The sequence below is a fragment of the Lichenostomus cassidix genome, chromosome 2 (assembly GCF_008360975.1).
Source record: "Lichenostomus cassidix isolate B80296 chromosome 2, HeHo_3.0, whole genome shotgun sequence".
In the NCBI taxonomy this organism is placed as follows: domain Eukaryota; kingdom Metazoa; phylum Chordata; class Aves; order Passeriformes; family Meliphagidae; genus Lichenostomus; species Lichenostomus cassidix.
The window spans coordinates 85533190-85772861 of record NC_139482.1 but is presented as its reverse complement, the minus strand read 5'-3'; the positions used below and the strand labels follow the sequence as shown (position 1 = coordinate 85772861).

The following is a 239672-nucleotide window of genomic DNA, read 5'->3' as shown; positions in this document are numbered from 1 at the left end:
AGAGGGCCGGATTATTTGTTTGTATTAATAAAAGCTTATTATAGTACTGTGGATTTACACACTGCTTTGCAAACTTAGCTGTGTTCCTTACCCTCTAAGTCTTTCATAGAAAATCCATTGAATAAACTCAATTAATTATTTGGAGTGGAACAGTGGTGAGATGGGAATCATCTAACCCTGTCCTTAGAAGTGATTTTACAGCTACATGAGGTGAATTTGAAGCATTGTGCTTATTTGCTTGTGTGCCTGACTCAAAAGCTGACTTTTTTGTTTGCTTTCTTACTTTTGTCATGATTTTTTTTTTGTGCAAGAAACTGTGCTGTTGTTTGGAGCTGACCCCTGCTGTGTCTGACCAGCAGGTCAAGTAATTAATTTCTTTGCTGCACATAGAAATGCCTTTTCTTGTCTACATGCTTCTTGTAAGTACCTCATCTGAGGGAAACATCTGCTGCTTGCTCAATTTCCCTCTTGAACTTGGACCTCCTTCTTGTTCTGACTCAGATTAAGAGGAACTCCTCCAACACCTCCTTGTGCCCAGCCTCTGGATGTTGCTTGCCTGTGGATTCTGGTGGTGGAGCAAAGATCAGGGATGTGAGGTGGGCCTCAGCTTTTCCCCATGGCAGTCCTGGATGTGCATCCCCTGGGATGCAAAGGCTGCTGGATGGGAAGTTTGGCAGAGAGGAGCTTATCCAGTCTCCAGCCCTCATGCCTGCCCTCCCACCTGCTGTTGTGCTGTGTCTCATTGCTTTCCAGCTGTAAGAAAGGGCTGATCATCCTCTCTCCTCCCTGCTAGCCAGCAGTGCTGGAGTGGAAGTTTTGGCTAAGCAGCATGACAAACCTTTGCTGGGGCCAAACAGGGAGGAGAGGAGGGAGCCTAGCAGATGTACTCTACAGGATTCAATTTTGCCATCCTCAAGAACACGGAAAAACAAAGACGTGGCACTGACTGAACTTTAAGGAGTGATTTTTTTTAGCCTTTGTAAGGCTCTTGCCCTAGGCTGCCTCCTGCTTGGATGATGCCAAGGAAGGGTATCCCTGTCCTACTCAGAGACCGTGGTTGAACACTAAGGTCCTCAGTAGCATTGAGCTAGCGAGATCCCCAGATCTGACTGCAATCATTCTGTAATGAACCTAGACTTGGCTTCCCTGCATACAAAGGCCTTTCTTCCCCCTGAAATGGAGAGGAAGGGATTTATGCCACTTAGGTGAAAGGCATATTATCTTGGGCCCACCTTTGTAACAAGCTGCTCCCGAGTCACGTCCTGATCCAGCAGCTAACTTTGTATTTGGAGCCCACCTATAGCATTAACGGAAGTGTTTCATTTAAAACAGCATGGAACTGGCTAGCAGTGCTTGTGACAAACATCTCGTGCTGTTAGCAGGCACTGGTCCTGCTGGGGAGGGATTAATTCTTCTGACTCTTGGAGGCAGGGATCTCATTGCTTTTCTGGAGTAGGGAACTAAAAGCAGAGGTGAGTTGGCAGCCAGACAGAGACAAAAGTCTTGTATATGGACTCCTAGGACCTCTTCGGTTAGCGCTGTGGATGAAGGGATGAGAGGATTGGGGTGGATGCTGGCTGGGGCTGGACACACACAGGAATTTAGAGCCACCACCATCCTCAGCCACCACTTGCCCTACGTGTCCAGACCTGATGCTCCAAAGATGGCTCAAATCCAGTGTCTGCCCAGATAGCAGAAATGGTAGTGCAGGTGTGGGTGAGCTCTGTGGGACCCCTGGGCTGGACTTGTGTCTGCCACTGATGCACTGTGTGTTACCAGGAATGCTGATCCTGGTGCTGCTGTGAGCTGAGATGTGATGCTACAGGAGCAGCAAAAGTTCCATTCTTATCTTCTTCTCCTAGTGTGGCCCTTCACTTGAGTTTGAACCAAAACTTCTGTAAAAATGTCGACTTTTTTTTTTTTTTAATTCTGTCACTCTAAAAGATTTTATATCACTGTGATTTATATAAATTGGGAGGTATATCTTCCTGGTGTTTTTTCTTTTCTGTCTTTAGGGCTTTTAGAGCTACATTACAGCCAAAAAGAAAGAAAAGGAGAAACAGACATTAATTTACAGGAAAAAGAGGCAGCCAGAAGCCTGAGTGTACATCTACTGGGTGCTTTTTCTGTGTCTGGGGGGTCTCCGCTACAAACAGAATGGCTAAAGCAAATTTGCCCTTAATTGCTGTTTGTTTGCTCATAAAAAACAGGGGCCAACACCAGAACTGTGCTGCAGGAGCTCCGAAATGCATTTCCTTGGAGCAGGCTTTCTCCCCAGGTACATGCTATTCAGCGAGTTTTCACTCCTGATCTCAGCATGCATTGGCTCCAAACCCTGCAGAGGTCAGTCCAAATACTGCCCCATGTGCAAGGGGGGCTGATGGCCCAAACAGTGCCTGAGTGCTGGGGGTGGAATTTGCTGGGATATTTGGGTCTATTGCACGTCTTGTTCATAACCTCTTTGAGTTTGAATCCCAGAATGTGTGAGAGCAAAGAGAGATTGTGCTTCCAAAATTACTGAAGAGGCTCCCCATAGCCTAATGCTGGACTTTTTGTCTCTCTCATTGGCAAAGAGGTTACCCTTGCTATGCGGTCAAAAATTGATCCAGAGGGAAGCATTTACCCCCCTTTGACTGTTCAGTATTTGGTCCCTAGATGATCTGATTGATATACAGTGTGCTGTATATTTTATTAGGTGAAAAAGTACCCACTGAGGCATAGTATCATTTCCAAGGGTGACCTTGTGACAGCGGGTGGCAGCAGTGCACATAAAAATGATAAAAGCCTGGCTAAAATCCCTGGCTGCATAGGTTGAAGAGGTGGCTCAGAAAGTGTTGATAGATGGGTTAGATTAACCGATACGCCTTGGCTCAGAGGTTCTCTTTTTTTTTTTTTTTTTTTTTTTGAAAAAAGGCAAATCAGGGAGAGAAATGAATGCAGATGAGCACACAGAAAATCAAGAGAAAGGCAAATGCAGTGGAGAGAGAAGGAAGAGAGGAGAAAGGTTTAGGTCTTTTTAAAATAAATTATTCTTCATGAGGAAATATGGCCAGGCTGAGGTGCCATGTTGCTTTGTGCTGCAGAGGGAAACAGGAGTGTAGACTGTAGTAAATTGCACATGAGTTTCTTTGTCACCATTAAGTTCTCTCTGTTTCACTTGGTTATTTGTGGTGTGTGTTTATAGTGAGTTTTCAGGCAGTGTAGATAAATTATCACATTGATTTTTCTTTCTCACTTTTTGCTGGGGGGTGACCAGAGGGGGGCAATGGGAAAGGTTTCTGTGTATTATATAGAAAGCAGAGTGGCTGTTAACAACCTGCTGGGTTTAGTATCTAACTGTACAGGGGAGGCACCAGAACCAGAACTTGGAAACCAAATACCTTAATCTGCAGGGCAGCTAAGGGTCTGCATGCAAATTTGCCATTCAGGACCATTTCTAGTACCCAACACAGGAATAAAAAATTGAATACTAGCTTCCCAGGACTGTATATATCACAGCACAAGACAAGGAATAGCATAACTTGATATATTCAGTGATTGATGTGATCATGGTCAATGTAACAGAACTGATTGTTTTTGCAGCTATCATTGCAGTGGGAGTATAGAAGTAACATTTTCTGTTCAGCACCACTTCGGTTTCCATGCCCTGCTCTGCCAAGACAGAGATATTAAAGGTGAAGAGTGGAGAAAAAGGTTTTAAGCAGTCAAGGGAAGAGAGAAGAGATTAATATTTCTGCTGGAGATGAAAAGGGAGAGTTGTGCCCATGACAAACATTACCTTGAGTCACTCACCACTGACAAATGGGTTTGTGGATCAGAAAGTGTCATTTCTCTCTGGGGAAGTGTGGCTTAGATGCAAGACTGGTGGCAAGGAGTTTAACTGGATTTACCTTCATTAACTTTCAAGACAGTGGCACCTGCTAGCAGGCTGGGAAACACAGAAACTTAATCTTCGGTCCTGCAGACTGTAAGAAGACTCTTAGATGGTGCAGAAAGTAGTGGGAGTGATCCTCACTGGAAGTGGTTATTTATTGTCAGCACCTGGCAAACTTCCGCATCTAATAATTCTCTCTGAGTTTGTTGCTGGAAGTGATGTGACTCCTATGCAATCTTTGTTGCTTATCATTCCCTAGTGCACCCTGAGAAATGAAAGTGCTGTCCTTAGCCAAAGTATTCATACAAAAAGTAGTATTGTCAATTATGTTGGAGCTGTGCCATGTTGGTTCATTGCAGTTTTGGTGGCTTCAGCTTGCGTTGCACTCCTGCATCTTCTTGTGTTTTCACTTCTCTGCTCTGGGTGTTGGATATCCATATTCATCATCTTTGTAGCTTGGGGTTATGCATGCCAATGTTTAGGGTCAATCTTCATAGCATCCTCTGCCACCATGAAGCTTATGAACTCAGGGAATTAGCCATCCTTGCCTGCTTTTGTGGGCAGCAAAATGATGATGCAAAGGGGTAGAAGTGTGAAAGGTAGAAGGTCTTGATGCTGGGGAAGTTCATGCCTCCAGCCCTGCCAGCCTGGAGGTTGTTCCAGCACCCTGAGCAAAGTGGCATATGTGGGACCTAGAGCTGAGGCCAACTCTGTTCTTGGGAGCCCAAAAATGCTGCTGGCTCCAAGGCAGGCACACTGTAGAGTGAAGTTGGAATTCCAGGGTTTTGGGAAGGGAAATGTCTGAGGCTGGCATGGCAGCAAGCATAGCTGTCAGGTTAGTTAGAGTGATGACATGATCTTATGAATATTTACTTTCAACTATTTATAGGGCCATGTATTAGATGTTCTTTATGGTTATTTTAGTAGAATTAATGTTTAGGGGATATTCTCCATGAAAAATATTTCCCGTGAGTGAGTCAAATCAAATAAATAAATTTGCTGCTTGCCATAAAATAGCAAAGGTACACTTAATTTTCCTGCTAGGATGACATCATTTCTGTGGAGATGCTAGCAAAGTATTTCCAGTGCATATAGTACTTTGAAATGAAAATAGGTAGAATATAAGGTATTTCAAGTGCAGTGAAAAAAAATTACTGTGAGGGCTGAAAAGAAACATGTACCTTTTGACTTTGAATTTTACTTCAGTTTTGGAATTGTCTGGATTATATACAGCCACTTCAATCAAAACTGGTGCAGAGTAATTAACATTTCTATGTATATATGCCAAGGAGGCTGAGGACAATAAGAATTCAGATACTGAAATGAAAGCCATCCCTTAAGAAAACATAGGTTCATTACTTAGTACAATTGGCACTACTGCAGAAAAAAAATGAACTGTTAAATGAATATTCATTATGGATAAGGGAAGGTGCTTTGTCATATATTTGGGAGTCACAGTGAGAATGAAATTCTGTTTTAAAAGTAGCTAATGAAAATCCTAGAGAGCTATTGCTGACATTGAGCATCTTAAAATTTACATGACCAAATAAGTTTCACCCAGGACTTCAGAAAATATTTACATAAGAGGATCACACATTGTTTGTGAGCAAACTGTGAAGAGCACATCAGAGAAGGGTGTGCACAGACATGAACTTGCATAAGATTGTACCAATTTTTTAAAAAGACACTTTGAAACCATGTATGAATAAAGTTCGATTTGCCTAGCAATAAACACGGTCTAAAGAGAAAAAGATAGAATTAGAGGAGAAGAGAAATAGGATGCCTTGAGATATTGTTTTTCTGGAAAAACTGTCTTGTGGATCTTAGCTTTTTGATGTGATTATAACTTCACTGATGATGCCCACGTGATGTGCTGTTCATCATGTGTCAGCCTTAGTGTCACAGAAGATTCTAATTAGAAGGTTAGCAGTGGGTAAACTAAAAGTAGCACATTTTAAATGGATTAAAGCCATATCAACAACACATCTCAAGTAGTAACACCCAAGGGTTCCCCAGGGATCACTTCTTGGCTCAGTTCATTTTGTATTCCCCTAGTTTTTCATAAGAATATATAAAGTCATTGCTAATAAAGTTTGTGGATGACATAAAGGTGAAAAATAAGGACAGTCTAGTTCTACAGACTCAACTGAATTACTTGATAAGGCTGGACTTTGCTGCGCTAAATCCTTTTCAATACACCCAGATTCAAGGTCATGCATCCAGAACTGGAGAATTTAGATCACGCTTGTGGGATTAGAGGCTGCTTCCTGACAGATAGCAAGTGTGAAGAAGACACATGGTAGATAACCCACCAGCCCCTGTTGGGATCCTCTTGCTGAAAGCTGCTTTGACTGAGAAAATTAAGAGACCTATTCCCTATTTCTAGTGTCATAAGCAGGACCAGCAAGACGGAAATCTGTGAACAATTCGTGGAAAATTCTGGTGAAGCAGGAGTGATTTATAAAGAAAAGAACAAGAACTGGCTTAAGACTTGAATTATACTCAGTTATTGTTTTCTTTTGTTAGTTCATCTTTTTGCTCTGCTCATTTAATGTAGCTCTTGGGCAGGGGAGAGGAGGGAATTAATCTTGGCTTTAACATTGCTACCTTATTTGTTGTTCAGCAATGGATAAATACAGTTCCTATATCTAATTCTAAGTAAGCCTCCATGACTGTACACACAATTATTCTTTTTATCTCCAGCCTCTCTCTGTAATACCTACTTTCCGCCTCTTTTCTAAGACAGGGCCCAGATGTCACTATCTGCTATAGAGTAGCTGAAAGTCCAAACCCTCCCAAGTAACCAGCAGGAGTTTCAATGCCTGTCATAACCTGCTGAGGAGGTTTGCTTCACAAAGTCTCTACTGGATCATAAGAACTAGAGACAGGACAGAAAGAGAAAGGATACAACATCCAGCTGAGTAGCAGAGACTTCCACAGGTGTAGCTACCTTTTGAACGTTGTGACTGTGCAGTGGAAACTACACAATTATTGTCACTTCGGTGCTTTTGTTATATATGGCCTGAACATGGAGTAGTCTAGGAATAAAAAAGAAAAATCAGAGCTGCAGCTAGACCTGAGCATACTTACAACCCACTGGTAACTTGTGATGCCGCCTTGATGAGGAGAAGTCTGGTATAGCAACAATGCACACAGTATAGCACCAGTATAGCTGGTGATGCTGAGTCCCAGAGAAATTTGGTCAATAATGTTGTGCTCAAGGGCAGATGAAGAGAAAGAATGGCTGCTGTGGTCATTTAAGGGCATGGGGGAAGTGGCACAAATGGGACAGGGTCTGTATGTCCCTAAGAAAAAAGATGAATGAAAATGGTTTTATTAGGAGTAATGAAGAATAAAAGTAATATAATGAAGATTAACCCAAATATAAGACAGGATAGTGCTTCTATTTCCCTGTTTCGTGAAGTGCGAATGATAAGACTACGGAGATGGAATTCATTACTGAAAAAACTAAATACTTTCACTGCCTGCTTGTAAGTGAGCTATAGAGCAGATTGCCATAGCATGAATATTGAAATGCTTTATTAAGATTTTCGTTTGAAGTATTATGCTAATTACGGTAATTGTGCCACATTCTCTTGATATCCTTATGTCTGCCTATCAAGAACACACAGAGCAATCGTAATAATGACCATTGTTAAAAACACTGAGGGGTGGACAGATCTCTTAAGCCTCCTGCTTCAGAACTTAAACTAGTCTTCAACCACCAGAGATGGTGTGGGACAGAACATGGCTTGCAGGAAAGCTGTGGTGGGATAACATGCAGGCCATGGCTGGAGCCAAGGTATGGGACCATTTAATCTTGGTTCTGGTTTAGTAACTTCAGTTCTTAGTTTTGGACTTGCCTTGCTGATTTTTGATTCCTCATGTGGTGTAAAGCAGCAAAAGGCTTTTGGTTTCAGCAGCATGTTGCTGATTGACGTTATGCTTTGCCTAAACATAAATGTGTCAATATGGTAATTATTCCTGCTGCATCAATCAAACGTACAGTCTTTTTCCCTGATACCCTGGGAGAATTTGCACTTGGGGGAATCTCTCTTTTTTTTCCGTCTGAAAAGAAAATAAACTCTTCTACCTGAGGTCTAGGAAAAAGGTGTTTCTTTCTAGTTGGATTTCTCTTTTTCAGCTGAACTTGAATAGGTATCCTGTGAGAAACCAGGTAGAGAGTTTTGGTCCTGCTGCACAAGCCTTACCCTTCAGATGCTCACTTGCAATTTGCAAGCACTTCTGAATATCTTCTGGCATGTGAGGTCTCTCTTCTCTGGATGAATGCTTTGAATCCTTGTACCATGCAAATGCTCTCGCAGGTGGCAGGCATGCTGCAGATAAACCTTTTGATCCTTCAGAATCACCAACTTCTGGTAATAATCTTTTCCAGCTTTGTAAATGTTACCCCCCTCCTGCACAGCATCTTGTTGCTCTCAGATCTTCGCCCTTACTTCTTCATTTCAAACAGCAGCACCATCCCTGTCTGTCAATGTGCCGCATCACATTTCCCCAAGAAAAAGAGTCTTCTTGAAATGATCACTAGATGGCTACACTACCGCACAGGATTTCACAGCTCTGCTTTTCCAGACCTTCAAACCATTTCTCTCAGCCCTCTAGTTCACTATATCTTTGGTCTGAATTGCATTTCAGCCACAAAATGCAATTTCCATATCTTCAATTTTCTTCTCAGCAGGTTGCAATATAACTCCATGCCGTTCAAATTTATTGTACAAAGAAGTCGCTGGGGCTTAAACGGCATCTAACCTCTGAAGCATCTGCTATTGTCCAGCATTGGAAACAGGATCCTGGACTGCATGCCCCTTTAGTTTGATCCAACAGAGCAACTCCTGTCTTTCTGGAGTCTGTGCAGAAAGCCTTCAGAGTCAATTTGGCACGACCTAGTGTGTCTATTGACCCGGCTACAGCTGAGCAGCTTCAAAAGCCCAGAGATTTGGGACAAGCATCAGTCCATGACTCAAACCTTCGCCAGTCACCACTACACTTTTACAGGGATTGAAGGGAGTTTCAGAAGGAGGGGGAAAAATGTGCTTATTTTCCTGTTGTAAGCAAGAGCTGAGTTTAGGAACAAGAAGTGGCAAATACTAGAGAAGTGTTTGCCTTCCTCCCTGCCTTTTTTCTGTCTTTCATTTAAATCAAAGACTAATGCAAATGTTAAACTTTCCAACAGAAATAATTCCTTGTAATAGTTGCCAGGAGGGACCTAAAAAAGACAGAGTAGTATTAATTTTTATAATATATATTTGTGTTCAGATTCATGCAGAATAGAAACGCATTCCTCCTCTGCTGAAAGTCCCTGTTTGTGCCTTTACACAAATCCTCCCACGTTCTTGTGAGTGGTTACACTAATGACATTTATGTAATATCACTGGGTGTTTACAGCTGCGTAGTCTGAACGTGAGTCTGGATATAAATAATGTGATCATCGTCTGCTGCGAGCCAGAGAAATGTTATCTGTGTTTTACAGATGGGGGAATTGAAGTAAATGGGGGTAAGGGAAGTGAAGTGAATAACTGCTCTTGCCTGCAAGCTGTGGCACCCTGCTACATTAATGAGGGATGCAGGATGCCGACAGGGAGACAGCCAGCCCTGGGATGCCAGCAGGCACTCAATGGTGCCAGCAGATGAGCTGTCATGGGAGCGGGAAAACAGGGCAGGAAAACAGGGCAGGAAATCAGGGCAGGGGAGCATTTTGCAGAGGGGGAGTCTGGTGGAAAGACCTGTTTAGAGAGAACCAAAACACCTGGCTGAGGAATAAGGTGTGTGGTATGCAGTGGTACCACCCCAAGGGACCAGAAGGGTCTAGAAGCGACTAGAAGTTTCCAAGTCAGCTTTGTGCTGGCTGCTCTGGAAATGTGTTATGAAAGGCAATTATAGACACAATTATCTTGGAGTCTTTTTAATGGGAGTGCACAAAGAAGGAAAAGCATCAGGAGAGAGCTAGCAGAGCTCAGGCTGGGTGCCATGTGGCCATTTGAAGCTCAGGAGGGTGGCCTGTCCTCTGTGCTAGGCTGCTCTGGCTGGGTACCCTGGAGGTGGTGGCTGCTCACCAGTAGCCCTGGGGCACCCAGTAGCTTAAAAGGAACAAAGAAAACCTCGATGGTTTGCCCGTGAGTTCCCCATGGAAAATAAAGTTCCCCATTTGACAAACACTCAGCCTGTGGTAAAAGGTAAATTGGAAATGTAAAATCTCTTCATAAGTGCAGATGAGCTCTAAACTGTTGTCACTGTTGAGTAGCTAGCAGAGTAATGAAAGCACCAGTTTCCAGTGGCAAGAAGAAATGACCTTTATTGCTTTGATTTCATCACATATATAGAGTTCTCAAAAGTCACCCAGATTGGTCAGTCAGAAGCCTTCCCCCAGGCCTGATTGGCCAGGCCTGCACTGTCCAAGTTCTGGGACACTGTTCAAATAACATCCAAACTTTATCTTTATTTATAAAACACAAGAAGAATTCTCGTGGGAAAACCTGTGCTAGCCACAAACTGTGTATTCAAAAAGGAGCATTTCCGCTCTTTTCTCTGAGTAGGCTGGAGACGAGGATGCCCTTCCTTTGGCTCTAAAAAGTATCTCAGTCATTTCAGAGATGAAACAATTTGGAAGACAAACTTCAAGTGGACATGGGCTGATTTGCTCCCAAATTTTCAGAAAAATTTTAAAAACTACTGTGGTTGGTGTAATTGTCAGATATACAAATGTGTGCATGAGAGTTTCTGGGAAGTATTTTGAGTTTGTATGCGAAAGCCAATATTAATTTCAGATGGTAATCTATAGTGACAACTATATAAGTCTGTTTTCAGGGAGTGCTTTGCGGTCTGTACTATTGAAATTTAGAAGCAAAGATATTGATGGGAGCCAATATCTCCAATGTGGCCATCTCAGCAAGATTCCAGATATAATGATTAACATTGCAGTAATCATTTTATTTTGTCAGCACAAAGCTATGAATCAAAAGTGGCTAATGAGACACTAATAACAGAACTGTGGCAGAACTGTATGGACTGCTTTAAACAGTAGCATGTAATTTTGGAAATGGAACTGGCACTGGTTTGAAGGGAAAAGGTTTAAAGGCAAAGTGGTTCCTTCTGAATCCTCTATTTGTTGTAGAAATACGTATGTGTTGGCAGCAAGGATGGCTGCTTGGCTTTCAATTTTTCTATAAGTATCTGCTCCAACCCCATATCACCTGTGAGGTGCCTGGTGAATATGTTACATTAAAACCCTACACACAATTGTGCAAGTAACAAAAATCCCTGGTGACTTAATAGGCACTGTGTGGCTCTTCTAAGAGGCTGATGGCTATGGAGGCTCTCCCTTCTTGCCTCGAGGAGATGGCAAACACAAGCAAAGTCCTGACACTGCTAAGGCAGCTTACACAGTACTATTCTCTGCTGCACAGCTTTTCTTAGGGACATCTTTTCCACAAGAAGATGAATAGTTTTGGCTTTCCTTCATGCATGAGCAGAGGAGAAAATAATCTGGGCTAGGAGCATGGCCCAAGGCTCTAATAACCCCTTGCTGCCTCTGGGGCTGCTCTACATTGAGATTTTCCCAGCAACTCTGCCCTTTCACAACTCACAGGATACGCCCCAGCTCACAAACTATTTTGCTGAGAGGTTCAAGCCAGCTCTGGGCCACAAAAGTTGTGAGCAATCATCTAAGCAGGAACGTGCTTGTCCCTGAGGCCCTAAAACTGACCTTTCCTCCTGGAGCAAACAGCTCCAAGGAGGAGGATGTGTACCCATGACCCTGCGATGTGACAAACCCTATCCCAGCACACGGGCTGGGCAATACTCCAAATGTCTCAGGGAACAACAAATTAGTTTATAAGTCTGTATTCCACCCCAGAGCTGCCTGTGGATTTCTTACAGCAGCAGCTTGGCCTCAAAAACTGCCAATGCGTAACACAGAGTTTCATGTACTGCACACTAGACAATTACTGTGGGAAGGCTGCTTTGTGTAAGCAGAGTAGCAGAAATGTTACCTCAGCAGTCAGATTTCCAGCCAGAAACAGCTCCTTCCTTACCCTGTGTTAGACTTTTCCATCCAAATCTCAGGGACTTGTTTCGCTGGGGTTTAACTTTATTCAGCCTCCATTTTAAGATCAACAAGAAAGTTAATGACAAGATTAAATAATTTTCTTCAGTTTTTTTACTCCCCAAATTCAGGGTTAAAAGAGGCACTGAATGAATTTCGTGGTCACAAACACATGATGCAGCCTTTCCCATGTTTTTGCTTAAACCCCACTTGAAAGAGAGATTTTTGGAACCATAAAATACTTTTATCTGTAGGATTGAAATTGGGTTAGCAATTTCCTCAAAGAACAGAAGAAAACTGACTGCTCTGGGTCATGCAGTGTGCTTGCATGCCTTTGAAGTAGTCTTTTTAAAATTAATGTCCCAATGCACAGTTAAACTTGCTGCTGTTCTTTTTTTCCCTTTTCTGACACTAAGAGGTCATTGGAGTCAATAAGGTTATTTTTCATCTTGTTGGATAACCAGAGGATGGCGATGGGAGCTGGGAAGTGCACAGGTCCCCATCAGCACCAGACAGTGAGTTTCAGAGGAACAATCCTAAGCACTCATTCACACTTTGGTTATGCATGAGCTGTTCCTGATTCTGACCACTGTCATTGTCATTGTCACTGCCCCAGATTCATGTTGTTGTGCTTTCTCTGCTCATTACAATTTTCCAAGAGGAAAAGGCATTCATCAGCTCTGACATCAGACAAAATCTTTCGAGGGTTGTTACCCAAGTCTGTTAGGCAATGAGAGCCCCAAGAAAAGTGTTGAAACTCACTCTGCCCACATGGGCCATGATAATGTGTAAAGAAGCACGAGGCTAGAAGTAATTACAAGCAGGAAATAATTAGCTAGCTCCAGCCTCCAAGTGGCAATGGGGTCTAATGATTTAACTCTGAACTGGTGGGCAAGACTCATAGATCAGAGCTTGGTCCTGCTAAGAGCTGTGGGCAAGTGATTTAAATCTGTATTTTGATCTCTTTGAGAAAGGCATGGAGCAGGTGTGGTTTCTGGAATGAATGGGTACTGGACTCTGATCTCCCTCTCTAACTGGAGGTATGCTCTAGAGGAAGACAGCAGATGATGAGCCTTTGAGAATTGCAAACAGTCCTGAGGGATCCTAGAAGGGAAAAATACTAAAAATCAAATGTATTCAGCAATGCTTGGAGATAATGATTTTTAGCAGAGATGCACCATCTTGACTCAAGTAACTTCTTTTTTATGTTCACCGGTTGTCCTCTCATCTTTGCATTTCAAACCTTCTGTGTCAATGTTGGCTTGTGTTATGCCCATGTGCAGTACCTGCTACTGTGTACTGAGGCTGTACTGTACTGTCATGTAGTTAATAATTGGTTTTCAGGTCCATGCTTTGGCAGATGACTCTGGACTGCCCGCTCTTATTTAGGCTGCCACTACTCTGATATGGCATTCCTTTGCTTTTTCTCATTTTCACCTGTACCACAGTCCAAGGAAGCTGTTAAGTATAACTGAGATAAGGCAGGGGTTATCATTGTCTTCCCCTGAATACACAGATGCATTCTGACACCTCCTAATTCTCAAAGCCAGGATGTCAATAAAAATTGGAAACAGTGTGGCATCATCATCTCTCACCTTCAGTATAATCCTAACACAGAGTCTGTGGCCTTGGGTACATGGCAGATGAGTTTTTATGACTGTGTTCTGTTGCTTTATTATGCTATATGATGATTGTGCTGTCAATACCTGGCTATAACCTCTGCCTGCTCTACGGATTGTTCTGCTCCCTTAACTGCTGCTCTCCAGCCCTGAGCTTGAAATTTTAAACCTGTGTGAGAAATAATGTGCATTTGCGAAATTAAGACTTATATTCCTCTCATTATTAATCATCCCTTCCCTGGCAGCTGCTGATTGTGGCTTCATGTTGCATTAGCATAAATGCAGTGCTTGAGATCCACCCCCACCTCGTCCTTTTCTTTCCCTGATTCCTTTTCTAACTTGTAGCCTAAGAAGGGCCATTCAGTCAGAAGGTATCAGGTGTGAAGTGGTGGAGTTTAACAGGAAGGAAAATAACAGAAAAGTATCCATGAACAATGCGTTTATTAGACTGTTTCATGTTAAGAGGGGAGGAAGGGTTTTTCAGAGAATGGAGAACAAAAATTACAGAGACGTGTGACTAGAGGTGAATTCAGATTGAGCTTAGGTAACTTCAGTGTTTCTTGGGTGTTTTGGGTTTTTTTATTCCTTGACTCAGGACAGCACTTGAAGAAAAGTCAACAGATAAGAGAGAAATATCATTACTGTTGTTTTGCTGTATATTTTCTAAAGAAAAAAAATCCGAAAACCAGACAAACCCTCCACCTGCCCAGAAAAGAGTCTATATTACTTTAAAATGTACATTTTGCAAAAGCTTTAATTTTCATCAGTTCCTTTATTGAAAGATGGAGTCTGCTGGTATAAGCCTATTTTCTGGTATGATAGGCTTGAAATAGGGTTGGAAAGTCATATTGCCATTTGATAAATTAAAATCTTAGAGATGGAATAATGATCTATGTGTAGAAGTCATGAGGGTCTTAAAAAATATTAAGAGTTTAGGTATTCCAGCCTGCAGCTTGAAATAGTTTTTGTTAGTCCAAAGCTGGGAATAAAAATGCTTTTTTCAAGGGTGGTTTATTTGCTGCATGCTTGATGACTAGTTCTGTCTTTTTGTTTTATTAGACTTTATAAAGGCTATTGGAATTCTTTTAGACTTTCATTTTCCTTGGAATCTTTCTTCATTTTATTTCTGTTAGAAATGGGTGTACTATCTTTAGTGTGATGCAGTGTTTTTTATTAGGTAGCCTTACTATCCTTTATACTACAATATTATTTGCATGGCATTAGCCACCATAAAACTTGGATCTGAGGTCTCTTAGCTTAACTCCTGTAAATGGAAACAGGTAGAGAATGGGGTGGTTATGCAAAGTCCATGATCCAGACAGGCAGGACAGAGGAAGGGGCAGCCCTGAGAGGTGAAGCCCTTGGCTGGAGCCAGCACTGTGGATCAGTGTCAGGAGCTGAACGAAACTTGAGCTGTGCCTTTTGAGATTTATCATCACATGGGACTTGCTCCAGTGAGTAGACGGATCTTGAACTGACTGAATTGAAGGAAAAGTACTTTTCCCTATGGATTAAAAATTACATGATTTAGAATAAAATTTCTGTTATGTCTCATGCACCTGATAGCATTCACCTTGATAAATATGGGTGTGAATGTATTGTATGTTGGTGGGTAAAGGAGTGAGTTGGCCTGAAATGAGCTTTCTCTAAGTGTGGGTGCAACCAGCCTCGGTAGCACAAAGCTCTGGGGACAGTCAGCCCAGGTCTCTGTGCTGGGACAGGAACACTTTACTGCAGTATTGGCACAGTCCATGCATCTTCAAGGGCTTGTGGAAGGTTTAACTAAACTATCCAAACCCTGAGCAGGTAAAAATGACATTCTATCAAGGATTATCAGTTAAACTCTCAGTGGCTTCTTGCTCATCACTTTGTTATTTTCAGAGGTGAGGTCAAGAGGAACGATGAAGTGTGATGAGAGAATAATCCATTTGCTTCTGCTAAAATATGCCTAACAGAGCAAAAGGGAAATGGGCTATTCTAAAGATAGGGAAATAACCTAGGAAAAGAAAGATGGTTTCATAAATACTATTGCTGAGGAAGCAGGAACTGTATTATTAAAAGAATTATTCTTTTGACCTCTAAATAATTCCAAGTCTATAAAATGCAGAATTTTGTCAATAAATGAGTGTCATTAAGACGGATCCATACAGAAAAAAAGATCATAAATCAAAAGGAGGAGGGCTGCTGTATTACTGCACAGCTACAAATTGCTGTTCTGCTCATTTCTGCATTGTTAGCAACCTGCTGATAAATATGAAATGGGCACAAAATGTCTATAGCTATTTCATCAGCAAAATGGTCCAGCTTTTGAAAATAGATGGAGCAGGTGGCATTAGCTGAACAAAGACCTGGAAGAAAAGACAGTTTAGGTCTCATCTTCGATGAGGGTCCCCATAGAACACTGAACTGTTTCCAGTGAACTTATTTTCATTGCACCTTGCTTCTAGGAGAACTCTAGTGAGGGCTCGTTAGACTGAAGTGGTAAAGCGTGGTGGTGGTGATATCCTTTAAAGTTGCACCTGACTAACTCCATGAATTCCAGGGACAGCCTTGGTGCTTAGGGGCAGAACTAGAATGTTTGGGTGTGATAAGCTACTAAGTGGGAAAAATGGAAAGAGATTAAACCTCATAGTACACACATTGCTTCAAGCCCCTTGAGTATTTTCCAGAGTTTAAAAAACAAGACGGAAGGTAGGAAGCTACCCTAGTTAACAGCCTCAGACTGCTACTTCTATCTTATCTAACATCTATTGAACAATATATAACATAACATGCCATCTCAGGGGGTAAAAGAAAATAATTTTGCTAAGGGAAAGTGTGAGAAGAGACAGGAAATTGGGAGAGGAAAATGGTATGCAAAGTTCATGGAATATGAAGGAAGGATGGAGACTACAAAACCTCTGATATGTGATTGAATTAAAGTGTCCCTGGAGCCTAGGCTTGGGGACACACTGAGGGCACATGTGCTTACAGCAGGCACTTTTCCAAAGCTGACAGAGAGAGAGGGAGAAATGTCTCACAGTGTGCCTGGTTCTCTCTGGAGCTCAGACCCAACCAACACAGCCATCACTCAGCGAGCCACTGGCTAGTGCTAGATGACACTCTGGGCCTCCTGGCCTCAATACCCTGACCTCTGCTCTGTCCCAGTTCTCCTGCTGGCCCTGTGTGGAAGAGGTGGCCCAATCATGCTTGCATGGGGCAGAGAGAAAGAGGACTCAGCCAGCGGCAGAGCAGTGGGGGAAGAGGCAGTGCCATGTTCATGGGCAGATGGTGAGAGAAGAGGTGAGGATGAGGGCAGAAAGGGACATGTGATGCAAGGCCTGGGGGTCACAGTGAGGAGTGGTTGAGAGGCTCTGAAGTGGCAGGGAACAGGGACAGACAAAAAATGTGCCCTAAGGAGAACTAATGTACTTTGTCTTGCAAAGAGCTTGGCCTAGAGAAAAGTACGTTTTTCTCCCATCCTGCCAGCCTGCCAGATAACATTTGTCCAATGATTTGGGACCAGAGCACAGCAGCAAGATAAAGATGATATCATCTTCCATTATTAAATCCTGATGGAGGATTTCTTAAATGTAGCCGTTTCAGACGAATGTGTTATTTTTTGCCTTGACGTGTGAGATAGTGAAAAAGTAGGACTTTCTCCTCCGAGTTTAGATTGTGGTTTGTCACTGATTAGAGGAAACAGAACTTCTCTGCACTCAGTGGCTCTGAGCCATCTTCATGAAGCTGGTGCAGTAAACACACTCTGACAGTAGGAATTAATGTTATAATCATATCAGGACTGTGAACCATAACTTGTTGATGAAGTTGTGAGAAGTGCACTTACCAGATATAGAATGTATGCAGAGCATTTGATGCATTAAATGTCAGATCCCCACAGCCTACATTCCAGAAATAAAAAAGGATAATTAATTTCCATACATCTTGGCACACTCCATTAGAACAGTGACAGCAGAAGCAAATGCTTTTACAAGTAGTTGCTGAAAAACTCTATTGAATTTTGGGAATAAGAACAGCAATTCAGGGTCAGTCTAAAAGTTCATCTCACTCAGTATTTTGTCTCAAAAATGGCTAGTGGCAGAAGTTTAAGGAAAGCATGAGAAATGAGGGAGCACAGAGTGATTTTTCCTTGATCTTGTCCTACCTTCTAGCAGTCTGTGGTTCACAGACTTCATGTATTTTCATCACATATTTAAGAGCCCGTGTTGAACCTATTTTTTTATTTGTCTAACCATTTTATTTTTAACCTGGTTTTATTTTTGGTGTCAGCAGTGTCTCAGATCAGTGAGTTTCACACTTATGTGTACATGTGTGAAAGAGCAATTCCTTGTGTCTCTTTTTAGACCTGCCACCTGATAATTTCCCAAGTTCCCTCCTACTCCTTCCATGGTGGTATATTATGAAATTGAATAACAGTCCCTTGTTCACCTTCTCCAGACTGCTTGTTAAGATGCTGAGCTAGTTTATTTCCAAGCTGAAAAGCTGTACTTCATGTACCATGTCCTCTCCTCTGGCTCATCAAAACATGGTCTTTCAGTACTTCCTCTGATAAGCAAGGAATAGCTGAAATGCAAATCCATTTCTTCTCAGAACCGCTTCCATCTGATGGATAGCAGCCATTCCCACTCACACCAGGATTTCCCTTCCTACATCCCCCACCTGAATATGGTTGTCTTGATCTTACCTGGCAGCACATCTACCTTTCAGGACAACACATGTCACTTAGGAGCTCCTTATTCTTCACTTGAGTTCTTTTGAAGCAGAGGAGGTTCCTTCCCCCTTCCCCCTTCCCCCTTCAATTTTAGAGGCTCCTAGAAACTCTTTCTCTGACCATGAGCAAACTCTAAGTAGTATTGGGTAAGCAAGGCACTTACTCTATTTTCTCATTTCAGCCTCCAGAGAATGAATGAAGTCAGTCAGCACCACTGTGCTTACCTGCCTCAGGAAAGGACTTCTCTTTTACAGAGAAGAAGGAGGAATGCCAAAAAGACACAGAAATGTTGGTAAGATGCAATGAACATCTGAAAACCTAGAAATGTGCCTGGCTTAGGAAATTCCTGAACCACGTATAGTGCATGGGAGAGTGCTCAGGGAAACTCTTGAGGACAGTTCTAAACTCTTCTCTAGATGTAAACTTTTGGCCAGAGTTTGAGATAAAGTACTAGGCTAAATGGACTTTTGATCCCTACTGCAGCTGCTTTTACTCTTTAGGCATGGATACATCAGAGCAGTTTTTTTCTGTTGCATTTGTGGACCACCTAAGGGAGAGGGGGACTGGCTGAACCTCAGGATGGTGCTGAAGGGTACACTGCTGATCTGTTCCTGAAGAGTCTTGTCCTACTTTCCTTCTTGTCTTGCTTGTAAATGTAGATAAGTGGGAAAACCTGAAGAACTCACACAGAGTTTTCTCTGATGTAATCAGTTTCAGAAACTTCTATTCTTACAGAAAATGGTAATCCCCAAAATATGGTTAACAATTCTTCCAGAACATAGTTGAAGACAGATTTTTCAGGAACATGGAAACACTTCTTGGGTTCTTACAACAAATACCTCTGACACCTTTTTAAGTGTTTGTCTCTCTGTAGCCCTTATGATTTCAAAAGCTTTGACAAATAGCCTCTGTGTCTCAGGCCCATTCAAGTGTTGCTAGATCATGGTATTCATTAACATTTTACAGACAGATTTAAAACATAAAGTCACAGTCCACTCTTACTATTCCAGATTTTGGGTTGTGGAACTGAATGAGAGGTAGCAGGAACCATTTTACTGCATGGGGATAGGCAAGTGTCTCATCTGAATTGAATGACAACAAAAAGTTCTGTGAACAAGACTTTTCACATACAACATGATACAAATACTAAAAAAACTACATTTGTAGCATTACAAAGATAAAGCATTTAAGAAATAAGTGAAAGAAAAATCTGAGTTTAATTAGTGGCCACTGGACGTACAGGCAAAAAAGCTAGAAAGGGTGATTATTATTTCAGGGTCAGCCTTCTGTCTTTATTCTGCAAGAGTTAATTACTAGTGACAAAATTAATTGCGGTCATCAAAATTATTATAAACTGTGGAAAGGTGGTGGAAACGAGGAACAGAGAAGCAGGAGGGGAGAAGTACGTAGTTACACTGTAATTAAAACTCTCTTTGTAAGTATTAGTGTTTCAGTGAGTAATCAAACCTCCTGACTGGGTCCTGAACTTTGAAGGCCTTTGAACTTGTGTAGGTTTCTCTGAGTGAGCAAATCTACATGAGGTTGTGTTGTACTGTAAATTACCTCTACAAATAGTGCTCCTCTCTGTGCACATTACAGCTTGAGCAGATGTAACCTTTCAGGTAGGTTTCACAGCATTAAACATGGCAAAGCCTGCATCATGCACCTTGTCAGGGGGTTTCCTTGATGACTGCTGATGGAGGCTTTTGTTCTGGTGTCAAAAACCATTGTCTGTCTTCTTATCACACCTCTGTGGTACAAATTTGAAAGCAATCAAAAGGACAAACTGGAAACTTTGCTAGATTCTACCTGGTAACACACTTGGCTTAGAAATGTTAAATTAATCTGCTTAAATGCTCCCATTTAAGTTGTATGTTCTGTAGGAACCTTGTTGAATTACAGAAGTTGAAGCTTTTCTTGACCTTCAGACTCTGTTTTGGAAAACTACCCTTTCTGTGAGTTTACCCTTCTAGTCTTCTATGTTTAGCTATGGGATATTTTTAAGCTTCCAGGTAGCTTATTCCTAAACTATAGACGTATTTGGGGCACTAGAGAAAATGTCAAGCTGTTTGAGATAGAGTATGTATCATTATGAACTCCTCCTTGACTGTTTGTTAGAGCTGTCCCTTGCCTAGTCAGAGAGTAGGCACAGCTTTGCCAAGATTCAGCTTCAAGACAAATTAACTGGCATTGGAAATGACATTTCCTTTGTGTTCCATTACATCCCTTTTTGTATATGTACATGGTACCATGGAAGTTGCTAAGGTATCTTTTTTGCCAGAAATGAATACACAGAGTAGCTTATCCTGATGTAACTTGACTGGTGTCAGTACAGCTGAGCTGGAAGTGAGTATGATGCATTATATTCCTTCCTGTAAGTGATGGAGCAAATATCTCAGCTGTGCTCCACTGTTGCTGCATGTTGCTCTTGCTGCTGTGGGAAGGGATGCTGCTCACATCCAGGGCCTTGGCTCTGCACTGTGCAGAGCTGTCACACAGTGCTCTCTCTGTGGGTCTCCATAGCATCTGCCTGAAGCCAGGATTATTTGCCATTTGCATCTTTCTGCCTCATGGAAGGTGCCTTGCAGCCATTCCTGTGCACGTGGTGCTGGTGCCAGGAGAAAGCCATTCAGGTTGATTTCTTCTTAAATGAACTATTGTGCTGGCTTACTTTGGTAGCAGCTCATGTCAATAGTGGATTTGAGTAGTGGATTAGAGGGCACAGGGCACATAAAGACTCTCTTTCTCAAATGTATTCTCAGCAGATGATTGATGAAGTAGGAGAGACTGATTGGAAAGCCTGTAAACTGGCTTTTTCTTTTAGTCCTTACCTACCTCCCTCTGCTGCTAGCAGTGTTTTCATGCCTTCCTTGCTTTCTTAGTTTCTTACTGAAAGATTAGTTATTCATGACCTGCAGTCTTTACATTTTTCAGTAACATTTGGCAGAAAGATGAACACCCATAAGGAGCAGCTGTGGGACAAACTCAACCATCAGGAAAGAAGCACTGAGAGGACTGCTGCAGGATTTTCCTTCTTTTTTCTCTTTTCTTATATTTTTTCTCCTCCCAGCATCCTTGTGCAATGGCTTTCTACATCTTAGGCATCACAAGTTAAATTTTGGCTGATGTTTTTCTAACACCCATATGGGACACTGGCACAAGGCCATTTATTTCTCCATGGTGCTGAATAACTCAGTCTCATTTCTGTTTTCTGTCCACTGAGGGAAACTGCCCTCCATCCACATTCTCAGCTGTTAGTTTATGGGTGGATGGCCTCATACTACTCCATGTTACATGTGAATAAAAATTTCTGAACAGTTTTGGTCTGCAAGAGTCGATATGGATAACCTGATATTAAAACACGTCTAATGATTTTTCGCACGGGTACCTGCAGAAAAATATTGAACATCTATACTCCCAAAAGTTATCTTTTAGATATTTAAGGCAAAGAACAGCTGTACTACAAATTAGGAGACTCCATGAAAAATGAGTGCCTCAGTTGAGCTCTGTATAGATCCTGTACCTGGGCTAGGCAATCATGGGTAAACATTGAGGCTGGGCAGAGAATGGACTGAGAGCAGTCCCGAGGACAAAGGCTTGGATGTGTTGGTGGATGAGCTCTGTAGAGCACCTGGCATTTACAGCCCAGAAGGCCAGCAGTGTCCTGGGCAGCATCCAAAGCAGTGTGACCAGCAGGGCGAGGGAGGGGATTCTGCCCCCCTGCTCTGCTCTGCTCTGCTCTGGTGACACCCCAGCTGGAGTGCTGCATCCAGCTCTGGGAACACCAGAATAAGAAGGACATGGACATGTTGGAGCAAGCCCAGATGAGGCCACAAAGATGATCAGAGGGATGGAGAATCTCTCATACAAGGCCAGACTGAGAGCTTTGGGTTTGTGCCACTTGGGGGAGAGCAGACTGCCTCTGGGGAGAGCTGCCTTCCAGTACCTAAAAGGGGCCTGTAAGAAAGCTGGGGAGAGACTTTTAAACAGAGCATGCAGTGATAGGACAGGGGGAAATGGCTTTAAATTGAAAGAGGGTAGGTTTGGACTTGATAATAGGAAGAAACTCCTAACTGTGAGCGTGGTAAAACACTGAAACAAGTTGCCTGGAGAAACTGTGGATGTCCCATCCCTGGAAGTGTTCAAGGTCAGGTTACACAGGGCTTTGAGCAACCTGGTCTAGTGAAAGTTGTCCCTGCCTATAGTGGAGGTGTTGGAACGAAATGCTCTTTAAGATCCTTTCCAACCCAAACCATTTTATGGTTCTATGAAGCATTGACTTACTTTTGGAAGGCCTGAGAAGTGACAGCAAATTCTGTCTCTCCCTCCAGAGCAAGTCCCTCTCACAGATCATGACCCCAATTCCTCTAGCCAGAGGATGGTGTCTGTGTCAGAATTGCTCCAGAACTTCTTTCTGTGAAAGCCACATCACAAATGATAAAGCACCAGACTGTCACTGGACACTACTACAAACAGGAGTGTGGCCAACTAGCAGAAGAATTTGTCTCTTTTCCTCCCTGCTGTATGCAACATACATTTGCATTTACATTTGCTTCGGACAGAGTTTGTTTATCCATTCAGCAAACACAAATCATTCCTCTGCTGCAGATATCCCTTCACCAGGCTATTTTCCCTGTCTTGTGAAAGTGGAGAGCAGACTGAGCTCATGGGAACCCAGGTATCTCACCAGCACCGGCTTCTACCTTGGAGTACTCAACCTGTTGGTGTTGACGCTCTTCATATTTTGATCCACATGTATGATCTACGTGATCAACTGCACAGCCTCACTCTCATTTAGGAGGATTTTTTTTACTAATTAACTCATTTATAGTCTAAGTAGTCCCAAGCCTACAGTGAAGACATTTCACCATTAGAATATTTCTAAAAACACTTTTTCAATTATTAGGGATATTTAACTTTATTTGAACAGATGTAGGATTGACATGACTGGGGTTCAAAAGCTTATATCTGGCATAAACTCATCCTTCTTTTAATTGCAAATTAGTGTAAATCTAGCCTTCATCAAGCCAGGAAGCAAGAAGATGTCAAAGACTATTACACTGTGGTGTGTTAGATTGGTGCATGAAACATTCGGTAAAGGCTCATCTCAATTATTGCAGGCCTATAGACAGCTTGTGTTTTTTCAAATGGCTGGAAGGGGAGTTGGGGATAGCAATTACTACTCTATTCCCTATCTTCCTATAGCATGGTCCAAATATCTTGTCTCACTGATGGAAAATAGATGTGCTTGTTTGCTCTGATTCAAGCAACTTAAAGAAAAAAGCCATGGGGTGGCTTAAAAAGTAAATGAATCTGAGAGTGGGAGATAAATACAGACAAACAAGTGAACTTGTGTCTGCATTTATATGTGTCCCATGTCCACTTTGTGTTACTATTGCCCTAAAAGAAATATCAAAGTGCTTTATGAATGTGATCAGAGCTGCCTAGCTATGTCATTATTTTTATCTGGAAATCCTTTGCCATTATACTGAGCTTAAATCAGGCCAGCTAAATGTTTACCACCTTTAAAAACCTGGTGGAGGTTAGATGGGTGAAAAAGGGTGAGGGCTGGAGGCCATGTAGTGTTCAAAATTTAATTAACTTAAAGATGTGACAGACATTTCAGATAATTTTTTTCTGATTTGACAAAGCTGTGTATTTGGTTTTTCAGAACATGCATTTTTTTCCTCAACAAAGCTTGGACAGTTTGGAGTTACAAAAGAGTGCATCCCTTTTCCTGGTTAAATATGATATTTTGTATAACATTTTTATAAAAGCTTGAGAATTTTTCAGTCTCTGTTTAATTAAAGAATTAATATCCTCCTTTTGTCTATGTGATGAGGAAATTTAATTGAAAATTTTAAGTCTGAATACATCTAATTCTTACCTTCATAATCAGCTTGCAGGTCTCTATGTTAACTTGCTGAACTAAAATGACTTTTTCCAAGTAGTTAAAGGTAAGCCTGCTTGAATAGCTTTTTAATCTTTTCCTACATACGTTTTATTTCAAAACAAGATGGGAATTTCTCAAGACTAAAACTTCCCCCAGTTTTTGATTAACCTCCCCTCAAAAATTGCAAATTTCAACAAAAACACTCTTTCTGCACCCCATTTCAAAAGTTCCTTCTGAATTTTTCTGTGCAAAAGCATGTTTTTTATTTGCAAGTCAGCTTTACTTCAAAGGCTGTAGGAAAACACCTCAGAAGCCACTGTTCTGTGTATTGGTCAGCAGATTTGCACAACAGGGACTTTTCCCACCTTGGGGAAAATTTTTCTTCTTTCCACCTATGAAGCACATTAGATACTCATGGGTTTCTCTCCCTAAAAAGTGTGTGTGTCTGTAAGTGTGAGAGAAAAAGACCAATTGAATGTCAGAGACTGGGTCAGGCTATGTTAGCTCTAACCTTGCAATGTGAAGTCAGAAAATTACAGCCCTAAAAGGCAGAAGGATGTGAGGGATGGCAGCAGCTGTGCCAAAGGAAAGCATGCAGTTATGTCCCACCTGCACCTGCCTCTGGGTGACTCCACAAAGGAAGAGCTCTTCCACTCCTTCCTTCAGCTCGTTACCTTAGCTCCCGTTTCCGAACACCATATCCTCAGAGTGCTGTGAAACCAGAGAGGAAAATGGTAAGTGAAGAACACTTAATGCTTCTAAATTACCTTTTCCACTGTATTGTTAACTTGGCGACAAAATGAGTTTGGAACAGATCCTGGAGTTTTTAATTGCTTGAGGCAATCACCTTGGTTATTAAGTCACTGGGGAGGATTCGGCTGAGGGAATCGTACAGCAAGGAGGTGATGCAAATCCATCACTGGTAGGTGTGAAATAACTCTTGTGTATAAAACATTCATTACTTTCCTTTGGGTGCTACTACCAAAGTCATCACCATAAACTCAGTGGACACAGGGTAATCTTTCTGATATGTTGCTGCTTGTTATAAAGAGGTGTAGGAGGGCCAACAAACTCACAACACGACAGAGAATATGCCCTTAAGGATTGGCACTTTGTATAGGAGGAAGGGAAATTAGCAACTGATTAATGAACTGACAGAGTACCTGTCAATAAGGGAAACAAGACCAAGGTGTCTACATTCACTATATGATCCATTTCTGACAGTATGAGCAATTTTACCAGTACCTGTGTGGGTAAGGTAGGGCCTGTTCTTGTGTTACAGAGCTTGTACAGCTGTAGAGCACATTTAGAGCAAAATCTCTCTAGGAGACTTGACAAGAGGGAGAAGACATTTCAAGGACTGCTTTAGACAAAGGACAATGCTAGAAACATAGTTTGAGAGGTATTACATAAGCCATAAAAATAAGTGGATAAATACATTTACAGAGAGACATCCTAAGCATTATAATTTTTAAGTGTCTGCCACTCAGCAAGCTATTGATCTCTGTTTTCTTTTCCTTTTGTGAAAAGTGTGGAAACTCATCTCAGTTTGCACTTGCTATAAAGTGGAGTTGTTCTGTGAAAGCCAGAGGGTCTCAAGCAATTTACAACAGCTGAGGAACCATGTTTTAAATAAGAAAACAACCTCACAGTACCTCTCAGGGCAAGAATAAAAGCTGTCAGCAGTTTCTACCTCTTCCTGCAAGGGCTGTGAGTTTGTGGAATACACTGGAGTATTGGTGACCCTGACCCACACCTCCTTTGGCTAGTCTGAATGTGAGCTGGATGAGGTATTCCACCTTTTCGACTTTTCCAATGCCCCAGGTGTTTTACAAGAGACATCTTAGCAAATGAGATTATCCCAAGGCAACAGAGCAACCAGGTGAGACCTGCCCTGTGTGGTCTGTCTGAACCAGTGTACCAGGCACACTTCACATGAAAGTCAGTCGCAAAGTAGTTGTAGTTGAGAATTATAAGGGCATTGCCAAGACGTGCAGAGATGCAGTAAGAAAAGCAAAAGCTCTTCTCCACTTGAACTTAGCCAGAGGTGTCAAAACCTACAGAATTCTTAAGGGATGTAAACAAGAAGAAGAAGGAAAATATTGGCCAGCTGTCAAACAGAAGTGAATTAGTTCCCAACAATGCTGAAAAGGTAGAGTTGCTCAACACATTCTCCATCTCTGGCTTTACGAGTGCTATTGTTTTGATAACAAAATCCATGTTGACGCAAACACGGATGCACTATCAGTGAAAGAATTGGTGTGTGAACAGGAGCTTGACCCCCACAAGATCATGGGCCCTGACATTATCCATTCAAGGGTGTTATCCAACCAGTGGGCTGGTTGACATCATTTCAAGGCCACTCTCCACAATTGTTGTGAGCTCTGGAGACGGGAGGATATTACAGAAGACTGGAAGAAGGCTGATGTCACCCCCATCCACAAGATAATTATAAAGGATGATCCAGGCATTTATAGGTCCATCAGTCTTAACTGAGTCCCTGGGAAAGTTATAGAATGAATCACAAAATCACAGAATTGTTAGTGTTGGAAAGGACCTCTGGAGATCATCCAGTCCAACCCCCCTGCCAAGGCGGGGTCACATAGAGCAGGTTACACAGGAATGTGTCCAGGTGGGTTTGGAATGGCTCCAGAGAGGAAGATTCCAAAACCTCCCTGGGCAACTTGTTCCAGAGCTCTGCCACCCTCAATGTAAAGAAGTTTTATTTTGTGGCTATTGCTCCTCATCCTCTCTCTGGGCACCATTGAAAAGAGTCTGTCACCATCCTCATGCCACCCACCTTTGAGACGTTTTTATGCATTATGCATTGATGAGATTCCCTCTCAGTCTTCTCTTGTCCAAACTAAACCAGCACAGCTCCCCCAGTTTCACCTCATTAGAGAGATGCTCCAGACCCTTGATCAACTCTGGGGCCTCGACTGGACCCATCAGATGTCAGCTATCAGACTGGTCAAGCATGATTTCCCCTTGGTGAATCCATGCTGACTACTTCTGATGACCCCTTTAAGTGCTTGGTGATGGCCTCCAGCATGATCTGTTCCTTTCCATGGGTGGACGTGACTCTGACTGGCCAGTAGCTTCCCAGGTGATCCTTCTTAAACTTTTAGAAGATGTGAGTAACACTGGCTTTCCTCACGTGTGCAGATATCTCTCCTGTTCTCCATGGTTTTTCAAAGATGATGGAGAGTGCCTTAGCAACAATATATCTCCCTCAGCACCCATGCCAGTATCCCATCAAGGCCCATGGATTTATGAGTGTTAAATCTGTCTATCCAATCTCTAACTCTCTACAACCAAAGGGAAGTCTTCCTTTCTCCAGTCTTTTTTTCCTCCAAAAGTCTGTAATTCTTGACAGCCAACACCAGCAGCAAAGACTAATGAAAAGAAGGCATTTGGTAATTTTGCCTTCTCTGTCTTCCATCACCAGGACACCCATCTCATTCTGCAGCAGCCTCATTCTCCCAATCTTCCTTTTGCTGTTAATGCAATTGTAGAAGCCCTCCTTTTTGTCCCTTGCCAGGCTCAGTTCCAAGTGGGCTTTGGCTTTCCACATCTCATCCTGGCATACTCTGATGATGTTCTTCTAGTCTTCCCATGTGGCTTGTCCCTTTTTTCACATTCTGTAAATATCTTTCTTCCCTTTGAGATTTACTAGAAGCTCCCTGCTCATCCATGCAAGTCTCCTGCCCCCTTTGCTTAATTTCTTGCACATGGGGATATATTGGTCTTGAGCCTGGAAAAACTGATGCTTGAATATTGACCATCTCTCTTGGACCCTCTTCTCCTCTGGAGTCCTAACCAATGAGATTCCTATAAGCAGGTCTTTGAAGAGGTTGAAGTTGGCTTTCTGGAAGTTCAGGGTCCTAGTCCTGCTTACTGCTTGGCTTCCTCCATGCAGGATCCTGATTTCCACCATCTCACGGTCGCTACAGCCAAGACTGGCCCCAACCTTCATATCTTCCGCCAGTCCCTCCTGGTTTGTTAGTACAAGGTCCAATAACACATCTTTCTTTGTCAGCTCCTCCACCACTTGCAACAAAAAGTTGTCATCAATGATCTGCAGGAACTTCCTGGACTGTCTGTGCCAGGCCATTTTCTCTCCAACAAATATTAGTGTGTCTAAAGTCCCCCAGGAGAACCCAGGTCTGTGACCCTGGGGCTACTTCCAGCTGTCCATAGAGAGCCTTATCAGCTTCTTTCTCCTGATCAGTAGATCAGACTTACAGTAAACACCCACAACAGCATCACCCATTTTAGCCTGTCTCTTAACTCTTACTTGTAAACCCTCAGCTCATTCACCTGGCCCTGGGTAGAGCTCAATATATTCGAGTTGCTCTCTCACATAAAGAGAAACTCCACCACCTCCCCTCACTGACCTGTCCTTTCTAAAAAGTACATGGCCATCCATGACAGCATTCCAGTCACATGAGCTGTCCCACCATGTCTCTGTAATTGCAGTGAGATCATGGCCCTGTGACCACACGTAGATTTCTCGCTCTGATTATTCTTCATGCTGTGTGTGTTTGTGTACTAGCACTTCAGAGTGGTGACCAAGCAACTGGAATACCTAGAAGGGGTGTCAGAGGAAAAGTCACAAACATGATCCAAATAAAGGAGAACCTGACGTATGAGGAAAGGCTGAGAGAACTGGGTTTGTTCAGCCTTGCAAAAAGAAGGCTTAGGGAGACCTTGTCACCATGTTCCAGCACAGAAAGGCTACAAAGAAGATAGAGAATCTCTTTTCACAAGGAGTCGCGCAGAAAAGATATGGGGTAATGGATATAAGTAACTTCTGGGGATGTTCTGATTAGACACAAGAGGAATATTTTTCACAATGAAAACAATCAGCCATTGGAATTAACTCCCCAGGGTGGTAGATTCCCCAGCATTGGATAATTTAAGGTTTGGCTGCACAGGATGCTGAGCTGTCTTACCTAGATGGTGTTGCTACCATCATTTTGCCACGAAAGGTTGGACCAGATAATCCTTGAGGTCCCCTTTCAACCTGGTACTCTATGAATAACAGCAATTTATTTTTAGAAAATTAAGTGTGTGTTCCAGGCAGCAGTCCTGGTATCCTCAGGAGTTAGCTTCCAATTTAATGTGAATAGTCCCAGCTGGAGAGCCCTTGCTTAGAAAAGTTCCTTCTCTGTAGGCAACTTGACAAGCACAGGCAACTTTTTGTGCCTTTTTTTAGGGCAAGTGACTTATAAAATGTGATATGCATGAGAAAGGGAGAGAGATGAAAACCAAATTGCAAAGAAGGAGGAAGTCCTAAAGGCCCCTGTGGTGACGTAGGGGGGAATTTACAAGGTCATATCGAACCTACGTTAAAATTTGCTGATGTAGAGAGGATGATGGGAACTCTTGGAGCCAACTGGGAATTGACTCACTTGTCCCTGCCTGCTGCTGCCTCTGCCTGTGAGTAATATTTGCAGCTCACCTTTTTCTTCTTTAAGCAGCTGGAATGCCTGATGCTGACTCAACTCCAGGGGATGGAAATGTAAGCCAGATTGAAGCCAGAGGTGATCTTGTTTCCATGCATGGGGTTTTATTTTTCATTGTTTGATTAGGATCACAGCCACATCAAAAGCATTGGAGAAAAAAGAAGGCATGGTATTTGCCCTTCATGAAAGGCCTTCGGGAATTTTAGCTCTTACCTGCGGCAGGAGGGAGGTGGTAAAGTTTATAGCTAGGTGAGCCAATTCATTTTTTTCCCCCTCAGCTCCCCCCTTGCCATTCCCACACTTGTCTGAGCTCTTTTTGTAGGGAAAAGATAGGGGAAGGTGACTGCGACAGATGAAAGTGATGTTAGTTATGTCAGTTGCTGTTGGAAATGGAGCTCAAGTATCCGCCTACTAAGAAATACAGCCGGAAAATAATCTGTCCCCAAGAGTTACTGCAGTCTCTGCATAGGGCACCTGAAGAAGCTTTTGAAGGACGTCTTTTTTCTTATTACAGTAATATTTTTCAGGTTCACAAGGTGAGCACTGTATATGGGATGCAGCTGGCTACAGTGATTAATGGCTCTTTCTGCTAAGAGTTCCTCTGCAGATCTTTTGGCATTTCATGTATTCAGCAAAGCTTATTTCCACTTAACTGCAGTCTCTCTTCGTGGCTCAACATCCATTTGGACCCTTATAAAGTATATCTGCATGCTAGTTAATCTCTGCTATTGGCAAAAGGTCTGCCTATGCAGCATGCTGCTGCTTCCTCTTCCCTTGCCCCGGGCTTAAGATGATATCTTGTCACTAACACCGTCTAGCTACATCAGCCTATAAAATCTACTTTTGAAAATTATATATTGAAAGCCATTTCCTCTGAAGCACTTGTTTGTTTTCATCTTAAAAAGGAAGTGGCATTTGCCAATTTGATACCATGCTCTTTAGATTCCTTAAAGAGATATATTTTCCTCCTACAGATACCTAACATGCTTTGCACAAGGCCATGAAGATGCACGGTTTAATATAATAGCATCCTAAATGTGATCCATTGTGCTGCAACATCAGTTTGTAAAGGAGAGACAGACAAGCAAGTGCAAGAATCTGCTTTGGAGGCAGAGCCTGCTGCTGAAGGGATGGGGAGAGTTTCTCTGCCATGTGAGTTTTTCTGGCAGTGACTGTTAGAAACCTGCAGAACTAGATAGGAGAGGCTTTGAAAGCACAAAGGATGTCCTTTATCTGTTTTGTCTCTCCTGAATGCTCCTCTTGTAGTGTTTTCTGTCCCTGCTGCTCTGACTGCAGTTCAAGGTGTGAGACCTGCAGAAGAGGGGCTATACAGGACATTAGCCTCAAGGTGCCCTTTAAAGAAGAAACAGCTTCTTGAACTGTCAGTACAGGAAAATATCTTGTGGTTGATAAAGAGGGTGATGATCTCTGGTGGTAGGTAGGTGGTGGAAATGACAAGTTGAGCTACTGGGTGGGTACCTTGAGTGGCTACAAAGAGTCTCTCTAGCACCACGGCGGTCAAGAAGTAATTGAAACAGTCAGTCATCCTTTGTATTTATACACCACTCTTATCCCCACCCTATCATGGGTTTTGCTTGCTTAGTGGTGCAGGCATGGTCACAGAAAATCTGTTACAGATTTCCTTTCCTTCCTGAGTGCAACTCTGCCACTCCATTGCATAGTGATAATTTGCAGTAGTCATCCCTCTCTGACAGTCCCTGCTGCCTGCTCTGCAGCTACTGAAAGATGTGCCAAATGCTGCTGTTTGCCTGTTTTTGCCATTTTTGCCAGCATTATTTCAAGGCATGATCGCACTTTTCCATGCTGAGTTCTCTGCTAATTTGGGGCTGACCACAACAGCACTGCCCACTCAGGCTATGTTTCACTTATAAGTTATTCTCCTTTTCAAAACTCTCTGTGGATTGCCCCAGGCTAACTTCTCTGTCTTGCTCTGCTTCTGACCTGCCATACAGCTAAATTTGGCTGGTGAGAGATCTGTCTTCTCTCAAATCTATGCCAACCTGTGTCATGTGCATTCAAACCTCAGCTGAAATATTTCCTTGCTTCTGCTTCCTAATTCACCACTTCTTCCTTTGGTTATTATTATTAGGGTGACTAATATATTACATCTCTTTCTTCCATCTCTGCTGTCTTCCCAGCCTCACTCTATGGGATATTCAAGTGAAGGTGAGTAATGCAGAGGCAGTGAGCATGGTGGCTATCTGGAGGTGGAAAATTATGTATTCCAGAAGCATTATGACTAGCTAAACACAGGCTTGAGATGCTAAGGTACAGCTCTGGACACTTGCAGGCCTTAAGAATGGCTAAGAGCTGAGTTTGGTGTCAGATAACTAAGACGAAGAAGACACTTAATGCTCAGAATGAGATACAAATTCACCCTAGATGCAGACTCCTTTGATCTAGGGTTTAATTAATGGTATTTGTTAGGGCTTTGGTGACATTTTGGAGATCTCTCCTGGAAATGGCCTTTGCCGCCATTTACACTAGCATGTGTGTCTTTTGCACAAGCACAGCAGAAACACTCCTGTGTTGGCTATCTGTGTGACAGAGAGCCAGAGGAAGGTAACAGAGCTGTCAGATCTGACAAAATTTGTGGCAGAATAGGCAAGTCCAACACATCCTTCAAATCACACCTTACAGACTGCAGTGCCATTGGGTATGTTGCTGCTGAGAGTGGCATAGCTAGACTTGAAGTGGGGAGGAAGGTTTCCTCCCACTACTTTCACTTCTGTACAGAGAAGGCTGAGAGGGAACCAGACAAAAATGAGATGTGTTTGCAAACACTTGGCAGACTTTGAAACCATAGAGTGCCTTTTTTTCTGTGCATGCACCTTTTCAGACATGGTTGTGTGAAAGGGAGGCATTGCTCATTCGAGCCAGGATGGAAGTTTCAGTCCAATGGCTGGAATTCACATAACTGTCAAGCTAAACGAGTATGGAGCACAAGCAAAGGGGGCTTCAGAAGGTTAAATCTGGAAGCAAACACCGCTACGTGCTTCAGGCTTTAAACTGTGAGTCATGAATGTTAAAGACTTGAAGGTATCAGCATAGCATGCTATTTATCACAAAACAAACAACTCTCTGAGCACATTTACGGAGGTCTTGTTCTCCCACGCTTGGCTTCCAGGCAGATGCAGAACTACTTGTGTAAGGAAGAACTCCTTTCCTATAGGACAGAGAGACATGAAATGGCTAACACTGAAAGCAGATATTATTGCAGAGGTGCTCTGTAATGAATCCACAATTGTTCTCCACAGTTATCGCTCGAGAGTGCATTTACTCCCACAATGTATCTAAGAGCCAAGTAAAGAAAGGTGTATTAAGGTGAAAAGGAGCCCCACTGTGCATACAGCAGGGCAGCTTGATGCATGTTGTATTCTGCAGCACAGAACAACGATGAGAGGAGCAGAATCAGGTCCCAGCATACCTGTGCCTGCACACACTTCCCAAAATCCCATACCATAAGGTCCCCAGGGCTTCCAAGCATGAGGCATGGCTTGCAGAGTCAGCTACATGTATATATTCTGAGGTAGTTATTCTGTAATAGGGTTAAGTGTTTTCCAGCTGACCCCTCTAGTTTACCATAAAGCAAGGCTTTATCACATCCAGAACCCTGGTGAGTAATGTTAAAAATAACAGGAGCAGCAAACAGTGGGCTGGACTAGCTCCTAGGTAGCAAAGATTGCAGCTAGGGGTCCTGCTGGAGTCTCCCAAGACTTTTTGCTTATAGAATGGGGATTCTGTGCCATTGCTGGAGTGTGGTAGAAGCCAGGAGGAGCTGTAGGAAATGTGAGGCCACTGGGGCTCAGCAAGAAGTACTGTCAGTCCTCCCACTGCAGTGGCTGTGCAGGTTGCCAGTCCTGCTGGAGACACCTGGATCCCCCTAGGGCCCTACTGCTCCTGGAGACTGACATTAGACACCTGTCCAGGTCCCTGTCTTCTCTACAGCATCCCTTGTGTTGCGATTTGAAAGTCAGCTCCAAAGATAAGGCTGTGTGATTAGTGTGTCTTTTAAACCAAAGTGTATCTTAATCAGTCTGATTTACTATCTGATTCAGCACATTAGCTGCAGCTTCCTAAGCTCCGTGGTGTAATGAATATGCATACATTCAGCAGTTGCAATTAGCAGGCAGCCACTGCTGGGGAAAACAATCTACCCAGGGCCTAATTCCACCCTTTCCATAGTGACTTCAGTGGGACATTAGCTTAAACACAAGCCCCTGAATCGACCCTACAAAGCAATGGTTAATAGGCCCCAGTGTTTTAAAAACCTATTTAAATAGCAAGGTTTGTGTCAATTTTAATTTTACCTGAATGAGTTTGCCTATTCCTCGGTGACCCAGGCAGGGAAATTGAAAGTACAGAGCACGTTCAGTACAGCACAGTGCCTACGTCAGTGTTTGTTTCAGGACCGGTCATTTGGGTAAGTTGTCTCCTCTCGCTGAAAGAAATAGGATTAATTAGCAAACTTCAAGAAAGTAAAAGGGTTAAGCCTTTCCTTTGGGATTCCCAGCAGATAAGTTCGGCATTATGCAATTGTCATGAGAATTTATGAGGCAGAAGCTACTGGAGTAACTAGGAAAAATATGCAAAATTAAAATTATGTTTCTGTTCTTGTCCTTCAGCTTAACCCCTTGGTGGACCATAAGTTGAAATGTTTGTGGGTTTGTTTTTTATTTCCCACAGGCTTTTCAGACAGCCTAACACAAAATTGAAACTATGATTAGTATTTTTAAGTCCTGGGTTTAAGTTCTGCTCACAGCCGACACAGTGATTTGCAAAGAAACCCTTTCATACAGTTATTTCATAAAACCATTTATATTTAATATAAATCTGTCAAACATTCAAAACCATATGTGAAGTAATTTAAAATGCTTACAGAGTTGTAGAACATTGTGCTTTATTGCATTCAGAAGCAGAAAGCAAGGGCAAGACCTGCAGCAATAGAAATCTGAGCTCAAGCTTATCCAAAGCTGAAAGAGATAAAGGGATCCTGTTGCTCTGTACACACAGGAGAGGGGACTGAGTTGCACCCCTCCACGCATCTGCCTCCTCTCTGCATGTGGCTTTCCCTTTCCTGTTCCACCCACACCAGCTTCATCCTCTGAAGCTGTGCATGGACTGGGGCTGTTGAGATTTGGAGAGGCTGCTGACCTCTTGACTAATGAATTCCTGTCACTGCATAAAAATAATGTTTCTGTTTCATCTGGTGCTTGTCCTGAACAGAAGCTGCTAAGCATGGGCCAAGTAATAAGCTCTTTGCAGAGCATGGGACCAGCTTCTTTTCCTTTCCTTGGGAGAGACACTAGGTATTCCAGGGAAAAGGGAAAATGGTGGTTCTTCATAGCTTGATAAGGCATCTGATGCTGGCCAAGGAAAAGAGAGGAGGTAGTGCAAGTGCTGCCTCACCTAAATATCTTATTCCATTTACCTCCAGACTTTCCAGCAATATTGTACATTATTGTCAAATCTGGCCTGTGAAATTTCAAGAAGACAGGTTTAACCTTCATGAAGCTAAATAGTGGTAGGGAGACAAGATCAGGCCTATAAGGACAGGATATTTTCTACTTAACTATGGTGATATTAGGTTCCTTCTATATGTTCTGACTCTGCAGAGTCACTGCTTGCATTTATTTATTTTCATAAAAGGCAGTAACTGCATGTTTTCAAATTAATAAAAATTTGTTGCATTCATAGAATCGTTTGGGTTGGAAGGGACTTTTAAAAGTCATTTAGTACAACCTCTCTGCAATGATCAGGGAAATCTTCAACTAGAACTTGTTGCTCAGAGCCCCATCCTACCTGACCTTGAATGTTTCCAAGGATGGAGTATCTACCATCACTCTGGGCCAGCTGTCCTAGTGTCTCACAATCCTAATTGTCGTAATCTAAATCAATCCTCTTTAAGTTTAAAACCACTGCCCCTTGTCCTATCATAAGTTTGGTCCCATCTTTCCTGCAGGCCCCCTCTAGGTTGTGGAAGGCTGCTCTACAGTCTCCCCAGAGCTTTCTTTTCTCCAGACTGGATACAGCCAGCTCTCTTAGCCTGTCTTTATAGACGAGGTATTCCATCCCTCCAATTTTGTGTCATATTTCTGATAGCGTTAATTAATAGAGTTGATGGTAATTTGCCTGCTTGTCATTTGGAAGTGAGAATGGGACAGGAATTCAGGGCCAATGCTGATGCCCTCTGTAGTGTATCAGTGCTCTTTCTGTAGAGATACACAAGGGGTGGGGAGCAACCAGCTTACTCTATGTAAGGACTCAGGACCTTGCTGTTTCACAGGTAAGTTCATCTTGTCATGAGCTCAGGTCATGTCCTACACCACAAGAGAAGAGATGGAAAATTGGCCAGTGGAAAAAAACCCAGTGGACTGGTTTTCCAGTGGACTGACTGGAATGACTGACAAATGGACTGACAAGCTAGGTTGGAAGGAAAAGGAATAGAGCCCTGACAGGGGCGAGTACATGAAGATTGCATCCTAAAATTTCGACCTGGCACTCCACTTATTACAGTACTTGTATCTCTATTCACACACAACAGTGTGCATTCAGTCTACTTGTGCCCAGATGCTGGTAGGAGAGTAGAAGGAGAAATTTCTTTTCTCTGGTTCAAGATATTGGCTTACTTTTAGATTAAAGAAATATGGTTTGTGGAAAGGAATATATTGTAAGGAATATTCTGAATTAATTCCTGAAGGGCAGAGGGAGAGAGGGAAAAGAGATGGCTAATGAACACGGCTTAAGAAGGAGAGTTATTTGGCAGATGCAGACTCTTGGTCAATTTGTGCTCTCAAGTAGATGCTGGGATGTCAACTAGAGGAGAGTGTGAGAAAGGAAGGGAATTTAGCTTCATGATTGTGCATAAAAATAACATTAAAGCTGTCCTATAACCCTTTCCTATCCATCTCCTCCAAAATGTAAGTCTGAGTGCTTTGCAAAATCCTTTCAAATGAGCCTACCCTGGTTCAAACACTGGGAAGTGCATTGTGACAGGCTCTTAACAGCAGTAGGCACCATATGTAACTGTTGCTGCTCTTTGTGTATGTGCCGTGCATACATATGCCCAGCAATGAAACATGTGGATGGTGAGTGAATGAAAAGCAGCCCATGAACTCTCTCCCTTTCTGTTTTCTCCGTGTGAGGCAAGTGGATTTATGCGTATCATGTGCACATACATCATGAGTGTGAGAAACAATCAGCTGGAGCATTTGAAGGCTGTTTTGTGGATTGCCTGCTGCCCGAATCCCTGAGGTGTGCCTTGCTAATTTTGCTCTCCTTTTAGAAAGAATAATTTTCTTTTGTTGCAGCTTTGGTTGCTCAAAAAAAGAAACCCCAGCACATATGAAATGCATTTTTTTCCTAAAAAAGCACATTGGGAAATGCAGTGTGGGGAGGAGGGAGAATGAATGTCAAAATTAATTTTTTCCAGTTCTGATACTGTTTTTGAATGTGGAGAGGGCTGTCTGTGTCTCAAAGGTCTTCCTTACAGGTGCAGAATAGCTCATCCTAGGGTGCCATGTGGTTGTGGGGCCAACCTCTGTGGATGACCAGGAGAGGCATGGTCCTGGGCAACTACAGGAGAGGTCAGATCCAGCAGGAGTCTTGAGAAGATATTGATGGCTTGCTCTGTCTTCCGATTTTTGCAAAGACCCTTCTGGTAATTAACACCTCTCTTGATGAATGGAGTGGCTTGTTCCCCCTTCCTAGCACAGTGAGTGACTCGCATGTGCTAGCAAGGAGTTTGCCCACCATCCTCTGCAGAGACACAATATCCTTATTTTATGGGCAGCAGCAGCAGCAGCAGTACTGCCACTCTCCTGATACAGAACGAGTGACTCCCCTGGGAAAGTCAGTCACTTTAATCCATTTCATTCTTAAGGAAAACAGGACTCCAGAGGCAGCATGTGGCTTGCCCGGGTTGGTGTGGCAAATCCTTAGTGGCACTCGGAGTCTGCAAGAGCTGAGTTCATGGATGTTTCTTTTCGGCACCGGTTTGTGCGATCGATCAGCAAGGCCCCACTCACCTCACCAGTCATTGTTACCTAAGCCTGCATGGCTGGCTGCTCTCTGCTCTCCTGCATGCTCCCTGTGCATACATATTGCCTGATGAACACACACCCTGTTGAGTGTTATTGCTTTCTTAATGTGCTGCAATTTTCCCCCCAGTATTCTAACTGAGAGTGATTGTTGCTGTAGAACATCCTCCCTCCAGTTGCCGCAACCCATGTTTATTTACAAGAGCACATTTTACGTCAGCTGTCACTCTGGTCTCACTGAAACAGAAGTTTCAAGTTCACAGAACAATAAAATATATAAATTACCTATTATAATTAACTGAACAGCATGAGCAAGCTTTCAAACACCAGACTTTGCTATGCCCTAATTAAACACTGTGCACAGACGAGCTTAAAGCACCTCTGCCCGTCTGTCTGTGCTGGGGATGGGCACTGCCTCTCAGCCCAGCAGGCAGCACTTTGTGTCACTGTCCCAGCCGGTGCCAGGTTACATGTGCATGTGACAGCTTGTCCAGCTTATCCATCTTTTATTGTCATCCTGCACCATCCTTGTTGGACACCATGAGCAGGCCCAGGAGGGGAGGAAAAGGAGAGGGAAATGTCATTTTCTTTAAAAAACAGTGTTATTTCCCAGCCTGTAAAGCTTTGTAAAGAAATCCTGGCTGCCCCTGACATTTGTCTACTAGCCTTCTCTATAGGGTTCAAGTAGCTGAGAGACCTTGTTGTTCTTCTGGAGGCATAGGGCCATTTTCTGCTGGAGTGTCTGCAACATCCCACCTGGAATTGTGCCACACATCCACTTCAGGTGTTTGCCCACACTGTGTTCAACACCCAGAGTCCGGTTGTGGACATCACCCATTACTGCCCTTCAGGGATTTCTGCAAGCCTCGTTTCTCCACATCTATTTGACATGCTGGTTTGAAGGAGCTCAGCTGGGCCTTCATGGGTCAGGGGTAGTGTTTAACCCCCTGGCAAGCCACTGGTGTGCCTGCAGTTAGTTCAGCCCTTCGTCATTCTGACAGGAGGTGATTCCACACGGGCAGACCCCAGAGGCGAGAGCATTGCTCATTTTTAGGTGAGGGCAGTCAATAAGCCTCTGGAAGGAGAGTTAAAACTTATGTCTTGCTCAAATTATAGGCTGGAGGAAGAGGCAGGAGGTTTGACTGGCTGCAGCCAAGGAAATATTTATGTGCACAGTTTCCATATATTTCCACATCCAGGAGCATCCTCGGGAAAGGTCACTGTGCTTAGGAGCTGAATCCTTGCAGCAAAGCTTTACAGGTGTTCAGACAGCTTGTTAACAGCAGGAAACACAGAGAGTGTGAGCCCTTTTGTGGCTCATTAAAAGCCCAGGTGGATGTGTAAACTTGGGTCTGTGCTCTTTCTGATACATTTTTGGTCTTTAAAATGTGTGATCTGTATTTAAATCTGTGTAATGTGAATCCTTCTTTATTTCTATTTGAACACTTGATTTTTTGCTATGAGATGGTATCACGTAATGGACCCACAGCTAGGAGCTGCATGTGTAGATGTGAGGCAGCCCTTTCAGAAACAAGATATTTGACTGTTCCTATGCCTAACCAGCCAAGCCAGCACCATATTCTAGGGTGTTGAACACTGTGCCTGTGGAGAGGTTTCTTGACAAAGCTTCACAGTAAAATTTAGAAATCATAATTCATGATGATCAGTGTTGAGTAGGGGTTCTTGCCATACAGTATGGACATGGAAAGAGAGCATAAACTTTTGGCACAGTCCAGAAAGGCTGGGAGAGACTTCAGTCTGTCCTAGTCTTTCACAGAACAGCAATCACTTTTGATAAATTTTTTTATTGGAGAAAATCTGGCATATTTATTATACTTTGGGGGTTTATGATACTGCATTATATTATTGTTTTATATTAGTACTTTATACTGTAATGTTTTGACATTATTGAAACAAATTATTATTTTCTTGCTGGAGAAAACAACTAGTGAAACAAAATGTTCTTAGAGCTCCAAAATCATTTTTATTCAGCTTTGGCATTGCATGGAAAATCTGATAGTGCAGCTTTTCAGAAAAAAAATCACACTTCATCTATTGGAATTCCTGACCAGAGCTACTGTAATAGTGTACTATATTAACCCTCAAAGGATTAACAAGCATTTAAATCAAAGCTGACTGAATAAATTGTAATGAATAATTTATTCAATTAATTTCTTTTCTGTTTTCTCTTTACCAGTTTGTCTATCAATACGTTGTGGCTAATTTAGTTGTTTGAAATATCTTACTAATAATTTCTGTAAATTATCTGATCAGGGAAAAAATATTAAATTTAACAGAATGTGTTATTATAATATAGAATTTGAAAGGGAATTTTATAGCGCCATAGGATGTAGATATTCTTGGACTGCTTCTTGCGAAAAGGAGACTATTATCTGCAAACCACAGGTGCTTGAAATAATTTCTATTTTGACATTTGCTGTTTTCATTGCTATTTTTACATATAAGAAAAATAATATGTAAGAGAGTCTCAAGCTATCTGTGGGTGTTCAAAAACAAGTCATGGGACGCATTTGATATTCAAATTTTCTTGAATTTTATTTGCATTCATAAGATACATAGCCCCTGTTTATTTTCTGATTGGATGATCTCAACCTTCCACATTATTTTCCTATGTGGTTATCAAATTACATTTCAAGTCCCAACTTCCAACAACATCCCAGGATGTTTCAAGGAAAGTTTCTGCCCTAAAGCCACTCACAGGTGTTTTTGCTGTCAGTAAAAATGGAAGGAGAAAGAGTAGGGTTTTTTAATATACTAGGTCTGGAAAGATTTCATATTTTGTTTTGCTTGTTGTAATTTCTGAATGAGCCAAAGGTGGTTCTTTTTGGAAAGGCACACAGTAGTATTTTTCCATGTTTAAAGTGACTTTACCCAAGCCAGTCTCTGCACATCTGTCCACTAGACTCTTTGTTTTGCTTTCAAGCGTGGGGTGGTTTTTGGGCTGACTGTCCCTGGTAATTTCCTTCACTGCACTGGAAAACCTCCCTCCAGCTTGTCCCTTGCAGCAGTGAAGAAGTCACCCAGAGCAGGGTGAGCCGAGCTGTGCCACCAGCTGTGGGGGTAAGGAGCACTCCCAGTCTTCATTCTCCAGTTCCCCCCAGCACTGCTGGGCTATGTCCCACTGGGGTGGCATGTGCATGGTAAACTAAAACATATATATGTGTATATATAGACAGGAAGAAGAAAGAAAACTTGCTTCCTCTGTATCTCAGGTGTGAATTGCTGGGGCTTGTGGGGGTTAGTAGGCTGCTGAAGGGTGACAGTGAAGGCAGCAGCAGTGAGGAATGTGCTTTCTGCATGGTGGTCATCAGCATCTGAAGAATATCCCTAAACATGAAGGTTTCTAAGGTTTTATCTTGCTTCCTACATTTGGTTGCATGAAATGAGATTATATTTTTACTATCGACACAGAATTTTGATTAATTAATAACTCAACATTACTTTAAAATCTAATTTTAATTGGAACTTCTCTAGAAGCTAAAATAATTTTTCTCCCATTTTTCTGTCCCTGATGTGAGTTGAAACTCCTCTGTATAATGCTGTATCCTATTCCCACACAGCTGAAAATGGTAGCATGACTCACTGGTGAACAGGGACAAGCTGCAGTGTCCCCCCTTGAGGGTCACCACACTGCTTCTGTGCCTAGAATACTTTTGCATCACTTGGTAGCCTTCCTCTGTTGCAGCTTGACTCCACTCTCTGAAACAGAAATGTTTTCCCTCCTAAGACAACTTGCTCAGTTTGCAATCAAAGTTTAACTGCAACAGTGAAGGGATTGTGTCCAGAGAAGACTCTTCCTCTCAGGCATGTCAGGGACAAGGGCCAGAGGCAGCACAAGGCCAGGAACAAACCTTCAAAGGGCATCCTAAGTACAAAAGGAGAGATTCTCACCTGTGCAACTGCTGCAGCAATAACATTTCTTCCTCAGGAATGCTGAGATTTTCAAACAGAAAATAAAACTGAGGGACATGTGCCTAAGAAGCAGCTTCACATTGACCTGCAGTGCTCAAGCCCTGGGGAAACTCAGCTATGTATTTAATAATGCCTTTAAGGGCAAAATATCTGCCTTGGGAAAGGCTGTCTTTTTTCCATCATGTTTGATACAGGATAAATATAGCTTCCACCTGTAGCTTTCTTGAGCAAAAGAGCAGCCTGAACACACTGATGCCTGTGCAGGTGCTCCAATTGATTTTGAAGGGGCCAAGGCTTCCCCTCTTTCCCTGTTTAATTTGTCTGGGCAGGACTCCATGCACTCTTGGCACTAATTCAGTGAGAAAGAGCAGTGTGCTTTAGTAAAAGGAGACTTTAGGATGGTCTTGTCAATGCCAATGTGAAGGCAATTTAAGCAATTTTGACTTAAGAAATGGCTAACAACCTTTTCACACGCCAGTAGGATGGTTCAGGAAAAGTTAGCAGTTTCAGAGTGATTAATAAAAACTCACCTCTCATTTGGATCTTAATTAATTCTTCTGTTACAGGAACCACAGCTTTTGCTGTTAGCTGAAAGTAGTCTGACCTTCAAATAAAACAGCACGTACTTTAGAAGGAGAAATATTCCAGGGCCTGCTGGTATCGTTGCACCATCTCTATGTGCTTTTCAGGCATTTGCACATTTCTCTGCTGCCAGTTCTGATAAAAACCTTTCTCTGAGCAAAATCTGGTCCTTAACAGCTCTGGGTTATTCAGCAGTTGCCTTGTGCTGTATGAATGATGCAGCCTCTAAGAGTGGACATTGACTCTACTCTGGCCATTTTAAATTACAATTTTTTGTAAAGAGTTTAGGCTTACTCCTGATAATCTTTTCCAGCTTGGGATTGAAAGACATTTCTTCAAAGCTTTTCAGTTCCCTAGAATTCTTTGCTTTATTAATATAACATAATAAATAAAGAAAATCAGGACATTCCTTCTAACACCATCAAAGCATTTAATAAGAAATGAAAGAGGATTTCTTTTGTTCCTACAATTATGACTATTGAAGCAAGCTGTGGTAGCGAACACTATTTGGTTTTTGATAGTTTTGTTATTTGAGAGCAGCTTAGACTACTGTGCATACGGTTACAACCCGTTATCACAGGAGAACATAAGGCAATGAATGCCACATGAGCAGCAGCCTCATGCAGGCGGGGAGGAAACAGTGATTTTTGCGGGTAAAGCATTCAATTAGGACATTAAAAATATCTGGCTTGTAGACGTCCCTCAGCTACATGCTTTGTGTGGGTCCTTAGAGGTGTTGTTTAGGGGTGAATCTACAAAGACATTTAGGCATGCAGCACTTGTGGGATTAAAATTCATGCCACTGACTACGTGGGCTTTGTCTCTCTAGGTCTGGTTTCCACCAGGTGATGATGCTTCTTTCATGTCCTGTATATTGCAATTTGCTTTCGACAAAATGCATTTTCTCTCAGTGTGTGTTGTTTCAGCCATTGCCAAAATGGAGCCAGGAACCAAATATACAGAGACTGAGCAAGGATTATCCTGTACTGCACTGGTATGTGTGTGTGCATCTATTCATGTGCACACTGTCTCTCTAGTAACCTTTTCTGTCCCTTTCCAGCTTTGTAAGTGTCAAAGTAAAAACACTTTCTCTATCTTTCCTGTCTTCCTAAATGGCTTTCCTGACTCTCCATTCTTCATTTTTCATCTGATTTGAATCTAAGCTATGAAGGAAGATGAACATCTGACTTGCTGGAGAGCATCACTCCCGTGAATAAGAACTATGTTGAAAGATGTTTAAATTATCCGCAGAAACAAGTGCTTTTAAAGCAGTTAGATTTGTTTCCTTATGGATTTGACTTCTCATTTTGCATTATATTGCACTGTATAAAATGCAAAACATACAAAGGGCAAATTGGAGTGCTGTGAATATGCTTCTGACTATGTGCAATCTCCTATATTATACAACATGAAATTTGTTAAAAAGTTAGACAAAAAATTATTTCAAAACAGGATGACAGAATGACGGAAGTCTCATATGACTATATGGAAAGGCTATGTCTGCATATTTTAATCATAGATTTTCCACAGCTTGCTTTTAAAAGGAAATTCTGGAAAATTTTAGGCAATTCCACACAACCCTTTGGTTTTGATAGAACCGCATGAACAGAATAGGGTTCCATAAATCTTTTCTCAACTAAATCTTTATAAAACCTTAATTAAAACACGCTGTCTCTACTAGCTCTACAGGAAATCAGATAACAAAGCAATGGCACCCAATATGCTCTTCTAGATGAAATAATTTCCTATTTCATTTACAGTCCTAACGAATGCTTCACTTTCTCTTCATTAAGTCCATATGCATCTGTCTTTGTCCTGGAGATAATATAACTGCTGGCACTGCAGGCTGTGCTCATGCAATTGTTATTTTTAAGTTCATGAAGCACATGACACAGTGTTATAGGAGCTGCCCTAATGAAATCAACGGCACTGTCGCTGTGCTCATGATCATTTACACCACAGACTGACCCAACTGCTGGCACCAAGTAACATCTGTTTTGAAATCAAGAGGAGAGACCATCAAATTCTTCCAGAATTTCACATCATGAAAGAAGGAGCCAGTAGCCCCTGTAATTTGATTTCTTCTGTACATAATATTGGTCTGAGAATTTTAATTAGCAGAGTAAGGAGAAAGAATGTCCAAGCCACCAAACATCTAAGTAGCCAGTGTACCGTGGGAAAAAGAAAATGAAAGAAAATCCAGGCAAAGTTCGTTAATCTGAAAAAGTGTCAGTCTTATTTCTCTTTGTGTGCTGATCCTGTTTGCACTCAATGTGTTCACAGGAGTGAGAAGGAGATTTCAATCAACGGTTTATGCAGCATGTCCAGTTTTCATGCATTCATGTGTGACCTTTTCTTACCCTGCAGGTACGATAAGTTTCTCAGTGACATATATTTTATTAACTTTTTCATGCTGGGACTGTGTTGAAGTGATGCTTCTTTTGCCCCAAGGAGCCACATCAGGTGACAGGATTTAGAATCGCAATTTACAGAAATGGTCTCCTGCAGATGTCCTGGGGAGGATGAGGATCTCTTAGAGAGTGGAGAAACTGTCCCTACCACTTAGAGAGGTGGTGTCTCATGGTTCGTGAGCAATATCATTCTCGTTGGCCCTTTAGAGCAATTTCCATTCTTATACATTCTTCACCACTCTCATCTTTATTGTACTTTTTCGTGGCTCTGCAGGGCCCAGGGAATTCTTTATTGGCAGCAGCCATTCAGCTTCACTGCTCCTCTGTAAAACTTTGTCTCTCCTCCTGGGAGTCCGAAAAAAGAGCATAGAGCAAGCAAGAAGAGCAGCAGGGGAAATGGAGAGGTGAAGTAAAAGGCAGAATGACCAGTCAAGTCAAGGAGCCAGTGTTTCTGTCCAGGCTGTTCACAGGGCCAGCTCTGAGAAAAGAGAGAAAGGCAGAGGTTGATCAGCCTATAGGGAAAAACAGCTAAATAGCAGCAACACCATTTTCCTTGACTGGGGATCTGATCAAAAGCCTGCTCAGTTCAGTGGAAAAAGACTTCCACTGAGAGCAGTGGATTTTAGATCTGTCCTCCAAATGTTTTCTATCTTTGGTAATTAAAATAGCTTTTGCTGCTTCCTGCTCATCTTAGCATCATAGATCCCGTGATTCTGTTATGGAAGAAGTGGAGTTGCTTATGACTAATAGGTGGAGTGGTGGCAAGGAAGCTTCTACTGCAGAATCTGGCCTGTAAAACTTTTATTACTAGTAAAGATGTAAGGGGAAGAAAAAACCCAGAGTGGTTCTCAATCTCTTGGTGAGCTTCCAGAACAGCATGAGGCAGCAAATCCCCAGCTTAGTGGCTGCAAAACAAGTGCTGTTCATTTGGAAGCACCATGAAACAGAAGCCTGGAGCTTTGTTATTGCCACTGTTTCTTTGGTCCAAACATCACTAGGAATATTATTTTTTTAGAGGGACAATTTGAGACGTGAGGTCTACATCTGAATCTAGGCTTCAGTGAGTGGGACCCCGAGACACCATTTATCAAAGCCCAGTTCTGAGTCTCCTCTCTGGCTGTTCCAGTGTCCCAGACCATGCTAACCCAGGGCTGGAGCTCTGTTCTTGAGTCTCGCCTGCCAGCATCCATCACATTTTTAATGCCTCTGTGATACTGAGCAGTAGCAAAGGTCCCAATTGCTAACAACAAGAGAAAGAGTCAAGAGTGTTTATTTTGGTGCTCTGTCCACATCTTTTTATGTATCCGGGGTTTTTATGCAGATATTGGCAGAGAGCTGATGGAAACCCACAGCTCTTTTTTTAAGAAGTGAGAAATTACAGAGAATAAGTCTGGGCAGTACATTAAAAGAACATAGAACAAAACCAACAAAATACTGTCCATCTTTGTCCTGACCATAGAGAAGTGAAGCAAATCTGTCTCTTTTCTTCCAGCCATAGATGTTTTGATCATGATCCACAGCTAATGCTTTACAAAGCTCAAAGATACAGCTGGGCATGGAACAGCTGGAGAAACCAAGGGGGACCCCAGGACTGCATTGCCACATCCCTGCAGGAGATTCCTATTGCATAAAATATTCCAGCGATCAAGCAGCAATTGCCAAGTTATCAGCCTGAGGGAGAACTCTGTGAGTGAAAGGCAAGCACTGCTCTCCTGGAAGGAAACCTGCAGCTCGCTTGCAGGTAAATAGGCATTGTTGATCTGCCACCTGTGGCATTGCTGGGATTGGTGAGATGCTGAACACAATGAGGTCATGCTTTCAGCTATTTGTGGGCACTTTTACCCATATTTTACATATTTTCTCCTCTCTGTATTTTCTCCTACTTGTCTAGCCCTCCCTCACAGTAAAAACACTGCTGCTTGGTGTATTCTGGAGGGAGCAGTCTGTTTCAATTACTGTGGCAGCACTACACCTCTACTGATAACAAATAGCCATTGTGCTCGTGGCCCCAGGAAAAGGCACTGGAGAGAATTGTGCCTCTTGTTTGCAGGCAACAGTTCAATTTCCTAATTTATTTTCAATATTCAAAACTTCACCTATGCCATCTCAGTATTCTCTGCCATCTACAGTCCCCAAAAAGAAGGCATTGATCATACTTATTTAAGGATCCCAGCTTTTCAGAGGGTACAATGGGGCTTCACATGTCCCAATATGAATAAGAGCTCCAAAAATTAGCCCAGCTTCATGTTAGTCAAACATGCTAGCAATTCACAGAAAGACCATTTTCAGTGCAAGATGAATTAAGCCCCACTATGACTTAGGAAGGACAGGTCTGTGTAGAGAAAGAGACGGAGATCCTCTGTGTAGAGTCAGGGCAGCAAGAGGTGGGATGATCTGCCCAGGGCAGAAGGCAACAGAACCAGAAACTGAAAGCCTCTTCCTGACCTCCAAGCCCACAACTTTCTGCATGTATGTCTTTCTTCTGTTGTCTCAGATTAAATGGTTGGGAACAACAGGTCAGCCTGAGCAGAGGTATAAAATAACACAAGCAAATGTCTGTTTTAGGTTTACTGATGTGTGCTCAAAGTCATACTTACCAGATATCCTGTGTTACGATTTTGCTGGATCACTAGCCATAATTCTCCATGTGCCAGCCTGTAATTTCTGAAAACACTGCTTTTGCTTCTATTTTTAAGTCCTCTTTCCTATCATTTTCTTCATGGTTATCAAGGCTGGGTAGTTCTGTAAGAGCTCAGAGTGAGAGAAAACATCAGTACAGGAGAAAAACGGCAGTGATGGCAAACTTCAAAAGGTTTGGAGGTTCAGGCAGAGGTGTAAGCTTATCTGAACCTCTTTGGTGTGGAAATTGATATGGAATTTCCTGAAAAACCTTTACTTGCTTGTAAGACATCTGGCAGATCAGAGCTTCAGCTGGGTTTGAAGTAACGTGAGAGTGACCTTTCCTGCACTGTTTCCATACTTTGCCTTCCTGTCCACAGCAAATGAGAAGTGGCAGAAATACAAGATAGGTTTTGGTATGCAGGGGCAGGATCCCTGTTCCCCATCCTCTGTACTTAGTCATCAACATGTTTAAGGGCCCAGCCTGCAAACAACAAAATGCCCAGCCAACCAAAGTGTCCTTTTTAAGCTTCACAAGAATGTTTTTGGAGGCTAGGAGAGGGAGTATGCAGAGGTGAATCATTATCTTAACATGAGCAGGCTGATTTGTATGGGGGCCACCGGATCAACTGGAAGCCTCAATGCAGAGGTGATATCAGGATAAAAGCTAATGTGAAACTGTGCAGGATAAATTTCCCCTGACATACATCCCATGCTGCTTCAGAGAAATTAATGGCTTGCATGGATTGTAAAAACAATACAGACTTTTGGCTTTTGTTTTTATGCAAGGCTACAAATTCCTGATGCTGTGATTGCTGCCCTTGATATGAAAGTTGCATGTTATGATTCAGTGGTTTTAGCTCTCCTTAAAAAGCTCATTAATCACTGATTTTACACGTGTATAATTATTCTGCTGGAAATCTCAATCCATTTTTTTTTAATGTGAGAGTCAATAGTTAGAGGGCTGTCAAGTCTATTCATTGTAAAACACTATTGTCAAGAGTATATACCCTGGCTGTAAACACTTGTTCTAATCTAAAAAATTGCATAGAGAGAGTCTGATAAAGGAGGTAAATTTAAAGAAAGGGGGAAAAAAAAGAAGGGAAAAATCCATATTGTTGTTTTTAGTTGCATGTACTTTACTGAAAGTAATGTAAGGCACCCAGATCTGCAGGCTCAGGATGAGCACAAAGCTGTGGTGCTCCTCTCCATTCTGCCAGCAGAGGGAAAGAAAAGGCTGCTATTATTCCCTCCTCCTTCAGATACTGCAGATGGTTTTCTGTCCCAGGCAAACAGCAATGCAGCTCCTGATGCCAAAGTCTGCACTCCAGGCAGAGGTTTCTGTGCCATGAATGACTGTATAGCAGGTGTCTTTAATCAAATCCAGGTCTACTCTGTATTTTGTACAAAAGGTGTAATTTTGATACATGGGAGGTTCCATTAAACAATGTCATGGTCCCTTCTGCTCTGAAACTTTGCAGGAAGGTAATCCAAACCAAGCCCCGCACTGAGTTCTGGCAGGGAGACTGCTGCAGCAGAAAATGCCATGAATTTGTGCCAGAGCTGGCACTGGAGCCTCTCTTGCTGTCACCCCATTCCTTGTAGGTGGGTTTGGCTGGCAGAGTCTGGTGTACATCCCAGCTCACTGTCCTAGGCTGTCCTGGCAGGCAGCCTGTGGCTGCATGCATAGATAAAACAGGAGCATGAGCTTGGACAGGGAGTGTTTAAAACAGGCTGGGGGATGCATGGGTCTGCCTACAATCTGGGGCAATTTTTGAAGACCTCAGGACTGTCTCTGCAGCTCTGGGACGTACATTAATTTTCCAGCAGAGTGCTGTGTGTTGCTATGTGGAGAAATGGTTGCTTGGATAGATAAGGAGGCCAGGATGATAAAACATTTGAGTCCTATCCAGCATGGGAAGAGGGAGGAGCTCAGTCCCTAAGCCCTGAACACCTCCACCTCCACTGCCTAGTATGGCAGAGAGTAGTCATGCTGAAAATAACTTTCCCAATTTAGACAGAGAAGTCTCTGGTGTTTCCCCTTACTCTCAGAAAGTAGGTACGAGAGGAACAAGTCAAGTGAGGGGAAATCTCTGGCTTCTCAGCATGCTGTTTCTGACAGGTGTGGGGCTGTGTAAGTCTGCTTAGTAACCACAAAAATGGTTTGTGCAAATCATTAGACATTTCAATACAGAGTTGTCATGGCTGGAGAAGCACCTTTTGCAAAACTGGATCACTGCAACTGCATAAGCAACTCCTTGTGATAATAGTATTTTTAAATGGCCCATGGTTGCAAACAGAGCAATAAAGCACATCAACAAATACTTAGGGAAGCAGCTGTATTTATGAGCCCAGCTAATGCCCCAGCTGCATATCCCTGTGGCACACTGTGCCTCCAGGAGCTGTGCAAGTGGAAAGGAGGACAAAGCAGCCTTCTGTAGCAAGGCACTGGATTAAAAACTCCCTGAGAGTTTTGTGCTTCTTTCTGTGGGTTTTTCTGCATACCAAGCAGAATCTGAGGACCAAATTCAGACTCATCCTGGCTATCTAAAGGATGGGCTTGAATGCAGTGTTAGTGCACTGGGGCATTAATACCAGGCGCAACAGGAATGCTCTAGAGCTTGAAGGCAATGTTTCTTGAAACCCCCAGGTGTGCAGCAAAAGAGGAAGGAGGTCTTCAATGCCTCCCCCAAGTCCTTGAGCTCCACCAAGATAATCACTGAATATACCCTCCCCTCACAGTGGCCACAATGTTGATCAATTGGTAGCGTGCAGAGCCTGGGAGAACTGCAGAACCACACAGTCTGGAGGGAAGTGCTCTAGGGAGATCTTACCTCCAAGCAGAGCCTGCTGAAGTCAGACCTGGCTTCTCTGGGCTTTATCCAGTCAGGCACTGGAAATCTTCCAGGATGGAGCCTGCACAGCCTTTTTGGATAATCTGCTCCAAAGTCTGTCTCGTGGTGGAAATGTTTCTCCTTACATCCTCTCTGGCCACCCACTTATGTATTTTATGGCCACCATCCTGTTCTATGATCACACACCTCAGTGAAGAGCCTGCTTCCATCTTCTCAATAACCTCTTTCTAAGTACAGGCAGACAGGCAGGCTGCGGGTAGGATGTTTTGTTTTTTTTTCTTTGGGGTGAACTAGCTTTGTTTCTTCAGCTTTGTGTCACAGAGCAAGAAGGATCTTGGTGGCCTTCTGCTTATCTCACTCTTTTGGTCAAAATTCTTGTGTCTGGGGGCACAAAACTGGACAGAACAATTGCCATGTAGCCTGACCAGTGAAAAGTAAAGAGGAATGAAATTGCATTGTTATTCACCATTCTAAATTTAAAGAAACTTCAGTAGGAAATATTTTTAGTCCTTTGTGGTTTAACATTTAGCTCTGCCCTGAAATCAGAGTGAAGCCCAAAAGAATCCATGAACTACTTTTTTTTTTTAAACCTTCCTCACAGCGATGCTAATAAAAAATTGCTGAAGATGTAAAAAAGATTCAAAATCATAGTAGTTCATCAACTGCAATTAAAAAATTCTTATCTTTCATTTCAGCACTGCTGGTTCATTTGTGCATAAGAGACCGTGGGGCTGAGCAAGAATTGCAGGTAGAAATGTCAGCTCTGAGCTATTTTGGGGAGTGGGCGTTCTTGCCTCAGGATGTCTGAGGGAAGGGAGCAGCCAGCTCAGAAAGGCATGAAGAAATGGGAAGACCTGAGGATTTCCAGACCAGGACTCTGAAGGTGTTCCTGAGAGCTATACTGCTAGCAGAATTGTACCTTTCCAAAGGGGATATTAAACACAGTGCTGCTAGGCTTCTAATTCACCTTGGTGAGTTGGAAGGCTTCCTTGTGTAGCTGCTGAAGCCTGTCGCTGGCACCTGAGACTGCTTCCTCAGGAATGGCACACTGTGGCAGAGTCAGTAATACCTCACAGACCAGCAGAAATATTATTATATTTTAATATATGTGTATTTGAAAAATGCCACCAGTGAATGGCCAAAGCTGAAAGACTCTGACTTTATTACCCAGACTTTCAGTGAGGTTTTTTTCTTTTAATCCTCCAGGCAATAATTCCCCCATCTCTTTGCTCCTAAAATCAGATTTGATTTTAATTTTTTTGAGAATAAATTGCTGTAATTCTTTGGAGAGTCCTCAGAAATGTGATGGCTGCTGTGTCAGGCATTTTGGTTGAAGAAATTCTGCAGCTGAGTTGATGAAAAATAACCTATTGCTTGCTTTTATTAACCATTGCCTGATTATTTTTTTTCCTAAGAGGACGGAACTATAACTGGTCACAAGCTAGTGTTTCATCTAGGCAGAGATTAAGCCAAAAAAGTGTCAAAAGTAAATAGCTAACCCACTGGGATAATGCTACCTTAATATTGTTGAAGGATTTGAATATATTTGGGGAAATGGCATTTTTGTATTTCTTCCCATTCTCACTCCTTTGTTTTGAATGCAGATAGGTTACACGATCTTTGCTTTAACTCACAAAAGCTTTCTGAATTTAAAATGAAGCATTTCAAAATTTTAAAAAAGGCAAAATCAGAAAGACTGGGACAACAAGCAGCCCTCTCAGAGAATGCTGTTTGGAAGTGGTATTATTAGAGGTGCTGGAGCTGAGAGAGCAGAGCGTGTGCACAAAATTCCCTGCGTCACTAAATATGACTTTCAAAACCTCATAATATCTTCTGTAAAAGCTACCATCCTGTCAAACATTTTTTCAGTTGATCTCTTTGTGGCTGAAACTATAAAGAAAGCTCAAATAAAGTTGCAACTATTTTTGCTATTAAAAAAAAGCCACATCCTTTTCCTTTTGTCTCCTTGTTCTAAACCCCTGGCTGTACAGCATTTGATCAAGCTTTCAAAAAGACAAAACAAAATTTTCCCTCAGGCATAGAGCAGTCTTGGGAAGTTTTGGCTTAAGATACAGATATTGCTGAGAAAATGAAAATAAGATCTCGGAAACAAAATCTTACAGCAGCCGTAACTGCGCATCACTATAGTGGTTTTAATAATTATGTGGCAAGATGCAGTTACATATCCAGAAAAGCTGGGGGGTTGATATTGATATGACTGCTGGAAGACTGAAATGGGGCCTGTAGTTGTGATAAGGACAGTGGACCCTGAGGAAGCACGGCTGCTTTTCCACCTCTGTGTCAGGATATGGCTGTGCAGCAGCAGGCAGGCAAAAGGAGGTGCTTTTGTGTTTTTTGTAGCCTCCCTGGCAAATCCTCTTCCAAAGGGAAATGCCAGAGAGGGAATGCAGATAGAGTGTTCTTTCTCAACGTCAGTCAGGCACAGCTCTCAGTTCTGAATTCAGAGCTGGTGTTTAGCCATCAAAAGGATATTTCATACCTGCCTTGACCTGTTTAGCTGCAGGTAATCAGGCAACCTGCAGCTCTGTGTGTGTATGTGAGCCCACACCTCTTTTGGACAGTTACCTGCTAATAACCAGACCTGAGCTGACAGCACGAGGTCATTAATGGTTATTAAGTTTTTTGTCAACTCTGACCTGTGTCTGATTTAAATCAGGGGTTTAGAAATGATAGCTGACAACCTACATGACCTTCTGCCAAGCAGTTATATCAGTATTTAATATATCAGATTTTTCCAGCCGTATATGTTCCCTCATTTCTATGTTATTCTGACACTATTTTCTCACCATTGTCTACCTATAATTTTCTTCAATAAACTGGCAAAATTACTGTGTTGCTCTTTTTCAAGGTTTGAGTATGCATTCTTCAAACAGATGTTAAGCATTAAAAATAGCAAGGAGCAATGATAAATAATTGGGATGACCTGAATGAGAGATGGAAAGAAATAAAGGAAATAATTTAAGGGGAAAAAATTCTATTAGCATCAGTAAGAAAAAATAAAGAAAATAGTTGCAGAAGCTGTGCTTAGTATTCTTGAGGGACCCTGACCCTGAACCCTGATAACAGGCATATGTCTGATGTGCAGTTAACATCTGTCTCAGGTGGGGCTGTGGAGATTGTATTGTCCATAGCAATCTCAAAGGTAGCTTTGTCTTATGTATATAAAATGTTGGAGTCATTCATGTTTAGAAACAGGAATGCATGGCTTGAATGTATCACTCCCCTTTTCTCTAAACTTTGAAGTCTGATCTTTGCTTTTGCAAGGAGCACTACAAAATCTCACTCCCTGCCCTTTCCACTTTGTGTGGAGGTATTTGGGCTGTAGTAAACTCATTATTTTTGTCTCCATGCCAGTAATGGAGCTACAGGCATCAGAAAAAGTGATTGTATGTGACCAGCTCCCAGACATCATTCTGCAATTTTTTCTGTGTAGGACATGCAGTGGATGGCATGACTGAAGTCTTATAAGAGAGCAAAGCTGTATAATGAAACTTTAATGCCATAGTCTCTCAAATGCTGTACCTTGACACCTTAATAAATTTTACTTTTTTTTCTTTGGACCCTCTCCGGTTTTTCTAATTAGGTTGTCTGGTATCTAATGAAGGTTCTCAGTGTGGGTTCCCCTGCCCCAGCATGGAGCAGGTGAGAAAGTCCACCACCCCTCCACCATGATCAACTGGCTTTATCCATAATTTACAAGCAATGAACAATTTTCTTCCAGTTGTGTTTTTCCCGAGTGCCTGAAATAGTTTATTTTGGGTTTCTCCCTCTTGAAACACTTTGCTTGGATTGTGTTAGTAGGGGTAGTGCAGGTTTTGTTTTACAGTGAATTTCCTTTTGTTACTTCTCACTTGTAATTCTCTAGCTACATATGTATTGCTGTGTTTTTGCCCTTTGTCTTCTGTTCCTGAGTGTGCACTTTGCAACATCTTTTGCATTTCTAATGAAGGTATTACTCAGAGTCAGAACTGGAAGGAACCCTGTGAATATCTTGCTCCTGCTACCTCATCAGTCTCTCTGCTGCAGTTTTGTGCAGAGCTCCTTATCAGTCTCCCTTCTGCTGCTCCTCTTCCTGTAGATCTTTATGAACCAAATTGTTTATGCTCGTTGGTGAACTTTGAGAATGCAAACAAGCCTGTTCTTTCATGCAGTGGTTGCTTAAAACTGACCTGGGAAGATTTAAGCATGTGCTTAAGTGTTGCTGAAGGGAGGCTTCTGTTCCGATTTAATAACTTTTATCCCTTACCTTTTGATTCTAGTCTTCTATGTATAAAATATCAATAACTCTCTCCAGAATGGATTCTTTCTTTATCCCATGTCACTTGTTGCTCATGTTTCCAATGCCCTCTTGAAGTTTTCTAATAGCTCTTTTTGTACTGCTTGGTCAATTATTTTACTGGAGATTGAAGATAAAAGTGCTGGGCAGTAATTGCCAAGATCATTCTTCCTTCTGTGTAAATCAATACTATATTTGCTTTATTTCCAGCCTTTGGGACTTCCATAGTTCTCCATGACTTTCAAAAATAATTGCCAATGGTTCAGTAAATTAACTGGCTAATTCCCTTATCACCTGAGGATGAGTGCAGCCAGACCAGCTGATCTGTATGGTGGATATTCAAAATTTCCAACCATTCTTGTAACCTGCGCTACAATAATGGCTATTTGGATAGGATTTTCATGATTCCTCAATTGTTACATCCTTTTTTTGCCTATTTTATTTGGGGGGAAAAAATAGGGGGTAATTTGGCCTTGGAAGAAATACTGGTTTTTTCATCTTCTTCTTACTTATTAACGAAACTACTTTTTAGCTGGCTTTGCTTTCCCCTACAGGACATTTGTGAAAGCCATTCTTATTACCCAGTACTGCTTGGGTTGGCATAAATTCAGCTAGGTTTCTCCTGTCCTTGTCATTTCTCTTTTCTCCTACTCTCTCCAATTTCTTTTCTATTTGCTGCTGCTCATTTCTGGGTTTCTGTTACCTCTGAGCGAAGCAGCTTGCACCGCTCTCACTGACCTATTCCTACAAATAATTGGAAACATAGCTGGGCCAGAAGGATCCAATCCATTTCCAAATTCTTTCCCATTTCTCCCTCACTGACCTGATGTCCTCTCATACCTGGACTTTCTTACTGTCTTTTATTTATCAGCAATGGAAAAGGAATTGCTTTAGGAGGATATTTATGGCTGTCTTTCCAAGATACTTCTCTTTTTCCAAGAGAGAGGTAATAGGCAGGTGCCAACATTAAGCAAGCCCTGTGTTTCCGGTTCCCCTGAGGTCACAGCAGAGACCCTCCCTGGAGGTGGCTGACCATTTTCTCTGTAATTTGTCACTGCAACCTCAGCCAGTGTGTGATGTTCAAGCCCAGAGCACTTTTGTTGTTGTCTCTCTCTCTCATGCACTTGTAAGGGCACTGACTTCTATGACCTAGCAGGACCTTTCCATCTTTAACTTTTGGAAATGATTTATCTTTTACAGCAGCACTCTCTGACTCTTTCATTTCTTGGTTGTTTCTTTTCCCAGAGGCTCAGTTTTATACTTCCCAGGTATCAAAGTGTCCTCACTTTAATAAATGATGGCAGTTTACAAGCTGTGCTTTGGACAATATTCTTGTTGTTCTTGAAGCATTTCTGAATAGATAATTGTCAAAAAATCTTCCCAGGTTTAGGGCAGATTTTTTTTCCCATCATTGTGGTACCAGCTCGCAAACTCATCTCTGCAGCTTTCAGAGCAGGTTGTCGTGTTGTGCTCAGAATAATGTAATGTAATGTAGAGTGTCAGGCAGCTCACCCAACCTGTTTCTCATTTGAAGCTGCTGCTACCCTAAAACTATGATTTTAAGAAGGAAAATTGTTTATTCTCTTCTTTGATGTTGTTTCGTGTTCATACACCTCTATTTTACCCATTTTCCTCATGGTGGAGGCTGCTTTCTTTGCTCCAGTGATTGGACATTTGGACATGAAAACATGTTACCATTGTCTTAGAGAGAGAGAGAGCAGGAAATAAGTCTGAGGGACACCACCATTATTTTCTTTCTTAGCTTTTCTACCACAGGCATTTATTACCATGTTCCTGGCTTCCCACTGATTGTCTATGATACAGTCTTCTGAAAACATATGGATAAGACTTTAAAAACATATTACAGGAAATATTAAAAGTACTATCTTGTTACTAAATTCATAATTATCCTTCTTTTGAGCGTACCTTATAAAGACCAAACATGATACCACAGATGGTGTAGTTGGAAACAAGGTGCTTAATTAAAAAAAAAAAAATGAACCCCTCACCATTTAATTTGTACAGTGCCTTGATTTTTCTGCATAACCCCTATCACCCTGCTGCTCCAGGAGCCTCATGCCTCCCTCGCTGTATTTCTGCATAATGCAGGTTGTGCATCTTGCTCTGACAGGAGCAGTTTATATCCCCAGCTAAACCCCTCAGATGTTTCATCTCATGTCACTTAAACTTCATCATTACTCAAAAGAGGAAGCTGAGCATTTCAGGACCCTGATAAAGGGATCACAGTGGTTGTCCCTGGTCATGCTGCCCAGTCTCTGCTCTTCAGCTCTTTGGGGAACATGGCTCCATTCACTTTAGGTGGGCATCTGTATTGCCCTGAAAAAAGGTGGATGAAGTTGGCCTCTTGTTCCCTGCGTGATTGAAAATATTTTTATCTGTGGAGGAAATTCACATTAAACCCTAAAAACCTAATGAAGGTCCAGCTTGTTAACACAGTAGGCGACTTGCTGTAGTCAGTGGCAGCATCTTTTTCTTGCAGGCAATTTGCTCACTGTGACTTTGTTCTTTATTCCCTGCTGTCTCTTAGTGTCAAGAATAGAGTCCCAATTAATATTTGCCATGTCGCCTCACACTCAGCCATCAGTTAGGCTTGAAAACTGCCCATTCTTCAGGCACTCCCACTTGAAATGTACGAGATGTTGTGGAGGATGGCCGAGGGAAGGGAAGGTCCTCAAAAGCTAATGGCAAAGTGAGAACAAGCAAACACTGGCTTTGGGTAAATACCTAGGAGGATGCACAGCATTGTCATGCAGGCAGAGGTTTATCCTGTGTGTAGAGCTGCTGAAGATACCCCTGGCTTTTTTTTCTAGTTCTAGTGTCTTTGATACTGAAAGGATGATGAAACGGTGCAAGAAAATTTTAAAGCAAACCAAGAAAAAAGGACAATATGAATAAAAAAGACATCATCCTCCAAGAGTTCAGTTATCCAAGAGAAGGTTAGGAGGTGGCTTGAGCATGATCCCTCAATCACTATTTGAGGAGCAGGCTGATAGCAGAGGGCTATTAAATTATTTAATGAGCATGTTCGTCTTTATCTGCTCAAAAGTTGTTTTCTGTTGCAACACTGTTCAGAAAATAATTTCTTGTACTTTCTTGTCTCACAGCAGATTATATGCCTGCATTTGTTTTCAGTCGTGGTCTGCAAATTTGTCAATTTACATTGCAAATCTAAAGTATGGTTTATTTGTTGCTTTGTTCTTTTCAAGCAAAGCAAAAAATCCATCTGAGCAGAATTTGAAGAAAGTGGTCTGTCTTCTTTTAAAGATGGCTTTGAAAAGTTTTGCAGGTTTTGGACTGTATAGGAAAATATTAACTGGAAGTTCTGTTTGCACTGTCTCTACAACCTTGGCAGGATCTTGGGGCTCCTATTAGTCTAGGTAATGAGCAATTATAATAGTGATGATGACACTTTTGAATGTTTAACATAGATTCTGTGACAATGTGCTGGTCAAATGTGATACAATCAAGTCTAATACAGTTTTAGTTTTTAAGCTATATAAAAATCCAGTTTTGAGATGTCATGCCATTCTGAGACAATCTTCCCTACATAATGAGTCCGGAAATTTAGGCTTTTCTAAATGCCAGTTACTAAGTTTATAATTTTATCTTGGATTTTGGACGCATTAGAAGAGTCACAAATAAGAGTGTTACCAAGAGTAAGGGACTTGCTAGCATGTAATTTTAGGTGCTTAAAACACCAGATGTTAGAGACGCAGCTTCCAATGGTTCAAACTTAATATTTTTTAATTTATCAAAATCAGATGGTTATGTTTGGGATCCTCCTTACACAAACAAAACATGTAGACCTCAGCAGAAACCTACTCTTCCAGGCTGGGGACAAGCTGTGTGTTTTTGTTTAAACAGCATGACAACTTCTAGCATGTGCTTGCCAACAAACCCAATGCATAAGAAGTCCCAGTTCTTTTATTTCTTGGCCTAGAAGTTTCCAGTACGCCCAGAGAGCTCTTTTTCTCTAAAACTCTCTGTTTTTAAGGAATGTGCCCCAGAAAACTTTAACACTAAGAAAGCACACAAGGTAGGAAAGGCAAACTATGATATAGCAGTGTTCCAGGTCAGGCTTAAGCCAGCAAAAAGAAACTCACTGAGGTATCATGCTTTCATCTCTGATCTAGGCTCCATTCCTGCAGCAATTAGAAATTTAGATAAAGAGTGGGCACTGAAATCTGGAGGTTCAATGATAATAGAGGATATTACCTAAAGTCAGCTGAAACTAGCCTCTAAAAAATTCATTATTGCTAACTTTTTCTTTTCTTTTCTTTTTTATTTTTTTAAGACCACCACAGGACTCAGGTCTTGGTAATTCACATTTGTAAGTAATTCTCCTTTTATTTACAGGAACATATTCTGTGGAATATCTTGGAAATTTGCAGCAGAGATTCTCTGCTGGCTGCCAATACAAAGCTGCAGGTAGTGAAAAGTTTCTAGCCAAACTTTCTGTAAAAATGAAATGAAAGAAAAATGTTCAAGTTCTGGAACTTTATATGTAAAGTACAACTCTAATCTTAAATATTTCTCCTAATCTCTCCATAATTCCTGAATTTAATTTGCTTAGCTTGCAAAAAAAAAATTGATGTTTCCCTGCAAATAATGATGAATTATTCACTTCTCTTCTTGCTTATGAGCTGTTCACAGACCTATATTTATGAAGTAATTTGTAGTCTCTAGCAATCTTTAGTCTCTCCTTGCCAGGAAGCCCAATCAAACATTCCTCAGCAGATTTTCTGCAGAATTCATTGATTCACTCTTCATGCTGAGCAGGCCCTGAGTGGTCATTTAAGTTTCACTGTATGGTCTCAGGTCTCTGAATGGGTGATGGCTGGTTTTGATGGTGTGATAAAGGAAAATTCTGTAGGGAAAAGTATTTCCCATGTACAAATATTATCCCATGGCTCCTACACAAATGCAGTATTTGCAAAAAACAGTTCAGACCTCTCATAGCATCCATATGCCAAAGCTCAATCAATCAGGGGCTGCTGTAGAGTAGAGAGAAAGCTGCAGAAAGCTGAAGAATTCACTGAATTCACTTCCATTTTGCTGTGGTCCTGTTCTCCACTTCTGACTGAGGAAGAAACCCAGGACAAAAAATGGAGGCTCAGTCTCTTCCTGCTTGTTTGCTCTAGAGCTTGTTGGGAAGTGATTCAGCTGAATTCTGCCGTGACAATACTCATTATCAACTCTACACAGTACACTAGCAAGTTAGTTTTCTTATGGAAAACCTTACTTCACCACTTTTTTATCCGTCTCACCCACGGTCTCTGCCTGAAGGCTGTGATTCTCTCTGAAACATATCAGTTTGGTTCCCTGGCCAACTGAGAAAGTTAATTAGCTGTTTTCTGCTCTTCTGTGATTGTGCCTTTTTCTGTGACAAGAGAGTGAACAAATCTGCAGCCAGGATTCGGATGCCAAAGTGATAACATGAGCATCACAGTGCTGCCAGCCATCCTTGCTACAATGCTTCTCCACAAATAAGCAGGTTGGCCACTGAAACATAAGCTTTGTCATCTTCCCTCCTTGATCCCACACAAAAAGCTGCAGACCACCCTGGGAAACAGTTCTTGACAGTTTGGAGTAATGCAGAGCTCCCTGTGTGGATCCCTGCCACTGCCTGGTGTTGAGGCACTTGCACTCCCAGCCTGGACGTGCACAGGGTTTGCTCCATATTCCAGAAAGGCTGCAGCCAGGAAGGCTGAGGAGCAGGATCAGCAGAGAGCAGGTGAGAATAGGAAGGGACTACTTGTCTGATGTGAGGGTTCCATACTCAGAAGGAGCATGAAGGCACACACATTTATCACAGCTGCAGAATTCTGGCAAGTTCCAGTGAATTTGTGGAGTTACTGAGAAAAAACAATAGTTAACAAAGACTTGAATGGTTTTTCAAGCCTTTGAATTTGCTCAGAATCTGAATTTGATCCCTGCCAACAAAGATAAAATCTCCCTGGTTTTAGCGTGAGATGCCATTAATATATGAGGAAAGTTTAATAACACCAGAACATATTCATAAACTGATCCTTAGTGATTTGTGCAGGCATTTCTCTATCTAACATATCCTTCTGCCTTTCCATTCCAGGCAGGCTCTTCCTCTGCACTTTGTGAACTCATCTTGCAGAGGGCAAACAGCCCCCTTTTTCAGTGGCACTGAGCAGCCATGGTACCCAGAAGGAAAAACTACACTTGTAAAGGTTTGTATTCCAATTCCTGATTTCATGGATTATTCTGAAAGTTGTATTATCTATTCTGCCTGAGTGGCAGCTATTTATAAGCCTTGAGGGAGAAATATTAAATATCACTTTCTCTTTCATAAGAAAGATTATCTTATTTATCTGATCTGGGTTTTATTCTGCTTTTTATATGTCCTAAAGCACCAAACATAACTTCAGTGCTCCAGAAGTGTTCTGCCCTGTGCCTTTGAATCAGCCCACTCTGCTAGGCTTGCCACACGTCTGACATTTCAACAGCATTCTGTTCTTATGTGGTAATTGAGATCTCCAAAGTCCCCAACCAGAACATGGCCCAGATTCATCCCTTGTAAAAATGATTGACTGTCCCACTGATACTCTAGCTGCTCTTCACAACATCCCTGTAGGATATGTAGTATTCCCACGGAGCAGGTCAGAACATAGAAGATTTAAATTGCAAAGATTCAAAATGTTTTCACATTGCGCATTCAAGCTCACCTCAGTTTTTCAGTTTCAAAGCTGTTGCATGTGTTCTCTCCATTTTTCTCAAACACTTGACTGAGAATGAAAGAGGATGGTGTCACCAACTTGTTCATAGTCGTGAACTTATTTGGTTAAAACTTACAGTGGAAACAATCTGCCAGAGAAGAACATAGGCCATAAGGAAGCTGAAAGAAAAAAAGGGGTTGATATGTGTTTTGAAGGTGGGCCACTTGGATGACTGTCCTTGCTGTTCAAACATACTTGGTTTATTCTGGTTCCTGGTCCTGCCATCATCTGAGAGAAGTAGGAGTAAGAGATGTCAGCAAGCCCCAGGCTACCCAGCAGATCAATATCTGAGTCGAGATGAGAGTACAACTCTTACCTCCCGGGGCTGTGGTTGGACACAACTGCCTCTTCTGTGTTATCAGAAAAGCCCATTAAGGGCAACTCGTTTATACCAAGACACACAGATTTAATTCCTTCTTTCTTTTAAGTCCTTTCTAGTTCTCTGTCACCAAACATTGATTTAAAAATGGACATTTATCTTCCTTGGGCAGAGCACTTTCAGGTATTTGCAATCATCTGAACTTGCTCTCTAACACTGGAAAATGATAAAGCCAGTGAATTGAAGGTGGTGATAGACTTTTTAATAGGCAAATATTACCACCAGATTTACCTGCTGACAGTGGAGTTGATGTTAATGGCAAATGGTATGAACTAGGGGAACTTTGGGGTCTTTTAATGCTAAAAGCCTGAAGCATGTAGGTTTTTAATTTACAAGCTCCACTTACCATCTACTTATCAGGAGCCTGAGGCTTGCAAATGGGCAAAAATGGATAAAGCAGTTAAAGAGGTGCTGAAGTATTATTAAGTGTGAAGCTCTGAGTGCAAATGCTGCACTGGCTGGGCACAGAGGTACAGGCAGTCCCTGCCAGCTGGTGACACTGTGCTCAGTGGGAGACCCACACCTACTTGAGCGTGTTTTATCAGGGAATAGAGGATGGCAGATTTAGGATTAGATGCCAGGAGAACCTGGCACCAATCAGGAAGCCATTCTTAATAAGATTTGTCTTATGTATATTTTACATTTGCTGGTTTCTCTGGTTTCTCTCAGGAAGGCAAACTCAGTGGAGGCACACTGGAAACACTGCTGGACTGCAGGGGGTGGCTGGTGCCTTGAGTTTCACCAGTGCCGTGAAATTTCAGGTGGGAACAACTGTGCTCCCCTGTTTCTGCCTGCAAACAGCAAGAAAATTCAGAGTGTCTCTCAATGGGGGTTAGCAGGATGTGCAGTGAGGGGCAGATCCACGTGCCAGATAGAAAAGTTTTGTTTTTTGGTTTTGATTTTCCTAGGAGATGTGAAAGAAAAGGGGAGATGATAGTATGTGTTTAATTGAACAGAAACTGTTTGGCTCCTTACATGGAGGACATGTTTGAAAACAGGAACATCAGTGTAACGGGGGGGAAACTTGACAAGAGGGGAGCACTTAAAGTAATGTGATTGCTTCACAGTGAACCATGAGGTCAGGGTTATGAAGTCCAAGCTGTGTCAGAGCTCCTCATTTCAAACTAATGAACCCCTTGATGACAGGAGCTGGAGTTCCTTGACAAAGGGGTTGGACTGTTTGCAGCAAAGTGGGGATGTCAGTGTCAGTAGTAGCACCAAGAGGTTAAAGACTGCAATTTAATTCACATGGGCAAGCGTGTGTCACCTTTCTGGTCAGGAGGGTCTACACAAATTCCTCTTCTAGGTTCAAGTTCAACACTTTATCTTCAAACTTTCAAGGCCAAACAGAGTTCAGTTTTACATGCTCACGTAGAAGTTCACCTTTTATTCACCAGAAACATCTTGTTTCATGGCTCATAAATATTAAACTAATATAAATGTAACCCCTGTGCTCTCAGGGCTGATCACGAGTGAATGAATTTCAGAACTTAAATTTCTAAGCTGCAATCTCTTTCCTTGTTGTTAGCACTCTCTGACAGAGGCTAAACAAAAGCACCAGCAACAGTGGTCAGCTCAAACGCAGAAAGGACTCTCACCTTCACTCCCACCTTCCCCAGCTCTGACTACCCACTTGCAGAAACTCAACTAGCACAAATTCTCCAGCCTGACTTTGTGAGCTTTGAAAACAACAATAAGAATATGGATCTTTCCAATGTCCTATTCAAAAAAATCCATGCCCCATGTAGAGTGAGGTTCTATTGGCTTCTCTGGCGCTGTGGCCAAATCCATGCTGCCGTGTGCTTCTTCAGTAATTTGTTGTTGGGCCAGCACAGTCTAGGAGTCACGAGTAACAGAAATGTCCAAGTCATTGTTTTAACTTCTGAGATGATTGTGTTTTAACTTCTGAGATGAAAAACTTGGCTGGGAAAAAAACAGAAGTCATAAGTCTATTTGCCTCACCTACTTACCGTGTGATTATCTGGAACAGCTTGTGGAATTATTTGGAAACTTAACATATTTAGCAGATAGGGACTAAAACTCTCTGTGAGCTTGCCAAAAGTGAACTTTAATTCCCAGTCTTGATATCATGGGAAACTATTCTTCAAGTGGTCTGATGCAAGGCTTTTGTGACATTTATATGGTGAAAAACAGCTCAGTCCCATATTTAAAGGAAGTAAAATGTAGTCAGAACAAGAAAGTCTCTTAGGAAAGCTTCAAGGCCAATGGCCAAAATTTAAAAGTTACCCTGATCACCCTCATTTCTCCTTTGGGTCTCTGAGAAAAGTTCTTGGATTCCCCTTTTGTGCGAAGAAAGATATATATAGTTGAATCTCTTTGAATCTCAAAAGATCAAATATTTTCAGAAGCTCAATGCTCTCAGCTCCTGCTGCTTCTGTCTGACATTATACAGCACCTAAGAAATGGTGGACGTGCTTCTGAGTATTTCTGCCACCACGTATTCCAGCTAGAATAGCTGTGTTAGCTCTAAGGCTACTCTTACTCCTCCTGCTTCCTTTTTGCCTTGCCTCTCATGCTGAGTGCCTTCCTCAGTCTTGCCTGCTCTTTGAAGAGACAGGACACAGATCCTGATGCTGCTTCAGGTTTCAACTAGGATGCTCATCTCATGCCCAGAGAAGGCCAAAAAGATGGTCCGAGTAGATGAGCAGAGTGATAGGAAGTGAAATTAGCAATAAAAAATGATTAAAAGTCCATTCTGTAAATCTGCAGTGGCATAAAAAAAGGTCCTGGCAGGAGCTGATGATGTCCTTTGCTGGAAATGGTGCCTGGGGCATTATTATGCTCTTATGCTGATGATGACAGATGTACAAACCAGAAAGTGATGGGAATGTGAGGCAGCTTTGCTCCATCCTCCAGCCAAGGCACTGAACCTCTCCAGCTGGAAAAGACTTTGTGCTCTAGTTGTGACTCACAGAGGATGGTATCTCCTCTCAGACCAGCTAAGTGGGGTTGAGTATCTTTCTGAAGCAGGTCAGCTGCTGGAGATAGCACAGAAATGGACTCAAAGGGAAAAGCAGGTGTCCCAGGTGAACATCTTGCCGCACAAGTCACAGGTGACACAATCTTCACACAGGGAGTAATCCTGAAGTCTATGTGGAGTACCCAGGCTATCAAAAGAAGATTAGAGCCTCTCTCCATGCTGTCCTGATGGCCTTTCAGCCTTCCTGGATGTGCATGGTTACCAGGAGGCTGACTTGGCTGGAGGGTCTATTTTTCTGATAAAACAGAAGATGAAGTCCTGACTGCCTGTATTTTTTCAAGAGCTGATGGCACTTTCTGCACAGAGAGAGTGAAGGACTCTTGCCTTGTGTGAACACGTAATGTCCCACTTCAGTTTCCATGGCATTTTGCTGTTCTTGGCCCAAATAATTGTTCAGTTCTTGTGCTGAGTAGCAAGCAGTTTCAGCCCAGATGTAGTGGTATGATAAGACCTGTGACAAAACGGAACTTAGTGCTGACTTAACAAAGTATTTGTGTCTGTGAGGAGCCACCATGGCTGCAGTTTGTGTTCAAGGCCTCTCAGCATGCTGAGAAAGGCTCCATCAGGCTAGACCTGAAAAAGTACCAGTATGTCTGAAAGGCAGAGGTTGCAACACACGATGCTGAGAAGAATAATCCAGGACCTGGAGCTCTGCATTGGATATGTGTGTGCCTGGGAAGTGTCATGCTTCTGACAGGGGCTTCCAGCCCAGCATGATGACCATGTGGCCTATGCTAACCAGAGGAGTAGCCTAGCCTAGGGACGTGCTTGTGGGGCAGTAGGGTGGTAATTTCATCCTTCAGGCCTGTCAGTGTTCTTGGGCCAGAAGCTGCTTCTCTGTGTTCTCCTTAAATAACAGTGAGAAGAGGTCCTGCAGGCAATGGCTAGAGCTGTTTCCCCAAGAGGCAAGAAGGCAAGATTTCCTTCCCTCATTTGTCTGGAAAGAATCGAATCCACACAAATTAGGAGGTGTAGACTAGAGGTGAGATGCGGTCTATGTGGGCCTGCCTCCGTCTCCTCTGAGGGCTCCTGCGTCCCAGGGCAGGAGGGACGCAGCAGGGCAGTGCTGAGGGCAACATGGGCTTTGGCCACCTGATATTGTAAGAAGAGTTCCTGTCTTCCTCTCATGACTTTGTTTGAAGAGAGAGTAATGTCTGAGGACGTGACATGAGTTAAGCGTGTTCTGAAAAAACCTCTCAGATCAGCTGTCTTGTGGATCACAGCTACATGCCCAGTTTCCATGAGCCAGCAATGTGCACTGGCAGCCCAGAAAGTCAGTGGAATCCTGGGCTGCATCCAAAGCAGTGTGGCCAACAGGACAAGGGAGGGGATTCTGCCCTGGTGAGACCCTACCTGCAGTGCTGCATCCAGCTCTGGGGTCCCCAGCACAAGAAGGACATCAATCTGTTGGAGTGGCTCCAGAGGATGCCACCAAAATTATCGGAGGGATGGAGCACCTCTCCTATGAGGAAAGGCTGAGAGAATTGGGATTTTTCAGCCAGGAAAAGAGAAGGCTTCAGGGTGACTTAATTCTGGCCTTCTAGTACTTGAAGGCAGCCTCCAAGAAAGATGAAGACTATTTGTGAGTGGGTTTAGTGGAAGGACAAAGGAGAAAGGATTCAAACTAAAAGAGAGTAGGGGTAGATTAGATATTAGAAAAAAAATTCTTTACTGTGAGGGTGCTGTGACACTGGAACAGGGAGCCCAGAGACACTGTGGATCATCCGTCCCTGAAAGAGTTCGTGGCCAGGTTGGATGGGGCTTTGAGCAGCCTGGTCTAGTGGAAGGTGTCCCTGCCCATGACAGGGGGTTAGAACTAGATGATCTTTCAGGTTCCTTCCATTCTAAACCATTCTATGGTTCTATGATCATAGCTGGACATAGACCAAGCATTAACTCAAGGAAGGAGTATTTGCAAAAATGTAGCTCTAGACATCTGAGACACCTGAGTGAGCAAGAAATCATACCTTGTAAGTCAGCAGTCTGGGTGCCCCCTGCCCAGATGAGGATTTTTCTAATGGCACTTTTAGATGCAGTGCCATGCAGAGAACTAGTGCTTATCCAGACTTTCACGATTACCTTGATATGAAGCTTTCTGGTGTCTTTTGAAGCATTTGCCTTTTCCTTATCACAGAAAGTGATATTTGATGAAAGTGACAGTCCACATGATCCTTTCGATCAAAGCAGCGAGCATTACTGTTTAACGAAGCTTGTGACTTGAGGTTCTATAAAATATGCTAAGAGCCTGCATTACAAGATCCAGTAATAGAGGAATTAGCTTATAGTGTACACAGGAGAAAAGCTTTGCTCTGAGACAATTTACAGAGGTTCTGGAAAAGGATTGGCTATAATTTTCCTCTGAAACAATGCTGCCGCTTTTACAGCAATTTTTATTGGCAAGTTCATCCTCAAATGTGTTGTTTTATCATTACTTTTCTATTATTCACACTGAAAAAATATCACCATAAAAATATTACTTGCTCCAGTACAAAACTCGGTTACTAAGGTTACTAGATGAGATCTGTTTGGAATGATTTACAGCTCCTAAACACACTTTCCTCCCCCAACGAGCTGACTGAGGAGAAGAATCTGCCCTAATAAATTAACCATGGTAAATGCAGACTGACCTACAAATTAAGAAATACAAGGTTAAATACAAACATCGATCAAAGGCAAGAACTATAAATAGATAATGAACTGAAGAAACAATGCCTGCAAAGCAAAAGGCTCCTGGAGTTTTCACGTTGGCTGGCAAATGCTACTTAAGTAACCTGCTCAGCAGAGGAGGAGGATACTGCTTACGTGCATTCAGAGGAAATGCTGTGCAGCAGGAAACCTCGTCATATCTACCCAGAATAATTCAAGAACAAATAAAAGAAATCCTCCGTGAAACTCTGCAGGGAAGTTCAGCATAACTTCTCCAGGGCGAAGGCTGTGACCGGACACACAGTATCACTGCCTTTACACAGATGACAAATTGGTGCTTAGATTGTGCATTTTCTATTATTTGTTTTGCAGTTGGTCAAGTCCAAGTAGCCTTATTTTACAGAGGGGTTACCTCTTATCTTTCGACTTGTTGGTAGAACTGAAATCTGTAAAAGCAGGTACAATCACTAACAGTGAAATTATACGGGTAGATGAGCACATCCCTGTGTGTCATCACAGGTCTATTGCATTCAGGGCAGTCGCACAGACATTCAGTGAGTGAGGATCCACACTCATTGGAATGGGGCTCTTCCAGGCATACATTCTGTTTTCACACTGTTGGCATCCCTCTTTTGAAAGGCAGGCCCTCAAGCTCTCACCTGAAGTGGGATTCTTTCTCTGGAGCCCTATAATCCACCATCAAAGGTTTTCAAACACCCTGCTTCACTGAAAACATGATCCTTGCTGGAGGTCTCTGAGCCTTCATGGTGGTAAATAATGGATAGACACATGCCCTTAGAGATGCAGGACAGGCCCTAGGGAGGTGAGGAGACTAGGAAATGTTCTCTGCTAATTAAAGTCCTGTTTTCATGTAGCTGCCTCTGGCAGCAGGGAATATTGTATGTAGCACTGGAAGGGATATAGGAGCAGATTTAGAGCTACAATGGTACTACTCAGATGAGAACATTGTCTTTGATAACCATGGAGGAAAAAAAGTGAGATGGAAAGGATATGGTTTAATTAGGCTACCAGTGTAATAACTCAGCTGGGAGTGCCACTTGGAAGTATGCTGTAAGAAACAAGCATCTTTTTTTACCCTTAAGCCTCTCTCCTTTGCAGAGCTCTGTCAGCTTTCCCACAGTCAAGGCCCTGAAGAAACAGAAGGTGCATGGTTGAGGTTGGAAGAAGCCCCTGGAGATTATCTAGTCCAACCCCCCATGCTCAGTGCAGCGTCTGCTAGACAGGTTGCTCTGGATCAGGACTATTAGCAGGCTGCTCAAGACTGTATCTGGACAGATTTTGAATACCTCCAAGAACAAAGACTTCACAATGTCTTTGGGCAACTTGTCCCAATGTTTGACCAGCCTAACAGTAAAAATGTTTTTATTTCTTATGTTCAAATTGATTTTTTAAAATTTCAATTAGTACTCATTGCGTCTTGTACTATCACCAGGCACCACAAAGAGCCTGTCTCCATCTTCTTTACTGCCTCCCATCAGATACATATATACAGTGACAAGATCTCTGTGGGCCATCTGGTCTCCAAGCTGAGCAGTCCCTTCTCTCTCAGCCTCTCCTCAGGTCCCACATGGGCTTGTCCCAGACGTTACTTTCAATTCCTGGCAACTGAATGTACTTACGAAAGAATGGATTTTGCCCTAGAGGTTTGCCACAAGGTGATGCTGCTTGTTAAATCTATTTCTCCTCCACCCCACCTCCCAGACAGATCTTAGAGACTTCATTTCCTCACTGTTATCAACTAAAGGCATATCTGCTTTCTGATTCACTTAGGATGATCTTTAAATCAAGCTGGTGCTGCACTTGATTCTTTCTAATTGGTACACTCTGACTTATCACCTTGGAGAAGTCCTAGCCATGCCCTAAATCCTGATGATTAAGTCAGCCTCTTAATAATATCCCAAATCATTTCTATGCAGGAGTACAATAATAATTTTATGAGGCAGTTTCTTGGCTGTAGAGAGGTGCAGGAGAGATGTGAGGCTGTCTTGGAGCATATTGCTCTTTTCGATGCCAGCCAAGAACCATCTTGTCATTGAGGCATTGCTGTATGGGGTCTGCCTTCCTATCCCCCCTTTGCCAGCTGCTAAAATATCTTTCTTCTTGTCACTCCATTCTTGCCAGTTTAGTGACCTTCCCAGACAGGCAGTCAGCTGTCTGGCTGTGCCCTGGGCGCACCATGTTATGCTGGTGTACCTGGGCACTGCTCCCTTGGCTCACTCACAGCATCTTGGAGTGGGATTTGGAAAATCACTGAACCTGATGTTCCACAGTTCCTGGGGACAGTGGCATCTTCTCCCTCCTTGACTTGACACTGTTCTGAATGACAGAACTTAGAAGGAAAGGTTTTTCCCTTTTATTCAGGGGTAACACAGTGAGCTCTCTCCTACATGCTGCCACAATAGAGTTAATCTCTGAGACAATACTCTGACCTGTGAGGAGAGGCTGGTGCTCAGATCAGGCATGAGAAATGTCTCAGTGTGGCATTGTCCATCTAATGCTTCCATTTTCTGTGATCCATCACCCCAGCGTAGAGCTTTCTATCATTTGGGGAGGGGTGCAGAGGAAATGGTGGGAGGACAGGTGAAGATATCCTGACTGCTCTTTGGTTTTCCCTCTTGTGAATCCTGTGGGCTGAGGTTCCATGTAAATAGCTTCCTGCTGAACTCAACCCAGAGCCTGAGGAACTACTTGCCACAGCCTACAGGTCAAGTAACTTTATACTGGAACAGCTCTTGAGGGGCAGCTGGAATGACCACACAGAAACAACAATACACCATGACCCAGTAGGGAAAACAGCAGTCCCAAAGACTGGGAATACAAATGTTAAACGTTCCTCCTCTACTACTCCCAGTCCCGAAATGGCAGTCTAGTGGAAGCAAATTGAAGACTACACATGATAAATGCCCCTACACACACAGCCAGCTGAGCTTGGGGCTGGCTGTCGGGATGTGCTTGTTGCTGGCTTGCTGCCTAGGAAAAGCTGGAGGAAACAGTGACAGCTAACAGGAAGCAGTGCTTTCAGATCAGGCAATTTGGATGCTGCTGTGGTGCCCTCTCACAAAGGCTTTGCTTTCTGCTAATGAAAGATGTTCTGAAGGGGGTAAATCCCTTTCTTAATCCACTCCCACACCCTCATAAATTCATGACAGCTGATGGGCATCATTTGTTCTAATTAATTTGGTCCTTAAATGACTTCTTCTTTACCCATGTGCCCTTTGAGTTGAAACAACATTAACCAGGAGTGTTACTTGCCTGCATATCAGTCAGCTGTTATGTGTTTTAACTAAGGAATAGCACAGCTGAGTTCACATATTTGTTAAGTGATTTATGAAATTACAGAAAGATGTGCTCAGATAACCTTAATGGATTTTATTAACACAGCACTAATAATTCAGAGCTTTGACTGAAAACAAAGAGACAGCTCCTCCAGGCACCATCAACCTAATTCCTCTTTGGTCACAGGACAGAGTGCAGCAACCTTTATATTCTGCTCAGCCCTCACCTTGGGTAGGAAAAAGAAGGCATGGTTGGGCAGGAATGTAGACCTTGTGTGGAAACACATGCCCAGATCTTGGTTTGGCTGTGCTGGCAGTGGCTTTCTCATCAGCCTAGACTTAGGTAGTGGGTCAGCCAAGGATTATCTGCTTACTTCCACCTCTCTGTGTTACTTAGAAAGTGGTGGGGGTTTTGTGCAGAGTTGCAATTTTCTGGTCAACAGCTGTTCATCAGCAAAGAGAAGGTCATGTGTCTCTGACAGTACTGCCTTGCATCAGTAGAGCAGTGCCCAGCCTTGCTTCTTATTAAGGGCAAGGTAAGAGCAATGACAGTGCATGCTTTGCTGTCAGGAGTCCTGGATTGGGCTCACTTCCATAGCTGGTTCTTTTCTCCTGGCTCATCATGGCACAAACATGGTCAGAACTTCTGATCTCTGATAAAAGCGTTTCAAAATGAGCAGGTGGGAAGATGTCCACCTCTGTTTTCAGGGTGAACCTACAGTGCTGTAAGTGTAACAAACACAATGGTGAGGGGATATTTAAAGTAAAAATGTTCTGAGGCAAACTGATATAAAGTTTGTGTCCTGACCATATATGGTGTAAACAGCACATGAAGGCTCTCTATCAAAAGCAAACCCTTTTTAGCTGAATGATCAGAGAGTACTCATCTTCTGTAGTCTATAAAAGTAAATTTATATACAGGGAAAACCTCTACAAAGTATAAACAAGATCAAAATGCAGCCTCATTACCGGTTACCCTGGTAAGTGCTGTGCAGCACAGAGCTCTACAGGAGAGAGTTTCTGAGGAGAAGAAATGAGCCAGCCAAAATATTATCTTCTAGGCTCATAGCCCACTGCTTCCTGTCAGTCACTAGATAAATTCTTCCTCAGGATGATTTTCTTTGCCAAAGGGAGCACATTGCTGCTGTCTGTGATACACAGTCTCAAAAACATAGGTTTCTGTTTATCGGCTCAAGCTGTACTTGGGCTTCTGTCCCTTCACTTGGGTTATCATGTCTAGTTGCTGGCTTACAGCTGCAAATCAGGTGCCAGAGGAGAGTCAAATTCGATTTGATGCTGTAATTAATTCTGTAGGAATAAAAATGCTTGCAGGAATATGACAGCTCCTTCCATCTGCAAGCAGTGATGTTAGGTTCCAGCAGGGCTAAAAATACATCATATTTACTCAAATGTAAAGCGTTGGATTAATTTTCAAGCATATTTGTTAACAGCCAAAAGTCTCTGCCTATCACAGAGGAAAAACACAGCCCATATCTAAATGCCTAGGTCCTGCTGAATTCCTTCAAGCCCTGTGAAGCAGCATAAAAGGAGGAAATTGGCAGCAACTATCTGGGGTTTGTGTCCTGCCTCCAGCTTATGCAGAGGTTCTTTTATCCATGAGCCTGCAGGAACCTAGTAGGACTTGCATCCTCATGATGTGGTGAAGGACCAAGGCATGAGGTCAGGGTGTAGTGGACTTGAAAAATGGGAAAGATTGGATGGAAATGTCATAGGAAGGGTTGTGGTTTGGAGATACAGGAAGAAGTGGAAAGAGGAAAGAGAAGGCCTAGAAGTGACATATGTGCAAATTATAGTGTATTATTGTAGCTCATAACTTGATCTATGTTGGATAACGTATAAAGCGTTAACCTTGCCCAAATTTAGGTAAGCTGTCTTTGTAAGTATAATGTATGGCTAAGAAGCAGAAATTTGTGCTGTTCCCATTCATGGACAGATTGTGGGATTCTGTTTCTTCAGTTGCTCTTCCAGTCATAAGCCAAGGACTAATGACTGCTTGTCCCTTGCACATGTAATGTCACCATAGGGTCTGCTCTGCTGTTGACTTCACTCTGCCCACGTGCGTTAAACAAAGCTGACATGGAGCAGGGCACAGAGAGTTGCTTTGTGGACCTGCCCTAAATCCTGGGTTTCCATTCCCAGTGAAACTGGGTTCATTCACACATAGGTATTAAAACGAGTTCAATACCAAGGAGAGTCCCATTTCTGCCCCAGCCCTCAGGTGTTTAAAGTCTGCAGGCCACCCTGCTGAGCCTTGAAAGCAGCAGAGATCCTGTGGCCACACTGATGTGGCTGTGACATGTGCCATCCATGAGGGTGACGAATGCACTGCCACTGCTCTCCTCATGAAGTTCTTTAAAGGCGAAATGCTCAGTGTAGATAAGTAAAATAAATAGTAACTGTGTTTATCTCAGTCACCCACTGTGTGGAGAATTGCTTGTGATGGTGTCCCATCACTCCACCACTCAGCTTCACCATGCTTTTTAAGATAACCTTGTTTTTTAAAAAGCTAAAAATACTTTTCCTTTAATCTAGTTTTTTTGTCAACAGTGTAATGTAATCCATGGGTGACTGTATTAGCTTTGACATGAAAAATTCGTGGCTGCAATGCCTTCCTCAAGAAAAAGGATAATGTAGACATTTGTCACTGTGAAGGTACTAACATACTAATGGTTTTGATTTAAAATGGTGATATTTCAAACACCTCTTGTGAAAACAGAAGAGAACTAGTGTAGGAAGGAAGCTGCTCTTCATGAAGAATTGGATGCTCCACAAGAAAAACTCCTTTGACTTCAGCAACTTCAATGCCAACAGCAGCTAAAATTTAGACATGTGCAACCTAATTATTTTTCCTGGGGGCCAGGGCTTAGTGACATGCTTATGATTTGAAGAAAGACAGTGGAGGAAAAAAACCCAACATTTTGTTGAGCCATCTCATAATAAAGACATGCTAAAAATACACGTTTATTTTTCTTACCAGCTGAATATAGACTCTATTGCCTTTTCTGCTTGGAAGGTAGAGTCGTTAAACATCACCTTGTTCCATTTTTCTTTTTCACTTCTTTATTTTAGTTTGTCTCACCTGTAACTGTTATGTGTTGTTTTCACTTCTTTTCCATTTCTCTGCATCCCTTCTCTTCTATGGATTTTGCCTCTACTCCTGAAGTGCTCCTTATAAAACTGGAAGTTCAGCACGGACTCAATCAGATCACTCATTCAATTTGTTTTCCTCTATAATTTCTTGCACATTTTCCCTCAGCATGTCATGATAAAGACCACAGCTGTATGACAAAGGCGTGGTAGTCTGTTCTGTCTGTCCCAGTCCTGCCCCTACCCCTGACCTCCTCTGTGCACCAGTCCTGCCTCTCCCTGACTATTTCAGTGCTCCCTCTCAGGCCATCACTGTGGTTGTTGCAGCATACAGTGCCTTCTCTCTTTGGAAGGGAGTTTTAGAGGTCAAAATCACTGTGTTTCTTGTGCCTGTGCAGCTCACCAGTGACAAAGCCCAGCTAACTGTCCACTGCCAAGGACCTGTGCCAGAGAGGACCTGGGAAGGGCTGGAGTGTGAATCCCCTTTCCTTGTAATCTCACCTCTGGTAAGAAGTGTCTTTGGTTAAGACCAGGCTTTGCCTAGTGAGATAGGGACAGTAAATAACAGCACTCATTGGTGATTTTCCTTGACACAGCCAGGTGCAAGGGCTACCTGGAAGACCAATATAGATACACCTTTGCTGGGGCTGTTAGTCCCCAGAAGCAGGGAGGCTCAGGTTTCTCTAGGATATGCTCCTGTTACATTGTAACTAGAGGTGTGTTTGGCACTAATGTTAGGGGTTTTTTTTCAGGACAAGTGTAAAAAAAAATACGTTGGTGTATTTTTCTGTGAAGTGCTTCTACCCTGTGCAGAACTGAATGTCTTCCTTTCACTAAGATGTACCTCATAACCTCTCCCAGTCAGGGGCTTGTAATGTCAGTGTGAAATGGGAGCAAAACAGCAGTAATGTTTTATTTCAGTCAGAGGGCTCTGCAAGCACTGCGTGGTGCTACCTCCAACTGGACTCATTCTGAGTGCTCCTGGGGTCACACTCCCAGAGCTTGTACCCAGCCCTATGCCTTTCTGCTCCCTGCATCCTTATTCTTCTTGAACAGGAGAAGTTTATTCTGTCCAGGCACCTTGTCTTTGTGTGCTGTCTTACCACTTTTCTACAATGACTTCAGATCTTCCCACACTCTCCTCCTCTGTGCTATTTATCCACATCTGTCAATACTCGTGTGTCCCCTGCTTCGCTGTTCCTCTTTATGCTATAATTAGGATGTCCAGCACAGCTTTAGTTCATTTAATTTAATAATCTTTTATCTTGCTCTTCGTTCCTCTCTCTCAGAACCTCACTTATTGCTGTATTAAGTTAATTCTTCTTGTTGGTTATTCAACTGTTAACAAAATGAGATATAATGACCATCTATCAGGATCTATTTTCCATTTACCCATGAAAGTGTTATGATCACTTTTGATTAAAATGCAGACGGGCCTGAATGGATCTGAGGAATAATTAAAATTAAAGAAAACTCACCTCAAGGCTTGTTTAAAATTTCATCTCATTCCGAATCTGTATTTCTGTAACTTGACCCCAAGTCTACATTTTGTGTTCTCTTACAATCCACAAATCTCTTTGGTATTAGGGATTCATGGACCATTTGTCTTACATTACCTGTAGTGCTAGCACAAAGCTGAACTATGTAAGCCTCAATCTACCTCCCTAGAACTGAAAATTAGTCATCTGTAAGCAGTCAATCGTGCTGATTACAGTGATCACTAAACCAGCTGCAGCCTCATCTTACTTGCTCTGTTTTAGGACTGGAAATCGTTGCATCAACTTAATTTCTGCTTCATGTTCTCACTCTCTGTTTCTCTGCCTTTTTCCTTCTAATTCACATTTGTTTTGAACTGAAAATGAAGCATCACAGATTATCTATAAAATACTGCTACTAAACATAAGGTACAGCCCTTAGAGAAACAACAGCCTGGCTGAACACAGACTGTTTCTCCTCTCTGTTAGAGTACCCAACCCAGAGATTCATTATAACTCCTTGATTAAAAGGTTTGTGTCCTCCTCCTTGGGCTCATTTTTCTTCCAATAATTTTCCCCACCCCAGATGCAACACAATCCATCCATTGCATCCTGGGCAGATCATTATCTTCTAAGGATGACTTCCCTACCACACTTGGTGACAGGTGGAGCAGTTTCCTTGCATCTATACATGTGAGAGGTGGAGGGACAAGAGAGATTGGACTGAGTGCTCTAAACTGCAGGGGTTTCACTTTTATGTCAGACATTTTAAATATGTGGCACACTCAGTGACTCCCAGCATTAGTGCCAGCATTGATTCTCTTCGGAAATTCCATATTAAATTGCTTTTCAAAGGCATAATGGAGAGCTGGTGACTATTTCTGACAGGGCAAGGTTTCTTTTTACTGCCTGCTCTGCCCTGTAGCATCCATGCAATACCATTACAAATTCCCTTACTCTAAACTCTGAACAAGAAGCAGTCAGACGTGTTTTACACATCCTTCCTTCTTTTGCTTTCAATTTTCAGACCAAAAATATATCTTTTCCCTTATTTAAACTGCAGCTGCAAGTGCATATCAGATCACTGGAACCAAAGGATCCATGATTCTAGTATTGCCATTTCCCCATGTGCTTCTGGCTGTCAAAGCTGCTAATCATGAATGATACTGAGCTGTCCAGGTTTGCAGGTAAACTTCGCCTCTGGCTTTCTTCACTTAAGACACTGCAAACCCTCTCTGCTTGAAGACCTGTGCTACAAGGTCTGATTCTATTTCTAGATTTCTATTTCTATTATCTGCTCAAAGTGAATACTTTTTCTCTCCCACGCAGCTTTATGTAGAATAGTTCCTCAAAAATCACATTCCTCTCTAAGTATTTTTCCCTGTACTATACCTAGCCATTAATTGATTGTTCCCTAGAAATCAACTCACTGTGAAGACAGGAACACTGGGTAATAGGAAGTGTGTCTGTGTGCTGCTAAGCACTGGCAATTGTGGCAGCTTTTCTGTGTCTATAAGTTCATGGAAGTTGTCTCTGCCTCCCTGGTTCATCTGGCTGATGATATTTGTCAGGTGGTTTGTGGATATACTTGACAGGTAATGCCTGAGCTGATAGGTCTGGATGCTACAACTCATTCCCAAAGAACCTGACTGCTGTAGGCTACAGAGAAACTTTTGTTAGGAGGTGCTGCAGCCTGGCAATAGCAGAAAAATTCAGGAATTATAAAACTGAAGGATTGGATGCCTGAGCTCTGCTCTGATGTTGGTGGCACAAATCTGACCAGCCATGGACAGGAAGCAGGTGTCTCTCCCACTCCACTCCCACAGTACATGGAGCACAGTGAGGGTGTCTGCAGGCATGGGGGACAGAGGGTTGGCTGACAGCTTGCCCCAGGAGCCATGCTGCTCTTGATTGCTCCAGCTTGAAGGCAACGTGTGTGCAGGCAGCTCAGCTCTGTCCATACCAAAGGTCAGTGCCCAGCACTGGTACCTTCTCCTGAGGGTGTGCTGCAGGGAGCAGCACTGCAGCTGGCCTGGCAGGCAGCCCTCACCCTGCCCTTCCTTCAGGAGAAGGACAGAGTTCCAACAGCTGGCTGGCTGAGCCGATGTCTGTCCCTCTATCACTGTCCTCATCACAGTGCAGGGGAGGGAGGAGTGGAGGGGAGGTACCAGCTCTGCTGCTGGGGAATGCAATTCCCTGGTTCCTTCTGTACTCATCAGGGCACAGATTATTTCTGCCTGCAGCTTCAATGAAGAAACGATGTCAAGAGACAGCAGTAGCAAACCCAATCTAGCATCATCACCTCGCAGGTACGGGCTAAACCAGCTGTGCTGCCATGCCAGTATTTAACTAAGCAGGGTCCATTCAGAATGAATGCAGTGTGACTGAGCAGCAAGTTCACCATTTAAAGTGAAAATCAACACTTCCCAGCAGTGAGGCAGATCATTAAACATTTTGTTGCATGAGCCAGCATCACTTTTCTAAAAAAAGTGTCAGGATGTTCAGCCAAATGAGCAATTCAGTTGGCTTAACTTTCCTGACCGCTTTCTAATTTGGTTTTAATGAAGATATAATTAAGAGGTAATGTCAGTAGAGCAGAACATTGTCACACAATAATGGTCTCCTGCTGCTGCATAAATGGTAAATGCAGTAAATACAGAAGGGAAGCCGGAATGTTTATTATCAAAGCAGGAGGCATGGATCCTGGGACACTCTTCTGTTTTGATACCTTTATTTCCATTTTGTCAGAAAAATGAGGGGCAGCAGATTTAATCCTTTTTGGCCTGCAGCCACTTCACAGGAGTAGGAGGACAACTTTCAAGGTGGCTCTGCTGCAGTTGGAACACGCTGCTGCTAATGGTGGCTCATGGGTTAGACTTACAATTCCTCACTTTAACCTGATTGTCCGGTGGCATTCGTGCTGCCATAGGGAATGCAACAATTGAGAGCCTCAGTCAGTCAGCACTATGGAATAACTTGGCCATTACAGTGCTGTTTATGAAAGAAAACCTCCTTTAGAAACTAGGCTTTTTATTTTTTGACTGGCTGGAGCTTATGATCTTCGTCTTTTCTGGTGAATAACGTCTGCCTTCCAGCATCGCAATAGAAGAAATAAGGATTTTATGTTCTAGCCCATACTGTTCACCTCTACTGCAATTCCGGCTGGAAAATTATTTCCATTCTGAACTTCAGTTCCCATTTTTCTTTTAAGTTTTGCAAAACTTCTTTGGGGAGAAATTCTCTTCCAAGGCATTTAAGCCAAGTAATAGCTTTAACAGTTTTTGCATTACGAAGGCTGACAAGATATACTATCTCCTAAAGCAAAGACTGTTTTTTCAAGCAGAAAACTGCATGAAATAACTGCAAATGAGACTTATGCTAAAATATGGATAAATCTTGGAAGTTAAAACTTCCTGTGAAATTAGTACTTGCTGAAGAGCACTGCCTTTGTTCTGTCTGAAATATTTGGTGTTTTGAATTTGCAAACTAACGACAATTTTAGAGCACATGGAGTAAATCTTAAATCTTCCAGGGCACTTGAGAAATAATACCTCTTATATAGTGCTCTTCATCAATAACTCTCAAAAGCATTTCATGCTGATCAGAACAGGGCTAACCAGATATGGGTTCATTAGAAAAAATCCAGGGTTTTTCCATTCCAAAGTAACAGCAAATCCAGCCTTTCAAAAATGCTAATAAAAACTAGGAGACCATTAGCACACCATATGTTAAGCACATCCAAGCTGAGGGGGATTTGCCTTCAAGCCCAGAGTGGGCCTTGCATTTAAATGTGCCCAAACTACTGTGTTGCTTGCAGTCATTTTGCTCCTGTGGAGAGAGATGTTCTCACTGACAGAGATGAGCCAGGCTCCATGGGTTTGTGACTGAGCAGTTGGCTGGAAGATGGAAACAGCACTTCCAAATCCCCCTCTTGGTTTGTGCTGGTTTGGTTTGGGTCTGCCATCTTCTGCAGGAGGATATGCAGCTCCTTCATCTGTCCCAGTGACATGGTGGAGGGCAGAAGCTCTTCATCTATTTTTTCTTTGTGAATTACAACTTGTACCAACTCCCTGATGCCTTACATGGAGCCCTAAGAAGTTGTTTTCCATTTACTGCTCCACAGCTGAGGTAGAGCATTCTCTCTGATGAAATGGGACATCTCCCCCTGGACCAGAGAAACTTGCCTGCCACAGAGAAATTGTTATGACAGATATATTCCTAGGAAAGACTTGTTTTGTCATATCACAATTTTACAACCAGAAAAAATTATTTTACCAACCTGCCAACTCTCAAGTCAGCATTGTAGCATGATTTTCTCAGAGAGGAAAGACGAGATATCATGAGCTTGCATAAAACCTATGGCAGAGCTGGGCTTAAGACATAAGCTTCCAATGTTTTGCACATTCAGCACATTGCCTTAGGCTTGGCTGTGGAGAACAATTGGAGTATTAAAAGCAGTGAGTGTTTTCAGATCCAAAGCTGTGAATCTGGACGACTACATGAATTTAAGTGTCAGGGGGCTGCAGTTACATCAGGGTAACCCAGTGAGAATTTGGTTAGCAGTGTGTGGAGTAGTTTTTGGTCTATACAGTTGTGGCCAAATCACATGCAGGAGGTGTGTTTGGATAAAGCAATACTTGTGTAGGCAAAGCAAATATTAGAAAGTGAAAGGGATCCAGTGTAACAGGATCACTTTGTCCTGAGCCTACTCCTGCTGAGACCTGGGAGAGGGTCAGCTCACCCACACCAAGCCACTCCTACACCAGCTCAGTTTAAAAGGTCCTGGGGACAGCAAGAGGCTATTGTCTAGCTGGAAGACTCTAGTAGGCCACCTATCTTCTTCCAAGAAAATGGCTTTTACAGCTTACCTGTGGTGTCAGGAGCTGAAGGAAATAATGTAGGACTTCCCTAAGATTTCATGCTTTGGATGCCGTTTGTAATCTTTGGTAAGGAAGTCACTGTTCTTCCCAAAATATGGCCTCTGGCAGCACTCCAGAGGGCACAGGGACCCAATGCTCTGGGTCACCCTTTGAGAAAGACATGTGCATCCTTGCCCAGCTGGGAGCTCCTTACCCAGCTGAGAGGGGAGGATGGTGGATGCAGAGGGAGAAATCCCTGCTTGAGGCACAGTGCAAACAGCAGGAAGAAGTCAGTGGTTGTGATGCAAAGGGCGCCTGAAGTTCCTCTCCCACTTTTACTCAGGCTCCTGCAGAGAGGTGACCATGGCACACTGGTGGCAGGCAGGGGGGCAGCTGCAATGCCCTGGTGTTGTGTGCAGCCCAAGAGATCCAGCAGCTCAGGGAGGTGAGGAACTGGCCAGAGCAGCTGCCTGGGCTGTCCTCAGCCACCCAGGAAATCCTTGAGGCTACGGCAGGTACAGAAGTAGCCTTGCATGAACAGCAAGGGGTAAGATCTGCCTATTCCTAAACCACTGTGACTTGGGAATGTGCTCTCTGCTTCCCTACATCACCAAAGGGCTCTCACCAAAACAGGTTCACTGGCTGGGTGCTGAAAGTAAAGCTGGGGAGAGAAGAGCAAGGAGCAATATATTCTTGAATAAGAAACTCTCAGGATTTCCCCTCACACTGTGGGAGCATTTCACTTTCCAGCTAGCAGCACTATAAATTTCACCTATTGGTAGAAGTAAAGATGTTTTATGGTTGTCCAGACTAAGCTATGATTGACTTAAAGTCTAACAAATCATTCCTTTAAAGTCTAACAAATCAATCTCCTCCCACTGTCCCTTCAACCACGCTGCACAGAGTGCCAGCTTTTCCTTTACAGATAACGGGGGAGGGAGGGAGGGAACAGCTGCCACCAGCACCTAATGAATGAATGAATTTTGAGACATCCTATAATTTCCCTCTGCTTGGCTATAAGAACAGGAGGAAAACAAGCAGAGCAGAGATCCTCTGGCAAGAAGTGGTCTGAGCTCTTGAGCACCACAGCGTGCCTGTGCTGCCGGGAGCTGGGAGCTCTCCATGGAAGCTCTGGAGCAGCTGCTTCCTCAGTGAGGTGTGGGGTGCTGAGGGAAGGATGAGGAGTCAGTGGGAGCCTCGCCAGAAAGGGCTTTTTGCTGAAAGGTGCTGCACAACACTGCATATTGTGGTGGAGGGGACAAGGTAGAGTATTTCCAGTGGGAGATGGTGCATTTGTACTAAATCAGAATGCATGCTATTTTCTCTGTTGGAATATTGTCATTGTCCTTTATTACATTAAAGGGGAACATCTTTATCTCACGGTGATTTGGGTGGGATATGACATTGCCTAATGTAAAGGGGAACTGTAATATCAAGGAGACAACCGTGAAATAACACATTACACACTGAATTGAACAGCAGGCTCATTTACATTCCTTTAATTTGGAAATATGAACATTCAGAAAAGCTCTTCTCCGCTTGCATTCCCTTTTTTGGGAAACATGTAAATTACATTTATGATAATTTAGTATTTAACTGGTACAAGCATTGCGAATTCCAGAAGCAAACATTTTAAAATAGGCAGGAGCTGTGCCAGCCTTCTTTGGAAATGCGTGTGGTAAAAGCCACCTCTGCAGATGATTTCGAACGCAGCGTCTCCAGCTCCTGGACCTGTGCTTGCAAATGCTCGTAAAGCAGATGGGACAGCCATGGTGAGGCTTGCAGGGCTGCACCTTTTGTCCCAATCACAGTCTAGGCTTATCACATATGGCAGATGGATTTAATTAATAAAGCTCTTCTGTTGTGTGTGGAGTCATTTTTTTGCAGCCTTTGAGATCCCAGAAACGCAAATGGAAATGACAGCAGAGGAGCTTTTAGATCAGCCGTGCTCGGATGATGCTGAGAGGCCTCTTCTACAGTAATCCCACTGCTACATTTCCCAGGCTCGCCTTGGAAACCTTCTCCAACAGTGACTCATGTTCAGTTGCTCATCAGTCAGCTTATTCTATTGCGTGTGTAATAGCCCTTATTATGAAGTCATTTCTCTTGTATCTAAATGGGATTGTTCCACTTTTAATTCTTTCTGCCATCTCTGCTGCAGGGAAGGTCCATCCTGACAGCACACAAAGTACAAGTGCTCATCCCAGTGCAGACTGGGGCTCCCTCTCACCCTGTGAATTACTTTCTGCCACACCCACCAGCTGCAGCTCCCTTCACTATTCCTGCTGCCCATCCTTAGGTCCTCTGTCACTTTTCACTGTCTTTTCTAGAAAGGACATATTAAAAAATTATGCTGTGCTCCAGCCTTACCCAGGCTGCATAATGCTGCACCCATCAGTCCCTTTTTGTCACGTGGCAGATCTTTCTTTATGGACCCCGGGATAGGGATTGCTTTTCTCACAATGGGAGCTCTTTTCATTACCTACTGTAACTCCAAGGTATTTTCCTATATTAATGCTTTTTAAATATCTGTGCTGATTATTGTTATTTCTCTCCAGGTGCAATACTGCCCCATTCATCAATAATAAGTAAATTTTATTTTGTTGTCATTTTCCCATGACTCAGAACATGCCAGGTAATTCTGCAATTGGGATTTGCTATCCCTTTTCACGTATTCATTTTATGTTTTATTGCTTTCAGTGCTAGTAAGGTTAAACACAGCATTGCCTCATATAAATCAAGTGACCTGAATACAGATGGGAATAAAAACATTTGGATAAATAATTGGAAGCTGAAAGTAGGATGTTTTTAAAATAAAAAAATACACTCTTTTCTCATGAAATATAACCATTTGATTTTAATTTTTTCCCCCTTGCCCAAACTTGAACAAAAAGAGAGAAGATGAAGAAAAATAAAAACCCCAAACCCTAATATCTTCTTCTAAAAAAAGTTGGAAAATGTTTGCCAGACCTAAACTTTTATGTTAACATTTTCATCTGAGCTGTACATCCATTGGGAGCAAAGGTGTTCTGAGTAATTCTGACAGAGGCTGTGAGAAGGCAATACCTGCTTTATTTCCTGCATGTTTCACAAAAGGGAGAGTACAGAAATAATTTTTCTGAATAACAGTTCATCCCCTTTCCAGAGAGCTCTGAAACATTTGCCTGCAGTTAATCAGGAGCCATGGCTCAATGGTCTTCCATGTGTCTTCACTGTGTGGAGCAGGGACTGAAGCAAGAACGTGCTACAGGACCTCAGTCAACAGCAATATCTTGAGCAAAATTTTATTCAAACAAACAAGAAAGATCACCATAACCAAAAAAACAAAACGACCCAAAATAAGTTTGAAACCCAGAAATGTTTATATACTCATTTCTTGACATTGTCTATAGCCTTTTATATATTCATGGGCAATTTCCCACAGAAACTTGCATAGACCAAGGAGAAAGGACAAGCTGGAGGGAACCACATCTATCATAAGGAAGGAACAGCTAAACAGAGTTCTAGTTAATGAAAAAAGACATCTTTTCTCAGAGATCCAAGTCAATGGACTGAGCTCAAAGGAGCAAATGTGTGTCTCATGGCCATTCCTCAGGAGCACACACTGTGCAAATCATCTCTTATGCACTGAAGCCCTGTCAGAACAAATACCTGCTATTGTGTGAAGGTGTAAGAAGTTCTGAGCATGTGTTCCCCATGAGGGGCTGCTGGTGCTTCTGAAAATGGCATCAGGTTGTGTCTGCTGTTTGGCACTAAAATAACCCTGATTCTGTTAATGGCAAAACAAAGACAGCACCATTTGACACGCCCTGTGAATGGCTGGTTCCCAGATGCCATTACCAGCGTGTGGCCAATGTTTTAAAGTGTCATTAACCTTCTTAGTCCGTCTGCCTTCTACCTGTGTTGCTTATTCCCATCAGGTTTGAGGAACATTGGTTTAGGTTATCCCTAAGGCAAAGAAGGGTACAGGAGCGGAGCCCATTCAGGATTCCTTGATTACCTGAGATTTGCCCTGACAGATTCATTTTCAGTAATTGTGCCTGCACCCCTGATTTAGGGCTCCTCAGCAGACAGAAGTGGAAGCTGATTTCTTTGAAAGTAAATACCCAGCAGCCAAGACTATAACAGATGTTACGGATGGGACCAGTAATTCACTTAACTCTGTCTCAAAAACCCTCTTTTCTATACATTTCACCTCAATATTCTCCTGGGCAATCACTAGCCCTGCTAAATTTGTGGTTCTCATTTAATTCCCTGACATGTCCTTTTTTAAGGCTTTATTTTCAGCTATTGAAGTACAAGAAGTTGCCTGGAGCCTTGCTTTCCAGAAAGGCAACAAGAGATTTCAAAAGGGGAGCTCTTCCCACTCTGGCGTGAGCATCTCTGAGGGCCTTTCTGAACCCACCTGCACTTTTCCACAATGGTCTGTATGTCCAATGTCTACAAATCTTCTCCTGCTCTGCCAGCGGAGGACACAGCACTCAGACCAAGCCCTGTCAATAAAGTAACTTACTCTGAGATTAATGTTGTGTGTTTAAGGACAATGAGCACATCCCTCTGCCCTAGGGTTTCTTAATTTATCTTACATCAGGAGCTCCCCTGGGTGGGGGCATCAAGCTGCAGGGAGCCAGGGTCAGGGACAGCCCTAGCAGGAGTCACCCAGGGGACACCAGTGCATCCCCTTTGGAAACAGGCCCATGGTCAGGGGGGCCGTGGTCATACAGCCCATGGGCACACAGCCTGTGACATTGCTCGGGTTAAGAGAAAAGTGCTGCCTGTGGCACCTCGCTGAGGTGGGATGTAAATGAATGTAAACATGCCATGCACAGGTAGTTATTCTTTTCCTGGCATTGCATCAGGAATGTTACTGAAATCACTACAAATTGTGCCTGCTGTATAATCTTTTTTCCTTTGCCTAGTCTATAATTACAGCACCTCCAAACAAAAAAAAAAACCACAACAACCCAAACTGTATTGGATTTTTCTGTCATGATCCGTGTTTAAGGTTTGGCAGGATTCAATTTTAATTTCAACTTCAATGATAACACTTTATTACCTGTCTTCTTTATTTATAGTTACACTCTGCTCATTTATACTGATGTAAATATTTTTCGACTTGTATCCAGGAAAGTGCTACTATCATTGGTTGAAAGAAAAGCAGCTCCTCTCTTTTGAATAGCTGCTATGATTCCAAAGAGATGGGGTCTACAAATTCATCTACCATCACAAAATTTAGCCCTTAATTTATACAGAAAAGAAATGACAAACACATTACAAAACCCTCCCTGACAGAGCCTGGCCATGCTCTGTTTTCTTATAATAGTGCATAAGGTGATAACATGAATGACAAATAACATTCAATGTGAGTTTGATCAAGCTAAAAAAATGCTCTTTTTTTCTTTGGAGGAGGGAGAAATAAATAGTGTTATTAAAAACAAAGATGAGCTGAGAAAAAACATATTGTTTGAAGTATTTTGTGCATTTAGATAACCCAAGAAGATCCCATATGGAATATGAGCAAGTGTTAACAGAAAGATCATTAATCAAGTAATACGCCTACTGGAAACAAATCCCACAACAGCTTAGGAAAAAAACAGACAAAAAGTTATCCCGTGGTTAGATAAGTAAATGGATGTCAGTGTGGGAGCATTATTGCAGAGAGGAAGCAGCATGAGACTGTGAGGAGCTAAGGGTTAGGCATTTCATCATCTGACTCTCCAGTGCCCCAGGACTCCAGTACCAATCAGATGATATCCAACCAGCGGAAAAGGTTTCCTGAATCGAGACTGCTTGCTAGAGAAAGAGAGTGTGACAGTGCCCACCAGGAGGAAATCTCTGCTTTATCCAGGAGAATTGATCTCCAAGACTGCAGTGTGGCCTGTGTGGGCACAGACATGAGGTTTCCTCTGACTCCAGTCAAGCTGAAGGAAAGCTGTGGGATGGTGGGTGTGTTGTCAGCAGTGTCCCACCCAGAGTGGTCACCTCCCATCCAAGTTTCCAGGTAGGGAGCTCCCTCCCCACCTTCTGCCCATGAGCAGGGCAGTCCAAAGCAGTGCTCCTGGGAACTCTAGTTGTTGCTCAGTAATGCTGTCAACATTTCATGCACAAAGGGAAAGACTTAATTTTGAAAGAATTTATAGTATCATGGGATAATTGGTCCCTACCCAGGAAAGATGGGAATTGTTGGTTCAGGGCTGCAGAGTGGGGGAATGGGAGATGACTGCTACTGTCTTGATGCTGATATTTTTTGCTGAGTGATTTGGCAGAGCAAACCAAAAAAAGCCAAGGCTATAACTGTTTTCTTTCATCACCCTAATAATCCTTAGTGCTCTGAGGAAATTACCACTAAGCATTTTGCAAAAGTGTTTGTGGAACAGATCTTAAGAATTGTTGTTAGTAAGAAAATAACAGATATTAATGAGCACCTTCCCCCAGCTAGTGTACCAGTGGAGAATTTACAAGTCCTAATGTGCACTAAATTTGAAAAGTACTATTTTAATTCCATCCTGAAGAGTATTTAAATCTGAAAGAAAATTACCATATAACTAACTAGGGGATCTGAAGAACAATTTTCAGAGCTGAAACGTCCTTACTTCTCCCCCACAAAAGCAACCAAGTCCATCAGTCTCAAAGTTTTTATTCAATACTGAATTGCCAGGAAATCTTTTCAATTTCAGATGCGGGGAACAAAAGTAATAACAATCCTAAATATAGCATTAAAATCTTTTTGTAGCAAATAAGACAGACATTAGGTCACCAGGACCTTAGAGTCCTTGATTTATGCCAGGAATGTAGATATGCAGCAGTACAAGAGACATGAGTGCCCCAGGACTTGTGTAACAAGATGTTATATTTTTCCACCTGCACTGAACAGCTCTATTCAAAGTCAGAGGGGAAAGCAATCCTCCAAAGACTCCTCACTTTACAAGTTGGGCAGAAATGCTTTTGTGATGAAGTCCAGTTCTTGGATAGGTCCAAACATTAGCATTTTTTGGTCTAACCTGAAATTCGGTGCACCTCTCAGAGGGAGGGAGGCTGAAGTCGTGGACTCAGGGAAGCAGACAGGATGCACCAGTTTGCAGAGGTGATTCTCCTGAAAACAGGTGCTCTTTTAGCTATGGGTGAATAAGTACAGATGTGTGTGAAGATTGGGGGAAGCAAACCATGGCTTCTGAATAAGCTCAGTCTCTCAGCACGTACTCTGCTGTGTCTTGACACCAGTTCACCTTTGATGACACAATATTGGCAACAAACCCCAGCAAGCATCTGTTTGCCTTGGTAGGTAAATGAGTAGCAGCTGGGAAAAAACAGAGTTCATGTGGGGACAGAGGCATTGAAGGGCTTTCTGAGCTATTGATTTTTGCATGTTCCCGAGGGAGCACAATGGGGAAACAGATTTTGTGTCAACCCTGGTTACCCAGAAATTTCTATAATCTGCCATCCAGCCCAATTTATAGATAGATTGAACCTGATTAACACCACTTAATAACCAGCGCAAATGATCTTTGAAGCAAATTATTAAATGTTTTAGAAAAATCTGTTCTAAATCCTTGCTAAAGGATTTGTGTATCTTAAGTTGCTACACAAAACATTTTGTGTGAATCATAGAATATCATTAGTTGGAAAGGATCATCAAAGTCTAACTCCTGGTCCTGCACAAGACACCCCAAGAGTCACACCATGTGCCTGAGAGCATTGTCCAAATACTTCTTGAACTCTTGTCAGGCTAGTGCTGTGACCACTTCCTTGGGGAGCCTGTTCCAGTGCCCAACCACCCTCTGGGTGAAGAACCTTTTTCTAATATCCAACCTAAACATCCCCAGACACAGCTTTGTGTTATTCCTTGGGTTCTGTCACTGGTCACCAGAGAGAAGAGATCAGTGTCTGCCTCTCTTCTTCCCCTCAGGAGGAAGTTGTAGACTGTGATGAGGTCTCCCCTCAGTGTCTCCAGGCTGAACAGACCAAGACACTCCTCATATGGCTTCCCTTCACCATCTTTGTTGCCCTCCTTTAGGTACTGTCTAATAATTTAACATCTTTCTCATACTGTGGCACCCAAAAAAGAAGAAGAAGAAAGCCAACCAAAAATAAGAGCTAAACCAAAATTTAAAACCCCAAATCAGCTACAAAACCAAGGAGTCCAGTGCCGGGACGCAGCTGCCCCCAGCACTGGAGGTGAGGCTGCCCCAGTGCAGAGCAGAGCAGGACAATCCCCTCCCTTGCCTGGCTGGCAATGCTGTGCCTGATGCACCCCAGGACAGGGTTGGCCCTCCTGGCTGCCAGGGCACTGCTGACTCATGTTCAACCTGCCATCTACCAGGACCCCCAGGTCCCTTTCCATGGCACTGCTTTCCAGCATCTCATTCCCCAGTCATTCCCCATTCATCCAGGGTTGCTCCATCCCAGGTACAGAATCCAGCACTTGTATTTGTCAGACTTCATACAATTGGTGATTACCCAGCCCTCTAATTTGTCAAGGCCTCTCTGCAGTGCCTCTCTGCCTCTGAGATACTCAACAGCTCCTCCCAATTTACTTTCATCAGCATACATACTTGGTATGCTTCCAAGTCCCATGTCTAAGTTTACGGAGATGTTGAAGACACAATATGTTGAAAAGAATTCTGAGCTCTATTACAGGAGAAAAACAGTGGTGACCATCAGCTGGGATGGCAATTTCCCACCTACATGGCAAAGATATCCCTTTCTGCAGGTGGGAGTCACGTATCAACAGGGTGCTGGGGTTGTTCTTGTCCAGTTTCCTGCTCTGCCCTCTGTAGAACAGGACTTCAGGCATCCTGAGCCACTCAGCTACTGGGTGGACAGAGGACACAGACCACAGCATCTCTTTCCCTCATACCACACAGGTTTTTTGCTCCTGTCCAGCCTCCTCCTCCTTATACAGGCATTGCAGTTACTATAATTTTGCAAGAACACCCATGATATTAAGATGTAGTTCCAAACCCTGTATTCCTTGGATTCTGTATGTCTTTCCTTGCAAGCACATGCAGACAGTGCCCAGGTTGCACTTGCTTTAGGACTGTTAGTAACTGCTTCTGCTCGTGGTGCTGTGCTCACTGCCCTGCTGACACTTCTGAACCAAAGGGCCCCTCAAAATACTTCATACAGAGTTGGGGGGTGCAGAATGGCAGCTAACAGCCATTTTCACATAACTCTTTGAGAAATATCTACAACCAGGGCCAACTCAAAACACAGCTCAGCCTTTCCAGGCATCTCTCTCTGCTGCTCACTCAGGTCTAATCATGAGGACCTGATCGCTTCAGCAAAGATGAATGCACTGACGGGGTCTTTTTGTGTCCTGTTCATGAATCATTGTTCCTGTCACACAATAACTATAATTACTGCTTTTCTAGACCTTTGGCTGATTGTCTTAACAGAAGAAAAAGAAAAAAGAACCAGCAGAAAAGGGAGGGTGCAAAATCAGATGTCTTGGAAATAAAAATAACCTCTTGCCTCTTGCTATGAAAGTTATTCCCTTTAGGTCAGAACCCATATGCACACACATGTGCACACATTGCTTCCTCTACTCCACAGTGCCTGGGGTAGTTTGTCTAGTTTTAAATTGGACAAAGTAGATGAAGGGTGGCAGAAGGTTATTTTTAATCTGTTAATGTGTTATGGGAGAGTGTTGCAGCAAGAAAGCATAGAAGATGGGGAAAGGCAGAGGGAAAATGTGAAATAAGTTTGTTTGTACTAAGGGAGCACATTATGTGAGAATTTCAAAGCTCCTTGCACCAGACTTTTATAGCAGCAAAAAAAGAACTTTTTTTCACTCCTTTTCTTATTCCCTGAGAGGACATGTCCCTATGTAGAACATGGGAGTCTTGGCTTGACTGAGTCTGTGATAAAGGGATGAGGGACCACCTCACAAGTGGACTTTTCCAGAAAGCTCCTCACTGGTTACATAGCTCAGCATAACAAGAAGTGTCATCACTAATACACCCAGGAGCTGTGGATTTTGTACCACACTGTTAGCCTGCCTGACCCTGGGAGATGGTGGGACCTGACCAGACAGGCAATCAGAGGACATCCTCTTCCCTCGGCAGCTGTCAGGTCCCTGCTATTCCCATTTCTTCCCCTATGAAATATCAATTTATTCTTGCTTCTCATGCTTATTCTGCCTTTTTCTTCCCTTTTTTTCTTCACTTTATATAAGAGAATTCTTAGCAATTTCAGACAGGTCCAGCTGTGGTTAATTTGTCATGGAGAAAATAATATCAAATGGAGCAGTGCTGGGGAAACAAACAGCCCAGTGCAAAGCCTGCCCCTAATTGACTGATGAAAAGAAAATTAGGGTTGCCTCCAGAAACAATTTCCATAGCAATGGGAATAGAAAGGAAGCTGCGCTGCAGATTGTGGGCGACCCACTGCAGCTCTTTGGCCTCTGAATGGCACAGCAGTGAGGTGCTGGTCGGTGTGCCTGGGGCTCCCACTGGCAGCCACCACCTTAGCATGGGACCATGCTCACCCTGATGGACCCAGGGCATGGTGTGGCACAGGCTGTGACCATGGCAAGCCCAGTTAGGGGGCTGTGAGCACAGTGCTGTACCCAGGGATGGTGTTTAGCTTCATCCTCCCACTCTGCTCCCCTTCAAAAGAAACAGATGCCATGTTTTGTGGGCTTTGCTCTTCCCTTTGCATTTCTTACGGGCAAAAAAGCAAGATTGTGCCTCAGCTCGAGTACTGATTGCTACCACTTCAAACGGACTCACTTTCTTTTATTTTCTCTGTAACAAAGTCATCCATGAGATTTCCCAGCAGGAGTTTTTCCCCTTTCAGAAAAAGTTCTGCAGGTGCCCATGGCAATTGCGGCACAGTGGCAATTATTGAGACCGCATTCTTCATTTTTGATGGTTAAGGTAGCTTGCATTAAAATTGACTAATGATACGGGGGATGTCTTTTATTTGCCTGATTGGAGATATCTTAAGGAAGATTTATCCCCAATTTCAGGGAAGGAAGTTCACTGCAGGAGTCTCAGGGTGGGGAAACACAGCCACCCACATTGCCAGCTGCTTTTGAAAACCCTGGTCATGAAAGTTTGTGTGTGCCTTTTGTTTGTCAGGCAGGCCACAAAAAGCAAAATCAAGTTCCTGGCAGCTAAATCATGAACAAATGTTACTCCTAATTTGGTGTAGTACAAAATTAACAGTTTACACATTTTAATAGACCTTAGAGAAAAAACAGCTCCAAGAGAAAAAAAATAAATAACCCTAATCCTGGACTTGGAGCTTTGAAAAACAAATTAATCCATTTTCATAGTTGTCCATTGGGCACACCTCTCCCAAGTCTTACATTTACCAATGCTTAATTCCTTCTCTGTAATGGCTCAATCCTGTTGGGAATTCAGCACCTAGATAGGAGGAGCCATTTCTCACAGCACAGGTGCTGTCACTGGCTTCACCTCTGTGTTTTAAAGCCATGTCCTTTTCAAAGCCAGAATGCACGCTGCTGCATTTGGCAACGTTTTCATTGCTGGTTATGACCATGCCAGCATCAGAAGAAAAGAAAGGCAATGTTGATGTGATTTTCTCTGTGTTGCCTTTGTCTGGCTTACCTTTTTCAGCAGCCATTCCTGAAATAAATGGAAAGGCCATCACTAAACAGCCTCTCTCCTAATGAGTGCCCTCTTTGTTATTGTCATCAGTACCTGCAGTCTGGAGAACACTTAGGAGACACTGCCTGAAAGGAAACAGCCTGAAGATAGAGAGAGAAATGAAGGTCCTTTCCGACCTAAACAATTCTATGATTCTATGAGTCTATGATTCTATGACATGTAATGCACCAATTGACCCGAAGATGGATTTCTCTCAAAGCAACATATTTTTATCTGCCTGCATTTATAGAAATAAATTTTACAGCACCACTTTTCGGGTAGACAAAAGTTTGCAGCCTCAGAGGAGCATCCATATTTCAGTAATTTGTAAAAATTTAAAGAGTCAATGTATCGAAGACATGACTTAAGGGACAAGTGAAGGGAAAAGGAGTAAGTAGAAACAGCCCAGTGCTGAGAATGAAGTTGGGCATTGGCAAAAATTTCTACTTTTTTGCTAAATACCCTTTCTATAGCATAATCTTTCTGTGAAAAACCAGAGCTTTCTATTGAAAAGCTATGGAAGTATTGTCATGTTTGGAGCATTTTCTGATATTCAGCTTTCTAGACTAGTAATTAAAATTTGCCACAGAGGGAGAACATCTTCTGTTGTTGTTGTTGCTGTTGTCAATTTTTAGTAAGAAATCTCTCCTTCCCTACCTCCACTAGGGAATGAAAAGCCTTCATTTGATGCAGAGCTAGAGCACAAGACAAACAAGGAGAATGACAAAATTAGACAAGTCAAAGCCCCATGATTTGTTTTTCATCTACTCTTTGGTATTTTCTCTTCTTAGCTTCTTGCCTCTTTTTTTCTACTTGCCAGGGCTCTTCTTTTAGACTAACAGCTTTTTGCACAGGGATTGCTATTGAGTTTTCAAGCAGGTTAGCATGTTGTGGTCTTGACTGACAGAGGGTTAAGGGTTACAGCATATGCCAGTCACTGCAGACACACAGCTAGAAGAAAAGGTCATCTGGAGAGCCCTTTGCTATAGTAAGCAGTAGAGGAACCCATACAAGAATGTTGAAGTATTCAATGAAAAAAAAGGAAAAAAAAAAAAAAAGAAGAAAAAAAGAAAAAGTGAGTAGAGGCCTTGTTCTGAAAGAGACTTAGGCAAACAACCAGCTGAAAACCATCACAACCAGCACTCCTGCTGTTTGAGCATTTGTCAGACCCTGGAAAATGCTGTTGCTGAAGGCTGGTAGTTTTGTTACGTGCTGTATTTAGCTCCAGCTTGCAGTCTTACATGGCATCAGCCCCATGGCAAGACTACATATCTGCTAGATGTACTTGAGCAGGCCTCCTCAGCTTGAACTCAAGCACTTGCTTTATGACCTTACTAGGTCTGGGTTGGCAAGGCCATGGTGCTTGTTCATGTGTATTTACTGGGAAAGCTTGGTGCTCAGATAGAAGTGGCATTGTTTCTAGAGAAAACAATCGGAACTAATAGGGTAAGGGCAGATCAGACATGACATTGTCAGCAAGAGACAGAAGCTGATACCACTAGGGTGGCATTTTAAATATACTCTTACACAGTTTATTTGCAAAGAATGAACATAATGCTCCAAGAGATGAAGAACTCCACCTGCTCTAGAGATGTAGCTATAGCAACCTCCACATGATTACATTGCTAATCTGCAGGTGTTGAAGAGGCATAGATAGATGCTGTTGAGTAATTCAGCTTCAAATAGATACTTTGATCTGCATAACAGCTTGCATTCATGTCCCAAATATGGATCATTTCCAGTTCTGCAATTCTTCCTTATAAAAGCAACATTCCTATCTTTTATTTTATAAGAGGAGTCTTAAAACTTGTCTATGTTGTCTAACAAGACAATCATCTCCCTTACTTTTGGGTGGGGCAAAAGCAGGGGGAAAAGAAACATTTTCACTGCCTAAAATGCCCAAATTATTTGTTGCCTGTTTTGTCCAAGTGACTCTTCAATGGGAACAGCACCAAAAAAAAGCGAAAACCTGTTCTACTTTTCTGTATGCATGATGTACTGACGAATCACTTGCATCTTCACATTAAAGATGGTCTATTCCACTGCAGACTCTGGCAGCAGTGTCTGAACATGTACCAGATCAGATCAGGCTTCATTAGCAGCCACAACACTCTTAAGAACATCAAGCTAAAGTCTGTTCTGCTTTACTCTCCACAAGATGCCATTGAACTTGGTGGGTTGCCTGGGATGGAAGTCAAGGCAGAATATGGCTCACCATCAAACAGCTCCAAAGGAACCTGGACCTTTGATAAGCAAAATCTGCAATTCACTGATTCAATAAAAGGAAGGAATTAAAGAGCTCCAAGAGAAAATGACCCTTCATTGTATTCCCTGCCAATCTGCTGGAGCAGTCCTATTGAAGGGTAGTTCAGCCACACACTCGTCATTTCATGAAAGCTGGTTAAGGGCATTTGATGAAGCCTCTAAAGTCCCTTTCACATGCCCTTCTCCTTCTTTTCCTTTTTTTATTTTTTTGCCAACTGAGCCTCCCATAGCCCAGTTGCTCCCCTCACTTCCTGAAGCACCTACACTGCCCTGCTTCCTGCCCCCATTTCATTGATGCCTTCACAGGTTTCCACGCAATCACCTTATTTATCTACCTGAATGACTCTCCTGTGTTAAAGAGCAACAAATTAAAACAGAAAAGCCATTTGAGATTCACTGGTTAATGCTGAATGCTTGCCTTTCACATGAAGACCATGCATGTGACAGTGACATGGACCATGGCACAAGACCTGACTGTTCTCTCCATGGGACCAGTCTCATCTTTGGCCTAGGATGCAGCCCTTTCAGAAAATTCTCTCTTATTGATAAATTCAGACTTTCTTCATTCTTTCCCACAGCTCCCACTGCTTTTCTGCTGCCTTCATTCCTGCCTCCTGCCCCACTGACCCTCTGTCCCTATCTCGGCGTCCTGCATTTTGTACCCTCTTGCATCCACTGCCCTGGCCAGCCGGGCTACCCCTGCCACCAGGAGCCACTAGGCTCCTCCACCTTCCACTCTGGACTTTTCAGACTCTGTCCCTGGCTCCTGTGACTCTTCCCTACTGCTGCCCATCACTGTATGACCCCAGCAGCGGGAACTACCCACCCTTTACAGGGTTAGGGGACAGCTGGAGAGGGGAATCACAGAATCTGTCTTGGATGAAGGGGATCAGCACATTGGTCTTTGTTGTGCTGCTCCTGGGTCTCCTGCACACTTGGGCCTTGAGCACTGCACAGATTGGTCCTGCCTGGTCACCCTCTAGTAACCACATTTCCCACCTCAGGTGGTCAGGCTGAAATCACAAACTCCTTCTCAGCATAGCCATGTTAATTATACGCCTCTCTTCTCACTCCTTATTAATTAAATGTTTCCATTAATTTGTCCAATACTCTGCCTGATATTGATATCAAGTAAACTGGACTATATTTACCTGCATGGTTTCATTTATGTCTGAATTTTTATACAGTATTGACATTGAACTATGAGAATGTCCCCATTATAAAAAGTATTAATATTAATATTAAAAATTTACATACACAAGCTAAAAATATCCTGCATTGACACTTGTGGGCCATTTTTGTGGACTTTCCAACTTAAAAAATGGGTTAACCCTAGTGAAAATTGTTCAAAATCTTTCTTAATTAGTAACGTGCCAGAAAATACATTATTCCAAATAGAGAGCAGAAAAAATTGTTGAACAGTTTTGGGGATTTCTTCATTGTTATTAATGACTGGGCTGTCTGCAGCAAGTAATGAGTCTATGGCATTGATAGCTTTTCTACTATTATTTATATGTTTTCAAGAAAATCCTTCTTCTTAAACAAAGTCTGACCAGACATGAAGTTTTTTCTGATGTCTTTAGTATCCTTTATCAATTTTCTACACCTCATAAACTCTTATTTATATGAATTTTTATTACCTCCCCCTTTTTGCCATATGTTGCATATTGCTTTTTAATTCATTATTCCTGCCTTCATTCTTCCACTGAAAGAGAATATGCTTTTCAATAATATTATTCGGCTCCTTTACTGTGAAGTAATGGCTTTTTGGCCATTTAATATGTGCTTCTGCCTAACAATTTTTTACACTCAGTTTCACTTGTAACTTTTCCACTTTGGGAAACTAGTGTCTTTAACTATTGAGTGTATGTGGCACTTGGAGGTACAGAGCTCATCAGGGCAGTGATGGCAGCTGTCCCTAAGCAGTCTGTCATTCCTGCTTTGCCACAGTTTTCCTTGTCACACAGTCTGGTGCTGAAGGAGGACACCAGTCTGCACCAACACTGGGGCTGCAAAGGGTCTCTCCTCTCTAAAGGACACCGTTTTGTTTTCACAGGTGTGTGCATGAAGCCATTCCCACAGGCAGAGCAGGTTTGCTGCCTCTGAGGTACCCACCATCCTAAACCAGCAATGGAGAGGAAAGCCACCTTCACTCTCCCAGCCTGCCCTGCCCAGGCAGGATTTACCCAGTGCTTTTAACACTGCCATCATACAAAGCCTCCCAGGTGGTTTCAGTAGGCCACTTATATGGGATTTCTTCCCATCAGGGATTACTTTCAGTTCCTCCTGCTTGTTTCCCAGACTCCTCTTATTTGTCTCTAAATGTATGGAAAACAAGGACTCAGATGACACAGAAGATGGGAAGTGTCTCTGGTCAAATAGGAACCCCTGACCCACAGAGGCTCATGGGAATGGGACTCTCAGAGGGAGAAAGAGGTTGGCTCAGAGGTCAGGACAGGGTTGAACTGAACTCTCCTTTTTAATCCTCCACCTCGACTGCAAGGCTTATCCTTCCTCCCGAATTGCTTTTGAGCTGTATTGCTCCCAGATGTGCAGAAGTGTTTTTAGTGAGCCCAAATAGCCTCTCAGTTATCTAGCTGAGAGGGAAATGTCATCTATTGCTGAAGGAAAATCTTAACTTTCTCTCTGTATGTGCATGCCAGTCCATAGCAGAAATAGTTCCATCTACAAAAACATTATTTTGGGAATCAAAATCAGCACTTTTTTCTTGTTTGAATGTGCTATTTTTCACTTTGCTTGGCACTTCAAGTGCAAGGTCATGTGGCAAATCATTACACGAGCAATGTTTATCTCTGTTTGAAGAACTCTGTCTAGAATTGATTTGAAAAAGGTTTGGGTAGTGCCTGTTTTTAACTTGTCAACAGCTCCCTTATTCAAAGCCTATTTATGCAAAATCATTTGTTGTACAGGTATTTTAATTTTAATTGTAAAAAGCAGTCTTGGGGGGGTACCAATATTTTTGAAGCAGGAATAGCTTTTTTAAAAAATATTTAATGTTACATTGTGTCACATCCACACCCATGGAATCTACCAGAAACTCAGGGAAATTATGCTTAGAGAGACCCCTGGGTATCACTTGGGCAAACCTGGCTGTTTAAGCTGGGGCAGCATCAAGCCAGGTCAGTCCAGCCCGTGCACTCACACACACCACAACACACACACATCTCTGTCTCTGTGTGCATGCACATCCACACCAAATGACAACTTTTATCAGCCTTCACTATTTTTAGTAGTCCTTAAAACCTTACCCAGGTGCCGTATCTTAGAAGTACAGCTTTTAACACCAGCTGGTTTGAGTCTGCTAAGTGTTTTATCTAGCAGATTAGATTACACACCCTGGGGAAGAGAGTGACTTAACCACATTGTACAGCAGGTAAAGTGCTTTGGGGTCTGTGTTGTGTCATTAAGACCAATATGAGGAAGCAGCAAGACTTATCCTAATCTTGCTGATTGCCTCAATTAACACAGTCCCTATAGTGTCCTCCTTGATATCAAATCCCCGCGGTTTCTTGTTCTGTATTTTGCTCTGACAATGTTATCAGATCATTGCTAAGGGTATAAAAGTGCATATTAAGTAAGCAAGGATGTGGTAGTTATTTAGAGAAGCCACGTGCTTAATTAGCATGGAAATCAAGCAATGGACTATTTAGTCTTTGTGGAAGGGAAGAAATGTACTAGATACAGGCCCTAAAAATAAAAATTAAAAAATAAATAAATAAAAGGAAGGAAAAAATGTACAGGAAAGAAGGGTAATTATAACCTGAATTCAAAAGCTAAGCCATTCATATCTACCTGTCTACTCCTGGCAAACACTTTCATCATTTGGAAATAAGTCATACACAGCAACATAAGCAAGCAGTAAAAAAAAGGGAGGGGGTTGTCCGCCCACATCTCACACATCCAAGATGTAGTGAAATTATCTCTACACTCACGGGACTTTCCCTTATTCCTGAGGGTAGCCTCGACTCCCAGAGCAGCCCTGAGTGCATTCCTCAGTCATGCAAAGACAAATAAACATGAAGATTCAGATCTAGGGAACTTGATGGAATGATGATCTATATCTTTCCAGCCAATTCTGCAAATGATGCCTAGCATAAAGATTGCTGTGTTAAGGGAAAAAAAAACCAACAATAACCCTAGCTGAGAATAAAAGTCAGTTTGGGAGGCTGACAACCTTGAACTGGCAATGAGTGCTGCTACCAGAAGCAATCCCGTGGCTGAAATTGCTTTCTCCTCTCTGATGTGCCATCTGATGTTCTGGACAGCTTTCAACAAGTGTCCCAGGGCCAGGATGCTGTGGTGAGCAAGCACAACCATCACAGTGAGAGCACCTGCAGGTCCTTCCCTGGGCAGCAGGCAGGCAGGCAGCACTCCTCCTCCCTGGGAGTACCCTGCATTGAAACCTCATCTTGAGGATTTTGTCCCCATCAGTACAAATTCTCTTTCCTCTGGAGGTTCAAAATGAGAACCCCAGCTCACAGATTTTCCTTCTTTCTCCTTTGTTCCCCATGCCATCTTACCCACAGTGTGCAATATATGGGATCATGTTTTGGAGAAGAACAGTGGAGAGTGAAATGTTCATTTCAAACCCTGCATATTTAATCATGTCAATCCCTAAATATTTTATCTGGATCAATCTTTTATATCAGTTCAGCACTCACTGGCTCGCTGGGCAACTGCCATGAAATAGCACAGCAGAGGCTCTGATGGTGAACAACTGCTGCGAAGAATTTTTCCTCCCTTCTTTCCTCTGCCAAAATTTCAAGCAACCTGTACTTGTTTCTGTGCTAGGAAACCCACTCTGTCTTTTGTATTGCCTTTCCTAACTGACTTCTGACTATATGTTACAGTGAGATGCCAGGGCAGCACCAAAAAGAAATATTTCTGGAAGAACAAATCTCTGCTAGCGTAAGAATATCCCATCCTTGCTGCTCACAATGCAAACAACTCCTCATTTGCATTTCTGTGGTTTAAATGTAAATGGTCTAAGATAAGTCATTGTCAGACTCCTGTAAATATTGATGACTGCTCCGGGACCTGGATTGTAACCATTTCTTTCTCTTCTGTCACAATGTGAGGGCGACATGTTAGCAGAGATGTGGATGGAGCTTCTGGGAGGGAAAAGAATAGCTTTGCTTAGTGGGTGACAGCAAAAGAAAAGAAGGAAGTTCAGGAGGAAAATTTCCAGATGAATAATGAATTGAGCCAGGTTGGAGACTGGTGAATCTTAATTAGAAATCTGACATATCATCAGCCTCCTGCCTTTGTGCTCCCCGCACTCAAAGGGATGCTCAATCCCACACGTCCCTGTGTCCCCCACCCCTTGGTGACTGTAATGCCAGTGGGAGAGCCTGCCGTGAGACCTGGTGAGATGCAGCCACCCAGGCCAGGGACAACACTACTGCTTCTCTCATTCAGACAGAAGGACAGAGACTGTGCCAGCAAAAATTATGGGAAAAGGTGACTCAGTGGCCACACCACCTCCCTCCAGAGATGATCAGCAGGTCTGGTGAATTGTATTCAGTTTGTCTATTGTGAATAGATCTTGACGCTTCTTCTTTCTGCTGTTATTTTTTTTCCTAATGACAGTTTCAATACTCCTATCTGAGATGTCTTGGTGAAGTGCCTGAAGTTACAAAGAAGGGAGAGGGAACATCAATCTGCATCTGCTCTCTCCTGCAGAGAGTTGTCATCAGTCATCTTGTCTGGACTAGCAGGTGAGGGACAGGATGACCCAAAGGGCAGCCCTGGAACAAGGAGGCAGGTGAGGTTCTCCCAGACTGTGCTATGAGAAGGTCACGTCCTCAGGCCTCAGTTTCTCCAACTCTAAAATGAGAAAAACACTTATTGTTCCAATTTATTTCATGTCTTAGAGGAAAAGTACTCAGTAAGTGCTACGGTTTATTATTCTAATGTGACTGTAAAATCATGATGTCTTTATTGCAAAATGATCTTTAAAACATGAAGCATTAGGATGGTGACTGATATCATTAGTATCAAATTGTTCTGCTTTTGCCCTGTCACATTGATACTTCAAAGTAAAATTGTCCTGTGGGCGTTTGTAAGATTTTATGAGGATAACTTGTCTTTTCAAACCTTGTTCAGGAGGGCAAAAAAGCCTCCAGATGTTTTCTTAATGAAAAAGGACTAAGGTTTCTGCCTGCTTAGTTCTGAAGCTGTCCATTAATATTTAAATTCCAAACCCACTAACAATCAACATGATGAACAATCAACAGGATGAAAATGAGACTCCAATTGTTCAGAAGTGGTGCAGGCAGATGTCCCCACACCTTGGTCCAATCCGAGGCTGTTGAGCTCACTGAGGCAATGAAGAGGGGAATGCCATGGTGCCCCAAGCCTCCCTCTGCCTGCAGCAAGGGAGTGAAGGTGTCTCTGCTCTCTGGTGTGAGTGTCTGCTGGCAGGGGCCACATTTCTCTGCTGCTCTGGGGAGCCTGACACCTAGCAGAGGGAAGCCACACCCATGACATAACTCTTGGGTACAACCACAGCAGAAGTACAGTACAAACAACATGGTACCATGCACTGTGCAGCTGCTAGGTTTGTAAAGTGTGTGGTTCTCCAGAACTGTCCTATCTTCTCTGTCCTACAGGTTATATTACCACCAGGTTAACAAGGGCTTGATTCCTTGTTCTGCCTCTCCATGCTCTTTCAGGCTGGACTGCATTGCAAAATCATGTTTCCTCTTCTGACACAAAGTCCAAAGGCATTTCAGCAGTCTTTGTGAGTGCACTCTGCTATGTGGGGACACACCAGGAACAGCCTTCCTCCATCAGCAGCTCCACTGGAGCAACTTTCTCACTCTCCTTCAACTTGTCATTCCTGGATCTTTCATTTCCTTGCATATACATTTTGCAGATCATGAACATACTTGTGGTTGCCTATGGCTGCCCTATTTTGACCCAATCCACAAGTGCCAGGAGGGAAGCTTTCTTCACCTTTTTTTTTTTCCAGCCCAGCAATTTAGCAAAAACTGCTACTGGCAAATTTGTTTATTTGCTTTTCACTCCTTCTTTTTTTCTCTGCCAGTTCTCCCAAATGACCTTGGGATTTGCTAGGCAGTTTCCAAACAATTTTGATCAAATGAAAGTGGCTTCAAATGCTACAAAAATAACAATTAATTAAGTATGTCTGGAGTTGTTCCCTGGCACAGAACAGTTCTTTCTTGCCCATGTGATTAAAAAACTTCTTCCCTATGCTGTGTATTTGGAATGATCCTGGGTTTGACTCTTATATCATGTCCAGGAATGGATGGTCAGCCAGGCCAAAATGGGGTAAGGGGTCACCACCATCTTGTGCTGTATACATGACAGTGTGTCCGTGGTCACATCTGAGTTTTCTAGGATGGATGTAACCAATGGATATGCCTGGAAATCAGACATGAGAACAGAATAGCAGAGAGCCAGGAATCTACACCAAGTCGTCTCCTGACACCAGAGAGCCTGGACACAGGACACAGCCTGACACCAAACTGGATTTCATCAGCTCAGGAATGAGTTGTTAGTGCTTGTGAATAGAGATGCTCCAGGTCTGTGTGGATGGCCTGACCCAGGGCCATTTGCTTGTACAGGACTGCTCATGACTGCTTCAGAAATCATGTGGGAAAGTGCTATTCCCAGGCCCTCACATCAAAAGTTTAACAAGGTCACTGGTTGTGTGCTGGGCAAAAGAGCCACCTCACCATCCCCTTTATCACTTGGCCTTGGACTCAGCCCTAGATGGTGTGATAGAGGTCACAGAACGTGCTCTTCAGCTGCAATGATGCAGCTGGTCCTGATTTAAATGGAAAGAGCCTCTAATGGGCTGTAACCCCAACACCATCCAGAGTGGGAAGTGCCTGTGGTCCCTGAAAAGTGCAGCCCGAAGGGACTGCACAAAGGTGGCAGATGGATCCAGTTTTGAAGCATCTGAACCATAGAGGACATCCCACAGGCAAGTCACCAGATACAGGGCAGGAAGAGACAAGTACTTCTGTCTTTAACTCTTCCTCAGGATTCCCCAAGTTCATGTCTGGCTCTACAATCAGATTTTCAAAGCCCACATGAACAATTTCAGGTTTTGAGAAGTTGCTTTCGGCAAGGCTTCAGGGAACCCCCTGTTTTGCATAGGTCTGGGATACACAGCAGCATCTCTAAATTTAATGCCATAAGTGAAGTCCAGTGAAAGAAGGACCAATACTATGGCTCTGAAGCAGTTATTGAGTATGACTACTACCTGGTTTTATGATAAACAAGTCCATTAGCATTTAAATTGATTCTTAAATATTTTTGCTGAAATTCGCAGCAATTTAAGCCTTAAATCCAGGATTGGTAATGTTGTGATTTTTATGTCTAATTTTAGATTTAGTTTTTAGTCCAATAGATTGCAATTATATGGCAATGAAATTTCAGAGAGATGCTTTAAAATGCACAGATTTGTGTTTTGCCTTTAATGAGTAAAAGAAAAAAAAAAATGGAAGTAGGCATTATCCCACAGCCCTATGCAAAACTGATGCCAAATCCTGATATTCTTGGACATAAAGCCCTCATACATATGGGTTTATGTCCAAGATACATGGCTTACAAATTAAAAGCCTAGACTGAAAATATGTCATTTAATCCGTGTAAAGGATATAAAGTACAAATCCTAAGGAGCTGGACAATCCCGTAAATTGAATGGCATAGATGTCAGTCAGTGAAAAATTATATTAATAAAACCATAGAATCATTAAGGTTGGAAAAGACCTCCAAGATCATTGAGTTCAACTTCTGACCAAACACCACCGTCTCAACCAAACCACATTGTTCTGACCTGGGTGTAAAATGCAGGTGAAAAGGCTTGAACAGCCTCCATCCAGCCTCTGAATGCAGCTGATGGGGCTCAGCCATTATGATGCTCTGTTTGACAGCACCTGCTCCAAAAGTATCTCTGTCAGGAGGGAAGCCAAAGCTTGCAGGAGGTAAGTCACATTCAAAATATGCTGATAGTGATACTGTATGGACACAAACAATAGTCTTTGCCTGTCTCAGCTGTGTACTTTAGGCTATTAATTTCTCTGATCAATTTCTCCACCCACTCTAGAAGCATTAAAAAAATGTCTCATTTGGGTACTGAAAGGCAAAAGTCAGCATAAGCCAAATTTGTATGGCTTTTCGGTGACCTTTGTGATAGCAAAAACGTGGTTTTGCTACATTTATTTGATCCTGGTAGTTAATGCCACCCCATGTCAATCCTTAAGAGTTTTGTGATTTTGAGAGGTGGGAATTCTCCAGATGTGGTTTCCATGCCTGAGAACTCTGCTGCCACTTGCAATGGTCACAATTGAAATGTGAGAATCTTCAGAGACCAACGAGTTAACAAATGGACACTTAGCAATATTGCTCCTCTGCCTGAATCTGTATTTAATTAGCTTGAGGAAGATATAAAGGCTGCTTTTTCAGGTGTGAGTTGCTACAAGACCCTGGAGGAAAAGAAAGAAACTATTTAAGGGAAGGAAAGATTTGTGCTATTACAGAGAAGGCTGACTTTACTCAGTCCTGCCAAGTGCTGATAATGCACATGAAACACCTCTTTTCAGGCTTCTTCAGGAGCTCTGATGTGGGAAACATTTTAGATGATGAAATGCCACAACACTGACAATCCCACATCTTCAGTATTGTATTAAAAATGAAAAAAAAAAAGCTTGAAAACATCCTGGTTGAGTATTACTGAAGACATTTGGTTTTGGTGTGAGAAAGGCTAAGTCAAGCTCTATGTGTTTTGTGTACACTTAACAAGTATTGCTGCAGGGAATATAAGGGCAGAGAGAAATTACTGTCACAGAATTTTATTTTACTGAGCTAAATCTTCAATACAAAGGGTGTGACCACAGTTTCTCTTTAACAATAAAAGTTTGACTACGAAGTGAATGTCAACAGTTCAGCAGAGTGCATTTCACTAAGTGCTAAATTCACTTCCTTGCCAAGAACATGTATCTGTTGATGAAAATGTCAGGCTACTTACACTGGGTTTGATACTGTATGCGTTAGTTTTGCTTGGCCTGGTTTTTGGGTAGCAGGGGGACCACAGAGATGGCTGCTGTGAGAAGCTGCTAGAAGCTTCCACCATGTCCAGCAGAGCCAATCCCTGTCTCCCAGGGACCCCATGGCACAGCAGGGGAAAGACTCCTCTCCCTGAGCAGTGGAAGAAGATCTCAGTGATGAACTGACCAAGCCCCCCATGCCCTGCTCCCTGTGCTGTCAGTGGAAAGGAGGAAGGGGTTGGGGGGGAAAATGGTGTTTTAAGGGCTGTTTTAGTTCTCATTATCATCCTCTGATTCTGTTAGTAATAAATTGACTTTGTAGCTCTAAGTTGAGCCTGTATTGCCCTTGGAGTGTTCCCTTCTGATCCTTATCTCAACTCTTGACCCCTTCATTAATATTTTTCCCTCCCTGTCCTCTGCCCAGCTGTGGCAGGGAAGAGCGAGTGAGCAGCTGCCCTGGGTGCCTGGCGTTTGGCCAGGGTCTAACCATGACACTGCACCAACGGGGACACTGCACAGCCCTGACATGCACATTTCCTCTCCCACACATCTTCTACAAAACACACTCTACTTGTAAAAATCACAGTTAAAAACTTCAGAAAGGTATGTGAAGAAACAAGGTTATGTCAAAAACTTGCAATCAAATCAACTTGATGAGATTTAAACTCAAGGTTACACCCAGGTGTTCCAGGCCATTCAATGCAATCCATGACTCTGAACCTTTGAAAAGGAACTGATCCAAATGGGACTATGAACCTTGCATCTTTGACTACCTATATAGTTTATTATAAAATATAATCCATTTATTTCCATGAACCTAATCCAAACTCCAGTGCAGTCAACAGAAACTTCACCACTGACTTTAAAACTGAAACCTATCACACTACCCCAGAAAAAGAAAAAAAGCCAAACAAAACAAAACAAAAATAATCAAATGAATGATGGATTGTTCTGTCTCCACAGAGCATAAAGTGGCTTCAGTTTTAATGTTCACACTTCAGCTTTACCTCCTAAACCTGTCTGTTTTGTGCATGTTGTGGAATGTCATATTTATTAAACCATTTTTCATAGGTGTGCCAGGGCAATAATGTTGAACCAAAACCTGCAAGTGTAGGTTTGTGCATAACTGACACCACAATTCTGGTTCTATGCTCAGGGCTCCATGCAGACTGGTACAGGGACCAAGATGAGTTTTCCCTCCATGGTTTTAACCAGGGTTAGATTATACCCTCCGTTTTGAGTATTCCTTTGTCAAATAGTTCCTAAAATCAGACAGCTGAGCTCTTTCAGTGCTAACATTTCCCTCATCCAGAGATGTCTGACACTGGTTGAACTATGCTTCCCTCTCACAGCCCCATGGGAGGGCTGGGAAACAACTAAATGTGTCAGAAGGAAAACTTCTTTGGGGTGCTTGTACACCCCAAACTAAGATGAAGCAGTCCCCTTGCTAAATGTAGCCAGAGTGATTTGACCATAAAAGAGCTGCTACTATCTACCTAAATGATCTTGCTAATATCTCTTTCTTTCACTGACTACATCCTTTTATATCTTATATAGCTGGTGAACCAAACACATAAACCTTTTCTCCTGATAGCCCATTAGGTATGCTTTTGAGGTACAACCTCAGTAATTACTTCCTTCCAATGTAATTGTATTTTAATTACACATTTAAGGCCAAATTCCTTCCTCATCTATCCCAACTAAAACTCTCTGAAACCTTATTAATTTTAATTAAGTAGGAGTTGATGCAAAATTTCTAAGTGCTCAATTTTGCATTAGAAGTTCCAAATTCATTTAAACATGGATTTAATTTCCAAAAGCACTTCAATTGGTAGTGTGCTCCCTCGTTTAGTCTTTCAGAGCAATAACATGAAATATATGAAACATAAAGTCCTTTCCAACAGATGATATTAGAACATAGCTCACCTTTAAATATTTCCTTATTGCTGCAGCTACCTGAGGGGTGCTTGCTACAGGCTCTGACAGAACTTCTCTTTCATTAACATCAGTTGCAGTGCTACTCCAAAGGGATGAACTGCAGCTGGAGATAAACTGTCCCTTTCTGAGAGGTGGGACAGATCTTATGTCATCAGCCAGTGCAGTAGACACAGAAAGACAGCCTGGAAATTAAGCAGACAAACTTCCAGGAGGGACTTGGGTCACTGAGAGCTCAAAAAGCCAGTTTGAAGTGTTCATGTGAGCTGGGGATTGATACAAGGAGTTGGTTGTGAAGGAGAGTGAGAAAACATGGAAGTAAAACTTTTTACTGTCTCATTGAGCTAGGAGGACAAGAAGTGACCTGAGAGAGTCACTAATTATTTTCAAAATAATGCTTGGAACAATTGAACCATCAAGAAAGTTATTTGAAGACTTGACCTGGACAGAATAAGACTGTAGAGGGACTCAGTAATTGTGCTCAAAACCGAAAATATAAATGAGGGGCAAGAGAGCCTTATGTTTCAGATGTAAGATCTCTGACACTACGCATATCTTTGACGACATTATGGAGCCCCTAATTAAAAACAAGAGCTCCTTGTGGGATTCGAGAATGCAAGTAAAATTATTGAGAGAAACGGATCCAGCCCTGGAGAGATCAGCCAGCAACACAAAGAGGTCACTGCTGAGTGCTCAGACAAGAATAACACATGTCACTGGGTCTCTAAAGCTCTCAGGTGAGGAGAGGGTAGTGCCAGCAATGTCTCTGGAATACAGTGAGCCGGGCATGCTGCACAGAGTGCCACACAGGAGGGCTGTTTACAAAACCTTTACAGCCCAGAAGGGAGGCTCTGGCAATCACTATAACCTACAGCGGGCACTGCAGCATGTGCCTGTGCTAACTCCCAGCATTTCTCTTAAGCAGCCATCCAGAAGCTCCAGCAAAGGTCTGATGTTGTTTATACAACATACGCTAAACATGTGGGAGACAGAGCCAGGGAGCATATCCTCTGGCCAAACATGAGTGCCCACAGCAAACACTGTCAGACAGGGAAAACACTGAGCTGGCAGGGAGATTGCCCAGCCTGATCCCTGGGGGAAAAAAATCAAACAGTCTGGACAGGTCTGCTTGCTTTCAATAACAGGAATGTGTACAGCCACCCCAGCTCATTGCCCCAGCTCCACAGAGACCAGCTTCCTCGGAGCAGCTCTGTAGGCTTTGGGGAGCTGTTAGTGCAAAGGGAGTGAGCTTACAGTTTTTGATGCGGAGCAAAACAGTGGTGAAATGTGATTTGAGTCTGAATAATGGAAGAAAAAGTCTGCCTAAAGAGAAATTCCTGGGAGAGAAGTTAAAAAAAGCAGGAGACAGAGCTGGCTGTGAGTAAGACAGAAGACATTACAGTCATGGTGGACATGATATGCTGCATAAAATAGCGTGTGACAATGGGTCAGAAGCTTGGTGTGAGTTTCAGGGCTACATCTGTAATCACCAGTTGAGCACAAAGTGCCATGCCACGGAGGACAGAGGGACCATACGCATGCCTGTCTGACCCTTCCATAGCCTCTCCACTTTCAGTTCAAACACAAAGAGAATGTGACACTCCTGGGCCCAGAGGGTCAGGGCAGCCTCTTACCAGCCTCTGCACCAGCTTCACATGAATCCTCAATGTCAAAATCTCTAGGATTTTCATTTCTAAAGCATTTTAGACAGATACGAGGCACAGGAAGCCTGAGAGATTAGAGACTGATGTCTGAGAAACCCCTGGAGATGTTTGTTGTAAGTGGTGTCATTTATTGTAATAACCCATGGCATCGGCCAGATGTTACAAACCCTGCAGTGGGAAAGAGCCCCAGCACCTGATGCCACCCTCAAGCCCCAGAGGAGGTTACAAAGCCATTCAGCTTGTAAGGTCTTAGGCAGTTGGGAGACTCTGCTAGTGGAGACCTCCTATCTCAGGCTGTGCAGCACCTGCCATACCAGATCACCACAGCCTACAAAAATCATCACTTTTCCTCAGGAAGGGGCAGTCAGCTGCAGTCACACCAGAAGAGAACAGCACCAGATGCTACCAGCAGGGCAAAGCCAAAACTGAAAGATCTCCCAATATGAAACAGCAGAGCTGCAGATGAGTCAGGAGAGAACTGGAGGTCAAAACAGTGCAAGATGACCCAGGGGCTCTCCTGACTTAGCAGACTGTGAACAATTAAATAGGTATATTTAATTATTCAATTATTGCTTTTTTCATGATAATGTTTGCTGTTAGTGTGTGTTGTTTGGGCAGTGAAGGTATAAAGAAAAGTAGGATGCTCTAGCACAAGACAACTGGAACTGTCTCTTTGGGATTGCAGGGTCCCTGTTACACATCTTACCGCCGACACTGCTGAAAGCTGGTCCCTGGCAGGCACTCTGCCTGATGGCTGAGAAGCATGGCTACAGCATCATCCACAGCTGTAATACCTCTGAAAAGAGTTTTTTTTCCAATAAGGAGCTTGTTTCATTTTTACAAGCAGCGAAGGGCTTTTTGACTCTCGCTCAGCATGTGTTACCTGACATGCCAGGCATTCCCAGCAGCCATAAGGAGAGTCAGGCAGTGAGGAACTGCTCTGTGTACTGAGCTGAACTCACTTTCTCGTTTTTCCAAGTCTTGGCAGACAGGTAAATTTTTTAAAGGTACTTGTTTCTAAATACAACATGTAGCTCGTTTTGCTGCAGTCTATCCATCTAGTGTGCTGTGCTTGCGGGTAAAAAGTTACCAGTACCGGTTAACGTGACTGAAAATTAGAAAGGAAATACATGTTTTCCTACAAAAAAGAATGGTTGAATTGAAAAGATGTCAAGGTATTCTGCAGTTTTGAAGCTTGCTGTTCCTTGTCTGCTTAAATAAAGAGAAGTGGAGCTAAATGATACACTTCTGCATGATTGGAAATGCACAAACGCAGGAAGAGAGATAAAAAGAGAGAAAGCTAACTGGAAGCAGTTTCCCAATATGTGCAAGTTACTTGATCTTGGCCAACAGAACCTGCAGTTTCAAGCCATTTAGGCACTCTGGAAAATTTGCTCTGGCTATGAAACACACTTACTGGCCAGCTGCAGCGCTGGTCAATTCTGTGCTGCAGCCAGCCCTGGGGAAAGAGAGGTCTCTCAGTGGCTGCAGCCAGCATCCTGGGCAGCTTCCAGTCCTCATCTCCTGCCAACAGTAAATAAAAGCATAATGAAATAAGAACAGCTAATGCTAACGCCCAAAAGCCGATGTTGGAACGAGGAGCGTGAGACCAGAGAAGCGCAAGCAGCCTCTCCTCTCCCCTCCAAGTACTTTGCAGCCTTTTGCAGCCCAGATACATCCTGAGCCAAACTGATTTTCTGTGTATTCAGTAGCTCTCAGAGGGTTTTCTCTTCCATGAATTCATCCAGCCTTCTCTCAAGTCTGCACTAGTGATCAATGTTTTCTGTTCAGGCTGTCAAACCGAGGAAAAGGAGAATCAATATTCACTTTGGTCATGGCCTCTCCAGTCCTCAGCCATTCCCTTATGTGTCCTTGTGTTAACAACCACATGTAAGGGATAGGAATGAGATCAGCAGCTGCCAGCAGGGCCCTGTGCCATAGAAATTTCCAAATAATGTTTTTTCTCTGTCTCTTAGGGACACAGAATGCAGCTGACACTCCTGCCCTGTTATTACACCTTTTTCTGTGGCAAATACACATTGAAGTAAATGTAAGGAAAAAAATAAAAATAAAATCTCACAAATGAAACCAAAAAACTAAATCAACATGAAAACTGCATTGCTGAAGTTTTGTTTCATGCACATATGTGTATGTTAGCATTTAGTAACATACAGAAGTTACAGATGTGACTTAAGCCTTTGAAGACTTTATGTTAGTTTTTCCCTCTGCAAAATAAAATTCTCAGTGGAGGAAGCATGCCATGAAAGAACTAAGAACTGTGATGACCAGATAGTAAGTATTATTGACATTTTCCCTTTCATATTTTAATTTGGCAGAACTAGGTAAACACCTTTCCTAAAAGAATGAACCCAAATTGAATTCAGTTGAGTTACTGAGTGAAAGAATGAATTATTTTCTTAATTTCCCCTAGGAAAGAAAGGTCTCTGCATTACTCGTATGTGCCATCAAATTAAAATGGTGTGAAGAAGAACAAGTTACTCAGCAATGAAATGTTGTGGAGTAAATGGGAGGCAAATGTTAAAAATCCTCCTCTGAGCAGCCAAGAAGAAAATTCCTTAATGATACATGTAGGTGACAAAATCTTGGGACAGCCTTTCCGTAGGTGTGGGCCTTCTTTGCACATTCCCCAGGAGAAATCTGCACATCGTCTGCCAAAATGGCTGTAGATTTATGTCTTTGTTTTCTTAGAAATATGAATCTTTGCCTATTCATTGGTTTTCAATCTAGAATTAAACATTGCAATCATGTCGTACATCAGTCCTTATAGGCTTGCCACAGACATTTAAACTCTTTCTTTAAGTTCCTATTTTCTAGCTGAATTGAAGCATACCTTCTGCAACAAAAAAAAAAAAAAATTAAAAATCGAGCATTGATTTAAAGACATCAGGTGTTAGAAAACTGTCAGACAGAATCTGATTCTTGGTGTGAGTTGTCTGGTGGTTTTCCTCATGTGGTTCATCAGTCCCTGGGCATCCGTGAACTCTCTCTAATGCGATCATGAAATTTGATTGAGGAAATGAAGTTCTTGGTCTCTACATAGCAATTGACCTGTGCAAAATGTCCTTGAAAACCTATATTTCCATTGAAAGAAGTTGAAGAATCTATAAATTTTAAAAATTACTTACCTAGTATCTGAAAGTGCCAAGACCAGACCCTTCAGAGAATGACGCAAGCAGTTTCATATTCTGCAATTATAAAGTAATGTGTCAGAAGGGGATATTGTTCCTATCCCAACCTTCCATGAAGCTTGTTTATGCCTTGAAGCACAAGTCCATTTCACCTACTTTTTGAGACAATTGTATTCCATGCTGTAAATCAGGGTGGCTTATTGGAAAACACCAGATTAATGGTCAGTTTTCTAAACCTCAGCACAGTATCTGACACCCCTTTCTTCAGCATTATCCTTCAATAAACTACTAATTCCAGTCCACATTCATGTGTAATCTGAAAATACTACATAAATGTATTGTATCATAGATACAACAAAGTTACTATATGTCAAAAGAAGCCAATATTTGCCCAATATTCATACTGATATTCCAGCCTTACCTGGTGAGTCAAAGATAGGATGGGTCATGCTGGAAGCTGCCTCCACAGGCACTGGGAAGAAGAGGCTCAGTTGTGACACAGTTTCAAATTCACCGTGGTGGAACTGTTAGCAGACACCTGTGTGGAGACCTCAATAACTTCCCTGCTCCTCCTTTGTCTGAGGTCCAGTCACTTCTGGCTTTGATTCCTGTGCTGGCATGCTTTCACTGCTGGGTGGACACCTCATCCTCCTCATGTCCTTAGTCCTGATGACATTATTAGGCATGCTGGTGAGGCCCAGGCCCAGCCTTTGGGAAGGAAAAAAAAAGAGAAGTGAAATAGATTTTGAAGTAGGAAGCACTTTTCCCATGTTGAAGAGTCACAACAGCTCCAAAATGAGAAAGCATATTTTTAGTGATTAGCTGCAGTTAATCCTAAGAATGCTTTAGGCTTTGTAATAAGTCACACAATATCCTCTCCTCCATGGAGAAGTGAGACGTGGGGTTTCAGAGTGGAAGAACAAAAGGATTACAAATGAGGTATTTGCAATAATTCCTCCACAGCGGCTATACGCACTACATAATATTTCCCCCTAAAACAGAAATCTGTCTTGAATAAAAGGAAGAAAATGACATTAGGAGAAAGAAGCCATATCTACAAACTGCATGTAAATCAGAAGTTCATTAGGGGAGTATGCAGAGGAGCTTTTGGAATGTAATTTTGCTACCAACTAGTTTTCACAGGAATGAAGTAAGGCTTTCAAAAGCATCATTGCTCTAAGTAATTCAAATTGACTACTCTACCTGATACTATCTCTTCCCACAGAGATTATGAAGCACTTAAATTTTTACCCACTTTGTTACAGAAATCCCCAAGGAAGGTTTCAATCAATTTGCAAGCACTGTTTTGAGAAGGAAAGAAAAGATACCAGAAGTTTTCAAAAGCACCTCCAGCACATCTAGAGTTAAATGCTCCTTACATGTACTGTTTCTGTTCACAAAAATTCTTTGTTCAGAAATTTACCACTGGGTCATGCAAAAAACCCCACTCTGGACCAAAACTCAGTCTACAAGAGTTCAGCCAAGAAACAATAATTCCTGGTGCTTTGTTCCCTTCTCCTTTCTTGCACTGAAATAGAAAAAGATTCTAAGTCTTCTACTGTTTCCAAGCATGAATGTACTCCTATCACTCCAAAAATTACTTTAATTTTAAAATGAAAAGGTGTGGGCTTATAGCTGATAGTTGACAATATTTGAAGCATCAGGTAAACTCTACTGCGCTGGTGGCCACAGATAGCCATCAGCAATTATTCAGAGGTATGCACTCTCTCCTAGGACATCTCCCATTTTGTAGCAGTCCAAAGCCTTGCTTTTATTCAGGCAAACCTCCTCTGGCACCCACAGGGGTGCGTTACAGCAAGGGTCATTAGGGAAGGCATCGCTTGGTTTCTGTCTCTGCTCATAGCAAGCAAGACCCACCTTCTGCAGTGTGCAAACACACTCTGTACAGACAAAAAAGTCCTGGGACATCTTATCCCTCTCTCAGCCCAGAGAAGAATTTAGGAGTGTGGCTGTGTTTTATTCTGGCTTGCCAAGGAGCCACACCAGACTGGACTGCTTGCAGTGTTTTGCAGCAAGGCTGCTCCTCAGGGGAGCTGAAAGGGTTGTGGACTGGGGAAGGTGAGAGCTGGCACAGCTTCAATCGAAACTATTTCCAGCAAGGGTTTTGTACTGGCATACAAGGGACTCACTATGTTCTGCTTTGTGTGCTGAAGTTTGAGCAACTCCAAATAAAAAAAAAATTTTAAAAAATTTAAAAAAAGAAGATGCAGAGGAGGAAGCCTGTGTGGAATAAAAAGGCCACAGAATGAAACTTCCCATAGTTCCCCTACAGGTACTACTGCCTGGTGTGCTTTGAAATGCTGGTGAAAATCCAGGCATTCTGTGAACCAGGAGAGCTTTGCCTTCAGCTTTGGTGTACTTAGACTTCCAGGTAAGGTCACTACTTTGCTGTCTTTACAGGTCCTGCAGCTTGACATGCCTGCAAAGTTCCTGCCGGTCACAGCAAATGCATGAGGAGCATCCACCATCCTGAGCAAAGCACGGAGGGAAGAGGCAGCAGGGAGGCTGGCAGAAAATGGTCTAGTGGAAGGTGTCCTGCCCATGGAAGCAGATGATGTCCCTGGGTGTTCAAACCAGATGATCTTTGAGGTCCTTTCCAACCCAAGCCATTCTATCATTCTATAAAAAGATACCATTGTGGTAAAGTGGGCAAATGTCTGTGTTATTATGTCTGGCTGCTTCCTGTCCTAGCTTTACCTTGCTGCCTGCATGAATACACAGCTAAATCAAGACTAGCTATGCAACTGATCAACAGCAGACCAGCAGAAAAGGTGCCCTAATTGGGGTCTTCTGGTGGCTGACAGTCACCTCAGAGAGAAACTAGCTCACCAGCTTCTCTGGGGCTGCCGCACGACAGAGTCTCTCAGCCCAAAACATGGCCTCAAGAAAGACCTGGAGCTTCTGAAAATGGCTGTCTTGTAGTAATAACTGAGGGAATCACAGAGCTAGAGGCACAAATACACAAATGCCTCAAGATACATCACCCATGAATAAAAAAAAAAAAAGAAAAGAAAATAAGAAAGCAAAACATTTTTAGTGTTCTTCCAGCATTGCCTCTTGCATTTACTCCAGCATGCTATATTTGGTATGGCTGCTTCTGTAGGAGAGCTACTCTCTGACAAGTCCTCATGCAGAAGCAGCAAACCTCAAGGGAGTTTAAGGCAGCTTTTATTTAGACCCACGCTTTGTTATGATACCAAGTTTAGTCTCAGTCATGCTGCTTGCTGAAATCCCAGTGTCTGTGGCTGCTCACAAGTTAAGGTCCACATTTCTTGGGTTTCACTGATTTCACAGTGTCACTGCCAATGCAAAACTCTGCTCTTGTTAATCCAAATCTTCGACTGTAGCTCAGATATCTGGAGATGGAGAGAGGGTTGTGGCAAAGATAGCATGCAATGTACACTGATGGGGACAGGAACATTGTGTAGTTGTCAGCACAAAGAAAGGGAGGCTCATCTTGCAGCAGTGATATTTGGGACAGAAGGCTGGAAGATCAATTTAACTTCTTTGATGTGTCATTTCTTGCTAGTAAAGGTTTAAATGCTATTTCTATCTGTCACATTGATTTTCATTACCGTAGATCCTCTTCCTGAGGTGAAGAATTTCTCTCAGAGAAGATTCCTAAACTTTTTTAGGTTGGGGTGATGTTTTGTTTTAAATTATACCACAAATACCTGTACATATATATGCATCAGTTCATACTATTCATAGGGGATGTGTGTATGGTATTGTGTAATTTTAGTTTTCCATGACAGCTGCATTTAAAATTTGGATTTTCTTCAAAAAAAATAAAAAGAAAACAAATCATAACTCATCCAACTTGCAAGTACAACACTGTGTCCCATTTGCTCCTCCTTCCATTAATCTGCAGACTGAGAGCCATTAAGTGACGCAAAACCTTTGAATCTGCCCCCTCAGAAACTCTGACAGCTCAGAACATTGTACGTTCTCCATTATTGTTCCAAAATATCAGCTTGCACTTTCCAAAACTATTTAAGAAATACTGATTTAATTGTACTCCCCCACATTTTTGCAACTGCCATCTTTCACTGTGAGTGTTAATATGCTGAGTGGGACAATGGTGGTGTTTTGCTGCTCTAAAGAAATTTTTTTTCCTCATAAATTCCAGGAATGGCTTCTTTCTGCTGTTTTAGCTATTTCATGTAACAAATAATCTTTGCAATAGGAGAATTTGGCTCATCATGCAGATTTGTGTTCTTTATAAGTGGAAAATAACGGTAGACACTCTCCCCCCCTGTGTCAGTGCTTTTATTCCAGTCAAGGTTGATAAAATATTTCTTGAAGAGAAAAGCACAAATCAGCCTGCGTAGGAAACCTGATGATGATGAGCCCAAGTCTGGGGGTGACATTCTGGTGTAGGGCAGCCCCTTCCCTGTGGCACTTGGGGTTTGGCTGGTAGGGCTTGATAGGAGACCAATGAATGTTCTTATGGCTGAGATGAAAACCATGCATGATGTTACTGCTGGAAGAGCTGTTTGGAGAAGTCTGAGTGTTCCCAGAATAGTACATAGCTCTAACATAGCTACAAGCAACACATCAAGCTCCAAAGAGATTCTTTTTATAGGCTTGGATCTAAGGAGGTGGAGGGGGGGGAGAAGCAGTGGAAAGCTGACAATGACAAGCAGGCATTCATTTGAAGGAAAGCAATACATCTACTAAACTCATAAAGACTTACAGCATAAAGCCTTAGCAATCCCAACATTTTCCCCAAATATAGTATTTTGAGGATTTTGACATCATTAGAAAATAAAGACACAGCACACTTAAGACTACAACGTGATATTTTGCAGCATTATAATAATGATAAATACAACCTTATCTTGAGATGTATTAAATAAGTGGGGGGGGGGGGGTTGCCTTTTTTTTCTGGGCTGAGGTGTTGCAGTCACTCCTGCATAAACATACACACCAGCCACATGGTAGCACACGGAGGCCCTGGCAGTATGTAAAAAAGCCTCTGTATTTTGCAGTAATTGCACTGTAGCTTTAAGAAATGTCCTGAACTGTTAGCATCCCACAGCATACATATTATTTCGTATATTCACTGGATTTAATGCCCCTGGGCTGCATTTTTGCAGGGATTATTTGGGTGTTTATGTTTTTCACTGCTCCCTGAAGACTTCACCTTCCTGAGCAGTCTGATGAATGCAGTTCAGCATGTCCCAGCTCCTCCACAGAAAGAAAGGAAAGACCCTGTGGTTAGACTCAGACATTTAGCTTTCTTGGGCATCAGGTACTTCCTTACCCTCTAGACAGCTTGGCTGTCTGGCTTACAGCTCTGGGTTTCCCTGCTGTCCTGGTCATGTACAGAAAATACAATCCAATTACTTCTTCCATGTGGAGAAGATGCAGAGAGTCAGCAATGATAGATAGATCCCTGCAGGGCAGAAAGACCCATCCTCTGCAAAATAATGAACCCTGTAGCAAGAGAAAAAGAAAAAAAATAAAAGCTTGGAAAAACACAGCTTACTACTGAAGACCCCACAGCCCTGAGTGAACTGAAGTTGAAAGTTCATGTAGTTTTGAATCATTGCTTGAGGCTCTCTTCAGAGTCAAAAGGATCTCAATTCATACCCTGGTTGTACATTTAATCCTGCTTTAGCAGCTGCAATCAAGTCAAAATTTTTACTGTTTGGGAGGGTTTTGAGTGAAAGCTGATACCGCGTGTGGCGACAGAGAGCTTTCTTCAATTCCACAGACCTGAAATAATCAGTGCCACAGTGTGAGCTCCACTTCATTCACATGCAGTGTAGGCCAAAACTTCTTTCCTATTCCTGGATATTCTTCACAGAGGTGCAAGCCTGGACATTTCTGAAGCAAACACTGGCATTATCAATCACAGCAGCACCTGAGCAAGTGATCTGATTTTAAAAGTGATGAAATGGGAACTGTTGGTGCATTTTCACCTCTGAACATCAGAGAGTGTGTTCACAGCTTTCTCTGGATGGAGGTATTTCATATAAGCCACTGTTTTGCAATTTTCTTCCTCTTCCTATGGGTTTTGAATGTGGGTGCAAAAACCTGGGTACTACTATTTCTTGCAAAAAGAAGCAGTGAGTATCTAATCATCACTGTTTCACCACGATCACATTAATTACAAACACAGGTAATGGGCTGTCTTTGATATTATTGCATTCATTATTATGATTTCTTTGCCTGCTGTGGAAATCAGGATATTTGGGGATCTTCTTAATGGTAGCAGTTCAACTTGGATAGGTATAAAATGGTTGATTTTGCAAAACAGTGTCTGATTGTAGATTTTTTTACTTCTCCCTCCTCCCCAAACCAAATTTTGCCAGTTTATATGTGAAATAAAAACATCATTCATTGTGTGGCAGAGCACAGCTTGGAAAACCTCCCTTATGCTCTTTGCCCACTTTGCAGATATGGTGAGATTGACTTTCTCTGCTCACCCAGAAGCCTGAACAGATACTATAAATTCAAGCACCCTCTTCACATTGCACATGGACTGGTGTAATTGGCGAGCAGCAGCACACGCTGTGCCCTCAGCAAAGCTGGGCTGGCTGATGGAAGATTTGCCCCCACAGAGGAACATCTGCATCTGCAGATGGTTTTAGAGAAACCAGAAGGTGGTAGAAGAGTAAGACTCTGTGACTGAAGCCACTTCTTCCCAGGTGACCTGCACATCAGATAAGTTTTTTTTTCTGGAGAAGCTAGCAAATGCATTTGAAATACACACAGGGATATTTTTCAGCCACTTTAAGCCATGGAGGGGAAGTTTTGTGGGCTATAGAATAGGTGAGTCCAGTTTCAAAAACCTCTACCCTCTTTTTGCAGTCGATGCCTAATGATGGTGAATTTATCAGCTTTTCCATAAGGTTAATAAGCATAAGCTTATTAGGCACAAGCATCTGTTTCCATCCATGATGGAGAAACTGAATTGCCTCCAAGACTGCTGACCCTCCCCTCTTAAAAGTCATTGGCAGCAGCTGAACAGGATTCAACTATGGTGCGGGGTTTGTGGAAAGAGCAACCTGCCACACACACATCCTCACCCAGACAAGCTGCATTGCATAGACCTCATTTCTTTAGGAATTCAGACTCTAAAAATATTTTATTTTTGCCCTCTTTATATTATGCATTTCATTCAGCTGTGCTTCAATCACTCTCTGCCAGCCTTTCTTGCTCTTGTGAAGCTGGAGAAGTCATAAATATGGCAGGTCCCTTTGAGCGTTAATGCTGGATGCTGTCCATGACTGCTGAGCTGCAATATGTGAGCCAGCGATACCACAAAGAGAGAGTTTATATTCCCTCCCTATTACATATTTTTAGTGTGTAAATCCACAGAGCAGAAGAAATTTATAGCGAAGTGAGTGGTCATGGGGAAAGTAATCTCCATATAAAGCAGTGGCAGATACCTCTTGCTGTCTGGAACTCCTTCTATTGGGAAGTTTCCCACCAGGCTGAATGAAACCTTCACCCACTGGTGTTCTTTTTCTGTGCCTCAGTTAAGGACAGGGGGGTCACTGACATTGTTTATCCATTATTCATTTAGCAATGCCTCTGGGAAGCAACTTAATGTCATGTATTTTTCACTTACATGAATTGCAATAAACTGGTTTCTTCTTCAAGCCTGCCTGCACTGGGGAAATTTTCTAAGTTGTTTTACAGCCAGCATAGCTTAAACTGTTTGGAGGCTGCAGCAAGGACCTGGTTATAGACAGCATGAGGTGAGTGATCGGTTTTTACCGATGTGGCTTCAGACTGTGGTACCAGCTACACTTACTAAAGCATGAATTATTAAGACTACATAACACAGAAATATTTTGGCTTTGTTGAAGTGCACAGTATCTGTCTCCCTTGGACTGAAAATGCTTCTATTCCACAAATTGCTCATTCTCCCTTGAAAGGACTGGCTTTCAGTGGGAGATTTGAGTTTTTCTTGCTTTGCTTTCCTAGGCTTCTTTAAAGCAGGGTATTTTAAGTCAATATATCACTAACAAGCCCAGATGAGATTTCAGTGTAGCCCTTACTGTCAGAATCAAAATTACATGAAGTACTGCATTTTGAGGCAGTGATATGTGTGCAGTCAAGAGGAGGGAGATCCTGATCTGGCCGGGTGAAATCCTCCTGGTTAAATCCCATCACGTGAGAGCCTCTGTGCAACCAACACATTTGTGCACTAATAAAACTGAGGGGCTGGAAAGAGAAAAAAAATATCTCTGGGTCTAATGGGAAGGATGTGAATAAATCACAGCTAAAAGCATGGAGCAGAAAAGTTTGGTGGATACCCATGAGACAGAGATGGTAGATGGTTTGTTGAAGGAAGGCAGCTGAGGAGAAAGAGGAGGTGCTACACAGAAGGGAACACCCTCTGTCCTCAAGACCTCCTGGTCTTGAAATGAGTAATATATGGGTCACTGGATGTGGTGGATTAAAAACTATCCTGTAGGCACAAAGATACATTTTCTGAAGAAGTGAAATTTGCTGAATTTCAGCTGGAGTCAGATGCACATTCTTCATTCCTTTAGAAAGTCTCCAAAAATAGGAGAAGCAAGGTGGGTTGTTAAAGCACGAGTCCAAGTCCTTGTGTGAAAACACTTTCCTTGGCAGGGGAGGCATTTCTACCTCAGGATAAGGCATGTCAAGGTAAGGGTAGCAGGGATGATGCCCTGGGGTCACAATCAGTCGGATGTGCTCAGCCTGTCCTGGGAGCACCAGAAGACCCTGCTTTTCCTCTGTTCTGGGCTGCACTTTGCAATGTGCCAGGAATGAGGACACAGGGAAGAAGAGAAGGAAAGCAGGGAAAGCTAGTTGGTTCTCAGCCTTTACCAAGCCATTTTCCTCTTGAAAACTGATCCAGGCCTCCCTGTGAAATCAGGAAGCATGTGGTCATATGAAGAGGCACCAGGACCATCCCAAAGAAGGGAGAGAGCCTTCTCCAAAGCAGAAATTGTCTGTATTTCCCTTTGGTGCTCCCATATCTTCTCAGATGGACTATAGTCTCATCTCAGGCTACCACTGGAGTGGGTTTGGCTTCCAGGGTCCCCACAGTTTGGAGGACAGTAAAAGGCAACTGGAACTGTTCACTGACTTTTGCAAAGGGGCTGCTTGGTCACCTTTTCCCTACACCTTTTCATCCTGGGGCCAGCCATAAAGGAGATTCAGTAGTCTGATGGCAAGGCTGCAAACCCTGCTTTGCATCAGCTCATGAGGACCTCTCTGCGCACTGGGAGCCACCAGCTCATTCATACCTCCATGTTCTCTGCCTGACCAGGATGCCTCATTCCCAAGGTGGAATTTCTGCCTGGCCAAGTGGCCCAACACAGGACCCTGACCTGTCTGTTTTGGAATGCACCTGGAAGGAAGTGCCTGTCTCTCTTCTCTCCTCCCCACAGCCAAGGCAGCCTTTCACCTCGGGGTCAAAGCTTAATGCTCAAAGCTAGGGTGCCATGCACTGGTCTCCCTTGAGCTCTGTGCTGAGTGCAAAGGATGCCTGAGGGAATTTATCACCTTTCCATCATCCCAGAATTAGTTTCTGTGCAAAACAGTTTTGTACTTGACATGACACTTGAGGGTGTCATGTCCCTCCTTTGCCTTGCCTCCTAGAAGCTACGATTCTCACATAAAATTCTAATGAAGATGGTTTTGGTGGGATACTCAATAAAAAAGCATGCTGAATGGTGGGACAACAAATCCTTTATGTCTCTGAGAAACAACTGTATGTGGTCCTTAGTGCTAGACTGCCCAGACAGTCTGCCATCTAATGAACCCTTATCTTGCCTCTACCACACATTTAACTATAATCAAGGCTTTACACATTTGCTTTAGTCTGTTCTTACTCCAGCTCACAGTGTGATGAGAACTGCCTTAACAGCTCCCTTGAAGCATTCCTGGTGGCTCTCAAGGCTGCTAAATCACCCACCAAGCAGATCCTCTCAGAACTGGTGGCTTAAACACAACTTCCATGCCCTCCCTGAGTTGGACTGTGGGATGGAGACCAGTGGGTTATTTTGACCACCATGACAAAGGCAACAAGCCCCTCTCATCCTCGCACAGCCACTGCTCAGGTTCAGGCTTGCAGTGAGTTCAGATCTCCCTATGCAGTCATGAAGCTTTTGGGCAGCACAATACAGATCATGAACTGTCAGAAAACTTCCCTACAGTTTCTCCATAGCAGACAGATGTGTAGGTGGGTTTTTTTGGGTCTAAAAACCCTGCAGCTTGATGATTCACCAGCACAAGCTTTGATGACTCCTACCCTCCAGCGCTGTTTCCTGCTCTGCTGTTACACTGGCTGCTTGTGGTGCCCAGCTGGCAAGCTGAGGGGAAACCTGCAAAGAGAGGGTGTGTGAGCCAAAGAACTCTTGCAGTGAACAGAGAAGCGTGTGTCTTGCGTGTCATCCACTTTTAATATCGCCAGGCATCCCCTTGGAGAGTCTGTGTCTCCTACAGCTGCATGTTAGGCAGTATATTCCTGTGGCACACAGAAATATGGGAGTGTTAAACCCTTCTGAGGCTCTATTGGAAGCTCCTTGTCTTCCCATGCTGGCCACAGGGATTGTGACCCCAGATGAAATCAAAAATCATTGTTTTTCCCAGCATCTGGACTGTGCTACCTCAGCCTCCTGCTGTGGTACAACTGGAGGTACAACTCCAGCCACGGCTGTGTGAGAAAGGCATTTCAGGTGATCCTGCTCTGCCACAAGCAGGCATTCACACAGCCAAAGCAGGGAATGGCAGCAGCACACCAGTGGGCAGGTCCTCCCCAGAGGGAAGGTAGGCTGTGGTGAGCCATAAGTGGGAATTTGAAGCACACATAATAATTATGGATAGCATAACATCAGCTATGGGGTACCGAAGAGAAAACAGCAATATTCATTCCCTCAACTGCAAGGTTAATACTTTTTATCCAATGTATTGACTATGCTTAATTTACATTCTTTTTCATTTGGCTGTGAAAACGCTTGCATAAGTGTGAATGAAAACTCCATTTAATACCTGTATTTATTTTCATTCTTCCCCTTTCAGTGAAAGTTTCAGCGGCAGACAAACTTCTGAGGGACAGTTTGCATACACAACTGTGGGGGGTTTTTTATCAGTTGTAAATATAAATTATTTCATAGCCAGATATTGCCTTAACGTAATTGTTTACATACCAACTGGGGATAATGTGTAGCCTAGGCTTTATTTAGCAGCTTAAACTAAAATGTTACTGAGTGGTTGGTAGAAAAAACATTACATTGTGAGGGTTTTTTTTCCCCTTGCCCTATAATATTTTACTTTGATTAAAGCTGTACTGAGGTAAAATTGCACATCTCACGCAAAAAGCAATTTACCTTGGCTCTTATTGAAGTTAACCGTACTTATTTGTCCTAGCATAATGTATTCTTCTAGCTGCATTGTAACTGCAGTGCTTTATCATATGAACCAAGCTAGATTTAATCAAATTCAGTTTGTGTTGTGAATTTTAAGACATTTGTTCAATTAGTTGGAATAAAAGCAAAACATTTGGAAGAAAGATTAAAGTTGAAAAATGCTGTTGCTGAGCTGGGCATCCAGTGCTCCTTCTACACCTTTCTCATCCCCAAATACTTGAAAAGGCTCCCCAGTCTTTTTTTCTTTTTTTTTTTTCTTTTTTTTTTTTTTCCCCCTGTTTCTCAGATTGCTGGTGATGCTCATGGGATGGGGAAGACAAGAGTTATTTTATCAGGTTTCAACAACCAATGCTAAGACCTGACCATTTTTCCTCCTGTTGTGTCTGTCATGAGCTTTTTTCTGGGCTCTGATTGATAGGACCACATTCAAGCTGGGGCTTCCGGAATGCATTGGTGTCCACTGGGAAACCACATTGCTGCTACCCAGCTCCTCTCTAGCCTTTCCAGTGCCCCTTGACTGCTTTCCTATTACTGTCTTTGTTGTCACCTGGTGGAAAAATTGCCATCATTCACTTGTGTTGGCCCTTCCAACATGGGTGTGCTGCTTGGGGAGACCAGCACAGGAGCTGGGGGACATCAGGGAGGTCAGTCAGACCCTAACACCCTTCTCCAGCAAGCAAATTACTTTTACCTCTCAGCTCTCTATTGTTTCCCCCAAAATGGCTTGTTTGCACACATACAAGGTATTTTTGACTATCAGAATGTCTTTACTGCGTTGTCCTGCCTACGAAATACAACATCCATTAATTATTATTGTATTACTTTTATTAAGAAAATTTTCATGCTGCTTGTTACTATGTCTTGTTTTCCTCATCTGAGAATTCTTACCTAACTTGGCTTAGGCTCTCCAGCCTGAGTGATTTGAAAAGGCCACGGTAAAAAAATTGAGAGAAATAAAAACATCTTAGTGCAGTCAGAGTCCACTCTCTCAACTGAGAAGCACGGTGTTTTTATATTTTGAGACAGTTTCTCAGACAGCCAGACAAGGTGACATTAAACAAATCACACTAATTACAATTTATGTAGAGATTTTACTGGCCTGCTAATGCTTGGCAGGAGCTGTCAAATACTAATGTTTCAAAATAGAGCATTTCCAGTATTCCCTTTTTTTTGGTTCTTAGGGAAATGAGGGAACCTGTTGAGCTCCCTTGTTTGTGCCAAGGGAAGCAGAGCCTGGCCCAAGTGCAGAGGCAGGGAGAGCTCAGAGACCAGAGTTCAGGCTGTGGCTTTCAGAGTGACACAGACTGTGCTGTGGCCCCAGGCAGATTGCTCCTGAATGCACCCCATGCCAAACAAAATCAGTGGGAGTTTCTGTGATCCCTGGAGGCTTTGCACCTCTCTGGCTTCGCAGGTGTCCTGCTGTGCACATGTCATACCCAGAGGCGCAGACAAGACCCTGCCATTCTGCTCTGGAGACATTTTACATGGTTGATGGCACATTGTATGACTGAGGAAAAGATTCTGCACTAGCTGCCTTATTAACAGAATAAGGATTAAACACTTACCTATACAACTTGCCAACAGCACCTTGCAATTTGTTTCTCAGGAGCCTGTAAAGTGCTTTAAGCGGAGACCTGAGAGATATGTAGGGCTTTGCCTCCAATTCACTTAGTTTAAGACTGTGTTGATGTAAGATGGTATTTCCCCCCAAACAGCCCCAGCAGGTGGTTACCTTCACCTTCACAGAACCAACACAAGGGTGTCTGGCACCCACTCCTCACCCACATTGGTGTTTACACCACAGCTTAAACACTGCAGTTCCCAAGAAGCCACCCTGGCCCTGAGAAGTGCTCAGGTGCATCATGCTGATTTTGCTGCAGGGACAGCAGTAGCCTGGTAATAGCAAATGACATTGGTAGCAGGGCCAGGAGGAGATAGTAGGAGGGGGAGAAGGCTGGAAATGTTTTCTCACTGTGAGGGTTTTCTGAATGAGTCTCTGGCATTGCTGTTTGGACAGGGCTCAACTCCGTGCAGTGGCCACTGATCAGACACAGACATGACACAGAATCAGAGAATATTCTGAATTGAAAGGGACCCACAAGGATCATTGAGTCCAACTCTTACATGAACAGCCAGTGCATGGGAATGCAAAGCTCTGGGTTAGACCTCTAACTAAAAGGAGAGTGAGGTGCCACAAGGAAGGGTCCTTGAAACCCTGCTGCTCAGAGCTAAATGAGCCCAGACACTCCCTCTGCTTCTCTGGGACAGCTGGAAAAAAAAGCCAATTAGATAACCATCTCACACTCTGGAAAAGTAGAAATGCACTGGCAAGCTTTTCCTCATGTGCTCAGAGGAAGATGGTGTGAATCAGTGTTAGTTGGAAATTCTCAAATAAGCTGGTGGGTGACATGTCTTGCTCTGGAGGTGGGTTCAGATCCTCCTCCAAAGAAAACTGAACTCAGCTCTCTGAATTAGTAGCTGAGCGCAGGGCTCCTCACACTCAGCCAAGTTGCTCTCATTCTCCCACAGTCATTCATGTAGCCTGTGCCTGGTTTTGATATCATTTGGAAATGTAAGCATGGGCATACCTCTGCAGAGCTTGGGCATCTTCTTCCTGGGCTTCCTATGTTTTGTTCTGAGCTAGATTTGCAAGCAACTCTGCATCTGTGCTTCCAGACTTCATGCTGCCAGTGGGAATTTATCTCTGGTGAGTCCTGGACACTTGTAGAAATTGCTCAGGAGGTAAGCTGTACTTTTGAGAGGGTCATAAGGACTCTAAATGGTATATTTAGCATCAGCTGGAGACAGGAAGACTTTAAGGAGCCATGGTGGAGGTGGCACTTTCTGCATGCATCAAGGAAATGCAAACTCCTGCCAACCATAATAGCACCATTAAGTCCTGCAGTGCTTGCACATCCAGCAAGCATTTGGAAAAGTTACAAAGACGATGTTTGAGGGGCAAGGGCAGAGTACTGCAAGGGCCAAAGCCTCCACAGGGAATGCAGCCTCTTGGTCTCAGCAGCAATTGCAATTCCTGGGAACTGAAGATGATTAGCACCTTGTCTCAGCAGCCTCTGGGACTTGCACCTGACTACCAGCAGACACTGTCCTGCAGTGACAACACATAGAGCTCATTTTCCTGTACAGCTGTAGCCGGTGGCACATGTGACTGTCACTTGCTGCGTGTGGGCACTTTTTCACACTTGACTCACAGTTAGTCTAGTGCCAAAAGCCAACACTGCCCGTGGTTACATGAAAATTCAGTAGGACTGAAAACATGTATAGCAGGTGAGAGAAATAGGCCAGAAGAGTTATTTCAAGCAGATGTTGGTGATAGATGTTGGTAGACACACTAAGTTATCAAAAGGAAACGCATATATATCTTTTCAGAATAAAAACCAAGCATCTGCACTTGAACAGGCTTTAGTGATTGCTAAATGGCTCCATCATCAAGTGAAAAGCTCTATGAACAGAAGGGTTTGCATGAAGCAGTTGTTGTTTACACCTGATACTGGTGTACAAATAAAGCCATCATTCTTTGCTGCCAATTCTCCTCTGCTCTGAGCCAGAGCAGCCTGTGGAGCTGCGTGACAGCCCTCCCTGCAATTGCTTCTCACAGGTGTAGCTTTTATATGTGTTTGCTAATGGTTGTCCAGGTCAACTTACACACTGAGCCCCATTTAATTCAACAAAGCAATGTATTAAGAAAAGCAGGGAAGGCATTATTCAGAAAGGGGAACTTTGGCCTTGGACAGAAAAAGGAGAGCATGGAGTTAACTTTCTGCTTTGAAGTGCCCTGCAGAGGAGTTTAGTTTTCTCCAGGGGGTGTCAGGGGAGCCCAGGGAGAGAGGGCACTACAGACAGAAGTTTCCTTGTTCAGCTGCCTCTCTTGCCTTCCCTTCCACAGGCAGTAATCACAGTCCCATAGACCAAACTTCAACTGCATAAAAACAAAGCCTAAACTGTGAAACACTAAAACATTAGTCTGAAATCCAACCTTTTTCTCCCTCCCCCATTTCTATTCCTTTTATACAGCCACCACCATCATCTGTTTCTCCTGTATCCCTCTCCTTATTAAGGCAAGTCACACAAGGTGCCTTCACTTTGAGAACATCAGTCTTGGGAGTTGTGACCCTGTGGTACCTCTCACTGCAGCTGCACACCTCCAGCAGTGGCAAACCCCAGCTGCTACAGAAGTGCCAGGGAGCCCTAGGAAAATCAGCACCAAAACTGTCCTCTGGCACGTGTAGAAGGAGGCAGCAAGCTCTGGGTGATTGTGTCATTTAAAGCCACCAGGAGCCTCGGGTGAAAAAGTGCCACTGATGGAGGGAACATGAGAATGGGACCAAGGGACCTTCTGGTGCTCCCTGGGTGCTTGCATGACTGGGAGGAGCAGAGGAAGGTGGTGAGAATGGAATAAAGTCTGAGAAAGGCAATAAAGAGGGGAGATCAGGGCTGAAGTAACCCCAGGAAAGAGGAAATGGAGAAACTGAAAGGATTAGCAAAGTGAACAGGTATTGATGGCAGTATAGATACTGTGCTGAATATTAGTAATATCGTGTTGTCACAGCTACACTTTAAAAAACCCCACAAGCTGGATCACAGAAAAGCTTAAAATGTACTGCTTTAAACAATGTTTGGCCCTTTTTCTTTCATTTCTCATTGACTAAGGAGGACTTTGGTCATGGTATTTTTTCTAGAAATTAATATTTAAGAAAACAATTCTCACCAAGCTGTGTGACTCAAAGAACTGGGGCACTGGGGAAAACATCAGCTATCACAAACCTTACCACTGAACGGCTAGCATTAACAAGTGGGGGATTAGGTTTTTCCTGGTCCTGCCCCTTTAAGTTCCTGGTAGCTTTGATCTAGCAGCAGAGAACTGACGTGGGAGGACAGATCACATACTCCCTCCTGGATACTTTCCTTTTGTAGTTGCATGTGATGCTGTCATTTAATCTTGACTAGAAACGGGAACTGATGGTTTCTCTTTTTGTGTGGAGCATAGATAGGTCCCATGCAGGCATTCTCAGCCATCCACAGATTTGAAGAGGCAGCGGGAAACTGCATCCAGCCCCAGCTATCATGGCTTCAGGAAACAGTTTCCAAGCAAAGGTTATGCTGGGGCTCACTGCAGCCTAGGCACATGTGCAGCAAAAAGCCAAGACACAGACTCTGACCCCACCTGTGAAACGCTACAAGGTACTGTGTTGTCCCCCTGGCAAGCTTTGTTTAGCACTCAAAAACTCCTGACAAGCAGTCAAAGTCTTCAAACTGTGTCTGGACAAAGTTTCCAAAAGGACAAAGAGCATAAGATATCTTAGAGAAATGCAGGCTGTATCCAAAGACAAAAAAATCCAGTTTCCCATTCAGACACCCAGTAAGAGTCAGCCCCATCCTTCAGATTCACAAATGCAAACCCAGATCTCTGCATCCCTTTAGACAGTGTGAAAACTAATTTGGGCATTTAAAGATAATCCAGATAAAATCAAGCTCATCTTAATCTTTCATCCAATGAGACATTTGATGTATTTGAAAGTTGATATCATCTTTTAAAATCACCTGTGGCTCACTTTTAATGTCTGAAATCATCACATCCATAATAAATCTCTTCATGGAAGTTCAGTTTCTTGAAATTAAATTAGAATAGGAAGTGGCTGTATAGACAGATACACAAAATAAAACAGGCAGTCTGGCTTACAGTGATGTATACTGTCTGCAAGGAAATACATCAGTGGTTACCATATTAAAAACACTTTCATACAACCATGGCATGCATTAAACGACACTTTTTAATGCATTTTTTTTCTTCGGCAGTAAGAAAAAGTGATTTGCCTGGATATATCACTTGCCTGAACCAAAGCCCAGGGGGTGTAGTGTCAATCTATGTCACAGTAAATATTTCTGTTAGATCTCTTCCTGAGGATTCTTCCTCCAAGCTGACATAATCAAAAGCAACAAATAAGATATGGCTTAAGTTTACTTCCCTGCTTACAGGTTTTCTGTCTCCTGAAAAATATTTTACAAGCACAATGAGTCTGAACTGGAAGATATCATCTTTAAATTCATAAAGAAATGCATGTATAAATTAGTCCTATGCTTGATTAGACTACAGATCTTTCCATTAGAGGTAAACCCTTCACTTTTCCATTTTACATTATACAATACAGTATATGTTCTGAGATTTGATAGATCATGCAAAGCCACAGATACTCACATCAACTCTCAAACAAGTCTTCATCATTCCTTGGAATTCTGCTTTTTCCTAAGAAAAAAAACCCCAAACCAGTAGTTTTTGCCTACTGTGTTCAACTATGTTTAAATTACTGATTACCAAAGAGGTTTACCCAGGTAAGACTCCACTAGATGTGAAGCAGCTCCAGATGACACCAGGTACCACTGTCTAGAGTCATGCTAGCTCTGTTCACCTTTTTCACCCCAGGAAGACAAAATAACCCGTTCCCAAGAGACAGAAAGATTTCCTGTCAGGCACAGTTAGCAGAGACTTGGCAGAGAGAGGCCTTTTTTGGGTACAATCCCCTGTTCAAGAGCTCTCTTGGGCTTGTGCTGAGACCCTCTGGGGCCCGGCATCACACCCCCCATCACTGAGGGCTCCCTTCCTCTCTGCTCCAGCTCCACTGGGTGACACTGTTTATCCTCTGTCTTCTCTTCCCTGCTGCCACAGCTCCACGGGGTGACACTGTTTGTTCTCTGTCTTCTTCCACCTAGGCTTGTATCCAAGAACTTGTAACCAGCATCTGAGGACTTTCTGCTGAGTTTCATCTGCACATTGACAGGGGATTTATGGCTGCTGCTGCATGGCTTTCTGGCTGTACCAGCTCTGGTTTCCCACTCAGTGTCTTCTTCTGCTTGACCATGGATGGCAAGAGAAGCCAGTCAGCAAGCCCTTTCCCTTTTCAGCTGTTTCCCAGCTAAAGAAACATTAGCACGACAGACTGCCAGACAACACACTAAAGAGATTCTCCCACATATTGCTTCTTTCTTCCTTTTCTCATGTCAAAAACTAAAGAGGTGGGTGACAGATTTCCAATGGAGGAGGGGGGAAATTAGGCTGAGCACTGCTACTGCGACCTCTCTGTCTTTTACACTTGAGCAGGAAGGGGCCCTGCAGTGAGGCACTAAAACCAACAGCCTACCCACAAAGCCCCTAGCTAATTAGTCATTAAAAAATAAAATTAAAAAAAAAAAAGGAAAAAAAGAAAAAGAAAAAGAAAAAGAAATGCAATCTGTCAAGAGAGGAGAGAGGGCTTTAAAAGAATATACCTTTATAGCCATAAATCGCTAAAGAAGAACTACAGGATAATGTACAAAGGGTCAATGCAATAAAAGGAGTGAAAGAGACACCTGAGTTTCCTTGAAGTCACTGGGGAGGCAGCTGTGCTCGGTGTGCTTGCTGCACATACATGTAGCTGGATAATTGCTTGGTTAGGAACTGAAACAGCAGCATGTGGGCATCATCCAAAGGAGCAAGTAGACACACAGAAAAAAAAATTACCAGTCCAGCCTTGGGCAAAGTTTCATCGCATGCAGAGTAGATCAACAATTTATTTCTAAAATTTACTCTTTGTAAAGCATAAATAAGCAGGGAGGAACAGCGTGCACCCCAGCAATGTACATATCCTCTGACAGAAACTGTGTTTGGCTGTATCTAATGAGGGCAGCCACAGAAACAAGGCTACAGACCTGCAGGAGCTGTGTGCTCTCACGTTGCTTTTTTTTTAACATGCAGCTCAATTAATCTGAAGGTTAACTTAATTAAGTAAAGCTCACCTCCTTATCAGGCTCTTCTAGGCTTTAACACCACACCAGGTACTGTGAGGCCGTTCATTAGGCCTTACAATGTGCCTCTCAGCTAGGTAAATATGTGCTAATTGCATTTCACAGAACGGTTCAGACAAGGCAGAACAGTTAAGAGGTTTTGAATGTCTGGCCTTGAGATTGGGTAGGGACCCTAAGGAAAATCCCGGTCAGGAGAATGAATTCCACAGCACCCGTGGGACCATGAGAGCCAGACGAAGGAGGAGAAGGTGACCAGAAATGAATTCCCACATGAAACACCTATTCGTGTGCTGCACCAAGCTCTTGGTGTGCTCCCAAGGTTCTGGGGGCTGGGGCTGACTGCAGAAAAAGCACAGCCACCCCACCCTGCAGCTGGAAGGCCCCAGGGAGCTAAGGGCTATGGGATACTGTGCTAATAAGTATGGTTTCTGATCCGTTTTAAGGTCCTGCTTCCGTCTTAGAAAAAAAGGAGAGCTCACACCCATCAGCATGTGTCACCTCTGGCAGGGAGGTCACAGTGCAAAGCCCCAAGGACACCTATGTGCAAACACAACCTGTGTCACCTGCATGCAGTGAGGAAACCAAGTGACAACTGGCCTGTGCCTCTCATGTGTGCCAATAGGTTGGTGACAGTCCAGCATGGAGCCCAGTGAAGGGATGCATGCATGTGAGCACTGGAGACTTGGGGGAACTGTCTCTTGTCTTACTGATGGAGAAGGGAGTTTGTCCTGCTGTCCTACAGTCACATATACTGCAGCAAAAGAAACCTAAAAGAACTGGGCAAGGTCACCAAAAGAGAAAAACAAATCTGAAAGAGGTTTTCAAGGCATCCTGCCTTAAATCCATGTCCCAGTTAAGGTCTTCCTGACTGTCCACACAGTCACAAGTTACAATTCCTTACCTCCACTTTTCTTTTCCCATAAAAGACAAATGTAATGTTTATTGTTACAAAGAGTGCAATGCCATAATCAGGTTAAGAAAACAATTGACTGAATGCTGACGTACATTACTGAAAACTTAATTCTGAAAAGCTTCATTTGCTCATTGGGGACACTTGTCTTGTTTACAATGTCACTTCTGTTACAAGAGTTTTTAAGGACAGATACTTCTGGGAATGAGAGGAGCCTGACAGTCTTATGAATTTGGCATGCAAATTTCCCAGGCAGATTCAGCCTCTGTTCCCTTCCCTATTAGTGCTAATAAAAAGGATGCGCACTAGCCTTGTTTGAAGTAAGGAAAAAAGAGAAAGAAATGAGAGAAAGAGAAACATGGAGGGAGGAAGGAGGAGGGAAGGAAACGTGGACCTAGAGCAGGATGAAGCACTAGTGGCAGAGGTGAGAAGAGCTGTTTGTACATCACTAGTATGCTGTCTCTGTTCTGCCAGAGCATTATGCCAGTTCTGCACCTGCCTTGAAAATATGTTCCTTGGTGCTGCTTAATTACCTTCAGCAGTTGCTGAAGTTTCAGAGACAAATACATCTCCCAGTAACCCTATTTCCATCTTCTCAGCATTTTCAAAAATGCACCACCTCCACCCCAGCCAAACCAGTCATATTAACCTTTTTCCAGCTTACTTCAGAGCTTCCTCAGCATTTTTTATACCTATTTACATGAATCAAAGTGGTTGCTTTCAAAGCTGATTTTTCCCATATGCTGCTGCTTTGGAGGTAACCTCAGGAGCTGGTTAGGATTTTCCCTTTCACATATTAGAACCGAGTCCATATTTTAAGGACACATTTCTCCCACCTTCATGTTCACATCTACTTCATTTTAAACAAGCAAACATTTCTTTTGAAAAAAAAATGACATTTGTGGCAGTCCCAACCTCCCCAGATTTGTCCTAGAGGAACAGCTACATGCACTCTGACACAGGATATCAGGAGCCAATAATTGTGGAAATGGAAGTGTCTCTTCACTCCCTAACCTGGAGAGGTCTTACCAACCCATGGATTTGCAACAGTAAGGAGGCTCCCCAGTCTTAGACATTTTTGAGGGACTTTACATGATCTTAATTTCAATATCTCTGCCCTCAAATTAAATCACGTGTGTTAAGCAGCCTAATACAACTAGCAGAGCTCTGCATGGTGTGCTGACTCTTTTTCTAAACCTGGAGCCTTTGGCATGTGAGGTCTCACTCATCCAACAACTTAGCAGAGGTCAGTGATTCGAAAGTGTCCTCTCTAAAACAAGGACACATTTTATTGGCAAATCACCAGCAGCAAGAGATAAATTTAAGACTGCAAATAATGAAAGTATGATAAAAGCATTGTGTTTTCCCTCCTTGATCCCTTTATTAAGTTTCCTGGTATAAAAACTATAATCTGCCTCCTTCCAGCAGTATCCTTATTTACAGAAGACCTAGAGTTCTCCCCTGAGTTTTGAAAGGTTGGCTCTGCAGTAAAGAGCTGTAGGGGTTTCTGCAGACCTCTCCTGGCTCACTGGGAAGGTCACGAAGAGAGGTCTGAATAAACCTCTGTGGCTCAGGATGGTGTGCCAGCAAGCTGGAGCTGAGAAGTACATGCTGAGGTAGTCCCGTAAACAATCCTGTAAAGCAAAACAAAACAGGAGCAGAGCTAGAGTCACTTTGTTCAAAGAAGTATAAGTGGAAATATTCACCAAGCAGTGCAAGACTGCCAAACCCATAAATAATTTGAGATTACCTCCCACTTCATGGCTTGGAAAATATATTCTCTGTTAAGAGCTACACATGCTCCTAAGAGCCCATAGTTTAGCCTGAAAGTCAGTCCGATTAATTCATACACAGGCTAGGTGGGAGCAACAGAATAGAGCTCGGGAAAAAAAGAAACTAATTAAGGGAAAATACTCTTCAAAGTTCTATGGTGGTGGAGATTCTGGGTGCTATTAACAGTCAGTGGGATTGATGCTGGGGCACCTTTAGAAAAGTCAGCAGATAATAAGAAACAGCACTAAGAACAAATTGAGGTGGGTAAAATTTACTGCTGTCTCCACTGAGACTGTAAATGGAAAACTTGGAGAGAGCTGATGAAAATACTCAAAGAGGCCAAACAAACAAATTCCACTAGAACCAGCACTGTGGTTTTAAATCATGTCCTTTAATAATCTACCATTCACATTACTGTAACATGTCATTGCATTATTCAGGTCTGCAAACAATTGTTGAGTTCCCAACTTCTGCTGGAAAAAATGATGACCTGGGGGAAGGAATTTTTGTAGTAAATACCTCAGCATGAATAATAAGATGAGGTTATTTAAGCGACAGCTCCTTGAAAAATTAGCCCAACTTCCTAATAACTGTACTACATAGCTTAAAGAAATCTAATTTTATCTCTGCCTCCCACACAGTAAATCTCCCTATCACATTCTTTCCTTGCTTCACTGCTATTTCTTTGCTCAATAATCACCTACTTAAAAGATTGGGGATAATATTAATAATGGGCAAATTAGATACACAGAAAAACAATGTTTTCTATGCTTACAGAGATACCCAGCATGACCGTCATTAAGCCAGAACCAAGGCTTGAGGGGGGAGCACAGAATCCTAGGCTGGATGCAGTCGAACAGGGCAAGGACTCTGGCTAACTTAGTGTTGAGCAGACAACATTAGTCAGCGTTGCAATGCTGAAATATTTAACAACGGGAGCGGCTCTCCCCTTCAGCATTTTTCTCCCATAAACTAATTAAGCTATAATATTATGAGAACTTCCTTTGAGGCTAGGCTTTCCTCTTAGCATGACTCTTGGCAGGCTGGGCAAAGCTGGGTTATTGCCGTGATGAAAAAACTGGCACTACATTTTGCCTCAGTCTCCTTTATTATTTTTTTCAAAGTTCTATACAAAGCCACTCACATGCCCAATGGCTCAATCTCACTTCCAATTAAGTCAATGATAAAACTCACATTGACTTAAATGGGAGCAGGTTTGCATCCCAAAGGCTAACAGTCAAGGCTTTTAACAGTCAGACTACTAATGGGGAGAGTAGAAAGAGTTAGAAAATGTCATCATCTTCTCTTTTCTTAGGAGCAGTAATTCAAAGTGAATAGAGTAGGCATGTTCGATTTGAAATTATTTTCAGGGAGAAAAAATACGTAGTGAATCTATTTATAATACGGTGATTCAGCTCTTCTTATAATATGTGTGGATGGATCTGTTGCAGAGAAGAAGAAAGCACATAAGAATTATTGACTCTCCCTTTAAATAGTTTGCAAGGACTCTCTTAGCCCTTACTATATTCAGCCCTTACTATATCACCTAGCCTGTGCACTGCTAATAAAAGGTTTTGGCCAATTAACTTGGTTATATTGGAGTCCACTGCCGAAAAAAGAGCAAAAGACCTGGAGTGCCCCAGATGCTTCCTCGGCACTGGCCTCTGCTATGGACAGAGACCATACGAGGCCAGGAAAAAGAGAATTTTGTTTTTCTTTTTACAACATTTGTTGTAAATGTGAAACATTTTGTTTTTCTTTTTTCAACATTGGCAAAATTAAGCTAAAGGAAAAGATCAGGTTAACAATGATCGCATTAATGTTAATTTTTCTTGCTTGAACAAACATACTTTTGGAGGAGGAGGAGGGATAATTCATAAGTAAAAAAGTCTTTGAAGACAGCCTGGCAGAGATGCCCAGCATTTAAATTTCCCATGAAGCTTTCAAAGGCAGATAATACCACTCAACCCCCCCCAGCCTCAGTGTGATTCCCATTCCTCACAGAGGGCACAGGCACCTACACAGAAGTGCAGCCCTCTGGGAGCAGTGTTTTTATGTGCTGATACCAATTTCTCATCCTTTCTCCCCTCTCGCCAACCCCGCACCAGCAGAAGAGGGATGCAAGTTGCAGAGTGACTAAGCTGCAGTCCCTAGCACACAGGGGGCTTCTGCTGGCAGGGAGTGAGAAGGGAGGACATTGCCACCACCGCCTGGGCCTTGAAATCTGCTAGCTTGCAGGTCAGTGTGCTGCAGTGAGTCAGTCCTCAGTGGAGACTCAGCTTAATTCCAGCATGCATGCAGCTGGAGGACTGCCATGGGAACCCTGCAGCTCCGTGCCTGGCACTGCCCCAGTACACAATGGAGGCATGCTGGGGAGGATTGACACCATGGAAAGTTTGGAACGTTCTGCCAGCTGGATTTGGTGTTTCTTTAGGATGTCCATGACAGCCACAGTTGTAACTGCACACCATGTGGGGGAACAGGGAAGCCTGCCCTGCCCTGCTCTGCCCTGCCCTGCCACAGTGCTGAAAGTATTTTCTGTCTATTCTGGGTATTGTTTGTTCCACAGCTGGTGGATGCGTTCCACCTGTAGTTATGTCTTTCATCTCAGTGCCTTTTCTACTCCTTGCTTTTCCCCTGCTAGCAGAGTAGAAGGAAATGTGTTTGCCTTTTGCAATGTTTATTATCAAATTCAAACAGAGAACGCTGAACTGTAGCGCTGCCTGAGTAACCTGGTGTGATACGCCCACGCAGGGGGGAGAGGTAAAGGGAACAGCTTTTGTGAATGACATTCAGGTTCAGCTTGCTGGTTTGCAACTCTTCTGAAAAACTGAAATGGCTCATGCAGCAAAGACTGTGAGCAAAGTTTCACCACCCATTACTTTAAAGGGAAGCCAGGTGGCTCAGCTGAAGTTGATTGAGTCGCTCTGGATGAACACAAGGGAAACAGGCGTCTCTAACATCGGCTCCCAAACGTTTGCACCTCTTCTCTTCTTAGCCCATGATCTGGAGACTACACCTGCACACACCCACACATGCTCTGTTTTTGTCTCCTTTTCTGCACCACTGTCAACTCCAAGCCTTTTTTGATTGTCATGGCTTCAAAATTCAAAATAGTCCCAGCCTCCTTCTGCAATTAAAGCAGAGATTGTGGCTTTGCATTTCTGGGTCAAATGCTAGGGCCAGTGCCACTCCAAACAACTACAAAGTTGACACTAAAATAGTAGATCAGTGCAAGTACACACTGCAAAATCTCCTGGGCAAGGAGGCAGGGCAGTCCTGCAGGATGTGGGTCTGGACTTCCTCCCCTTCCTACTTCCCTTCCTCAGCCTCTGACACTTTCTCCCTCCCTCCCAGCATCCTTAGAGCAGAATGACTGATGCTGGTGTCCCATGCTGCCCTAAAGGGATACCCTAATTCCAGCCTGATTCCCTCCTGCTCCAGCTACACCACATAGCCTACAGATGCCCTCTGAGTCCGCATAGCTCAGAGCTCTTCCTGGCACAGCAATGGTGAGGAGAACGTACCAATGGCATTGCGTAGAAAATCCAACTGATCTCCCTTCTGCTGCTGGCTCCACTTTATCTTTGGAGAGCAGAAACAAGGGAGAAAAGCATCAGAAGTGCAGTGGGGCCAGACAGGAACCTGTGCTTGAGGTGAGAGCCCCCAGCAATTGGCACAGCCTAGTACCACCTGCATGAAGATTGGCAATGCTGCCACGGTGTCACTGTGTCGGCCAGCAGCAGGATGCACAAGGGTTCAGGACGGGGCTTCTGCTGCCACCAAAGCCACTCTGCCTTTAAAGAGGTAGACAGCTTTGTAAAATGTCCTCTCAGAGCTAATTAGCTTTGCAGACCAATATGAAGAGGGAAAAAAAAGCCCTCCTCATTTTCCTGCTGCCACAGGCACCGATCTGACTCATCCTATCACTCCCACCGGGATTCTGTGTCGACCCTCTGCCAGATTTACAGGATTGCTCTGCCCTCTGCCAGATCTTGCCCTGCTCCCTTCCTTTGCCTGCAGGGAGGATGCATGTCCCCACGAGTGGCCTGCCTTGCCCCGCCTGGCCCCATTCAAGGAGCACTGTGGGGACCCACATCATTGCCATGCCTCTTTGGTGAGGCTTAATTTACAGGGACAATCTCTTTTCTGACTACTGCAAGTTCACCCAAGGCTCTTAATGGATGTTTCCCCTGAATCATGACTACTGATAAACATTCTTCATTAAAGTACTAAATTAATCTCTGCTGAATATATATGATGCAGCCTGAAGCCCACCTCAATCTCCATTAGCTGCATTGTTCTTGCAGCCAAGAGAAATAAGATTTATTTTAGTCACTAAAGTGAACAAACACCACCTGTGATCCACTCAGGAGGCTGACCTGAGCTAGAAGGTGACATTTTTACTGTTCCTTTTTGACTATAACCAAGGCTAATGGTGCATGGATTATTATGTTTCCAGACAAGCTGCCTTTTTCAGTCGAAAATGAGGTTTTTGTCAATTAAATACTCAGTGAATCAAAGACATGTAGACTATACATATGATAATTCAATTTAAAAATACTGAAAGGAGCTTTAAGGAATAGCACTGCAAATGACAGATAAGATATTTTTTGTGGTTTGAGTGAATTGTCAGTTTTGTTCTCATGCTCTATATAGTGATCACAGACTGATTCAGCCTGCAAATATAAACAACTCCTTTGCTTTCCAGGAAACTCTCTGGCTAAAGTAACTTATATAGTGCCACTGTTTTACAGATAAATTGGCTAGGTCAGTTCCTTATCCTGTCAGTATGGAGCTCTGACAATCACCAAGTTCCAAGTTTTGAAGATGGATGGAGAAACCCTTTGAATGAACTGCATGGGATTTTCAAAGCAGAAGTAGAGCTCAAATGGGGACAAGGATGGTTCTTAATTACATCTCTTTTTCACAGTAAATGCAACTCCTGGAAAGTTCAGAGCCTGTAAGAGGACAGGCCTTTTCCATACATATTGCAAAGCAGGTTTCTGCCAGCAAAGTCAAACAGCATGTGCCAAGGAGATAATGTCTTCCCGCTTTGCCCTTCAATATGTACTGGGCTGGATTTCCTGCACATGGATGGCAGTTAAAAATATAGTCAAGAATTATGCACTAGAGCTTGCATTCTGCTACATCCTACATCCTGGGACATTCTGAGGGTCTGAGCCTTAATAGAGCTTAATGACTTTAGTGCTTATTAAATCAGAGAGGGCTGAGAGTATTCAGAGAAGGGGGAGGAGGAGAATGGGAAGCAGAGAACAGATGAAATCACAAAAGGTTCAGGCATGGATAGGATAGGATAGGATAGGATAGGATAGGATAGGATAGGATAGGATAGGATAGGATAGGATAGGATAGACCTTTAGGTTTTATGTCCCACACTTGGTCTCCATCTCTCTCACTGCCTGAGAACACAAGATGGAATCAGAGCCCCTGTGGGGAGGACTGGAATGATTGTGTTGACTTGTGCCGATCTGTGCAAGAAGTCTGACCAGACGGGAATCACATGCTGCGATTCAGAATCCAAAGGATGGATAAACTTCATGAGAGGAGAGGAGAGGAGAGGAGAGGAGAGGAGAGGAGAGGAGAGGAGAGGAGAGGAGAGGAGAGGAGAGGAGAGGAGAGGAGAGGAGAGAGGCTTTTAAAAGGGATACTTTAGGTCGGTTCAGGACTAAGCTTTGCTTCATTATTTGAAGCAAATCTTGTGAAGCAGATAAATTATAGACAGAAAAACTAATGCTGTAGTGATTATTACTGTCAAAGGCACCTAACTCCTTCAGATTCCCTGGAAAATCCCTGTACTGCTGCATGTTGCACTGACAGAACTGAGCACAGGCTCTGACTAGTACAGGAAGAAATAGCTCTAACCATTTTCATGCCTCATCCATGGTTTCCATAGCAGATTTGGCAACATCTCAAAGCTTCCTCAGCCCTATACCTATTATCAGTTACGTTATGTTACAGTGCTGCATTTTAATTGCTGGGTTTTCTGAGACAGAGGGAGCTGAAGCTAAATATATCTCAAGCACCAGCAGTGATATTTAGCACAGCTACTGCAATTAAGCATTCAGCCATTGCCAACAAATAAACTTCTCACTTGAGCAAACAGGTTCTCTGAAAAACACCTGAATGTTTGACAAAATTTCTTTTTCTGTTATTTTGATATCATTAGGAGGCCTCGGCATTCTTGACTGGTGGGGTGTGCATCTAAACTGCCAAGAAATTACCCGTTTTCGATCACAGGTCTTTTCCTTTTCTGAATGCAGACACTGACAGCTCTAACAAAGATGCTCAGCTAGGAAGCATTTTCTCCTGTAAGAGAAATGAAATGTTGCTGAGTTAAAACCACTAATTACAGTTTATAATAACAATACTTCCTGGGGGAAAAAAATTAAACTATACTTAAGTGCTGGGTTTTTTCTTTAAACTAGGGGTTTGGCTACAGTCTGACGGCTAACTACTTGCAAAATTCTTCTCAACTGGTACAGTTTAGCTGGTAGATTCCAGAACAGAAAACTACACCTCTCCCACAGTATATGCATATTTTTCTGTCAAACCATTTGCTTTGTAATTCAAGTGCAAAACTTAATGTATGCAATAGGAAGCAAAGTATTTGAATAAAGATCACTGAAAAAACCCTGAAGTACATCCTTAATTCTGAATATTTTAGGAAGCTCTTGGAATTTTTGCTAGCCCATATGGGATATTTTAAAAAGGGAAAAATCACTAGGTAAAATGCTTAGGCTGTAGTAAACTTTGCAATCGCAGAAATTTACGCCCAGAGTTCTGCTCTTCTATGGAAGTGCACACATCCCTGTTTTCTCCTGAATGTTGACACCTCCAAAGCCTTCTACTGGAATGGGAAAGTTTTTCTCACTCCCTTTCCACTCAGAAGATATCCAAACATGACTTATATTTGAGAATACTGAGAGATGAAGCTCCTCTAGCAAAGTTTTGCAGATTATCAGGTTTTATGCTTCCAGGATTGAAAGAAGTGCTGGAGGCAGAGACATGCACACACACATATGCAACAATTGGGCTTTTCAACCCAGTGGGAATTAATGGAGTAATAGATGGGATTGGACTATCAGTCTCTGGTGGGTTATTTTGCTAATTCATTCTGCTGACTTGCGCCAAAGCTCAGCAGATCAAACAGAAGAGTACAAATGGCATTGAAAAGTCAGCCAGTGACTCAGGAGGCCACTTTCTTAATGAAAGCACTCTCTCTCTTTTAAATAGTAACTACACTAAGTGTGCAGGAAACACCAAGCCTGATTAGAGCAGTGAAGGTGAGAATATTTATTTACATTTCTTAAAAGTACCTTTTTATTTTTCCCATGGAAAATAGTAATCCAAAATGGACTACAAAAATAGAGTATTTATCTGGTGAGGCAATCTTTAAAAACCCTGTTTTGTAATTACCCAAGGTTTAGTTCCTGCTATTCTTAACCCCTTGATCAGAGCTTTGTTTTGTGTGTGTTACCACTGAAATCAGTCAATACAGAATGGGGCAATGTCTGAGTGATCAAAGACAGTCTGGAAAAATATTCTAATTTATTCAGCTCTTACACCAAAATCTAAATGTGTCTATTGACACATGAGGAGACATGTGTTTGTAACTTTCTAAAAGATGTCAAGTGGAAGGACCAGAACACGAACATTTTTATCACCCTTATTATGTTATTTTAACAACTCAAAATACAAATCCATAATCCTTTTCTGCATGTTTCAGTATTTCAATATACTTTTAATACATATGTTTAAAACATTATATCCCAGTATATCCAGTAAAATGCAGCATTAAAAAGGAATATTTCAGTTGAGTACACTTTATTCAATGGGACAAAAAGGCATTCAATTTTTTAAACAAGTGGCAAAGTTAAGCCAAAACAAAGAAATTGTGTTGCAGCTCCTACCCTAGATGAGGCACACCCTGAAGTCAGCTGCTGAAAAAAGTGAAAAATTTGTCCCAGTGAGAAACAAAAAATTTAATGCTAATCATAGGCATACTCTCTGCTTAAAACATGTGAGTATACTTAGTTCTAGTTCTATTTCTATGGAAAGCTCACACCTACAACTGCTGAAGTACAGAAATAAAATAGCTGAGTTTCAAAAGGACAGATTATGAGATAATTGCAAACCGTTTTGTGTTTAATTCAGTGATCCTAGTCAAACTTCCAGAAAAAACCAAAAATAGCAATGCCAGTGGCATTTCAAGTACAGTAACTTTTACTACCTGATTCAGAATTTTCAGTCTCCATTCAAGAGCAGGAAGAAATCTGAAATCTCCTCTGGATCTAGGAGAAAGCTTCAAAGGCTAATGCCAAGGATCACATTCCTGAGTCTGCTTCTTTAGATGTTCAATGAAGTCCCATGCCTGTACCCGTCTCTCACTTTCTCTTTACATCTCTTTCACGTTGGTTTCTTCTACTTATCTCAGACTCTGTTGAAAAGATGTGCCCCTCTGGCTGCAACACAAGACACGAGGGTTCAGAAAAGCTCCCATGTCCTGTGTTGTAGCCGGAGGTCTCACAATAGTTTAGAGCAAACCCTCTGGTGTGCAGGTTCCTTTCGCAGCCAAAGCTCTTTTCCTGCACTTTCAAATTCAACCTATGTGTCAATCTGCGAAAGAGAAGTGGAGAAGAATGGAAATCAGGTGCACAGATAACACTGTGTGCTGTTGGCACTGTCAACACAGCAAATGGAAAAAGGACCTGAGTAGCTGCCAACCTGGGGCAGAAAAGCCAAGTTCTGACCTGGAATCAAAAGCTGTGAGTCAGTTGACCTCAGCAAAGTCACTCCAAACTCACAGCAGTTTGAATCAGCCCTACTGATTTTCCAGCATGATCGCCAGATCTTGAAGGCTGAAAGCATTTCTTTGGCAACTTTGCCAGCACCCGTTCTTTCAATAATAGATAAAGCTAAGCAAATAATTAGCAACTAATCATGTAAAAACAAATGCTGCCTTTTGTTTCTTGTTTGCAAATTGCCCTTACATGGATGACAACATTTCCAAATTTGTTATGCAGAATTATTTATGAATGCCTTCGTAATTAATAATTCCAGGTCTGTAGATCACTCATAAGGAGTTGTGAACATTTGTAAATCACACTGCATTTCTTAATTTTATAAGCCATGTAAAACTTATTCCTGATGAGATTAGTCGTCTAATTAACTAACTGACACTGGATACACAACTCAAGAAATCACTTTTGGTGAACATCCAAACTTATTAATTTAAAAGGGGCATTGCTGAGAGCAGTTTTTGCTTATAAAGCTCTGTACCAAATATCCACAGAAAAATACCCCTTGAAATGGTTCAAAGAGTTAAATTGAAATTCACTTGTGAATCCAAGCGGATATTCACAGGACAGCATGTTTTTTTACTGTTTGCTCAACTCAAGTCATAAATTAATGTTAACAAAAATATTCAGACTGTTGTTGAATTTCTTATGAGCACAGTATTTACTTCTATGTGTTCTTTTCCCTGTGGACTTACATTTCATTCCCAACTGAACTGGTTTGAAAAGCAGAGCTTGAAAATCCCTTCATATATTTATACATATCTATATATATGTCAATCCAGTACAGTATATTGCTGGGCATTACAATAAAGATCAGCACTTTGAAGCCAGGTATACAAGACAAGATTATTGCTATCTCTGTTCAAAAAATCTTTGGCAGATTTATTGGTTTTTTGTCTTTGACTCTCCCCATATTACTTTTATGCTGTCACTACTTCGTTTGGTACTTTTGCTTCTCCAAACAAATTCAAAGAAGCAGGCAAGGAAATGAAGTGTACTTAGCTGCTATTTTTATGAAGATGACCGACTGAATGCCTGTTCAGGCACTCTGTTGATAAGTACTCACATTAACAGAATTTAGCAAATTACATAAGCTGTTTGCTCTAAAATGTCAAACTTCTGTTCAAAAGATTTTTTTTTTAAGCTTTCCTATCTACCTCAAATAAAACACACAACGATCAGTTTGTTCATTTCTAGATTTATCTCCCATGGAATAAAGTACAGTTCAACTGGTCGGACCTCAGATTAGGCAAAGGACAAAGCTATGAATTAAAAGGTCTTTCCCTATGAGGGCATCAAAAGGAATGCCATCAGTATTTTTGACAGTAACATGGCTCTTAAGGTTGCCTACTGCAACAACATTTTTAGCCATTAATCTGCAACTTGAAGAATCCCCAGATCTTTACATGCATGTGTTCTGAGATATTTGCTATGAATTATATAGTTTAGCTAGAAATTAGTTATTTCCAGCCACCTGCCTTGCATATCTCAGCTGCATAGTAAAAAAAAAAAAAATACCCAGCCACTTTTACATTCAGTGTGAAAAAAAAACATGCTAACCAAGCTCCATCTGTCTTACCAATTCCCTAAACTGTGCCTATATAGGCACTAAAAGGAAATCAAAACACAGAGTACTAGAAACTTGGGACCCAGAATTAATCTGCTTTTTACAGAAAAAGTATGTTCAGATAAAACTAAATTATTTGCTCCATCCCGTTTCCACAGCAAGGAAATTCAAGGTTAGAGCTGAAATTGCATCCTTAAAGATTTGCTGATGCCCTGTGGAAAAAGCATGAAAATTATTTGAGTTAGAGAAGATCCTACTTAATTATTCTGTGCTTCCTCCTTTTGTGTCTCCTCGTTTTTGTTCACTGAAGGCATTTCTGAGAGAAGTTAGTCTGAAGTAAGTCTGAATTTCCGAGAGAAGTTAGTCTGAGCCCACAAGGCTCTGTGGAAGTGTCTCATTGTCTCCTCTGTGTGACACCTCGAACAGGAAGCAGGATGTATTAGTACAGCAACCTGCTGTATACAGCGCATCCTTTTACCTGTTTTATACCACCAACAAGGGTAAGTTGATTTATGGATAAATGGGAAACCTGCTCATTCCTCAGGATTCATTTCCCTAGTCTGACAGCACAATCATCTTTCACTCCACAGCTATAAACTTTGAGTCATGATGAATACTGATGGAATGGAGGCTGAGATTTGCAAATCACCTCTTGCCTGGTGTTTCACTCCCCTCGTTCCCACTGTGAGTGGAAGCTGGAAGCTGCAGTGAATGATCATTGAAATCTGGCCTCTCAGCTAAGCTGGCCAGTGTAATCCTCACAGTGAGTCATTCAAGAACAATCACTGGCAGATATCATTAGCCAGACAGTCATTACTTCTGTGGTTTGCATAAGGAGCAAGAACATAATGTGTTCATATGACCTCAGAGGTGTCCAAGGGGTTCTTTCTCCAGGATGAGGAGCTGCCATTCCACACCTAGCAATAAAATCAAACCTCTAAACCAAAGGTCTGAGAGGAATTCTGACTTCCACCACCAAGCCCACACATAAAATTTGGTGGTGTGGCTGGACCCTAAATGAGAAGGGAATTATTTTCCAGCTTCAGAAACACATTACAGGAATACTGAAGCCACAGAATATGAATTTGAACTCAAGCCAGGGTAATTTTTCCTCATCTTCAAGCCATTAAATGTAAACTAGCACTTTCCTTGGGATCTGGATACTGTCTTCTCTGCCCATTACGATCATTAGTTAAGGGAGAAATTTCTTGCCACTGTTGGAATCAATTTTTATCCCAGCCTCCATGCTTTGTAACAATTTTTGAGCTTGTGACAAATACCCTTTAGTTCTCCTAATTAGATTTCACATCTCTTCCACACCAGTTCACTGTTTTCTTTGGAGAGGACAGTTTTGCTGGGCCACACTACAAATTTCAGTAATTTTATAGAAAAACAGACTTGAGTATGTGTTACAATTTACCTAACTACTGTGAATTAATTTGCTGTTTAAAGTGACACCGTACTAATTACACATCAGCACATTAATGTAGCTGCAGGCTGTAATCATTTCCCTTTGAATGAATGGTATGCACTTCCAGCACAGTCCTCAAGAACTGTTTTGCAATTCAAGAAAGCAATAATCAATTCTCTTACACTGCTATTTCAATATAAAGCAAAGAACTGGCTAACTTTATATTTAAGTAGATCAATCTCTATTTATTAGCAGTAAAACGATTTTGACAAACTCTGCCCTTGCATGAACACAAACCCTTGTGGTACTCAATAGGTACACATCACCTCAGGCAGAATTTGGCCCTCAGTGACCTTAAGTACTCCACGAGCCTCATCTTCTTCTGATCTGTATCCACAGGGGGTTTTCCCTCATTCCAGACTCCTAAGTCTATAAGCATGCATCTTGGGACAACACCTCTGTGCGTCATGTAGCAGTTCTGCTTTGACATGGTCATACAGAAGCATTTATCAGTGATGACTGTTAAACTTTAACTAGCATAATTTGAAGAAAGGAATTTACTTTTAAACATGGAAAGCTTTATAAGATATTTTCTGAATTAAAGACCGCAATTTAAAATAATCCTGTAAATTGAAAATCTATATCTGATGTGGCTGAAGAGGGACTTCTAAACCTAACTGTCTTAAATATAGATTTTAAATCAATATGAGTAGTTTTGGAGCATTACCGTTCAAGGATTTTGTGCCACTGCTGTTAAAGTATTATTAATTCATGCTCTTATCTTTTTCATTTCATAAAGTGTGCAGGGTTTTTTTCCTGCAAGTCTATTAATGTAGAAACTATAATCCATCTTTTTCTATTTTGCCTTGGTATTGTCTCCCCAGATCAAAGTTAGATTATAACACAGAGTGAATTTCATAAATTATTTTGAATGATTCTAGAGAAAAAAAAAGGAAAGGGGAAAAAAAAATGCAGGTTAAAGTCAGAAACACATCACCTATCTCACAATTTACCAAGAAGCAGTCAAGGCTGCTTGAGATAATCTCCTAAAACTCAGCAATAAAAAGTTTGTTTAATTTCTAAAGGTGGCAGATGTCATAAAAAAAAAAGAAGCTGATGCAAAAATAAAGTCTCCAGAGTCTGGCAGTTCTGTTTGGATGTCAATAAAAGATAATGTAACCTGTCAAATTTGCAAGGATGTTTTATCCAACCATCGTATTCTACCTTTACCACTCAAGCATTACCTTCCAAGAAACATCCGCATCTGCCTGATTATCCTGAAGTAATTCTGATGAAGAGAGCAGGTTGCAAATTAAAAGTGTCTTCCTCTTACTAGTTTTCTCTGTCTCCCCCCTCCCCACTTTTTAATCCTTCATTTTTTACAGTTTGGATAATTTTTTCTTAAAAGGTTAAGGAGCTAGCAATTATTTCAATGGCTCTTGCAGCTTTAGGCTAAGTGTCTCATCTGGCCTTTATTTTAAGGAGCTTCCCTTCATTCTTCATACTCAATATGTCTCTCAGTGAACACTGAGATTACTCCAGGGTTGTGTAACTTGGAGGTACTGTGCCTGTTGCAAGCAGAGAACACAGACCGTGATATGGAGATGGCCTGCAGAGGCCATGGATGGGTTGTCATGCTGGGGTTGCATCACCAGACAAAATTCTAAAGGCTAGGTGTTGTTTTATGCTGATTTAGACATATTCTGTCTTAGGAAATATTTTTTTTATCCCTATAGCCACTATGAATTCTCCAAACATTTTAATTTGTCTTCTATTAGTCAGCCTTCACTTTCTTTATCAGTTCATACAGTGTGACTTTGCAAAGTTTTGGAGGTTGCTTAACTTTTTCCATTATATATGTTCAGTTCTGGAAGGAGGCCCAAAAAAGCACACAATCTCAGCAAATCGAGCATTTATTTTGAGGCTTCTGCTGCCAGTCCTCATCACTGAACTGAGAAAGTTTGTATCATATCCCCATGATAGCTGCTCATGTTGTTATGCTTGATAGATTCAATCACCCTGTCCACTGTGTTTCTGGATAATCTGTCCAAATTCTGCATCAATCTCCAAAGAAAGCCTGAAAGTCTAAAGCTGTGTTGCTTGTTTTCCAGCTGTACAGCAAACATGCATAAAATGTATGAATCAATCAAGATCACAGCTATTTCAGGAACTCAAAAGGATGGAGCACTGAGTCAAGGTGAAAATGTTTGTGCCATGATTCCCTGGCATCACTTCTTAGCAACCCCACCCCTGTGCAAGCATTCCCTCTTTGGGCACAGCTATTTTACACTATCAGGGGGCTGCACTTCATTATCTAGAAGCTTGGGCAGCACAGAGAAAACCCATCTCTGCAGACAAAACCAAAACTGAGTCAGGCACTGATTCCTAAAGAAAAAGTGTGTTTTTCCCAAATCAAGGAAAAGAAAGTGGAATCTAGTCCAGCACTTCCACTCAGCACATAAGAAAACCTACTTTCACCTGGTATCAGCTTTTTACCTACTGACTGGCATCAGTTTGGGAGAAAGGCCAAAGACCAAGGCTCTGTCTTGTCAGGCAGTGCTGTCCTCCCACAGTCTGCACAGCCATGCTCTCCTTGCTGGATAGCCACTGGCATGTGTCTGCACATCCTGCAGCAGGAATGCTGTTGCTTGCACGGTTCAGGCTCCTGTGCCTCCCTGTTCCTGCGGGGTAAGGATGTACAAAGAGACTGTCATTGTTATTATGACAGGCTATAATTTTTTTCCACTTCTTATTCAGCTGTGATTTGAGCTGTCCTTTTCTCACAGAAATGTGCTTGTGTAACAGCATTTGTGTCCTGCTTGTGCACATTTAACAACATCTTTTCACTGGGTAGTTTTTTGGGTACCAATTTACAAAGCAGAGTTAGGCAGTTATTAAAACCGACCTAATTAATGGAATGAAATAGCACCAAGGGAAGGCATGTGGCTATACACATGGACTAATATAAAAGTTTCATTTAGTGGTATCCTTCATGGATACAGTGACCCTCAGACCAGTGTCTCCATGGGCTGGAGACAATGCCACTGAATATTTCTTCCTGAAGAACTGAGCAGCTATTGCAGGTATTTAATATCTGGGAGCCCTGTCACTGCCTAACTCATCTACAGTTATATGGAAAGCGTGGGCCAGAATTAATAGTGAAAATAAGATTTTAAAGGTGGAACTGAACAGCTATCTGCTGATGTATGTAAAAATCCTCGGCAGGTTTAGAGCTGGTGTCCAGAAGGCGCCAGAAACACCAGAAAATAGGCTTGGACACAGCATGACTGGTGTGTCACACTGACACAGAAACGAGCCTCCCAGATACTGTCAGACACATGCAGCACTTGCCACATGGCTCCTCCCAGCCAGCCTATGGAAAGCCTGTAACTTCAACTTTGCAGAAACTTATTTCCATATTTACTGTTAAGCCGCTGTCAGCGTTGCCTGTGATATGAAACTGAAACATGCTCAAGAATGGAGCTGATGATGGATTTAGAGATGCTCTAAATTTGCCAGTCTGTAGGTGGTTTTGTCCACTGCTACTTCCTTCCAGTACTAAGAACTGACTATTGCTTCCAGATTTAAATACGGTATATGAAAAAAATTTTCCCACATCACAACAGACAGAAATTTGAAATGAAATAATAATAATGTGCAGTCCATTTGCTGTCTAATGTATGTGTGGGATTGAATAGTACTTTGCAATACATTCTCTTCTTGCTGAATTACTCTAACTTCACACTGAATCAAAGTACTTAGTTGTCACTACACCATTGAACTTTGATAGCTGGATGCATTCCCAAAGTTGACTGCAGCTGCTTTCCTTGCAGAAATTCACAAATAAGGTGAAAAGACAAGATTTGTTTAAAAAAAAATTGAAAGAAAGCTTATTCCATTTTCTAAGCTCTGCTTCATTCACCAGTCTGGCACACACCTTTCACAGGTGTAAACACCCTGCCCAAGGTGGGGGTCTGCTGTGGATGTGTTCCCAGTCTCTTCCCCTGCAGTAGTACAGCTACAGCTCTGACTGAAGCTGTGTGTTTAGCACCAATTGATACACTCAAGAACACCCTCAGTGGTAACTTTTGCAAAACCATGTGGACACTGCTACAAAATTCAGTGCAACAGCTGCAACATCTTCCAACACCGCTAGCTCATGCCCCTCTGTTTTCCATTTGTACCAACTATGCTGAATTGTCTGGGAACACACCAAACTATGGATCATACAAAATTATACTAAATTAGTGCACTATGCAAATATTGCACCTGTTAGGCACATGTTAGCTTTAGCTTAGTTGCTGCTAAGGCAAGTTAGGCTGTAGCTGTGACTGTACTGAGTCATGCACTCAGGCACAGTCATTTACTAAAGCAACAACACTATAGTATTTGCTTTTGAATGGGTCCCATTGTACCACGTTGGTGAAGGAGCAAAGCCAGTAAGAAGCTGCACTCACCATGTCTGGTGCCTGTCTGCACAACACTTCCTGCTCTTGTTGCATTTACCTGGTAGTGGAGGAGGTAGGCAGGTAGAGCCTGATGAAACCAGCTACCAGGGGATCATCCTAGTGTGTTCACTGTGTCTTTGATTACTCTTCAAATCAGGGAAAAATCTGTGCAAAGTCCTTCTGACTCTGAACAAGCATATGTATGTCCATTCCAGTTCTTAAGAACATGAAAGAACATAAAAGACTATGTTACCATCCCGTCCACAGATGCCCTTCTGCTACCCAGCCCCCACGGAGAACAAATGCTTTCACTTAAGGAAGGAATAACATGCAAGGCATTTTTGAAGTTCAAACTATTGAAGTACAGTTTTTGAGCACTTCATGTACTTCAATGACTATTCTTGCAGCTAACTGCAAAAGAAAAAGGACATACACACAAAAATAGCAAGTAACTAGACTGAGGTCACACAAACCATGGCTACAGTGTCTGGCAAGGGTAGGATCAAAGCTCCAATATTCTCAAAACTAAACATGTCTGCTGTGCAGGGGTGAGCCAGAAAGCACATTAGCTGGTACAGCTGAGGAACACCCTCCAGAGCATGTGCCCTGGCAAGAGCAGCACATCAGTGCATGGCTCTCGCAGCCTGATGACACACTTTGTCCACTGCCTGCCTCCACGGCAGCTGCCTCAAGGACATGAAGAGGAGGCAAAGCATATCATCCTTGCACCTGCTCTGGAGACAACCACTCCAAAGGGCTCTACACAGATCCAAGACACTGGACTTGCATATGATTTAATGCTTTCCCTGTTTCCCCAGGGGCAAAGGTTCTTTAGGAAAACTGCAAATTTTGGGCAACTTCAGGGACATAATCTTCAACACTGGAAATGAAATGAAGAGATAACAGAACAGAAGGTTCCCAAAGATAGCTGCAGGAGTGAAAATGGGAAGAGGCAAACAGAAAACAAAAGAATCAAGCATCTATACTTTCCTTACAGAAATAATTTGGTAGCACAGCTTTTGATTGCTCCAGATGCCATTAGCTCTTCTGCAATGTCATTCATAAAAAGCAGCACACAGAAAGTATTTTGGCAGGACTTTGGATTTAATTAAAATGGCTTAGATTGATCAGTAACATGCATTTATACAGAGTGCATGTGTCATCTGGGTAAAGTGTCTCTAAGTAAATCTAGATTAGAGCCTGTGGTCCGATTTTAATTCAAGTGAATTGTCTATAAATTAATTTAAATACATGCTAAGAATGCTTGGTCCAGTGTGGGTTGAGTTTCAGAGCAGAGGCTGTCCAGTGATAGCAAACACAGTAAGTAGGATGTCAAGGGACAGCAGGGCAGTTTTTGGTGGGACATGGCATAAACTTGGAGCTCTGAACGGTTTCTAAAGTCAGTCAGGTGAGAGCACTGAGCTGGAGAAGGTTTAAAGGTGTGCACATCTGACAGACAGTGAGAGTCCCGGGTAGTTTTCAGTGCGAAATTTGCATCAGTCTGGGCTCTCTGTGTGTGTGGGAAGCAGCAGGAGGAGACCAGTGCAGGTTGTGGTATGTATGGTACAGGAAGGGAATGTGGTGCTGAGACCTGATCCTTGTGATGGAGCTGCTGGTGAGCTACACTGGCTCTGTTTTTGCCAGCACGCCAGTGCTAAAATCCACTAAGCACCAAGCTCCTGTCAGCTTCAGCAAAAGAATATGTGCTTAAATTATCATTGAGGATTTGTGTATCAAACAGTATTACTGCTGTCATCTGTCAATCCACCCAGAGAATTCTTCATTTCCAGCTTGGGAAACACTGATTAACAGGTGGGAGAAGGTGCAGGTCTGGGAAATTTGTGAAAGAATGCATTTGTATATGCAACAAAAAAAAAATTAAAATAGAGGGAATACTAGTATTCAGTAAATGAGGACTTTTATTTCTCCTTAAGAGGCCACAGGCAGGCAAAATTAGCCCCTGTAGCTATTTTAGTATTCAGACAGACAAATTACCTTTGTAGTCTCGCATAAAAGAATGCAGGTAAAGGAGAAATTAACTATTGAATAAAAACCTTTTCTGGGGTTCAAATGTTCAAAAAATTTTCCTCTTGTAAATACTTTTTTTGTAGCTCAAATCTATGCCAAAAAAAAAAAAAAAGAAAAGCAACCTCCATCACTCCAAATTATGCTCATTTACAAAACATATACAGAGAACATACTCTACAACAAATCTCTGTGTCTTGTTATAAGCAAGGAGGCATCAAAATCCATAATAACAGCATTTATAAGAGAAAGATCAATATGGCATCTGGTATTTCAAAGGCAGAAAATGATCCTATTAAATTTCTGCTGGTAGAAAATGCACTAACAAAATATCCAAAACCCATGGTGGGTTTTAGCCTCTCACACTGTGTCACTGGATAAATCACAGGGAAACCATCGCAAAATTCTTTGTAAAAGATGCACTATGACCTGCTTTACCTGCCTCTGATTGAAACAACACCTCTCCAAGAGAAGATTGTGGCTCAAGACATCACTGACGTCCTCCAACATACATCTTATCAGAGCATCTCTGTTACTGGGATGTGGGGGTAAAGCTTAAGGTTTGGGGGGCTTTGCCTTAGGTACCACTCTTCTAATATCGTCTGTGTGTGTGTAAGTAACTAATTCAGTTGTGCTATAGGAAAAACAATAAAAATAGTAACAAAGAGTGAAATACCCTGATTTTGATTCCCATTTCAGATACATAAAAGCAAAACCTAAGAATGACTATGGGGGTTAGACCAAAGCTCTGTCTAGTCCAGCAGAGCATCCTGTTTTTACTGAATTGACATTAAGAGATCTCTGAGCACAGTTTTTGCTCCTAGGACTGTTGACAATCTCTTATTCTGGTGTTTCAATTAAAAAAACTCCACAAAGTATGTCCATAAGTGGATCATTATTGAATCATCAGAACAGGACAACCATATGTGAAACTTGCTAATAACCTCTCTGCCTTTAATGACTTTAGCTGAGGACCTGATTTCTCTGAATGTGGGTTTAAAGGATTTTGCAATGCACAGTGGATTTATTTTCATGAGCTTCAGTCATCCCTTGTAATTTTTTAGAATCTACCATATCCTTTGAGGGGACTTTCACACGTGATCTACCTGTCATGGGAAGAATGGAATGAGACAGCCCTAGCCAGTGGGAAGTCACAGTGTCAGCCCATTGGCTGTCAGTGTTGTCATTTACTCTGCTGGGAACTCATAAATGGATCTACAGAGCAAAATAGTTTTGAAGTGTGATGATGAAGTAGATGTTGATATTTGCAGCATGAGAGGCATCAGAGGAGAAAGCATGGAAGCAGCTTCTTGCAAACCTTAGGTGGCCTGTAGGAAGGACCAACCTATTGCGCTACCTGGAGGGAGATGGTACTGCTGTCAGCCTCAGACTTTCCCAGAATGGGTGGTTCTGTGACTATAGCACTGAAGAAGAGCTTAGAAGAACAATATTGAGTCAGGATCTGTTTAAAATACATGACAAGACAGATAGCACTAGGCCAGGAAGAAGTCTGGAAAGTTGTATCCTTTGTTCCTTAATCTTTATATAAGTGATCAATCACAGCATTCCTTCATTGTTCATGTAGAATGGCTGTGCATTCAGAGGAGAGGCTAGACTAAAGCACCTGCTCCCCCTTTCCCCTTGGAACCTGTGTGAAGGCCCATTTTGCTGCAATAAACTGACCCTTTTTACAGTCAAGTACAAATACGACTAATCATAAGACCTCTAAATAGTTTCACCTTAGAGTAACACTCAGTGCTGAAGATTATGGCATTTAAGTCAAGCTAGAGACTTGCTTTTGAGATGCATCTGAGACAAAAGCACAGCAACTGGTACAGGGCCTTAGGAATTTGTACCTTGGTAGTAATTAATACCAGTCATTAACCTGGGAGCTACAAGGGCTTGCAGGGTCTGAAGGCCTCCAGCAGTTGCTAATAAATCCAGGCTTTTATAAAAGGAACAGAGCAGTTATGGATAAAAGCAGTAGGATGGATGTGACAACTAGCAATTTTAACTTATCACCTTGTAGCTTTATTTTTGAAAGCTTTTACTTCCCACTGATTGCAGGCTTCCAATTTTGTGTTGTCATGTAATAAATTACAAAAATTATCTTCTTTTTTTTTGGCATAGTTCTTCATAGACAAAGTGTCAAAAAAAATCTTTTTTTAACGAAATGAGTTAAGTATTGCTGCCATGGTGATTATAAGATGAAATAAGCACAAAAAAGTAGCCTAGAAATCTAGATACAAATTCAAAATTCTCAGAAGCCAGGTATTTGGGTTGAGTCCTTTCGAACAGGAGGCTTTTGCTGTGTGTGTGAGGGGGATGGGGGTGGAAGACTGGAGCAGAAAGGCCATTTTGAAAAGCAGATCTTTAACCCTTTTCCTGAAAGCAGAGGACTGTCTAACTTAATGATATGTCTGAAGGAGATCTGAAAGATATCATAGCAGAGAGATGAACGTCCTCCTCTCAGCAGGGGTGAAAAGGAGAAGGCACCATCATCCCTGAGATGGCTGTAAGGGTGGCACCCCTGTGCTGATTATTTAAAAGCTGTCCCATTTGATGGGGAACTTCCCTATTTAGCACTAAGGCAGTCTTGACTCTAGCATTTATTAACATTCACTGCCACATTTACTGCTCACTGAATTCATATTCTAAATAAGTATTCTAGACCAAAAGGTCTACTTGTCTTCTTTGCTGACAGTGCATATGCCTTGATCTTAACCATCATAAAATGTCAGTAACGGATGCAAAGAGAAATGGTGAAATAAGTAAATATGTTTTCAATATTAAATTAATTATCTCCTATGCATCACTCACACCAAGAGGACAAAGGTGGTGTGGGTTAATTAGAGACCTAAAAGCCACAAAGACATAAAAAAAAAGTCTTACTCGAATCTGCAACTTTTCTAGAGCAGATGTAAAACTAGAAATAAGCTGGTATGTACCTGACTAAAAGGTAAAGTCTTTGCATCAGAAAAAGGTACTGAGATCAAAGATGTAAAGTTTATGCCATTAATGTCCCCCTGTGGCTGGCTTGAGAAGGGAGTCCAGGGACTGACAGGAAACCAGATCTCTTCCACGGACACAGAGTTGGTCAGTTCAAGCTGCTCTGTTCCCTATCATGTGTGGCATTTAAGATAGGTCACATTTTACAGTCAATGACATGACAGCGACATTAAACGATTTCATAGTGATCTATGTGCTATAAGTTATAATATATAACTTAGAATATTTTAATCACCTAAAGTTCAGGGACCTCAAAGCACATATTAATTAATGCTTATTTTAATTAGCTCTGCCTCAGAGAGAGGAAAAAGATAAAACTATGCAGCCTTATTAGCTCTATACTCCAGATCCGTAATTAAACCCAGAACACACAATATAACAAGCATCAGGACTTACAACAGTGGAAGATTGGTCACCACCACAGCAGTCTCCCTTAACTTTCTTTTTCCTTAACATCATACTTCTTTCTTCCAGTTTCCACCAGGGAAAAGGCAAAAGATTTCTGCTCCTCATGGGCCAAACTCAGTTCTGTTCCTGCACTAACAGCATCATCTTTCATGGAATTATTCTATATTCCATTGTATTCATAAGAATAAACTATTATTATGAGGAGAAATCTTTCTGTGCAAGTATGTTCACAAGCAATTTTTTCCTCTATTTGGCTACCAGCCACTGTGCATCTGTCTGCACGCACAGAAACCTCTGCTTTGCTGCTTTCAAGCATTTTGCCTCTTTCCCTGTCCAAGAATTGCTGAAGATGCTTTATTTTAAATTTCACAGCTGCTGCATTCTGAAAGGAAAAAAATGGATTCTTCTTATTTTCTGGCTCTTCACAATAAATTAACTGTGGGCTGAACAGGCAAGTCAGTGTGCAAAGGTCATCCAGCCAGTCAGTGGAAAAGCATCAATACAACACTCAGTAGTACCAATCTCTAGCATCCTACCCTTGTCTGCAAAATGACCAAGCTAGGAAATCCCAGTCACTGCTATTTGAGCATCTTCTTATGTAGATTAAAGACACTAAAGACAAACAAAGCTCCAATAAACTGAGATTCTAAGTCCCTGGAAGTCAGTAATAGTTTTCCTGCTAACTCCAAATTTTTTAGGATAATAGCTTCAGAGCTTAATGACGATGCCGGGAAAAAAATTATCTAGCTCTGTACTGGTACTATCATAAAGCACTAGTTTTCAACCTTGTTTTGCTTGCAGCTCCTTAAAATTTACCCAACAGATTGATTTTCTTAGCAAAGTTCTACAGACACCTTAAGAGTGGTTCTCACACTCTCAGATTGGTATGGGTCATACATTAGAAATATCTGCTAAGGGGAAGGAAAGGACATTCATGTAAAAAAAATCCCAAAGCCTTAACAGTAACTAAATACAGGAAAGTTCTGTCTTCTCATTTTTATTTTATAATTAACAATTTTTTTTACTTGAATTGCAATAAATCCCCTCAATTTCACTCCTCCTGCTCCATGCCATGGAACTTCTCCAAATAAATAATGAAGTTGAATAGTTATGCTTGCAGAAATTACTATTACTTTATCAATGCCGGAGCCAACAAAAGAATCTTTCATGCACCTGCACAAAAGAGAAGGAACTGAACAGCTTTCAAGAAATGTGCTATATTTCAATATGTCCTGGTGACATGCAGAAGTATGTCTACAATTCTGAAAGGAGTAGAGATGGAAGAATGGGTAGAGAGGGAAATTTTGTACATTCGTGCTTCTTTGTCATGGATTCACCAATATTAGAACAAATAGTGCTGCCTTGCTCCAGAAACAATTCTTGGCCAATAAATTTTGTATCAAATCCTAAATCATCATTTTAGTAATGTCTAAAATGCAGACCAATGTTAATGTTTCAGTATCTTTTACTCTTAAATATAATATTTTACTTTATTACTTCCTCAGTTGTGTTTGATCTTATTTTGCTTTACTGTATTCTAATTTATTTTGCAATTTTAACTAATTTTGTGATGCATTTAAAGTGTTTTATTAATTCTGATAGTTTTGTTAATATGACATGACAGCATATTTAGTGGATTATAGTAGATTTCCTTCTACTCTTCATCATCAAGTGACTGTAGAGACATTAATGTATGCCTAAATTAAAGCAGCAAGTGAGTCTAGACTGGTTTTTAACCTTCCCCAAAGTTTTAGAGGAGCTCATTAATGTTGCTCTGCACAGCATCTGAAGTCTTATGATGAAGACATTATGCAATAGTTTTGATACGTTCTTGCCAAGCTCCCAACATATTGCAAGCACTTGACTTTTTATGCTCTATTATTCTTGCAATTATCACTTTTTTTATCACAATTCTTAACTTTGACTCCTCCTGTAAAGTTTCCTGAAGTCCTCCTTATATTTTGTGGGTTAATTAGAAGGACCAAGAAGAAAGGTGGAAAACAAAAGGCCAGGGTGTCATTACCCTTACTCATGTCTATGAATAATGCTTTACTCCATAAATAATGCACTGAACTCATAGCATATGGCACAGGTGTTATTTTGCCACAGTTTACTCTCATATGGATATAAACAATATATTCATGGATATTTGGGGATTGGGAGAAGACGTGCTTGTCAGTCGAAGCTGGAAATAACAAAAATCAACCAAAATTTTATGAAAACTGTTTACAGTGAAAAAATACGTAGATACAGTAGTGCTTCAGTAGCTGAACTCAGGCTCAGGACTCAGCTTGAGACAAAATCTCATCTCAGAATCCCTTGAATTTGGACAGATGCAAAACTTAATAGGTTCCTGGAGACATCTTTAAATAGAGTATAACAGAGTGTTCAGTTTACTGGGGGCAACTGTTACAGATGAATTTCATTGAAAACCTACTTCATTTTTTCACCCAGCTTCTGCTTTCTCATTAATGCATATCCGTGTATAAACTGTAAAGCCTAACAAGGATTTTAAAGAGAAAATCAAAAAGAAAAGAAAACAAAACAAACAGGTTCAATCCCCTCTGCAGAGCATTTGCAGAAATTATTGGATATAAGACTAGATACTTTTAAGTCAAACACGAGCAGGTGAATAGACACAAACACTGACTTTCCACAGAAAGCTGACAGTCATTTAAGAAATATAGGAAAACAAAGTAATTATTTTTCCTCTCTGCCCCCAGCTTCTTTCTTCTTTTTAACCTTCAAGGAGCTAACTTTTTCTTAACCATGAACCCAAGTGCGTTGGGGTAACAGCTTCAATAAATTAAGCAACAGCTGTTCTTTTTAGAGCTCCAGTTATAAAAATTCATTAATTAACTATTAAACATTTCATTATTAACTATACTTCCAGAATGTGTGCCTGCTGGAATGTAAAATGCTGGACCCACATTTTTTGGCTTTCTACATTCAGGTGGCAGAGGCAGAAGTGGAAAGCAGATGGAACATGGCAGATGGGTGTTCTGCTGCTGCAAAGAAGTCTCTGGAGCTGTAAAATGTAATGCAGTCCAGCTTCTGTAAACTACACTTCAGGCAAGATGACTAATAGGAATAATCACAAAATCAGCAGTATAAAGGAAAATATAACTTCCTGCAATAAAATAAAAAAGACATTCAAAGACAGAGACAAACAGGGAAGTTGACTTTGCAACACCTTGTGGCAATGAGCAGCGACTGAGATTACAAAGAAGAGATTCATGCCTGAAAGCTGGCCTGCTTCTTTCAAGTATAGCAGTTGATCTAATAAAAGATAATATCTCCTCTAAAACCTTACCTCTCTTAGATTTTTAATCAATTCTGATTAGAAAACATAGTGCTATTTCATTTTCCATTGGAGATTTTAAAGAGCTTTACAAAGAGGTTTACAGGTATCACTGGGATTCTTGATGCATGAAGTAGGGTGGACTACATCCTCAGGGATCCTCCTTGGTGCTTTGACAGTTTACAATCCGTATCCTGACTTAGACACTGATGTGCCATTAGATAGGGACAGTCAGGTGCCTCAGCATGGAACATCTGGAAGGCCAACCTGATGAAGCTGGTTGAGTGTGCTGCTGCAGATGGATATGCCCTTCTCTTTTACCCTTCATCCCCAACACAGGTGCTATCCTGAGCCAGGACTTCCACAATTCATTATGAGCCATCTCCTGAAGATGGATCCTTAAGCCAAGCCTTACTCACAAAATACACACAACATGCTCTCCAGCCTCCTTGGAACTTTCACTTGGAGTATCAAATTCAGCTTCAAACTATTAAATATATGAAAATGTTTGGCCCCTTCTCCTCTGTCTCACAGTACAGTTCATTCATTCTTCTCATGCCCTCCCCCCCAGTCCAATGAATATTTAATCACTTCATAGAAAGTGGAGCAGCTTGAACCAAGGGAAGGAAAATCTTGAGTTCCTGTCCCATCACCCTTTCTCAAAGCTTACTCTGAGCCTGTTGTTTAAAGTGCTTCCCCTGAGAGGCAGAAAATGCAAATTCACATCTACTTGGGCAGAGATGGGATTTGAAGTGGTATCTCCCAACTACTGGATGAATGCCACCAGACCAGACTGAGAATGTCAACACCATGACATTGAATCTTGCATCCATTTCTAAGTTTGAAATCCTGACAGGTCTGAAGTGCAAGACGTGCTGAAGTGCTCAGCAGTCTCCAGGCTGGAGACACACTGGGCATGTCAAGGAGCAGGATATAAATCACGACAAGAACATCACATTAGATGCTTAGGCTCCACCTGATACCCAGAGACAAGTGGTTCTGCCCTTATGTGATTGCAAGACCTGTATGTTTTCCTATCTTGGACATAAAAGCCTTCACACTTTAAGAATGTCCAAGCACCCCCACCTTCCAAATCTAGAACACAGAGCAGCAGACTATGAACAGGAGAGATATCTACAGTGTAATAAGTACAGCTTTGTAAATTAATAGCTGACCTGCTCAATAAGATCCTGGATACTACAGAATGGCAGAGAAACCTGGTAATGGCATGAAGGTGTGCTGAGACAAACAAAATATGGATGAAGATCTGAATACCTGGGGTCAAATTTTCCAAGCTGTCTCAGTTAAGTTCTGTTTTTTTCATTTGGCAGTTTCACATTTGTACATTACCTGTGCACCTGAGCACAGATGGGCATGACTTCATTTCAATCCATTCCCATTCCAACTGCAGGCAAAAACCCTGTGAAGACCGTGAATTCTACCCTGGACAAATCTCTCCATATGAGTAATTTTACATTCATACAAACTGTGGCTTTTGATATCCTTTGCAGACAGCTACCAAAATTTCATGGGTGTATGAGATGGACACATTTCATGACCCTTTAACTAATTATTGTGCCATTACTACCCTTGGTGCTTTCTACATTTGCTGACCTCAGACTTAACTTACATACCTCTCTTCACATGATTTCAGACTGAGTTTGACTTTCCTCTCATATCCATTTTCATTTAACTCTGATCTGTCCCTTTTTTGAAGTTCTGAGCTGGTTTTCATAGAAATCTTATCTAAAATCAAAGCTCTGTTTCTCTGTAATGCTTTGGGATGTGGCCTTATCTCATGCCATTATTAAAAACAGAAAGCTCTTTTAAACAGGTATGTTTTTGACCTCTGCTCTTCTCTATTTGGAACAAAACCTGCAGCAGCATGGCCAAGAATAGAAGCAGCACCATTCAGTTCCCAATTCTATCTTTAACTGCTAGATGATGCTTCCTGTGAGTATATAAAATTTCATTTAAATGCAAAATCTCATTATGTTTGCTTACACTTACGATGTGTTAATACTATTTTTTATATCCTGCCTTTCCTTGACCTCTCTTGTCCTCCAGGGCTTAGCAGATTTTCAAAGTCCATTACAACAATGGAAAAAGGTTTATGTGACTACTTGTCACTCAGCCTGTATGTGAAAGGTTCCCATAAAACAGCTGGGGACATTTATTACGCCATAGTCAGCACTGTTTGAACAAAGGACTCCATGACTCTGTGTGAACAAAACTTCTGACAATGCAGATATTTTAGGAAACAAGCAGAAACATTTTGGGGATCTTACCACCAGCTAGGCACTCATTTTATCCAAGAGCTCAGCACTTTCAACATGTGATGAAATGTCAAAACATACTTTTCTTGCAACCACATGTATAGAATGGGATACATTCTACTTAAACAGAGGACACCATATTTGTATAAAATAGTATGGAGACAGCCACAATCCCGGTCCATCACCATTACAGTAAAAGAAAAACAACATTTGGTACTGTAGAAGTTACCAGGTAAGTGGATAAAGAGTTATTGTTAGTATATAGTGCTTTGCCAAGAAATTATAACTAACAAGAAATTAAGAAATAAGTGGAAATTAATAAAAGGCTCCATAAAAGTGGCTATATTGCATATCAATCTATTGCAAAAGCTTTTAATAGCAAAACTGTGACTTACTTGTGACTATGGCTTATTTTTGACTGTAGGTTGTGAAGTTGTTTTCCAAGTGCAGAAGGAAGGTAAAATAAACAATCTGTGTTCAACAAAAGCTTGGGTTCTATTTTAAAATATTGTTAATCAGAAATGGAGTATCTAAATAAGAGCAACTATACCAAGACTCATTATCTTGTGAAAAACCAGGGTATCACAGACAATGTATTTGTCCAGCAGTATGATCATATGTTCGTGTTATTTTGATCAGCAGTAACATTAGCCAGCTAAGCTCCAAATTTGAACAGTGCTTTAGTACCCAGCTTTTCCTTGAGTTGGCAAACAGTCAGAGTGAATTAAGTACTCACTGCACTGAGAGATGGTCAAAATTGAAATTTCTGTTCTGCAGGTAACTCTAACCCTTCAAACTTTGATTATGCTCTAAATCAGAAAGAGTGTCACTTCTTCAGAACTCCCCATTAAACAAATGAAGAAAAGAGATTCAGGAATCTAAAACAAAAGCATTTTGGTAATGACCAAACAATTTATTTTTATCCGATTAATGGTTTTAGTTTGATATGGTAAGAAGCTTTGCATCAATTGTATCTAAATGCTGTCTAAATCATTTTAGATTACATTTGATGCCATCATAATAATGTGGTTAACAATATTTAATCTAAAAGGCAGGACAAAATAAAGAACTGGAATTACTAAACCAGAAGATTTTTACAAAACTGAAATAATTATTTCTGACAGTTCTCCATTGATATCTACACTATATCAGTTATAAAATCTCAACATATGACTGCTTTTCATTCACTGGTAATAAACAGAACAATCCTCCCTTTTCCTGCCCCAAAACAACTTGACTGAAAAATGTCATTAGGTATGGCCTGTCTGAAGTGAGTGGGAGTTCTGGCATTGACATCAATGAAGTCAGAACTTTTTTCACTGATTTCAGGACTACTTGTGTACTTGAAAACATGCAAACATAAATCCTCTATTGATCTGGAACCTTAACAACAAAACTTCAAAGAAAATGATCCCATCTAAATCCCAGCTGAGAGCACAGAGCAAGACGCTTAAACATAGTACATAGGCTCTCAAAAAAGCAAAAGCATTGTCCAGACAGATTCTGAGACCATTTTCCATTAATTCACATCATCTGGAACAACAGCAAAAATAGATTATTTCAAAATCCACATGACCAGTCCACCAATTTTAAAGTATCTTCAACCACAGGAATATATTGACACTATTTTTATCATACACTTAGAAAAAAATCGTTACTGTTACTGCATTATTAAAATCTGCATACTTATAAATAAGGTAGTGATTTCCGACACTAAGGAGATACAGTTCTCAACAGTCAATATAATAAAACTAAACCATTCAGTAAGACAAACAAGAAGAGAATGCACCAAATGTGGGGAAATACGCCTCAGGCACCATCTATTATGTGCACATCTGCCCACAGAGCAGATTGCTATCATCTAGCGTTATCAAAAGGCTCTATGTATTTCTCAGGAAACAAGCACAAACACTCTCAATAAATCATGGTGCTAAATATATGTTCCTCTGTCAGGAAGACATTGTCTTCCATCTTGGTTATGCCTGAGAGAAAATGTTTCCTTTTTTCTTTTTTATTTTTGTGAGTTCAGATAAAAAAAAGAGTAGATTCTCTTCTTCCCTCCTGCCTAACCCCTTGAGCACGTGCTTCATTGCAGACTTGAAAAGCCTTGTGAGGCCCTTTTGTCATGGTACAGGCAGGGCTTCATTGCCAGGCCCATCTACACTGCTTGCCACTTTTCTGATGGTACCTAGGAGACAAATTCCTTTGGATGTCCGCTGGCCTGGATGTAAACATGGATCTAAAGATCTGTACATCATTTTAGGCCAATACAGTCTGATGGGACATCCCCACTGCTGCAGCTGATGAAAGATTAACAACCATTTTCATCTACCTCCAAAACTATCAGCTAGTGAAAAGTGTCTTTATTTCCAATAATGGAGAAGCATATTTAAGAGAAAGTAGAAAACAGTATTTCAAGCACAAATCATGCAACACAAATTTTTGCAAAATGGCATTGAAATTTTCAGAATGATCACTTTGTTTTCTTTAAACGAATGTTTATTTTTGGGACATTACTTCAGTATTTTTGGTATCAGTAGGTGGAATGCATACTTTAATCTAAACTTTGTAAGAGTATTAGCCAGAACTTTGCAACTGCTTTCATCCAAACAGATGACTGTATTTAATACTGCAGCATAACCTTGCTTAGTTTCCAAAATAAATTTGCAAAGGGAGTGGATTACTCTGAGGATAATTAATGTGATAAGGAGAATTTTTTAATCTCGATGTCATTATTTGAAACTGACTAAATTAGATTTGTTACATTAAGTAACCTGGGGCACCAAATGGAATTTGAACCCTGCTTCCTAGGTACAGCAATAACATAGGAAACAAAGCTGTGTCACGAAACAGACTACCCAAGCACAAGAAAGCAGCTCTGTCAACCCAACTAAGATTGGCCAGTGACTGACCTGTTTTCCCAGAGCAAATACACCACAGAGATGGAAAAAGATGGTATAAGTCCCAACAATTACTATGGAAGAACCTGCACTGACCCCACTGGATCGCTTAGAACTATGGCAGCCAGAAACAAGATCAAACAGAGACGGGGAGCAAGTAAGCAACCCCTGAAATGTGAGGCTAAGGAACACCTGTCTGTATTGACAGATGTGACCTACCATTTTGACAATGCAATTCTTTAATCCCCATTTAAGTACTGTTGGATATTGTTAGTGAATTTTCCACATGTTTTAAATGTACAAAGAATGATTAAGCACCTTCCTCTATCAATGCAAATTTTTACCTATTTTTATTAATTATCTCTATTGACAGCAAATGCATGTAAGGTGTTTAACAGTGAGAATTAATGGCCTGGTAGAATGTGCAAAAGGTTCACTAGAAACTCGTGGCTAATGTCCAGAAGTCAACATTACCACAAGCATAAAATCTGAGTAACTGCAAGGATGATTCCAGGCCAATTAAGGTTCAGTAAACATTCAGCATCTGTGGATTCCTTATGGTTTTTATTAAGCCAGAATGAAATGTTTATGAACATAATTTTGTACCATTTTTTCCTTTATGCTTAAAATAAGATGAGTCTCCCTAAAGGTCTCCCAAGGTCTGAATCTTTCACTGCATTTAATCACTTTTGGTGTCTTTCCTTCTTCTTTGCAGCAATTTTGCCTGAGTACTCCTGGGACTGGTGTTGCATTACAGATTCATCAATGATTTGCTGCTTACTCTACATTATCCCACAAGTGCTGAGGCAAACAGTTCCTTGCCAGGATCAAATGATGCTCTATATTCGCCTGCAGTTTAAAATCTTGTTAATGTTGACACTTCTGACGAAAGCTCCACATTGACACTAAAATGAGTGAAAGCTGCAGGCTTTGGTGACTGCCACATAAACAGGTACCCAGGGCACAAAGTTTTTCTAGGTCCTCTATTTGCCCACAGGGGCATAATCAACTTAGACAACATCTTTACCAGAAACAATGTCAAACAGAATGGCTAATGCAGCCTGTGTGGAGGTGATGTTGCTGATATGTGACAGAGAGAGTGCTTGCTATCCTATGTTGCTAAACCAGTGTATCTGAGAATTTTGCTCTGAAGTCAATTAACTTTAATGGAAAGACTCCAAATTACTTCAATGATCTTTGGACCAAGCTCAATAAGAACTAATTAGGTCTCCATTCCAAAGGTTAGTTGTCAGAATTATTAATGGATTTTTGTTTGTTTGTTTTTAATATTGGAAAAGAGGGCTGGTTTTAATTATTTAGAGGAACTGACATGATTTGGAAAGTCGTAAGTTGCAAATACAGGTGCCAGTATTAAAAAAATTGAATTTCAGGTAAACAGACAAGTAAAAAACAGTTTACACACTGTGCAAAAATGGTCTACTTCATGGGGACAAATGAAACACAAACCAAAGATAGAGACTCCTGTAAATCTGTGGTATTTACTACATTCTACAGCCTTACCAAACCTTACACATGTTCTATGTGAGTACAATTAGGTTTACTGAATATAGCTTCCAGTTCTGACAACAACATCTAGGACCAGGGCTGGACTTTTCAGAACTCATCTCACTCCATCTGCTTAAAACTCCTGACACAGAAGAAGATTGTATGTCTGAAAAACTTACCACAGCAGAGAACATACTGGAAGCAAGACAGTGATGAAGGTTCCTGATGTGGGAGTGATACCACAGCAAATGGCTGAGCAATCTCGGCACTTCCTACTTATTATCTCGGCATTCCTATTTATTCTGTCAGCAGATTATCACCTGCAAATCAAATTAAGAAATGCTCAAAAACTGAAAGTCACAAATTAGACCAAAGTGAATTATATGATGTAATTTATCTCAGGATTTCCCTCCTATTTTTCCTTCTTTTGTTTTCCTGGAAACTGCAGGAAATACTTGAAGTTCAAAGGACAATAACTATAATCTAATCAAACTGCATTTATAGCATACAAGACAGTAAACAAGAGACGTAGTTCTTCCCTACGAACTGGTCAGAAACCAAAATGATTTAACTTGAAATGTACTGTTCAAAAAAGGACCTACATTCAGACTTTGGATACTAGAGTCCAATTCTCTCTGGCACTAACAAAATGTCATGTCATTTTCTGGAAGAACACAGTCTGCACTTTTGCTGCTGAGCTCTGAAAACCTAGTTATAGGAGGAGAGGAGAATCTGTCTTGGTGGTATAATGGAGAGGATGAGAGGAAAGTCATAGTTCACAGCCTCACATGGTGCATACAAAGGCAGTGACCCAAAAACTCTTTGTGTGGACAGGGACTGCCCTTCTTTCTCCCTGACAGAGACTAACTCCCCTGAAATACAAGAGAGTAAAGGACAAGAGTTTCTCCCCTCTCCTCCATCTCTTGATCACCACCAAAGGGACAAGTTCAAATGAATTCTGGCACAAAGGTTTTCCACAGGCTGCCCCACCTGCCCCTTTGCCAGAGGCCTTTTGTCAGCTGAAACGTGCCTGATCTCTCTACCTGCCCGAAGTCAAGATCACTCACTGCCTTAAAGCAGATGAGACACCAGGGTACAATTAGAATGTACTGAAGGTTACCTGATGGAAGTCAGGGTGGGCACAGGATGCACACTCATCACTTGTTCTGTGTTTGAACACAAACCCCTGGCACCCAGGCTTGGTCTGAAGTGTTGGGCTGAGGGCTGGTCTGCAGTTCACAATCTCTTGCAGAGATTTAGGTTGACTGTGCAGCTCTGGTGTTTAGAAGCACTGACATTTGACTTGAGCAGACAACAATGAAGATGTGGCAAACAGTCTTTCTGAAAATCAGTTTCTCAACAGTCACAGAATCGTAGAACCATAGAATGGCTTGGGTTGAAGGGACCTTAAAAATAATTGAGTTCCAACTCCTCTGACATCTTCCACTAGACCAGGTTGCTCTAAGCCCCATCCAACCTGGCTTTGAACCCTTCCAGTTATGGGGGCAATCCACACTTCTCTGTACAGGATCTTGTAATAGCACTGAGCAACAGTTACTCAAATTTCTAATTAACAGACAGACAATAAAAATATTTTGGATTAATATGAAGAAAAATTGGAAGAGATTAGATGCGCTACATCCCTGCGCCAACGCCAGCCTAAACTCTCAATTACAATGTGTAAGCATCTTTGCAACTTGTGTTAAAAATAATAACAGAATTAACATTAAATTATGCCCAGTCAATCAGAATGATCCATAATGTGGAAGTTTTTAACAAGCTACGGTCCAGTGTTTTTGACATGTTTTCAAACAAGCCATTCTGATCAGCCCTGTAGAGGCTAGTGCTTCTAAACTTAATGACTCTCCAAAGAGGAGAAGGCATAAAGATTTAGCGACTCAGTAGACATGACTGCACAAACCTCTGCTGCCAGCTTGGAAATGACAAATGATTTGTTAATAGAGCATCTTTCTTTTTGTATTATTTTTCCCAATGAAGTGAAAACAGAGCATTGATTAAGCAATCCAAGCTGAGAAAATTCCATCCAAATTGGATGAGAGCTTTCAGACCAGCAGCTTCAGACCAGGTTTTGAGGCTTTGAAATACAGCTTCTCTTTGTTCCTTGATGCCTAAAGATACCTATCCTAGAGCCACAGACAGTAATTGATGTCAAGCTGACAGTGTAGTTCACAGATGAATTTCAGTTGTGTGGGCCATGCCACATGCACAACACTTGGGTGAAAAAATGCTTTCTGCCTCAAATGCTATGAACGGAGAGAAAGATTAATAGAGACATCAACAAAAAAGTTCTCAGTACAAATAGAGTATGGCTGAAGAATACCAATAGCCCAACCTGCTCCTGACTCAAAATCACCCTTCTCTTCCACCTGTCAGATAAAATCATTTGTACAAAAATTCAGACTGAGGCTTTCACTCACAATATTAGGTTTCTGCTCAGATAAAACTCTAAGCTCATATCCTGTGAAATAATTTTATGGAAGTCACCTTACATATTCAACAGTAAATAAAAACTAGGTGTTTAGAGGTAATTAAAAATATTTGTGGGTTTTTTTCCTCTTGCAGAAAAGAATTAAATTTTCCAGGGGAGCTTTAAATACAATTTTTTGGCACTCACAGATATTAGAGTGACTCATATTCTCATTGCCTTGTGTAGCTACATTACTAGACTGTATTTCCCTCAATTCATCAGAGAAAAGGCTATGTCCACAGCCATAAAGCAGAGATAGTGGCATGTCATGGAAGACTAGGTCCAAACAGGAAAACAAGCCCCTAAGTAGAACAGGAGCAAGAAGCATCTAAACTGTAATACTCAGAAGGCATTACAGAGCACTATTTAAATTAAAAAAGGTATTAATTTTTAAGTTTAATATTTGGGGTCTGGGAAGTGGGGCGTTATTAAAATAAACTTGCAAAAAAACATGCCCTTTCAAAACAAATATCTAACACAGCAATAGAAAACTGCCTCAATGAAAAATTTTCACCTTAATCAGGTCAGTTTTTCTGGACGACTGCTGGGTAAATAGCTATGCCATTCTATTTGTATTGCAGCTCTTGCTCCAGAGCTAAGAAAAATCAACATAGACATATTAAGCCAAGTCAAAAATATGCTTTGTTTTTAACTGATAAACATTAAAAGAAATGTTGCGGTTTTTTCCACTAGCAACCTATACATTTTACACATCTAAAAATTACACCAGTTATTTTTGTGTCTCTGGACTTTGAATCAACACCCATCATTTTAACAGCCTGTTAACAAAGGGATTGTCCTTGATGTGGCCAAATTGTTTTCCTGAAAAGTTCATGCAGGACTACAAATCCTAAGATCCTTTTTTCTGAAAATCTTGCTCAGAAAATGAGCATAGATACAGGAAGGAGCAGATTTCCCTTACCATGATTTATCAGCCCTATTTAACCTATTATGTCCACATTCTTTCTGGAAAAGTTTGTGATTGTTTGAATACCTCCTTCTTCCCTGAAAAAAAAACCCGAACCATGAGAATAAGAGAACAAAGATTTGTGTTGACTATTTTAGAAAAAATACTGAGGACAAAAACGTATCAGTGATAAAATTATTTGCATTTTTTGTTGTTGTTGAAATGGATTACTGAACACAAATTTGTTGGGTGAGTAACTGCAACACTGGTGCCGGGGAGACCTTCTTGTAGCACTCTTTGCAACACTGTACTGGTACCTGAAATTCTATTCATTGTCTGAGTACCATCTTGATCAGATTTTTTTTGGAAATTCCTTAATATAACATTATGCAAGCAGTTCTGCGAGGTTTGTTCTTCTTTTCATAAATCATAGAATCATAGAACAAACCACAGAATCTTTTGTGTTGAAAGAGATTTTAAAGATCATCTAGTCCCAGCACCCCTGCCCTGGACAGTGACACCTGTCACTAGACCAGGTTGCTGAAGGCCTTGAACACTGCCAGGTTTGTACCTCCCTGAACAACCTGTTCCAGAGTCTCACCACCATGATAGTAGGGAATTTCCTTGTAATCACAGTTAGTATTAAGAACTATTTCTTTCTGAATAGACTACCTAGTTTCACTGCCTGTGAAGGAAGTAATAGCTCTGTACATACATGAGATTACACACTTCAAAACAGAACTCTGCCGCCTTTTCTTTGCTATGACCCAGTATCCTGCTTTGATGTGAAGATGACATAGCAGGTAAGCACTGAAACACATACAGATTCCTCCCTAACCTCTCCTGAATCTTTCTGACATACACAGAAGTGACATTTGAGCTGACTTTTATTGGCCAAACTTAGATTCACTGATGCTGCTCAAGTAAATGGATGTAGTTACACATGAAAGAGATTTGAAGAGGGTTTTTTCATTCTCTCAACAAAAAGTTACACTATTCAAAGTAGTTGTGTTCATTAGAAAAAAATAAATTCTTTTTTTCATTAACTCATTATTTTAAATGTATTTCATAATTTATTTGTAGTGGAAAAAGGATTTGTAAGTAGAAACCACAGGAGACTCATAATTCAGGTCACATTTGTGCAACTCACCAGCTAATCTGAAAATCTAAATCTACTGAGACTTCCCAATATCTTCTCAGAACTGTGTGTCATATTACTTAAGAGTAGACTCAATTCAAAAGCAAGTTTTTAAATACCAAAAAATATTTTCTGCATTGTCATCTACTTTGTTCAGTCTGTTCATCTCTTTTGCTCAAAATTAGTAAATTAACAGACATATTGGTTTTTGACCATCCATTGCCACCTCCCTGTAATAGATTAATAGCTAATGCATAATCCTACTGGATTGGCTATAAAATACAATGGCTGCAGTGGAGAACATACCATGCTTTCTCCTTTTACCAATTCCTTTGTGTACAGTGACAGATTATTAAAGTGAAACAGCAGGAAGATAAATGAAATTTCGTCTCCTTTCATTCCCAGTATCCTACTGAAATTTCCTACTTCTACTAATGACTGTAGCGGATGAAAATAGGAAAAACCTTCATGCAGTTGAGACAGAGATTGAGAAGTCAAGGGAATAGGGAGCAGCCACTGATCATGACCCAGATGAGTGACACTGGCTTATTTCCCATATTTCACAGAAACCATGAAAAGGATGTTTGCTTCCTTTGGCACAGAATGTGTTTTACATATTTCAGTTGCAAGCTCTTTGGGGCACAGTCAGCTGCTAAATATGCTTTTCTAGTGTTAGTGCAACACAGCCATGAGACATCTTGAGACTTAACAAAAATCCAAGTAATAAGTAGTTACCAAGGAACTTTTTCCATGCAACAATCTAGTTCTGTGAAAGACCATTTTCCCAAGCACTTAGTACAGGACTTGTACATTTGCAAATCACCAGGGTGCCAAAAGAAAATCTAATAATACTTAAAAGACAGAAATAAAACGAGTCGATTGGCAAATTAGGCTATTAGAGAAATACTGGGCACCTGAACAAATCCCTGCATTCTTCAGGATCCAAGCAGTTTCATCTTCCAAAATATTTTGCATTTCTTTTGATACTGCATGTGTATCTCTTAAACAGCTTTTACAGCACAGCTGAAAAAGCCACTGCTGTGAAAAAATGCTGCACCTAGTGAAAGTGCTTCAAGGAATGTAGACCCTAATCTGCAACACTTTTCCCACACACATAATCTTCATAGCTTTGATTTTGACATGAGTAGGATTATTCATATAAGAGAGAAGAAAGGTAGGCATGGGAACTTAAGAATTGCACTAACATAGTAAAGCATTGTAAAATAACAATAAAAATGGTTCTTGAGATATGCCTATTCTGTAGTACAGAATAGGGACAGTAAATTGAACAAGTAGCTTTTATGAAGCTGCAGTGAGCAACCAAGCAGGATCTTGTAAAATGAAGGTCCTGGAAATAAGCAGAGTCCACACAGAATGCCGAAAGAACTGTCCACAAGCTGGAAACATCTGAGAAGTCAGGAAGTACAAAGATAAAGTTTGAACTCCCATGAACTTAACTGTCTTCTGTCCTGAAAAGAATATGAAAACATGTAGTAAAAATCCCATTGGTAGTATAAACAGAAAAAAAAACCCCACAAGGAAAAATGCTGTGCCACAATGGAGGAAGGATGGAAAAGAGATTAAAAACAACACAAGGAAAGCCTTAACTAAATATTTTTGCAAAGTTTTCGATCAGAATTTTTTTGGTTAAATTTAGAGACAAAGATAGGGTGAATAATGAGAATGTGCATATGCAAATAGAAACTACCACAGCTAGCAAAAAAATTCGATTAAAAAAATTAAATGCTTGAAGTCTGATTAATCACCATCTCACACTTCTAAAAATTTCTCTCACGTGTAATGCTGGTTTAGTGACAAATATTTTTAACAGCACCATCTAGTTGGGAGTGAAGATGAGAAATAGTAGATATGGTTTCCTTACTTACAAAAAATCTGTGAAAAAAAAATAAGAGGAGATGGTAGTTGGGAAATTACAAGCTATTTCATTGGACCTCATTAGTATGAAAGGCTTTGAAATACATTTTCAGAAAGACAATACATAAAGACACAGAGGTAAATGAAAAATGGGATCAAGTGCAACAGCAATTTAGCAAGAGGACACCATACAAATCATCCATATATTTTTCATAGATGAGGTAAAAGATTTTGTGAACAGATGAAGTGCAATACATCTCATCTTTCAGGACTTTAGCAATGCATTAGACATTGTGTTATACGCTGTTAAGGAATCAGAGGACTAAGACTTTTTGCATAGTTAAAAAACAGCGAAAAGAGAAGTAATAGCAAGTAAGAGCCATTAAGAAAGGATGTATCGAATCAATTGAGATTACCAGTGAGTCTTCAGGATCCATTCTGGGACTTCTGTTGTCCTCCCATAGCTCTTGATCACTGTGACCCAGGTAAAAGAGTACTTGCACACTGTAATGTCAGCAGACTAGTGAAAATATACAAATGGAGCATCTGATGTGAGCCAAAGAAATGGGTTAAGCAGCAAGGCCCTGGGCAGAAAATGAAAGTGTAACCTGGAGATGGCCCAGTAGTGACAAATGAGGACTACAGTTGTCAACGAGAGAGTGACTAAACAGGGAACATGACAAAAAAGTCAAGTGAGACTGTAGGACATGAGGATGGGGATTTCCAGCAGAGAAGTGGGACACAAGGAAATTCCCCATCCAAAAATACTAACAGAGCTGAGTTGTTTAGCCCAGCAAGAGAAGAGCTAACTAAGCACAGATCTGCTGCCTAGAAATGGCTTGAAGAAGATGCCTTCAGGTAGAAGAAGTGCTATCTAATTCAAGGAGCAACAAGAGCATGGCTGGGGAAGGTGGTGTACATGCCACACACTCTTCTAGGCTGTACAGAAGGGAAGTAGCAGTACTTCCTACAAACTTCTCAAAGAGTCTCCCAGATAGAAGAGTAAGAGCAAAATTACAGCCTTGGAGTTGGAGGCTGATACACAGTTGAAGTACCACATGCTGTAACACTCTTTACAATTGTCTGGACCCATTGCTTGCGTCCACTGGTCACAGAGTGTCCTTTAGCTCTGCCATTAATAGTGTGGTGCTAATATTATTACTGCTTTGGTGTTACTGGTGTCATTTTGGGGCACACATCCAACACACTTACCATTCCATTTTTCCCATACACTTTTCATTACAAAATCCGTGTAAAACTAATTACACAGATAAAGGCTTTTGTGATAATGCAGGCTACTTGCAAGCGAAAATAAATAGAAGAATGTAGAGCCTGAGATTATTTGAACAGCTAGGGCTCACACAAATACAACAGCAGTTTTAATTAATAATAATTAAGTATTTTGTGAAATAATCCAGGGCAAACTGCAGAATTGTTTTAAAATTGTTATTAGCTGCTTAGAAGAAGTTTGTCAAATGGGTGCTCTAAGGAGAAATTTAACAGAAACTGTATTTTCAGGACTGTGGAGAAATGAATTTCTCCTGAAGAGAGTGAAGATTTGGCACTTCATATGAGCAGAGATGATCTGGCCCAAACATTCATGTTTGCAGATGATGACTACTATATTATTCACTTTGTCTTGGCACAGTCAATCAAGAGAGGGAGCACAGCAAAATAACAAAGCCTTTTCCCTATTTGCTGATAACATTTTTAGCGCATTTAAGAAGAAATCTGAAGAATCATAGTAATTTCTACACCCCAGAAAATGTGTTGAACAGAGAAAAAAGGACAGAGAGGACATAAGTAGTTGCAAAATACAAAACCAAGCACAGATAAATGTCTCTTAAAAAGGAATGTGAAGTAGTAATCCTTAAAATACATTGTAAGAAAGTATTTCAAAGAACCTTTCCAGGAAATTGTGCCTATTCATACACATTAGGTTTACACTTATTTGAAAACAAATCAGTGGACACTATACTAGGAATGAATCTAATCCGTGTATCCAAAATAATGAATCCAAGGGATTAGCCAGGACATCAGCATTTTTATCAAACAAAATTCATTTGTATCCATCCTCACATTACCAGAAAAGTAGCTGTCTCCCAATTAGCAGATCTTGAGCATTAACCTTTTGTCTTGACTGCAATCACTTCGATTAGTGGTAATATTCAGCCGCCTCAAAACTTCTTCTTTCATAAATTGACTATTCCCATGGTAACAGCTGCCACTTTCATTCTACAAACACCAAAATATGTGATTTCCTTTATATCAGTGGGCCAGGCTTGGGGTACATCTTTGGCCTTTGTCAACTCTTTTTTCCAGAAGAAGAGGAAACAGGTGCAAGCACAATTCAGGAGGCAGTTGTTGACTAATCCACAAAGCAGGTTTGGTAACGCTTTGAAAGGGAAGCTGTCGGACAACCTACCTCCAATGCCAATATGTTCTGTGGCTGCATGAGGGAAGGACAAGCACATTCAGCAGCAGCCACCTAACTTAAATCAATATTGTCTGTGGGGTTTTGTTTGGATGGCCTTTTTTTTCCTTTTTGCTTGTTTCTTCAGTGGCTCCACAAACAGCAGCAAGGCAACAGCTTAATACCCCCACAAGAATAGCTGAGAAATGTAAATCAAGGGGTTTCATTCAAAGAATATTGAACTTGAGCCAAAAAAGAACATCAATTCATTGCTGAGACGCTGACACAGCTTTAATGATCAGTGTCTTCATCTTCAGCGCTCACACTGGTCTATAAACAAAGTCCTAATCTCAGCTGAAGTGAATTCCCAAAGCAGCATCAACTTCGGTGGGAGCATAAAACATTCACAACCAAGGTACTTTGTCTCCAGTAAGTCATGCGAAATTTTTCCGAAAATTTAACAAATCTGAGGCTCCTTCCAGAAAACCCATCTGTTGGTATGAACTCATCCGATACCTTTACCTTCTTTGAAACTGAAGGTTTCCAAGTCAATCTGTCAGGGTGAGAATGGATAAAGTGAGATTCACATCTACTTCTCCAGCAATCCACTGAAATAATCTAGTTTTCCCTTAGTCACAAATGTAAGATTCTGTCAGAAAATAGAGCAGCAATTTTCCAAAGTTAGCATTGCATGTTCGGTTTCTTAAATTGGTCTTTAAAATACATTTTTAATTTTTAAATGAAATTTTTAGCATTCACATAAAGGACTGGCAGACAGCAAGGAGTCTGAAAAATTAAACACAACTCTAGAAGCATTTATTTTTTTCTTCTCCTTAATTCCTCATTAACCTTTTCAGCACCAGACCAGGTGATTGCTTTCCTTGCCTTGCACACTTTTCATTCCAGGCATACCAATCTCTCTTGCTAATTAGACACTTTGAAAACCTGAACATTGTTTGGTATTGGGCCCACTGTTTTTAGCCAGAACTATCAAGTGTTTACGGACAGAAAAATCGTGGATCTGCTTTTATGAAAGTGAACAGTCAATGGCTGCAGTTGTGCAACCTACATAAACACGGTTCATTCCAGCAGATGTTAAGATTGTTTAGAAATTGACTCATTTCTCATGTTCTCATGTCTGAGCACTTATCACACTTCTGTATCTGCAGGTTTTGTTGCCATCAGAAGGTACCAAACCCAGTTCCAATGGTAAAGCCCACAGCTTCTCCCACTGGAGCCGAAAAGGAAAACGCCACTAAGCTAGAAATGAATAGGAGGCTGTAAATATATTGCAAGCACGAAGCTGGTGTATTTATATTTATGTGAGTATCACAGACACTGCACGCCATTCAGACTCAAAACCTCACTCTGACGCGGGATCATAATCCAAAAAGGGCCAAATTAAATCTCTCAGTTCTGGGCTCACATTGGGGAAGTCTGGATTTGAGTTTGAGCCCAGCATTCCAAGCTCATGTTTATTTTCACTCTAGCTCAAAAAAAAAAAAAAAAAAAATTGGTGAATAATCCAGAACTGCTCATCCAGGAAAGATTCCAAAGGCTTGCCAAATTCCAGACTACAGTCCATGGAAAAAACCAAGTACACAGACTTGCTGGCAAGAGATGCTTCTATCCACACTCAATCTGCACGTGTTCTAGGGTGCTTCTCAGAAATGGAACAATCTTGGGAAAAGATGGATGAAGGAATTAATTGCACCCTACCTGTGAACACCATTAATACCCCTCAGCTTTACTGCACAGGAACACCAAAAAATCATTCAAAGTAAGTAAAGTACAAAAGCATTCAAAGTAACCAAAAAATCGACCAAAAAATTACTGCAGATGAATTAAAAAGAGGAAATGGTTGGCAGAAAGGGTTGCCTGTCGGACTGGCAATATCATGGTAACAAAATCATTTTACAGGACAATTTGTATTCTGATCCCAAAGCCCAGTTTTGCAATTGTGCTACAGGCACCAGGATTGTTCAGGAATTACCCCCACACCCCACAAAACCAGCCCACACCCTGTTTGGTGCCTTCCTCTTGCAGTATGGCCCACCTTCCACCTGGGAGAGGGGAGCGACTCCACCTGCATTGGCCCTGGAGTCAGGAGAGACAGAGGAAGCAAGCAATGCTCATTTTCCACTTTCCTCAAGGTTTGTTTTTTTCTCTGCACTAAAACACCAGAGCAGAGTAGCTGTGCATGTATGTTTTACACATATTTGTGGATCCTAGTAAGTTCAAGGACTGGACAGAGCCAAGCTGGAAAGCCCCATACTGCAGCAGGATAGATAGAGAGGAGGGGATCCCAATAACAATGCCTTCCAAATTAAATCCTGGCTTCTCTCCCACCAGCCCTGCAACAACATCAGCTCAGATCTTACAGGAAGCAGGTTAGGGAGGAGACCACTGACCTGACCCACAAGTCCTACACATCTCACTCACTCTTTGGTTTGGGAGTATTAATAGGATTGCCATATTTAGTGTCTTTACTATACTTTAAAAAAAAAAATCAGCAGTATGGGGGATTCGATATGGGGTGTTGGTTTGTCTTCACACTTCTTGTAAGTGTCTCCAGCTCCTACAAAGCACTGCATCACCAGCCCTTCCTACCTCATGCCAGGGAGACATAAACAGCATCCCTGCATCGCTCTTTGAGTTTTGAGGGTTTTTGCATGTTTTTACCATATATTAATGGAATTTCTCCCACACCAATTGGCGAGCTAATTGTTGTCGAAGTAAATAGTAAGACAGGCCTGAAAAAAATATTTGGTATCTTTATCTTATGTGAGTGGAATGTAAGGGGAAAATGATGTCTTTTCCATTTTCTGAGGGCTGAAACAAAAGTTAAAGCAAGCTTTTATGATCAGCAGAGTTGGAGGCACAATTACCCAGCTCCAGTGGATGCATACCTTGCATCTAGCTCTGTCTAATTCCCTCCTCTGTGGTTTATTTGCCTCGTGGGCATGCCACGTGCTGGGGGTTCATCGACTGACAGCATGCTATCAATCTGCTCCAGGCACCAGTGCTCAGAGAGCAGTGTTGTGAAGCAATTCAAGATACCAAAACCAGGACCAAACTCATAAGGTACTCGAGATAAAGAAGTAACATTTTTTTATATTCCCTGCAGTTATCTTGAAGGGATGCTGGCGCAGTAATGCCCTCAGTGGGAAACTCCTGCTCAGTGCTAATTTCCCAGAGTTGGCCACCTTACATATTCAAATAGAGATATAAATAGCACAGCATTGTAAAAATTAACAACAGCACCAGAGGTCTGTGTGAGGATCAAGCCTCAAAACGTGACACTGCGGAAGAGATGCTGCATTGGAGCTATTCAGGCAGAAGGCTCCGCATTTGGAGAAGGAAGAAGAGCTTGCCAATTGGCATTCCAGCAGTTAGTTGCTGGCCAAGATTTTCAAGGTTGAACTTTATACCCGTAGCTTTGCAAAGGTCACACTTAGCAAACTGTTAGGGCTTAACAGACCAAGGATGCATTTGGCTCTTATTCCAAGGCCCTTTCCTTGATGTTAATATTGCTGACAGTGGAACAAACATCTCAATTGCTGCACAGAAAGGCCAATGCACAAATGTACTATACTCAACATATGGAAGAAGTCTGAAGCCTTTCAAACCACTTAATGAGAAAGCTGTGGATATCAACAGCAGAAGGAAAAATCTCAAATGGGAGGAAGAAGCCTATATCCTACCATGCTAATTTATATTGTAAGAGAGGAAAGCACACGGCAATGTTAGCTACAATGAGGATTTTCAAAAGTTGCATTTATTTTTGGTTTTCTTTCAAAAATAGTGCTTCAATGAATATGCATCATGCTGGGCTTGTGGCACTGGTAGTGTTTCGATCACCATGGTACCTGAGCACTCAAGCCAATGATTAACCAGCAGAGCAAATGAAACAGAAGCTGAGAGCCAAAAGGCATTGTGACAAGCTCTTCTCAGACCTTATGTATGCCACTGCATCTCTGTCTGGACTTTTACTCCTTCAGGCTTTCCACTGTCTATCTTCCCTGCTCTTATAATAGCCAGATCTTTTTTTCCAAACAGTGCTAAGGGATACAGAGATCTCAGACTGGCTTAGGAGAAAGAAGGAGATTAAAAAAACCCAAAAAAACCAAAAAACCCACCAACCAAACCCAAAAACCCAATACACAAATATTTTCATCAGAAAAACATTGCTTAAGGACACAGTAAGGAAAAAAATACTTTTCATTTCCATAAATTGATTATGAATTGACATTCTTTGTTATGTCTGCCCTGCTATCAACCTAGCCCTTAAAATTACTTTGCTGAAGAAGGCAAACAAGTCTTTCCTCACTAAGGAAATGACCTTTCAAGAGACTTGCAGTTCAAATATGCAGACCATACTTGAACAGCACTGTTATCTTTATCTAATAATAATGGAAAGAATACATAAAAACATGTGGCTGTGTGCCTTCTTGAAAAAGACCAGAGATTCTATCAGCCCCTCTCCACACTACAAATAACCAACAAGTTAACGCAACTCTGATGATGTTTGTTTAACATAGATGCATATAACTAGTGTGAGCTTCTTCTGGCTTGAGATGCTTAAGCAGAGGCCTCCGGATTTTAGAAAAAGAAATCTTCCGTTGAATCATCTACCCCTTGCTGTTTTGTTTTCTGTACAAAGTCTCTGAGGGGCACAAGAAAGCAGAGTGCCTTGCAGGCAGGCCAACTTGACAAAGGTTAGATTCTTTCAGTACTGGGGAATTGTGCAGCTATAATACAACCCTTGCTGAAGAAGTTTCCTGTTTTCCATCACTAACCAAGGCAATGATACTGCATTCTAATTAAATCAGTGTCACGTGGAGCTCTTCCTCTTTACTGTAGCTGCTTCACACTGAGGAGGTAGCTATATCCCGTTTATCCTTTAAAAGAGGAGAAAGTTTTGGGGACAAGACCCCATTACCAGCAATGAAAACTCAACTGCTCACTTCCTAGAGCAGGTACAATACATTGTGCCACCACAACTGCGCCTCAGCAGCAGTTTTGAAGTAGGTAAGAAGCACTGCACCACCCACCTATATTTGACGGTGAAACTCTGGATATTAAAGCCCACTCTAAGCATCAGTCTGATTCTGTTACCTCTCCTGTGTCTAAATTATATCCATCATTGTCATCTCTAAAGATTCAGATCCTCTGTGCACTTCATCAGGCATTATAATCGAAGCTAATGAAAGACATGTTTGTTTAGCTGCAGTAAATGGCTTTGAAGATCTCCGTTTCAGCCAGGGTGATGAATTAAGGATGTCAGCTGGGCAAACAGCTTAATTTGGAATGAATTTAGCTAAAATGGATTACTGAAAAAGCAATATGGATTTTTCAAATTCATATTATTTCACATACTTTAGCAGTAAATATTTCACCCTTCTTTCCATCTGAGTCACCCAGCATAAATCTGGAAGAATCAGCAATGACACCAGCTTCTCAGACACAAGACCAACTTTGGATACTATAAACAGGTGTGAAAAGCCACTTTTCAACTGCAGCAGGGAGTACAGCCCTCAAACAGTTATCCCTCGGCTAACTACATTTCTGCCTAATAGCAATTCTGTAAAGCAGGCTGAACATTGTAATCAAAGCATTTTATGACAAAACTCAGAAACCAACAACTGCAAAGAACTATTCTATAACACAGTTATTTATTAGAAGTACCTGGCTTTTATTCTCCCTGGTGCATTTTCAAATGAATTAAAATAATAACTTCAGGGGAAAGAAAATTATCTTAAAATAGTTGTGGGGGGTTTTCTCTCTCCCAGGTAATTCGGAGTTAGGAGGAATCCAAAATAACAGCATGATTGCTGAAAATTACAGGGTAAGGCTGGAAACCTCTAGAGGTCATCTAGTCCAGCCTCACTCATGCTCAAACCAGTGCCACCTTAGAACAGATCATTCAGATTTAAAAGGGAAGGGAAAGGAAATAAATTACAACAAAAAGAAATAAAAACGAAGTCTTCCTCTACCCCCTTTTTCAGCAGAAGGAAAAAAATGCAAGGAAATATTTTCTTGAAACATAAAGCTCTTCTATGTTGTTTGTAAGTAAATATGACCAACGTGGAAAATAGATTAAAGCTGCCACCTTTGCTTGACCTAGTTCCCTTTCTGCCTTGATGCAGGTAACATTTAGCACAATGTGTGGCAAACTCCAGCTCAGTTGCCAGCACTGCTCTGCCACACTGCCGGCCAGAAAAGGCTAGGAATGCTGCATGTTCAGCTCCAGTGACAGGGAAAACGCTCCATATCGTTCATTAGCAGTCCGCTCCAAGTTAATTAAGGAACCAAGCCGACAGCTGCTGAAGCGGGTTCCACCCCATCTTTCTCTGGAAAAGCAAGGCCTCCAGGGCAGGGCCTAGACTCCACAGCAAAGAAGAATAGGGTGGGGGAACCTCGCAAGATCTCAGTGAAACCCAGATGACTCATCAGAAAGTAAAACGTTTCTATTTTGGCAAGAGGCTGAAATAGCAGCCCTGGGTTGTGCTGCAGCACAGCAATAAATGACCCTAAGTGCCTGGGACAAACTCATGTGCACATTGGTATTCCTAACAGTAGGGGCTATTTCACATCTCATTAAGCAAAGAGGTTTACATGACAATTAACACATCAATTAGCAGCATCTTTTTCACAGGTGAAACTTTGGCTTGAGATTTCAACATTCTCAGACAACTGTTCTGTGAGTGAAAATGAAGGAATAGTTTGTTATGACTCAAGGTGACAAGGACTCATAACCAGAACTGGCACAGGGGTATGTTTGTCTGTGTACTGAAGGGCACTGCAGCCCGGCGATGGCCTTTGCCATAACTTCCATGGAAGGAGGGCCTCCTTGTACAAACTGCACCCTGCCATTCACAGCCCAGCCCTTGGCATGGGCAAGCTGCCAGGCTGGCCACTTCATGAGCTGACCATAAACAAGCCTAATGTACCACAAAGTCACAGCGACAAAGCAAGGCCTGGACTTCAAGGAGCAGTAGCTCCCATTCCTCAGCCCCAGCCGCTGTCCTGTGTAGCTCCCCACCACAAAAATCCCTTCCACTGTATTTGTAGAGACATAACACCGAAAAGCAACCCTCCTAATTTCACTGAAAATAGGTATCAGCTGTAAGAGAATGTTTACTGCCCTAGAACTTCACATCTTAGATACAATGTTAATAATTTCTACCAGAGATTGCTTTAAAGAAGAGTTGACACTATCAAACTGCATGAATATTTCTCTCTGAGGTTTTTGTTTAATACCATCTTTAATTTCTATTATATTTTGAGAGAATGGATTTACAAGTATACAAGAAGATGTAGAGTACTGGAAATTAAATAAAAGGAAGAAAAGATTGGAAACTGTAATTTGTAGCTTTCAAGATCAGGTGGATTCTGATATTCATTGGGTCCATTCCCTATCAGATGGAGGTTGCCAACCCATGGGAAATAGTGACGTGCTTTGTATATGTTATCTTTTACCTCCCTCAGGTACATACTGCAAGGGAGCAGTGTTCTAAACAATGTATAAACTGACAATAAACACACTAATCTTTTACATGTTTTGGCACTCAAGGCACAGATAAATCACTGTGTCATAGCCTTACCTATCATACCACTTACAAAATACATCCAGGCTCAGGAGGAACATCAGATAACTTGTACTTTAGTTAGCTTTTAAAAGCTGATAGTTTGTTTCAGAATATGATTTATTTCTTTTATTTATCAGTCTGCTTTGTTTCAAAAAGGTACTGTCTGACTGACCTCTAGATACCCTTGCATTTGCTCTGTGATATCCCCAGAATGTCAATGCTTTGATTCTTCATCTTTCATTTCCCAAACATTTCTTATTGGTCACTTCTGATAGTGGTGGCAGCTGAAGTGGAAGTTTATCCTCTGATAATCTGTACTGCTTTAATGGTTCCCAGCATCCTGAGGATATTTTCCAAGTGTTATGGTGACACCAGCTGAGATCTTGGCAATGGAAAAGTATTTCATATGTTTATTTTCTAACTTAGTCTCTTGTGTTTTTTTCTGCTTTCCCAACCCTCTGCCACCCTCTTGATTTCTACGGCTTAACACTTTTTGTTATTACTATATTCTTTGTTATCACTTCTCAATATCTTTCTGATTACAAAGCCTTTGAAAAACCTGAGGGCATTCCCACCATGCATCCAAAAATCTCTTTAAAAATATCTCGAAACCTCCAAGTCACATACGTCCAAAAGCTGAGCAAAAATCCCCTCTAAAAGGAACAACAATAGTCACATCTTGTTTATATATTTCTCTGTAAACCAGAGTCTAGGAATTACAGCACACAAACGTTGTAAAATGATGAGCATGTTTCAAACAGTTCTATTACAAAATATGACACATAAAACAGGTCACCGGTTTTAGCATGTCTCCAAAAAAACATATGCTTTGAAATGCTTATCCTTGTAACATCATTATCCTCTTTTTTCCAAGAGAAAATGAATCTTGCACAAGCATGCCTGAAAAAGCAAAAATCTCATATAATTTCAACCACTCACTCAGTTTGTTCATGACTTTTATACAGCTGACTGAACATTTATTATCTCACCTGAAAGAGAAGCTGTGAGTTTGCTCACCTTGGTCACCTGCAGGATCTTTGAAATGCCTCCTCATCTTCCAAAGAGTACGTTTCCGCATCTCTCAGTCCATTCCCGAGTCCACCGAACATGCAGACATCAATAAGTTCTGGCTAAGTTATCCTACGCAACTCTGAAGAAAAAAGGAGAGACTTGCAGATGCTGCAGAAGGTCTTCTTTACTCTCTTTGAAAATTTTGTTTTCTTGGTGGTCTGTCACAGTCAGGTCTCCGGTAGTAAACTGAACAACCTATCCTCCTGGCTCTTCTTTTCTTCTTTTTCTTTTCTGTAAACACATAATCAGGGCTTCAAATCCTTTAGGCATCACAAACTGTATTTCTCTATTGCCCTCTACTGACTGCTGGCTCACGCCGCCTTCCCGGAGCAGTGGCGAGCAACAGATACGCGGTACGCGCTCCCCGCCGCCCTCCCCCGGATCGATAATGATACACGATGACCAAAAGTCAACACAAATCATTCTATTTTTTCCTTTGTTACAAAACACCGGGCAAGATTTACAGCCTGTTGGCTAGCGGTGGTAGCTACAAAACACTAAACAGCAGAAGCAGGAAGCAGTTCGTAACATGGCTCTGCTAACGTGGGATTTTTTTTTTGGTGAACAAAAGCCAGGAAAAAGTAGAAACGAATGCGTTGTGCCTTGAAATGCGTATGAATTCATTGCACTGATGCCATAAATACTGTGCCGGGGATCAGAGGGTTATCTGGTTTTAAGGGTTTGGTCCTGCCAGCACTGGATGCACAGCAACACTGCTTTTTGACAGGAGTTCTGCAGGAAGGGGATTGTAGAGAGCCATGAATTTGAGGCCATGGTTTTTTGCCATTTCCCCCTTGTCTCTAGAGCTTTGTTTAGCACATTTAGCACCACACCTAACATGGGAAATCTTCATGTGACCGGACCCGGGATGAGGCACATTACCCCGGGTATGAATGGCACTGGGAGTGGCTGTTCGCCCTGCTTTTCGGACAAAGATAATCTATAACACAAAGAAAATCCAGCAAACTAAGAAAATAAAAAAGGCCCAGTGTTGTCTCAGGGGCAGAAGAAAAAAAGTGTATAAGCATTTCAGCCAGACTGGAAGAGACTGAGGGAGAAAAAAGCAGGGATAAAAAGAGTGTGAAAGTGAAGGTAGAGGGGGGAGTGAAATATAAATGAATCCTTTGCATTGTGTTAGCCAGTGCTTAATAAGTACAGCACATGCTTGTTAATCAGGTCACTCAGGCACTTGTTCTCACAAGAAGAAGTTAATCCACGGTGCTGGTGCAGATGCTCTGGCCCACCTACACCACTCCAGGGGCAGGGAGGAGTCAGGTCCCAGCTCCAGGCAAAAGAAGAAATCCCCAGCACATTTCCCTTTTGCCAGGCAGAAGCAGGAAAAGAACACAGCACTGTCTTGCCTTGCCATTCTTCCTCTGCAACCAACTTCCCTAGGGAACAAATGTGCTCAAAAATTAAAAAAACGGACCCACTGCTCAAAAAAGTGTCCGAATTATTTTTGCTTATCTGTGTTCAAAAAGCACCTTCATTTTCCCCTTCCAGCATTAATAAATGCAAATATTTCATTTGCCAAAAAATCTGTTAAATGATGAACACTGGTTGTGTTTTGAATAGATATTGTGTGATATCCCTGCTCTTCCACTCAGAAAAGGTAAGAGTTCACTCAAAAACTAGGATCAAAAAAGCCAGCAACTGGCAACAAAAATGTAATATTGAAAGGTTCATTGAAAAAATTAGTTTCAGTTAAAAAATAGAGTCAGCAGAGGCCCTAATTGTAGCTATTACGAACATTTCATTAACAAGTCCAGATTTATTGACTGTGCTGTAAAATTCTCTTAAAGGAAGCCTTGACATTCCTTTTTTCCCCCTTGCTTTTCTATTCCTAAAGTCCTCACCTACTCCACGTCAGAAAATAAGAAATAATTATATTTATTCAAATTCTTTGATAGAATATTGAAGCCTGCTCAGCTGAGTATCTCTCCTAAACGAACACCATTACCAACAGATCAAAGGATAAAAACGTCTAGCAAATGAACAGGGCCGAGGGAATTAATAAAACACACATCAGACGGTGAAAAGCTGAGGGTTTGGTTTTGGGGCTTTTTTTTGGGGGGGGAGGGAGGTTGTTTCGGGTTTTTTTTTGTTTTCTTTTTAATGGGAGCATATTTGCAGAGTAATAAAGCAAAATATGCAATGGCCAAAATTCACGGGAAAGGCGCCTCAGAGAGAGAGGGTGACAGATGAAGTTCAGCACTGCTGAGCATCAGTCGGGTTTCCGGAGCTGCTGCTGCAGATCTTTCACCTGAGAACCCCTCACAGAGAAATCTGCAGGCTTTGAGGATTTTTTTTCCCCACAGAATCACAGAATAGTTAAGGTTTTAAAAAGCCTCTGGAGATCATAGAGTCCAACCCCGCTGCCAAGGCAGGGTCCCCTGGAGCGAGTGACACAGGAATGCATCCAGGTGGGTCTGGAATGTCTCCAGAGAGGGAGATTCCATGCCCTCCCTGGGCCAGCCTGTTCCAGTGCTCTCTCACCCCAACGTAACGCAGTTCTTCCTCGCTTTTTCCCCCTAGGGTAAAAGTTTCCTTTCGTACGAGGAGCACTTTTCGCACGGCTGAGGACCCAGGCGCTCCCCAGGGCGGGTTTGGGGCTTGGCTCCCCCCGGCCGCTCCCGCCGCTCCCCGGGCCCACAGGCGGGGTCCCGCCGCCCTCCGGCGCCAGCCCGGCCCTGCCCCTCGCCCGGGCCCGCCCCAGCCCGGTACCCTGCTGCTGCGGCCGCGGCGCCGCCGGGGCTCGGCCGAGCGCTGCACATCGCCCGCCTTCCCGTCCCGTCCCTGCCCTTCCCTTCCGGCGGGGCGGCCGCTCGGCGCCATGGGGCGGCGGCAGCTGCAGGCGGCGGCGGAGCGGCTGGCGGGGGCCTGCCCGGGACAGGCGCGATTCCTGCTGTAAGGAGGCGCGGCGGGGCGGGGACGGGCGGCGGGAGAGCCAGGCGGTGACGCGCGGGGTGTCCCCGCCCGGTGCCGGCGGCCGCGCCGTGACGCTTTCCCTCTCTCCCGCGCAGGTGGAGGCTCCGCAACTCCCGAGGCGAGTGAAGGGTTCCGGGCACAGGCGGTGCTACCGCGGCCGGAGGAGAGGGGCTCCGAGCCGGGAGCCCCGTGCGCTCCAGCGGAGGCTCCTGCCGCGGGAGAGCAGCGCCTGGAGGCTGCGGAGGGACAGGAGAGGGGGAACGTCGGCTCGCCCTTCTCCTCCGTTTTCCCCTTCCCGCTGCACTCACCCCGCAGGGCTGTTCCGGGGCTGCCGGCAGGAGCGGCGAGATTGCCGGGGAGCAGGGCCAGGTGTTCCTCGGGGTTTAGGGAGAGGCGCCCGAGTCCAGCTCCGGCAGCAGCAGCTGCTAATGAGGCAGATGCAGGAGTTAGACTCTTATTAGGGCTGAAATTTATCTCAAAGCGTTTCTTCATCCCAGCCCGAGGTCCTGTCATCTCACGCTAAAAATGGGAAAAGAGCTTTACAAGGCTTTGATGTCCCTGATCTAGTAGAATATTGTGCCTACATGGAGCTCCTTGCAGAATTGTGAGCCTCCTGTTAAAATTTTTTAGCCAGGAATTGCATTTTTTCAGGAAAATCTACAATTTCATATTGTATAAACTTGTGCCATGCATAAACTTAGCCTGACTTGTGCTCAGCTTCCTCTTGTCTTCTAGCGTTACCGCAAACGTAAGAACATGTACCTAGGTAATATTAAAATTGAAACACACCATTTTAAATTTGCTTGTAAAAACATAATTGTTTCATCCATTTGCCTTTATTTATCTGTAGGTAATGAACATGGATTAGAAAGGGTGTGTCCTTACTGCTTTCAGTTCCTGGTTCCTGACAGCTACCGGGTGCGCCTGAAACCAAAGATGAAAGTGACTCCACAGATAGAGAAAGTTCTTAAACGAGAGGCAAAGAACCATAAACTTAACATGAAACAGACAAAACTTTTGAGAAAGTACAGGGAGTCAAGAAGCATTCTGGTAAGGACATTCATTTGGAACTGACAAGTACATGGTATTTACCTAAATTAAAGTGGCATTAAAAAAAAGATAGACAAACCTTTCTCTTAGGAGAGGAGCCCACACATTTCTTTTTCATGAGCATAAGACTCTTTCTTTCTTTTTGGAATGACTTCTATTAATGTACAGCATTTTTAAAATCTGTCCTTCATAGCAGACAGATCATGACCACAGTGACAAGGCCAATAAGCTTTTCTCTCCAAAAAGCTCACGACCCCATATGCCAGAGAAGCTGCACAAACAGCTCGCTTACCACCTTTGTTTCAGTTTTATCAGTTACTGAGTAGATATGTTTTGACACAAGCTTTACTTAATGTATTTGACTAGACATATGGTTACATCAGATTATTGTTACCCTGTGTTTTAGAGAGTTTTTTACATTTGTCTGAATATTATATAGGAAGTCTTTCAAAACTAAACCACAGAGGTTATTTCAACAAGTTGATGTTTTTCTTGAGGCTTCAGTTATTTTTCCTAAAAGTACTCATGAATGTGACATTTAATTACTATTGGAAGAATAATAGTATACATTTGGCTAGTTGTTGCCAAGCTATGCACTGTTTTTCAAACATGTTATGTGAATGAGTGTTGTAATAAATGAGACAGAAAAGCACCTATTGTGCCCAGCAGTTGCTGGCACACTTAGTATTTTCTTGGATGAGAGTCTCATGGTTTCAGGAGTAAATTTTGTGAAACCAAAAATTAACAGTCAATAAAACAAAATTAAACTGAGGAAATATCATCAAGGTTCTTGGTTCACAGAGCAAAATAAGATGCTTCATTCCCAAATTGTAGATCACACTGAGCTTTGGAAAGGACATCTGGAAAGGTTCTTCCCCCAGAGGGTGGTTGGGCACTGGAACAGGCACCCCAGGGGAGTGGTCACAGCACAGCCTGACAGAGTTCAAGAAGCATTTGGACAATGCTCTCAGGTACATGGTGTGACTCTTGGGTGTCCTTTGCAGAGCCAGGAGTTGGACTTTGATGATGCTTGTGGGTCCCTTCTGACTCAAGATATTCTGTGAGCTGAAATCTTTGCTTTATTTTTCTGGGATCAAAACTGTTTAGAGTACGTTAAGAACTGTCTCTTTACGCAGCTGATGAATAGAGCAGTGTCCTGTGAAACTATGATGGGCTCTTAGACTTACTGTGTAGCTGGAGAGTGTTTGTAGGAACACACTATGCATTCATATGAGTAGTTTAAAATTCAGTTTAAATAGGTCCAGTTTAAACTCTGGGTTTAAACTGGATCTTGGGATGTAATTATGGTTTGCTGTACTTGTGTTCTGTTCAGTTTGAATTTGTCCTGTGGATTATGATTTAAGTGCTTCTTGTCTTAAGTCTTTAAAATGCTTGTCAGCAACTGGCAGCTTTCAAAATTAGCAATGTAGATCCCTGTAATCTAATACCTGAGACTTGTGAAAATGAAGATTCCAGTGTGGTTGGAAATTAAAGCAAGCAACAGTGTGACAAGCTGTACCTCTGAGACCTTACTTAGCAAGTATAACTTGATTTTAGAGTGCTTCTGCCATAAAAAGGCATATAATACAGGGACTGTTTCAGGGCTTTAAATTTTTTTGGAGTTACCTGCTGATCCAGTTCAGGGAATGGAAATTAGTTGTGAAGAGCTATGATTAATCCAGTAATTCCTGCATTGTAAAGTGGTCACCTCCATTTATATTGCACGCAGTGCTAAGTCACCATGTGATGCTGAGTTTCTTTCCCACCTGAATTTTATTTAGAAGAACTAAAAATTCATCAATACTTGAGCACTAGAAGGTAATGCTATTTTTTTTAAATTCATTAGGCTGACAAAATAATATCTAGAGGGAGTCAAAACACTTAAATGAAAACGTTTCATTTCAGCATCTCTAAATGTAATTTTTACTAAACAATCTGAATTTAGTTAAATTTACACACTTTGAAATGAAGAATGATTTGGTGTAGATGTTTTCAAAACTGCTTAGACATTTTTGTGACAGTCTTTTGAGTATGTTTTTTTAAGCAGAAGCGTCACGTAACTGTTTTTCCGTCAGTCTAATTGGTGCCTCAGAAAGTTGTCTGGCTGTATTACTCTCATATCTTTTAATATGAGTAGTTGCCATGGCAGTAGGGGATATCAGGAATATCTGACAGTCTCTGAATGCATGACATGATCTGTTCTGATGCACCTCTCAGCTTACTGTGCTGCTGAAGTTCCCTGCAGCCTAGAGGTACACAGAGAAGAGAAAGTGCCCTTTGTTTAGAATGTCCTCCTTATTGTAGTAGGTACTTCTGCCCTAATACACAGCCCTGTCTTTGTTCACTGAGACTTGCTGTTATTAGTTAAATGGATGGCTGGTTTTGAGAGTTCAGTAGGTTAAATATTTTATCTCAAGTCTCCCTGAAAAGTGTGCAATATAACTCCATTGGGGGTAGAATATGCTAATGACTTTAGATGACACAGAATGTCATGTTTTTTAGCCAAATACCTAAGGTATAGGGGTACTCTTGTATACTCAGTGAATCTTATACACTCAAAATAGGATGTGCCCAGTTCAGGTGCTGTTTCATCTCTCTGTCTTGACAGGGTTGTTCTCTGTATTTCACTGTACACATTACACTCACAGGTACAGGTCTCCTGAAATTAGTTGGTAGGAAATTGGAGTAATTTCTAGATAAACCCAAAGGATGTGTTTGGCTTAAGAAGCCTGAATTAAAATACTGAAGTGTATGTTACTTTTCAGTATCTCATGTTTTACTTAAGCAAATATTTAATTTGTGTCATGCTATTTGGAGAAGAGTTTGGATAATTCTTCTACTGGCTTTATAACACAAAGGTGGAAAGACTGAAAGGCAGCTTGATATTTCCTTTCTTCTCTCCATAGCTGGTTACTTGCAAATCTTGCAACAAAACAACAAGACATTATGGTAAAAGCAGGGATTTTCTGGCAAGCAAAACACCAAATTCTGGCACTCCAGGTATCAAATCTAACCTGAAGACACCAGACATAAAAATTCAGTCTGCAAAGAAAATGACACCTGTAAGCTGCAGTAGGCTGGGATCTAAAGGGAACAGTCCCTCATCACTTTCCAGGTAACTCTTTCCTATTTAAAGCAGCACTTTGCCAAGTAGAGTGTATTACATATTGTTGATTTCAGATCAGTCATTTAATAGACCTAAAATTGGTAACTAAGGGTATTTCTCAGTGGTAAGGTTGAGGAGATCAGTTTTAACTTTCCAGCCTTTAAAATCAGATTCTCATGAAAAGCCACTGTGTGCAAAGAATGCCCAGTTATGTTTGTGTCATTAGTCTGAAATATGTCTTAAATTTTGCATAACAAAGTTATACTTCTGACTGCTCACTTACACAGGAATATACGCTATTTCTTTTGACTATTTTTCACTCAAATTATATATGTGTGCTTTCACAGTTGTTTTGTGTTAATTCCTATTTCTCCTCTTTAAGACATTCGAGTCTTTTGTTTTTCAGGACATGTGAATCTGGACAGGCAACAAACTCTGCTTCCAAGACTCCCAGAAACTCCAAATTTCACTTTTCTAAGCTAAAACGGATGCTTGACCTAGAAGAAAAAGAGAAAAGCCAGAAGGCAGATTTCAAAAGCTTCTTGACTTTACTTTAGTTATATATTATTTCAAAGTAATAAAGATTACAGCAATAAATATTGTTCCACTTTTAGTAAGTCAACAAAGTGATTTTTTTAAAACTCAGGCTAACAACCTGTACTTTGTGAAAGCATAAGCCATACTTTTTAGAAGCAAGCTCTGTTTCTAAGGGGAGTGATTGTCTGCTGGAGGGAGATGAAGATAGCCAATTCAATATGCTTGGGAATCTTGAACATGTTTTGCAGTTTCTGATGGCCCAAAATTAAAAGCTGGGTTTTATCCTTTAAGGAAGCTGATGATGGTCCCACCAGGATCATTTAATTGTCAGGATTAAAGATTTTCCATTTAAGTTTGGCACAGAGATGAGAGTGGGCAGTATAAAGTCACTGTTCAGGACTGAGGTTATAGCCTGTTCTGTATATAAACTGCACTGATAGTTCTGCAAATGGTGCTTCACACTTCCCCTCTGACAAAGAGCCAATTAGTTAAAAACATTTAGATCCTTGGATTTAAAGGTCTATTTTCCTTTTTTCTTTTTCTAGTTTGATGAATAGCTTCCTTTAAGTGCCTTCAGACTCAGTGAACACTGCTTAAGAAATAGACTAGCAAATAACTTCGCAGACTGGGAAGCAGTCCAGGGCAGAGGAGAATAGTTTGTTGTAAACTGTACTTAAGAGTCTCAGAGATTGGCATGTAACCTTTTTATATCTCTTGTACACTTGCACAGTAACTGAAGGGTTCACTGCTCTTTGTCTCTTATGTACATGTAGGATCAAATGAACTGCCATTGTTTAATCAAAATACAAACCTTGGAGTGTTGCCTTTTCCAGTGTAGGTATTAATTCACCTGTTGCTGTATTTACAATCCAGTCCTCTGGAAAAATACTTAGTTTTGTTGTCAGAAAACGTGCATTGCACAAAAGCATTTGAAGGAACAAATTTTGCAACAAATTTTCCTATTAAAAATACACACATTAGGTACTGCTGTGCTTCCCATGAGGCTTACATGAAACCAGCACAGGCATCTGCTGTGTTTTAAGGTGCCCCAGCATTAATGTGTTTGTTAGATCAAAGCACATTTCCCGTTGTCCCTGTTTACAGTGCTTCTTACACAACACCTTGTGGTCTCAAGAGTGCGTTCCTTTTGGATAAAACTACAGATAAGGGATAAAAGACATGAAGGGGGGAGCTCAACCACTGTGCTGAGAAAGCTAATGGGTAATCTATCCACAGGCTCACAGGAGAGCTGCTCGAAACTACCTGCCTCCAAACAAGTGTTTTTTGGGTGGCAGGGACCGAGCTACAGGTGTTCTGCATGTCACATGGGTTACCATTGCAGCATACTATTTGTTAACACAGACAGACTCTTGTCATGCTCCAAACATTTTTTCCTTTGGAATTACCAGAGTTGTCAGACATGTCCAGATGTGTTGTTAAAAGGGATTATTATTGTGAGCTGATAGACTTTATTTTGGGAACAAAGGACAAAAAGTCATTCAATACGTGCCTTTCTTTGTTTTACAAGCGTTCATCATAACACTGGGTAGAAATAATCTCCAGCGCTTTAATATTACTCCTAAGCCTTTAATAGAGGGTTTTTTCTATTGCTGGACTTTCACAGAATCAGTGTACTGAAAAGCATAGAGACATACATATAAATGTTATCTCTATGCATAATATATAATACAGATGTAATATACATACCCACACAACACAGGTTTATATGTAGACACATATCACACACATAAACATGTCACGCACTCTTTCCTTCAGGACATGTGACCTTCCTGTACTTGGTGAAACACTGAGGGGTAACTTGGCTGTGAGAGACTTGCTGAGCTCCCCTCCAAACCAGTGCCAGGCAATATTACTGGCTTGTGTTTGAAGAGCCAGAACAACTCGAGAGGAAATGCCCTCACTGATTTCAGACAGGGCAGAACTTCAGCCAGACTTTGTAAAGCAAGAGCAAGAGGGTCTCCATTAAGCATACAGCCTGGCAAAGAGGCATTTGATAAGAGTGAGACTTACTTCCCAGCTCACACAAGTTCTGTGTGGCAATGGTATGTGTATCGTTGGCAGTAATTGTGTCATACCACACAGAAAATGTTACCAAGCGTGTCTTAACCAGCTCAACTAAATTTACAGTTCTAGAGATAGGATGTCAGATCCTTTAATGCACTGCTTCCTCACCAAAAACTGTCACACGAAACAGAGAGTAATAGAACTCAAAATTAGTAAGAACCATTTCCTCAGCAACATCAATATAAGATCTTAGGTTGACTCCTGAGTATAGGGAGCAAGTTTACATGAAAGCCATTTCCCACCATGAGATGAACAATAACTTTCAAAGATGTTTTTACAACAATGTTTTATTAAATATGAAAGAGTGTACATACAGGTGTTATTCTGAGGACATAAATTACACAAGGATTACAGGTTCTGTCAGAAAAGCACAATAATGAAACATCTTTACATTTCAAACTTTTCTTGTTAGCTTTTAACAAATGAGTCTATTTCTGTTGCAAACAAGTAATGAGTGCTATTGAACTTTTGCAAATTCCCACAAAAACATCATGCTTAGTAGGATACTCTTAACTATTGTAAATATGAAATCAGAATTAGATTCCTAAATAACACGATGGAAGAGATTTACTACTTAATCAAGATAAATGACACACTGAAATGGGAGCCAAGACAAAATTGGTCATTCATTAGAAAAAAAATTTCACTTCAGACACTATGTTTGAGTCTGCTTTCTTTACTTGCAGGAATAGTCACTGTGATTATATGTAATGAGCAGAACTGGCCTAAATATTTGTAAATGTAACCATCAAATTTTAGACGTGCTGGTTTTCACTGATTTTCCCACTGAAAAACCCCACACCCACAGATCTATTTCCTTGCATTTCAAAAGGCTCTTCTGCAGAGGGCCAACCAAGCCTATGTATGATTTCCATGTCCTCCATGGTCCTCTGCACTGCCGGCTACTGCATCCTACATCTGTATTTTAGGTCATCATTGAGGTACCAGACTGAGTTACCATTGACTTGTGAGAGCAGCATTAGTCTGTGCAAATCCTAACACACAAGTCCTAACACGCAAGTCCTAAGTCTTCTTAAACTTCAGGTGAACAGGAATGTACTTTCATCATAATGAAAGCTCTCAGTTTGACATTCGGAAGACTACTTGGATAAAATACATAATAAACATGTAGTTTGGGTTGTGTTGCTAGGGATTAACAGAGTTGCTTTAATATATTAATACAAACATTAACAGAGTGAATCAGACAAGCTAATATTACTGCAGGCTGTAGTCTAATTTCCAAAAGAAGTAATGAAGCATAATTTCTAAGAATGGTAAATTTTGTAACTAAGGACTTCACATTTATTTTTAAAACCACAGAAGTGGGGTAATATTCCTGATATCTTTCAAAACATTCTGCAAAAAACACAGCTTGAGCCTGCTAACACTAGAATATACAGCAGTCCCAGTGACCTCCAAGGTAAAGCATTCTCATATGGCAAAGTGCTGCAGGAATCTCTTTGCTTTTTTTCAGAGAATGCTCAATAAAAGTGCAATATAGTGAAGCAAATAATCTAATTATTATGCTTTTTATTATTAGATGAAAAATGTTCAGATATTTTATAATTGTGCCTTTTGTAGGGCAGGCATTCTGGTTTGCCTGGAGTCAGACCACATTACAAGAGGTAGGCAGGGTATACCCACACATTTTCTTTCCCAGGGTGGCAACACCCTGAAGGAGCTCTGTACTACAGTCCCACCAACAGATACAACATTGTGCTGCCCAGTCTCACAGTTATTTCTGTTTTGACCAAAGCTGACATGTGGTTTGCTTTACCTTTCCACCCAGGCAGGTTCTCCCTTCTGTCTCCTTGGCACCCTATCCTCCCCACCCAGCCTCTTTTCTTCCTGAGATGTCACAAGTACGTACATTAAGCTTTGGAACCTGAGATTTTGGAGGTATTTTTTGACACTACAGGGCTGCATTTGTACCGTACCATGTTATCTCCTGCTATACTATTACAGTTACAATGTAAATCTCCTAACTACTTGATACCTGATACCTTTCCCATATAAATAAAAAAAACAAACAACATACCATTCAGCCACTAATATATGACACTTGCTGTAAGAGTGACCTTTGTCTTTCACAAGTCCTCTTTTCCAAACAAATTATGAGGGATCATTTCCAAAACCCCAGCTAAGAAAAACTCCTTGAAGTAAACAATGTCACAGTAAAATAAAGAAAAATATATCCAGAAAATAACACTCTCTCAAAATTAAAACTTATATACATCAAGAAGAAGTTGATTTTTTTCCTCATTCTTCTATCAGTTCTACATTATCTGCAGGTAAGCAGTGTTACCACTAGGAGTTATGAACAAGAAAAATAAATCCAGTGAAAAAAGTGTCATGTCTTTTTTAAAAGCTTTGCAAGATCAAAAAAATGCAGTGTTCAACTTTATTGTAGCTATTTTCAATTCAGGCAGCAAAAGATTGTTTAAGCTTAATTCCCTATGATTCTGAGTATCCAAGACAGATCTTTCAGTGCAGTCTAATAAGCCTTGTCACTGCACTTATAATCACCTCTGGGTACAAATTAAACTTTCTATGGATGGAATTCAACCATGAACTCACTATTTATGCTTCTTGTTTTATGACTTGTTTTATAATCCTTCATAGATTACGCTGGTTTAATATTTATCACAAATTTGGTGCTATTCTTTAGCAAAACTGAGCTTTAACTGCAACTGCAATGCACATATATGTGTGTAAGAACTTAGGAGTTTAACATACTAGAACACAAATATTTAAAACATTAAAATTGCTTCAGAACATTTTCTTAATAATTTACACTGAAAAGATGTCAATAAGTATTTAATTTTGCATATTACACTTAAAGAAACTAAATCCTCTGGATTCAACGCAGTCAGTTCTTTTTTCCCTATGGAGTGGAAAATTGCCACTCAAAACTTAGAAATCTTTGGACAGCTAGTGAGCTCTGATGAACTATTTTGTGTACTCCTATTTGTCAGAATTTTTTAGGAAATCAGTATTCCACATTGCATGCTATGGGCTGCTATGTCAACAAGCTTGTATTATCTTTTCAGACTTTTTCTGTACTTAACTGAGGTCTAATTAATGCACCTTCCATGAGAAAAGATAACTGGACTGAGATGCTTATGTCCAAGTGTATCTATTTTAAAGAGAATGATTATTCTCCATTCACATCCAACAAGTATTCTAGTGATTAGCCCTGTAGAAACCACTAACAAGTGACATTTAACTATCTTCAACAATTTCACTCCAGGACTCTTTTGAATTGTTGTGGCTTTTGAAAAGAATGAATAGTTTTTCATAAAAAAATTGCTTTCATATGAGGTGTATTGAACTTGTAAGCTGTGAACTTAAGTGGTACAAAACAATGCCTGAGAAGTGCAAAACCATGAACAAAATGCAATCATTAAATACTCCCACGACACATCCACATTTGCAGCCCAGGTTTTTAAGGTCATCTGAATGCCAAAGGTACAGGTAGGCATTTTTAAAATCATTCAACAATTACGTGGCTCATTCTGATGGACTGAAAAGTCCAAACTTCCTGGCAATGTGCTAAATGCCTGTCTGTATCTTTAAGTATATAAATGAACTTAAAAGCTGATGACTAATATGGAAACAAGGGTTCTTCACAAATTCAACTGTTCCCAGACAAATACCACATTTATGCCATGCAAAAGAGTTTATAACTGGGCGGTAAATTTCTGCTGTGTGACTTATACACAGATCTGAGCTGTCTCCTCCTGTTGTGTGACAAAAAGATGATCGAGATCTAGAACTATTTGCTGGAGCAGGTGAAGGTGAGGAGGTGGTAGCCCATGCTGGCCTCCAGGGCTTCTTAGGGGAAGGTGATGTACAGTACAGCTGTATCATCATCTTGCTGCATGTATGGATGGTACATTGTCAAATTTTAATAATGGGCATTTAGCAATTGAGACAGTTTAGAGAATGACCTTTCAATTTAATTAAAACTGTAAAATGGCTTCACATTTCTGGGATTAACCTTTTTAGATGGAAACAGATGTTCCAGAAAGGGATTAGATCACAAATGAATGGTCCCTCGATTTAGAAACTAAGCAGCTGTAAAAAGCTACAATTTTGAAACATAATTAAACTGGTCAATTGTATAGTTTCTACATGCTGACTTGTAAATTATACAAAAATATTGCAGTATTTTGAGTAATTTGAAGATCGGCTCAGTGTAACGTGATTTGTATTTTCCAATAGAAAACTGGTTATTAACATTTACTTCAGAAAAACCCACATTATTTTGGGAGTGGGTAATTTAAATGTAATGGACAGTAAGATCACTTTTAACTTTGCGTTAAATTGCATCAACCTTCTTGCAAACATAAACCTGTGATTTCCACATTTCACTCCCTCACTAGCAACGGAAATGTCTCAAGTTAAAATTATGTTTTGATTATATGTTGATCTACATTAAATACAGGGTACATAAGAAAAATTTTACCATGTGTTTTTACAGGGCACCCAACTAAAATCTTTACAAAAGATAATTATTCATTCTTCAATGTAACAGACACAGATGCCACTTTTATAAATGTACCCTTATGTTCACTCGCCAATAAAATAGTAAACAAATCAACTTTTTAAACCATTTTTTATAAATTATTAAAGTATTTTTACTGACACTCTGCAACAATATACAAAAATAATACTACAAGAGTATCGATCGGTCTGGCCTACCCCTCATTTCACAGAAAAGCAGAGGTTATGGGGAGATGTTCTGCTGATCAATCATCACTGTAGATGTCTCCTGCAAACGGTAGGTGTACGTGGCTGCCCGTGACATTGGGAAGTCGAGAGAGATCAGGCAGGTTCTGGATCCGTGACCTGAGTTCTTTCCGTACTTGGGACACTCTGGCTAACTTGCGTTTGTACTCCTGGAATAAAGAAGAATTCAATATGAGATTCTTTTGCTATTACCATCCAAATACTTACTGCACTTGACATTTTCCAAACTAAATGTTCCTTCTGCAAGTTAGATAAACAGCCTTTAACAGGTGAGAACCCAGAGAACTGGGTGTTTTGGAAACAGAGGTATCAGCTCTAGCATGTTCCCAGCAAAAGCATATGGGATTATTTCGCTTTGACCTCTAAGAACATAAATGCTAAACAAGGAAGACAATCCCAGCTAAACCCACCATAGGCTTTTTTCAATGTAACTAGTAGAATGGGATTATTCTTTAAATGTAATTAAGGATAGTTGGTACACATACTCGACTATCAATAACAGAGGCTGGAAGGATAAACTTACTGATGTCAAAGAAGTTGCTTTCATCTCATACTTCTAAAATAATAAAAACCAACCAAATACGCCCTTAACCAGGCCTAATTGGCCCCACCAAGCTGACCAATGACAAGTATTTTGTATTACCTTTTATAATAAAAGACATATTTCCTCAGTACATTTAGGGATTCAACCCTGGGATTTCAGAAACTTTTTGAATTGTGAACACAGGATTTCATATTGTGTTGGAATACAGGTCAAACCACTCACAATTGATATATGTAATGATTATAAGGCACTTTTCACTTGAAACAACATTATATAAATGAAGTTTAACATTGTAAATCAGTGTACTAGAATATAGTTAGTGGTCACCTATTAAAAACATGAGACATTATGGAGAAGAACACCAGCTTTTATACAATGAAAACAGTTATTCCAAAATCTAAGAAGATTAAGGTACAATTCACAGAAAATTTAAATTTCAAATACTTGGAAACTGTGGAAAGCAGAAGAAACTAAGCAGTAGCAGGCAAAGCAGTGCTTCTTGAAAAAATACAATTCACAACACATCAAATGCAGATGCTTTCTAGTGTGGCTGCAGGTTTTGCTGCAGCCTGAGAATGGCTGGAAATAACACACATAGGTAATCAACAACTTGGATAATCAGCCCATGGATAACCAAAATGTCATGATTATAAGCACTTTGAAATAACTGTGGGGAAAAATTCTACACTATCTTGCAACACTGACAAATATAAACACCTGAAAGTTCCAGCAAGTAGGAAAACACCGTGCAAATGTCTGTAAGCGGTAACAATCATGCTGTTTATTTACAAGCTCTAAACATAATTTTAACATGTTACTATATTGTTAATAACATGGAGTAATAAGGAAGAACAACGAAAAGACCTTTTGGTAGTAGAACCAACAGAGTAGAAAAATGTAGTAAAAAATGTTGTGTAACTGGGACATGATCATGACTATTGCACAAGGTCCAACACATTAAAAAAAAAAAGTTTGCAACTACTAGCAGCAGCATGACCTTCTTACCAAGGGCAGTAAGAGAACCATGAGATACCTTAAATTCTTAATGAGAAGGTAATGGGTAACTAAAAAAAAAAAAATCTTTACATAGAAGAAAGGAGTGTCCCTGAAATAGGACCATCAATTCCTTGGTATCATTTATATTTCAAAATCAAGTATTACATGCAGATTCTTATGAGTTAAAGTACTACAAATGCCCAGTCAGTGGAACTGGTACAGTACACGGGGCAAAGCAGCATTCCTTTTAGGATACAGATGGCCAAAGGAGTCCTACAACTGTGAGTCCTTTGGTTCTATGAAAACCATCACTTACTCACATTCATCCAAAATATTCTCTTTGGTGCAAGTGATTTCAGGACACGGCTGTGGAAAGGAAGGTCTGTCTCCTGACATTGCATCCCTATAGTTATGCCCAAAGGTCACAAATATTTTACTGTTTCATATCTGATTTCACAGCAGCATCCAGACACCTTAGTGAGTGGACTCTGTGCAAGGCATGTCATCTTTTGCCAGCACATAAAAGGCCAATCACAGGCATTCCCACTGTGCATTTTAGTCCGGGTTGCAGAGACCCCTGACTATTATTTTATGGAATAGATTTTAATGCCAGAGGAAAAGACCAGACTCAGGTTTCATTGTTTACTAAAACAAATATTTTGGCGCTATACAGAATACTAGTCAACCAGAATCCCTATTTTCAGAAGCAGGCTGCCTGGAGATTGATGACCGGGCAATGAGAATTTTGAAGAAGCTAGGAGACCTGGCCTCCACTGTGAAAGATGTCCTGCTGTACTGAAGAGGATGAGAAGGACTGTAACCAGAATCAATACACTGAACAGGCCTAAAATTCATAAAAGACATTAACTATAAAATCCCTCCTGCAGTTAGTTCTTGTAAAGAGCTGAATCCTGTCCAAGTTTATTCTCTGTCAATCAGTATCCCTTCATAAGCTTGAAGCCTGAAGCTAGGCAAATACACAGTCACTTAGTGACAGACTTAGCAGCGATATTCTTGCTAGACTTTACTCCAAAACCTGAAATGTGCCTTATATTAGACTGTCAGTTGTTTGACTCCCTTAAAGTTCCCTTTAGCTGATAATAAATCATTTCCATAACAACACTGCATTTCTGACATCCAGTATTTTCCATATAAATTCTGCCTGGGACTTGTTGCCTAGTGACTATCAGCTTGATCAATACTACTAACAGTATGTTCCTTTTTTCACTATGGAAAATTTTCTCATAAATTCTGTCTCCCACATAAAACAGTGATCTTCCTCTCACCAACATGTCTGGCAGAATGCACTCTTGGGAGTCAAAATTTGTTCCTTATGCCTTCTCAGAAATATGGAACTCTGAGAAAATTTGTTCAAAGTTTTTACTGCAAAATTAGAGTAAATAAATTTAAAAAAAAAGAGGTAAGGTTTTATAGCTGGTTATATTGATGCAGTATAAGGTACAGAATGCAATTTTAATCCAATTTTGCATATGTGAGATCAGAAACTTCAGGTTAGATGGTCACAGCAATCCTCCCCCACAAGCAGAAAAAATATTCACCCATCCAGAGCATCTCATTTCCCATGACACTCCTGAAAACATTCTAGAAATCACTCACAAGAGATGTCCAGTTTTTATGACTGGTGTGCAAGTTCAAAAGAGCTGATTTTCAAGTACAGTGACTCAGCAGTTTTGAGGTATTTTCAAGGCAGCTGCTGTTCACAGTTTGATTCTATTTAAAACCACTAGTCTCTTCTGAAAGGGTTTGCCTGTGTATTTTAAAAGCTGTTATTATAGTCCTGGCATTACCAAAGTAGTCCTGGACTGCTGGAATACAAACATTAAGTACTCATCATCAACCACACTCACTGTATGTACAGCCTTTCCTATTTTATCATAATAGCATGCACAGGTACTTACAACTTTTTCCTCAGTGTGTGTATTTGTGTGACTTAAAGCAGAGGAGCGGGAATTGGGATATCCAAGTGTTATTTCTAGTATCGTTGCTCCTTTAGAAATGGTGGATGTTATACAACCAAGAAACAATTCAATCCTATTTTTGACACTTTTAACTGTGGAAATCCTTATGGAACTTCAATTTCCTTTTCACTATGCTCATTTCAAGATAAATTTCAAATTACCCCTTATAAACAAGGCAAGACTTGAGCTCTTTACTTCAAAGAATCAAGGACAGATGGAAGTATGATGCTTCCTTTTGTTACACTGAGCATAATTTGCATTTCTTCCTACCTATGGAGAACCTCACTCTTGGGATATATGGGAAACCTGGTGTATGGAATTAAAGTCTCTTCAATTTCTCCAGTGGCTTAAGCTACTGGCTTAACACTACTTTCAGGCAATATTTTTTTGTACTTCCAGTCATAAAAGCAGGTTTATGAGGTAATTAGAAGAACTTACTCTGCTCATTAGACTCCCACAGATTACTACAGTGTCCATTATTCGACAGTGTAGATGGATATTTTGTGAAAGCAATGCTAACAACGTACTGATTCAGCATCTAGATTAACAGCAATTATCTATTAAATAAGCACCAGGCAAAAAAGCCAAATATTTTTTGATCAGACACTACAGACATCATAAATAAAAAAAATGTGGGCAGGTCAAACAGGCTGTGCACTGCAGAGAATATATTCCCTTCCAACTAAAATAGATCTTTATAGAGTCTCTGCAATAGGAAGGTGGTACAGACAAAGAGCTTGAAACTTCATGGATATGCTTTCCCTTTACAACATTGATATGACTTTTAAACCTTCATCCGGTAACTGAGGCTAAGGAATGCACCAAAATACTGTGCAGAAAATGTATAGCAAAGCAAGAATAAAAGGCTTGCTGAAAAGAGAAATATTTAATCTGCACCCTTGTTAGCTACAGAAAGGTAAGGTGGAAAAGAATACTTCAGTACAGAAAAAATAAAACCCAAAAGGCTTAAAAGGCTTTTAAGGTGTTGAGGGCATGTGTGTACATCAGCATCCATGGCCTGTATGTACACAGTATTTAAAACTGAGATCTCTGACTTTCCAGCCTTCCAGTTTCAGGTACAGATGGCAGAGCTGCGTCACAGAGCAAAGGCTTCTCCTGCACTGTGTCCAATGGCGCAGAAAACTACTAGAAATCTTCAAAGGTTCAGATGAAACCAAATGTCATGTGATAGCCTGATATCTTGATTCTGAAGTTCAGAACCACAGTATTTGTTTATAGACTCTATCTTGTTAAAATCACATGCCTCACGCAGTCTGGGTATTTTTCTGCAAGGAAGACTGACAACTAGATTTATAGGATTTAGACAAGCCTCACTATCACTGTGGAAAATAGAGGAGCAGGGTTAAATTTTGTGCTGCCTTTAAAATTTGGCATGGCTCACATTGATCAGCAGTACAATTAAAAGCTCAACCTATTTATTAGTGTTTAGGATAAATAAACCCTGAAATAACTTTAATTTAAGAGACTGAACCAACATCCATAAGCTTCACACACAAGGTAGACAAGCTTAGGAAAGGACTGGCTTGGCTAACCTTCCATTGCACACTGCCTACTTCCTTGAAAATAGATTTCTGGAAGAAAGCTTCAACTCTTTAGATATGTTAATATCTGTTTTGCATCTGGTATTGCCACGTTTTCAACTAAGTAAATAGCACTGAACCAATAGCTTCTCATTGCTTCAGAAACTACCTAGCGACTCCTTTGTTTGTTCCTTTTTGTTCTATGCACTCCCTCATGCATGACTTACTATATGCATTATTCTGTTCATAGATTTACTAATATTCTCAGAGGTTTTCTGATGGCAAGCTTCACTATCACAAAACACAATTTATTCTTCAGTAACTTCTGAATCTCCTAATTCCATTATTTACTGTAATGTCTAGTCCTGGACCCCTTTTTCATCTCCACAGCCTCTGGCGCCAAGTTCCATAAGAACTTGTCTAAGTTTTGCATTCAAACTCATCAGCTGATACCTCCCCATTACTTAGACTCATGGGAGCCATGGACAGTACAACCCACCCATGGGAAGAATTTTGCTCCCACATCATAGAGAGCAAGTGGCCAAGCAGCTCATAGTCAGCCTAGAGAACAACTGCACATGGCTGCAATTGCAGAAGTCTTCTTTAGCCCAAGCTGGAAAACTCACTAGCAGAGATCTTCAAAGAAGTTAGCAATATTTAAGGTAGTCTCTGATGAGCATATTTAGAGTAAGATTTTTCCAAACGCTCGTAATTTCATTACATTCAGGTTGATTTTCATTAGTATATCAAAATGCATGTCTCCTCAGAAAGCATTTCCCCATTTCATAATTTGAGAAAGAACATAAATTACTTAACCTGAAAGGTAATTCTTTAAGATTTTTTAAAAATTATCAACTTCTCAGACTTCTTGTTGAAGACTGTGTTGTCAAGAAGTTGCTCAATGTTTGGCAAAGTAGAAGAAAAAGAACTTGCAAGCCTGCAGGGAAGTGGTGGAGTCACCATCCCTGGAGGCATTTAAGAGGCATCTGGATCTGGTAGTGGGTGATGTGGTTGAGTGTGGGGTGGGCATTTGGGCTGGATGGTCTTGAAGGTCTCTTCCAACATTGATGGTTCCATGATTAAGCTTAATTAGCAGGGATAGTATTAGGCTGATTTAGATTATATTTATCTCCACTCAATCATATAAGGTCCAGGGTGATGAATTTTAATTTATAAAATAAATTACTGCATAAAGACTTTAATTTAATTAGACAGTCTCTACGGGACTATGATTTAATTTAAAGCATTCCAGGATGGCAAATAGGAGCAGCAGCTCAAATGAAAGATGCCTACTTGAGATTAAATTTGGTTTCCTTGTGTTTTAATATCTGATACACTATTTTTACACAATTGAAAATTTAGCCATTATAATAAACTCAATGCTACACACTTCCAAGAGATGCTTAAATTACACTGAATTCTTAAGTTTCAAACACTGGTTAACAGAATGAAGCTTTGGAGAACTTCTGATGATAAGTAATCAAGTACTTGAACAATTCTGAGCAATTGTGCTCAAATACTCAAGTTGCTACTCTATACAGACACACAAGGGATAAAGCAGAACAGTTTTGAAAATAAGAAAATGAAAAAAAAATCAAATGGCCGGAGGCTTATACAGAGCTTCTTGAAGTTTCATCTATTCATGAATGATAGATAGGAAATTCAAATTAAAGGCTATCTGTTTAATTTTAAAGGAATCTATGAACGAAAATTTTTGACGGTCTATTAAAAAGGCATGCCTTTAGCAATGCATTTAAAAACAGTTGTGTAAAGTGTTGAGGCTCAAATATTTACTGTATCTAGCAGCTGAACTGTAAAAATTGTGTGTGTCAGACATACATTCCTCATTTCACGCATCCCTTGCCTGTAGGTCATTACAACAGTCTCAGTTCCAACTTCAGATTTCACATGTGCAACTCACCTTTCTCAATCTAGTGCTGTAAGTGTTGAATCACAAAAACGTGGACTGTGAAGTTCATTACTTAGCAGACACAAAAGGGCATCTTAAAGTATAAAACTGCTGTAAAGCCAAGACTACCTATACTTATGTTGAAGATGAAAATGAATCTGAGAACTAAAGTTAACACTGCAGGTCACTTGGAAGGGATTTTATTTATTGCTAGCCAGGTTAGCCAGATGTCTCAGATACCTTTTTTTTTTTGTCAAAGACAGAGCTACATAATGTAGAAGCACAAACTCTAGTTTTATTGTAGCAAGGTTAAGCACTAGTAGCAGTCTAATCCAAGCAGCAGAGAACTTAAAGGAGGGTAACATGTATCACTGTTGCAACTGCAGTGTAGAACCCCTCAGTGATAACCTACAGGCAAGAAAGATAATGACAATTGTTTGATTCAAAGCATTCTAGTGACCTGAGACTGGGTATTAACTTTATTAAGGGTGAGATAAATAACGGCAATGCAGATATAGGACCCCAAATTTCTGCTACAGGTGAGTCCACGCTGGTGACCTTTATCCTTTAAATAATCTATCAGTGTAGGGTCTATCTGTGTAAAACTGGCCTTGCACATTTTGAAAAAGCTCTTCCAACTTCTTTTTTTTTTATGGTTCGTGTCTGTCTTTTGTTTTCCAAGTTCATTAATTATTTACATCCAATCCAAAGAGAGAGCTGTGAAAGACAGCCACCTTATAATTTCAGAAGACTCTTACTTGAAGACAGTGTGGTTTTCAAAGATTTTTAAAGAACAGTTCTCAAAAGATGTCAAGAAATGCCATGGGCCATCCAGTATGTTTATATTCTAATGACTTTTATCAGCCAGACAGTTTCATACTACATTTGTCAGCTCATTCTCACAGTTTCATTAAGTAGGTTGAACCATCCATTTTACATACATGGATTCTCAAGAGGAGCATTAAGTTACAGCTCAAAGATAAGCATTCACAAGCCTGATTTGCTTAATGGTAAATGAATATGCTCAGTGTCAATTGATAACTGAAACTATAGTTTACATGACTAATGGGAATAATCCTTTAAGACTAATTGTTGATATGCAGCATGGTGATTTTTGTGTTTTTCTCTCATTTCATGGGAAATAGATACTTCAAATGCAGTGTTCAGCAATGGGGATGTAAGCATAAGAAAGGTAAGGCTGGAAAGGAGAACTACATAGAAGCAGTAGATATTCTGATTTACTTGCCCCTCATATGCCCTGTGGCAGTATCTCCAGTGAAAACTCTACTATGCACGAAGAAAGCAAACAACTGCACCTCTTCCATGACCAACAAGAAAGAATCATAATCTAAATTTTCCAAAAATGCACATAGAAACAAATTCTATAATTTAAAAAATTATAGAAAAGAGTGCTTTTAGAAAAAGTGCTTACCCTCAAGCTTTAGTATTAAAATATTATGACGAGAAAAATTTGCCTTAGCAAAGTGATACCAATAGAGAACACAGAACAATTCCAAGAAAAATTCACAATGAAAAAGTCCCTTATCAATTAACCAATTTCAGGCAGCAAATTTGGCACACCCACATGTTTTTAAATTATTTACCCAATTCCAAATTGCTCAAATAGCTGGTTCTATTTTATAATAAAAAAGATGTAAAGAGAGGTTGTCAGGGAAGAAATTATGAGCAACCAGAGGAAAAAAAAGTTTAGAGAGAAAGCAGAATACAGAACAAGTAAACAACATTAAAAAGAACAAGGAAAGACATATGCAGCGTTTTTCTCAACTTTTGTTTCCCATTATGAACTATTTTGCTCCCAAAAGCCTACAGATTGCAATAACCCCACTAATGCACATCTGTCCATGATCTACTGATAAAACATGTATCAGAGGTTAGCAATCACAGAATATGCTGAGTTGGAAGGGACCCAGAGAAAGGATCACTGAGTCCAACTCCTGCCCCTGCACAGCACCAACCCCAAGAATCACACCATGTGCCTGAGAGTATTGTCCAAACACTTCTTGAACTCGTCAGTCTTGGTGCTGTGACATAATTTCAATCTCTCTTAGCTTTTTAAAGCTTCTTTAATCCCTTCAAGCCATCTACAGTTCATTAAAATGATCTCCAAAAGCATTATCCTGGTTTATATAAAAGCTCTACGAGTATCTGTGGGGTTTTCCATTTTGTATGTCTGTATTCCTATCCAGTTGTGGATGAAATTACCTTGGAAGATGAGGTCATGAGGCAAACATAGTAAGTTAAATGTTTTTACAGTAATTTACTACTAAGATATTTGCAAATGCAATCATAAGCAATCATGACTTCATGATTCAGAAGACTTGTTACTGGGGGGAAAAAAGCAAATAATGTAAAAAATTCCTTCCTTCTTCATATTTACATAGTGTTAAAAGAAATGTATTATACAAAATAGTAAATCAAGTAAATTCCCTTTTTTGCCATGCGCTTCTTGCATGTCAGAGTGCAAGTCACTTAGGTATATTTTCAAGTACAAACTCAACTCAAGTACATTACCCTGAGTTTCTTGTATGACAGATGCTCCAATCTTCTCTCTTACTCACACTAAATTCACTCTCATAAATTTGATACTGCTCTAAATTTGTACCAAGGTTCTAGAGAAAACTTCAGGCTCTACTTCCATTTGTACAGCCTAAAAGAAGAACCTGTACAACCTCTCTTTTAAAAAGTTGGTTTTCCTTACAAAAAGCACAGTTTTAGCAGATTTGATGTCCAAATTGCAAAATAATGGCTTCTATCTCGTTTCACTGGTGAGCTGCTTCAAATTCCCTCAGAAAACAAGACCTGAAGTAGCAATTGAAACAGCACTCTCACTGCAGGGAAGAGTTTACTATGGTGGCAAACTGAACTGAATACAAATCCAGTACACACAGCTAGTAGAGCAATTTAGGAACTCTTTTATTAATTGTCTATTGCTACTTGCTCAATAAACCTTTAAAGCTGGCTGTCCATAGACTTATGCTTCCAGATCTTTTGTAAATGTGAAGTTTGAAAGAAAAATAAAAATAAACTACCCCACATGGGTGTACTGATGACTGAGGCTTCCATCAAGAGAAACTAAACCAGCAGGTCTGAATTTGCAGCTGACGTTCAGGAAAGAGATGGACTGACTGGCTGGCAGAGAAAAACCTGCCTGCCAGGACCTGTTTTAAGATTTCTGATGCACTGGACAAGATTTGCAGCAGGCTAGAGTGTGTGTTTATTAAGAACTACACAAATGCCCTCTGGGTGTGTTTCCAGCCTGCCATAAGGTAGAAGAATCGAGTATTAGGCCTGGGTGTGCCATTTTCTGTCACTCTGCAGTGCAATGTCATGAAATGGGCATTTCCCCCATGTAGGGTGGGAAACATGACAACAAACAGCACTAAACTGAAGGCACACACACGGTAAATTATTTATTTGGCCATGATTTACAATAAAATATAAAAACTTGCACCCCAACTTAAGATACCATCTTAAAGAGTAACCATACAAGTCACCATGAATTCTGAATTTTTGAATTTTTTGAAAGGGCCTGCCTTGTAAAGTAAAAGGTAGTTTTTCTACTGACACCCCTCAACCCCAAGCTAACCAGGCACCACAAGTTGAAGGGCTGAGCACCCCAAACGAGTCCCTCAGTGACTCCCAGCCATCTCTAGCACATCTTTGATGGTGCAATAGCATAGCAAGAGGAACCTCTGCTAAGAGGGTCCTCTCTGCACCACCTGCTGATGGTACAGAGAGGACACATCTGTCCCCCCTTTCAAAGCTAGAAAGAACAAAATCATGGTTTTGCCACTATTCAGGGAAAGTGACTTGCTCATAGCTACGTTATCAATAAGAGTCAAGACAACAGGACCAAATAAAACCAGAAAAAAGCCCATTCACACAGTCATTCATGTGTAGGTGGAAAGCTGCAACTGTGTAGGACATATTTCATTATGTTTCCAAATGAACTGAAGTTTGGAGGAGCAAGTTCACTGAGCAACATGGCAAAAGCTGTGTGACATTACATAAAAGCATGCTAGGTATTCCAATGTTGGAAGAAAAGGCATTGCTAATCACACACGTGCCATGAAAAATTGAGCAGCATGCTTTAACAAGTCTGTATGCAGCAGTATAAGAGAAAGCTTGTCTGCACTTAAACATTTTGAGGGACATGAAAAACATGTTTCCTGAGGAAATTATTTCAGTGAGACTCTGAACCTCACAGCATTCCCAGAATTGCACAGTATCCCTCCCTCCCACTGCAGCACTAAAAGCCTGCTTGCTGACCCTCACAACAGTTTGTCTGTGCGTGTATGTTTTTCACAAGTAGCTTTGTTTTTATTAGACCTCTAATGGAATTCAGTATCTTCTAGCAACCTCCTCCTGCTGAAACCTGGGCACTGGCTCACATACAGAAAACAAATTTCTAGACCTAAAGTCCTAGACCTTAAATCACATAATACAATTGTGATTTCTTAAATTAGAAAGTATATATTTAAATGCTATGCCTTTATTAATTACATTGAAAGATACAAATCTGGAGTTTGTGCTCACCATTTTATAACTGAAGATTGTAAAAACATTATGAACCTCAGTCTTTATTACTTTTGGTATTTTTAAGAGTAGCTTCCGTAAACTCTTTTGCTCTTTTAGTTATATACCTAACTGAATGTTAGCCATTCAGACTCCAGAAGACAATGAATACTTTCAGGTAAATCCAAACCTGAATTTCAAGTGACCAAGATTATTTTATAGCCCACATATGGATTTACCCTCAGAAGCCTAAGAATTATTGCTTACTGTTTAACAGAAACACAAGGTTGAAACCTACAGCTGCCATTAAGCATGTACAATTTTTTCTTATCATGATGTATGGTAACATTCATTTTCCACTGACTACAGTGGCTGCTATTCTGTATGGGTACAAGGATTTGGGGCTAGGATATTTGCCGAGCTGTACATGCACACATAGAGTGTTGAGGACATAAATGGAATAAATTAGATGATCCAGTCAGCAGTGACATGAATCTTTTTTATCTTGAGCTGTTAGATTTGAAAAAAAAAAGCTAATAATAATTTTGTCATTTACATATGGATCAATACAATCATTTTCAACTGGCTTAAAAGCAGCTGCATGATCCAATACTAGTAACATTGATTAGCCAAACACTAAAGCAGAATCCTTCTAGAACTCAAGGACTAAACACAAAGCGTAACAGCTCTACCAGTGGGTGGGTTGGCAAAAAAGGAAGATCTTTGTGTTCCAGAAAACTGGCCTGGATTCTTCTCTTTGCATAAAGCAGAAGACGCTAATCAGCCAGAATATAAAGAAGTTTCAAGGTGCTCCTTTCTAGAAATGCTGAGAACAAACATGGGTACAAAACAGCTGCAGAAGTAACTGCCCATTACATTTTCATTGACATTAGGATTACTTCAACTTACAGGCACCGCAGCAAGGGAATGCATTAACAATCCATATAAACTGCAGGTGAGAAGCTAGCCAGGAAATTTTAAAGACTACTGTCCGGCGGATAGCCTAGTCATGTCAAATTTCTTGCTGCTGTGCTCTAAGACAGCACTACTGCACAGGAAGAAATCCAGAAAACCAGAAATTACTGGTTCTTGAGAAGAATGTGTTGTCTGAAAAAGTTCAGGCAGGTTCTCAAAAACAAACCTGTGTGTAGTGACTGTATTATCTGCTTTGGGTTTCCACCTGCATCACTGCTTTATTCCACAATCTTTCAGCCTGAGCATAAAAAGTCTTTGAGATAATACTACTTGAACAACAATGCTTGATTTCTTCCACAGATAAGAATATTATAAATAGGGACTTTCCATTCCAATATCTTCAGATAAGCTAAGCACAGTAGTTGTGTTATCACCAAGAGAGCAAACAATAGGTATACATGCAGATAGAATTTAATTCTCTCTACAGAGGTTGCACCTAATATCATCCTATGCCAAATGATGTGGTTCTCTACTGGAAAAGGCACTCTATTCACATGACCTGTGACAACAAACACAAGAAATGCCTGGCTTTTAAGATGGCATGCTAAATTGTTTTAACAGTCACTGTATAAAATACTAATTACAGTAGTACAGCTCCTAGATTTAAATAATCTAGAACTAAAGATTGTTTAATGCTCCACCATTTTAAAAAATAACAGCAGCAACAAAAATTGCCACAACAGATTTCCCAGGGCAGAAGACAGAAAATGAGGGAAAAGGAAACCATGATTTACTGGCACTCATCCAGCATGTCTCACTTACACTGGTTATTATGGAATCGTAGATGAGTAGGAATGAGCAGACATGTCTGGAAGCTGTGCAATGAGTATCAGTTTAACAAACCCCCGATTTCCTCTGGATGACAAATACTCCAAAATAAAACTGATGATGGCACAGCTCGCTAAATTTATCTATCAAATATGCTGGCCTAATGAGCCATCACCTTTTGTCCATGGTCCACTACAGCTGAAGGATGTTAATTATCTCCATCAGAAAACAGGTAACTTAACATGGCAAAATTTACATTTCTAGAACACACCTCAAATTTAAACTTGGCTTCACCTCGATACTCTACAATATTGGGCAATGAAAAGCACCAGCTTTCATTGTTGAGTCTGTATGTGTAGGGCATCAAAGACAGAGTAGAGAGATACAAAGAAAAAGGAGATTCTCTATGAATGCAGTGTTCTCACTCGTCTTTTAGTGACCATGGTTTGAGGAGAATGCAGAATAAATGGCAGTGCACAAAAGAAGAAATAAAGTGATGGGTCATTACAAATAGCAAATAGGGATGTGATGCAGAAAATTACTGATTTCATATCTACTGCCTTTGCAGAATCATTCCTCCTACTCTGGTAGCTAGTAGCAACCTAGAAATAAATTACATCAAAACTTTGTGTGTTTGAAACACTGCCAAGTGTAACACTCGGGGGAGTTACACCGTCTGCTGTCTCCTGCCTTCTACCTTCTTCAGGATCAAAGGGCTCACATTTACTGAGAACATGACAGTTCTGTCTTTAAACACGTTACAAGGAGCTCAGTGTTCCACATAAAATCTGAGAACTGTTTAAAGGCATAAATAACTGTGGTAAAAACAAACAATGACATCCCTCTTCCTCCTTTGCTGCCCAATGAAGTATTTGGGTTGGAGAAAAATGAATGTCTGATACTAACAGAAGAGAAACAAAAGAAGAAATACATAATTAGGAATAGAAGGTGGTCATAAAAGCCTAACATTTGAGGAAATAGAGCCCAATAAGCATCTACTTAACATCAAGGACCACAGTCAGATGTAAATCTTGATTCTCCAGCCCTCTTCACATTATTTTCCTGCTGTTTTTGACATGTTCAAGTCCTATTTTCAAAACTGACTTGAAAATAAAGGTCTTTTGAAGGGTGGAACTCAAAGCTCAATGCTCATCTCCAACTTTCAAGTCTCTTTTTCAAACCTTGACTTTGTCTTGCAATGCAGTAAATAACTAAGCAGCCACAACATGTTTTCTACCCCAAATTCTGCTTGCAGCCAAGCTTTAAAACTGTCACATGTGCTGACTACAAAATTTATTCTCTACACCTTTATGGGGCAACATAAAATATCTGGTTTATATGCATGGGGGAAAAGGGAAAAAAAACCCACCAAAACACAGAGGGAACTTCCGGGAAGATCAAAAGCTTACTTTAACAGTGATTTCTATCTATTTGTTAACACTAGCCTACACTTAAATTAGAGACTCACCGAATAGTTTTAAATACTTCCAGATTTGTTCTAAATCACAAAATACTGATTAATATCCCAACCCTCTGGTGAAAAGCTACACTAACAGCTACAATTATTTTAGAAAGTATGTGGCGTTTCTCCTACTTCTCAGCTTCCTCTCTCACCTCTCTTGAAAAATTATGTGTACACCATGGAAAACAAACCCAACTATGGAGAGAGAGAATCTCTTTTGCACTGAGAAATAAGCTTGATTCAGGGAGAGAAGGCCTCGGCCAGATAATGCTCTTAACAGTACTTTGTCTCATCAGAGTCCTTATTTCCTCCACTAACCAAAATGTAACATACTTGTCTCAGCCTAAAACTTTGCACTACATTTCTCTCCTACCTATGTTGCTTAAAAACAACATCCTCATTGTATTAACGTAAGTTAAGTCAGTTTGGTAGTGCAGACGTGCAGAAAAACAAGTAACAAAATTTCCTTTTTGACACTAACAAAATGTTTCAAACATTTCCATTTAAATATGCACTATCTAATTTCAAATTCTGAAGATCTTCTTCAATTTCAAAAAGTTGTAACAGCAGATTTTTCTCCTTTTTCTCATGGAGTGGTGTACTCTATTAGATAATAGGGTTATCACCCTAGTGTACCTAAGGTTGTGGGGTTTTATAATAAATTTGAATTCATAATATATTTCTAAATTACCAATCCAGTTAGAATTTAAGAACCTGCTGTGAATTTAAGAATCCTAGCTCTATCCCAGTTAGTCCAATTCTCCATCTCACAGTAGCTCCCAGCTAGTGCATGCCCTCGAACTCTTCCTTTTATATCCCAATATCCCTTGATGACTTCTAAGTCATCCAACTATTGTGGCAAAGAGCACTGGAGGTTATGGCTGGTTCCATGCTCCGCAGACTGAGGGGAGAAGAGCTACTGAAGCATTCCTCTGGGCCTCTTCACTCTTTAGGTATTCACAGAAGTAATTTTATCAAACTTTCAAGAGCTAAATAATTAAGATTGTTTCCCTGCCAAAGGAAAGAACTGATATGACTGGCAACACAACTACAATAGTCAAGTCTCTGAGGAAATCGGACAATACCTGTAAGCCTCATGGAACAGCAATTCACTCTCTCCTCTTCTGCCAATCACTGCCAGCAGTAACTGAGAAATATTAGAAAAATGTTTTTCTCTCTCTAATAAAGTCAACTTAATGCACTTTTAATCTCAGAGATAGATTGTCATACTATAGAAATGAAATTCCAAGACAACAGAGTTCATTTACAGGACTTATACATCATCCTGAGTTGTCTCCCTGCATTCTGCATCTCCTTATTTCCATCAATTTTAGTCCACAGCATTCCAAACTCTGGCAGTGAAAAAAACTTACCAACTCCAAACTAGACCAATACAATATTCTTTACTTTTGGCAGAACTGAAAAACATCACAACTGCTTCAGTCTGAATGCAAAAGCAAATGTACTCTGGCTATTCCTTTGGTTTAGAATAAAGCTTTAAGGGAAGTGTAAGAACCACTTTACACACTTAGCAGGTAGTGGTGAGCACACCTGTGACAACTTCCATTTCTTCCTGGCTAAGAAACAAACCCTCAGCAAGCACAACAGCTGTGGCATACATTGTTTCCTCACTGCTGCTAAAACAGCATCCAACTGCTCTTACATCACAGCCCCCAGAATAACTACTGATACAGCTTCAAAGGACAGTCAGAGACCTAATGTTTCAACATTGTCCTCAACCGCAACTCACACTTTCCAAGCTGTTCTCCCCCCTCTGCAGACACATGTACCATACCCCACAATGAGGGAAGTCCAGCTACAAAGAAAATAATCCAGCTTCTAACACAACACATTTTGAAATAAGGTGCCAGGGGAAAAAAAACAACCAAAGAAAAACCAAAACAACAACAAAAAAAAAAGAAGTGGGCATGTGTCTAAACATACACATGATCATAAACCTCAGCTTCCAATTAATCAAGAATAAACACTTCTGCTAGGCAGCTGTACGATCATGTGAAAAGTCCTGGAGTTCTCCTCCCATTCCCCTTTCTTTTGATTCAGAGTAGCCACATCATGTATTTCAGTATGGAAGCAAGCTTTCCAGACTGGATTCCTAGGAAAAAAGGCTATCAATCTTGGAGATTAATTTTCAGAATCAGGCCAGTATTAACTAAACTACAGTTGCTACTAGCTGAAAGGAAACATTACTCAAAGTTCTGTCTTTCATCAACTAGCTTTAACAGAAAGATGAAAGAGCTTTTAAGAACTAGATTTTTCAATACAGTCCAGCTATGAATTACGTTCCCTAGCAGTTTTCATCTTTTCACAGCTCAGGCTCTTGACCTACTGCACCAGAAAGTAGCCAACTATTCTCTTAAGTTTTTTAGGAATGAGGATTAGCTGATTTTGAAAGTCTGGATATTTTGAAGTAAATTCCCAAAGTTTATTATACTAAGACATTAGTGTAACTGTAGTGGTTTGATGGTTTCGATTTGTAAAATTCAGTTTCACTTTGAGTCCTACGGAAGAGTATTTCTGCCCTCTACATTTAGCCTTAGCTGAAGAGATGGAAGTTGTCCGCAAGTCACAATACACCTTGTGACTGGTTTAGTAGGACCATTACAGAAGATCATAATTAATTCAAACTAGGAAAACAGAATAGCTTTGGTTCAACTGTGAACTCCTTCATTTTGATTCATGAGCTCAATTTTGACAAAATTATTAAAACTAAAAATTATTCTGATCTGTCATGCAAGATTCACACGCACTCTTCAATGTTCTTATTCCCAGTGATATTTTACCCATAACTGATGGACTTAGTAGGAGACAAATTTCAACTCAAACTCTGGGTTTAAAGAAAAAAAACAAAAAACCAACCAACCAACCAAAAAAAGCCCACATGGAAAGTGCACTGTTCTTACACACTACAAAATGCCGATTCTGAAACAGGAGTATTTCACTCCTATTTTTTTTTTAATGCAAGCAGGTTTTTGTCATAAAGATAGCACCTATTCTTACTTGTTAGTTTGCACAAATTTACAAATTTTTACTTTCCCTTACGCTGATGTTAAAATACAACATAACAAAAGGTCATACATTATTTCATTAACAGGTTCTGAAAATACTTGCTGCCTCAGACCACTACAAAAGCTGATGAAGTATTTTCCTATGTAGCTATGAGAACAGGGGTAAATATGAGTACTCTGCCCAAGATCTATAGTTACTGGATGCACATTTTCTTTCAATGCCATCTCACAGCTACTTGCTGTCCACCTGAAGACTGTTTCCTTGCTGTGTACATCCAAATTCTCCAAAAAGGTACAAGCTCTGTCCACAATAGTATGAGTGCTGCTGTTTTACATCATATTTTATACAAATTGCTTCTTCTGTGTAACACTGGAGTGGTTTTTAGTGAAAACATCAGAAGCCTGCCACAGAATAAAATCTGTTTTCTGTTGTTTCAGCAAGGCTGAGAGAAAAAGCAAGCTGATGTTCTAGTAATTTCTCTTCTTTCTTCTGTCAAAGATTTCTAGAAGCAATTTTCATGAGCTCTTCCAACCAACCATGCACACCACGATCAGAAATCCAGCAAAAAAATACACTCTTATAGGTCACAGTAAAGTGTAACATGAGCATGGTGCTTCCTGTTAACTACATATTGAAGCTCATTAGAAAAAAAAACCCTTGTTTATAATAAAGTTTCTAGATCTTAGCGATAGCAGAAAAAATTAAATAAAGTTTAAAACTGTAGAAGTTCTAAAACAATTTTTGAGTATCAGCCTAACAACACAGGCTTTAATTTGGAAACTATTTAAAGAGAACTCTAAGGAGCACAGCTTTTGAGTCAACTGCAATTATCATGAAATACACATGGGCTTATTTTCCTGTTAAATGAAACTCCCAGAAGACATTAACTAAAGCAACGTATTTTAATTCAGCTTTTTTACATACATCATCTCAAACTGTGGAGCAGAACTTTCAAATACCCTTCCCTTCCATCCATAACACTGGGGGTTTTTTGAAACTAGATTATAAATGTTTCCTTAGTAACTCCCAAACTAACTGTCATTCAGTGTGGTCTTATGTTCCTATTTAGAGTTTACAGCTGCTTCAACAAATTCCAATAGCAAGCTTTTAACTGCGGGAGGTATACAGGCAGGGTTTACAGTTCTGCTGAATTTGTATTCAAAATACAGATTAAAAAAAAAAATCTTTAAATTTACTAAGTCCAGCAACACAAACATCAGATTTAAAAAAAAATTTAGACAGTAACAAGGCTTGCAGAAAAGGTAGTTTGAATTTGAAAAACCTCACTGCTACTACTGATGTAAATAGGCGCTACAGTTTCAGTATTTCCTATCAATTTCTTACATCCAGGTTTTCTTTTTCTTCCAGCAAATACCTGATCAAATCAAGTATCTACTGCAGAATGCACTAGAGAAAAGTCACTTGCAAATCTACAGCTGTCCTTTAAAAAACTTAAGTTCAAATTAGAGCACTGATTATTCCCTTTACGATTTCCCATCATCTCAGATGTTTGCGCAACGTTTTACATACCTGCAAAACTTGTTCTTCTGAGGATTACACAAATACATCCATTCATTTTGGTTAACAGTATGAAATTTTTGGCTGGAAATGGCTAGGGACATTCTGGCTAAAAGTCTCACAAACAACAGCAAGGCCTACCTAGGCAAGACCAGTATCTTCTCTCAGTATTCTTATAATGAGGAATTCAAAAGGCACCTCAAGGGTATTAAAGTACCTGGTATCTTGCAGTATCTTGTACATAGGTACTTTTTTCCTCCTTTCAAATAAAAAGTAATGGGTAAGTTGCAGACTGAAAGCTAAAAAAACCCCACCCTTCACAAATAATAAGGGTGAGATGGATAAAAAAAAAAAAAGTAATATTTTTATTACCTTGTTTCAAAACCAGACTATCTGCAATGACAAACAATGCTTTAAAATGTGATGAATTGCAAGAAAAGGTTATCTTTACTTTACAAGGATGAGCAAAGTATAACCTACAACCTGTTCAATCTGTTAGAAAAGCCAGGATTTATATTCAAATGTCTGGTAAGCCAATTAAAGGTGGAATCCTTCAAGTGTTTCTGCTGCTCTGGATGACAACACTGAGCTGTGAAGTCCAACATTCTTCCAGGTACAAACTGAGTAACTATGCTATGGTATCAGAGGCTGCAGTCAATAAGCCACTATTTGAAAGAGGTATGTTTATTGCTCATGTACAGAGAGTTTTAAAGTTTGCTATGAAAACGGGTCAAATAAGCATTATTCGCACAAAAAGGGGACAACACAGTGGAACAAAATGCACAGACCATTGGATTTATTGTGTTTGACATATGAGCTGCTGTTCTCCACTCTAGTCTTGCAAATTACTTCTACAAAACTACAACTTTATACCTTGTCAGTGAAGAAAGTGCTCATGGAAACAAAGCAACCACATCTAAAAGACAAGGTCAGCAACCTGTAAAAACACTTAGCAAGCCTACCTCCCTGCAGACAAGAGATGCAACCTATGTCTTATTTTAAACATTCCCTCACCTTAGCTTCTAACTCAATTAATCTTAAGGAGAGATGACTATTTCAGTGATCACATAATTCTCCACAGTCACCTTCAGGTAGATAATCTAAACTACTGAGCTCAGCAAAATTTAGTTTTCATTTTTAAAGAAACACAACCCCAGTGACAATATTCACTAAAGGACCCGGACTGTGTAACTCTAATAAAGCATTTACACTACACAAAGCCTTTCAAATGGCCACACAAAGCCAACCTACCAGCAAGGGATTTCAAGCAATCAAAACAAGTATCTAAGCACAGTGGCCTGCTCCTGAATCACATTCCATTACGTACAGGGCAGGATGGGGAGCACTAGAATGTAACGAATACGCACATTAGAGATCCTCAGCCTACGTTTCCTTCCTGATGGTTACGAGCTACATTGACTTCTCTGAAAAACACTGCAAGAGACTTGAAACTGGGCCACTAGAAACAGAAAAAGTAATTGTGGTGAAGGCTCTCCCTCCTTTATTACAAAAAGTCATGTTCTGCTCAGCCCGAGAACATCTACCTTGACTCAAAATATCTCTTTCAGTAGAAGTCACATACTCCCTGAACTGAAGGACTGCCAAGTCAGCTTCAATTTTTGAAGCTGTAATTTTGAACAGAAATGAATACAATGGTTCACAATGTCAAGACATCACACAACATGGTCTGTCTGTACCACTGTTTCTGTTACCAAGCATGTATCAGATCTTAAATACTCAAAACAGTGCTAGTGAGTTTGGATGAACCTTACTGACCACTTCCTGATACCTCCCTGCTACCCGTTTTGTAATCACTGCACTGTTAGCTGTTGGGCTTCAACTCCAGATTAACTTGAGTTACTGTGCTGCTGCCACATTCATGGAGTTGTAAATCATCTACAATGCTGCAAACTGTGTAACAAGAGGCATTCTGGGGCTCACCATACAAATCAATCTTCAACCAAAGCTCACTAAAATAATTTACCTGCTCAGCTACAACGTTATGAAGAAATGAATCCCAATTATCTGGACTCGAAAAAATACAAAGCATAATGGAGTATATTACCCTAAGTTATCTGTCACTGAACAAAAAAAGCTGACATACAAATGTACTAGGGAAGAACAAGGGGTATAAAGAAAAAACAAAAGCCAGCAAGGCAAGTACTACACCCTGTGATAATATGAAGGCCATGGTGAAAGGCAACAGTATCAATCCAGTCCGGTATTGCAAAACAAAACCCAAGGATAAAACACCCATTATACCCCTGCCACCCCTAAACTGTTTGCTTAACATTTTTGTCTGCATTTGAAACCACTACATGTGAACTCAGCAGGAAAAAAAGTCTTTTGAATCCAGAGCTAAAGTCAAGGCCACTAATTGCTTGCTGTTTATCTGTAAAATCCCAAGACAAAACTAAAACCTTCAGGAAAACAAGTTAAGCTATAATGAGCCATAAAAGCTCAGTCATGAAATAGAAGTGCATTGAACATATAGTGTTCTCTCAACATGCTAAGAAACCACAATTAAAACCAGATGTGCAAGATTTTGAATACTACTCACAGAACTAGAAAATCAGAAATTCAAGATAACATTAAGTGTTTTAATTAAATGCAAGCTGCTGAAACAGGTTTCCCAGAGTAGCATTTCCTTCCTAAAATTCTGGATCTAGTGACAAGATATTGCCAAATTTAAAGAGGTAAGTTGATAGAAACATAAGCAAGAAACTGGATATCCAGCATACCCTGAGTGTAGCAATACTACGTTTTTCCGTAAGGTTGAAATGAAGGTGAGAAGGTGTCTTGTGATCTACTCACACCTGTTCATGAGTCACCTGAAAGTCACGTAAGATTTTCAACTATCAAATCCTTTATTTGAAATTTGGTAAGAGACTATTCATGCTATAATCAAGTAGTCTGTGGGAGGGAGAGGCAAAGCAATGCATCATAAAAGAACAGTAAATCAAGTACTTCTCTTGTTCATGTCATTTTTAAGGCCATATTTTAAGGCCTAGAATAACAGGACAGTCTTATCAAATGGACATGAACCATCATGGTCTCAATTTATGTACACCCAATTTCTTGTTTCTATATAATGTAAAAATCTCTTTTCATCAGCCTTCAGTGAGACCAAGAGACCAACCAATATTTCTGTTCAAAAACTAGCAGAGGGGCAGGGAGATAGGAGGGAGATACAACAAGGAAGCAAAGAGGGGAAACAACCAAAGTAGTAGAAAACAGGAATGGTATTAGCCCTCAAAAGCTTCAGAAAAAAAAAAAAAAAGTGTTCCACAAAAATATTTCAGCAAAAATTTCTGTTTTTTCTAATAGACAGAATCATATTTAGCTAGAAATCACAGCTAGAGCTACAGTACACTGGATTTTAAATATTTATGCTACATTAAAACTACCAAAACTGAAGGAAAAATACTCCTTAGCATAATCCTAAATTTGAGGTGGGATTTTAAAGGGGTTTAAGTGCAATTATAAAGCACATCTTCTCTGTTACCTAATAAAGTGAACGTTTTTTATTGTGCTTGTGAAGGATGAGTCCTATATTCATCACTTCTCATTTCTGATCAAGTAAACCCAACAGTGTAAGCTCAAAAGCAAAAGTCTGAAAAAGTCTTGTTTTCACAGCTTTCTCCTTTTGGAAATGGCAGCTTCAATGCAAGCAACCCCCAAACTTCTGCACTGGGAATTTTGAATTATTTCACTGGAAGAATGTGAGAGTTTTAGGAACAACCATGTGAAAATTTTAGTCTTCAAGAGAAAGGAATGACACTGGATAAATACTTAGCCATCTCAGGCATAAACTCAGTAATGTTTGTGAGAATATAGATGAAAATAGTAGAGGTCTGGTATGAGTAGTTACAGAATTCCTCCTCTTCAAGTTTTCAAAAACAACAGACAATACAAGATTTTGATTCTTAAATTTATTTTTAGCAGGATGTGTGTACTAATGGATGGTGACATCAATAGAAGATAGGTCCATGTCCACCACCTGCAACAGAAGCTAGACAGATGTTAAAGAAAACAATTTAAGTTAAAGTTGGCACTACTTACCCTGAACACACCTAGGAAGGTCACCCACCAAGCAGTACAGTTAGCTTTTGATGCAGACATGACATTAGGTGTTATCAAGATTTCCTGTCAAATTTAGTGCATACATTACCTTGCTTTTGATGGGAATCGTGCACTTCTGTTTCAGAAATAACTATTAAAGAAACTCTTATTCTTAAAAAATTACTCATTGGTACATTGGTTATTCAAACTTACTTACCTGTAAATTATCTTTAGAAGATAAAATATCTGCGAATTTAGGTCTAGAGCTCCTATCTGAAGTTGAAAGCTACTGACAATTCTTTGGGAATTCCAATTCTAACTGTAAAACCGTATTAACAGCAGGTAGCACTTCTAGATTCAACTAAGAATACATCCACTTGTTCCTTACAATACCTGTTTGGTGTGGTAAGGAATCAGTAAGCTAGGATCTCAGCATTATACTCACAGATTGGTGATACTAATTCAGAAAGAAATAAAGACTTTTGCTTACAACTGAGAGACCATGTTATACTCAGGAAGTGTCAATAGCCAGAAGTCTAACACAAGAAACAAGCTTGTCTAGACCAAACTAATTTAATCAGAAATGAAACTTCAGCAGCAAAGCCTAGGGACAGGCAGTTCAGGGAAATACATTCTCAAAGATTTAGGTGACAAGCCCTCTCTCAGTGCTATTTCAAATGAGAAGCCAGTAAGTAAGGTTCAATTTGAGGCATGGAATTTCCCAAGCCTGTAAAAACAGAGTCCTGGCTACATTTCCATTTCCTAATCACCAAAAAAACCCTACACTTTCTAAGTTGGCAAGCCCTACAGACAATATCACTAAGACATCCTAATCTTAGATTTCAAAACTCCAGAGTGTTTATCAGCCTCTGTTTCCCAACCCAAAAAGGAATAGTGGTAGTGAGCACGAAGTCACTTTATTCAATGCTAGTTTAGAAACTTCATTTCAAGGTTCCTGTTATTTTAAATCTCTTGGCTCACAGGCCTTTATTAGTAACCTGGGTTGACACTGTCTTGGCTCATTGTTCTTTATTAGAAACTCAGATTTTATGCCGCACTAATCAGCCTAAAAACATTCTTACAGTGTACTTCAAGATCCTAGGACTTCACCTGTTTAAAACAGACTGCCTACAGATACTGAAGACTGTCTGCTACACTTTAAAGAAAGGCCTCAAACTAGTAAAAAATGGAACTGTGCTGTATTAGGATTAAATTTTTTAGCAGCTTAAATAATTCAGTCTAGAAACCATCTGAAGGACCCTAACATACTAGTAATATGCAACTGCTTTCTCTCAGAATTATGAATTCTCTAATCTAGTAATACTGGGAAATTAAACTGGTTTATATTTGTTGAAAACAACCAACAAGTGTGGAATCTGCTCACAGCTGTGCTACCATTTTTAACTTCTTTTAAATTGAGCTCTCTTGTTTTACAGAAGTGTAAATCTATATGAAGGACTAAGTCACTGCCTTTTGAGCAACTCACTATCCCAGTAGGCTACTATAACTAAACAGGGTATAACTGCTGGTAGTGAGCTACAAAAACAAGTCAGTGTCTCTAGACAACCAGCCCTTCACTGAAACTACGGGAACTTGTCCTTCAAACCCATTACACACACAGAGGGAAAGTAGGGCACGTGATGAAAAGCTTAAGGTTTCCTGTTCTTTAATCTTCCAGGTTCCATTATGCAGTTGGGTCAGTTGCTATTGCAATCAGCACTACTGTGCATACCATCTATCCTTACATGAAGTTGGTTGATACTCTTCCCACAGGACAAACATAGTAAAGTTGATAGGAAGAACCTTCATCAATTGCTTTTCTGTGAGGCACAGAGGAAAGGAAGTAAGTCAGGAAATAAGAGTAGGCTAGGAATGATACAACTGATCTAAATGATGACTTCAAATACATTGTGAACAGCATTTTCCTGAACAAAGGGACCACAAAATCTGAACTCAAGTTATGAAGTTATAGAAAAGTAATGAAACCACTAAGGAAAGAAAATGTTCTTGACTGGCGTATATGACAAAACCAGAAGAGTAATTAGTTTTGGGACCATATATGCATATGCTGCAGTTAAAGGACACCATGATTGTCCAGATATCTCCCCTTGCAAAATGATGCAGCTTCAGTTCCATTATTGTAATACCCAAGTTAGCACTGGGAAGCAGTTGACATGAAATTATGGACATATTCCAAGTTCCTGGAATGTTCAATAGGAGGCTTTACAGTAGTACATGGTAGGAAAGGAAAACAGAAGACTGGTAACAGCAAAGAACAGAGTAACTTAAGGGATCATTTACTCATAATGAGCTGCTCAGTCTGCATCCTTCTGTTATTATGATCCGTCTGGTCCTGCTGGTACTAGTGCTGATAACCAGCTGTGCTGGAGGCCACAGAAGCCACAACTACATTTTACTGGGTTTAATAGATGCTTGAGTCAGGTAGAAAAGTTGTGCTAAAACCAAGAATTAAATTCTTACCCTTTAGCAAATACATAACTAAGACTTACAACAATGAATGAAAGGAACATGGAAAGAAAATGACACTATGAAGAATTACGTTTTTAACACTGAGGATAAGATTTTCTATCTGCACTACGAAAACTAAGTCTGTACATATAACGAAGACTGAATAGCTAAAAAAACAGAAAGAGCTGGTTTAGTAGGTTTAGAACACTAGAATCAAACAATGTTAATGATGTGCTGGAAGCAAAGACATAACAGTGGCAATTAAGTATTCATCTTTGGAGAGAAAAGTTGTTTAGGCTAACTAAAAACATTTGCAAGAACAAGCTTTAGTGAAGAAGGGACTAAAACAAAACATTACGCACTTCCAGCTTATGTTCTTTCTCTGCAAGGAACTCTTTTTGACATCGGAGAAAGTCTGATAACATTCGAGTTAGCTGTTTTCTATCATCTATTTCAGCTGCCAACCTGCCATTGTAATCCGCCAGCAACATACATGCATCATCTACCATTTTGGAAAGTTGCTCTCCAGATTCCTTATCTAAAAAGCAAGCAGAGAAAAACAAGCAAAGCGTGATTTGATTACGTACCATTACATTCTTAGAACAGCATTTCAGTTACCAGGCCCCCAACCCTCACCTGTTATTCTGTCTAACAGGGACACATCCTGGACCTCTATAGGCAAGGAAGCTATTCTCTGGTGAACTGCTGCATCCCCAGAGGCAGCGTTTTCTAGTTCTTGTAATGCTCTAATGAGATCTGTGGTCTGAAAAAAGCATGCAAGATTGAGAACTAGTTTAAATAAACAGATACTAGAACAAAACAGAAGTATTTTGCAACAAGCTTATGGAACTGATTTGACGGTAATTTTATCAGCATTTACAGTATCAGCTTTTAAAGTCAAAACAAAACCTTTAATTCTCACACAACATTGCAGTGTTCCTAGTTTTAAAGGTCACCTTTCTACAAGAGCTTTTTCCTTTAAATTCTTGGCATAGAAATATCTACAAATCTTTTCTTCTTGACAGTAGTGATTATTTTACAGTACCTTTAATTTTATTATACATTTTTTAATTATTTTTCTTGTTGTTTTTCTTCACTATGTAAAAGACTGTATCAGTGCACTTCTTTTGAAAGCAGGGCTGATGTTCACAGAAGCCCAGATCTGCTACAGAGAAACATACTAAATCATGATTACTTGAGGTCATCATTCTTTGCTATAACAAAAATCCTTCTGAGATAGGGCAATACTGTAACAAAAACCTGCATGAATTAGAAATGCCCTAACAGTGTAAGGTAGACAAGAATTTTTCCAAGCCATCATGACTGAAAAACTGAGAAATATTTTATTGATAAATCCATAACAATCTTGTTCTAATACATCTGTTACTCACTACTACCCTGGAAACGGAATGAGAGCTCAATATACTGTAGAAACTACTGCTGAAATCCTGACATGAACAAAACTGGATATACAATTCATACATTTGGGTTTAGCATCAAATACCTAAGGTTACAGCATACCCCACTGAAGTACTATGTAAAGTTTCAGGTGTAGCCACCTTTGCCCAGAAACAGTACCTCACTAAAAAGAAAAACAGAGACCATTCAAAAACAAGAGTAACTGAAAAATTCCATATGTAAATATAGAATTTTATAAACATGCTTTTACCTGAGGAGGGTCAGTGGGAGAACTTCGAGGCGAACAGTTATTCTCATCAACTTTTATCTGTTCATATGTGCGCTTCCTCACCTTTCTGTCTCCATCTAAATGAAAACAAACATAGCAGTCAGGGAAATACTATTTCAAACAAGAGTCTGAACCTTCATACACTCAAAAAATACTTACATAAAGCTTGCCTAAGTTGTTCTAATACATCATTTTCATAAACAGACCTTTCTTCCCAGATAGACAGCACTCGGCCAAGGTGTTTCTTACAACTCTCATCAGACTCACTGTTACAAGGTAAAAAAGCAAATATCAGCACTAGGTAGAAGTACAGCACTGCTGTATGACTATTTTTCACAGAAGGACCTTCACAGTTCTTAGCAATATCCAAGCATCAGAAGTCAAATAATCTCAAAATAACAAATTCACATTTCAAAGACTAAAAAGCAAAAACCAGTTTAAGCTGTTCTGGCAAGCAGATTAAAAAAAAAAAAAAAAAAGGGCCAACATCCAACTCTGTTTTCTTCTAAACCCATAAATGTGCAGGTCTGTAACTCTTTATGCAAACACTGCACTTAGGTTTGTCTTGCTTTAACAGCTGTGTATCATTGTGAAAATAATCCTGTATCAGGACTGTAGCTTTCTCATGCAATGAGATTTATGGCTGCTGGGGAAAAACAAATCATGCAACACCCAGTAATGAAAGCGTCAAATTGTTGTAGTACATAAACAGAGACAGTAAACAAGTCTTAGTTTCAGGAATAGCTAACAGCTTTTCAAAAAAAACTGGACTGAATGCTGATGAATTTACTATCAAACTTCATCCAACAGCACTAAGACTATCCAAGATCAAAAGAACACTGAATAAATTTAACTAACGAGACTTCAAGTACAGAAACAGCACACAAAGACTAGCTGGGCCGGAAGAGATGAACTTCTCTAAATGCCCCTCAAATACAGTATGATGGACACCGCACATTCAAGTTTACTGTACCTTGAAACATGCTTAAAAGCCTCCACTATTACTGGAGCAAAGTCTTTTGTAAATTCTGGTCCTTTCCTTTTGCTGTTCTGTATGACATCATTGGCCAAGTACAAGAATGTCAGCTTCCTGTTTGGTTTTGCTAATAAAAAGAAAAATAAAGAACAGTTAGAAATTTTACTTCCTTCAGCAAATACCTATGTATCCAGGTTTATAATGAATACAAACACCCACCACCCCACACCTTCCCCACCCTGAAATCAAGTGTGTTCTTCCCGTTTTCATTACTGCTTACACCATTTCACATTTTCAGTACTTTCCTGTGAAAATACTTTGGTCACCTATTTGGTTTTCTCTCCCTTCTGCCCTCTGTATTTGAGTTCTTCCTTCATAGCATGACATAACTTCCCTTCAGCACTATCTCAAAAAACAAACAGAAAAAAGCCCCAGATATTCCAAAGTGTTCTTCACTCCGAAATTATTTTCACTTGCTTTCCTGAGCCTTATATGACTCCTATTTGGTGGCCTTTGTGGATTTCTTTCAAGTACTTCAGCTTTCTTTTAAGCCTGCATAAATTTCTTATACTCAGAAGTCTCCTGACAAGGCACTTCACAGATCCACAATCACTCATGTGAAGAACCTCCTCCTTTTCAGTCTGAATTTCACTCAGTCTTACATAACCACTCCTCATTCTCACATTGAAGCAAACTGAACAGTCAATCCCTAGTCAGTCTCCCTGTATCACTGTGAAACTCCCCCTTCTCATCTCCAAATTGTTGAAACACTCATGTGCCAGCAGCTGTAATTTCAAAAAACATTTTCAAAAATCACTTTCAAGCTCCTGTGGTGTATCTCTTCACCACGCACCTTAAGCATCTTATCCCATCTCTCTTAATGTGCAAGAGATTACAAGTTTCCAATTTACAAGTTGCTTTTCAAAATCTATTCCATGTTTTCTAAGTGCTCCTACCTGGGTATTGTCATTTACAATCATACTTCATCTAGTCATCATTAATCTACAAGCTTCTTGGAGCTGAAACTCTTATTGTAACACTTGTACCATGGTTAACACCAGTGTATCATTACTACCATATTATCTCAGCATGTACACTTTGATTTTAAAAAGAGGCTCCTCTTGAAAGACAAGGTTTTTTTTCTCTCTCAAGGAAAACAGCACTGTGGTAAAGACAATTTAGGATTTCTTGTAATTTGTGCAAGCAAGTATGACTTGATTTTCTTACTTTCTATTCCATCCTCTCAAAAATGCAGAACCACCACCCTCACACATAAAGAGATAATTCAATGTTAATATGCTTTCACTCTAGGGAAATGTTTTTGAGAATAGATTTTGCACTACAGAAAGACTCCTCTGAAGGATTTCTCCTTGAAGTACTGTATTTTTTCCATCCTCTTGAACAGACATATCTAACAAGTTGGGAGTTCTGGACTGACTGGGGAAAAAACCCACTGTTGAATGTAAAAATGCACTTTTCTTACAAACAAGGCAAACTAAAGAGCAGCAATTAAAAAAAAAATATCTTGGAAGTACTGGACACAAGTTGGACTCTATTAAGAGTCTGTTCCAAAAAGCAAAGTCACTACATGAAAGCACCCAGGAAATTAATCTATTTGGTTCAAAATCTGGCTTATTTAAAATGTAGGTTTTAAAAACTTACGCTGCTCAATTTCTATATTAAAGCCCAACTGATGATAAAATAACACATATCCTACCTATGTTTCAGGTAAATCAGAGTTTTGACACCTAGTAAATTTTGAATTATTCAAAGAGAGAATCTCAGAAGACACATATTGTCTCATAGGCACATCAAAACGTAACTAGTGCTTACCAAAGATGGCCCTGCCCTCTTAAATAAGCCCAGAATTAGGACTCAAAATCTAATGGACTGGGCTGTTCCTCATCCTATATCCTCTGGAACTGCATGCAGGATAGGCCCTTGTCCATCCACTTCACAGGGAAAAAAAACCCTCATGTTTTAATCCTCAGTGATGTAACTCATTTGTGAGAGACCTCAACTTTCTTCTTTCCAATAAACAGCCAAATCAGTTGAGCTGGCGAAGACAGGAGATGGATACACACTGCCATGAAGTCAGGTGATGCTGATTCTCACAAAGCCCAGACTTTATCTATTCACTGTAGTAAAATATTGATGTATCATGTTTGTTAAAAGCATCCTAAACCCCAGAAAGTCACTTTCAGGCTTATTTCCCCTAGTATTACCTTTTCAGCTTCCTACTACAATTCAGCATAAACAAAGCTGTGCAGAATGAACAAAAATCCTAAACCCACGATTAAGCTATCTGTGGCTTTGGTTGAAAATTCAACTAATATTCTGCCCTTATGTTCACAAGGAAAATTGTGAAACAAAATTCAATTCTTCTTGCTGTAAGAATGTGCTGCACAAAACTGCAAAGGTAAAAATTATGTCTAGTCTTGAGAAGTGTTCCCTTTCCCTTCACATATCTTCAAGACTTACATACTGGTCTACTAGCATTTTGCCTTACACGTGAGACTGAAGCTCAACACAACCTCTGGCAAAGGAGGCTGCCACCTGAGCTGAAAACATACCATTGCTAGCATGACTGTAAATTAACTAGTGATGTCTGAAATACAAAATTAAATTCAGGACCAAATAGATCTGTTCTGGAAAAAGAATTATGTCTAAAGAATCTCTCTTCAGTAGCAGTGACACTAACTTTCCAGACCTGGGCATTGATAAACCTCAGAACATCAAAATGGATCAAAGAGATGATTTTTGAAGGTCCTCAACACATTGCAAGGCTATTAGCAAAAGCATTCTTACTGTCAGAAGAAAAATATGGGAAAAAATCCGTAAGAACTTAGGTTGAAGGATCTGAAAGGAACACACTGCCAGAATGTACAGTGTTAGAAGTAGTCAACCCACAGCATCTCTGGTACACCAACAGTACAGTCTGCAAACACAAAACTGCCAAAAAATCACCCGTGTTGGATCGAGTCATCTTTTCATAAGCTCTCCGCAGTGTTCTCATAACTCCTCTGCTTGTTGCACTTAGATTCAACATCTAACCACCAAAGTGGCTCCCTGAAGCACTGAATTCTGAAATATTTTAACATGTCAACAATGCTGGCTGGTATAAGAGCCATAGTAAGCAGATTACCCTTAAAGCATTCACAATGAGACTATGTGGGATTGGCACCTTGCAAATGAAACTAGGTCTGTCCCAAAAATGCATCTGACATGTTCAAATGGCAATGAATATTCTTCAGATAATAACCGTATTTCACCAACAATTAGCATACTGAGGTATCTGCAGTGGAGAGTACATTATCAAGTCAGTTTTTGGCAATGCATCCTTCTCAGGAACACACTCTTGTTAGCTCTGCCTAGGTATGCCTGGTTCTCTCTCTAACAGTTCAGTATAGAAGCCCCAACATTACCCACTTTAGTCCATAATACTTAGAGAACTCTTAACACTGATAAGCCACCACTTTAGTGCAAGAAACCAGTATTTTATCTTGAAAGGCAATAAGCCAGTCATTTTCACTGAGGTTAGTCCTGGCAATCAAAGTCAGCATAATCACCTGTATTTGTCTTCTCCAGGTTTACCTCCTGCATTTGAAATTGAGCTCCCACGAAGATTGCTAGAAACATGCCCATTAGTTTCATGCTGCTTTACACCTCTTCCCTAGAGCCAAGAGGTATTTGCTGTCTTAGATATACTGGAAGAAACTACAGAAAAACACACAAGCATAGGAGATTTCACATATATCCCACTACAAGTGTATAGACTGACTGAACCATCTGAAAATGTTGTATCATGCTTTAACCTTCAACAGGCCAGCTCTGATGTGTCAACTGACCTTGAAAGGAAATACCACCTAACAAAAGGGTTTGAGACAATAAGCATCACTATGTTAAAATGTCAAGTTATCAGCACTAAACACTTCATTAGCATACTAGAGCTCTCTAGTATGGATTCAAATAAAGACTTGGCACAATTACTTTTGAATTACTTTAGTCTACATATATACAGGAGAGTATATGAGTGCCAACACTTTTCCCAAAATCTCTGGGACACTCTGTCTTACAGCATGTTTCACACTTTTGCAAGAGGAGTTCGTGACATCTCTGTAAATACCTGACAAGCTTTCAAGTTTTTTTTTTTTTTGCAAGACCAAACACAGTTAAGTCAAGCAGCACTGAAACTTGAGTGCAAGATCACTGATCCTTCACACTAAAGAGAGCTAACCTGCGTTTTTATAAAAGCTGATTAAGCAGAGTATCTTTGGTAATATGACTGCAAAAAAAGCCACTTGAGAGTCTGCCACCAGAAAGGATAATTCAAAGATAACATAATCCATAAAAGGCATGTTGTACAACAAGCACTTCACCTTAAAATTCATTAACCTTCTAAGAAAAGCTTAAACTAAGCGTTCAGCCTTACACAGTCACCTGGTGAATTTAACCAAGGTTTTCTTCTGAAAGAGAGGAATGTGACTGCCCACTGAATGTGTTCTAGGTTTAAGGGTCCAAGTATTTTGACTCTGAGTTTGGAGACTAGTAACAAAGGGAACACTGCACACAGCCACTGCTGGGAAAAAGGCCATCAGCATCAAATTACCACGGGAATGCCAGAAAGCTGGTCACAGACCAAGGAAACCATTCCAACATAATTACTCTGCAGAAGCTTCCCACTGCACTTAGTGCATCTTGAATTACCTAAACATACGAAACAAACCAATTCCTTTCATTGCCTTGCCTGGCTGGTAAAATGCCAAGATGGATATGAATCGACAGCAACAAAGGTTTCAGGACAGGAAAAAGACCCTATGCTTAAGTATTCAGAACCAGAACGGTGAAAGACAGGCAGGTACAGGTGACATGCGGGTTTGGACTACACAATTCAAATGTAACTATTTTACATTAAAGGCTCTTATATTGCTATTCTGTGGCTCATAACTGCAGGTCATTTAATTACTCATGTACACAGCAAGTAAGTTGCCCTAACCTGACTCAAGAACTCCCATTCACCCGAAGTTTTGCCTGTTTGTTGCTCTCCGAACTTTTTGGCATAGATGAAAAGATTCATGTGGGCATAACCAGTTAAATCAGGAAGCCATAATTTTGCTTCTTTTAAATAAAGGAAACCAAAATCTATTTATTCTCTTACACTGGCCAATGACACTATACCACCATTAAGTAAAATAATCTTACACCCACCAGTAGAGGAAGATTCCTTCCCCTGGCAGAAAAAAAAATACACTACGTGTTACAAAAAAATAATTTCTTTAAACTGGGAACTTGTTTCCTGTGATCGACTTCCCATCTGCAAGGCAATATATTGCAACCACTTTTGGCTCTAATTGTGCTTCAAAGCAGCTGGTTAAGTATTAGAATAATTCAGATGTAGTACACCTTTCAAATCTGCTTTCAGTGTTGCTAAACCTTCTCAGTTTACTTACTAAAATCCTCTATCCTCCAAATTTCAGCAGCTGCCCTAACAGCCAGTAGCTTCAGAAAAACATATTCCATCAATGCCAACAAGCTATACTGGAGGATGAGGACCCAAGCACCAGCATATGTCCCAGCAGAAGCTATAGACAAAACATAAATAAGAAAAAAAAAAAAAAAAAAGGAACTTTTTATACCGCTAAATGACTTCGGCACCACAAAACAAAAAAAGCATAATAAACTGGAACAGCAGGTGAACTGGTAGTCAAGCACTACAAATACATCCCCTTATAGGAGCTCGGATGTACCTACACAACTGTGGTGTCTTACAGGCAATACAGAAGAGCTCTACTGACACAGATAAGCTGTGCAGGGAAGACAATGATCAATGTGACACGGGTGGGGTGACAGATGACAAGAGGTCAAGTGATTAAGGGGGATGATCAACATCAGTTTCTGCTACTGACTTATCAATGAGATGCCATGTTGGGCTCCGAGGAAACAGATACTTGAATGGTTTAAAGATACATCATGACAATGTCCTGTGCAGAGCCAAGACTTGGACATGATGATCCTCATGAGTCCCTTCCACTCAGAATATTCTGTGCTTCTGTGGTTACTAAAATATCACAAGGAAATAAATACTTAACAAGTGACAGAGCTGGACCTGGAAAAGCTAACAGAAAATGAGAGGACAGGAAAAGATTATCACAGACAACTAACTGGAACTCAAATTAACAAGTCCCATATTACAAACGTTTAGCAAGTTGGGGTTCTTTCTTTGAAAAATAACACATTTTAACCAAGTACAGCAAATTGCACATTAAGCCTGCTGAACACGCAGTTACTGTTCATCCTTGAAGGCAAATGCTTTGAATTATGGAACTGAACTTTATCATTTCAAAACAAAACAAACAAGTAACAAACATCTATAGCTGCCAAGCATCCTGAAACCAGGAAGCAAGAGATGTATGCAAAAGAACATACCTGACTTGCAAATAACAAAAAAAAAAAAAAAAAATTCTCAACAGACTCCATCCCAGAAGAGCCTATTCAAAGACTGTCTCAAGGGGTTTCCCAGCAGCCACTCAGTGACTGCAGGCTTACACAACGAATTTGTATCTGTTATGCCTCTACTCAGTTTAAAAAGAAACCCTGTAAATTATTCCCTTTATGGATACACAAGATTACATAGCTTAATCTATGGGCCCACCACTTGCCTTTTTGAAATGACTGATGTAATCACAAGTTAATTAATTAGTACTCCTTAACTACTTAAATACTGAATAAGCTTATGACTACCACGTAATTAACTATTTAACTTTGAGTGTTACACTTCATACATCTGAAATCTAGCTGAAGCAGCATCATTTTCCTCAGCACACACTTTTCAAGAAAACCTGTACATGAAGGTGTACTGAACTGATGATCTGCAGAGATGCCAAAATATGGGACTTGATCATTACCAATTAATTCAAATAACAAGAAAGGCACTAGGATTTTATGTTGCATAAATTATATGCAATGATTTGAAAAGCTGTCTCTTCACCGCTACTCCAATGTAGCATAAAGAAAAATACTATTTTAAAAGTAAAAGAACAAGAACCAAACATTTAGGAAAAAAGGAGCTCTGATCTTAGCACTTGTCTTTATGAGTAACTAGAGACATGTTCAAAAAGGCTCATGCAAGCGATCTTTTAGCAAAACTGAAAGCATCCAGAAAAAATGTAATATCACACTGTATTGTGTTCAACCCAACTGGTTATACAATGCTCCTGAAAGGCAGTAGGCTGGAAAGAAGGTCTTGAGATGGGGGTAACAATAAAAGAGGTGATACAATGAAAGGAAATAAAACTTAGAAATGTAAGGCTCAATTTTCAGTTCCAGAACACTATGAGCAATAGCAGCTGACAATGTCAGTAATTTTTGTATCCATATTCCCCAAATAAAGGTAATTTTCCTCTCAGGTAGGAGAGAAATCATGTTTCTATGGCTTGGACGGCGGGCAAGTCAGGAGCCTTTAACTTACTCTAGTTACAGCCTCACTGCCAATATTCTACTTTGTGGTATTTTATGCACTCGCTTCACCACAGGATACCAGTTTTCCTCTCATCTTTCCCATGCTGTCTGCTTAGATCACTACATCCACCTTTGGGGATTAGGGACCATGTTACAATTCTGTGCTGCAATTAGGCAGAAGTTAGTATCAGGTGAACGCAAGCTCGGGTATTATCAGAGATGGAAAATTAAAATACATCCTGTGTATACTAAATACGCCAGCTTCAAATGAAGCTTCCATTTTTTCAAATATGAAACACTTCACATAGACCTAAAAGCCCAGAAGAAAAGAGTCAGGACCTTGAAAGCAACTAAGCTACTCCTATCACAGGTAGAGCATCACATGCTTTCCAGTGACCCTTGAAGGCTGGCATCCAAAGAGAGGTCACAGAAAAATCTTACTCTGAAGCAGCAAAAGCTGGATGACAACTTTGACAAGCAAAAGAAACCCAATTATGGCAGCTGTTCTCAACAAAAGTTCAAAAGAAGGCTGTTATCCTTGCCTCTCAATGCCACTTTCAGACACGTAGGCCAGGTTCCAAAGATTTAATTTCTCCAGTTAGTCAACCAGCACAACAGGAAAATTAAAGTTAATGACTGAGCATTAATATCATAGATAACTACAAACTAGTATTGTGCATTTTAATTAAGATGAGCAACCAAAACGCTGTCTCTATTTCAATTAGTTTAAGATACCTTTCTGGTATTATTCAAAACCCAAAACATTCACGTTTGATTAGAAGGCCCAGAAATGTGAAATGTTTCAGGCACAGATGGGAGATCCATTAATTTGCTACTGGAACAAGAAAGCAACTTTTCAACTAGCATATAGTGAAAATGTTTTTTATTTCCTAAAATTAAAGATGCCACCAAGTCAGTCTTTCTTCAGTCAATACAAAAAAGAATTCAACTCATGCCTGAATGTTCAAAAGTTAACACGTCACACAAAAAGAATATATTAAACAAAAACATGGTAGCCATACTGCACAAAACTCAGTGGTTCCTCCCTCTTTCATAACTCCTGTAATGGCTTAGTGCTGTTTTTCCTATTTTTCCCATTAAAGATCCAGATATTAGTGAGGCTCCAAAGCAAGCTATTGGAAAACAGTATCATTTCCTAGAGCAAAGCAGAGTTCTAGCAAGTGAGTCTTCTTTTTCTTAAATGAACCGACTTAAGATCAAGTTGTTTTCCAGTCAGGTCAAATAAACCTTCATATGCAATTTCTTCCTTTCACTCCCTGAACCCCTGCCTATAGCTGCAAGTTCTTTCCTGTTAAACAGAAAGCCACATTAGCATTTAAGTCTGCACATTAAACATAGCTAAGGAAACTCTCGATTTTATTATGCTAACATTGGTATTAACCATCTGGCAAAACCAGGAAGCAAAAACCACTTTGGACACATTAAATTGCTCTTCCCCACTGTATTCCCATCCTCATCTGCCCTTCAAGAACAGTTTCTGGGAACAAAACTTGAGTGAACAAGAAATTCAAATAGTATTATAGCTAAACATCACTACAGATTATGAAAAATAATACCTAAAAAGACTCCCTCTTGAAAGAGCTGTGATTAATACTAGCAACAAAAGCCCTGAAGCCCTGGCTCGCCGGATTCCTTCCCGTTTCCCACTTTCCTTTCTCCTTCACAGAAAAAAGGGAGATAAAACACAAGGAGCAGCTTCCTCAGAGGCATCTCGTTAAGGGCAAAAGGGAGAATAGGAGGGAAAAGAGAGGAGAGAGTGGAAGAAAAAAAACAGAGAGCAGAAGCACCTGCAAGCCCACGGTCATCGAGAAACGGAGAGCTGAGGTTTAACGCTGGCCACAACAGTTCCTCTCTCCCCATCCGCTGAGGCCCACCCTCCCTCTCCCCCGGCTCCGCAGGCCGAGCAGCCCCGCCGCCATCCTCCTCCCGCGGCCAGCCGCACCCCGAGCACGGCCAGCCGCCTCCGCCTCCGCCCCGGGGCGCTCCGAGGGGCCCTGCCCGGCCCCGGCCTCACCTTTGCGCAGCTCCCGCTCCCACACGCTGACGATGAGCGCCGAGTGCTTGCGGTGGTGGATGAGCCACAGGCTCAGCGTTTGCACGCTCTGCTGCGAGTTGCTCAGCTCCGAAAGCTTCCGCTCCAGCGCCGCCTCCGAGAACGCCGACATCGCTGCGCCGCGTTGGGCCCCGCCGCTCCGTCTCGTCCCGTCCCGGCCGGGCCGCGCTCAGTCCCCGCCTCTCGGCCCCGACGAGGGAGGAGCCGACGGGCGATTCCCGGCCCTTCCCTTCCCTTCCCGCCCCGCCGCCAGCGCCCGGCGCCAACAAAATGGCGGCGGCCCAGGCCCGTGGAGAGCAGCGCGGCCACGCCCCCTTGCCTGTGCCCTCACTTCCGGCCGGGCGCCAGCCGGGGGGCGGTGCTGGGGCGGGACCGGCGGGAAGGGAGCCTGAGGGGTGGGCTTGCTGAAGGATGGGGCTGCTGAAGGATGGGGCTGCTGAAGGATGGGGCTCCTCAAGGGATGGGCTTGCTGAAGGATGGGGCTCCTCAAGGGATGGGGCTCCTCAAGGGATGGGGCCCCTCAAGGGATGGGGTTCCTCAAGGATGGGGTTCCTCAAGGATGGGGTTCCTCAAGGATGGGGTTCCTCAAGGATGGGATACCTCAGCCGTGGGGCCGTCGACGTTGTGCCCTTGGAAATAACATAAAAACGCAAATGCAAATCAGACCCCCCTGAGGCAGCCTAGGCCTAACGGCTTCTTTCACCCTGCAGGTTTAACAGAATCACAGAATCTTTGTGGCTTGAAGGGACCTCCGCAGATCGTCCAGTCCAACCTCCCTGCCAAGGCAGGGTCATTTAGGGCAGATTGCACAGGCATGTGTCCTGGTGGCTTTGGAATGGCTCCAGAGAGGGAGACTCCATAATGTCCCTGGCAGCCTGTTCCTGTGCTCTGACACCCTCAACACGAAGTTCTACCTCAGGTTGAAGTGGATCTTCTTGTGTTTTAATTTATGGCCATTGCTCCTTGTCCTGCCGCTGGGTGCCTCTGAAAAGACTCGACACTACCCTCTTGGCACCTGCTTCTGAGATATTTGTGTTGATGAGATCTCCTCTCAAGCTTCTCTTGTCCAGACTAAATCAGCCCAACTCCCTGAGTCTCTCGGCATCAGAGAGATGCTCCAGATCCCAAATCATCTCTGTGGCCTCTGCTGGACTCTCTCTAGTAGCTCCTTGTCTTTCTCGTACTGAGGAGCCCAGAACTGGACACAGCACTGCAGATGTGGCCTCACCAGGGCTGAGTAGAGGGGAAGGATCACCTCCCTCAACCTGCTGGCCACACTCTTCCCATTGCACCCCAGGATCCCATTGGCACTCCTGGCCACAATGGCACTTCTGGCTCATGGTTCATCTGTCATTGACCAAGACTCCCAGGTCCTTCTCCACAGAGTTGCTTTCCAGTGCTGGTACTTGGGGTTATTCCTCCCCAGGCACTTACTGTGACACTGGGTGTATGGTATTTCATATTTGCAGGTAGACACATACTCCACAAGAGTATCTGGCCTCATTTATTTCTTGTATATGTTCTTTATTTATTATATGTCTCTTTTATTTTTAATTTCTGGCTTTGACAGTATTGTGTGACAAAATTCCACTGTTCTCTGACAAGATTACATGCAAAAAAATGCTTCCTCTTAGTTGTTCCAAACCTGTTCGTTAGAGCTTTATTGAATTCTCGCTACTTCTGCTTTTTTTGAAATAATGAATAAAAATCGTTTTCTGCTTGCCTTTGCATTCTTTCCTAGATTTTTTCTCATATCTTCTTTGGTCATTTTTCAAGGATTCTCTGAATAAGGAAGGTACTCTGTGCTACTTAACATAAGTAGCGTTTCTAGTCCTGATGTGAGCATTTCTAACCTTCCCTGCTGTCATTTTGAGAAACATCTCACATTGTTTTTTATTTTAAACATTACCAACTGACTGCCATTTTCAGAGAGCTATCTGCCTTAAATCCTACAGGTCTATCCTGAATCCTGTTTCTGTAGCTAATAATTATGACTGCAGTTGTCAGTATTTTTTAATTTTTCTGTAAAATTGCATGTGTATTAATTAGAAAAATATGCATATACCTTAGTCTTGGGACATCCTGCCAATGGCTAACTATCCACCCTTTAAAATGGAGTATTCTTATAACCTTATATATACCCAGTTTGTCCTCACCAAAGAGCAGAGCACTAATTATGAACAAAAATATTTGTATAGTATCTTACAGAATTGTTCAGATTGAAGGCACCGCAGTGGATCATCTGGTCCCACCTCCTGGCTCAAGCAGGTCATCCCAGAGCAAATGGCACAGGATTGTGTCCAGACAATTCTTGAGTATCTCCAGTGAGGGAGACTCCACAACTTCTCTGGGCAATCAGTTCCAGTGCTCAGTCACTGCACAGTAAAGCAGTTATTCCTCATATCCAGGTGGACCTTCCTGTGTGTCAGTTTCTGCCAGTTTCCTTGTATCCTGTTGCTCAGCACCACTGAGAAGAGCCTGGATCCACACTCTTGTCACTCTCCCTTCAGATAACTTACATGCATTGATGAGGTCTGCTCTCAGTCATCTCAAGGCTGAGCAGGCCAAGTTCCCTCAGCCTTTCCTCATAGGATAGATATTCCAGTTCCTTAATCACCTTTGTTGTCCTCTCCTGGACCTGCTCCAGGAGCTCCATGTTTCTCTTGTACTCAGGAGCCCAGAACTGGACACAGCACTCCAGATGTGGCCTCATCAGGACTGAGCAGAGGGGCAGGATCACCTCCCTGCTGCCACTGCTCTTCCTAGTGCACCCCAGGATACCATTGGCCTTCTCAGCCCCCAGGACCCTCTGCTGGCTCATGGACAGCTTGTTGTCCACCAGGACCCCCTGACCCTTCTCCACAGAGCTGCTTTCTAGCAGGTCAGTCCCCAGCCTATGCTGGTGCCTGGGGTTATTCCTCCCCAGGTACAGGACCCTGCACTTGTCTTTGTTGAATTGCAGACAGTTCTCTGCCCATCTCACCAACCTGTTGAGATCCTTCTGAAGGGCTGCATAACACTCTGGGGTATCAGCCACTACTTACAGCTTTTATTTTTTAAAACTTCATAAACGTTTATCCCTATTTTATATCTGACATTCAGAGAAGGTGTCCCAGAGGTATTTTCTCGGCAATTTTCCTAATATTTGTTTTCAGTGAAATCTTCTCTTTAAGCATAAAACTTTGGTGAGGGCAAGGTGGGAGTGTTAGGAAGTTTTAATGTGAATACTGTTTACAAAGTCATCTGTAGCATAAGTGATTTGGGGAGAACTAGAAAGGATTTTGCAAAAATGCTTTTGACAGAGAAATTTAAATAAGAAGTTGCACAGATCCCTACGGAATTTCTTATTTGCTGCCTTTTGATCACAATGAATGAAAGAACTTGTAACATACTGCTATTTTTGCTATGTACAGCAGAGGACACTCTGGCACTAAACAGCACTGACCAGTGAAGTATAATGAAGACAGAGCTTGCAAACATGGATGCACTCATTAGAAAAATTAAATATTAATGGTATTCTTGTAGCCAGCATCCAAATAGAATTTCTTGGAGTCATATATATTCTGATCTTAGCAGGAGAAACTTTTGAGCAACTATGAAAAAAACTATTTCTCTCATACCCAAGACTAGACTATAAAGTATGTAGCAACGAACAGTAAAATTAACATGGTAAATGTAATAAGAAAAGGAAGAAAAGAAGGAAATTGGTGGAGAATTTTAGTAATGTTTGTAAAAATGTTTATGACTCCTTCCTCTGCATCTTCCATCCCAGATTATCAGAACATTTTACAAAAAAATAATAAACCCGCTGAGATTGGTATTTTGTTTTTGTAAATAAATGTGTATGAACACTGAGAGATTTATCTTATGTTATATACTGTATAATAGACTACACAGCAAAAGAGATTTCACTTTTCCCATAGATCATTATATCACATTTTAAATTTGTAATAATAAGTGTTTACATCAATAACCTAATTTAAAAGCTATGCTTTATCCAGTCAGTGAATAGAAATTTGCCACAAGACTTCCTCAAAGCAAAGTGACTCTCAGACAGGAAGCATGCACAATGAAGGGTTCATTTGTTGCAGAGCTTGGAAAACCTCAGCTTTCATTCAAAAACAATTCATACATTATTCACCTGCCTTTAAAAAATTCACCCACACCCACAGGGGCGGAGCTGTCGACAGATGGCAAGTTTTCTTCCGCCCATTCCTATGTTCAAACTGTAATAGCATCTTCCCTCTGAATTCCTAAGAACAAAGTTCTGTACTGCTTCCCTTCTGTCTGGGTAGTCCGCTGTGTTCTCCCTCTCTGGGAGAAAGGAGCCACATACAAGTGTAAGACAATGACTGTGAATAAAGTACTTGTTTGATGTCTTTTGTAGAACAAGGGACTGGGAGGCTCTAGGTAGTTCAAAGACATAATTACAGTCACCAAGAGGCTGTACAGCATTCTTACTTTATGTGCAGGTTGCAGGTTTTTGTTTCTTATCCTTAGTAATATTCTATGCTTCACTGGAATTTTCTAGGAGCCCTTATTTTACACTACTACATAGGGTACTACAACAATCTGTGTATATGCTGGTTTACTAAATATTGCTCATCAGCTATGTGGGATTTGAGTTAAAACCAGCTCTTGCACCAGAACAGTTCAGATCTTTCTCTGTATGAGTCTGGCATTTTCTCATTTTAAACTTTGTTTTGTATCTCTTTCTCAAATAGTCTCACCCAGGAGATGCAAAAATTTTAATGGAAAAATGAGATTTCTCTAGTTGTGTTTTCTGCCTGAGAATTGGTGTTAGCACACCATCACTACCTGATCTCAAAAATACAACACTGGCTGAGCAGTTCTTTTTTGTTCTCCCAAGTGTCCGGTCCATCAAATATAACAGCTTCTGAAGTTTCATATTTAAAAATATTTTTCCATCTTTCACAATATGTTTGTGCATCTCACAACCTAATTCTGTGTAAATGATCCTACTTCCTTACCACAATAAGAACATGAAAAATGGAGATACATGAAAAGAAGACATGAAGTATATCTGTAAAGTGATTCTTGACTGAGCATTGGTAATTCATCTGGGTAATTTATTCAGAAACACCTAACATCATTTTTTATCTGAAAAACAAGAGGGCATAACCTTGACAGAAATTATAAATAAATAAATCCATTTATTTAAAAAAAAAAACCCCAAACAAAATCCAAAACCACCACAAAATGAACATTGTGAAGTCCTGCAGGAGGAGAGAACAAAAGAAAGCTTAAATGGAAGGAAGAAGCCCTCTGAAGTAACTTAAAGGAGCTGCCTACTGGAGCCAAAAACCTCAGGGTGATTAATCGTGCATTTACATGAGTTCCTGCCACTAAGCACTTCACCTTTTAATGTAATTCATTAAAGACAGAAATTATTTGCTACTTAGGAGATTAACAAAAACCACTCTCTGAGATATGTATATATGATCCAGCAAAGCATTCCCATATATTGTGCAGAAAGATAGATTGAACAATCTAAAAAAAATATGCCCAGCATTTCTGTGATTTCTTTGGCCCTCTGTGGAGATGTGAAAATGTTTGTGGAAAGCCTTCCTTTTTCCCTAAGTCAGGCATTCAGCCAGACAGTTATGTACAT

The 239672-nt window shown here is 41.2% G+C and overlaps 2 protein-coding genes and 1 long non-coding RNA gene across 6 annotated transcripts; 1 reads left to right on the top strand and 2 right to left on the bottom strand.

Annotated features, from left to right (window-relative positions):
• Positions 1 to 108871: 108871 nt before the first annotated feature.
• Positions 108872 to 184391, bottom strand: LOC146441706 (uncharacterized). 2 transcript variants are annotated; one of them, XR_014850020.1, is made up of 6 exons: positions 181548 to 184348; positions 164297 to 164437; positions 115868 to 116040; positions 111002 to 111288; positions 110578 to 110637; positions 108872 to 108955 (listed from the first exon to the last, which is right to left on the bottom strand). It is a non-coding gene; the product is annotated as an uncharacterized LOC146441706 (long non-coding RNA). The 2 variants fall into 2 exon arrangements; XR_014850019.1 differs by lacking the exons at positions 108872 to 108955; positions 110578 to 110637; positions 111002 to 111288 and adding an exon at positions 172951 to 173491 and having other exon boundaries at positions 113648 to 116040; positions 181548 to 184391.
• On the top strand, positions 184378 to 189298 carry RMP24 (ribonuclease MRP subunit p24). Of its 2 annotated transcripts, XM_085052248.1 has the most exons (5): positions 184378 to 184508; positions 184625 to 184647; positions 185380 to 185579; positions 188486 to 188694; positions 189092 to 189298. In XM_085052248.1, exons 1-5 carry the CDS (start codon positions 184435 to 184437, stop codon positions 189240 to 189242), a joined length of 657 nt encoding a protein of 218 aa, XP_084908374.1. In that variant the 5' UTR covers positions 184378 to 184434; the 3' UTR covers positions 189243 to 189298. The 2 variants fall into 2 exon arrangements, with proteins under 2 accessions (XP_084908374.1, XP_084908373.1); XM_085052247.1 differs by lacking the exons at positions 184378 to 184508; positions 184625 to 184647 and adding an exon at positions 184806 to 185295.
• Positions 189299 to 191576: 2278 nt separating this feature from the next.
• RPRD1A (regulation of nuclear pre-mRNA domain containing 1A) lies at positions 191577 to 234337 on the bottom strand. 2 transcript variants are annotated; one of them, XM_085052245.1, is made up of 7 exons: positions 234002 to 234337; positions 224506 to 224635; positions 223692 to 223798; positions 223515 to 223609; positions 222482 to 222608; positions 222208 to 222383; positions 191577 to 196208 (listed from the first exon to the last, which is right to left on the bottom strand). In XM_085052245.1, the coding sequence occupies exons 1-7, from the start codon at positions 234150 to 234152 to the stop codon at positions 196059 to 196061; spliced, it is 936 nt and encodes a 311-aa protein (XP_084908371.1). In that variant the 5' UTR covers positions 234153 to 234337; the 3' UTR covers positions 191577 to 196058. The 2 variants fall into 2 exon arrangements, with proteins under 2 accessions (XP_084908371.1, XP_084908372.1); XM_085052246.1 differs by lacking the exon at positions 191577 to 196208 and adding an exon at positions 219232 to 221196 and having other exon boundaries at positions 234002 to 234335.
• Between the last annotated feature and the right edge of the window lie 5335 nt (positions 234338 to 239672).

What these genes read in the sequence shown, in the direction of transcription:
- RMP24 (XM_085052248.1), top strand. Translation starts at nt 184,435, where the DNA reads ATGGGGCGGCGGCAGCTGCAGGCGGCGGCGGAGCGGCTGGCGGGGGCC. An exon ending in GAGGCTCCGCAACTCCCGAG is followed by an intron (nt 184,648 to 185,379) that starts GCGAGTGAAGGG and finishes ATTTATCTGTAG; the next exon opens with GTAATGAACATGGATTAGAA. An exon ending in AGTCCCTCATCACTTTCCAG is followed by an intron (nt 188,695 to 189,091) that starts GTAACTCTTTCC and finishes TTTGTTTTTCAG; the next exon opens with GACATGTGAATCTGGACAGG.
- RPRD1A (XM_085052245.1), bottom strand. Translation starts at nt 234,152, where the DNA reads ATGTCGGCGTTCTCGGAGGCGGCGCTGGAGCGGAAGCTTTCGGAGCTG. An exon ending in GCTTTTAAGCATGTTTCAAG is followed by an intron (nt 223,799 to 224,505) that starts GTACAGTAAACT and finishes ACCTTGTAACAG; the next exon opens with TGAGTCTGATGAGAGTTGTA. An exon ending in ACAACTTAGGCAAGCTTTAT is followed by an intron (nt 223,610 to 223,691) that starts GTAAGTATTTTT and finishes GTTTTCATTTAG; the next exon opens with ATGGAGACAGAAAGGTGAGG.